The sequence below is a fragment of the Thermobia domestica genome, chromosome 1, assembly GCF_964235325.1.
Source record: "Thermobia domestica chromosome 1, izTheDome1.hap1.1, whole genome shotgun sequence".
NCBI classification, from domain to species: Eukaryota; Metazoa; Arthropoda; class Insecta; order Zygentoma; family Lepismatidae; genus Thermobia; species Thermobia domestica.
Window position 1 is genome coordinate 313,056,698 of NC_137454.1, and position 284,214 is coordinate 313,340,911.

General features: G+C 35.4%; 4 protein-coding genes across 16 annotated transcripts; 2 read left to right on the forward strand and 2 right to left on the reverse strand.

Annotated features, from left to right (window-relative positions):
• The first annotated feature begins 2,728 nt into the window (after positions 1–2,728).
• LOC145680675 (uncharacterized) lies at positions 2,729–3,834 on the forward strand. Its single transcript, XM_081751521.1, is given in 2 exon segments — positions 2,729–3,293; positions 3,296–3,834. Coding segments are annotated over 2 exon segments (957 nt in total). The 3' UTR covers positions 3,688–3,834.
• A 78-nt stretch (positions 3,835–3,912) lies between these two features.
• On the forward strand, positions 3,913–14,125 carry LOC145662334 (uncharacterized). Its single transcript, XM_081727829.1, has 5 exons — positions 3,913–4,425; positions 5,402–5,677; positions 8,581–8,825; positions 10,591–12,213; positions 13,938–14,125. The coding sequence occupies exons 1-4, from the start codon at positions 4,215–4,217 to the stop codon at positions 10,762–10,764; spliced, it is 906 nt and encodes a 301-aa protein (XP_081583955.1). The 5' UTR covers positions 3,913–4,214; the 3' UTR covers positions 10,765–12,213; positions 13,938–14,125.
• A 102-nt stretch (positions 14,126–14,227) lies between these two features.
• LOC145662289 (uncharacterized) lies at positions 14,228–193,557 on the reverse strand. Of its 13 annotated transcripts, none has more exons than XM_081727805.1 (4): positions 191,109–191,264; positions 170,356–170,881; positions 34,630–35,148; positions 21,112–21,939 (listed from the first exon to the last, which is right to left on the reverse strand). In XM_081727805.1, exons 2-3 carry the CDS (start codon positions 170,763–170,765, stop codon positions 35,094–35,096), a joined length of 465 nt encoding a protein of 154 aa, XP_081583931.1. In that variant the 5' UTR covers positions 170,766–170,881; positions 191,109–191,264; the 3' UTR covers positions 21,112–21,939; positions 34,630–35,093. The 13 variants fall into 13 exon arrangements, with proteins under 13 accessions (XP_081583838.1, XP_081583828.1, XP_081583931.1 ...); XM_081727766.1 differs by lacking the exons at positions 21,112–21,939; positions 34,630–35,148 and adding exons at positions 134,473–136,825; positions 193,428–193,504 and having other exon boundaries at positions 191,225–191,293; XM_081727740.1 differs by lacking the exons at positions 21,112–21,939; positions 34,630–35,148 and adding exons at positions 134,473–136,825; positions 193,074–193,108 and having other exon boundaries at positions 191,225–191,293.
• A 43,257-nt stretch (positions 193,558–236,814) lies between these two features.
• LOC145680678 (protein GVQW3-like) lies at positions 236,815–237,291 on the reverse strand. The gene has a single exon (XM_081751549.1). It carries the CDS (start codon positions 237,289–237,291, stop codon positions 236,815–236,817), a length of 477 nt encoding a protein of 158 aa, XP_081607675.1.
• Between the last annotated feature and the right edge of the window lie 46,923 nt (positions 237,292–284,214).

Genomic DNA, 284,214 nt, shown 5'->3' on the forward strand with positions numbered 1-284,214 from the left:
CCTAGAGGACCCCGCTTGGTATGTTAAGAGTTAAACCCGATCGTTTCTTTTAATCGATATGGGAATTATAACCAGGGGTAAAAGTGGGGGAACGCGGGAGAACGCCATCCCCGACCTCGGAAAAATATGTACGACGTCCCCCAGTTCCTAAGAAATTAAAATGGGCAAGGATACGCGGGGGGACGGCGTGACGTCATGCCGCTTGCTACCGTACCCCTACATTTTCAGATCCACTTTTACCCCTGATTATAACATACAGAATTAACATCAGACGTTACGCTACTTCGAATCGGTGAAATTGCTTTTATCTTTATTTCTTACTTATCTTTAAAATAATAGGCCTACAACTTTTTATATCCAATGAAAGGCTCTCCAATTATCTGAAGTATAATGCATTTAATATATTAAATAGAAATTTAGTACAAGGGCTCAGTTTTTCTTTTGGGTAACATAATGAACATTTGCATCCCAGTTCTCTGAAACTGACTAAACAGTCTGACTACGATTCTTCACACACACACACACACACACAAAAACGAAATATAATCAGAAGTGAGCAACACTTGCAATGAGCCAAATGACCATTATTCTTCCATAAGAAAATAGTCCCCAAGAAATTCCACCTAAGTAGCAATTATTGTATTTTTAAATCACACTAGGATCATTTTAGTTTGAATTAAAAGCACATCTCTATATGTGGATTGACATCTTACACAAAAATTTAAATTTAACAGGAAAACAGCTACACCCACTGACAAATACGCAGAGCGCGCGGTATATTTGATGATGGCCATGCAGGCAGGAAGGTTACCAGTGAAGGATTACATGCACGTGCAGAAGCAGAAATATTGCGGGAAACAGACGAAGCATTTTCTCCTGCACCAATCGCTGAATAGTCGTGCGCGGAGTGATACAAATTGAGTTACGCGGTTTGTTTTTGAAGAGTGCAAAGGTTTGTGAAAAAGCGAGTAGTTTAGATTATTTTATGACAACGATTTGTAATACAAGAAAAGATAAAAGTATTGCAGTAACTCAAATTGTAAAAGCTGAGCGAGGGTTGTATTCTGAAAAGAGGAGGAAAAGAGAAAAACAATATCTGTGAAGGGTAATATTGGATGGAACAGGTTACCTTATTTTTAATCTGCACGGTGTGATTTACGTAAAAGTGATAATTCGCAAATATAATCGAAAAATATGGATGACTATCCCAGTCATGTGTTTCTTTTATTTATATGTTTAGTCAGCTTAGACAGCTTTAGTGAGCTTTTGTCCTACACCCGCCAGTGAGTGATGAAAGGCGGTGTTGGATGTAAAAGTAATGGAAAGCTACAACGTATTGTGCTTACTGTTCATAAATCCTTGTTATTGCCAGGGTTGGCAGAAACCATGTTTTGTCGAAAGAAAAGAATTTGATTAAACCATATTGTTTTCACACTGTTACTTTTTGTTCAAATTTATTTCTTTATTTATTTAGGTTACATATAACTAAGTTTGTGTAGCCTTAACATCCTTATGCAACAGGAGGTTGATGAGCCCTTTCACAACATAAAAGGCTGTTCCGAAAGTAGACATCGATAAAAATGACGTAATAAAGATAAGTCATGCGCTTAAAATACAAGTTTTCGTAAAAAGCACCTTGTTCGGTTTGCTGCAATCAGTACATTAGCATAATTACAATCTGATTTTTTACTAGGGAAAAACAGAATTTGGGCTTCGCCCACTTCACTTTATTCTAATACGGATAGTATTCTGTGAATCGGGATTGCCCACTTTCAGTACAGAGCTGAGCGGTATATATATATTTTACATCGAAAAGCTCCCGCTTTAATCGTGCCTGTGTGATTTTTCATAAGCTGATATTTTGCATACTAATTTTCATCTTCGTTTTGAAGTTTTACGTCCTAGGGTTATGCCCTAGGCTAAAGGAGACTGATGATGATAATAATAAGTGAAATGGTGAAATGAAATGGAGAAGACTGTATCATCAGATAAGGAAGTTAATATTGAATCAAACAATGGAACGTCCCCGATCACTGGTTACGTGTCAGCAAATGTTCGAGGTAATACTTTAGATGTGGAGGAACCCCTATATTCTTCACAGAGGCTAACATATGATGAAAGCATATCGGGAAGTGGATTGTCTTCAGAAGAAGTTCAAGGACATAAAATATCAGATCAATGCTTAAATGTAGACGTTCGTGTTGAAGATAGTGTGTCAGAGGAGGACGTTGTTCGAATTGCTAGTAATGGACAATATAGTGGTGATAACGTGCTAATCGACGATTCTTCGGAAAGCGATTATGAGAACGTAAGTTTAATACTAAAACACATTTCTCTGGGGGACAAACTTGCACATTGGGCCATGCAGAAAAATATAACTCATTCTGCATTAGCAGATTTACTTGGAATTTTAAGGGAAGAATGTTGTCAGTCCCTTTCAAAAGATCCCAGAACACTATTGCAAACACCTCGAGATTCTACTGTGATTGTTGTCACCTGGGCACTACATACATTTGGGATTTAGCGAGGCCATTTCCTCCCTCTTACCTAACGATAAGTTTCATGGGGTTACTGGAATCCAAGTGCTTGTTGGGATTGATGGAGTACCGTTATCACAATCATCAACGAGTTGCTTATGGCCGATTTTGTGCTCTATACAACCATTTTCAGAAGTTAGTTTAGTAGGTCTTTATCATGGAATGGCTAAGCCGGCAGATAGCAAGAGTTCATGCAAAAATTTGTGAATGAAAGCATCGATATTGTTACTAATGGCATAATCGTGAATGGAAAACACGTCCGTGTAAAAATTAAAGCTATAGTGTGCGACGCGCCAGCAAAATCGTTTATATGTGTTAAAGATCATACAGGTTATAACAACTGCACCAAATGTAAAGTTGAAGGAGAATACATACACGGGAGGGTATGTTTCAACAATAGTGATGCAGCTAAGAGAACTGATTCTGAATTTGCACTTCAGACTGATGATGAATATCATCTAGCTCGAACAGTTTTGAATGATATACCTGGCTTAGGACTGGTAACTCAGATCCCGTTAGATTTTATGCATCTGATATGCTTGGGAGTCGTCAGAAAAATATTGTATTTGTGGTTACTTGGGCCTCTAAAAATACGTTTGCCTCATTCACAAGTGGACAAAATTTCCACTGAACTAGAGAATTACAGAACGTACACTCCAAAAGAGTTCACTAGACGTCCTAGATCTCTAAAGTATATCAAAATGTGGAAAGCTACAGAGTACCGCCAGTTTTTGTTGTATACTGGCCCAGTTGTTTTGCATCAGAAATCAGTAAAGAGATATATTTACATTTCCTTGTGTTACATGTTGCAACTACGTTGTTGGTAAGCGAACAGCTTTGTGTTCCTTACGTTAAATACGCTAAGCAGCTATTAGTGTACTTTGTAGACAAATTTGCTTCTCTTTATGGACAGGAGTACATGTCTCATAACGTTCATGGTTTGGTGCATATTACTGACGACGTTCTGCATTTGGGTTCTCTACAAATGTACAGTGCGTTTCACTTCGAAAATTATATGCAGGTATTAAAAAAATGGGTGAGAAAAGCAGATAAACCCCTGCAGCAAATACATAGACGATACAAGGAAATGGAAAGTATTGTAAGGGAAAGAAACCAGCAGATGTGCAAAGCATCCGCTTTTGAGAAATAGCATCATTGTGGACCGTTAATTATGGGATGCACAGAGCCACAATATGAGCGTTATTGTGTACAATCTAAGTTTGAGTTAAGGAATATGCAGCCAGATAACTGTTGTGGCTTGACTGGGGGTCAAATATTGCTAATAAGTAATTTTGCGTATTCTTCCGTACTTAGATGTATGGTGGTAATAGGGCGAGAATTCAACAGAAGAATTGAATTTTTTTATCACAATCATCTATGTTGGTTATACTGCGAGTGAAAGAACTTTCTGAAGTGAAAGTGTGGAAAGTGCAAGACATACGTAGAAAGTATTTTATTTTTCCGTATTCAGAGTCATTTATAATTTTCCCTTTGATTCATTCTACCAAATAGCATCGTAATTTATATGTTGAACATTAAGTCACAAAGTGACGTTCATATAAGTCATACAGTGTTGAATCAGACGTAACCTTTTTTTAATTGTTTGTGTTTACTATGTGGAACTGTGTATTAGTGTGATTTGTTTCAGAGGTATCGAGTTTTCGTAACGTCATCGATATGGATATACCTGCGGACGCAAAATACTGTATCGTTGAATTCGAAGATGGGGTTCAACTTGTTCCAACATGTTGGTTGCTTGATGGAGGAGAAAAATGTTATTGGCCGAAACTCACCAATAACCTGAGATACAACAAAGCTGTTCGAAATAGGGAAGAGCCAGATCGAGAGTGGCACGTGTATCCTGTAATCAAATTGTTATCTGCAGCATGTAAGTATTTTGTGTTTAGTTTATGAATATGTATTATTAAGTTTATATTTCTGGTATAAACTGGTTTACACTCTTTTCCAATAAATATGTAAATAATGCCTGCATCTCTATAGCTGTCGTTTACCGAAAGCTGTCAGGAAAATTATAACGTTATTCCTCTTGATTACATATTAATTGGTGTAAACAAAAAGGTCCTAAGTCAGAGAGTTTTCCGTTTGACTTAGAACCTTTTTGTTTATACCAATTCATATAGATGCACGGAAGAAGAGCTCATGACTGTTCTTAAATTTAACATATCAATCAACAAACCGATTCCCGCAGATCTCTTTTCATTGTGGAACATTCAATGTAACATTTAACCTTAATACCTCAAACACTCTCTCTTTAATTATAGTGAACAATATATAGTTTATTACTTGAATACATTGATATCACATCATGGCCAATAACAATAAGACACACAACAGGCATCACTCCAACTTCTGGATTTTATCTAAGAACATTCTGTTATGTGTTCTTTTATCATATAGTTTACCTTAATAACCTGAGGACGGTCCGGATATATAGCACTTCAGGTTTCAGAAAGTGCTATACTTCCTACGCTACATATACAATATTTTTTTTACGTAGGAAAAAAGGAATGGTGTTGCGCGGCATTTTTATAGCTTCAAATATGACAAGCTGTGACTTTAAGAGGACTGAGGTATTTATTGACATATAAGAAGAAAGAAGTATTTCTTTGCAATAAGTTGGTAATAGGAATGGATGGATACTGAAATTATTCTAGATATTTTACTGCAAAATAGATAGAATTGAAAGACAAAAGTGTACTGATGAAATAATTAATTAAAGAAGAATATACTTAACAAGTACTGTAATATATATATATATATATATATATATATATATATCGGTTCTGAAACTCCGTAATTTGCATGGTTGTAATTGTTTTGCTCCATATTTATTTCATTGATAGATACGTACGACAAGGGCATCGAAAAGTTGAGACGTGCAGAATATGAGACGGAAATAGACACCTGTGAAGACGACGTAGAGAGGAAGAAGAAGCGGTGGTTACGAGCAAGGAGAATGCCTTCTTCTTCGGATGATGATGATCCCATGCCACATTCAAGAGGCAAATTTCAAATATTGCTTAAAGATCTGCCACCGCTATCGCTAACGGCGTATGATGAGAAACGCCAGCAGAACGAAGACAATGGCTCTATAAGCAATCAATATACAGGAAATTCAGGTTCGTATTACTTTTCTTTTAATGCTCGTAACATAAAGTATTGTTCGTACTTTTGCTGTGAGCACTGCCAGTCAAACTTTACTGAAAACAATTCGAGCCCTTTTGTACCTCATGTAACTTCTGATCAAAAATGCTCCAAAACCTCATATTCACATTTGAAGATCTTAGGCTTTAAAAACTATCAGTTTCCATCTCTGTGGAACTTATATTTTTCCAAATACACGTACCTCAAAACGTGAAAAGTCCTCTCTGATTGACTCAGAAATCATCAAAGTTTTTGAGATCTTCTGATTGTACTAGAAAACTGAAATTTGACCAAATTGTAGAGTTGTTGAGACAACGAAAGGAAAACTACATACTTAAATAATTTCAACATTTATCCCGTCGAACAGACAAAGAGCATATAAAAAGTGAAATCGTCGCCAAGTTCTGATGGATAATAGTTAAAATACTTACTGCCTCACTTCCAAATTTTAAATTTGAAATCTCGCTGTTGTGTAATTATTATCAGGTTGCGATTATGTCTATTTTATCATGTTCAACGTACAACAACCAAATTTCAAGTTTAATTATGAAGGTTGTCAACCAGAACTTGCTAACTCTTCTTTGTGTTTTCACTTTATTTTACGTCCAACATTCCCACCACTCTTACTTAGCACTTTTAGGTAGAAAACTGGTAAAAATGTATGGGGAGTAACGTAGCCAAATGCTATATTTACAGTGTAAAGGTTAGAAAAAAATAAAGTAAGAATTTTGGATTTTTATAGTTTTTTATACAAACAATATTCATATTCATATTTATTTGCCTGTTCATAGCTTACAAATGAGGACAATCCTCAATTAAGCATTACAGTTGTCAGATATGATTTACATTCTCTATATGTTATCAGTAAGATAAGTTTCCACAGAGTAATAGCTTTTTCCTAACAATAATTCTAACAGAGTATTTCTGAATATCCGTTTTTCGTTAATGTCCTTATATTTGTTGGTAATTTGTTATATAATTTTATACAATTCATATACACAGTTTTGCTAAAATTTGCATAGTTCTGTTGGATAATATACATATTACAATTCTGCCTAGTATTGTATAAGTGAATCGTATTAGCTAAAGTAAATAAATCCTTGTGCTCAATTACATACATAATTGTGCGATATATATATATATATAAACTAGGTTGACTGTTGGATAAATAATAATAGTGCCGTCATACTTTTATTTTATAAGTTTGTTTATATAATAAAAGACGAACAGCCTTCTGGGGAAATTTTGAAACGTTTCGCTAATCAATACAATGCTGAAATGAAGTCAACTTCTGACTTTTTTTGCTCCAAAGCCTCTGTATGTGAGGGTTCATTACGGTAATTTTACAGAGTAAAAGTTTGTGACTTGGATTGGGAATCAAACCAAGGCCATTTGGGTTGCCATTCCAATGTGTTATCAACTTTTAAAATAAAATTATTTCAGATGTTCACAACTTTTTACAGAATATACTTTCTTTTGTAAAGACAAAACACATCACGAGACACTGGACATGTTTGAAATCACACCAGGGCCAAGTCAGGATTCGAACCGGGAACCTTCGGGTCGAGATAATACCGCTTCAGACCTGTCGCACATCCATGAGCATCATCACACAATGAGTAAAACATTATAGCCCTCTCCCGAGAACACAAATATATTTATGTTGCCACAAAATGTTCAGTCCTACGACATTACATCGCTGTTGGTAGCGAGTTGGTTTTACTTTCCGTTTAGTCCTCTTTTTGTATATTTCACAATTTTGCATTCGAACATTAACTGTTGTTCTATTTCTTGAAGTTATATCGATGAAACTACATACAGCAAAAGATTCAGACAACTGTTAAACTAAATACTTTCCAGATTAAAAATCATGATTATGAATGCATAGGGAAAAGATACCAACTTCTCCAGTCTCGTGACAGTTCCTCTGCATGAAAGCACATGTTACTATTTGTGTGTAAAGATACGATCGGCAGAGTACACCGATGCTACCTTCGCCAAGAGGATGAATTTTCTGACATGAAACGTATCGTTTCCTATCTTAGAGAATGAGTAAACATAAAGTAGGTGATGCGTGTAATAGCTAAATGCATACCTAAACGCAATTCCTTGTCATTGCATGATGGAACTAGGGTAATGATTGAAGTTTCCATGCTGTGCGAGAGGCGGTATTGTTTGTTATTCCCGCGTACATTTGTCGTTGCCCGTTCTTGCAACCTCTCACGATAATTGCGAAATATGCGCTCACCCCTGGTTCTAGGAGTCCCTGGTTCGATGCCAGGCTAAGTGAGTATGTGGTGAACCACATCGTGTCTGTGGGTTTTCTCTGAGTTTTCCCTTTCCTCCCACTTTCTCATTCCATCATTTCTTTCATCATTCACTTGCTATTTCATCCGTCTCCTTTGGCCTTCGCTTGCGTAATCATGGGACGTTAAACTGCAGATTTCGTTTCATTTCAATTCAATTGGGGAAGATACATTTGCATTTTCGGGCGAAGATTTCTCGGCAATATTGTGAATCATTAAATTTTGTTTTTTAACTACAGCTCATCGTCAATGTAATGAAAATCGATATGCATTCGTATTAATTATCAGAAGTCCATTGTTCAAATTAAGAAAATAAGTTTCACTGAACGCTTACATTTGTACACGTTATGACGTTTAATGCACAAGATTGTGGTGTCTTCCTCGATGGACTTTTATCTGCGGCCTGAAAAGTTTTAATCTATAGCTAACAGAATAAATTATATATATATATATATATATATATATATATATATATATATATATATATAAACATTTGTACAGTTTCCAGTGATGTAAGTAAGGTAATGTTACCATTATAATTATTCATTTTCTTTTCTCTTCATTCTCAACAGAATTCCAAAAGCAGGTGCTTGCACACTTAGCAAGTTTGAAATATTCAGTGCAACATGTACAGCAGGCTATACATCGATTAGAAGAAAAGTTAGACACTATTGGAGCGTTCAAGATCAATGATAACCCACCAGTAGAGGAATATAACGGAAGATCACCGCTAGAGAATTTCCCTCTTCAAACGCTGGACGACCTCTATGAGTGTGAGAGGAGGATTAGAAATGATCCAGCATTTAGGAGACGTTTGGTATGTTTAGCTCCGTATTTGTTGAATATATTTAGTTATGAGAAGAAAATGTATGTTTTCTTACAAACGACAAATATAGGGTTGCCACCTACCGCGAAAAGCCAGTGAATTTGAAGATTCTGGAAAAGTCAGGGATTCCTTTTTTAAAAAACGGGAAATTTGAGCTTAACTGAAAACAGAAGAATCAGTGCCAGACCACTTTGTTTCTGTATGTCTTATTGTAAAGGAACCCATACTGTTCCTATGGGTGAGACAGATAGTATCCCCATTTCTGTTGGCTGAGCACTAAAAGAAGTAAACTATTACGTGATTAAAAGAAGAGCGGTAGTTCGGTTCTCCTATGTTATGCATATAAATTATAGGTAACAGGACATGTGTGAGTCATGTACATTTGTCAAATCGAAGTATTTTAACTTACAATTGTGCAGTTTTTTACTACTCATTTTTTGTTATGCTGGTGATCAGTTTTATATGTATAAGGAACGTTTGTGGCGTAATTTGCTTGCAGTTTTAGGTCCCATGCTGTGAAATTTTAAATTTAAATTAGAGTAGTAACAATCAGTTTTTCAGTTCTTGTTGTTGATCATCATCTTGAAATGTACGTTTTCCTTTTAGTTTAGGTTTCTTGTAATATAAACGTGCATACAGAGGTAGACTACTGTATTTTTGTGGTGCACTAATGGTAATGTAAATTGTGCTAAGCTTCAGACTGAAAGTTGCCAAATAGAGATACAAATTTATACCTTCTGTAACATTTAAAATATTCTTATGCTTCTACAATTCCTTACTTAGCTCTTCTTATCCACTATAGTATAGCTGAAGCGTGTTATTTATTTTCAAAATTCGAAAGTACCCATTTGAGTAACTTAGTGTAAAATGTTGTGAGAAAACTTGGAGTAAGGGAGTTTTGAAATCCCAAAAGAGTAGCCAGCCTCAAATATGTTTCTAATTCAGTTTTATTAACGATATGTGTATGTTTAAGCTGTAGCAGGCCCGTTGCCACAGGAGACTACAAAGGGCTAAGACCCTTCTAGAACATTTTTACTAGAACATTTTTTAAAAACGTTGATCATGGTTACATATGTGCTCAGCCAATATGTTCTTTAAAAAAAATCTACATACGGAAAAAAATCAATAACAGAGGCATTTACCATACGTACAACAGAAAAATCAATCAACATTTTTCAAAAAACAAACCACAAGAGACACCAAATGAAACTAATAAATCTACAGAACCAGACAACCGGCTTGAATGTGTCAGATACACGTTGAGTGACTAAAAAATTTGCTTTATTTCTTTCTTTTTTATCTTGATTTAATTTCTTTTTTTCTTTCTTTCTTGTCCACACCGTCGGAGACAAACATTTAGCCGAAGCCCAGTCTTCGAAAATTTTTTGTTGTGCGATAAAGCTTAGTATGTATCGTGAATATAATGGTATATGTTCTCGCTAGGTGTAAAATATATTGAGTATTTTTTGGTGTTTCTTAATGTCCGAGAAATATTTTTAACTGAAACATTGAAAACAACCAACTTCGATAAGAACGAAGTATACTTTAATGTGTTAATATCGCTATTGTAATTTAAATACTTTTTTCAAAAATAATTACAAACAATACCTCTAAAAAAAATTTTCATGAAGTTCATAACATTTAAAGTGCCAAGACCTGATAATTCCTGAAATTATCAAGTTTGCAATCAATAGAATTTTATATTTGCACTCTGATAAATTTGGTGCGTAATTTAATGTTAAATTTTATATTTCAGATTACAGAGCTCCGTAAGATAGGGGGTACTAATATTGACAGTATTGTTACGAATATAATGAAGCGAATTCTAACCAACATGTTAGCAGCGGAAGTAAGTTGGACAGGCGGAAAGACGAAGACATCATTCTCAGCCCTTGCACTCTGTCATGTTCTTACAGGTAATATATTATGATTTATTATATATTTTCTTATGTTATTATTTAAGACGATTAACTAGAATTTGTATGTGTTTCCACTCGATTCGACCATCCACCACAAAAATTATCCAGAGGTTAGTATTGTAAGACAATTCTCCGAAGTAATTTGTTCACAGAGCTCAGTTTTTCCAAAGAATTTGTATGAGAAAATAAATGTCGATATGTTTCGAGAAATTAAATTGAGGATTGTGAATTTAGTATTTTATACCAGCTTTCATAAACTTATTCTCTTAGTTTCTTGATACTCACTACTTGTTTAATATCATAATTGACTTTTCTTAAAATTTAATGATCGTGAACTGTTGTTTCATTCTATTTTAAAATTTATTTTTGAGAAAGAAGAATGGAGGGTAGATTTTTTTATAATGTTGAGCAGTTTGCGTTATCCAGGAGATTATTTTTAATCATGGTATAGTACACAAATATTTCTCATGTTCTGAAAAACCTCTAAACTTAATTATAAGGTAGAATTACAAGCTACCACGTGTCTGAAATGCTTCGTGATTTTAAATAAAATTAGGATGTTGTTTTTGAAATACACTAAAGTCCTACAAGTTATGGAATAGCGGTATAGAACCACTTCATGTGTTGCGGAAAACAAATATAAATGCACATAGCACTCGACTTCTGTTACTTGAACTTCTATAAAAGGTCATTGACCGTGATGTTGCTTCTACGACGAAAACTATCAATGTGTGTGTTGCTCTCGATAACTGCCAATATGCCGGATAGCCATACTGATCATGATCCAAGTTGATACGAACTGATGGTAGAGTGCGTATGTGGCAGAGACTCTAGACGCCGTAGACTCAAGTTATCAACAAGGCAGTTACAAGCTTGTGGCCTGTAATTGTGTATTGCGTGTTTATATGGCATTCTTGGATCCTCGAGTCCGATTGACCTAGACAATATCAGCAAGCCAAAATTATTCGCGATTGGTTTGCAGAGCATTCTAAACAATGAATCGGCCAACTATACTGCTAGACATAAATTTAATAGAAACATGTACGATATCATCGTACGAACCATTTGTGCACACGTTTTACTTGCAACAATCACGCCATAATAGCCAACAACCAAGACTTTATGAAGGATTTCCACCGACTTGTCGAGTCCATGCCATTCCAAGTTGCTGCACTCGCCATGCTCGAGAAGGCATAACACGATAGACCTATTATCTTTGTATCCCATAACTTTTGGCACCTCATTTCACCTATTGAAATGCATGTCGAATATTTCATATTCCTTCTTGTTATAACACATATCTATTGCAGAAATTTGCCAGTTTTTCTCATACAGAAAGATTATATTTCCAGAGACAGTGAAGCAACACGCGCCCAGCAAATTTGCTACAGATGCTGAGATCAAAAGACCAGTTCAAAGCTGGCTTCGTCACGCAACGGAAAGAATGAAAAGAGAGAAACGTAAGTAACATATTGACATTTTTAGGTTTGTAAATTGCTTGATCTTGCTTAGTCGACGTGGTGAACGGAAGCTTAAAGCAATCAATTATAATACAGAAAATTATTCTGTATTATAATGTATTGTTGATGTCGCACCAAAGACACCATTGTGCGACCCTACTTAATAGTTCAGAAAAGTCGTTGTAAAATTAATAATACACTCTCTTTGCATGTGTAACGCACCCGCGATAGGCATGGAAACCCATTTACGAAGTGGTATGTGTCTACTAAATACGTTTTATGACTTTTAACGTGCGCCAGTGTAGATGGCTATTGTAATTATTATAGTTCTGTATTTTTCTCTTCATACAGGTCAGGCAGTCTTCGTTTTTAATGTTGTTTTGCCATGTCCCAAGAAATCCCACACGGTATACTTTCACATAAACTATAAACATGCCAAAAGACTGCTTGGGGGCGATCGTCCTTCGGGATTCTACAGGGTGTTTACTGGAGTTGACTTCTTGACTTACAAATTTTCAGAACACCACCCTAGATTAAAAAAAAGAAAGTCATACTATGATATTCAAGAAGCTGTAAAATGTGTTGATAAAGCTAGTTCTTCAATATTCTGATGGAAAGAATGGGTGGGAAATAGTGGGTTAAAACAGAAAAAAAGGAAACACTATTGATTTTCTTTCTCGAATTACCAAGTTTTTTCAATGTTTGACCAATTAATTTTATCATCACCTACACCCAGATAATGGGACTGCCATCTTGAAGGGTCTCAAAGGAAATCTTTACATTTCTCCAGTATTAGACAATAATTTCCAGTACATTCCAATATTTCCAGTAAGGAAAGCAAATACCAGTAGATTACCAGTATTTCAAGTACCAGTAGACACCCTGTTCTACACCTCAGTTAATTCACATTATCTTCATTTTGTGTGTGTGTGTGTCCAGCGGAAATCTAGTTCTTTTTTGTACGGTTCGGGTAATTTTTGGTCATCCCATTGCAAATACTTGTATCAATATTGTATTTTGTTTATTACTTTGTTGCTCCTTTCTAACTTCTATCTCAAGGTTTGTAACAAAGTAATGTTAGTAATTTGGCTTCGTATGTTCCATTTTTCACTTTTTACGTGACATCTGATACAAAAGAAAGTAAATGAATTCAATGGATTGAGGTTTTTTTTCTTTCATTGAAACAATTTTTTACTTACGTCAAGGGATAGTAATGTTCAACAATGAATAAAAGAGACAAACGTCATTATTCAAAGCTCGAACTGGAATGTGTGTCTGCCTCGATTGCCCTGGACAGCTATGTTGCTTGTCTTTGCCTTTTGGCTTGATTACTGATTTAAAGGCTAACTTTATATATTCATCGCTATGCGAACTAAATCCAAACTTGGTGTGCTTTCAATGCTTTTTAAAGTTCGTTGTTGGTTTATAATTAATACTTAGTATTATATTCACTTCTTTTCAGAAGCGCGACTGATTCGCAGCATCACATGTACTTACATATTTCTAGCGAAAAAATTTTCAATTCAAGCAAAACAGGTCTCATTGTCTTATGACTGGATCATAATAATAAAGCGAGTAATTCCAACAAGTGTCATCTCCCTACTACTTTCCATACATCCATACGTATTTAACTTAATTATTAGATTTTTCTGTGGCTAATTTTTTATGTATATTTGCACTCACTTCGTCTTTTAACAGAAATTTTCTTCCTTTACCTTTTGTAGGGAAAGGGGATGAACAAAGCGCGATGTTGACAGGCAAATGAACACACATAAAGTGCGATGTGACTGAAGCCGGGATGAACATGCAAATGCTCACATTATAAAACCCTAGATGTATATTTTGAAAGGGTTATTTTGAAAAAATCCCTACATGTATGATAGCTTTTGAATAAAAGATTGTACGTGTGTAACTCATTTGTTTTATTAAGCACATCTTTCTTTGCTACACAGATGCTAGAGAACTACGATCCAAACGTGACCTTCGGTTATTAATGATTAATTAGGTTCATGTTTCAGAAAAGGCAGTTCTTTTTTCTAGTTGAATCATGTTCCATTCTTATTTTCTTTCTATCCCTTGAGGAGAAATTTACAGCTGAACAACACTAAGTTAGTTATTATTACAAGTAATGTGGAAAAATACTATATGCAGATAACTTATATATTGTAAATAGCTACATCTTCGCTCTTATCATTTCGCATAGTCCCATATATGACTATGTTGAATTGTACAGATCACTTTATCACAAGGAAGACGTCTGAAGGATTTGATGATGATACAATGTGGCGTCAAGTTTCAATCCTGTAGCATCCACTGGCTACATTTTGCAGTTTATCCCGCCAAAAAGGAGATTGTCCAAAGGCACCAATTGATATATTTTCTCACGAAATTTAAATTTACCTAACCATAGCTAATATCATTGGAAACGTTACTGCGGTAATAGAGAGTGCAAGTCAACGAGTCAAACATTTGCGTTTGAAATGTTTACCTATAGCCTGTAAATATGTACCTGACGGGACTCACTGGGACTTTGAAGCGGAAGTTCATGTACAGGCCACCTTGTGGTATTGCACGATAGCTCTATCGGTAATTACAGAGTGAAGCTATTGGTTATTTAGGCTCTGGCTTTTCAAAGGCGCCTCTCAAGTAGCTACGTGTGAAATGACAGATATTCCGTTTGATTTGCACTGTACATTGTGTTTGCAAATCTGAAACCAGAGCCTGAAAACAGTCAATAGATTCACATCGTCATTTCTGGTGCAATGCTACACGGTTACCCATGAGCTTCCGTTTGAAGTCCCGTAGGATTTTCATCAGGATTTCACGGATGTCTCAGGAGTCCCACGGGATCGTCCCGGGATTATCCCATTTGCGTACGTGGTTTTGCCTGAGAATATCCTCTAGTTTCCTACGGGATTCTTCCTGCATGACTCCCGCTGGAGTCCCACGGGTCGTCCCGTTTCCCGGGACAAACGCGGACATCTGGATCTCCCGTGTCAGTCCCATGGATGTCGCAGGAGTCCTATGGGAGCGTCCCGGGATAGTCCCGTTTTCCCGGGCGGGAGGGCCATGGCACATCCTAGGGAAGATTTTGTGCTATTAGGGTTAATTGATACTGGAACTTCTGTTTCATTGTTGTCATATTCATTTTGCCTAGAATTAACGAAGGATATTTCTAATTCTACCTATAAAAGGTTGATAATTTGTTTCTTGATAGGTATACTGGTAAACAAAAAAAAAAAAAAAAAAAAAAAAAAATCAAAGGAAAAACAGAAATAATTATAACGTTGCAAACTTTGAATATTAATATCCCTATATTAGTAGTTTCTGAATTAAACAAAATTTTATTATTAGGTTTACACTTAATTGCACAATTAAAAGCAATTTTAAATTTCCTGAATGGAAAATTTTCAATTCATACGATAACAGATAATGTTATTCTGGACTTAATTCCAGAAACAGAGAACCTTAGAGGTTCAGTTCAGCTTATTGATGATGGTAATATTATAGATACGGATATTTCCGTAGAAGGTAATCTAGAAAACAGTAACTCTGGATTCACAGGAAATAATATAATAGATAATGATACAAGTATAAACCTAATACACAATCAAGAGTTCTCCTTTTATGAAACTGTTGACAAAATTACTAAATTTTCATGTATGAAATATCCTTATTTTATTCCCAAATTTAAAGGTTATCCCGGAAGATATATTAAATAAAGTAGATCTGGATTTAGATTAAACCATTATTTACACTAATATCCAACAGTAGTAATGTCCTTTAATTCATGTTCATATGGTTTGTTATGTCTTAGAATTTTATTTATGATGGTTCATATGTAATTTTAAACTTGTTTGTAGATTGATAAACGACGTTCAGTCAAATTTTTAAATCACAGTCCAGGATTTTTTTTTGTAAAAATTGTATTTCGAAATATTTGAAATACATTTTATACAACTCCCACTCTTTCGGGAGCCATCTATGTAACGATAAGTAGTGCCCGTTGGCTACAAGTGCCCGTATATAAGCGCCATTTCATTAATGTAGTTAGAAGATGAAGAAATATATTCTGTATAAATACAGAGTTTAATTATTGGAATTGAATGATCTGTAAAAGCAAGTGTAATATATAAATTATTAATCTAATTTACATGTTTTTAAAGATAGAATATTAAATAAATGAAATAATTAAATCTCAAATTGTGTTGTCGCGATTAGTGTTATAAAACAGTGGACTTGGAAGAATAATATATAACGAAATAAATGTTATAAGATGGCTAGATGAGAGTAACTTTGCTCTGAAGACTCAATGCCAAAATTTTATACAAAAAGCTGAATTTAAGACGTCCTTGAATAAATCAACATAATTTGGCACCTCCTAATTGATAGAATGGTTGCATAAGGTGTGGGTAGAACTCGAATCGAAGCCACCTCGTCCTGGTGACTTCTGGTTGAATTCAAGAAAAAAAAACGTTGAGAAATGGGCAAAGATCTGCAAAATTATTATGAAAATAAAATGTGTAAAATCACTCACACTAACAAAAAGTAACAAACATGATTTCACACAAAACAAAATACTTGGACGTTATAGAAATGAAAAAAAAAAGGAATCCGTAATTTCTTGCGTGAAGGTAAATGTTGATGTTTTTTGAGGTTTTTTGAAAATTTCTGGCCGTTTGCGCGAACTGAAGTTCCAGAGTGTGATTTTTCTTATTATTTCATTGATTAGCAGGCTTACGCAACGTTTGATCCCTATTAGAATTCGATAGTCGAAATGTTTTTCGCTTCACCCTAATGTACATAATGAACAAATGTTTACAATCACCTTGCTCGTTCATAATGAAAAGTTTTATTAGTATATATTTAAGTATCAATTTCATCTTAGTAGGTAACCTGAATATCCTGTAGCACACATTAGTAGATTCACAAAATGGTAACTTAATATTATCGATATTCTGCGAAACTACGGATGAGGAAATATAAACATCCATACGATTTTGCTCAGCTTAACGAAATCTATTGATTATTATATTTCAGATTGAGTTCTTTCGTTAAATTCGCAAGTTATACTAGCATATTTAGTGGGGCTACTGATTGTGCTATGATTTCAAAAATACGGGAATTTCCTTTGCTTTTGCATATGCCAAATAATTAGGAGACTTAAGATCGAATTCGTCCTTTTCCGGAAAATACACTCGCTTTATTATGATCCTTTACCCACTCGTTTAATCATGTAGTTTGTCAGCCTTTTCCATGGTCGATGCCGCTTGGATTCACTATCATCAGATTTTCGACACTGTATAAATTAACTCACCACGAACGCATATATTACATCGATCATATCTTCACCACATTCCTCACTGAATTGTTGATAAATGTCGCATCACACAACAGAAGAAAACGGATCACACGCTGTTCTTGTACTTTGAACTTGCTATTTGTTGTATCGAAAACTATGGCATCTCTAGTGGGACATTTAGAACAACATTGCTGTCTTCTACACCACAAAATCAGGAATATTTTACGCATATTTTAAAGTGAACTATATAATTCTCTCTTTACAGTACCTGGGAAAGCGCACATGAGACCCTGAATGATGAAATGCCTCAAATGTATCGGGTAATAGTTGAAAACGTGTGCTAAAAGGTAATTCGTGGAAGAATAGGAAAGGGACAATAAAATTTAAAGCACATAACAAGAGATCAAATAAATAACTCTAGATCTGCATTACAGAAGGACAGAGAAAAAGAAAACTGACCATGTATGGAATGGAGTCAGCCAAATGTAAAAAATTAGGAAAAGGTAAAAGAAAGTCATGAATATTGTTAAATAATTGAATCTGTTATGTAGAAAAAAAACATGCGTGAAAAATACAACGGAAAATAGGGGTGATCACGTTCACGCTCGCTGTCGCTAGCACTTTCCTACAAGAATTTATCTTTCCTAAAATTTTTAAACTACTACTTTTCATGCCAAGTTGTAAGATACGTGAATGTTGAGTGGTCAGTAAGAAGCACATGACAACTAATTTTTCAAAATACCTAACTGGCGACAATTTTACAATCTGTTACGATAAATTAAGCTCTGTTTCTGATATAAATCAGAGAACACCTATGTTCAAATTATTGACATAAGCACATAGTTTGATATTTCTTGGGTGTCCCTAGTTCACGAAACTTAGTAATCCACTAGATGTGTCATATCCGTGATTAGTCAGGCAAGATTTCGTTATTGGTAGCATTTGAAGTTACTATATTCCTAGAAATACCCGTTTCAGCTTTTTAACATTAATTTGTGGAGCTGATTTCGATTGGTTAATGCAATTATTTTACTGCGTATAGGTTCAATCTAGTTTCGCTGACTGGAGTTGCTATTGTTTGCTGTTTCTTTTTCAACAAAATAAAAGTATTTTATGTCTCTATTTAGTTTACTAGGAATTGAAACTATTAATAAAATAATAACTTGTGGTGTTAGGAGGACTCACTTTACAAAATCATTTTTTCCTGTGATAATTTTTGTAATATTACGAAAATATATCCTTCGTCAATCAACCTCAAAATATACATTAAAAATTACTTAAAAATTAATTGTACATGATTTGAAACTTGTAAATGTAACTAGGATGTTTAATATATTCCCAATAACTGAAAATTCTTATAAAATAGCTTCGATATCAATGACTGCTAATCTATTATATAAAAGAGAACGCACAAATCCTTTGTTAGCTCATGACGCTAATACGGCTGAACCAATTTCTTTCATTTTTGGGGGGTTATTAGGATTTGGACCCTAGATGGTTTTTATCATATCACTTTAATTTTTAATTACCAGTGTCTTGAGATAATTGACCATTCAAGTGTCCATAACGTACTAATCCTTTGTTAGTTCATCATAGGTATAAAAATAAACGTATTTATATGCAACCCGCATGACCGTGTCACTCGGCGGGTTAACATAAATGACAGGCGCTATAATGTTAACATTTACTGCAATTTGAAAGCGAAAAAGTAAAAATTATCTAAGTAACAAAGTTTATTGCGTTCCGGGGTGACCGCAGCGAAGCGGGGTGAACGCTGCTAGTTTACGATAAAGTTCCTTCGTTCGTGCAACTATGTAGTTAGTCCCTTTTCCAAGGTCGAAGATGCTTGGGTTATTTATCACACGACTTTCAACTGCTTTTCAATTATATATGTAATAATAAATCAATTATGATTCTACGAAAGCATTTCTTAACCTTGTGCTATTTTGTATGGCTAGATAGAAAGTATCGTACATGTATTTGGTGTAAAATGTAACTATATGTTCTTACTGTGTTATAAAGATTTTTCTGCATGCTTTCCGAAAAAAAATCGACACTAAGATAACAAGGTTATACAGAATGATAAAGACAGAAGGAAAGGAACTGAAATGGACAATACTATATGTAACAAATACATGATGAGAAGGTGATAGAAACTAAACTCTTAACCAATGCGTAAAAACAAAACACACCAAACAAAAACAATTCAATAACAAGTATACACGTACAATAACTATACATCAGCCTACAACATCGTGAAAAGAATACACAATATAAGAAAATTAAAAATATTAAACAATGCAAACATTACGTAAAATATTGGAAGGATTCAAGTAAATGTGAGTAACTAAAATTTCAATGTTTGTCCAATATTGTAATAAAACAACACAGAATTAACAGAGCTTTCGAGGAGTTAGCAAACGCCAAGACATGTTTGTCTGGCAGTAAATTTTGACACATTCAGAAATCATATTACAACAAGATTATTTTTTTTAAATAAAAATGACACGTTTCAAATATTGCCGAGGATAATAAGTAGTTTTCTTGGCACTTACATTGTTAACAAGAGCGTAACTAACAAAACTTTCATGGCCTACTTAATGTGGAAAAAGTGAGACAAAAAAAGGAAAGAGTGGTATGCACTTCCTTCCAGCTGATTACTTAAAAGTTTGACGAACTCTGATACTTTCAACATGGGCTCTCCATGATCTATATATAAGGACAGAGGATTACCTTTCCCAATTCTTGCATAAGTAGAGCGGATAACGTCTTAATATTCAACAGAAGTACATACCACTGCAGTCCAGCACTATTTCCGAAACAATTTTCTTCATGGACCCAGTTTCTACTAAATAAACAATGTGTGTTTTCATGGTATTTATCTCGTTTTTCTTATTACATTCTTCTCTTCAGAATTACGGATGTTGATTATTTGTTTCAATATCTTCCGCACCTCAGGTTTAAAACAATTGATGTGTGTTTCTAGCATATGATTTCTACATACCTGACAATAAAGATACTCTCTTTTGTATTAGTTACGACATACTTCTTCAAACCTCATTCTATTTTGAAAACTTTGCTACACTTTATAAAAATAATGATGCTTTTAATGTGTTTGATTTTGTGCCTTCAAAGGATATTTTGGTTTGATTATTTTGTTAAACTTGTTAGCGTTTTTGTCTATATGATTCGAAATATGCACTCCTAAATGGTGCTTACATTTGCATCATTTATTTGACCGAATATATCTCTAAAGACTTCCATCTGTATGAATTATCATGTGCCGTTTCAAAGTTACTAAATGTTTGAATTGTTTGCTGCATTCACCACAAGTATAAGATTTATCAGATATATGAGATACAATATGCATTTGCAACTGACGTTTTACCTTATATCTTTTGCCACAATCGTGACAAGAATAATGTTTTTCATCGCGATGTGTTACCATGTGTTTTAACAGATTAGACTTTGCTTTAAACTTTTTTCCACAACTAAGACAGGACTGATTTTTCTCGTTGACATGAACTAACATGTGGGCTTTTAAAACTGATTTATGCTTGAACTTTTTGTTACACTCTTGACAACAGAGATCAGTGTCACCTGTATGAGCTAACATGTGTGTTTTCATATATGACTTATGTTTGAAACCTTTTCCACACAACTGACAATAATGATATTTCTCAATTGCATGAACAAGCATGTGTTTTTTCACACTGTCTTTATATCTTAACCTTTTCCCACACTCAAGACAAGAGTAATTTTTTTCACCTGAATGAATTTGCATGTGGGTTTTCAAAGACATTCTTAATTTGAAACCCCTACCACAATCCTTACAAAAATGATATTTTTCATCTGTATGCACTAAAATATGACATTTCAATGTTGATTTTTGACTGAAACTTTTTCCACAATCATCGCAGGAATAATCTTTTCTCCCTGTATGAGTAAATATGTGCATTTTCAAATGATCTTTTCGTTTGAACTTTCTTCCACACTCATAACAGTCGTAAATCTTCTCCTCACTATGATTTAACATGTGGGATCTCAGAATTGCTTTGTAACTGAAACATCTTCCACACTCTTGACAAATGTAATCTTCATCATGTGTATGAGTTAACATATGCGCTTTGAGATGTGGCTTCCTTTTAAACGCTTTGCCACACTGCTGACAAGAGAGATGCTTGATATCTGTATGATTTAAAATGTGTTTTCTCAAATCCGGTTTTGTTTTGAACGCTTTGTTACATACGTCGCAAGAATAATGTCTTTCATTTGAGTGAGTTAACATATGCTGACTCACATAACGTTTAAGATTGAACATTTTACCACACTCTTTGCAACAAAATATTTTTTTAAATGAAGTATATATTTCCTTCGGCAAGGTAAGTTTATGTGCATCGTAGTCGACATTATATTTCGGGAACCTGTAGTAAAAATTGAAAATACGAAAACTAAAACAAATGAAAAATTTTTCCTTTGTAAATAGCTCACTTGCATTTAGACTCAAAAATACTCTCTGTGGCATACTCATATTACATTTTGGAACAAGTCTCTTAACAAACTAAAATTTTCCAGTAATCTAGATATACATATTTTACTGCACATGATACTATTAAAGGGTTAACATACGGTGGAAGCGAGCATGTTTCAGTTCAGTAAACACTTTATGACAAAAGAAAAATATTAAGAAAGAATAAAAGCAATAAACTGTAGTTTCCCTTTTACAAACAACTAGACAGCCTTCTAGCGATTCCACACTAAACTCAAAAATGACCCTCGATACCTATTAATTCAATGTACGCGTGGTTACCAAAAAGGGTATAAACTGAGAACAAAACCTGGAAATCATAACGATATCTGTTATTTGTGTTCATGCAACATACAACGGGTCAAAAAAAAAAAAAAAAAAAAAAAGCAATGTTTAAAAAAGTCTACCTTCAGCAATTTACCTGTTTTCTTTCCACAGTAATGACTATCCCGACCCGTCCAGAAACATTAGAGCATAAAAACTTAAGTTTTGAGATGAAGATCAAAATATAACTAGTTCGAAGATAGTGCACGAAACAATGAGCGTGAGCGATTAACGCAAGAAGCACTATGATTTATTTAGAGATTTAAATCTCATAAAGGATTTATAAAAAAGGAAAAAGAGGTTTTATTCCATACTTTCGTGACGAACAAAGATTAGTATATTGTTGCATTATCGCTGGAAATGTTGACGGAGAAGTTCAATATACCATATGCGTTTAAGGACTACAGACTGTTCATCGATCCTCGAAAAGAAGCAATAAAGCAGTGTTACTACATAATGGCAATAGATATACCTCAATCCGAGTTCCTCACTCTGTTTCTAAAAGAAAATTAGGAAAATGTATCTGTAATGTCCACAAAATTTAAGTTCAATGAACCTGAATTAACACTATAATGTTATTTAAAAGTTATTTCCATGATTCAAGGACAACGGGAAGGTTACACCAAATACCCATGCTTCCTCTGTGAATGAGACGGCAGCCTTAGAACTCATCACTGCACCCAGAAAATTTGGCCACCTTAGACATTCCTACAGATTGGAGGCAAATATATAATAGGGGAAAGCTTACTTGATCCTAGTAGAATCCCGCTCCCGCCATTTCATATTAACTTTGGCGTCATGAAACAGTTCGTAAAAGCTTATCGAAAAAGGGAGAACGTTTCCTGTAATTACTTTACTGAAAGTTTCAAACACTTTCAGAAGTTAAATTGACAGAGGGCGTATATGTTGATTCAGAGACCAGCAAAATAATGAAATTTAAGAAGTTCGATGATAAGATGACCATGCCTGTGCAAAAGGCTTGGAACGTGTCTGAAGAAGTCGTTCACAAATTTTATCTTATACACTAAATAACAGACAACACGTAACAAACACACATATATACCGGAGGTATATAAGATAATGAAAGAATTTGGACAGTTCTGACTAACAATAATACAGAGCGATCGAAGAGTCCGCAGCTGAAACTTAAAAAAAAAAAAAAAAATTGGCGGTATAGTTATAACGAGAAGTTAAATACTTCTCTGTAAATTGATTTGCTAGAGTCTTGGCTATACATGACACAAGACATGGCGCTGGGGAGTGGCGTTAGCAGTCGTGACGAAGAAATAAACTACATAGTGATGTTAGCAAAATAATCACTCCAATTGCAAGGATGAATTTGTCGGTGATGGAGCGTGCGTTTTTATTAGAGGTGTATTTCAAAACTGCATCATAGAGTGCTGCAAACGAGAAAATTGCGAATCTTTTCGGGCATTCTGTAAGTCAGTCAACTATTCATACATTAATCATTAGATTTCGTGAACATGGCAATGTGCATGATAAGCCCCGTAGTGGGCGCCCTATAGTTTTGACGAATGATGTGTTGGAAGACGTCGCCGCACGAATGCAACAATCACCACTTTGGCGGTTATCAGAATAAGTGGGGGTATCATATGTCTCTGCGAAAAAAAGCAATAAAACGGTTAAAATTATGATTATATCATGTGATAGTCGTTCAGAAGCTGCGACCAGGTGACAATGATGCTCGAATGAGGTATTGTCGGTGGTTTCAACGACTCACTCGCAACAATATTGCTGTTTGGGATAATGTATATTTTACAGAAGAGGCCTGGTTCCGATCAATAACTTGTTAGCTGATTACTGTGCTCCTGTGTTATTGTGTGTGTGCTATTTAGTACCTCTGTTAACGTGATTATTTTGCTAACAGCACTTCATATAGTTCATTTCCTCGCCAGGACTGCTATCGACACTCCCCAGCGCCGTCTCTTGTGTCGTGTATAGCCAAGGCCCTATCAAATCAGTTTACACAGAAATATTTACCTTCTCGTAATCACTAGCGCTAAATTTTTTTTGAAGTTTGGGTTCGGGGACTTTTCGATCGCTCTGTATATCTGGTGGACAAACACAAGTGGGAGGGATTTTTCTATGTTCTCTCGTTCTCTATTACTATTTTTGTTCAAATATTTCCTTTATTCTTATCATCGTCTCCCTTAGTCACTGAGAATAATCGTTCAATGTTGAAAAAATGATAACAATGATCTCACTCAGGCACTCTCCATTGGAGTAATGAATTGAGTGGACCACTTACGCACACGCATTTTTGTTTCAATTTCCCATGCAAAGCTTTAACATTCGAAAACACTGAGGTGGTTCGTATTTCACATATTACCAGGCTATCATTTAATGTATTCCGAAATACTGAAAAGGGACGCTAAACTCCAAGCAACCAACGAAAATAATAGTAGTCTTGATTAGTGTTGTAAAATTTCCGTAAATTTTGAACTTGTTGATAAAAAACCTTTTTTTTTGTTTCTTTCCAGAAAATTTGGAAAAATTGGGAAAATAAGAAAAATCTTTGTATTAGGTTAATTTTGCTAGTAATGGAGCCGTTATAACTTTCGAACGCACGAAAAATGTAAGTTGACCAATTTTAAATTGCGAATTTTTAAAATGAAGCATTTGAAAATAAAACTGTTGTAAAAATTTGTCTGTGTCTCTGTATGTACACTCATAACCAAAATTATTGTCTCATGTCTATAAATATGTTGTTGTAGGAATACAATTTGATAACGAATTCACCCGGTATTTCTAACAATGTTAGGATGTGTATAATCGGCAAAGACATGTATGTGCCAAATTTCATGCCAAAAGAGCAGTAAATAAGAACAAAAAACGAAAATAAAATTTTATTGCCCATTTAGCAACTTTTATTTTAATCGTTCTAATTTTCGTATTTATAATTCTTTTCCTATGAAATTTACCATAAATATACAATTCCCCATTATACAAATAGTATCAGTATTAAAGGTATACTGCAAAATCATTATCAAATTATATTCTTACAGGAAGACAGTTATAGATATGCGACAATCATTTTGGACATGAGTGTGTACATATGAAATCCGTTACTACACACAAAAGCTCTAGATGAAACCGTATTTTATGAATTTGCTTTTTTTGTTTCTACAGATAAGTAAAGAAATTGCCTTTATCGAGTACGCTACAAAATTAAATAACATCTAGTTGGGTGATTGAAAGACGGTTTCAATGTCGACGCACCACTATTTCTAGGACTGAAACAAAGATGTATGATTCTAAAAGGTCTAGAATGTTTTTCTTCGAAGCAGAATACAGATAAAGAGTTCTGTGTCATCGTTAATAAAATTGAAATAGTTTGGAATTAAACAGTATTTTGCTACACATACAGTGCATAAATAACTAACAATTTATTCCAGCAAAATAAAAACTGTAAATTATTATTGACAACGTACGACGTACTGCATAACGCCACAAATATTAACTTTTTCGATTTCCTGAAAAAGTGCAAATTACGATTAACCAAAAAGCCTGTTATAAAACTCAGAGCGATGTAATTTACTGATTCACATATGTATTTTGTTGGAAATCATTTTAATTCAACAGAAATTAGAATTGAAATTTTAATATTTTTACTATACATCTCATTAACCACACAATGAGCTATCGCCTTGCTGGTGTCCGAATTAGAGAGAGAGAGAGATGGATAGATAGATAGATATAATCATCAATTTCACCTTAGTAAGTGGCGTGGTTCTCATAGAAATTCATTACCGACGATTTTTTCTACACATGTTTTGTTTTTAAGAATTCTTTACGCGTTTTCGCATTCATGCATTATATTTTGCTTAGTTTAGTAAGATGTATTCACAGTATAAATCTCGTCTTTGCCAAGTTTTCCCGTTAAGTATTAAAAAATTTATACATTTAATATATTATCTTTCCATGGTCTCTGTTTTAATTTTCTACAGATTTTTATACTTCGTCACTTCGTAGAGCTGATATTAAATATGCGCTTTAGAGGGTACCTCGCCTTTAAATATACGCCTTTATCTCGTTTATGGAATGAGCAGTGTATGTCGGCTATTAGTCTTACTGTAATAAAAACAAATCCTGCCACTTAATAAACTAAGGATAGTAAATTTGTCTGTTTAGAAATTATATTATTTAATATTAAATTTATAAACATTCTGGCTCGCATTTCCTAAATCAATTCATTTTTAAATTATTGCTGAAATGTGTGTTACGAGAGGTAGAAAAACAATAGGAGTTTTTTTGGGGGGGGGATAATTTCGAAGAAAACTCATATTGTAGGATTCTTATTAAACAATTAAATTTAGGAAATATGAACTAAGTCACTTCATCCGTTTTTATTGAGAAAGCTGTCCGTAAAAACTAATCCCCAACAATAAACTAACGCTTATTGATTTTTTGTGGAAAATTATTTATGAAATATTAAGAAAACAAATTGCATCGTATATGTAGATACCCCGAAAAAATCCTAGCTACAAGATTAAAGTTATTTATGACGACGATTTCGTATGAAATCACGTAAACCACATTATAATGTTAGTATTGAAATATGTAGTTCTGAAGTATGATGAAAATCGACTCAGTCATTTTTGAAGACATCGTGGGGTTAAGTAAACGAATTCGTAAGAACAAGAATTCCTGTGGGATTCAAAACGAGAAATATTTACGGCATAAAGTAGTAGCATTACAAGAATAAAATACGTATTCATGAAATATAAACAAAATGGTCTGCAATGTTTTTGAATGGTGTAATAAAATACTCTTTGAAGTTTTCTTCGCGTGAAGTGTCTTACTAGATGTTGCAAATGTAATACTTATTTAAAAAGCATGAAAAGAAACCGTCTGAACCGTTTTCGAGAAAACAGTTCAAGAAATTTACTTATCAACATATTAAGGGAATTAAGTTGTTTACTTATCAACATACGTTAAATAGTGAAGAAACTATTGGTAAGTGAGAATTTAATAATCTTTACAGACAAGTTTGTATAATATTTAAAAATTTTCAAACGATTATAACCATACAGGTTTAGAAACCGTTCTTTTTGTATACGTACAATAAAATACCATAATATGGATTCATTCAATATATTTTGTTCCGTTGCAAATAAACCTTCAGGTTTCTTGGCCGTGAGATTAATTATATTTGAAGAAAATATACTTGAAGAAAATTGCAAATTGTAGCTGTTATATTAACATATATAATAACATATATTCTGCATACACTTTACACCATAAATTGAAAATAATTAATATTTTGATCTTCATCTGGATATCATACAAATTCGACAATTTTATACGATAAGAAACTAATTTTTCCTAACTAGTATACACAGATACTGACTTTTCAGAGATTGGTTTAATGTTCGAATTCCATTTTTCTCTTATAACTAAATTAGGAACTGCTAACCTGCACAATTAGGAACACTTTTGTCAACTTATAATGGTAACCCGCGAAGTGATGTTACTTAGAATTACTTTCAGAAGGCTGTTTGTATAAAGCTAATGTAACTTTCAAAACACCATCGCTGTTCTAATTTATTTATTTCGTGCAACGTGCAAATACTTTGTTGCTTTTTTATACTGTGCATGTAAGTCTCTATGGCAAAATAGCAAAAAGCATATCTCTGTACTAGGACTTGCGCAACTCAAATAGACATATGTAAAGAAACACACACATACCTGATATACACATCAGATGCGGCGACAAAGAAACCGTACATATAAAGACATTGGAAAAGGCTATGTCTAAGATTCCCATTAGTGCCTGTTCAAAACAGTATCATAAAGTTTGTATGTAGGCAAATCTGGGACGTAGTGTGAAATCGTCGCAATAAAAACGCACGTTTTCAAACAGAACAACGCTCTAGCAAATACGTACCATGCACCGTGGCGGGAGCTGAAATCATCTTCTTATAGTATGACCTACACTGGTTGAAGTGAGACGGTTTGCGGTGGTATGCCATACCGCCTCTGCTTTTTCAGTAATGAAGGCATACCATCTCTGGTTTTCAATGATGAAAACATACCGTCACTCGAAAGTAGATGCTATGTACCTTTAATAGATCCATTTTTATACACAGAAATTGACGAATAGCTTTGCACGTAAAAATATTTTATTCTTATGTAGAAATAATGTGTAAGTTGACAAACCGACATTTTTGTTATCTTTTTCCTACCTTTTGTTTTCAAAATGAGGTGTCTTCACAGAAGTTCACCTAGTTTATATTTTCATGTACCATATTGAATTGTCTCTTTCTTATGAATGTGATTCTATTTTTGTTTTAATGCATGTGAATGCCGTGTTTTGAGCATGGGCAGATTTAGGGATTGTCTGCTGCTGTGGGGGCGGACCATATTGAATTGTCTCTTTCTTATGAATGTGATTCTATTTTTGTTTTAATGCATGTGAATGCCGTGTTTTGAGCATGAGCAGATTTAGGGATTGTCTGCTGCTGTGGGGGCGGATCTTCCGGGGGTTTGGAATACCCACAGTCGAGGGTAGGACTTGAAATTTTCTCACTCGGTTTCTGAGCATTTTTGTGTAAAATTCTCTATAATAGAACATAACGGGATATTATTTTTTAACTTTTTTCCAGAAAGTTTTTGGCGATCAAAGTCTCTGCATATCCCCCTTCTCACCGTTACTACAAAGAAGCTCTCCATTGGTTTTCAATCACTATACAAATAAATACAATCTTTTAGGCAACATACCCTCATTGCATTTCAACATTTAGATACCCAGTATGTCGACTCAAAATCGTAATAAAACATACAGTCTCTGCTTTTTTCCACTTCGAACATTGATGACTCAGAAGAAAACTGTCAAAGCACTGTCTCAGCATTGTACAGGAACATGTTTCTAACATTCAATAGTTTGGTTAATCACTCACAATATTTTTCAGATTTCTCGAATATTTTTTCCTTTTTTCGAAGTTCAAGATACCGTGAAACGGCAGTGGTTTGTAAACGTTGCAGACATTTAATCATATGTTACGTGTGTTTTACGAACACTGATTATCAATGATTATCAACAGTGTTTTGAAGAACATAAAAGCTACAAAAAATGTATTAACTCTGATGATTATTTTCACGGAGATAAATTCATTTCAATGTATATATTTGATTCCTATACAAAAAATTATTTTTCCTTTATAGGTGCAATATATATATATATATATATATATACAAGGGCGGATCCACGGGGGCTAAGGGGCTATAGCTCCCCCTTACCGCTCAGGTTTACACTGGATAAAATGGGCTTCAATTCTGCTTTATACTGGATAAAACAAATTATGGTTTAGCCCCTCCTTTGATTATATCCTGGATCCGCCACTATATATATATATATATATATATATATATATATGTGTGTGTGTGTGTGTGTGTGTTTTATTTCTAAAAATAAAGGTGCTGGTACGCTGGACCTCAAGTTCATATTGGTTAAAACGTTACATACCTTCCAGGATATTATCATTATTATTATTAACAACAATAATAACAATGTCCAGTAGCATATCACTTCAGTCTTCTATCTAAAAATTCTTACGAACATATAATATAAAGATGCTTTGAAAATGTCTGATTCGTTGATATTACAATAAACGTAATGATAATCAATATTTCTTAATGATTTGTTCCTTGCTTTTTCACTGTTTGAAAACGGGCGAAAATAAGATGCTATTGTTTGTTTTCAAAAGGTATGAAGAGTTCCACAAATTCTTAATTTCAATAACAACACACCTACAGTATTGTGTTTACCTAATGTTCTTCAGAATATTAATCATGCTACAAAACTGTTCTACAAACTTCTACTAAATTAATGGAAAAACCTTGTGGAAAAAGTGTAGGGGATGTTTCCACTTAATTCTCTTCCTAATAATGAATAAAAACAATTAATGGCTATATTAAAATAGGAACTGAGTAAACGTATTACATTTTTGGTATTGAAGAAGTTTCTCGTCAACCACTTTTTAAGACAGAAGAGAAAATATTCTTTTCTAATTAAAAAGGTGTCGGTATTCCCTACCGTTGAGTACCGCCAGAAATAAAACACTATATATAGGATGCATGTGCCAGTCCTGAGCCTCCTAACTCAAATTTTAAGTTTGAATGTCAATTTAGATTTTAATTTTGAACAGAATGAGATATGTATTCATTATTTAGTCTAGTTTACAAGGAAAGTAGTGTTTTTAATGAAATGTTTAGGATTTAACAATATCTATAAATTTCCTGTAAATGACGAAAAATACCAGTACTCAGCCACTATATTCTAGAAGTCAGTCATTTACGAACCTAAAGTCAGCCAACAAAATCCGAAAGTACATGATAAGAACAAATAAAATATCATGAAGCTTTCTTATTTTGCTACATGACACTACAAATATAACAGATTACATTATAGTTATCTAACAAAAAAATACGTATTTCTCGCAAAAACAGGAACAAAATTGTACTGAGCGGTCTCTTCGTAAACATATAAGCTACCATCAAAGTAGCGAGATTTCAAATAGAACTAAAGTTGATACATCATAGCCAAATTTCGTGACCAGTTTATCACAATATCATTTGGGCGCTCTTTTAAAAAGTTCAAAAACGCAATAGAAAAAGCTCACAAAAATATAAAATAAATTGAAATGTCCTCGTAAAAATTCTACTCAGTTAGGAATATATCATATAGAACTAGAGTGGAAATATATCACAGCCACCAGTTTATTTCATTATTATTTGAACATCTTCATTATGATAGAAAACGCAAAAATAAAAAAAAAAAATCAGTTCTCAAAGAAAATTGTATTAATATTCTCTTCACAAACAATCCATGGTTAGGAATTTTTCGTATAAAACTGGAATGAAAACACATCACAGCCACCAGTTTAACACCATTATTATTTGAACACTCTTGCTAAGTTAGAAAACAAACTCAAGTAAGTTATTTCTCACAAAAAACGCAAACGAAATTGCATTGAATTGCTTCTTTGTAAGAAACATTTTGTGAAGAACATTTTAAATGGCACCATCGTGGACATGTAACGCAACCAACATTCTTGACCTCTTCCTCATCTGTGTCACTAAACAGGTCTTCCTCGCACGCTGCGCAGTGCCCTTTTACAGAAAGAATTGAGTCGTCTCCACCATTGTGACTCAAGTCTTCAATCTGTGGTCTTCCAGATGGAATTGCATTTGCATTAAGTGTGCTTTTCTTCTTTGCTCTTTCTTTTCTTTTTTGTTTGGCTTCAATTGCTTTGTTTCGTTTTAAGATCTTGGTAGTCATTATATTTCTTCATTTATCTGATGAAATGGCACTTGGTAATTTATCTTTGCTTCATTTCCTCTTTGTACTCTTTGCAGTTGGTCCTCGCCAAAATAAATTATTTTCAAAATTTGGTAAGACTCGTCTACTGTCTCCGGAAATTCCTTCTCTTACGACTGTGTTCTCAATATCACCATTGGCGCTTTAAACTTTAAGTAATGTACCATTTTGCAAAACATTGTATGTTCCTAGGTCTAAAATTACATCACGGACCAATATTTCAGTACGATATGCTTGACAAGGAGATCGCGCAGATGAGCAGGATTGATGATCAGCGTTGCTCTCCTTTGATGTGTTACTAACAGCTGATAAATTCCCCATGATTTCAATAGAACTATGAATCGGAGCTTCCTCCTTGATAACACTTAACACTCTTTCAACGTCTACACCTTTCTCTTCAATATTGTACACTGCAATATTTTACGAACGTCTTTTTTCTAGGCTATTTTGAATGCATTTATAGTAGTCTATAGCATTTGCATTCAAAGGAAACACGACACATTTTTTGAAACCATTTCTAATTGAATCAGGGAGAGAAGAACGGTTTATTACTGTTGACAAAAGTGAACAGAAGTTAGATTTTGTTACACAGTTTTTTATGTTTTGGAGTTGGCTTTGCCAGTCATGAACGTCTTCTTTCATTCTGTCTTTAGGGGTTTGAAGACGCTAAGATCTGCAGGCTGAAGAATGTGCGTTGTATTAGGTGGCAGGGCATATAGAATTATTCCGTTTTCGTTGCAAAACACACCAAGTTCCATAGTTAGGTGGGTGCGATGTCCATCAACAAATAAAATTACTGGTGTTTTAACGTTATTTGTTTCCAGCCATTTGTGTACACCATTACAATATACTCATTAGAAATGTCACTTTTCGTCCAGCCTGATTCTGATCTTCCTAAAAAACATTCCTTTGGCATACTTTCTATGACGTCATGCAGTGGTCTAACATACGGGAAAATAACCATCGGAGATACAGTTTACAGAGAAAGCAGAGAAAATTAGAAGAACAATGATTGTTTCTTTATCGTTCCCACATCGGACTTCATACACATTTTTCAAACCTTTCGGTGCGATATCTTTACCAGCTTTGGGGCAAAGGGTAAAAGTAGTTTCATCATTTAAGATTCGGGTGGAATCTTGAAGAATATCGGGTGTGTTAATGCTTTGGATATATTCCTCGAGTTCTCTAAACCACTTCCGAATAAATTTTTCGGTGACAGTTGCTCTTGTGAAGGTAACTCCTTCGGGAACTCTGCAAACTAATTCTGGGTTTCTTCGCAAGAACAATTTATACCATTTCTCTCCTGGATAGCTGTCTTTAAAAGATGTCTTTCTATTGTCACTTTTCAGAATACTGTCTACCGTATTCAATAAATCCGTTTTATTTCACCCAAATGCAACTTTGGGCATTTCAGTAATCCACTCAACTAGCTTCTTCTCTTTTGCTGGTGTTAACACTGGATCTGGTCTCATTTTCCTTTTCTTTTCACGTACTCGACATGATTTCTATCTTGCATTGTGCTGCGAGGATCATTGAATGTTCTGCTAGCTTCACGTATAGTCATTCCATTTTCTACTGACTCACAAGTAAGTCCAAATTGATGAATCGAGTTGCGGGATGAGACATAGTGCGCCTGATAGAGGATGTGAAAATATGTGTATGTGCAAAGTTATAGCGGATGAGCGAAATAAGGAACAGTGGGGGAGAGGTTCAAATTTCGTGGGAGAAGGGTTATACTATGTTACAGAAATACATCAAATAAACCGTTGAATCGTAAAAATACTGAAACATAGACAATGCAAACGGTGGTAGTTTCACATATTGGCAAAAAAAGAATGGGCAGAGTAAATCACGAACCTCCTCCGCCATTTTGAAATATGTGATATTTTTGAAATAGAAAGGTGGTCATATATGAATTAGGGCCACCATGTTCTCCAAAAGTCAATTATGAACTTTATTGGTCATTATCTGCATTTATTTGGAAGATTTAAGATCATCTTTATAGTTATTTCCGAAAATTTAGGAGACTGTTGAAAGTTTGGGTTTTCACGAAAACACATGTACGTTAAACATATTTACAAGCCAAGAAAATTAACAGTGAAATTTGATATCTAAGTTGTATATTATTACATTATTATTTATGACGTTACTTTCAATTTGCTTCATATAGTGCCGAAAAGAACCATTCCGGTCTGAAAGAACCGCTTCTGTTTTTCTTCTTTCGGTTCTTGCGCTTTCGGTAGAAAACAATATGGAGTTTATGTAGCTACGTTTTGTTAAATGACATACTTACTAATATAGACCATAACACAATAAAATCTGATGCATTGGAATGCTAATATCACGACTGTACGTAAACCACCATATTTTTCACCACTTGTTATATTTTTCACTCAATTTTCTTTGTCCACCTTCGTAAGCAAAAGCAACTTGGGATGAGTGTAGCACATGATATCTAGCTGCAGTCGAATACAGCAATGAAGTTGTAGCAGAAAATATGTTATTGGGTGAGATGGCTTTTTCGAGTGTCTATCGTGTCGCATTACGTTTGATCGGTTTGTTTGAAATATGAAGCCTTCGATTATTGTGACAATGTTGGTTCGCGATTTCGGAACTAGCAATGATGATCCATCATCGGAGGATACAATAATCGTGTCTCGTGCCAACATTGTCACAATAGTCGTAGGCTTCATATTTTTCTTTATTATTGGGTGTTACACCACTGTCGAGCTTAAACAATTGGTCCGATTACGAAAATTCCACTATTTTAGATTAACAACCCACACTTGGCAATCAAAATGCTCTTTTATCATTTTTTCATATCTTCAGTAGTTAAAGAGTTGGCCTATGGCAAGGAATTTTTGACTCGCTCGGTATATATATATTACATAACTATGAAGAGATCCATAAAAATAAACGTACCTGGTTTTCTGACAATTATCAAATAATTCTTGACAACCACTTGTTTCAATGCTTTCTTCACTGTTGTTATAAATGACATCACACTCACGGGTGTTAATTTCTTCCCTAGTACAAGTAGAGGTATTGAATTCTTTCGGTATTGAAAAACGATCGATTAAACATACTGCTTTTGCAGTCAGTTTCCAATCTGCTGTCACATCATATCCAATATCTTTTAAAACGTTATTAAATTTAGATCTCGAATATTTTTTAAAAGTGGAACATTTGTCATTAAGTCCTTCCTTTCCATTTTTTAATGGCTTATTATGCTCCATATATGGGATAGAACATGATGAAATAATATTCATCTCTTCTAATTCATTAGACGTAATCTTACATAGCTCAGGCGTGCTTTCTTCAATATATTCAATTTTGCTTTTCATTTCAATTTTTTCTGAAGCCATTTAAATAAATGAAGAATTTATTCACGTTGGAGATGTAAGATCTTCAGCTCTCAGTATTGGAATGAAACTAATATTTCTGAAAGCATTACAAAAAATATTATACATTAAAAACACATTTTACAACTAGGTAATTTTGATTTACTTTGAAAAGTTAAAATTTGTACTACGAATAAATTAATGAAAAATGGTTAATAATTGCTGCACAAACAAAACAATAAAGCTCAAATTGTTGATAGTTTGTAAAGTGGCAACTGACTGTGTACCAGTAGTTTCCTCAACACTGTTAATAAATTAATACATAATGAATGCAACCAATATATGAAGCGAAATACTTCACTGAATTTGAGTACATGACTGTAAATAATAAACAGTGGAAAATGGGGTAATAGTGACTCACTGTTGGTATCTTAAATCTCATGCGTCGGGCAGGGGTGGGTTCAGGACGGACTTCTCGGGGAAGGCTGTAATACTGCTACTTGGAGCTACTTTTAAGAACTCCAAACTTTGGGATGGGTTTTATTTATATATAAAATAAAGAAGTTTCCTCTTCTTCTAGAAATCCACATGGTGCGTAGTACACTGTCATAAATCCATGTGGATCGCCGCCCCTGGATCCGAACTGGCATCGGAATATTTCGATCCATGTCCATGTTAATTGGTGGAATTAATATTTGTATGTTTTCTCGGGTTATTCCGTGAAATCTGAACTAGTCCCTATTTCGCATCATGAAGCAAGCAGTCACACGGCAATAACAGTTGTTCACCGAGGTGACATTTTCTGTTTATCAATGTAAAAGTATTTGTATCGAATACTGTCAATTGATTGTGTTACGTAACACGCCGCGATGAAAGTATTACGATACCACAAAGGAGTGTTGAGCAAGAAAACCCGGATTTTGGTTGCCATCTAAAACGTTTCTGGAAAATAACGTATTGAAAACGAAGAAAATCGCAGTTCAAGTCCATGTAGCAGACTTACTATTCTCGAGTCTGGTCACAGACCTTTAAGGTCAAGTTGAAAATGTCATCATAACTTCGATATAAATACCGAATGGAGAATATTAACATCTTAATTATCTACATATTTAAAAATATTCAAAGATAAAACTTATCAATATGACTATGTCAAAATGTAAATAATGTTTTACATATAATTATTAAAATTACGTAATAAAGAAAACAATATTAAAAGTCAATAATAATTTATTTTCTTTTCCGTTTTCCAGGTATAAGGCTTTGGAGCTTCAACGAGGATCAACGCCACTTCATTATCCGGATGTCCTCGGGTAAATTTTATCTATATATACAACCGTATACATATAGAAAATGCTGTTTATAGGTATAGGTAGGTTGAACAAATGAGCGTCCGGAATCGACTCCCTCTACCGGTTTATTAAAATGCCATTGATACTTTTACAATATTATTTCCAAATACTAAATTTACAATCCCCTAATATAAAGTGTTGGGTAAATAAAGATGACCATCGACCCGATTCCCTCGGGAAGGAATCCTCAGCAGCGAGTTAGTTGAGGAGTTATAGGACACTCTACTCCACTACAAGTAGAGGGTGTAAGGTTTCAGTCAAGAGCTCCACTGCAAGCTCAGGCCGGGATGCGGTTAGGGTTCTCCTGTTGCTCCACTGCAAGCAGCAAAGAGGAAGGGATTGGAACCATTAGCTCCAAAGCAAGCTAAGGTCCTGGGGAAGAATAGGTACTTTCTAGACTGCATTGCAAGTCTATAGCGGGGAGACCAGAGAATCTGCCGGCTGCATCAAATAATATAGGGTTCCTGGCGGCGGTGGCGCTAATGCTCCAATATTGTCATGTGCTTCGTAGAAGTCAGTGGTTCGTCGTCTGCTGCCTATAGTAAATCCACATGATGCGAAGTACACTGTCATAAATCCATGTGGTGGTGTTTATAAACAAGAGTGTAGAGTATTGTTTGTATACAGCAGCACGGGGGATATTACACCTCTGGATTGTTTAAAAGATAAGCCGAAAGATTATTTTTACTTCATGCGGGGGAGCGACACTGACGGATGACACACAAATAACCATGCAACTCTATCCATCACGATTCTGAAACTCACTAATGGAATAATAAACACTTCTGACCAGAGAATATACACTTATTTATTAAAAACTAAAATACAGTGTAACGGTTCCGACAACTTAACGTTCTCTTCATCAGACACTAACTGAAAGAGATACCTTACAGCAGACACATTTATATTAAAAGTGAAACTACTCAAATTCATTATTTGCGTGGGAAGCCACATGAGTCGTACTTCCCCGGGCGTCATCTGTCGGCCACCTGCCTTGACTTAATTACCATACCATCTGTGTTTATCGTTTCTAAACATCTGCAGCACACTTGTTGTTTATACTTCACCAATTGCCTCAAAACTTTCTCTTAATCTTCCTTTGATACCTACTACATATAATTAAAAGTATCAAACTATACTAAATAGCACTGGTTATAAATACAGCAATATAAATATATATATAGACATAAAAATAAATAATATATAAAAATAATAAAATATGAAATATAACAATATATGAAACTATATATAAGTATAACTATATACAATATAAAATATATGTAAGATTAAGTATATGGATATAAATTACAGATAAATTGTTTAGTCTTGATTTTTTACTTCAATTTGTTCCAATAATTTATCCCATAGCTCATGTATTAACAGTCCATTTGTCCAGTTCATTAATTTGTCACTTTTCTCTTTCTTTATCCTTTGTGCTTCCTTACATTTCCTTATTATCATTCTATTCTCCCTTTCTAGCCCCTGGACATCTTCCCAATCTATACCATGCCCCGTTTCTTTAATACGTTTATATATGGCATTATTTTCTTTCTTCAGTTCCACATCATCCCTATGTTGTTTTATTCTCTCCTTAAGCTTATTCCGTTTCCCCTATGTATATCACAATCCTTACACTTCACTTGTAAGGGCCTGGTTCGTATCTTAAGTTAATCTTCAAAATAATTCAAACTTTTTAACACTTTCTTAACTGGTTTTTAATATTTGACCATGAGAAGTGTACATAATTAACTTTTCTGCACATCCAACAAAATATCTAGACCTTTATACACACACTTATTTACTCGTCAAGATGTCTACTACGTACATGTACATTTATTTATGTCGTTGCTATAGTAACAACAACTCTTATTTTAGTTACCGATTACACAAATAATATTTCGAAATCTCTATATGTCTTTCTATTTCTTTATACATTATACTGCTCACATAATTCGCCTCTGATCCCTTTCTGTAAATAGGCACAGATTGCTAATGTTACATACAACGTTATCGTTGTAGATGTCGCCTCGAACGGGACTTCCATAATAGTTTTATTATGAAGGAAAGAACCCTGGGTTAGATATAATGAAACATTTACCTTTTGAATAGCCCTTATATATATATATATATATATATATATATATATATATATATATATATATATATATATATATAATATTACCTTTAATACACATATTCTACTTTTCCATTTATATGTAATATATTATAACATCACACATTCTTATATTTGTCAATATATCTCAGTATTAATAACGACGAGTTACAATTATCATAAGTAAGGCTATTCAAGAATTAAACCTAACTGGTAGTTTCCTTCTAGGGTACAAAATTAACTATTCCTTCATATACAAACAACACTATTTACAAACAAAGATCTTCGTATTATTAAATATTGATAGGATCAGAAGTCAACAAAGTTGGAACATATAAACGCATTGATGGTCATCATTTAATACATTAATAAACTTTAAAAAATTAAGAGATTCGATATTCATTATTCTTACTCTTTCCATATAATAAGATGCATCTATTTGATATATCTGTCATTACTTTCATAAGTTTACATTAAAATTATGATTTTTTATTTTTAAATATTCATAATATTCAAATAAGTAATTATGAGATAACTTTGGAAAAGACATGAAACACAAATTATAATTTCTTCAATTAGTGCTATAAAAGGAAATTGCAACAAAACTATAAGGAACAAATCAATAACATTTTCAGTTAACTGACATAAATTAAATTCGTCAATATTCCGTAAATAATGCGTTTTACCCATAATCAAAATATTTCATAATTACATATGTTTTTAACATACATTTTAATAATAAATCGACTGAAGAACATATCAACCATAGACGTAAGTAAAGGTCAATTTAATACAAATCCATCGGACGCCTTTTTGTCAGTTCAAGTTATACGTTCGAAGGGTTCATTTAAGGAACATTGTATAGCACAATCTTGTGTACGTGCTTGTCTTTCATAGGATGATACCATATTTCGGCTCCTATTTACAGAAACCCTGTCATCTGCAAATTGATTTTGTGAAGATCTGCGGTAGCTATTACTCCTACGGAAATGCCTGTTGTTATTTCTAAAATTCCTAGCTCCAATTCTATAATTAGGTTGCGTTTGATTTCCGGTACCATTATAACTACTCATTCTATTATTGAAACTACGAACATTAGAATCATTTTCAGGTTGTATATCAACATTACGAACAGGAGCACATTGTGTTTGATTGCGTACATAATTACCCTGACCTCTATCCTGTATTTTATTATTATTCTGAATTACAGACTGACTCTCATAACTCTGAATGAGCATAATTAAATGGTTGAAGTTAATGCATTGAGCCGACATTAACAACTGTTGTAGTCTAAATGGCAATAAGATCCTAATTGAAGCTATAATTCGGGATTCCGGATGATTGGGATTTAATGATCTTAACTCATGATATGTCGATACTACAATTTCAGTAATACTCCGGTGTAACTTTGGATTGTAATGGTTCGTTCTCAAAACAGCATCTCTATTCGCTACCATAAAATCGTTTTCATAATTTGACAAAAGAGCATTCTTAAAATCTGAATACGAATGAAGACTATCTCTAATAGCCTTAAACCATGTTAAGCAAGGTGGCAACAAGATATGCGGTAATAGTTTTAAGAATTGAGACACATTTACACCCATGAGCTCATATTCATCCTGGAATTTTTCGAGAAATGCCCTAGCGGGTATATCTCCTGGCACGCCACTAAACTTTGTGAGCGACTTTACTTCGCTAAACCGCAACGGTTTATCTGTGGATGTCTTCATACCTCTACTGGAGATGTGTCTGCGCTTGGATGTTTGTCTTACTCGTTCTTCTCTGTCACTACTCTCTGCACCACTCGATGATCCATCAAATTCCAATGTTGTTCTTGGAGGATGATCAGGTACCCAACTTGTGGCTATAGGATGATTCGTGCCTTCGGTATCCTGGAATGAAGTACCAGGAATACATCTTTCCTTGATGAAATTAACTTCATCTCGCAGTACTTCAATATGGTTTTCATGGGCGTTAATTGTTGATTCTAAAACATCCATGGATTCTTGCATTTCGGTGCTCTTTTGTACAACTTTTTCTATTTTCTCTTCATACTTCTCAAGTTTTTCCACATGTAGGTTCATCTGATTTAACTGATGCCGCACATGCTCCCGTCTGTCTTCATTGCATTGGTTCAATTTCCCTATTTTTTCGTCAAAGTTGTTGGCTAACTGAGTTAATTTCTGATCCAATTTTTCATCCACATGTTGAATTTGCTGGTCCAACTTTTCTTGAATTTGGTCGGACTGGTTCTTCATTTGTTGCGCCAACTCATCACCTTTTCGTACTTGGTCCTTGATTTGCTCCGACTGATTTCTTATTTGTTGGGCCAAGTCTTTTAGATCAGCCAAATTGTCACTCGGAGTCAATTCAGGATATACACTCTGTTCACCAATCATATTATTACTTTCCGAACTCATGGCCATATTTCGCTTAATTACTTTTCCACTTCGCAATATAGTAATATTAAAGTCGCGTTGAAAGCTTGCCGTTTTTAGTAACTTTCGAAACGACACTTATATAATTCCCGTAGTGAGGCACCAATTTTTGTAAGGGCCTGGTTCGTATCTTAAGTTAATCTTCAAAATAATTCAAACTTTTTAACATTTTCTTAACTGGTTTTTAATATTTGACCATGAGAAGTGTACATAATTAACTTTTCTGCACATCCAACAAAATATCTAGACCTTTATACACACACTTATTTACTCGTCAAGATGTCTACGTACATGCACATTTATTTATGTCGTTGCTATAGTAACAACAACTCTTATTTTAGTTACCGATTACACAAATAATATTTCGAAATCTTTATGTCTCTTTTTCTTTATACATTATACTGCTCACATAATTCGCCTCTGATCCCTTTCTGTAAATAAGCACAGATTGCTAATGTTACATACAACGTTATCGCTGTACACTTATTATGTTATATACACCACATCTTCATCTTTCTTACATATTTACTTCGTTCCACTTTTCTTTCTTAATCAATTCCAAAATTCTTCGTCCTACTTTTCTGTACGTCTTTACACTACCTCTTCTTAGTAAGTTCTTCAGTACTTTTCTCTTCTCCCCAATGCTATCTATCCCGTGCCGTTTTTTCTCCTCCTCTTCCCTTCTCCTTCCTTTCCTTCTTTCCTCTTCTGTTCTGTTTTTCCTTAACTTCTCTTTGTTGCTCCAGTTCTGCTCTATTAGGTTGTGGAACTTTTCTATGTCCTCCTTCTTTTTCTCTTCTTCAGTATTAATTTCTTCTATTCTCCCCTCCATATTCTTTATGAAGTTCCCTTTGGTGCTGTAATCCGCATCACTCTTTTCGTGACAATAAACTGCTGCAGCACATTCTTTCCTATACCATCTTATTGTCAATCGTCCATCTTTTTTCTCTATGGTCATGCCAAGGAAGTTTAAGATATTGTTCTTCTCCAATTCCATTTCCAGTCTTATTTCTTTCTCCTTTCTCTTCATCTTCAATGTTCTTTACGGATATCCCAGTTATCTCTTTGTTCCTCTCCATACACCCAAACAGTCATTGACGTATCTGCGAAACAATATTAGGTTGTTTCCACCTTCTCCTATCACTTTCTGCTCCTAGCTATTCATCACTAGTTCTGACAACACTGGACATATTCTTCAACCAATACTCAGTCCTTCCTTAATTACCCCAGGTGTGGTGTATAAAGTGAAGTGTAAGGATTGTGGTATAATATACATAGTGGAAGTAGGGAAAAAGCTTAATGAGAGAATAAAACAACATAGGGATTGTGTCAGACTGAAGAAAGAAAATAATGCCCTACATAAACATGTTAAAGAAACGGGGCATGGTATAAATTAGGAAGGTGTACAAGGGCTAGAAAAGAAGAATAGAATAATACGGAAATGGAAGGAAACACAAAAGGATAAAGAAAAAGAAAATATCAAATTAATGAACTGGACAAGTGGACTGTTAATACATGAGCTATGGGATAAATTATTGGAACAAATTGAAGTAAAAGTTCAAGACTAAGTAGATTTATATATAATTTATATCCATATACTTAATCTTACATATATTTTAATATTGTATATAATTATACTTATATATAGATTTATATAGTTACATTTTATTACTTTATATATATATATATATATATATATATATATATATATATATATATATATATATATAGTTGTATCTATAACTACTTCTATTTGTTATAGTCTGTTACTTTTAATTATATGTAATACGCATCAAAGGAAGATTAAGGGAAAGTTTTTAGACAATTAATCAAGTATAAACAACAGGTGTGTTGCAGATGTTTGGAAACAATAAACACAGATCGGAGGATAATTAAGTCAAGGTAGGTGCCGGACAGATGACACCCGGGGAAGTACGACTTTTGTGGCTTCCCACACAAACAATGAATTTGAGTAATTTCACTTTTAGTAAAATGTGTCTGCTTTAAGATATCTCTTTCAGTTAGTGTCTGATGAAAACAACGTTACGTTGTCGAAACCGATACATTGTAATTTAGTTTTTAATAAATAAGTGTATATACTCTTGTCAGAAATGTTTATTATTACAAATAATCACTGAAAGCACGAAAAGCAGTAAACACACACAAAAACATTCACTGTCGAAGCACTGAAAAGGTAGTGGAAGAAAGCAGTAAATAGTTATTTCCTTAACAGAAGCAGGATTAGTGCACTATATCTTAGGAATGTCACAACACTTTCATTGAGGAAGGGTTGTTTTGGGCTTGGCGTTTACGACTAATCTTTGTAAACCAACTCACTAATGGAAAGGGATGTTGTAGTCACAGTTTGTTAGGAGTGATGTGATCATTAGTAATAATCAATGTTATCGGGAAAGATATAACGGAACGAGTTTGCTGTGAAGTTCGTGCAGTCGAGCGAAGACAGTGGCACAGGATGCATAAAACAGCGAGAATTATGAGGATCGTAAGAGTGGTATATGTGCACTGCAGTATATGTGATACATACAGAAAAAAAGATAGTTTGTATTATGATCGGCGTGACCCGTCAGATTCTGTATAAAGTTGGTTATTTATAAGGCATTTTTAGGAACGAGGAGCTTATTGGCAAGATATAAGAATATTCCAAGGCGACTTAGTATTATAATAATCAAAACAGAGGTCCATGGTAACACACTAGAGAAATGGAATTCAGGAATTCTATCCTGTAAAGAACTTTCTTCGTGTTGAAGTAAAGAATACATGGAAGTAATAGTGCGTTCGAGATTCTGAAGCTTGTAAGTAAAATTCAAATTTAGATTTTCCGGTAGATGCTGATAAATGAATTGGAAGTTCGCTGCAACTCTAGTAGGAAGATTTACAGTGTCTGTAACTAAGCTGGTCTTCACATCTAAAAAAAGTAAGTTGATGAATGACTAACAGCGTTAGCTGCTTACCTGTGGTTCCTTCGGAGTGCTATTTTGACAGGTTTTTGGGTAGTAAATTGAATCCCCATAAGTAGAGATAAAATTCCTCGGTTCGTCAAAGAGCTGGTTTCACGTGACAACTAGCAGCCATGTTTCGAAAAACCAAATTATACAGGCAGTCTGTCACTTGAGATCGTGCTTGCGCTTGTAATTTACAAATAGAAAGCACTATTAGAATGGCAGATAAATAAATCCAATTCTTAGATATCTTCATTGGTCCATATAGCATAATCGGGCAACTGAAGGCTGATATTAGCGGTGCTACTAAGAAAATCATTGCTAAAACGTCTATATAGAATATGGTAATCATTAGTATTTACAACCGGTGTTTGAATTATGGCGTCCAGGTTAGTTGTAGTAGAATCAAATGAGGAAAAAGACCTTTGAACATTGGTAAATAAGCCAAAATCCCGTTACATAAGTGTTACCCATAAATTGGGATTGTTTCATCATGCCTTTGACGTGGTCAGGTTTTATTAGAACATTGTTAACTTTAACTTGAAGGAGGCTTTGAATAATAGAACCAAAAGGTTGTTCAACCACTTGGAAATTGAGGAGACTTATTAGGAAGCGTTCATTTCTGGCAGTGGTACATACTAATTGCAAAATGTTGTGGTGAGACTCCGTTATGTTTTTCAACAGCAAATGAGAATTTTGTAACAAGATGTGCCAATTAAAAATTACTTTGTTTGATTCTGGTATTTGAGCATTTATGTAAAATTTTTGTGCTTGCATCTGAGTTATAGTTTATCTTAATTTATGAATTTCATACAAACTGTATTCGCTGAGGTCAATGTTTTCTAATCCCAATAAAAGATTAAAAATCACTGGTCTTGTTCTTTTGAGCAACCTGTTTGAAAGTTGCATGTTAGTATGTCCTTGTTTATGAATTGACGTTATTTTTTTTTCATGGAGGAGTGTCATTAATTGTTGGCATACTGTACAGGAATCATTCTTGAGATACACTGCTGAGAAATATAGATGAAGTCTATAAGCTAAAAATTCTGTTTTCATAATTAATTAGTGGTTTGAGTTTAGTTATAGATAGCCTGTATTGTAGAAATATTAATTTATTGCCGTCCACAAAGGTTATGAACATTAGAAAAGAAAAAAAACGTTCGGTTCAGCATTCTTCGCAGTAATATATATGCTTCCTATAAAGAAGAAAAATATAGCTGTGTTGCTAAATTAATCCATTTGAGCATTAAAGAAGTAAATATCATTCTACGTCAAAAAATGAGGGTCACAGATAATAATTTTTATGAGAAATAAATCATTCCTGCTGCTCTATAGAGGGGTTTTTAATAGAAAATGGGATAAAGTGTTCTAAGAAGATTATAAAAGCATACATATACTTAGACAAAGTGCAAGAGGAGAGATAGTGGCGGCAGTTAAGGATGGTGGTGAACAGTTATCAAGAGGTTCTCGAAAAAATGGTGAGGTATGAAAATGTAATATCAGAAAAAGGAAGGCGCTGTGTATTTCACAGTTCACTACATAAGTACTCTGCATGATTTTTTTTTCTTTTTTGTCCTTTTGCTTCTGTCTTTCACTCTTCATTCATGAATAAAAAATAAGTATCGTAAGGAGTTTCTGATAAAGTCTAAATGTCAAGTTTAGCCTTCGCTGATGTTCCCTGCTTATTTTTTCATTTGTTTCTTCTCTATATCTTCCAGTTAAATACTATGTTTGTATACATAATATTAAATTCCATTTTCACGTTGTAAATTGCATTCTGTTTCCTATATCTTCGCTCATACAGTGAAAAGATGTCAGGTATTTTTATACTAACATTCATTTACGCTTCCATAATAAGGTTTAATTTTTTCTATTGAAATCTCCTGTATGTGTTGACGATAGGAATCCGGAACCTGAATTTTGTAAAGATTAGTATTAAGCTTCTCAATTATCGTAACTGGACCGACAAATTTTGAGGAAAATCTGTCCGGGGCACTAACTTGGAGATCTGGATAAATAACGAGCACTTTCTGGCCTGATTCAACGTTAACTTGGTTGTGCATGGGATCGTAATTTTTTTTTTTTTTTGCTTTTCATAACTTGCTTTGCAGTTAGGGTAGTTATTGCAATTTCTCTAATTCGATTTAAATGATCTCGGTCAATGCATAAAGTAGGTGTCGAGGCAATTGTAATGTCAGCAATCGTTTTTGGCTCAAACCTGTGAAGTAAGAAAAAGCTTGAATATTTAATTCCTGTTTGGATGAAAGTGTTAATGCCGAAGATTATATATGGAATGAGCTCTGGTCACTGTTTTTAATTTTTCTGAAAAGAGGAACTTAAGAGAATCCTGTGGAATGTTACCACTATACCCAGAGTTTTATAATCGTATGCAGAGCAGAAATTATACCCAAACTTATAGGGCTTTGATAAATTCTGTAGTCTCTTGGCGCTATGCACTTGGTGCCTCTCAAGATATAAATATGTAAAAGCACCGTATTTAAGGATAATTTTCTGTGAAATTGTTCGATTGTTTCGGCTGTAATTTTATCGATAACCTTCGTAAAGCAGAAACGTGTTGACATTTCGATAGCGACCAATATGTTTAAACTGATCCTGTCCAACAGGTATCTTCTTTAATGAATCAAACTGCCAAGCAGTGGCAACAGATAAAGAAAAGTGATGTAATAGTTGACCAGATAGTTTGGGTGGTAGCTTCTTCAGTCTTTGGCCGAGATTGCATCCTCTTATTTTATGAGCTAAACATGTCTTCATGTTAACAACATCCACTCAATAACTTACAATATAGCACTTGGTACGTGTAGAACAGCATTCGCTACCTTCTTCATTGCATCACATCAATTTCGAATTGTAACAAAATGGGATATATGGACTCACTACAACAGGAATGAGTTCTATTTCCGTCCTTAACAGAAAAACTTGAAGCTTTACAAAGTATATAACTTCCGATTTCAATTTTGATCCTCTTGGATCAAAAATTGTAACAGATCAAGAAAATTATTTCCTGTGGATTCAGCGTGTGAGGAACAGGTTGGATCTTCGACCTATCTCTCTATTGCAAACGGAAACTACAGATTTACCACTTTCGTTTCTAATATGAAACCTAGTTTCAAGGATTTAGGATTTACATTTCTGGACTTTCCGCAGCTACGGGCATATTAGGCCATCACTTTGAGACACGATGTCCCTTGGCGAGCACACTATCCGGTGAAACGAAAAGAAGAAAGGGTTGGGGAAAGAAGAAAGCAGCCTAGAAACTATATGTTAGGAATTATCCTGGCATTTTCCTGATGTGAATAAGGAAAACCCAGGAAAATCTCGTTCAAGATGGCTGGGCTAACAAAGCCTTTTACAGCTTTCCGACCCAGTGCTCCACCGACAATCGAACTTACGAACGCTCCCGTACTTTCAAAATCTACCGTTCTTTCATAATACGTAACGGAATCCACTTGTTTATTTAAAATATTTAATTTTACACGTACAACGGATTTCCAAACAAAAATTTTTCCATTACACTTACTGTTTTTTTTATAATCACACTGTGTTGTTTATTTGGCCAAAGAGAGCCTATCCTTAAAATAAAGTGATTTCTCGTCGTACTCTGTTTTAAGTAAATCCTCATTAATTCATGTGTGATTTCTTTGTTATTTCACTTTGAGTTCATTTAAGCGTTTTTGCTTTCTGTATGTTCTTAGGTATTTATAATAACTATTATTTGTTCTGAAAACTCCGTTCTCCAGGCGCAGCAGTAATATAAATGGTGAGGAGAATGCGATAGGCTACTGTTACATGATATTTGGATAAGAGTCCTATAGGATCAGAACCAGCTCTGCAGTACTCAGGTCGATAATGATTGGACCAATCGATCCAGTATTAAGGTAACATAATATTGGTGAATTCAGTTGTGGAAACTCTTTCATACGCAATGTTTTACTGGATATAGAACAACCAGATTTAGAGCGCAATAGTCTGCAAATTCTTACCTAATACACATGAAGTTTGTACCAAACTTTCGCAGTGTTAAAGTATAAATTTCATATACATCACAGTTATCTTTAACACTAGAGGTCCGCTTGGAAGTCTTTCCTGACTCCAACATTATATATTATATTATATTTCTTACACTTTTACTTCTCTTTTACTGTTCAAAAAAAAAAAAAAAAAAAAGCAATGAACTTAGAAGTAAAAAATCAAAGTTTATAGACGAGTGCGTGTTAAAGTCTAAAAAGACCCCAAGTGGACTTCGCGAAACTTCAAAAAACGTAAACACTTTATATCTCCCTGGAGTTAAATATATATATATATATATATATATATATATATATATATATATATATATAAAGTGGATGTGTCAACTCTGTTGGCTGCAAAACAATTGACTTTTGCTCTCCGCCTATCATTTGATGTTGTTTGCTATGAATTGGTGTGTCGCTTTTTGTAAACGTGATACAGTTTATCTTCCATTTTGCAGACAATTGAAATATACCCGCTATAATGGAAAATCTTAAATTTGCAAAAGGATACAACACATAAGCAAAACATGATTTATTTTGTGATACTGGGAAGAACTGTTATGATGTCAATAGTGGCAGTAATGCGGATGAGGAATTTACAGACCATCTAGACGAATCAGATTACAATGGAACCTAAGTTAATGATACACAGTTGAATCAATTGGAGATAATGCGACATCACTTTCTAGTCGTGATGGAAATGTCCAATGGACCTCAACTATTCCTGTTCTCAAGAGACAACCCGCTCAAAACACTGTTCGAAGAAGAAGAAAATTTCTCCACATACTGAAATTAGTCAAATATGGAATACAAATTTTACAAAGGCAAAAGAAATCAGCTTGATGAGTAACCTGCAACAACTGGGATCAGCTTGATAATTTGGAGATTTGGTAGAGAAAAAAAATCTGGAACGGTCTATAAGGAAAGCAAGAAAATGAAGAGATGCAGACTATGACCTTACAACGTTGAGAACAAACGTATTTGGTGTGTAACAAATGTTCGAAAGTTGTGTGTACATAGTGCACAAGAAAAGTAGTCTGTATTCAAGGTACCAGGATGGAATTGAAAGGCATAAGAGTGAACAAGAATAGAACGGAACCAAAATTGGAAAACAATAATTGTGCTAGTATAAGTTGTTTAGAAGACAAGATAACAATGGTAAACTTTAAAACGAACACACTAGGGTATACATATAACCAAAATGTCTTTTTTTGTAGTAGAACATTTTATTCACACTTCACAATAAAATACTTACATAATCTGTTTCTGAATTAGTATCTATAGGAACTTATTATACTGTATTAAATATTGATAATTATAGCTTATGCACATTAATGTCTAATTATTATTTAAAAATGTGTATGTAACTCGAAATCTGTGAAATATTTAATCAAAACGTAATAGCTGTTAAGTTAATGTGGGGTCAAATTTGACCCCATGCGCACTTAACGTTTCAATACTCAATGCGAACTTCTAGTGTTAACTTGGCCTACACTAACTTTGTAAGCACTTTCACGATAATAATAGTAAAACTGCCTTAGAAAATGATAGTTAATCTCTAAATAATTGTATTTTCAAAAATGAATCAGAAAGAGTAAAATGTCAGTTTTCTTAAACTAAATGCTCCCTTTGGTCCACCTACAGGACGGCTGTGCCTACTCAAATTACAATCTTGGCAAGTCAGAACATAGGTGTACCGTGTAAACGGTATGGGTTGGTTTGGTTTGCATTTTACAAAATAAGGGGATGGTAATTATAATTAACAACTTCTTGTGTTCAAAATAGTAATTCTTAGTTTATAATTACAAATCAAATAATTCACAGAGTACACAGACACGTAGCAAGAATTAAAGAGAATAGTGGCACAAAGTTCCGATCTACCGATTTAAACTGAACCAGGGCAGGAGGAATGTCTGCAATTAGAACGTGAAAAAGGACGGAGAAAGATTAAGAACTTTCTGGAAGTTCAACTATCTAGCGTAAGGTTTGACTATTTAAAAACGAAAGAGAACCAGTGTGTGAATTGGATATTTTCCCCACACAGGAAAAATTCACTCATATACGCCCAGTCATCACATATTATATTTATGCAATCACAAAACACTTCTTCACTTGGTGTACACGTGTAACTACTACTTTATAATGTATAGTTGTACTGAGTTTGACGGGCAACAGACACTTATAACTAGTAACAGGTGTACACCACATAAAGAAGGGTTTTGTGTGTTGTAATATTTTCTCAATTAATATACCAGAAGTGGTAGTAGATTTCTGTCATTTCGTTTGTAGTAGCAAGATTAGACTGAAGACGGAATATAATTTTGGGAAGCTTGACTGATTTCAAAAAACAACTTCTTGCTATCTATGACTGCATACTCTATAAAGATCACTGTTGAACCAGAAGTGGACAATTTTGTCCCACAGGAAACTGGTTTTTGCTATTTACTACGAGTTTTCATTCTATAGCGAACAATGTTAAACCCGAAAGTGGCTAATACCTGAATCTTCTGGTTTCAATAGAGTTAAGACATAACATATTACTTATACATAAGACGCTAAATGGATTTTTAAATAGAAGGCTATTGCTATTTTATCATTTTGGTAAGTGTGGATCAATACTGAAACCGAAAGTTGTAAGGGTCTTTTACTGATTCCAGTTTTAGTACAGAGTAAAGAACATAGATGAAATGTATTCTTGGAATGTTTAATTGATAGCTGAAAACCGTTTCTCTCTATGCATATGTTACCTGTTTTTGGTCTAGTGGTCAAGGTAAAAGACAGTAATTACTCATTTTTATTTTCCCATTTCTGCCTAGATAACTAAACTCGATTCGTAACTTTTAACTCACTACTTAATGAATACATTTTGTGGTAATCTATCAAATAAAAAGATTATTAACACGTTTCGTCATGCGGGCGGACGGACACGGACTGTGTAAATTTATTAAGGAGTTTTCTTTCTTAAAAATTCTTCTTAGCAAGATTTGTTCCTAATTGTAATACTCTCTCTAAAACACAAAAATTATTCCCTGTTTCTCTCCTTCTGAAAACTCAAAGATATTCTAGAAGGAGAAAAGTTAACTTTGACAGGGATGAAAAGGTTTTCTTCGAGCATACATTTTTACTAGGGTGCAATCCCTAGCATTCTCCCGTCAATACGCATACTGGAAAGAATAAGTGCTTTAACCCAGTTTAGTAAAATTTAATAGCATCTATGAAAATGAAATAAAATCTTTGATTTTTATGTCCTACGGTTATGCCGGTTAGGCTAAAGGAGACGGTGACTATGAGAAACGAATGAAATGGTGGAATGCAGAAAGTGGGAGGAAACGGGAGAACCCCGAGAAAACCCACGCACACGGTGTTTGTCCACCACAAAGTTCACTTAGCGAGGGCTGGGATCGAACCCGGGACCACAAGCACTAGAGGTGAACGCTCTACAACTGAGCCATCGCGGCCCAATAGCATCTATGAACCTTTTAAAAAAGAAAAAGTTAAAGTTATTAAATTTCCTTGGTGCTTGCAAAATCCTCAGATACTAACGGTAGTCCGTTAACGACTTTCTAAAGTATGACCTCTTCTGAAGAAACAAAGAATGAAATAAATCCAAAGTTCAGAAACCGTAAACTAAGGAACGCACAAAAGTTTGTTTTAAAAAATAAAAACACCCAGTCGGAATCGAAAGAGTTGAATTTCACTTGAAAGAAGAAACTAAACATGCACGTCTATCGCTGCAGAACTACCTCTCAATTGTATTGATACGGATGGAATTCTTTTCTGTTTTTTTTTTTTTTTTCCACGATTCTCTTTGAGTTATAAAGCTTGGGTTCTTTCTCAAAGTAAACAATGTTTCCTGCATTCGCCAAGGTATTATTTTGTCCTGAAACTAACATTACATTAAGTAATGAAAAAGGATCTGAATATTTCGAACAGAAGACAAGAAAGTGTGTTGGGAAGATTACACTATTTCTTTCTTATGACTTCATCTCTTACAAATTTGAGCGTGTCGTTCCCAAACTGCCAATTTTAAGGGGCTAAGAAAAATTGAGACGTACATTTATATACTGGAGTAGTGTACTTAAGATCGAATGTTGTCTACTTCTACATTGATCATGCTGGATAGCTGTGCTGCGGCCATTTGGCCTACTTAATGGACCGGTTCCGCTTGAACTGCACCCGGTTAATGGTTCTTCTATCATGAACAGTTGGTCCTCATCCACTCAGTACAGAACAGATGTGTCCATTTGTTTCGCAAACGAAAATGTAACCCTAATTAGCTAAGGGAGTGGGATACGTCTACTGCGCAGCCAGACTGAAATCCTAAGTGCCAACCTGTTAACTACTCGTGGAGGCGTCCTTGGTAGCGAGTTAAGGCTTCCCATGATCTACAGGAATAATATCCGAGTGTTGAGGCAAGCTCAACTATCACCCATCACGTCGTTACCGAGATTCCTGGCATAGGCTAACACCTGCTACTGAATTACACGGCATGACCACACCCTGGCAGAATCGAACGTAATTTGGGAGCACCAGGAATGCCAGAGGGTTTATTCAATCCCTGCCTTGCTTAATTCTATACGCTCACTCGGTACCACCTTCGGCGTAGAGGTACAGCGTACATATTGAGATACTCCAGTATATCATATTGAGATACTTTGATAAGCACTACAACATAACAATAGAACGCGTTAAGTCGTCATTTGAGTTTGATACCAGCCCGTTATCCTGCAGAACTTTCCCCCTTTTTCTGAGATTAAAAACCGTTGTCCAAACACTTAGGAAACAAATGAAAATGAAATGAAATCTTTGAGTTTTACGTCCTACGGTTTGCCGGTTAGGCTAAAGGAGACGGTGATAATGAGAAATGAGTGAAAATGGTGGAATGAAGAAAGTGGGAGGAAACGGGAGAACCCCGAGAAAACCCACGAGCACGGTGTTTGTCCACCACAAAGTCCACACGGCGCGAGCTGGGATCGAACCAGGGATCCCAAGCACCGGAGGTGAACGCTCTACCACTGAGCCACCGCGCCCCCATAGGAAACAAATGAGAGCATGGTGAAAACGATGGTTATAGTGAAGAACATCCTGATGAGATAAGTTGCAAGAAACTAAGTATGTGTTTGAAGGACAGAAACAACTTATTAACTGAATAAAGATTCAAATTTTAACACATCCATCATGAATATCTGCAAAAGGTTTGAGTTATACAGTGACTTTATTGATAATCAACTTGACGAGTCGGAAATACAAGTACAGCTCTCGATGCTTTCCAAAGTAGCTCGTCAAAAATCAAGTAGCAGTGTTGTGTGATTAATTGACTCAGGAGTGTAGAAAGAAATCGCCGAACAATGAGAGCCAAAAGTATTTTTCGCTCGAAGTGATTTGTTGTTACGTTCAAATCACTCCGAAAGAAAGTGGTAAGCACTGACAGAAGTATAGTGGTCTAAATAATTTAAGTAACAAATTTAACCTTGTAAATTCTAATAAATTTAATACAAGCAAAATTTGTATATTCAATTTTTATTTAACCTATACTAAATTGTTCTTATTCCTCATTCCAGTAGAACACCTCAAAGCTACACTCAATACCGAATGAGTCTAATATATATATATATAGGATACATTTCTAATGAGGGGTCGAACTTCAAGGGATGCTGAAGAATGACAAAAGAAGTTATATATATTATTTAATATAAGAAGTTGTTATCCTAAAATGCGTCAGTTCTGAGCTGCAGCCCGCCGAGAATGTACCAAAATAGCACAAAAAATAGAACTACAGAATGAAATGTCGGAGAAAGGTCGGGTCAACACAAATAGTGCATTTCATCTGGAGATTCGATTCATGTACAAATAGATGAGCAAGAGTGGGGCGTAAGGGAGTTCATATAATAGTACTGATTGTGATCGGAAACATTGGGTAAAACATACCGTGAGGATGGAAAAGAACACAAAAAGCAATTCGAGAGATGAATCCCTATTGAGGAAATGCAGCAATCCCGAGCTATAGTCTGCCGAAACTCCGATTGACTAATACAGAGGAGCGAGAACTAGAGAACGAATTGTCGGAGAAAGGCCGGGTCGAAGGAAATAATGCATTATTGGACCTAGAGATTAGATTCAGGTACATATCTATCAGAAAAGTGGCTCTGTAAGGGTGTGTTCACAAGAAATGGACATACTCTTCGTGCTGGGGACAAATATTCGACATGGAAGCTGAGTTGTAATTCTCGTACATAGAACCGTCTGAAATATCGGGAGCGATCAACATCAATAAATGATTGACACAGGGGTATTTCTTTAGAAAAGACATGGATGTACTAGTATCGGAGTAGGTTGCATTATCTACCAATAGTACAAATGAAGATGAGTTATTATTTTCATCACTAATGGTGCCCTAGCCACAAGAGAGTCCTATACCCCACACCTAGAATATTGTTGACATGTGAACATTCTCATTTAACATCATCCTTGATGCATCGTGTTTTGGTGGTAAAGCACTCAGATCTGAAAGGAGTTCTGAAGTGGATCCCAACTCATGTAAGGATTCGTGTTTGACGAAATCGTTGTACTGGTGTCTTCGGGTTTCTCCTAGTTATGTATTCCACAAATTATTGTAAATGTTAGCAGACCTGACTTTCAATGGCCTCAAGTTGCGTTTTATTAATCTTTCGCGACGTTGTGGCAGGTACAATGCTCCACGCGCAATTTTGCATAAAACTTTTCTTGAAAGCCCTATTTAGTAAACCACAAAAAAACACGTTTCGTATTGTTAAAAGCGTCATGCGACACATGTCCTTGCTAGAATATCATACGTTACCTACTTTGTTTGCTGCACACCAACAGAGGAAACAAGAGTCTCTGTAGATGTACGCCCGTTCTATTACAATACTCGGAGGTCATGATATTATCATTTGGCAGATGAAGTGTTCCGTTCACTAGACTGAAGCTGTGTTTTCATTCCGTCGGTAGTCTCTCAGTGTGTGTACCTATGTGTTGTCTGTCCTCTTGTCACTGGCGGGATTAGCCCGGGAGTGAAATGGAATTCATCTTTGAGGAACTTAAATATGGTCTTTGTGTATGGGCTAGCTAATGGAAACTGTCGTTCAGCTCCAAGGTTCTATCACAACAGGTATTCACACAGGCGGCCATGTTCCCGAGGCTATTTCAGCGTTTACTGGAAACGGGACGCTTGCGCCCATTACGTCACCACCGCGGAAGGAGACGAACAACCGGGACTCCAGATCTTGAAGACGAGCCTCTGATAGTGACAGAACAACCTTTGATAAGCACTACTGCATTGGCACATGAAGTGGGGATTGATCACACTACTAGTTGGAGAATATTCCGTGAACAAAAGCTACACCTTTATCATCCACAGAAAGTTCAACACCTGCATCCTACAGACATCACACCCTGTGTGGTGTTTATGAATGCCTAGTACAGCTCTGCTTGCAAGACCGACGCGATATTCTTCACAGATGAAGCCTGCTTTACGAGAGTGTATTTAGTTGCCGGAACAGTCATTTGTGGGCCGGCGAAAATCCCCATGGTATCATTGTGCATGGACATCAACAGAGATTTGGGGGTAAATATCCGGGGAGCCATTGTCGGTGACAAGCATATAGGACCATATCTCTTACCGCCTTATTTAACCGCACAGGTATACGCAGTTTTCGTGCAAGAAACACTCCCTGAATTAGTAGATATACATTTTAATGTTCGGGGCCCCACCACACTTTGGAGTAGGTTATCGTTAGTGTCTTGACTATTCCGTACGCATAGATGTATTAGAATATGCGGTCCCATTTCTTGTCATCACGATCCTCTGAACTCAAGCCAATTGATTTCTTCTTGTGGGGTTATGTAAAATCTATCGTTTACGACATACCTGTGCAGAAGAAGAAACCCTCCTTGCACGAATCATCGCTGCCGGATATGTCATTAGGACGAAACTACGCATCTTCGAAACGATGAAACAAAACTTATTACGGCGATGCAGGCTGTATCGAAATCAGGAGACGCCATTTTGAGCATCTGCTGTGAATGTAAGTACATCATCTCTTCCTACCAATATAATTTTCAATCTTGTCTAGCTTTACTACGTCCTCCATTACAATACACGCATTGTTCGATTGTTGGAATCGACCTCCTACGTCAATTCGTTGTCCTTTATGCCGTATTTCTTGCTCCAAGGATCCTGCTTCCTATGATCGCTCTCAGACTTCGGTAAAATCCAGGCTTTGAAATCCCACATTCTACCACACCCCTGTCAACTGCCACAATTTGTATCGCTTTTGTGAGGCCAGCAAATCGCCTCCTGTTTTCTTATGGCTTTCTGAATCACTGTCAAATCTCCTTGTCTCCAACGCTCCGATACTAATACAGTACATTTCTGTGATTCTCCTCTTGTGCCTCCACTGTTTCTAATCGATTTCTACATAAATCTTATCTCCAGGTTCAATAATGTACTACTTCCTTTTACCCAATCTTTCTCTGACAATTCGTTCTCCAGTTCTAGCAGTTTGGTATTAGTCAATCGGTTTTGGCGGGTTACAGCTCGGAATTGCTGTATTTCCGAAATAGAAGTCCGCCTCTCGAATTGCTTTCTGTGTCTTTTTCTATCCCGGTAAGTTTTACCTAATATTTCCGATCCCAACCAGTGCTGTCATATAAGCTCCAATTGCGCTGCCACTGTTCCTCTTCAATTTGTAACTGAATCGAAAATGAAATCTTTCAGTTTTACGTCCCACGGTTATGCCGGTCAGGCTAAAGGAGACAGTGATAATGAGTAATGAATGAAATGGTGGAATGAAGGAAGTGGGAGAACCCCGAGGAAACCCACGCACACGGTGTTTGCCCACCATAAAGTTCACTTGGCGGGGGTTGGGATCGAACCTGGGACCCCAAGCGCCAGAGGTGAACACTCTACCACTGTTCCACCGTGGCCCCATGTACCTGAATCGAAACTACAGCTCAAATAATGCACTTTTTTTGACCCAACATACCTCTGATATTTTATTTTGTTCTATTTTGGTAGATTTTCGGCGGACTATAGCTCAAACTTTCATTGTCCACCATCCCTTGAATTTGACACACCATTAAAGATACACCATATATATATATATATATATATATATATATATATATATATATATATATATATATATATAGAGAGAGAGAGAGAGAGAGAGAGAGAGAGAGAGAGCGTGTCTCAAAGGTCACCTTACATAGGGTAACTGTTATTATCAGTTACAACAGGGAACTGTCTCCAAATATATGATCTTGAAGCTTTGCTGGCGTCTACTATTAATCCAATGTTCTCGTGATTGCTGCCAGAGTGAGTGTTGCTGTGCTGAGCTTTCGTTACCATATAGCGGCAACATCTTCATAGCTCTGAAGATGTTGCCGCTGTATGGTAACGAAAGCTCAGCACAGCAACACTCACTCTGGCAGCAATCCCGAGAACATTGGATTAATGTCTCCAAATATGATAGATTTCAATCTACAGTTAAGGATTTTTAAAATCATACTAGCCGTTTGGGCTGTACTCTACTCAGGTGTCGAATGCTAAATGAAAATGCAACGTCACCATTTACCTGGACCCACAACCTTAACTGAATAAAGTGACTGTCTTTTACGCTAAGAGATTGATGGCCTGCCCCAATTTCAAATATGCCCCCATTCAATTTATGTTCTGGATAAATATTTTTTTATTCCAGCACAATAATTCACATTATAAAAAATATCTGTACCCTAGATAGTAGAAAAATGCTAGATACTATTAACCAAATCGTTCTTATATGAAGTAGTGTATCATAAAATCTTACATAATGAAATAACTAGATCAAAGTACATGTATACAAAATTCTGTACATAATATTTTATCACATAGAAATAATAAAACGAAAGATTTTCTCAAAAGAAAAAGAAAATTGAACAGATCCTATGCACAGATTCACTTTAGGATGGCTTCAATGTACATACACGATAAGAACTACAGAGCAGGACTTGTATTAAATATTAATACAGACTAATACTAATATTAACTAAGTATTAATACACTTAATACAGACTAACTTGTATTAAGTGGGCACTAAAAAGCGCAACAGGATCCAGAACGCTAGCAACGGCGAGTCCGTAGGAAGCAGCAGCGTGAGCAATGAACTCTATACATATAAACGAGGATAGCGCAAAACTATATGGCATAAAAGCACTGGTGCACTTTTACTATACGGATCCATAGACTTATAAAATGTCTTACGTTCAGCAGAAGGGGTTCAGCAATTGTTATTAAAAAATTTCGGTAATTTATATTTACATTAGATTAGTTTAGCATAAGTTAGGTTAGTTTATGTTAATGTAAGGGTCCAACATAATTTTCCCAAAAAAATTAGAATTTCGCTTATTTCTATTAATATTAGGTTAGTTTAGTTTAGTTCAGGTTAGCTTAGATTACGTCGTTCGGTCAAATACTTGCATCGTCCATTTCTTTTCTTTTTTTTTTTTTTTTTTTTTTTTTACTTCTTTCTGTATCCGTTCTGCTAAACACTATAAAAGTTACAGACGTTTCTACTAATATTTTAATAGAGTAGTGTATAAGTAATGGAAATACGGTATGCACTTACCTCTGATATTTGGAAATATAGAAATGAAAATCGAACTTGAAATGAAAGTAATCTCCCATAGGAGAATTACATACGAATGTATATTTTATAAAATGTTTATGATAAATTACAGCAAACATTATATTATATACTTGAAGTAATGGAAGTAATTTGCGCTTTTAGATCCGCGACAGATTGATACGTTAACAAAAAGAAAAAAAATGTGACACTGTACGGTACCCAAGCTCTGACGTTGAGGCAGCCATAATGCAAGGTGTATAAACAAATTAAATGCGAATTAGGGTACACGGGAAGCAAGAATGAAGAAGCGGAACCACTGAAACCTTGTTTACATTTTTAGTGGGCACCTTGTTTTTGTGTGAACTGTGAAAATAGTATTAAAAAAATCGAGCCCTGCGGGGCATCTAACCCTTTCGTTCACCTATATTTTAGTAATGTAGCATTGGTAATTTTTGTGTCCATCTAGCACAGGTTAACTGATGTTTTGCAGAAGACCTGTTAAAGAGAATCTGCCAAAGAATGCCAAAGAACTTTTCAAATGTTATTGCTCAAGTTACAAAATGTGAAAGCAGAGACAAAGAATTAATTTTCCGGAATTTCTATATGGATCCGTGCGGTAAAACTGCAGGAATACTTACCTTACGAGTTATTTATTTGTACGTCGCTAAGGACGCTATAGGTTAATATCCCGATATACTTCTATTATTTGCACATTTTCGTTTTAAAGAATACATATTATTTACATGAATTTCACAGTTACGTGGATTCTAATTCCTCTCTATATATTTCAATGTTCTTTCTTTCTCTCTTTTAATGTTTTATTTCTCCAGGTAGATGCCCAATCAGCAATAGAAGCAAAAAAAAAATGGAGGTTTTGACTTATTTCATATCATTCAGTTTGAAACCGTGAACGAAATGAGAATGCAAGATTGTATCAATCATTTGAGATGAAACACTAAGTTTGTCGGAGATACTATATACCACATGTTGCTATGAATAAAAGGAAAATGACACTATTGCAGTTGCACACTTTGACCGCATTATAAGTCGTAGTTGTTCACTATGGGATAGTGCAACAGGTTGTAAAGAACGAGGTGGTAGTTTAGGTATTAAGATAGGTACTCTAGGGTTGCCAAATGGCCGGTTTTTCACCAGCCTGCCGGATATATTGCAATTATTTTGATTAAAGCCGGTGACCACTCCAACTTCTTACAAACCCCTTCACGACCGGTTTTTCAAATATGTATGTAGTTCGAAGTATAGATTTAAAAAGTAACTTTTATTCTGTAAATCCAAAACTGTCACGTTTCACCATCTACCAAAGATTAATATATTTTGTTCATCTGTTTAGACAATTTTAAAAGGATGATAGGGACTGCATCAGGGAAAATTTGAAATTGACTTGTAAGCACTGATGTAATGAGGCGTATACGGAGATATACGGCGTATACCCAACGGCGCAGATTTGTCTGTAAATTTTTCGAGGGGGCATTCAGATGCGAAAGGCATATATATATGAATATTTTAAGACAAATTGCATTCAATTTATGCCAAATATTGTATATTTATAAATACAAAAAGGGGAACACGTGAGGTTTGAGGTGAGAATCGGCGCCTTTGCGTATACCCACCTAAAAGTTTTATAGCCCAGTGTATACTCACCTTAAATTTACGATAGAATGAGCTTATATTGTAGTGCGTATACGCCAAGTAGTCTTGCATATACGCTGTGCTTTTGAAAACGATCCAAAGTATATTCACCAGAAATTCTAGCATTACATAGCTTGTTGTAAGGAACTTTATACATTTATTGAGAGTGAAAAATGACTTCTTAAAGGATTTTCCTGTCATTTAAGTATAAGTTTAAAGAATAAATTTCGTTTTCCAATTCCAAAATTGTCACGTAAAGATTACTATACTTTTGTTCATCTGTATCGATGATTTTAAAGAAGTTTCAGTTACTGATAAATGCAATAAAATGATCGATGGCATTTCAGTTTCTCACTTATAGCACAATATATCTATTAAGATTATTAGTGATTGTACAAAGGATTATGCAAAATATAGGTGCACTTTTGTTCAGGATAGTACCGGTACCGGGAGCGTCATCTCAGATTTTGCTTGGGGGGGCAAGACCCCTTGATATAAGAAAAATTTCGCATTTTTCTCTGATTTACTACTATTCTATTGATAAAATCCATATACATCTCAAACTCAGGGGGAGCTTCCTTCTGGCTAAGCGGTTAGCGTACGCGCCTTTGGCGTGGGAGACCCGGGTTCAAATCCCGGTGGGAGCTCATGTGGTTGGGATTCCACGTTAATCAGTAGGTCCACGTCTCATATAGTCTCGCTGCTGAAAGGGACGCTAAACTAAAATCAACTCAACTCAAACTCAGGGGGAACAAACGCCCCTCCCTCTTCCCTCTAAATAACGCCCCTGAATAGTACATTTCCTTCCCATGGATGGGTGTGAACCACGGGCGTCATTTAAAACTTCGCTTGAATTAGGGCAAGTGCACCACAGACATGACTTTCACGCTTTGTACTAGTATATTAGTAGCTAATCGATTAAAGTATACGTATTCCTCAAACTCTTCGCAGAGGGAGCAATTGCCCCCTCCTGCCTCCCCTGGTCCGAATAGAGATACTTCACGCTTAGACCTATCATAGGGAATTTTGGGGGTGCCGGTTTTTTTATTTACTAGAGTTGTCAACCCTAACTATTACTAGGGTAGCGAAATAAACAGAATGGATGAGTGTATTCAGTATCGGATGGTAAATATGCTTTAAAGAACACTGAAAGATCAAGTAATCGATAGAACATTCTACTCCCCAATAACACAAAGGAGAGGGCAGTGCCCTTGTTTATATCGCTTGATGGTGTCTGAGATGAATGAACACGTAGACGAGAATAATGTTTTCTTGTCCAATTATGAGACGTCTTCCAATTTCTCGTGGCGAAAAGAGATTCTATTTGCCAGTAATAAAAGCCTGGTACAGATCGTTGTTGTTGTTGTTGCTGCTGGTAGGTACGCCATTCGGTTTGCCAGTCTATAGAACCACCTTGGAGAAGGCGGAAGCTGGTAGCAGAAGATAAACAGACCTGGCATGTTGAGTTGCATTATAACTGTATGGATTCGACTCATTAATGTCTCTATTCGCAAGGCAGCCAAATCTAACTGTGTATTCTATCCTGGACAGACCCTATTCGCTTGGGTATGTGCTACTCTTGTAAGAGTCTGGATTCGATCCCAATAAAGCTTACTTGTTTTTCCACTTTCTAGGTTAATCTCAGTGATGATTCGGACAACCAGGCTGACCATATAACCGCTCAATAATAGACCTACTTAGAGCCGAACATTATTGTATTCTACAGACATTGGCATAATCGTGATGAAAATAACAAACAAATTGAATACTTTTATACCTTAAAATATAGTTTTAGACTAATGTAATATTTGTTTTAATATTGCTGTGAAAGGATACGTGAAATTTGAATATTGTAACTTGAATTAACGGCACTTCGAATTCACTACACTAATGCTTTACTTTAATCACAAATCGGATTACACATTCGCACTTGAATTTAACCAATAAGAATGTAATAAAACATTTTCACACTTGGCCGAGTAATTCGCATTACGATCGCGGTTTGTTGCTCTGCTGATATATTGCACCAGCAATTAAATTATATTACAGATGCTACATGGTTAGTAAGTTGTTTTCCATCTTCGTGTTTAAGTTTGACTAACTTCCTTCTTCTGATGGTCTATTTGTGAATCTACTCCCCGGATTCATTCGCATTGCAACTAACTGATGTAATAGCTAAAACTAGCAGTGAACCAGTTAATCGTAATGCACTGCGAGGATATTTTCTTTCTTTCTCTACCATACAACAATGGTGCCCACCCCCCCTCATGTCCATGACGCACCCCCCCTCAACTGTCTCTCCGTAGGTGTTCTTCCATGAAAAAAATCTTTTCGATTAATTTTTACACCCCCTCAAACGTATTTATTTATAGATTTTAACCCCCCCAAATATTTCAATGACGCAGTTTGCGTCATAGCCCCCCCCCTTGTGGGCACCCCTGCATACAAGGAGTTCAAAGCGACTTTTTTAAACCAGTAGCACACAGAGAGAATTCTTAGAAATTGTCCATACAAAGTTTATTTAAGAAGTTAAACATTTTGCAATAGTGTCATTATTGCCAATAGTGTCATTATGGTGTCCGCAGAGACGTTTGTTTTAGAAGATTGAAACACAAACAGAACCCCGGACACTTTCACAGTACACTATTTTTACTCACGAGGAAGGTCCATAAATCCTGAGAGTTGAATTTTGATTAAAATTTGTGACAAGATTCACTTTGAGTTGCTAAGTAACGTAGTAATAGTCATTCGATGCGCAAATGCTTCGTTGAGCTGCTACACCGACGCCATCTTGAAATCCAGTCGGCAATTTCCAAGAATAACCTTTTGGCACAAAAATGAAAAAGCTTTTGATAGATCTGACTTTAGTATTGTAAACCAAGGTAGAGCATCTATATGTGGGAGTACTTCCAGTGCATGATTGCCATCTTGTAAGGCGCCTTTTGAATCGCGGTCAAATATGATAAATGGCAAGGGGGTCATGTTGGGGTATCAAATAGCACTGGAATTTACTCCTGAATCCATTTTCGTAATTAAAGTTTACATATCTGTTTTTAAACAGATACATAGTTAGCACTCAAAAGTCGGATTCAATTCGGGCGACTATTCTTTAAGACAAAGAGAATCTCAGTATAAAATCTAAAAGAGAATTTAAAACTAGTCCGGTTACAGAACCTTCGTCCCAGCCTGCTTCAGAAAAGCCTAAAATCTCAAACTTTTACTTAAAGGAAAATTGGCACTCCCCAACACCTGATGGCTGTCCATACGATGATATTGCGGATACTTGCTCTAAAGCATATCATATATACCCGGATGTGAAAATCCCGTTATTTTCAGGAGGTAAATATGAGGCTGTGGAAAAATTTCTATCATCGTACGAACTCACGGCACGCATATAGGAATGGACATATCAAGAAATGGCAGATTACTTTCCGCTTTCTTTAACAGGCCCACCTAACGCTTGGTAATCTGGAGAAATAGTGAACTAGCCAATGCTTACCTATTGACAACTAAAAAATAAAATAGTATCGGCGTTTATATCTATCCATTATCGTGTTCATCTTGAGTATGATTTATGAAATAGAAGACAGACGAAAGGCGAGTATAGTTTGGCTTTCATTATCAGATTAATGAAAGATCTCAAATTTATTCGTGGACATTTAGTTAAGACTGATTTGATGCATAAGATTAGAGAAGGTTTGGGGCCAGATCTTTTATAGAACACATGGGGTCGAAGACTTGAACGATTTAGGTGAATGTATGGATCACTTTAGCAAATAGGAAACTGCCAAGTGCGCGATAAATATGAGGGACCACCCAAAATTATTGTGGATAAACGAAAGAATAGATTGACCAGCGTTGAAGCGCGACCGTGAACCATCGTACATTCCTGTATCTCTGTGTCCATCGGATTACTTTGGTACAGAGCCGGCAGAACGCTCCCTTCTACAATACAGGGATCGGATTTTTAACTATTTCGGGATTGGCCGCGGAGGGGAAAGTTTGTTCACCGTAAAAGTAAGGATAGGGTCCAATTGGGACTCCGCACTGGTAGACAGTGAGACCGTGATATCTCTTGCGAGGGCCGATTACGTGCCTAAGCAGTATTTAAATCACCAATTTACAAAGGGGTATACCAGGATAAAAGGTGTCGGAGCTAAGTGTAACGAGTTATTAAGAGTAATACGTGTTCCGTGCTACTTATGGATCATTTCACTAACACCATGCGACGACATCTAGATTTTACGACAGTTCCGCCCGAGTATTGTTCATACAAAGCAATACTTGGGGTGGACTACCTACATAGGTACGTATTAATAATTCTGCCGGACCATCTTGTCATTGCTGACGTATATGGAAATGCTGCTCAATAGCTTTACTTTGAGCTGCTTACGGAACAGACGTCCAAGAGAAGACAAAAGTAGTATGTTAATTCCACTAATTTCAAACGAATTTCGCGTAGTCAGGGTCAGTTTGAACTCACACAAGGAAGGAAGACGCCAAAACATTATGCGCGGCGACGTTGTTATGAGCTTTCTGACGCCCAGGTAGATCCGATCCCGAACAGTGCTACTCGTACAATGCCGAGTTATAATTATCGTAAATACTTTAATAAAGATAACAATGCTAACTCTCCACGCTCTGAGTGGACGCAATACGCTATAAGTTCCAGAGATGATGATACCACTAGTTTGGATAATTAAAATACAATTAGCAAAGCGACGCAAGCCTCGACACCGTCCAAGCGGTCTCAACGGCGCAAGCGACGCAGAAGAAGGAGAAAGCAATCCTTTTCTTCCCTCACACCGAACTCTGACAATACTCACTCCCCCTGCTCATCTCACCAAGTGGATACGCAAGGAGTGTTACACCCTATCCGTACGGAAAATCATGGTCAGTCATTAGAACTGACTCTAAATAGGATCACGGCATTTCCTGAGAGGAATGCACCAATATGAACGAACCCCAGAATTTGGAAGGACAAGTTCTCGAAATTCACTTCCCCTGTGACCTCCACTTTGCAGCCAGCTCCTAGCGACCCATCGGTATCACTAAACGGGCAGGAAACTACCGATGGCAAGGACAGGTTGTGAGTGCGAGTTCAACTGGGTTTATCAAAGCGGAGGTCACTGTAGGATCTGAAGAGGACGCTAAAATAATACCCCCACCAATTTCGACCTCACGTACCTAATCACCCTTATACAACTTTACTCACTAGCTCAGCTACCAACGCACTTGAGTTGAAGAAGTCTTCATGACCGTCCCTCCTAAAGAAAAAAATTATGTTTTTTCACGCAGCGCAGGCTAATGAACACGCTGAATCGACTGATTCGGCTAAGGCAACTAACTCTTTAGGACAATTACAAATTGCTAAGAAATCTTATACTTCTCTTGTGGAGGTCGGCAAAGGACATCTAACAGTAATAGCCAATCAGGCCGTAGACGGTCTACTAATCTTCGATATTGCATTCCCGTATGGCGCTCAATTAGGCTATGAAAAAGAATATATAATGACAATTGACATCCCTCGGCAGAATTTATATTATTGGGACTTTCAGCCTTCGACTGGTATACAAACGTGATACCAGTGCGAATTCCCGAAATTAACATTTACAAATCCTACTGGACAAATTAGCATACCGCTAGTAAGCATAGGTACGAGGGATATCGGTCAATATTTACCGGGAAGCCTTGTAGTCGGACGACTGATTCCGTGTCCTGGGGACCACGGATGATTATATAGAAGAACAGGAAGTTCCTACTCGTTCTGGATCCTCAACTTCAGACCCATTTCGCAAATCCACGGAACCAACAAGGAAGAAGCGCCCTACCTTACTATTGCCAGAAGTAAATAATGCGTTAATAAAAGACTCCTCATTAGAATCGGAACAGTTCCACTCGGTTGACATACCAACTACCGTTACTCCTCTTTCTGAATTTTTTAAATAGGTATTACGAATGGGATACTTCTGATGAATGCAATATCCTATCAGAATGTTCTGAATCTGAGATAGATTGTCCTGTACCTAATTTCGATGTAGACGATGAATTCACTGGTTGTGTAAAATGATGACCTATTAAAACCGATACGACGGCTAAGTTGTCATATAATAAAATATTTGACAAATACTTCGATCTACTGTTAGCTCAACAGTTTCCAGAGATGAGAGATGAACAGAAGCTAACAGGAAAACAATTACATCCTACACTTCTAAATACAATGAAGAAAGTGCCAAGCCGTACTCTAAGCCAGGGTGGATAGTGATACGTGACAGAGAATAAAATATTTCAGCACAGTGTATCAATTCTGTTAGTTGCATATAACGTTTTCCTTCTTATTATGTCATTTTATTTTTGTTCTATTATTATTTTTCTTTAAAAAAAAGAGGGAAGTTTGAGATAAGGACTTCCTATTGTACATAAGTAATAAATAACTATGCTACGTATATGGTTTCCGCTACGTGCTACAAATACAGTTTTTGTATATATACTCTGCTGTTATTTAAAATAGCTGGAGATTAAGTTGAAGTTCTAACGAACATGGTCGAGTAAATTCACGGGCTGTAGTCACTATTGGCTTACAAAGTAACACCATCTATATTCAGAACTTCAGTCAACATAGCTTTATACTTATCCGGGTAGATAAAAAAACATTTGCAACTACTCTCTCATATACGGACGCAAGTAGTTATACCGCCACTTGACTCCACTTTCTTATGAATTTTCCACTTTTCCGAGGCCACGCCTGATCCGAAGGGCTCGATTTTCCACTGTCGCACGATCTGCCGTGTCACGCGTATTGCCCAGCCATGGAAAATCGAACATCCCGAAATCTTGTTCTCTTTTGTGAGCGTGTATTCGTTCCCTTTCAACCCCTATTTTAACATAGCAGACTATGTAACATAGCAGAGCTAATAAAAATATGGCTTATTTTTCCACCACTATTTTGACATAGCACAGAGATTATGATCGTTCTCTTTCAACCTCTAGTTCAACATAGCAAAAGTACATAAAAGAGTATGGCTTATTTTTCCACCCCTATTTTAACAGCAAAAATGACATAAGACTATGAACGTTCTCTTGTATGACCAATTTTTTCAACCCCTATTTTAACATAGCAGAAATTACACAGAGGCTACGAACAAATACTTTAACAGCACTCCCATGTAAGATAGCAAATACAACTAACATAATAAGGGGGTGTACTCGTCTCCTTCTGAGTACTTTTTCTAACCCTTCCCCCTATGTAACAGCAGAGCTGATAAAAGAGTATGGCACCTATTTAACCTCTACAGAACATACAAGAGATTAGGGCCTTTTACGGGGGTAGCTAACCCTAGCGGAGATCATAAAAGAATACGACTATTTTTTAATCCATATATATCATAGCACCATTTACACATAATAAAAGATTACGAAAGGACGACTACAAGTATTTACCACTTGAGCGGGACTAAATATTTGCTTACTGTATGCAGTCTGTAGTAGGTATATTCTATTAAAAACCTGTGTTAAAAAGTTGATTGTTGTATATAATTATGTGTAAAAGAAATTAATATCGTTTTAAAGCTGGTTTGTTTCTATAAAAAATTCAATCTTATCAGTTGGTTACCTTTCTATGGAGAATGGTGAAATAAAACGTGTAAAAGCATGGATTAGCAAGAGTGATTTTTATGTCTTCACGTCAGTCTTGCGCTGTCGTGAACGGAACGTAGTTGTGTGTGTGTGACCTATTTTTGTCCGTTTTATCCACAAAAGGATAAAATACCATATTTAAACTTAGTGTAAGTAGCAGTGTAATATTCTTTAGAAGTTCTGTAACATTATAAGGGCAAATATAAAAAGGAAGAGCCTTTTAAGTGAATCAACGTGTTAAGTCAGGTATGTAGTACTTTCATGTCTTTACATGTTTTTGCCATAGTTATTCTAAGGAAAAATAATAGTTATAACGACATTTTGTCGGACAAAATACCACATTGAAAATTAGTGTAAGTTGCAGTGTAGTGTTGTTTAGAAGTTCTGTAACATTATAAAAGCAAATATAAAAAAACAAAAAACAAGTAGCCAAGTATAAAAAAGCAAGTAGCACCGTGCTACTGTAGTTAGATAATACATTTCAGTATATAATTTTAGTTGGTACCATATCCGGTAAAATTGTATGAGTAGAATATTTCTTTTTTAAATTAGCAGTTTTGTGAAAGTTAACCTTGGTGGAGCCCGGAGAGTACATAAGTGTTTGTTTTATTTTTATTTTTCAGATTTGAAGAAAAAAAGCATTAAGGTTTAAAATATTTATTTTAGATTTTTTGGCGTAACGTTACTTAGTGAAACCTGGAGATTATATTTTGTGTATGATTTTCTACAAGTAAAATAATTTTGTTGTTTTATTTTTATTTTTCTGATTCGAAGAAAAAAGCGTTGAGGGTTTAAAAAAGATTTCCTAGATGGTAAAATAATTATTATAGTTTTTAACAGTTATAACCTAGTCTAATATTAATAGTAAATGTAAAAATTAAAATTTTAAAAATGACTCAAAAATACATATTAGCGGGACGCGCAACCTATATAGACAATTCAATAAGGAAGGTAAATTGATAAAGTAAGAATTAATAATCCTCCAGAAGATGAAAACCCTTTAACGTGGATTATGAAAGGTATTGAAGAGTTATTAGTCCACCTTATGCAGGGTGTTAATAACGATGAATAAGTCGGTCTAACCTTTCGTAACCAGGGTGAACCTCATAGGTCATTCTGGTTATGTTTTCGACAGGCACGGAATATGTCTGTCGAAAATGTTTTGTTACCGATGGAAAAAGTTGTACAATCAAATCAATCTTTCTTAAATCAAGAATTCCTAGTGTGTTTCCATCATGCGCAAATGACGAGAGGTGAAGGTAGAGTAAAACAAGGGTAGTCTACTATTGATGATTATGTAAAATTTAATGAAGGTATAGTTATTATTAAAAGTAGATAGGGAATGGGGATTCTGTAGACAAATTTATTATTAGCCCATTTTAACTATATGTCACCCTATCATCTCTAATAACTTCTATCACATCTCAAATAATTTCTAGCGCACTCCCTATCCCAAATAACTTCTATCACATCTCAAATAACTTCTATCTTACTCATAATAACTTCTAATGCATTCTATCACTAAATCTAGTTACAAAAACAAAAAAATCACTAAATCTAGTTACAAAACAAAAAATCACTGAATCTGGTTACAAAAATCTGGTTATAACCGGTTTTGACTTCAAAAATCATTAAATCTAGTTACAAAAACAAAAAAATCACTAAATCTAGTTACAAAATTACAAATAAATCATTAAATCTAGTTACAAAATTACAAAAAAAATCACTAATTCTAGTTACAAAAATCACTAAATTTAGTAACAAAAATCACTAAATCTGGTTATAACCGGTCTTGACTTCAAAAAATCACTAAATCTGGTTACAAAAAATCACTAAATCTGGTTATAACCGGTCTTGACTTCAAAAAATCACTAAATCTGGTTAAAAAATCACTAAATCTAGTTACAAAAATTAAAAACAATCACTAAATCTAGATACAAAAATTACAAAAAATCATTAAATCTAGTTACAAAAGGATTTACATAAGAATCAAATAGAACTTTATAGCACTTAACTATAAACAATTTACATCTAAAACTTACATCTAAAATATTACAATGGAATCCTACACAAAGTATATTTACTGCATCTTAATCTCCAGTTTCTAAGCTTTCATTTGACCCTTGAATCATTTAAATCCGTCAAAAATTAACTTTAAAAAGTTGATGATAAAGAATGTATAATAAAATAGCATTTACTGGAATAGGTGATCTGTCACTGGTTCATTTGAACGATTCCAGTACCAGCACAGGACCGTCCAATCCGATTCTCTTTCCTTCTGTTCACGTCAACATATATATATACATTAGCAACTCTCTTCCTTCAACACAGCTTCTAGGTAGCAATGGTAAGAGGGCGCTATATACCAATGACGTAGTCTCCTCCAGGGAGATAACGCAATACATGACGTCAGTGAATCCGTGACGAAATATCTCTCGAGTCTCTTTCTCTCTTTCCTTCCCATCAGCAATCAATGATAAACTAAATGATATGCAACACCATAAATTGAATAAGTGATAAACTGTTTGAATATGGTCACCTAACCGGCAAATTTAGTTAAAACATCAATGTTCAAAAAAGAAAAGTCAGTGTTGCCAACTCAATATTTTTTTCGGAACGTTCCAGGATTTTAATTTTTCAAGATATCGCTTTAAAACATATAGGAATGAATTCACCCCATTACTAATAAATGTGATAATTGTTAAAAGTGAGTTGGCAACACTGCAGCCTTATCCCCAAATAACGTTAAAATTCAATAGCTCGGTCCCTAACTAACCGATTTCAAGAATTCAAACGGCAAATAAATACTAATAACATAGCCAATTTTATAAAATGCATAAATGGCTGCATAACTTACAAGATATTTCCCCCTTTTTCAATATCTCTACAAAATTTCATCAAATTGAAAAAATAAAAATACTACCATAATCTACATAAAATTCTAAGACTTTTTTAAAGAATAATATTTTCCCGAAAAATCAAAAATAAACCCGTAAAAATTCCCGAAACTTTGATTTTGTTATAACTTCAAATATTCATCGATTTTAAAAATTCAAACGGTAAGTGGTTTCTATTTTCTTATAATTTTTTCTAACGCGTTACTGGTTGCCTATGTCTAAGGATAAAATTAGAAAAACAGCTTTTATGTCGTAAAAATATAAATTTTACTTAAAACTAAACTATACATAATTACCCACTAACACCTATCAACTAAACCACACATAAAATGTAATTAAATTCTACCTAAAACTAAACTATACATAAAAGTTAATTAAATATGACTTAAAACTAAACTACACATAAATACATTTTAACTATATCTTATAATGCCCCAAGCTAATGTACTTACAGCACCTTATAGTATATATCTTTTATCATCATTTGAATCTAATGGTAACTTATTTACAGCTATGGTATACTCATCATGCTTACAACTTCGAATTAGATTTATATTTTTATATGTTTTCACATCATTGAATAGGGTTTGCTTATAATCATCAAATTGTAACTCTTTTGCTACTACACATTTCGTTATTCCTTTTGCTTTTTTCTCCTCTTCATTCTTAACTTTAAAGGCATACATCTTTGATCTTAACCCAATAAACTCCGTCATTATTTTACCTTTGTTTTCATCCTTCATTTTTCCTTATACTTTTTTGTTTACTAGTGGTATTCCATATTGATTATCCTTTCCATAATCACTTGTGTCAAATAGATCAACCATTTCCTTAAGTTTTTGTAGAAGTCATCTGTATTAATTTCATATATAAAACTATCAGTATCCGTGTAACAGAAGTCTATATCGATATCGTATTTAGGTTTCATAATGTTGTAATGGAAGTCATACATTAATAGTTTTGACAAATCTAGCACACTCATACCAACATATATTGGTTTGTTGAAGGTCAATTTTTCTTTTTTCATATGTATCGCACACAAATTTTTACTAAATATTGTTCTGTAATCAAAGTTCGGTTTCGCTATTAACTTTTTCACCCTCATTGGATCACATTCTAAGGTAATAGATGGCCTCTTTCTAATGTTTTCCATTGCTTTACCAAATACGCTATTGTTCATTAACTTGTAAAAATCTTTCTCGAAATCATTCTTAGCTTTTGTTCTCATATTTGTATTTAGATCAATATATTCCTTTAACCAGTTTGATTGCTTGAGCTCTAATACTCTATGAATTTTTTTAATATCATCCCAAGTGACATATACAATTTTAAGTTTCTGTAGTGAATAACATATCTTTCTTTATTGTAAAGCGTTGTTAATAATTTTGAATGTTTCGATCCTGGTGGTCACATATTTTCTGGAGCTAATGGTAGATCTCTATGTTTATCATGTAAGTATTCTGGATATTCTAAATCAACTTCTAATATGTAGCCAGTTTCTGAATCATCTGGAATATTCATTATGTTCATGTAAGGTTGAACCCATTTAAAGTCTTTGTAAGGCATGTATTGACTCATAGCCCATCCATATAAATTATTTGCATCTAGATAAGCTAAATACTTTGAAGGTTCATCTTTGTTATATGTTTTCATATGCTTATTATTTGCTTTTACATATCTCTTACTACATTGTGAAATTCCACCTCTTATACCTTTTTCTATCATTAATATTTTGTCATAGTCAGTTAACATTTCTAGTTTGATCTTAGTCATCTTTAACATTGAATCCCACGATAAACCAGGAGCAGTGAAATACCAAGCAGGATCTAAACCATATGCTTTTAAACACACATCTCTAAAACTTTCAAATACCTCAGCTAATATTAATACATCTGTCTTGTTATAAAGTTCTGTATATTCACCTAGATTTTTAATATTGAATAACTTCCAAACATTTTCCGCATGCGCATAATCATCACTGGTGTGGGTTTTAGTAAGTTTATTAAAAAACATTTCTTTTGAAGGTAGTTTTGTTTCCTCTAATCTTTCAATTGAGTCAATATAATCATATGGGTACACACCTTTTTTAATTACTAAATCTAACAAATCATTAGGGAAGTACTTTGACGTTTCTCTATATTGTTCTTTTGTAAGGTTATTTGCTAGTTCTGCTAAACTCCTTGACATAAACCTAAATGAATCTAGAAATCGTAAATTAATTCCATTCTTTTTATCAACCTTCACATATTTTGAGTATGTTATATATTTTTCCTCATTATTTGCAATTAGTTTTATTTCATTCTTATCATAAGCAAGTTCTTTAACAAACAGGTGAGTATCATAACCACTTAAGTTGTGAATAAATACTGGAATAAAATTAGGATTTCGATAGCTTAAGTTACAATAACTGTGAGCTGCACCTCTAAACTTTTCAGTTAAATGATCATGATCTCTTACTTTTGCTTTATTTTTATTTATATTCTTTAAACATTTTCCTAATTCATGTTTCCATTCTAACTTTTCAATCATGCTATCATTATCTTTAGCGAATTGTATTTTCTTATTTAACATATTTATTTGTTTTTCAATTGCTGGTGGCAAATCGTTCAAGTTTCTCTCACATATATGACAACTATTGGAATTATTATATATCTCGTTCTCATCTTTAGTTAGGTTATTCATTTCAACTTTTTTGTTATATATTTTCTTTATTTCTATTGCTCCTTGTTTTAACTTCTTCACAAACACCTTTGCAGCATCTAAATCAATATAACTAACAGGACTTTTATACATACCATTTGAGTATTTGATGTAATAACAGAAACTCATTGGTAAATGCTTTTGATACTTCACAGTTTTAGAACAATTATGGTCTACTTCCATTTTACATAACAAACATTCAAAATCGGCATATATCGAAAATGGTACTCTTAATGATCTATTATAATTTTGGAATTGTATTTGATTGTCATATGGTTTTGGAAGTTTTATTCTAACAGATTCATGCTCCTTACAATATAGCTCATGTAGTTGTAATTGCTTCTCATTTCTAAATTGTCTTACCAAACATCTATCACAAAAGTACAATTTCTCCTTATGTTTTGTCACTTGACTTCTTATTAATCTCGATAAATCCTTTATCCAACAAAAATGACTATTATTTTCATCTTTTACATATAATAAATTGACGTGTTTGTCCTGCTTATTTTTTTGTGATTTGAAGTGGGTATATATTATATTCATCATCATAACTATACACGTTAATGGATATGTTACTTCTCTTTTCAAACTTTACTATATCTTTTAATTGTACAGGAAATTCAATACCATTACAATATTTATCTTGTAACTCAATCACAATTTCTGTATACTGTGAAGGTCGTTGATATTGAGAACATCTATCAATAGGTTTTAAATAACTTGCAATTGAATATAAGAAATATTTATTATCTTGATTTTTAATATTGATTACTGCTTTCTTATCTTTAATTGGTTTAGGAAGGTCAATATAGGAAGAAGCTCGTAATGGTACATATTTATTTAGTCTGATTTCTAAATGTTTAATTTGATGTAATGTCCATCCTGATCCTCTACCTTGAAATTCCTCCATCTCTCTACATAGTTTTTGTTTAGCATGGGTTATATATTCATCTAAGTCAGTTGATTGTAATATTCTTTCATTCATAGTTTTAAATTTGCGTTCTTGTACTTCTTTATCTTTAATATAATCACAAATGAATACAAGGTTGACTTTTAATGGGTGGTGCTTTAATTCTTCCTTGATTTTGTTAATAACTACTTTCCCACTTATATTTAAAAACTTCACCGGATCTTTATATCCTCCTATGTTTTCAATTCTGATAGTTTGTAATCGTTTCTGTATTGCTGTTTCCTTTGTTTCTACTTTAATTGGTATTCGTTGTGGTTTCGATTCTTCAAAAACATCTTGTTTAAATGGAAATATGTTTCTAATTTGTGATTTGTTTTGTTCATCTTCATATTTTTTAATACGGTCAATAAGTTCAGCCTTTCTTAATTTAGAATAACCTTTTATTCCCTTACCTTTACAATGTTTTTTTAGTTCATCAACTTTCATTGTGTATATAACTTTCAATTCATCTGGTTCATTTTGATATTGTTCGATTTTTTTGATTAATTCACTCTTATTTAAAGAACTATAGTTACGGATTTTCTTGACTATACATATTAGTTTTAGTCTTGTAATCGACATCTCCCTCATCTCCTCACCAGTAAAATTAACATTATTTATACTCATCTTATATGAAAAAATACTGTATCGTTTTTTTATATTCACCAAATTTTTAAGATCATTTTCATAATATTTTTTCATGTTATATATATCAACATCAGCATACTCATTTTCCTAAGACAACTGCTAATATTTGTACACCCCTGTCATTCTCTACATATATTAGTGTGTTGTCTTAGTACACGACTTTTATGGGATCACCCCATCAAAGTCACTATTAATATGATAAAAGCTAAATCATTTTCATAATCTCATTCATCATCATAATCATCACTATTATATTCATATTCATCACTCACCTTCTTATCCTAATTATCTTTTATGGAATAACCATAAAATATAACATTTATAATATTACATTATTTATTATGTGAATTATTAAACGATATAATATAACATTTATAATATTACATTACTTTTATTTATTTAATTATTATGTGAATTATTAAACCATAAAATATTACATTACTCTTATATATCCAACTATTATGTGAATCATCAAACCCTAACCATTTAACAAACACTTTATTACCTTTCTTTCTCAATATTTTTTCAACCAAATACTCATCCTTATATTTAGTTTTCAATAATTATGGTTCATAAAATCTTCCTCTAACTTCTTCATTGTTTAAATCTTTAATTTTATATGTTGGTGGATTAGATGGTATAACCTCATTAATAACAAACACTTCTGCTGACCAATTTGGTGTATAACCTTTCTCAAACAAACCTTTAATTTTACTTATACGAACATAATCACCAATCTTATACTTTAACTTAACAGACTTATATTCTTTCTTATATACTTTTTTCAATATCACATGCTCATTTTTTCTTATTCACTTCTACAGGTTTCACACCAATTGTTCTATGTACTTTGTTATTATATTCATCAACCAAACCTTGCAATATTTTTAACCACTTATAATTACCTTGAACAGTAAATTTCTTCCACATATTTTGTTGAAGTGTTTTGTTAAGTCTTTCAACAACAGAAGCTTTTTTACCACTACATGTTGAGTAATGATTGATATTGTTTTTTCTCATCAAATCTTCAAATTCTTTATTGTAAAACTCTTTCCCTTGATCTATTTGTAAATTATTAGGTTTTCTTACTTTTAACACTGATTCAAATGCTTCTGTAACATTCTTCCCACACTTATCTTTAACAGGAACAGCAAATGCATATTTTGAAAACACATCTATAATCGTTAGCAAATACTTATACCCTTTATTGATTTTGGAAATACCTTTTAACACACCACTATCCATTTCTACAAGATCAGCTTGCCAAAGATCATCAATACCTCTAACAATAACACTTAACCTGGGATAGTTTTTCCTTGCTGGTTTATGAATTTCTTCTATAATGTCTTCTCTAATACCCTTACCTTATTCTAGTCAATCGGGATTTTTAATGAATTGAGATTTATTAGCACCACATACAACACATATACTTTTCTTAATATATCTTCCATTCTTTGTTCTATTCTAATGTTATCTATTTTTGTATGTGTTGATTTCTTACACTTAACACAATACATCATACTATTTATTATATGGAAAATTATTAACCTCAATCTATAATTCAAACTATAATTCAACTAACAACATCATTCTAAAGATCGGCCTAATTCAAACTATAATTCAACTAACAACATCATTCTAAAGATCGGCCTAATTCAAGCATATGTTTGTTTGATGCTGTTGTCGACATTTGATGATTAATACTATAATTAACGGGTGTCGATATTTGATGATTAATACTATAATTAATGCTGTTGTTGATTAATACTATAATTAATGCTGTTGTTGGTATTTGTTGATTAATACTATAATTGATCACGAACTTCAATCTATAATTCAATCTCTAATCAATCTATATAATAACTTCTACAATTCAAACACTGTTCATCTATATAATTTAATCAATATAACATTCTATAACAGTCTATAATTCAAACAATAATTCAATCTATATAACAATTTATAATTCATCTGTATAATTCAATCTAGAATATTGTTATATAGATTGAATTAGAATGTTATATAGATTGAATTAGAATGTTGTTATATAGATTGAATTAGAATGTTGTTATATAGATTGAATTAGAATGTTATATAGATTGAATTAGAATGTTGTTATATAGATTGAATTAAAATGTTGTTATATAGATTGAATTAAAATGATGTTATATAGATTGAATTAGAATGTTGTTATATAGATTGAATTAGAATGTTGTTATATGAAACCTCTCTTTCTATATACATTACAACAAACAATAATTCTCCTTCTTCCATAGCTGAATTTTTATTTGGTTTAATCGTTATTACATCATTCTTCTTAAAACCAAAAGGTATCAAAGTATCAGTCAAAGGATCAAACAAAGGCTCAATCAAAGTATCACCTAAATATATCTCTAGAAAGTATTTATCCAAACTTAATTCCATGTGCATTATTTTTCCCATTATAGAGAAATTTATAACCATTAGAAAGATTGAATATTTTAAAGAATGGTTCCTTAACATTTTTAGCTCTTAATCGACATATTAGGGGTATAGTTTCTTTCTGCATAATCAGTTTAGTAGTATCCATCCTAATCTTTTGAAAATCATATTTCTTTATATATGTGTCTTGTAATGTTTTTAATACATCTTCAAATTTGTTTCTATCACCTTCCAATTGACTATTAACATTACTATTTATTGAATCTAGCTGTTGTAAAGTTACTACATCTTGTTGGTCAATTGCATCACCTACATTAACAAGTCTTTTGTTTTTGAAATCAACCCATGTTATATTATTTGATGTAAAAACTTCACTTACATGATTGAGGTTTGTAGTCCTCGTGTTAGTATTACCAAAGATATCCATATTTATTATATAACAATTCAAATTATTTAACAGCAAGGAGAACAGTTATACGAGCTCCACCAAAATCAATCAAATCATCATTCTCATCTTCAATTGAAACTTTGAAATTATTAAATTTATTGTGATATATTGGGAAAAATATCTTTTCATTAGGTTCATATATAATTGGTTCTCAAACTCTGCATTTGTTCTAAATGTTGTAATTAACTCTGTTTCGTTGTGTGTTGTATCATTGTGTTTTAAAATCATACCTTCTGCTAAATCACAATGAATATTTATAGTATCAAACGGATGAAACCTTGCCACCTTATCTCCTACATGTTCTATGCTTCTGATTAAGTTTTTCTCACTAAAACCTAATACAGTGTTAATGCTATCTAAGGTTATATCACACAATCTGCGAAATATTTTAACTCTGTTTTTCTTTCTATCCTCAGTAAATTTAATATCTTTTACAACATCGGTGGAGTATGGAAGATTTGATTTAATATATTCTTCTAACTCTTTTAAATTATATTGACCAGGTTGAACTATAAGTTGTTTTGCAAGATCAGAATAGCCAGGAAAGTTACAAAACGTTAATTTATTATTTTTTTCTGTAATGTTTGGAGTTAAGTATGTTGTCTAAAATCTTGCAACAGCTACTTCTAAATCGTTTTCAAATGGGTAATGCAAAGACATGTTTAATACAGATGAATACTTTCATTTATATTAAATTAATAATTATCATTAAATTAAATACTTTCATTTATTATATAATAAATAATTAAAATGGATAATTGGGATATTAAAGTAAGGTTAACAGAAGAAACAGCGAAGAGAAAGAGGAATGGCGAGTTGTTACCTGATGATATAAGATGTTTAATAGTTGGGCCTAGTGGTTGTGGTAAAACGACGTTAATGATTGATAATTTTTTGTTGGCACCTAAATGGTTAAAATATGTAAATGTTTATATCTATTCTAAAAGTTTAAATCAACCTAAATACCAACACTTAATACAACTTTTTCGAGATATAGAACGTAATATTAAAGATACAGTAGCAATAATAAAAGGAAACAATGAAGAGATTATTGCATTAGATGAATGTGAGGACTATTCTGTGGTAGTATTTGATGATTTCATTTTAGAAGAACAAAACCACGTTAGAGAATATTTTACTCGAGGTCGTCATAAGGGTTTGAACTGTTTCTATCTTGGACAAACATATTCTAAAGTACCAAAACAATTAATTAGGGACAACTTAAACTTTCTTTGTATATTTAGACAGGACAATGTAAATTTAAAACATATATATGATGAATTTGTTGCATCTGATATGTCGTTTGAAAAATTACAATTATTATGTAGCAAGTGTTGGAGTGAAGAACATGGTTTCTTAACAATAGATATGACTAGGAAGGTGAATAATGGTAAATATAGAAATAAAATTAAAGAATTTCTAAAAGTGTGAACTAAACGTATATGAATGCAGGTGAACGTATATGTTATGTTATGTTATGTTTTTATTTTTTCTTTATATAATAAATGGATGTTAATAAAGCTAAGAAGTTTATTAAGTTAAAAGAAGAACTTATTAAAAGATTTAAGGAAATTAAACAAAGTAATCGAAGTAAGTATGAAAAATTTAAAGAATAAGATCAGCCTGTTATTGATGCAATTAAAGATTTAGGGCAAGATATATCAAAAGTAGCAGAAGAAAATAAAAATCTAATTCAAGAGTTAGTTCCAGTTGTGTATAAAAGTGCGAGAGTGGATTCAAGCTTATTAGAAACACCACATATGTATGATAGTCCTATAAATGAAAGTGATACGCCTATAACAGAAGAAATAAAACATATGAAAAACAAATTAAATATAAAGTAGAAGGAATAGAATCTTTAGCAACAACTCGTTTTGGTAAGATTGCCTCAAGATACTATACAACTAGAGATGATAAAAGTTTTGGAATACAACTATATGATGAAGATGGGAAAATTATACATATGATAGGAAATGCAGAAGTTAAAATTCATGGTGATGATTTAGTTATTAATAATCGACATTATACAGGAACAGAAGGTTTATGGAAATTATTGACAAAACATAATCCAAGAAATTATAATGATGATGGTCTAGAAAAATATAAACAAATAGTAATTGATTCTAGTGTTGCATTTCATAATAATGATCCGAATACAAGAAAACAAAAATCTAGTAAAGGTAAAAATATAAAGAGATTATCAAACCTATTTGGGATGAATATATAAAACCAACAACACATTCAAAAAGGACACCAAAATCTGGAGAAGGAATAAAGGTATATAACGAATTATCAAAAGAATACATATGGATGGATGATGTGGGAAAACTGATCGCTTGATTGTTATTGATGGGGAAGAAAAATCTGGAAATGATAACTTTTATAATGAGAAAGTAGGTATTATGGATATGATTAATTCTAAACTCATACAATTTATTCCTAATGATCCAAAAGGTACAGGTTATTTGATAAAGATATTGGATACGCTACCACCAAAATTTTGGAATAGTGAAAAGTATAGAAAAGGATTAGTAAATGATTTGATTAATAAACTTCCATTTGAGTTGCATATTCCAGGATTTCAATATTGTGGTCCGGGTACAAAACTTCAAGAAAGATTAGAAAGAGGTGATAAAGGTATTAATCCATTAGATGAGGTTTGTAAAGAACATGATATATACTGTGAAGATATGTGTATTTGGACCATATGGAAAAGTTTCTTATTTTGAACAATGGGACATTTTATTTTAAAAGAACATTTTAGTCAAAAGAATCATCATTCGTTTCAAGTTAAATTACCTATCGACTCTTTTTTTTCTAAGTTCATTTGCCTTTGCTGTCTGTCATTCATTTCTTACGTTGTAATTTTTCAATTAATAAAATAACAGATTGCTTCCCCGTCCGCATTCCTATCATCACTTTACCTTGGTTAATCTATGAGCATGCACTTTTTTCATCGAGACACAAATCAGAGTGAATAACCGAGGATATGAACCCGGAAGGAACGCCAGACAAAATGGATTGAGAGACTATTGGAAGGGACAGTCGACATGGAGCGAGAGACGAGTTAGAATGTAGACCGCGAGCTTAATTTTGAACTTTACGATTGATAGCCTTGCTCTGTCTTATAGAGCACCTTCGTTTCGGCTAGCGCCAGATAGCCATCTACGACGATGTATTGCTTTTGAACAGAAGTTTTAAGTTTAACTAATATCGCGGTCCTCGTAAAGTTGGTTTCTCAGTCCGGGTTTCGCCGACTCTTAACCTTGGTTACTTGGATGAACGGCCAGCCAAACAGAGGGATGGACGGACGTCGGCCCGTTGGAGGAATCGTCGAGAGTACAACGATCAGATCAGCAAGTAAGTGCGAGTAGATTAACCTCTCCTGAAAGTTACTCCCTTCTTACCCCTTTTTCACCCCCTTTTTACACCACAGTCTGTTTCTTTTATACTTGTCACATTTTATTTAAATGCAACCCAGGTCTGGTCCCGTACCTCGCATTTTGTCAAGTTCCATGAATACAAAATCCTAGGCGCAACTTGTCGGTTCTGGCATCCCCAATTACGTTGTTTATGAGTACATTATCTGAACTTTCAGACCGACAAGGGGCGACTGCACAATACTATAGGGATAATAAAGATACAGAATCAAGACATATTGGAGATAAGGAATTAGAAAATAAAGCTTGGGAAAGAGTTTTTGATAAAGATGCTAATTTAATAACTGAAAAACTACCTGCTCTTGGAACTGCTTTATTGATGAATAGAAAAGTAAGATTTGGTTTAGGTTTATAAGTAACAAAACTAAGATTAGGTTTATAAGTATTTTTTAGATTTAGGTTTATATGTACTTTTTATGGAAATTTTTCATAAAAAGCTATTAATTATATAATAAATATGCAGTTAAAAGGTTTTACATTTACAATTCCTAATCAGGAACTTAAACAATTAAATATAGATAACATTTTAACTAACAAACAACTCCAACAAAAGGAAGTAAAACTAAGTAAAGGACAATGTATGTCTCTATCTCTTTCTACACCACAACTTAAGAAAATAAACAAAGAAATGAAGGCAAATGATAATAAAGTTCATTATGGTGGTTTTATATTTACTATTCCAACGATTTTAGCTTTAATAGGTGCTCTAGGTTCTGTTGCTGGAGGTGCGGCTGCTATTGCTAAGACTGTAGATGATGCAAAAAAAAAATAAAATGGAATTATAGGAACAAAAGCGACATAACTTAGCAATGGAAGAAAAACAAGGTGGTAAGCTTTCAAAAAACGTAAACTCCAAAACAGTAAAGAAAAAGAAGAAATTAAACCTTTAAGTAATTTAGACCTAATACAACTTGTTAAAAAAATAAGATAAGAAACTTTAGAGGTGTATTTATGAGTGATGAATTGCCTAAACAACCAAGGAAGAATGAGTGTGGTATTGTTAATTTGGTACGTCTAAAAATATAGGAACGCATTGGATTTGTTATTGGAAAAAAGGAAATAGAAAGTATGTGTTTGATTGATTTGGAGGTAATCCGCCAAAAACACTCGTAAAATATCTTGGTCCTAATATAGAGTACAATAGCAGCCGTATACAACATTTTAACGAGGTAATTTGTGGACATTTATGCATTACAGTGTTAAAAATGTTTACAGATGGGTATAGGTTTTGAGAAATTATTAGTCAGGTGAATAGGAATAAGGATATTTGGAGAAGTTATATTTAAGTTTTTATGGGTTTATTTTATGGGCTTAATTCATAAAACGATTACAAATATTTTGATAATAAATATGGATAAGATAGAATCATATGAATTACAATCCCTTAAACCTAATCAAAAAACAATCGAGAATTTAAATAAGCCAAACAGGTCTATTGAATTTGATATTGACGTGGGTGATGGCTTCATACATCCTTATTATGCTGATATTTATGTAACTTTTGAAATTAGAGGTAGAGACGCTGATGAAGAATATACTGCTGGTCAAAATATTAGACTTATTAATAATTTCTTCCCACATTTGTTTTCTCAAATTCACGTTAGTAAGCATGGACAGATATTAGATATTATAGATTATCCTGGTTTAACTTCAACAGCTGTAAACACATGTACGATTTCAAAACCAGAGGCAAATCACTATGATGAATGTGGATGAGAAGGAATTACGTGGGCAAGAACAGATGAAGAAATAGTGTTTTTGCTAAGACTTTTGCCAGGATTTTGTTCAGATTTTAAAGATATTATGGGGAAAAGAGGATTGAAATATACATTTAAAAGAAGTGGTTCTGATGATAACGCATTTGCTATTTGGAAAACAAAAAAGCAGGATGGAACATATGAAGACAATCAATCGCATCCAGGTAAAGTTAAGATTACAAATATGGAGTTAAGAATGCCTATTGTTAATTATGAACCTAACTATGCCACCTTGTTAAGATCTAATATGTTAAAAGAAGGTAAGATTCCTATTTCATTCAACACGTATCAATGTTTGCAGAAGACTGTTAGTGGAAAGTATTTAGAATTCGATTTAACCACACAATTTAACTCAAGTGAATTTGATATGAATGATTTTGTGATTGCCTTTTTCCAAACTGATAGAAATGATAATCAAGAAAGAGATTCAAGCTATTTTGATCATTGTAAAGTTCAGAATATCCATTTTCGTAATTCTAGAAATGAATCTTTCCCATTAGAATCTTTAAACTTAGATTTTGCAAAACATAAATATTTGAAAGTTTATGAAATGTATACGGTATATAAGCGAGCTACAATTGGAAACACTGAGATGTTTTATTATCCTAAAGAGGTTTTAGAAAATAGACCAATGTTCGTAATTAACACAAGCAAGCATAAATCAGTAACTGTAAGTGATAGAACTAATTTGAAACTGACTGCTAATTTTGAAAGCGATGTACCAGATAAAACAATTTGCTATGTTGTTATGATTGGTAAGAAAAATTTAGAGTATGATGTTGAGAAAAAAAAATAAATGAGAAGATATAAATCAATTATATGTTTATTAGATTCGTTTAGATTGTAAGTGTTTTTATGACAATATCATAAAAACTTATTTAATAAAATGACTATTCCAGATAACATTCCACGTGAGAATTTAATTGTGTTAATTGAAGATACTATATTAAATCTTGAGAAGTTATTAATGAAAAACAAAAGGAAGTTTAAGGGAATAAAATGTGTTTATACTACTCTTATTACGTTATCAATTCTATTATCAGCTTCTACAGGGTTCATCAATGTATTTATTCCTGTTACAGTGTATTCAATTATTACAACTGCATTTGCTTCGGCTTCTGCTGTTATCACTGGTCTATCAACACGGTTTAATATAGCTTCAAAGAAAGAATATTATAAAAATATGGTGAATCGAATTGGGCTGTTTAAAGATGAGCTTAATGTAATTAAGCTCATGAATGGTGAATTAACAGATGAAAATGTAAGAGATATTGTTAACAGAATCAATGATATACTTAACGAAATTCGAGACTATTAGAAACTGATTTTTTAAAAAGTTCAATATAATAAATACGATGGCGAGTCATATTGAACTTTTAAAGAAACTTGGAAGTCTTGAACAAAAACAGGTTATTGGATTAAGAGAATTAGAATTAAATACAGAATATAAGATTGTGAAAATGGAAAAGATTAAAACTAAGTTTGGAAAGAGCATTTTAGTTGAGTGTGAGGAGTTTAAGGTCTTTCTTCCACCTAGATTTACAAAACACTTAACAGATAAAATGATTGATGAAATCGTTAAAGATGGAATAAAAATCAAATACACTGGTTTAAAAGATAATTATCCAACATTTGAGTTCTGTATGTAAATTTCAAATGATGATCGGTTTTGTGAATCCAAAAAATAATAAAAATGACCAAAAATATGTCGTCAGAAGTAAAAAATGGAGTGGATAGAATGGATCCTCAAAAGAAATTTATACTTACTAATAATTTCAATGTAATTGTGAAAAAATGTGCAAACCGAAGTTCAAGTCGTTTTTGATATTAACGGCTGTATATTCAGCTTGAATTATGATCAGTGGACAGAGTTTAAGAAGTCATTGTTTTCTATAGAGAACGAGGTTAGCAGAAGATTCCATTATGAGTATCCAAACTTGTAACTATCAATATACTAATTTATAACTATTATGTAATTATGTAGAATTTAGTTAACTTTTATGGTAAAATCATAAAAGTGTTTTTGTAATTTTATTTTACTAAATTTAGTGATTTTTTATAACTAAATTTAGTGACTTCTCGCTTATGTAACCAAATTTAGTTATGTTTGAAGTCAAAACCGGTTATAACCTGATTTAATAATTTTTGAGGTCAAAACCGGTTATAACCAGATTTAATGATTTTTGAAGTCAAAACCGGTTATAACCAGATTTAATGATTTTTGAAGTCAAAACCGATTATAACCAGATTTAGTGATTTTTATAACTAGATTTAGTGATAAAATGCATTAGAAGTTATTATGAGTAAGATAGAAGTTATTTGAGATGTGATAGAAGTTATTTGGGATAGGGAGTGCGCTAAAAATTATTTGAGATGTGATAGAAGTTATTAGAGATGATAGGATGACATATAGTTAAAATGGGCTAATAATAAATTTGTCTGCAGAATCCCAATTCCCTATCTACTATTTAAAATACCAATACTCATCGTCTAGCGGCTGCACTAGTAGTGGCCATAAGTTTAATAAATAATAATAAAAATAAAAATGAAAGCATGAAATTTTATCATGAGAGAAAAATGTTTATGAACCCAGAGATTAATAAGCTATGTGTAGAACCGGTTACCACTCAGGGTTGGTATGTTTAAAACAAAATGTTTAAAACAAGTGCTTAAAACATGTTTAAAACGAGGGTTGTTGTTTTATTCAGTTTGTTTTAAACGTTTTAAACAAAATGTTTTAAACGTGTTTTTTTCGATGATGGTTGAACATGTTTAAAACAACTAAAATATCAGATTGATTAAGTCAATTTAATTTTCTAACAAACAACCCATCCTCCGCAGGATTTGTGCATGCAGTAAATTACAAGCAGAGTTATATTCTTATTATAACAGCAATTACTGAATGAAATTCTGCACATCAATGTGCGTATAACTAAACCAGCAGAAATTTGAATGAAGTATTCCAACATTTCTTAATTTCCAAGAATAACGGAGGTTAAACACACTATACACTATTCTAAGATCCAAATTCACACATATAAAACTTGGATATTTTTTGATCACTATCATTTCCATAATAATGAAGAGTTCTCACATGATAAGCTAGAAGAAATGCTCTGACAAATACAACTCATAGAAAAGAGCAGTGACTAGCCTACAAGGAGCAAATGATATTTTAACTAAGCAATTTTCAAGATACACATCTATCTGCAACATGGGTAGCTAATAATGATTAATGTCTACGGCATAACAACACAATTAACTCTAGACGCCCGCAGGGATTTTAACAAAATGGTACTCTCACGTTCGGGGCTCTGGTAACGTCCCTAATTATCACAGAGTCATGAGTTATATACACCATTGGAAAGCTTATAGACAACAAATTCGAATGAGGTAACATTCGTGAAATTCCCGCCGTATTCGTACAAAAAGAACAGACATAAAAATCATTAAAAATATGAAAATATTGACTTTGCGGAGCCCTGGCTATCCTTGCAGCAACCCTACGCTGACAAAATGATGAATGTGTAGGCCACATACTTGTGACAATAATGTAAGAAATGGTAGCCATTGCTGCCATTGCGTAATGAATTCGTTTTATGTAGGAAATATTTTTAAAAAATATGCGCAGAAAACATTCATTGAATTAGACATTCTCTCCCCTCCCCCACTAGTACCACGTCCATATGCAAATCATTTTTGCTGCACACATCATGTATACGAACAAGAATTATGCTTCTAGACCACTTGAGTGAAATGTATCTTGTGTTATATGGGACCGTCCGGAAAATAAATGTAAATTAACCAAATTTGACCCCTCTTCCTCTATAAACAACAAGTACACATACAGGTTACTATCATGTAGGGGACTACCACATTGCTTCACATACCAATTTTTATGAATCTATCCCCCAAGAGGGGGAATGCCCCCCCCAAAAAACTGTTGAAAAAAACACGATATTTAACCTACTCCCAAATACACACCAGCAAAGCTGCATCTTTCAGGAATAAATTGGTATCAAAACCATTTTCCAGCATTAATTTGAGGATTAAGACTGAGCCATTGAGGTTTAAAGCCCTGACACAGCATTTGCGTCAATGGGCGTGTAAAGATTAAGAATGCAGACGACCAGTAGAACGTAGCACAAAGAAACTAAACTACATATTCCGTGAACGGAGATCGGGAAATTCCCGATTTCTTTTTCCGGAATTGATTATTTGGGCGGATCGAGATTAGGGAAGTTCCCGAAATTTGATCTAGCGGTTGAATATAGATGGCAAGCAATACCTAACAGTGTAAAAATGTAATATATATATGCGTATTTAGATTATTGTTTTAAACAAAATAAACATTTTAAACATAAAACAAAGTACTTTGTTTTAAACGTATAAAACGTTTTAAACAAGAAAAATATGTTTTAAACATAAAAAACGTTCTTTTTTTAAAAAAAAACATGTTTTTTTCAACCCTGTTACCACTGCTGGTACGATTCCGGATATTCACGATTTTTAAAGCGTCCTACCTAATTATAAAATAGCCGTCTATGGAGATTTATCGGGTAATGTTATATATGAGGGGGTAGGTGAAACCCCAATGAATTTATTAATAAATAACATTATAATGTATTTACGGATTTCACAGCGGCATTTTCGACCAAATATTACTGTGAAAAGTGCCAAAGTAAATATAAACACACATATGAACATATTTTAAAACGCAAATCGACCTGTGCACTATGCGGTTGTAAACCCCCGTATTTATAATGGCAAATAATGTGTAAAGAATGTAATAGATCATTTTATGGGGAGGAATATTTCAAGAATCATAAGGGTACAGTATGTAATACGAGAAAACAATGTAATATGTGTTTAAAAGTGTATACAGTAACAAAAAATCATAACCCACATATATGCGGTGAAACATTGTGCAAATTGCAATAAAATGATGCCTCACGATCATTTGTTACACACAACCTAAAGCGAAACCTAATGTAGCAACCATAATTAGAAAAAAGGCTATGCTTGTATTTTACGACATAGAGAGTCGGCAGGATGAAACGGTGGATGGATTAGAGAATATGTATGGGAATGTACCCAATTTATTATTTTCTCATCAGATATCTTATAATGGTATTTCCATGTATAACGATATAAAGTCGATTGCTCAATGTGGGTGTAAGAGCGTATTTTTAAAAGGGAAGATTGTGTTTTACAGTTTTCAGACTGTCTTGCCGAAAAAGGAGTTGCGATAAATGATATCACTTGCGTTGGACATAATGCTAAAGGATATGTTGCTCATTTTATTTTAAGAACAATGCTAAATAATAAATAGTGGTCTCCTGATATTATTATGAAAGGGTGTCAAGTAATTAATATTCAGTACAAACACTTAAGATTTATTGATTCAGTTAACGTTTTGCCTACGGCATTATCCAAATTGCCTCACGCATTTAATCTTCCCTCTACTAGGGAGTTTTCCGCACACTTTTTTAATACAGAAGATAATGAAAACTATTATGGTTCTCTGCCTTCTCCGACATTCGATGGCGTATGATGAGAGACGAACGAGACACGTTTATGGAGTGGTATAAAAACCTGAGAGAGAGTTATACTTTTAATTTCCAGTATGAATTAATTATTGCAGACAAGATGTGAATATATTGCGAACGGTATGCTTAAAATTTATGGGACAATTTGAACTTGAGACAAATGTTAATCCACTCCTGGAAACAATTAGTATAGCAAGTGCATGTAATTTAGTGCTGTTCTAATTATTTAAAAGAGTAAACTATAGGTATTATACGAAGAAAGGGTTATCGATGAAGTGATGTCCAGTCGATTGAAGCTATACAGTGGCTTGTGTGGGAAGAAAAGGAAAGGGGTATAAAAATAAACAACGCAGGTAATGGAAAAGAAAATGTAGTGCGGGGTAATTGTAAAGTAGATGGCTTTTGGCATGATACAGAGAACGGAAAAACATGTGTGGGAATATTCGGGGTGCTGTCATCACGGATGCTGTATGTGCTATCAGACAGGACGCGATATACCACTTTGTAATAACCCTTTCAGTAGAATGAATATAAAGTATGAAAATACAATGGCCATGATTTAAAAAATAGAAGAATTAGGTTTTATCGTGCACACCATATGGGGATGTCAGTGGAAAAGACGAATGAAAAAGAATGAAAATATTTTGAAATATGTTAAAAAGCACCCCATGTGCAGAAAAGAACCAATGAATCCGCGTGACGCTTTGTACGGTGGGCGAACAAATAGAGTAAAAAAAATTATATTATAAAATTAAGGAAGGGGAGAAAATTAAATATCTTGCCGTATGTTCATTGTATCCTTTCTGTAACAAGGTCAAAAAAAATCCCGTGGGACATCCAACAAATATTTATATAGGAGATGAATATCCGCCCATTGATTAGGTAGAGGGATAGTAAAATGTACTATTGTACCCCCCAAAGTTTGTATTTTTCTGTACTTCATTATGGCACTGGGGGTAAACTACTACTTCCATTTTGCAGAGCATGCGCGGATTCATTAAATCAAGATAAGTGTGTACATAGCTATAATGAGCGCGCAATTACAGGTACTTGGATAGTGGATGAAGTAAAAAACCAATTGAGAAAGGATACAACATAATTGAAATGCATGAGGTGTGGCAATATAATATTGAGCAGTATGACCCCTATAAGAAACAAGGTGGACTATTTAGAGTATACTAATAAATTTCTAGAAACAAAAACGGAAAGTAGCGGTTGGCCATCATCATGTACAAGTGAGGAAAAGAAACAGGAATTTAAAAATGATTATTTTGAAAAAGAAGGACTAAATTGTAACCCGATAAAATTTGTGTGAATAAAGGTCGAAAGAGTTTAGCAAAATTAGCGTTGAATAGTTTTGGGGGAAAAATTCGGGCAGAAAGAGAATTACAGTTATACAACAATTACAACTGATCCTGGTGAATATTTTACTAACTAGCCGATCCTAATATAGATTTTCACCAAAATATTCAAATAAATGACGACAGACTAATTTTGAATTGGCAATATCTTGATGATGTGGGTGTGCCACCCCTAGACAGCAATTTAAACTTGCTGCAAGTTGCCACAAACTTGCTGTTGCAGGTAAACTAGCTTGCCGCAAGCTATAATATGCAAGCCAATTAGCTTGCTGCAAGCTTGTGGCAAGCTAGTTAGTTATATCTGGGCAAGGCTTGCGGCAAGCTTGTCTTCACAAGTTAAACACAAGTCAAATTATTTCGAACGCAAGCCAAGTATAAGCGTATTCTCATCAATGGCAAGCTTTATTAAGCTTATTGCAAGCGAAACACACGCCAAACAAGTTCTATGGAAGGTTGCAGTAAGCGTATTTAAATAAAACAGTATGAAATCCGTATAATTTAACCGTCTGACTAAATCTATGCTACAATATATTGTCCTCTCACCTTTCCAATTATTGAACCAAATGCACAACCGTGAAAACACCCAAGTCTCCGATCCGCTTGTGCAAAACATCACAATAAGCATAATTATTACGGTTTATTTGTAACAAGCAACGCGCCGTTGCTTCTTACAAATACCTAATATGTTAGTATTTATATATTAGCCGCGAGTACTTAAAATTTCTACCTTTTTATAGAAAAACGCAGAATAGTGTTTATACTTTAAACACAGCGTTCAGATAAAGTTTATACTGTAAGTTAAACTTGAAGTTTATATTAAAATATCTGCAACAGTTCTGTATTCTTTCGCAAAATAAGTAGGCTCAAATCTGCTGCCATCTATGTTCACATTTATGCTTAATACATAAATACTACAATTCGTTATACCTCATGTTTACCGAAATATGAGGAAATAAAGAGCGACATTATAGGTACGTGGGACTAGAGTACTAGAGTACTAGACGGCACAATTAAAAAAAATTAAGTTTGTCCTTTATTCAAGCTGAATGCTAACAAGACGCTAAGAACGCGAACAATACCTTGTCGCCGAAGGTTAAGAGGTCAGCGTCACGTGGTTTTTGAGAACAACAAAATCGAACGCGCGCTCGCTTTTTACTTCAATCTAAAGAAAAGCGTCTCGCAAGTGAAGCGTGGGTTGCCCGCACTACAGCTTGCGCTAAGCAGAAATAAGCTTTTGTGTATAAGCCATAGCGAAATAAAATCAAATAAAAGCGACAGGCAAGCTTGCGGCAAGCAAACATGCTGTCTGGGTCGTAATAGCTGCCTATACTACTGCACACGCTCGTCTAGACTTTATAACTATTTAGACAAACTAAGAAAATATGTGCTATATTTTGATACGGATAGCATAATTTATGTAGAAACTCAAAATGGACCAAGTTAGCCATTGGCAATGTGCTACGCGAATTAACTAACGAATTAGAAACATATGGAAGTAAAGATTATAACTGAATTTTGTTCTGGAGGGCTCAAAAACTATGCATTTGAAGTATACGACCCCAAAACTGGGGAAATTTTAAATGAGTGTAAGTTCCGCGGTATTGCACTCAATTACGAAAATTTTTTTAAAAAATAATTTTGAACAAATAAAAAGTATGATTCTTCTTAATAACACCACACCTGTAAAGTGAATTGCGATAACAAAATTACTCAAACAAAAGAATCATATTGTTATTTCTAAACCAGGAAAGAAAATTTACCAATTGGTTTTTAGAAAAAGAAAAAATGTGATTACAATTATGACAACTTCCATTTGGTTTTAAAGAGCAAAAAATTGTAAAATTGGTATATAATATAGTTTTTTTTTAAGTTTAATAGCAGTAATATAGAGTGTAATATGGAATTTCGACATCCCTTCACATGTATTATGACAGGGCCTACTGGGTGCGGGAAATCATATTTTGTGAAAGAATTTTTAAAATACTATGGTGAAAAATGAAAAAATTTAGTATAGTTTTATGGTGAGTGGCAACCTCTGTATGAATCTCTCTCATCAAGTTGTAAATTTAAAGAAATACTGCCAAAAATAGATTTTTTTCAGCACAAGATGGCCCACACCTTGTAATTATTGACGATTTAATGCGGGAGTGTGATACAAGAATTGTTGATTTTTTACTAAAGGTAGCCACAACCGAAATTTAAGTGTTATTTTTATAACGCCAAATATCTTCTGCCAGTCTAGAGGTAAGCGAGACATATCATTAAATTGCCATTGTATAGTATGTTTTAAAAATCCTAGAGACCAGGCTCAAATTAATTATCTAGCACTTCAATTATATCTAGGTAACACAAAACTTGTTCAAGAATCTTATGAAGACGCAACTCACACTGCTCATAGTTATTTGCTTTTTGATTTGAAACAGGACACCCGACGAACATCGTGCTCGAACAAATATTTTCCCCTCAGATTCTTACAATTATGTTTATGTATCAATAAACAAATAATCTCAATTGCTTTTATAATTTAATAACCAATTTTACTATAATAGCTGTAAAAATGATTAATAAGGAAAATGCACATTTATTAAAACTCTTAGGAAAGGCAACTTATTAGTACGTAAGGCAACTTTACATAATGCAGATCCCGACTTAATTCGGTCGATCTGCGAATGTTCATATAACGTATTACAAGGAAATTTTCCATTAAATAAAAAGAGAAAAATATATTAAAATGATATAAAAAGGAACTTAGGTATTTAGTGAAAAATGTCCGTCATTAAGACAAAGGAAAAACGAATAATTGTACAAAAAGGTTGTTTTCTTACTGCATTGCTTGCACCTATTATAGGAGGTATACTATCTAGTTTAATTAAATAATTATTAATTAAACAGGCACAAGACCTTGTTTTAATGTCGCCAGAAAAATTACATCATTATCAAACACTGTCTAATTTACATGATGAGATGAAAAATATTTTAAATAATAAAAATATGAGTATTGAAGAAAAATGAATACGATATAAGAAGGTATTACAAAAATATTTAAACATTGTGCAAAACCCTACCGCAGCAACATCAACTAGTGTTGATACAAACAAGCAGGGGGTGCGATATCGAGACTCGAATTGCGCAATAAGAGTTACATATACTGAAAGAGCATCAGGTAGTTAGTAAGTTACCAAATTATTAGCTGCAGTCCGCCAGTAGGGAAAAAGTTATGGGACTGTAAAGGTCAGAGCCTAGCGTACGAAAACCACACAAAACTTAGCATTTGGCTTGTTCCTCTTTGTATTGACAAGAGATAATGAACTCTAACGTATTCCCATCACAGAACATAATGTTTGACATAAGAAAATCTGTATGAGAAGAATTGTCAGTGTTGCCATCCATAGAAATTACAGTGTTGCCAGAATAAGAATACCTCGAAAAGCTTACAAGCAAATAGTACGTGATCGGTACTTGCGTTGCATAATACGGGTTATAAAGTATATTCTGAAAGAGCACCAATCATGAAGTGACCACGTTATTAGCTGCAGTCCGCCAGTAGGGCAAAATTATGGGGCTGCAAAGTGAACATGAGAGTCTATGGCAAACAGAAGGAATAACCTGTTTGTGTGTGCAATAGCAAATGGTATTTGTTTGGGAAGGGGAGATAGCTATGTAAATGACAGTGTTAAACCACACAATTGATATGAAGAGCAGAAAGTATCGAATGATCCAAACAAACAGGGACGGCATTAAGGGTGGGCGAGGGTGGGCGACCGCCCACCCGATGGATGGCCTCGCCCACCCATCCGCCCACCCCAACAGAAGTAGAATAATGAAGATGACATCCTGTACTTCAAAAGCAATAGATATTACTTTGGATTGTAATGTAAGAGGTTCTAGGACTCTGTTTAGCTCTGCAATGAACAATGATTTTAAGACAGATACTTGTAGTAGGCCTAATATAATGATGCCAAAAGTCGTGATTAACCTTGAAATTACGCAGGCTTTAAATTTCAGGACCTCGTGAACTACGAAGTCATTTAAACCGATTTCGTAGGGTTGGAAGAAAATGTAAAAATAATCACTCGTAATTGCCGCAGACACATGAAACACACACACACACACACACACACACACACACACAATTACAAAAAAACTTTTGTTACTTAATATCTCTACTTGAATTTCAGTTGTTGACATATAGGCCTACGTGATTTTTGTTGTTTTATGCATTATTAGTATTGTTGCTACTGTAAAGTTCCTTTTAGGAAAGAAAACTAAAATGTCTGCCCCCGCCCCTCCTCAAATATACTGATAGGAGGAATATGTGTTTATTATTCCTTGAATTTCGTTATTTGACATCATAATCCATGCAAACCTTCCTTTCTAATTCCAGTTTTTACTCCAGGAGAAAATAAAAAGAAAGAAATAAAACTTACATTGTGTATCTAGTTTTAAAGGGGGATTTCCCCATCATCCCAGATAATTCGCAAATTGCTGTGGACCAATAAAGTTAGCACGGCTAAAATTGCTCATATTGTTTCCTCTTGCATGGTGTAAACATGATTGGTAGCTTGTTTTATTGGACATGAATATAGGCGACTTGCTTTTATTCGAGCTCATTTATTTACACATTTCCGTATTTTGTTTCTCCATTAGCAGTACAGGATGCTCGTGTTAATCCAAACCCACCGTAATCCGAAACCTGCGCTTGTCCGAATGACATTTAGCTGGCGGGGTTGATATTTTTAGACTGGTTGCTCAAACAGAAACAGTTGTGAATTATTGGACTAGATCAGATTAATTTTCTTGAATACAAGACTGTTTCAAATGGCTTTTGAATGCTTAACTATATATACGGTACTGTACATGTTTTAGATTAGAACTAAACCTTGACAAATATTCGTTTGTAACTGGATTCGTGGCTTTTGAGCACTTCCTTTTTACGCCAAACAATTTAATAACCCGAACAGCTCAAGCAAATATACGGATTAACGCGCTCTTCCTGCTGTAGTTATCGAAGATTATTACTGGTCCACATTTTGCCCGCACAGTTAGTATACCATGAAAATAAACAGATGCGAAATAATGTTACTCTTATTGACCTTCCAGTGTCCCCGGTGAGTCCTGGATTCGATTCCCAGTGGGAACACAAGTGATCTGGATCCTACTCTAGTTCCAGTTCTTAGGAAGTTATCATCATTACATGGAAGGCTACGACAAGCCATCATGGGTTCACTTTGCCCGGGGACCTTGGGGTCAAAGATCGACCTTCGGGCAGGACAATGCATCATCATAATGACCTTCCACTAATGGGTCATTACGTCCTTTATATATTGCTGAGGTGTCGTCAGTGATACTACAGAGAAAATGACGGCTTCTGATGTACTATCTTCTTATGGTAATCAATTATTATTATTAAGTATTCTGCCTTTCGGCAGGCACTGGGGCTAATGAGGATTTCTTATTTTTATTTTTATTTTCAATTTTTAAATTTGGGCCAGGAAATGTTTCTTCCACTTTTCTCGATCTTCAGCTTCCTCTTTTAACTCCCAATATTTTCTCCTATCTTTCAAATCATCGATCAGCTGTGTTCTCCTTCTTCCTATTTCTCGCTGTCCTTCTATCTTTCCTTCTATGGCGGTGTGGAGAAGACAATTTCTTCGCAAGATGTGTGCAATCCAATTGGCCTTTCTACGAAGGATGATGAATGAAGTGTCCTTTTCTCTCCTATCCGTTTTAAAACATCTTCGTTTGTTGCTCCTCTGTCCATTTTATCTTATCCATCTTCCTCCAGCACCACATTTCGAAGCTCTCTAGATATTTCTTCTCTAACTTCCGTAATGTCCAAGTCTCTGAACCATACAGTCCAATGCTTCATATGTAGCACTTGACCAACTTCTTCTTAAGTCCAATATTGAGCCTACTAGTTAAGAGTTATCTTTTCTTGTTGAATGCTTCTTTAGCTATGGCAATTCTTGACCTGATCTCTTTGGTGCAGTAAGCGTCTCTCGTCAAAATACTTCCCAGATACTTGAAATTATCGACCTCTTCAAGTTCTCTTTGTTCTACTCTGATCCGTAAGGGCGCGTTTCTACGGGATATTCTCATAGTATTCAATATATAGTATTATTTATGGCATTAAGTATCTTCTGAACCAATAAAGAAATATTTTTTACCCGTTTATCTTAGGTTGCAGCTTGTCTGGCTATGAACATAACGTTTAGGGCACTTATTCTAACACTTGCTGAGATAAGTAATGAAAATCGCAGTCGCTCATCTGAAGCAAGACATCTATTGGGTGAAGTGAATTTTCAGCTTGTGTTCCAACTCTACTTGTTCACACTTTTTCTTGGAAAGTTGAAAAGATTGTTAGATTATCTACAAAACAAGGAGAGCACACTGGCTGATGCTGTTTTAGTTACGAATGGTGTAGTGGATTATTTTACTGAAATTCGAAACACAGTTGAGGAGTTCGAAAAAATTTGGAATGAGTCTTGCTGAAAATAACGGTATGTCTCTAACGGGTCCAATGTCCAGACCACGATCACTGCCCAATCATTTACGTCAATATATTATGACTGAGCAAATGTCGGTTTAGGAAGAAGATATCAAATCCCAAGAAGACTACAGACTTAGGATATTTCTTCCTATACATGACAGAATACTTGCAGAAATGCATGAATAGGCGTTTTACGGAAAATACAGGTATTCTATAAGCAGTGGGATAAGCAGTGTACACTTCCTCTCATTTGAGGAAATTGAACCACTTGCACGTCATTATGGATGTGATGTCGATAGAGGTGTAGAGGTGGAACTGAAACTTCTCCCGAAAGTTTTGAAACGTTATGAGGAGGAAAAGCAATGCAAAATTACCTCCGTTTCTCAGTTTACTGAAGTAATGGATCGTTTCATAATTGCTTTCATGAAATTCGCAAATTAGCCGTAATTGTTGTCACCATTCCTGTATTTAGTTCACCATGTGAGCGTTCTTTCTCGTGTCTTAGACGGGTTAAAACATATCTAACAAATCGAATGGCAAATGGTCGCCTAAGCGATCTTTGTTATCTCTCAGTAGAAAGAAAACTTCTAATGAATATTGCTGTAGAGGATGTGGTAAACGCATTCATGATGGACATAAAAATCGACGCATGTACTAGCGCAACATGCTAGTATTGAAAAATGCTCTTCATTTAAGTGCAGGTATAAAAGTTTATTGTAAGCTTGTTCGTACCATGTGATCAGTCCTTCATAGTTTAAAATACATTGTTCTTTCTGTGGATCATGATGAAGTTTTGTTAATGCTATTTACTTCTTTATCCAATATATATATATATATATATATATATATATATATATATATATATATATATATATATATATATATATATATATATTGCTACTTGAGTTTCAATTTCAAACATATCTGTATAAGCTATGATCAAACAATCATGCTGTCGAACTTCCCTATTCTTTTAGTAACATAAGTGTCCTGTTGCATATAGAGATCACGTCAAAACATCTTGTTTTACTTTACCTACTTATTGTGTATTTTATGTTATTAACGAAAGGTAGAGTATTATCTGTTAGTCTGTGTTGTTTGAACTTTCTTTTATTTCTATGCATTCGTGTGTATTCTTGGATGGAGAGGAGCTAAAGCTGTCTTGAACTTCGACTACACAGGCACACCATTACTATTGTTTTAAAACGCTGGAAATTGAGATAGTGTGTGCCACACGGAATTCGGTAGGTCGGGCATATAGCTACGAACTCCACCAGCTCATCCTAAGTTCTGCATTTCTTCAGTCCCACCAGCCGAATGCCGGAATTGTACCTTCTATAAGGCCAAGACAACTGTTTTCCATATCCTTGTTCTTCCCCTATTTCGGTCTTAGCCTTAGCTAACTAATGAGTATAAAAATGAAACTTACCGGTAATTATTGTCAAAAACATGTCTACATTGCCCAGTTCTCATTTTCATTGTCCGCCCACCCAACAACTAGGCCCGCCTCTTTCCGCCCACCCCATCAAGCGTTTCTGGCGCCGTCCCTGCAAACAAAACCGATTAGTACAATATGCACATCGGACGATAGCCAGCGACGCGCAGTGATAACACATTTCTGTGGTAAGGGAGTCAAAACAGTACTGAATTGGTGTCTGGAATGCTTCCGGTGCGATGTCCATGCATCCCGCTTGGATGATATATCACGGCGTTGGATGATATATCACTGACAACACGAACCGAGTTTTACGATTCGCGATGCTCGGCATTTGTGTTGTCTGTCTGTCGGTATGCCTCACGATAAATGCCCAAGGAACAAACCGATTCGAACCCGAATGACATTTTCACAGGTTTATCGTGAGGTCTACTTTGCGAAGCACCTTCATACTAGTGTTCTCTTGGTAGCTTTTGCACTTCTGCTTAAATAATATTCTGGAATGTTAATACAATTATATTATAACTACTTTGATTCTTACAAACTAAATAACGTATTATGTAAAACGTAGTTCCGTGCGAACCACGAAAACATGATGTCACGAAACACCGTTGTGTTCACTCTTTCATTCGCTGCAAACCAAGCTTTTCGTGGTATTCTTATTCGGGCAACACTGTAATTCCTATGGATGGCAACACTGACAATTCTTCTCATACAGATTTTCTTATGTCAAACATTATGTTCTGTGATGGGAATACGTTAGAGTTCATTATCTCTTGTCAATACAAAGAGGAACAAGCCAAATGCTAAGTTTTGTGTGGTTTTCGTACGCTAGGCTCTGAACTATACAGTCCCATAACTTTTCCCTACTGGCGGACTGCAGCTAATAATTTGGTAACTTACTAACTACCTGATGCTCTTTCAGTATATGTAACTCTTATTGCGCAATTCGAGTCTCGATATCGCGCCCCTTGCTTGTAAGTGGTTAGAGGACGAGGAGGATGAAATACTATCTACCCTCCCCGAAAATTGTCTGCGTAAAGCAAGGCTTTTATTACGTAAATTAAAACAAACTTCCAACATTCAATGGGATAACAATGGTAGTGTTAACATTTATAATAAATTAATTCCAGGTGTTAATATAGTAGATTTAATAGCGGATTTTGTTAGGTGTTGTAAGAAAAATATTCCACCCACAGGTTAGGAACCCTTTGCTGTACTGTTAGCAAAATCCAATATACATTTAGAGTATATAGGTAACCGTCAACGTATAGAATATATTCATAAGCTGACAATGTCTGCTGCTGCTCCTGCTACTGCTCCAAAAGAAGATGAGGAGGTGCCACTACGTAAACGTAAAGTTGTCAATAGATGGCGTGATTATAAAATATGAAGAAGCTGGTTGATTTATTATAACCCCTCACACTCAGCCTCATTTTCAACTGCTACGGCATTATGGAAAGCTGTGAAGAAATCAATACCATTATACAGAGTGCTACGGTGGGTAAAAGAACAAGCGACTTATATACTGCATAAACCTGCACGTAAACAATTTTCACGTAATAACTATTTAGTGTTCAATATTGACGATCAGTGGCAAGCTGATTTAAACGCAAAAATATAACGATGGCTACAAGTATATGTTAACAGTGATTGATTTATTTAGTCGCTTTGCGTGGGCCGTGCCTGTACGTACAAAAACTGGTGCAAATATTTGCATCTACCCGTCGTACACCCTTACGTCTACAAACAGATAAAGGTACAGAGTTTGTTAATAAGCCCTTTCAGCTATATTTAAAACAGTAAAATATTAATACCTTCACAACACAAAACCCTGATATTAATTAAAGTGTGGTAGAATCTTTTAGTCGAACACTTAAGGAACGAGTGTGGAAATATTTTACAGCAAAGAAGACTTACCGTTACATAGATATGCTACCTAAACTTGTTCAGTCATATAATTGTAGACCACATAGAGCTCATCAATTACCACCTGCCAGTGTGAACCAAGATACGTTTCAACAAGTTTGGAATAAATTTATAAAATCATCGCCTCATACTAAGACTGCAAATTTTAAAGAGGCCGATACTGCGTGTATTACTAAAGCAAAATGTCATGTTGAAAAGGGTTACAAAGAAAATTGGACTGTGGAAATATTTAAAATAAAACAGGTAATATATAAGGAAAAGAACGTGGTTTATATTTTACAAGATTTAAATGGTGATGTAATTGATGGTACATTTTACGAAGACGAATTAGAAGGAGTGCCGTTGCCTAAACTTTATGAAATGGATGACATGTTAGAAGTCAAAGGTAAACGTGTACTTCTTCGCTGGCGGGGGTACCCTTTTTCCTTTAATTCATGGATTCCTGTGTCACATTTAAAGAACATTTAGCCGCCATACAATATTATAAATTAATCTTATATTTGCGTATATAGGAATACAACAGAAGGAAAAGAATTATTACGTACAGGAATTAATGCAGCTGGAGATGCATTAGATGATAATAGATCTACTGACGAGGCTTTAAATTCACGTTGGCAAGAAGCGAAACATAATTTAAAAAATAAAGCTCAAAATAAAATAAATCGGGTATTGGCAGGATCAGGCAAGAGAAGAAAAATAAGAAAAGTTCATTTTGCACAGACTGGTGGTAATAGTAAGAAAAAGAAGAGGGAGAGTGATATTTTTGATTAAATGATTGATAAATATGGAGCAGAGTACTAGCTTTTATCTCTCATTACCCAATAACAGTTCTATGGAATATTTTCCACAAAATATCCTGTCATATTATACTACCAAACTATATCATCCACTTGTGCTAGAGAAAGGTGTGTGGGAGACAGATGTTGTTGGAGTACATTTTACAAGTGCATTTCAGAATGTTTCCAAATATACTAATAATATTTATTACCGTATCATAAATAAAGAAAGCTGGAGCATAACTAAAATCTTACCAGGACATTATTATCATGTTGATGATATTCTATCTCAAATTAATTATAGAAGTGATATACAGTATTAAATTTACAATTAAAAGTTAAAGCATCAGTTAAACGAATTGAGGTTAGTAGAGTAAGCCAGAATACTAGGTTTTGATCATATACAGCAAGAAGATATTGCAGTTGTGCATCATGCTCGTTATCCACCTGATTTACAAAAATCGCTACCCGCACTCATGTATATTTATAGTGATATTGTAGAAAAGCAACTGGTAGGTGACCATAGCTCCATTGTTACGTATTATAAATACAATATATTAAAGAGTATGGTGCTAGTAACGTACATATTTTCGAAAATCCACATTATGTCACTGTGCAACGTAAACAATTTAATCAAATTATTATTGATTTAAGATATAGTACACGTAATCCACTTCCTTTCCAATATGGTAGTGTATGTGTAAAATTACATTTTCGCAGACGCAATACGGTACTATAAAACTAATTAATGAGAATATTAATAGTAAGAAAACAAAATGCAGTGTGAGTATACGAAGTCAGAATTAGATTTATTTGCAGGCTTACCCACTCAAACTAGTATTCTAGGTAATAAAATAGTTCCATATAAGACTGTAGCTTCAATATCTGATAATGCACCAATAGAGTTTATAGTCCCCGGTCATGGACACGACTATACGGATTTACCACATACAATGTTATATATTAAAGGTAAAATTACTAAAACAGATGGTTCTAATTTAACTTCTGCCGATAAGAAAATTGGACCTGAAAATGATTTTCTCAATGCAATGTTCAGCGAAGTGCAAATTTATTTGAATAATCAATTTATTTCCTACTCCTCACATACATATCCATATCGATCTATAATGAAAAACTACTAAATTATAATGCTAATGCTAAATCAACGCAACTTAAAACATCCATGTAGTTTGGAGATACTGCAGGTCATATCGACAGTGTGGTCGATAGTAACTTAGGATTTAAACAACGTTTTCTTCTCACTACTTTAAGTCAGTCATTTGAATTATTGGATTATATTCATGCTGATATTTTCAATCAGGAGAAATTTCTACTGAATGGTGTAAAACTACGTACTAAACTAATTTCAACTAAACCTGCATTTTGTCTAATGGGTGACGCAGGTGCTGAGGGAAAAGTTGTAATTACAAATGCAACATTGCTTGTGAAAAAAGTTGATGTATCACCCGCGGTTAAAAATGCACAAAATAGAGTATTACAAACTTCCTAAATTTAGAAAAAAATATCCTATAACAAAAGTGCAGGTAAAGACAGAATCTTTGCCACAAGGAATTATGGAGAGTACACTTCCCGATCTGTTTTTTGGCATAGTGCCTAAATGTACTATTATTGCATTTGTTACTAATATAGCTTTCAATGGTACTTATGAGACAAATACATTCAATTTTAAGCATTTTAGTATGTCATATTTTACACTGTATGTTGATGGAACGCCTGTACCATCCAAACCTCTACAACCTGACTTTGATAATAAGCTATATATACAAGCATAATCTACGTTATTTACAGGTTCTGGTATTTATTATTCTAATCAAGGTGATGATATTTCACTTGCCGAATATTCTAATGGTTTATTCTACTGGTGTTTGACTTAACTCCCGCTTCTAGCGCTAGTGCACCATTTCATGATGAGATGAAATGAAACCTTTAAGTTTTACGTCCCACGGTTATGCTGGTTAGACTAAAAAAGACGGTGATGATGCGAGATGAGACAAATGGTGGAATGAAGAAAGTGGGAGGAAACGGGAGAACCCTGAGGAAACCAACGAGCACGGTGTTTGTCCACCACAAAGTCCACACGGCGCAAGCTGGAATCGAACCATAGACTCCAACCACCGGAGGTGAACGCTCTACCACTGAGCCACCGCGCCCCCGTGCTGCAAAATAGTCCACAATGTCAAGGAAGTGTGCGATTAGAGGTTAATTTTAAAGAATCACTGCCATCTCCTGTAAGAGCAATTATTTACGGTGAATTCTCCTCAGAACTAGAAATTGATTTCCAAAGAAAAATATGTATTAATTAATTCACAATGTATATGCTGCAGATGAGCTACCGCAGTTTATTCATACATTTCCAGCAGCCATAATTATAAATACACATTCTAGCGATAAGTCTGGTGAACATTGAGTTGCAGTTATATATCTAACATGCGTGTGGAAGAGTACTTCGATAGCTGTGGTACAAAACACTATATAAAATATTATATAATGTTTCTAAAACGAACTTATCTATATTATACATGGAATAATAGACGTATCCGAGGTGATTTATCTCAATTTTGCGGACATTACTGTTTTCTATATCTAGCATGTCGTGCGTCTGGTTATTCACTACGCGACTACTTAAACAAATTCTCAATCACTATACTGATGCTAATGATATTACGCTGTATTCGTTTATGAGAATGTGATGGTCATTGGCGCGAGATTAAGTTCTCCGTAAACCATGTGTGTATTGGTCACTGGAGCGAGATTAAGTTCTCTCTTTAAACCATGTATGTGTGTGGGGGGGTTGTGTGCTATGTTATTTTTTTATCTTTGCTCTTCTATGTTAAAATTAGGCTACAAAATGAATAGCCTAATTTTTTAACTCCTCCATTGCCTGTCCCAAGCCCTGGATGAGAAAGGAGGAGGGTTGGGGATAGCTACTGCTGTAAAAGGCCCTAATCTCTGCTATGTTACGTAGAGGTTAAAAAATATGGTCAGTGCTTTTGGGACATGTAGTACTAGATGACCTATTACCAAATGTGGAAACAGCAACTCAAAATATTGCTTCGTTTACGATTTATTTGGGTTAACATTTTTTACCTTTGACCTCGATTGTCAGTATTTTTGGGACATGTAGTGGTTGATGACTAGTGCTCTCAACGGGTCGGGTCGGGTCGGGTTGAAGACTGACCCGACCCGACCCGTGACCCGAATTGACTGACCCGACCCGATGACCCGACCCGACCCGACTGACCCGAACCGTGATCCGATCTGATTGACCTGACCCGATAACCCGACCCGAGCTGACCCGGTTGACCCGACCCGAATAACCCGACCCGACAACCCGACCCGAGCTGACCCGATTGACCCGACCCGACAACCCGACCCGAGCTGACCCGACCCGACAACCCGACCCGAGTAGCCTGACCCGACAACCCGACCCGAACTGACCCGACTGACCCGACCCGAGTTGACCCGACCCGACCCGACCCGTAACCCGACCCGAACTGATCCGATCCGAGTCGGGTCGGGTCGGGTCAACCCGACCCGTTTGAGAGCACTAGGTCACGACACTGGGTGAAAGCCAAAATGCACTCACATTGGGAAACTAGTTTTAAAAGCATAATTTTAGAAAATAAAGCATAATTTAAAATATATAGCACAATTCTTGGAAAATTCTCTTTAACTGAAAGTTTAACATACTGTGTTAATATTTTTTAAAGCCAATATTTACAATGCAAAATCATTGAGAACATAACAATGCAACAATGAAAAGCTTATTTTCATTTCTGTAAACTTTTCGGTGTAATCCTTTGATGTGGAGAAAAGAAAGTAAAAGAAGAAATTTTTCCGCCAACAATGAATAGTATGCAAGAACTCCATACTATATTGTTACAGTGACAACGCCAGCTTTAAGTTGTTAGGGGGACAAAGGGGGGGGGCAGATACATTTTCGGGGGCGGCTATTTGCCATACCAAAAATAACATATTTATTACGTTTGACTTATTTTACATTACATTGTGTATTTCGTTGCTGTTTTATGTTAGATCTATATGATTATAAATTAAACTTATTTCAAATAAAATTTGTAACTAACAAATAAGTAACGTCTGCACATGAAATATTTTTCAATGAAACTTTTGAAGCCTAAACATAAATTGAATTACTTTCGCGTATGCTACAAGTAACACATTCGTCTATATGCTACGTATCACTCGCTCTCTCCCTCTCTCTCTCTCTCTCTCTCTCTCTCTCTATATATATATATATATATATATATATATATATATATATATATATATATATATGTATATGTAGAGAGAGAGAGAGAGAGACAGAGAGAAAATTTACGAGGAGCTGCTGAAAATGTCGTAGTCCAATCCAGAAGGAGTGTAGGTACTAGGTAGAAAAATGAAATCGTAGTTTAGAAAAACATATCTCTGTATGTACAAATATAAATTTTCATATTAATAATGAAATTCTTATTGTTTCTCAGGCCTCTGAAGTGATTATGTGTGCCCAAACAGATAATTTCACGAACATCCAGATCCTTACTGTTATAACATTTTTGTTCCACCAAGGAAAGTCACCGAAGTAAATTAATTAGGAAATCAGTGAAACACCACGGGACTCTCCTCCGTTACATATAGTGGTGAAGAAGTAAGTGGCTTAGTATAAACGTAGCAATTTCTCAACAAATTATGCTTTACATCCAGGATGATTAAAAGCAATGACTCTTCCTGGAATCATGGATGCAATTTGTGACATTATTCTTGAAAATTGCAGCATTTCAGCCAGTGGTGGATATAGCCCGGGGCCGTAGGGCCTAGGCCACCCCAGTTTTTGTGTGACAAAAATAATTTAAGCTATTTATATTTATTATAGTCTGTCTGCACCCCGCTTTCTCAGTTTTTATCTTCTCAGCAAAACTTGTGTCAGGGATTCTGGGCATTTCTTTGGAACTCGTCGGTAGCATAATTCAGAATGGCTTGGGTATGCGCAAGTTCTCGGCATAATGGGTTCCCAAAATATATGTCAGGAGAATAAAAGGGTAACGGCATTAAGAGAAGTATTCTTCCAATTTGACCGTAATGCTGATCAATTTCGCTGACGAATAGTAACCATAGATGAAATATGGTTGTACCACTATGATCCTGAATCGGAACAACAGTCAATGGAGTAGTAGCACTCATTTCTCCATCGCCCCAAGAAGTTCAAGACACAGAAGTAGGTTGAGAAACTGTTTGGAACATTCTTCTGGTATAAGTATGGAGTGGTAGACTACCTCCTCAATGGTCAGATATTTAATCCAGAATCTCTACATTACTTACAAAACTGAAAGAAAAATTCAAAGTTCAACGCTGCGGAAAATGAAAAGAAAGGAATTATGTTCCTTCAGGAGAATACACCTGTCCATCAAGCTCCTGCGAACATAACTGACATTGCATAATCTAGGATTTCAATGTCTAGATCATCATTCATATTCCGCAGATTTAGCTCCGTCTAACTATTACGTGTACTTATTTCCCAAACTTAAATAACACTTGAAAGACGCCATTTTAGATCAGATAGGGGTAGTGCTACGAACAGTGGTGCGAGGAAATCTAGATTTTTTTTTAACTTTTCTGCAAAAGCTGGAGCACTGTACAAGGTAGTATATTGACTCTCGGGAGAAGAGAAGAAGAAGTAAAACTTCACCAATCCACGTGCACTCCTTCTGGGTTGGGCTACGAATTTTTCAGCAGTTCCTAGTCAATATGGTAGACGTCACGTCAGTACTTTGAAACAAAATAAGTAAAGGAGCACTAGTATAAACCAATTACTAACTAAAGATCAGCACTCTGACAATACATTTTATTGGGAATCAATTTCATTCCATAATTTTATTATTATCATTTGCAGGAAGGGAAAACACAACTCTTTTTATCTCCTTCAAAAAATTAAGCCCTGGTAGTTGCAAACTAAGCTGTTATAAGCACATCCTCTGAATATTGGAAGCCGAGAATAATGTTTCAGAAAAAAGAAGTTTTAAATAAAACAAAATATGAAACTGAAAACTTCAAACCTGGACAAATACAAACAAGTTACGTAACTGGTTTTACCTTTCTTTTGTTTCCAATCGAAGTTGATCCAATGAGAAGAAAACAAGTCAACCAAATCTACTATTGTTCGCTAGGCACAATTATTAAAAATCATAAGAAAGAAGTATAACTAAAATTTACCTCAAAAGGGGCTAAATTAGAAAACAGAAATATGCGTGCATACCCAGACGCTCAAAGAAGAAAGCTTGAGGATTAATCTGCCACATAGTAAATTCATGGAAAGTAGACTACAATTTGTCAATGAGATTGGTTATGATACTGATATATAATACTACATGAAGAATGTTTAAAGATTGTACGAGTCTGGGGGGGGGCAGTCTAGGTGGCAGTCAGGGGGGCAGAAGTAGCTACTAGGGGGGGGGGCGCTCGCCCCCTTGCCCCCCTCTGGCGTCATCACTGTATTGTTATGTTTTCTTTTTGAACTTAAGCACTTTCTGTACTTTTTAGTGGCATCTTTTACTTTCCCTTTCTGTATATATGTACCTGTAAGGCGCACACAAATGATAGAAAAAATTTATTCGAGCAAAGCACATCTCTTTACAATGAATTAAGTAGAAAGTTCATTAAATATGAGAGAAACTAGTTGCAAAAAAATATCAATAAATAGATCAAGATATTTAGAATATTTGATGTATGATAAATATACATTATACACGATTAATGTAAAATAATCATTGAAATTAATAATAAAGCATAATTTTAAAAAAAGCATAATTAAACAAGAAATAAAGCATAATGTGGGTTGCTCTAACAATTAAGTTGTATGAAGACGAGAAGAAAACGAAAGCTGATTCCTTAACGAATTTCGTTGATCTTCTTTGTGTCTACAAAAACGCATTCCTAGAAACCTACAAGCTAGGTATCATCTCTGTGATTATATCAGTTTCTAGTGCTACATGTGAAAGGTCATTCTCTTCTTTGAAAAGATTAAAGACTTGTATACGCAAGTCAATGACTCATGATAGGTTGAAAAACTTAGTGTTACTTTATATTGAGAAGAAAATTGCTAAATCGTTAGATCTTTAACAAGTTGTGGATATGTTTGCTGCTGCCCACACGAATAGAAAGATCCTCTTCAAATAGAGGCATGAACCTATAAGTTGTTTTCTTTACCTGTAAAAGTGTATTTGCTTCCACTTAAGTCAACCAGCTACACATATTTTAAACGCCATGATTAAATAACTATTTACTTATATTAGAAATCAATTGCATTAATGAATCCTAGTTGTTTGTGGTACTAAATTCTTATATTTTCACTGTTTTCCAAAGAGTAAAATCATGAACAATAAAGATGGAAACATTCACCTTGAATACACACACACACACACACACACATATATATATATATATATATATATATATATATATATATATATATATATATATATATATATATATATATATATATATATATTGGAGATGTCCCCCTCAAAATCCTCTTGGGCCCTTCATTGCCCCCCCCTGAAAAAACTCTAGCTACGCTACTGGACACCATGCATCAGAGATGAATTCTCTACCACTGAGCCACCGCGGCCCTGCTTGGGCTTGGTCGTCCATATCCAATCTCTCTTTTGGCGTTGCTTAAACAACTTCTAGTTTTGTTCTAAATCCAGACTCCATATTGGCGTAGATATTAATATTACAGTCGATTGGTAAAATCAATCTTCCACATTTAAAAATTAAAGTACACACAAGTAGAAAAATAAGCACTTATCATAAAAACACTAGCTGCAAGTGTTCAAAATAGATTTATGGTTTCTATAAAATCAATTGAAAATTGCTATTTTTAATTAGGCAGCTAGTGAAAAACAGCAGCTTTCGACTCCAGCCGAGTTTAAGCTCAACCTAAACTCAGTTGACCAAAGTGAACTGACCCGACCCGACAACCCGACCCGATAACCCGACTGACCCGACCCGATAACCCGACCCGAGTGACCCGACCCGATAACCCGACCCGAGCTGACCCGATTGACCCGACCCGACAACCCAACCCGAATAACCCGACCCGACAACCCGACCCGAGTTGACCCGATTGACCCGACCCGACAACCCGACCCGACAACCCGATCCGAGCTGACCCGACTGACCCGACCCGACCCGATTAGCCTGACCCGACAACCCGACCCGAGCTGACCCGACTGACCCGACCCGATAACCCGACCCGAGTTGACCTGACCCGACCCGTTTGAGAGCACTATTGATGACCTTTTAACTAAATGTGGAAACAGTACCTCAATACGTTGCTCCGTTTACGAGTTATTTATGTTTAAGTATTTGACCTTTGACCACGATGGTCAGTACTTTCGGGACATGCAGTAATTGATGACTTGTTACTAAATGTGGAAACCAAACCTCATATGTTGCTTCGTTTACGAGTTATTCTGGTTTACGTATTTGATCTTTGACCACGATGGTCAGTACTTTTGGGATATGCAGTAATTGACGAATGCTATGTTACACAGGAGTTGATAAAAGGGAACGAGTACACCCCCTTATTACATAGGATAGCTGTTAAAATAGGTGTCCGTACTCTCTGTGTAATTTCTGCTATGTCTAATAGGGGCTGGAAAAAGGGAACAAGTACACCCCCTTATTATGTTGGTAGTCTTTGCTATGTTACATAGGTATGCGTTCGTAGTCTCTGTGTAATTTCTGCTATGTTAAAATAGCAGTTGAAAAAATGCTCATAAAAGGGAACGAGTACACCCCCTTATTATGTTAATAATCTTTGCTATCTTACATAGGAGTGCTGTTAAAATAGGGGTTCAAAGGGTACGAATACACCCTCATAAAAGAGGACAAGTTTTCGGGGTGTTCGATTTTCCCTGGCTGGGCGACACGCGTGACACGGCAGATCGTGCGACACTGGAAAATCGAGTCCTCCGGATCAGGCGGGACCTGGAGAAAGTGGAAAATTCACAAAGTGGAGTTGAGTGGGAGTATAACTACTGACGCAGTCAGTATATTACGGACACGTTATACTCCAATTTGAACGGGTGAGATTAAGAAGGGAAAGATTCCACATAACCAAACTTTTGGGAAACTGAAAAAAAACTTCATAGTAACCAAACAAATAGTCACGGGAAGAAACTTACTATTGGAAAGTTGCTCCTTATAACCTCAAGTAACATATACGCAAAAGTGTTTTACCACTACATTCTTACTATGGTTATTACATGAGTTTAAAAACGGTGGAATCTTTCCCTTTTAAATCTCAACAGACTTAGATGTCGAAAAAAGTAAAGAAAAACGTATTTATGAGCTTAAAACTGTTCCTTACTCATTGTTAAACCAACAAAAATAATGAAAATTAAACATTACTCACACGTGTTGTAAAAATAAAATACATGAGATATTGGTTAGTGCCTTTGTACACTATTTCTATTACTACTCACTGTCCTCACTCTCATGCTCATCAGTAGGCCACTCTAAAAGTTTATTGTAAAATACTCTGGCTTGTTCCGGCAAATAGTGAACCACTTTGGCAACATCCTCGAGTTTCTTCCTTTATATGGGAACGATTCCATTATATGCCTTTTCAACAGGAGGGTCTGCTTCACCACCTTTGTACAGTTTAAAAACTTCAGTTTGTAGCCCGTCTATAAAAGTGTGAGCTGTACATATCCCCTTTTTTGCTGTTGTGAATGTTAAGTGTTTGTAGGTACTGATTTTAAAAGACTGTTTGGTTGGAACACTAGCACAAGTCTTTTTGAAAAATGTTGGCCACCATCCTTTGAAGTTCAGAATGTGTTCCTTGAAACGGATTTCACCTTAAACAAAGGCTGCTTGCTTTTTGCAGTGCTAATCATATCGTTGTATTCATCAGGGGAATAAATCCTATCGTGGCGTTTCACGGCTCTCTTAATAACACCAAAGTTCCGGTCGCAGGGAAGAAAACTGTGTCCTCTAATGGGGCAAAATACATGTACTTCATTAAATCGCCTAATAATAGTAAGAAACAGGAACAATCTCACCAAAGTGTGATTGCGGTTTTACCCGGGACATAAGTCACTGAACACGTATAGAGTTTTTACTTGAGAGAGTTTTTACACGTGTGTAGTTTTTACTGTTGTTTATATAATCATACAATAAAGAACACACCTCGTTTGCTCCTTTCTTTGCAACTCCTTCATGATAGGTGTACATAGTAGCTTCTTCATTTCCTAAACTATGAACAGAAAACACGTGACGCCATAACTTCCTTAACAGGTATGCACGGCAAAGGAAGATTTTGCATAAAATCAAAGCAGTCACTTACGTCTTTTCTATTAGAGCATAGTTCAGTTACTTCTTGCATTTTCTTGTAAAATTTACTTGCTCTTCTTTTATGAACCATCAATTCAGCTACAGCGACCAGTTTACCGTTGTCATTTAATGTCGATGATGATATTTTTGTATTTAGGTCTTCACACGTTGAACACACGTCAACTTGCGGCCTACCGAATCGGTACCCATAATTTTCCTTGTAATAAGCTAAAAAGTATTCATATTTTATTATGTCTTTTAGTTCTGGGTGCTTTTCCAGAAGCATTTTATGCTTCTTTGTGGATGTCAGCCCAGAATCTAAATATGTAACATGATTTGAAGAATAGTGAGAGTTTTTTTTTGGGGGGGGGGTAAGACTCGATGTGTTCCTTTAGCACTATTAAAACATCATTGTGAAATTTCTTATGGTTATCGTGTTTTCCTCTCATGTCAGTAGGTTGCTCGCCTTTTGCTAAAATTTGTGTTAGCCGATAAACCACTTTATTGTAAACAGCATGCAAGGTCATAAAAGCTTTCCGGCAAACTTCTACACGGTTAGAATCTTTCATAGCAAAATATTTAAACGATGAAGGAAATTTCTCAGAATCAGGACATTTAGGCCGGTGCCGTTCAACGTCATGTCGTTCTATCAGACCTATCAGATAAGTGTCCTGTTCATTCTTTGGTCTACCCCTATAAACACATTGAATTATCTTTTCTTTTTGGTCATTATTAAAACTAACTGTACACATTTTCTTGCATTCACAGTCGGGTCCGGTCTTCTTTTTTTCAACTAACCTGAAACTTGTAGTCACAAACCCCTCCCCCTCCAAATCCTCTTCTCTTTTTAACGAGGCTTTCTTCACACTCCGAAGCTTCAGACATTGTTTGAAACACTTATTAAATGATGACACAGAAAAATCACAAATAAAATCTAAAAATAATCGCCATCTCATAATCAAGCAACTGAAAAGCACGTGTGTTGCATTCTCAAATCACTGAGCGCTCTGTTGGAGGGAAGAAGAACTAAGCGCTGCTGAGAACATGGAGCTAAATAAGAACATCCTGGAGTGTCTACCGAGTAGGGTAAATTGAGACTACCACATGTCCGCGCAACGGACCTTAACTCGGCAATATTAGCCGATCATATTTTCTATAAAAAGCAATTACAACACTCGTACTAATGGAGTTAGATATATTATGAACTAGAGGAACTGCATGTCTGAAGCCTCTAACAGTGACAACACGGACCTTTCCTAGGAAATAACCGAAAACTGTCCTCAATTTGAACAAATTCCGTTTCATAGCAAAACAATAGGAACTTCAGATACCTAGGCACTCCAGTATGTTCTTATTTCACTCCAAGGCTGAGAATAAGAAGGGAAAGATTCCTGGAATGTTTCCTTTCTTAACCTCAGTCAAATTTTTCACGTGCTCCTACGTCATAATGATAAAAGGAATATTTCCGTTTTTCATGCCAAAATATGCGTCTTAATTAAAGGAACAAAATGGCTATTTCAACTCATTTTGACAAAAAAATGGAATCTTTCCCTTCTTAATCTCACCGATTCCATTATATATTATGCGTATGTAAGATATTTCAATAATGCCAATAACTACCTACAGGTATTAGACCATTGATTCAGCGGGATGAATACAGGGACGTTTTATTTTGTTCTTCTTTCCCCTTCTTCGTTGATCTAACCCCAGTGGGGGGCGCCACCCGCTGAGGCTAGCATTACCAGCATTTATTAAGTCGAGCTCGCAACCAGGTACAGACATGCCTTCTTTATAGTGTACGAATTCTCTGTTGAGTAAATGTCGCCGGCCATGAATGTGCCTTCGTCTCATATTGTCTCTTCCTACACTATAAGGAACCATGCGTCGTACCTGAATGGTAGATAATAGAGCGGTACACCGCTCATGAGGTCACTTTGTCCCAATAATTTATTTCATTTATCCTCCACAACGGATGTATTTGGTAATGCATTAGATTCACTAGTAACACGACAGAGACATCCTTCGTGGTCCCTATACTCCTCTTAAACGACGCTATCCAGCGCCGTCAGTCATACCTGTAGTGAGTTTTAAATCAAACAACAATGGAAGGGAAAAGAACACGAAGTATTATTATGACCTACCTTATTCCAGGCGCTACTGCAGAGGAAGGCAACCCTCCTCCAGATGAAGCCGCACTCTCCGTCTGTTCAGGAGTGGCCGCGTCGCCCTTAACTACTCCTGGAAGTGCTGGAGCCACACACGTAATTCCCGCCGGACGGAGAGAAACCCATCATTTACACAAAACGACACAATAACGCGGCGAAAGTGTTCTGTTGTGTCAGGCGAGACCCGACTCAACCCGTGATGTTGCCGCGACAACCACACTCGCAAGCGTCGGCAGTAATCCGCAAATAATTCTAATTCTCTTATCGATGGGCTTGCACTTCGGACATTGTTCGCTCACTAATGACTTAGACTATGGCTACTTACGCGAAAAGAAACGTTAGTTAGGGTCCAGCCGGATATGAGATCTACTTTTAGCCCCCACATCCTGTTCCCTCAACAGGACATCCGTTACTGGGACTCTCGGTTCGAAAATTCTGTTCTGAAGCTGCAGACAGTAAATTCATGCAGAAATGGATTTTTTATTGTTAGAATGGTATATGTCTGGTAGTGATATACATTTCCCTTTGTTTTCATGGTATAACATTTCTCATGTACTCTCATTTTTCTTCCGAGCGCTCAAGAGCTCGGGCCTCAGTAGTTCCCTTCCTTGCCATTATCCAATATGGATACCATTCGATTTTTTCGGGTAACCTCTGGCGGAATACTGTGGTATTAAGAATGATATATGTTATATGATTGCCTAAGGAACAGATCGATTACTTTAAAAAATCGAACGATGCTTGAAACTCCACAAGGGGATGGATGGGTAACATCGCAAATGGCTGAATGATTCTCATAATAATTGATACAGACACAGATCATGCATGGTCATACACGAATTCTTGAACTAAGATAATAATAAGGTAACGATACTACACTCGACTAACAAGTGAGTAGCCCTTTGGAAAAGAATATATACTATGCAACTATCCTTATGGAATTGCGCACTGACTATAGAGCCTTCTTATAAAGAAAGAGCTACCACATGTGCTGAAAGTTGAAACAAATAAATAGGCGACGGAATAATCCTTTGGTTAATTTTTAAACCCCATGTTTTCTTTTCAGTCACTTCCAGCGCTGTCTCTCTCTATGCTACAATGGTATCCTTGCTACCTTTATAATCTTAATTGTATATATTTGCCGCTTAAACAGCATATGTGTAAATATTTGTAACTATATACCAGATTATAGTGTCTATTCCAATGGTTTATAGATATTATTTGAGTCTGGATGAGAAATACATTATAGCCACTATTATATAACAGCTTAGTTGGTAATTAGTAATAGTACCGAGGTATTTCATTTGCAGCCTGACTGCAACTGTATTGTAGATACTCACAAAACACCTCATTACTGCTATTTACGTTCCTGCTATCTAATATCGTTTAAATGGTTTTATTGTGTCTTAAGCTTACTAGGAAATTCTAAGAAGTTCAAACTATCCTACAAACGTCTGTCTCATATCTGAGGTAAGTGCCAGGAGGATAGTCACTGAGTTAAATATTATAATATATATTATACGTACCGTATGTCATAAATGTAACTATGAGTACGACTATGGGTAACTCTACTGGACATTCTCATATTCTTGACCTCTCTGTTATTAACAGAAACCGTTCTGTGGTATGCATAATACCTGTAGATGTCAAATGAAAATTTACTGTTATGCATGCTAATGTTCGCTCACTTCTACCGAAAATAGATGAAGTAAGATCTCTTATCGCTACGAATGAATGTGCTGTATTTATTGTAACTGAATTATGGTTATATAAATCTGTTAATACTAAACAAATTGATATACAAGGGTATTCTGTTTTACGACAAGACATGGGCAGGGGTGGAGGATAGCAGTATATTTTCTTAAAAACCTAGAACTTAAGACTTTTGCATCCAGCTCTGGTGACGGATTAGAGAGACCAAACATAGGATTTCTTAATTTTACTGTAAAAATAAACTCTTATTCAATAGGTTTTGCTGCATTATATAGATCACCCAATATATCGTATACTTCACTTCAATTATTGAAGATATTGTCATCAAGCTCTATCCACAGGTCGATTCTCTGTATTTAATTGGTGACCTGAGCTGTGACCAAACTTGCATAAACAAACCTGAAACGGTATATTTAAACTCAATATTAAATAGGTTAAATCTTATTCAAATAATTAGTGAGCCTACTAGGATAACTGAAACAAGTGAATCTTTGTTAAATGTTATTGTTACTGATAACAGAGAGAGACTGGCGTTGCATGGTGTTTGTCCCCGTATTGGAAATTCTGATCATTGTGTTATATACATGGTTCTCGATATTAGTAAAGCGCCTAGCCCGAAACCTGAAATTCTTAGCTATCGAGATTATGGTAGTTTTGATGAAAATCTTTTCTTTAGCGATGCTCAATACATACACTGGGAAAACATTGAGTTATTTGAAACAATAGACGGTAAGGTTTCCTTTGTACAGGACGCATTAACACATATATTCGATGTGCATGCTCCTATTAAAAGGGTCAAGCTTTCTAAAACTAAACTCCCATATCTCTCAATAATACCAAGCTATTAATGAAAATGCGTGATCGAGCACATCTCAAGTTCAAGCGTACCAAACCCAACAAGATTGGGAAGAGTTTAAAAAGCTTAGGAACTTTACAACGTCAGTGGTTCGAAAAGAAAAAACTGCTTACTTCTCTTATCGTATTAAAAATTGCACTGCAGTTAAAGACAAATGGAAAGTAATTCAAGTGCTTGGTCTTTGTAACAGGAACAATGATGTAGCACCTTCCAGTGAAATCAATGATCCAGATATTATTAATTATCATTTCGTCAGTCTTCCTGGTTTGCCTCCTATTAGTTTTGAGAGAGTTGACAATCAAACTAAGAAATTTCTGTCTGAAAAACATCCATAGTTGCAGACAACTTTTCTATTCAACGCAGTAAATGAATCCAATGTGAGAAAGGCGGTACACAGCATAAAATCTATCTCAGGTGGCCTTGATGCAATAAGCACTAAAATGATCAAATTAACGTTGCCATTCATAGTATCACCTCTAACAAAAATAATTAATTATTCACTAGTTAACGGCTGCTTTCCTACTGCCTGGAAAACAGCAAAAGTGATTCCGCTACCAAAGAAACCCCGCATAACTTCCTTAAACGAGCTACGTCCAATTAGTATCTTACCAATAATGTCAAAAGTTGTAGAGAAATTAGTAAATCAGCAATTATACGACTATGTAATTCATAATATTATCCCTATTATTCAATCCGGTTTTCGTGAGCATCATAGTACTGTCAGTGCGATGCTCGAGGTAACAGATGGGATATTAAACGCAGTTGATAACTCTCAAGTTGCAATCATAGTCCTCTTAGACCTAACCAAGGCCTTCGATCTAGTTAATCATAACCTGTTGTTGGCTAAACTAAGGTATTATAATTTTTCTGATACCGTCATAAACTGGATTGAAAGCTACTTACTAGGCAGGAAGCAACAAGTATATCTTAGGACAGCTCAAAATCCCTTATCTTCGTCACTCGTTATAAACAAAGGAGTACCTCAAGGATCAATCTTGGGTACCCTTTTATTTTCTACGTACATTGCCGACCTCATAGATTCTATTAAATACTCTACTGTGCATTGCTACGCGGATGACATACAACCTTGCATCATGTCATCGCCACAAAATATTGAACAAACTGTAGAACTTGTTAAGAGTTTTTTACCTCTATATCTGAATGGTGTACCGATAACGGTCTTATCATCAACCCCAGTAAGTGTACATTTACGATTATAGGAACCTCACAACAGTTGAGTAAAATCAAGGCAGCGGATCTAAAAATAAAAATTATGGACACACATTTCTTACTCTACCCATGTGAAAAGCTTAGGACTTATATTGGATAAGGAACTAAATTATAATAATCATATATCTACTCAGTGAAATAAAGTTATTACTTTATTATGTCGACTTTACAAAGCCAATGAAATTGTATCTCATACAGGTTCTTGTTTTACCGTTATTAGACCACTGTGACGCTGTATATGGACCATCTCTCTCCGTTTACAATTCTAAAACTGTACAGAAAATACGGAACTCGTGCATTAGGTTTGCCTTTAATTTAAAGAAATCGGAACATATCCTACCAGTGCTAAATAGAAACGATGTTTTAAGAACGCCAAGAAGAAGATACCTACGCTATAGTTGTCTGATATATAAAATCCTTAAAACTCAATCCCCACAAAATTTATATTGTAAATTTACAAGCGGTTACAAATTCACTCTCACGTTACGCGTAACGGTGAGAAATTCAATGTGCAAAGACTTAAACTTAAGATAGTGCAAGGATCATTTTCTAGCAGGTCCGAGAGTATGGAATGCGATACCAAAAGCTCTCACGGAAATGAAGTCATTTAATTCATTTGGAAATTCATTAAAATCACATTTGATGAAATCCAAGCGACTGGCCTCTGGCACTTACGACATGTACAGTTTTATGTAACAACTTAGCTAAATTCAACAATATCGAAACTTTTTATTGCATATATGACTTGTTTATTTTCTGATTTATTCTTTTACTTGTATTTTTTTTAGTTTTCCCCGTTCTTTTTGATGTGTAATGTTTAATATGGCATTCTTTTGACAAGGGTTAGGTGGTAGAGAAGACATGGCTGAACCTCGCCCACTTCAATAAGACATTTTCATTTTTTTTTTCATTTCATTTATTGTGCACTAATAAGAGGCAATTGACCATTATGGTGGAGAATATAATGAGCGAATGATATAAGGGTCTCATAGAAAAAGCAAATGACTCTGGAGTATTATTTTAAACCAGAAACTACACATAGAATTCAAAATGGGGAAAATCAATGTGATCACTACACTCTGCTATTGGAATTTATTCAAACAAAAATGTTAAAATAAATCTTGCGGAGAGGGCATAGCCTCCTGGGCCCCCTTGGTTTAGGGAATGACACAAGTGAACGTAAAAAGTTTGTAGGACATATTCCTAAATATTTTGCTATTTTTAGCAGCATGTATATTTAATAAAATCCTGAATAACTTGATCCCAGATTATCTCGTTTAATTAAAGCGAGTTGCGGATTTAGACGAAATCGATCAACTATCGACCAAATATTTACCATTCGCCAAATACTCGAAAAGAAGTGGGAATACAATACCCCGCTACATCAACTATTTATTGATTTTAGAAAGGCTTACGACTCGGTTAGGAGAGAAACATTATACAACGTTCTTACAGAACTTGGAATACCGAGAAAGCTAATTAGATTAATTAAGATATGTTTAAGTGAATCCCAAAGTAAAGTCCGGGTAGGAAAATTTTTGTCCACGGGCTTCCACGTCGAAAATGGCCTGAAACAAGGAGATGCGTTGTCGCCATTATTATTTAACTTTGTGCTGGAATACGCCATAAGGAAAATCAAAGATAGCAACCAGGGCCTAGAGTTGAACGGCATTCACCAGGTTATGGCATATGCTGATGATGTAAATTTAATAGGGGATGATAGGAGAACAGTAGAAATAAATGCAGAGATCTTATTAAACGCTTGCAGGGACATGGGTTTAGAAGTAAATGCAGAGAAAACTAAATACATGGAAGTGCGTCGGGATCGTAATACGGCAAATTGTGGAGGCGTTAAAATATTAAATAATGATTTTGATAAAGTGGATACTTTCAAATATTTAGGATCAATATTAACAGACGAAAATCACATTCACGAAGAAATTAAATGTCGACTAAAAGCAGGGAATTCGTGTTACTACTCGGTTCAAAATCTCTTGTCGTCGCGAATTCTGTCGAGGAATTTGAAGCTTAAAATATATAAAACGATAATCATGCCTGTTGTTCTGTATGGTTGCGAAACATGGTCGCTTACTCTGAGGGAAGAACATAGACTGAAAGTATTTGAGAACAGGATCCTGAGAAGAATATTCGGACCCAAGAGGAACGAGAATGGGGAATGGCGGAAACTTCATAACGAGGAACTACATAGTTTATACGGTTTACCCAACATTGTTAGGGTCGTCAAGTCTAGGAGGCTTAGGTGGGCAGGTCATGTAGCTAGAATGGAAGAAAGTAGAAACGCTTTCAAAGTCTTGACTGGTAGACCCATAGGAAAACGACCATTAGGAAGAGCTAGGCGCAGATGGGAGGATAATATTAAGATGGATCTCGCAGAGATCGGAATACAAAGTAGAAACTGGATGCAATTAGCTAAGGATAGGTGTTAGTGGAGAGCTTTTGTGAACGCGGCACTGAACCTCCGGGTTCCATAGGCCATAGAGTTAGTTAGTTAGTTAAAAGAAATTACCATCATTAAACACCCTTAAGAATCAGGAATCGTAGGTATATTTGGCTTAGAATAAGAAAGCCCCTAGTTGGTAAGTGTCTTCTGAAGGAAATAGCTCGTGGCTGCAGAGAAGAACCACCCACAACTTAAGAGTAAGAACAACCTACGCCGAGAGGCCGACGCCGTGAAGGAGAAGCGAAAGGAGCCTGGAACACTTGCGTAAGTATAATGTATCATTTCTTTTCTTTATTTGTTCCCTTTTTGTTAAGTAAGTTGTGAAAGTTCTCTATGATTCTTCATAAAGAACAAATAGCAGAATCCTTTGATTGGAAAGAGGAAAGTATTGGCAAGATGACAATTGAACAGTAGATCAACACCCTATTATTGTGTTTCTTCTTTATTAAAAAGCGTCTATCAAACACTTGATAAAATAATTAAAAATTGTTTTTAAACTAGTTGGAATTTTTATTATAAAATAAATTACTACGGAAAATACTAGTAGATGTTAGCATATGTTTTCTTAAGTTGGCAATTTGAGATGCAATTACGCGAATAAACAAAAGGATTACTGCCTTAATTGGTCATTCGAATCGTAAAAAAAAAGGATGAGGACAGAATAGTTTACTGTTGTCCTCTCATTCTCCCTACTAGGAATGACTAGACTAAACTTATAAGAATAACAAAAAGATTTAAATCCCAGAACATTAGCAACTTATGTTAGACAAAAGATAATGCTAATCAAAGAATGAAGGATCACCCCCGCTTCCTAAGGTCGGTCGCTGACTGAGCCTCGGCGAAGTAAAAGCATTAGCTGTAATTAGAACTCAACGCCTCTGGATCCCGTTAACAGACAGAAAAGCATACATTCGCTGTGACAAATGCCAAACCTGAAGCAGTTTATCGCAACTTACTGGAAGCAGTGTGACGCGTTTCTGTCTCCTCCCAAAGGATTGCAGTCGTATAATGCAACTTAAATTCAACTAGTCGGAGTTGACTCTGTTTCTCAAACTAAGGCCTGAGACCCACATAACCAAACTCCTCAATAAGAAATTGGTCTATCTACAACCGCACACCTATAGTAGTTCTTACTTCAATACTTATCTTAGTCACGAATCTCCCGACGTTCAAGGCAGCTCAGACTCATCCCCTGTTCTTCCATCGATCTAGAATGCATTTGTTTACTTGTATCGCAGAGTAACTAAGTGTCGGATCATGTCACATCACCATCGTCCAATTCTTTTACTCTTCGCCACGCTTCCGGAGCTAGCGCAAGAACTCTCCTCCATCGTGATCATTCCACTGAAGCGCATATTGGTTAAAGTCTCATAGTATCATATTCCGTGCGGACCAGCACGTCTTCCTCCTTGTTGCCTCTTAGCGTTGATTAGTTGAGCCGAAACCAAAACAGAGACCCGATCTGATCTTCTTGAAGCGCGGACAGCGAACCATTTAACACCGTCAGCGAATATCGAATAGTATGACAAGTACACTTGGGACATAGCGAGAATAGGTACTAATATTAGCAGTTAATATTCGCACACCGCATCCACGCTATTTGTCAACTGTAAACCAGAAATATTCAATAGCTCTCACAATGGCCAACTATATTGGTACAAAATTGGTAGATATATACAGTAGTATTGGGTAAACATCGGAAAGGTACATTAAACTACTTTGGTAAACTAAACTGTGCTAAGGGAGCCTAATGGTAACAACAGCAAGCATTGTTAGTTGTGTCTCAAGGTGTTTTATTACTGCATATATCTATCTCTGGACCGACACCCGTACCATCTCATACGAACATGTGATAATAATAGTACTAATACCAATTGTAATAATCTTAATAATACGAACAATATTAGTAGTAATAAATCGCATAATTGCAAGACATTTTCTATATTTTTCCAACGGAGAATGGTACACCCGGAATATGACTTTATTAATTCATTGACTAACCAAACTTCTGAAGAGGTGTACCGTCTAGAAGCAACAGCCACATAATCCGGCTACTATATCCACTTGAATCTCAAGTAACACTTCACTGATTAACAATTCGGCATTAGAAAAAAGAAAATAAATTAGTACACTATTTAATAATAATAATATTAATAATAATAATACTTTTGAAATATCCAAGTGTGGGACCGACTTCCAGATTTATATAACTAAATTATTTGCGATAACCAATTATTTGTAAAGTGTAGAGGTATAATGGCTCCACATACCTATAGATCCCCCCCATGGTATGTACTATTTCACGTTCATGTATATATAGCCAGAGACTATAGCTTATTCTTTCCATGTCCATTTGATGACTGCCATTTCTGATGTCTGATGCCTAGCCCAACTGGTTCCTTAGAGTTTCCGACTTCTATGGTACCAGAGCCGTCAACAATGACCACCCGTCAGTTGCCAACTGGAGTCTTCCCTCGTACATCAGCCTTAAACCAGTCTTACCTGCAGAAACCTTGCTCGCCAATTAAGCAGTATATCACTTGCTGTATGCCGTTCCGGTTGGACCATAGCCAGTGATACGCCAGCCTATGTACCTGAAGAAAAATGCTAATGACACCGACAGTGACCAGAAAAGTGTCACTACCGTACCAAGTATCCAGTCATAAGGACTCACTTTACATTCAGTCATAAACAGAAAAAGGACTCCTTCAATCCAGAAACGCAACATGTATCTGTGGCGATGAACACTATAGCTATAATCAGCTTCCTCTATAATCAAGTACCTTCAGAGAACATATAGCTATCATTTCCTCGACCACGTCGTAGTGTCCCTATTTTACTCCCGCTCCTAAAACTTCACGGCCAGTGGACATAGTCTCCGCCCATATATGTAGGAATTAAAAGACTTAACCCTGATGGAGATAACCATATTACCGCTGTTCAATAGAGACTTAAAACCAATGAAATCTAAGCCTGTCTTAAGAAAACTGAAAGCTTAGTAGCAGTGGCACAGCTCAAGCAGAAAAACATGTTATCCATCGCCCATGGACATACTACCTTCTTCCAGTCAGAACTCTCTGCCATGAACCCTGTCGTAATACACACCTGAAGGGTATATGTGTTATCAAGCAGTGCATATAGCCCTGCAAGTGAACTAATGCAATCCAAACCCAGTGTGAACCAAACAATCCTAAAGTGCGATTCGACGAACACTTCCTGTCAAATAGCATCCAAGTTCATTTTGTCTTCAACCCACTTTCCTCAAGAATATTGTAAACCTGCCGCCATGTTTGCACAATCTTCTTCCTACCTGTTCCAGACCACAACACACACTAGGAGAGAAACCTTACAACCAGTGATAGCGCACTCGAGTAAATGAACAGACAAATTACTTTGTTGTTGTGTGCCTCATTTAGCCACGGCGCTGAGCAAGATGTTGAACTGTAAAAATGTTTACTAGCAACGAAATTGTAACTGTAGATAATCTCAATTAACTACTATGTTTGCAAGTGAAAGTGATGGTACCCTAGAAGACACCGAATGTTACATCATAGTATAAGGTTTTGTGGCGCTTAGCCTTGATGCTGAACAGACGTTGAACCGTAAAGTCAGTTGTTGTTTGTGTTATCTGATTATTGTTATGAATACTTTTTGACGGATTCAAACTGCCTGTATAATTTGAGTTGGTTTGGTTCAAAATTAACATTCACTTGTTTCTTCATAATTCATCTCTTAGCGCAACGGATGTTTGTCGAAGGTTATTCACGTACGGAACTGAAAGAAAGGCAGTATTTAAGACAAAAGATTTAATTTGGATTGCAAAACTTTAATTTATAACCATCTTCGCTTCGCTCAAGCTTAGGAGGGTCCCCTCCATCATACTTAGTTGTGATAATCGCTCCTGACGCAAGAATACAAATTGTAGGGGAAAATGTTGACCAAAAATGTTGTGTTGAAAGGTTTTTCTAAGAAAATATTCAAAAATTAAGGAAGAGTAAGAATTTGGTACCCGTCTTTTGAATCGGCGTTTTGGAGGTCAATTTACGGCCGAATCTGTGGACCCTGTAGTATTTGTTCACTTTCAACAGCTTAGCATTTTTTTTTGGATTGGAAACTCATTTTGCCCTCAGAAGTCATCTAAAATGACCGCGCCTAACATTTCTAACTCAAAAATATTAATTCGGGAAAATTATATTGACCAAAGTAAAAAATAGTAATAAAAATTCAAAAATTTAGAATCAAAACAAATTCGATGAATTGGTTCCGAACTTTTGAATTAGTATTTTCAAGGTCAATTTACCGCCGAAAGACAAAATTTTCCTTTCTTAATGGTCCATCAGAAAAAAGATTTTTGGCGTGAAATTGTTCCCTTTCCCCTTAGAATTCGAAATTTGATTTTTGACAACTGTTTTTGCATTAAAACTGATGAAACGGAAACAGGGGCCCGGGACAAATATTATAAAATTCTTACATTACCTAGCCACACATTATTACTTTTATTACTAATTTAGGCTGTATTATTCTATTGAGTGCAGAAGGGACCATGACCTTGCAAATTCAGCTGCGAATATATGTAAGATACTATTGGTAAAGGAATTAACTGAATATCTCATACGTTGTAATGAAGTGTTTTAACCAAGGACGAAGCGTAATCCCACAAGTAGGGTAGGCCCGACAAACTAATAACACAAATAACATTTACTGTATCATAAAATGTTTAAAATTTCAGTTAGAATTCTATTTTCCTTATTGAAAAAGAAAAAAAACTACCAAATCTTTATACCGGTATGTTAAAGAACAACCTTAACCAGAGGCGGCCTTTGGGGGTGGCGACTGGGGCATCCGCCCCAGGCCCCGCGATAGGATATTCTCTTGTCACAGTCAGCTCAAATATGCGGGGCCTCTGCAACATTCTAATGTACCGTAGCTTAGAGTTAAGTGAATACTTTGGCCAATAATACGGTGTGGTGGATTTCTTCGGAAACTAGCTTTCATAAACCAGAACTTCTTACTCAATATTTTACTTTTAGAAGCCTTTAATTCCCGAAATCTACACCATTACTATGAAAGCGTTTAGCATGATATTTTTGGTTTTAAAGTAGCGTAATAATTACGCCCTTGAGTTTCGGATTAACAATGGGTTAGCAAACAAGGCGACGCTAATACCATGCACGTGACTCTAAATGGCCTTATCTCAACTTTTCTTTGTTGTCGAACTAGAGTGAGAAGTCATGTTGTTTGTTGCTTTTGGGTCAGAAGATTCATCCTGTTGCTACGGACACCTCTGAGTCATCGCTTCCAAGAGATAGCTCCTATTGCACGCCTTGTGTAGCACCCCAGTTTGGCTTCGGAATTCGGACCGCGCAGTCGTAATGAGATGTGGATACGTAATATTATGATTAGTGCGTGAGTGTCTTCCGATTATTCGTTTATTGGGCAAAGAATAAGTGACCATCATGAGTGGCAGAGACAGAGACAAATTCCGTAAATACAAAAGTGGGGCTGCGAAAGCCAAGAAACGGAAATATAAAGAAGATTTCATTCAGAAACAAAAGGGATCTTTGGACAAGCTTGTTGTAGCGGTAAAATCAGCGGATCAACACCAAAAACTTGAGAACACGGATGATGATTTGTCTGTGACTGTGAGCGACCGGTGTGATGCGACAGACCAGGTTGTGATACCAAGTTTTGCGTCAGATGAAGAAAACAAACTAGCCGGCAACAAAACTGTTTCTACGCCCTGTTGTCCCACAAGCAACAATGAAAACTTGGTGCAATTCTCTGGGAACAACGTTGTTGCAACAGACCCAGAAAGTGACCTCACCTGTGAAAGCGTGACCATTCCTCTGCATACTTCTGACACTCTTCAAACGACGAGCACACTGTTCGAGGACATACGATCCAGGTAATTGGAAACATATTAACAGTGAAGTGCGTGACATGTTAGTGGAGAAGGGTCCAATCAGGCTAAGTGACTGTGAATACCCAAAGGACGAAGGAAACAGACATTTTTCGAACAATTTCTTTACACGGAAGATGCCGAACGGAGAAACAGTGGATAGGCGATGGCTAAGTTATTCGAAGATCAGAGACAGAGTATTTTGCTTTCCTTGTAAGTTGTTTGGCACGACAGCAACTAGAGGCCAGTTAGCAAACGAAGGCTCCTGCGACTGGAAGCATCTTGGCGATAAACTTCAGCACCACGAAGTTTCTGTAAATCACGTTAAGTGCATGACAGCTTGGTTGGAATCAGCTCGGAGAATGTCCAATGGTAGCGCAATAGATAACATGATGCTAGAACGAATTAGAAAAGAAAAGCTGCATTGGCGCGCAGTGTTAACAAGAATTCTAGCGATTGTACAGTACCTTGCCGAAAACAACAGCGCATTTCGTGGGAGAACGGACAAACTTTATGCGCCTAACAATGGTCAGTTTTTAGGCTTAGTTGAGATGCTGACCAAATTCGATCCAACCATGCAAGAACATCTCCGCCGAATTAAGAACGACGAGGCTCACGACCATTATCTCGGGCATAGAATCGAAAGGAGCTTATCTATCTGATGGCGTCAGAAGTAAAGGGGAAAATTATTGATAAAGTGAAACTTGCTAAATATTTTGCCGTCATCCTTGACTGCACGCCTGATGTTAGCCACAAAGAGCAGATCTCCCTAATATTGCGTTTTCTGGACGTATCAGATCCGGAAGTGAAGGTGGTGGAGCACTTCATCGAATTTCTGGATGTGGACAACGCAACAGGAAAGGGGTTGTCTGAAGCTCTTCTTGCCGCACTGGCGAACCTCGGTCTGGACATCGCCGATTGTCGTGGCCAGGAGTACGACAATGGTGCGAACATGAAGGGAAAACACCAAGGAGTTCAAGCGCACATTCTTCGCAAGAACAATCGAGCATTTTACACTCCGTGTGGCTGCCATAATTTGAACCTTGTTTTAGGAGACATGGCTAAATGCAACTCCCAAGCAGTGACGTTTTTTGGTGTCATACAGAGAATATATAAATGCTTTGCTCCCTCGGCTGAAAGGTGGAAAATTTTGGAAGAAACTGTGCCTTTCATGACTACAAAGTCACTTTCAGAAACGCGGTGGTAGTGCCGCCTGGAAAGTGTGAAAGCGCTGCGTTATCAGACGAAAGAAGTGAGGGAGGCACTGTTGACTGTCGCAGATACCGCCAATGATCCGCTAGTAAAAAGTGAAGCCGAATGTCTTGCCAATTATGAGCTCGAAAACTTCGAGTTTATTATGAGCTTAATCATGTGGTATGCCATTTTATTTGCTGTGAATGCTGTCAGCAAAACTTTGCGATCAGCTGACATGCACCTCGATGTGGCAATACAGCAAATCAAAGGCCTTGTTACTTTCTTGAGAAAGTACCGGCAAACCGGATTCTCCGATGCTATGATCGCAGCAAAGGAAATTGCGTCCGAAATGAACGTAGCTCAGAAATTCAAGGAACGAAGAGTCAGATGCAAGAAAAAACAATTCGATTATGAGGGTAACGACGAAGAAACATCTTCGCCGGAGTCCTTCAGAACAGGGTATTTCTTACGGATAGTGGATCAAGCACTTACCTCAATGGAAAAAAGATTCGAACAACTGGAAGAGTATGCTTCAATCTTTGAATTTCTATACAACTTGAAGGGTTTGCGGTCATTGAACGACGATTATTTGTTAAAGTGCTGCATGGATTTGGACAACATGTTACGCGCAGAAGATTCACGCGATTTGGACGGAATTGACTTGTGCGCAGAATTGAAGATTTTTCGAGAAATGCTTCCTGATAACATCAATGCCGCCCAAGAGTGTCTTCAGTACGTTTGGCCCATTCGAGATTCATTTCCCAACATCGTTATTGCATACAGAATTATGTTGACAATTCCTGTGACAGTTTCCAGCGCGGAAAGAAGCTTTTCGAAGTTGAAACTTATCAAAAACCATCTACGATCAACAATGTCGCAAAGCAGACTGTGCGGTTTAGCTATTTTGTCCATCGAAAAGGAAGTTGCCTCAACAATGGACTACGAGGACCTTATCAACAATTTTGCACAGCGAAAAGCCAGAAAAGTGGACTTCCGTCTGTGACCGTCAAAGCAGCTGCTTCGTAAGTCAGTGATAGTTTTATTATGTGTTCTAGTTTGTTGATCTTGCATGCATGTAAAATGTTTCCGAATCATTAATGTCGTAAGTTATATCGACCCCCATGCCATGAGAACCCCTTACCCCCTCAAAAATTTCACCTATGTTTCCTGGCTTCGGGGGGGAGGGCTTCGCCTACCGAACCCCCGCCCGGGGCCCCGCATACTAGTAAGGCCGCCTCTGACTTAACTGTATTTATAACACTGTTTAGAGTTGAATTTATGTGCATGTATACATAGTAGTTTTGTTGTTGTTGTTGTGTAATTTAACAAGAAAGAATGAATATATAAGCAAAAGTAGCCGGAACGTAGTCTATTATTATTATTATTATTATTATTATTATTATTATTATTATTATTATTCAACAAGTATTTACACGGAGGAAACCACGCAATATGTATAAACGGAATATTACCATTTCGCTCCACTACAAATATTTTTGAAGTGCAGTTCAGTCTTTTTTCTGTCTGGGATTTATATGCGGGATGAGGTTAATTTCCTCCCCATCTGCTGTTTTCATTTCCTGCATATTTAAAAATGGAGAGAGAGAGCAAAAGAAAGTACATTCTTACAGTTAGCTGTCATTTTTGGGGGGGGGGATAACCGTTTGTTACTTGCATCTCCCACTTTAAATTAAGTACAATACAGCATTTAAATAATGCATCACGTGATAACGACTTTACTAGAAATGTTAATGCTTAGAAGGAACTTTATTTGAATCAACACAAGATCTTTAATACTCTATGGAATGGCATATTTAAGGGGGGCTTCCTCGCTTAAGCGCTCAGTGAAATTTTATCGCATTTTTTATTGTTTTACATATATTATAGAATTTTCACATTGCCAGGAATAAAATATATAATTAATTAATATATAATTAATATATAAGCATATAATTAAAAACATTAAATTGAAATATACATCTCAATCGTACATATTATCTTTTACACAATAAGAATTTAATACATTCTCTACTTATTAGTTTGACGCAACACATTTTCAGGTAATTAATATATTTAAAACAAGTATAGTTACAAAGTTTAACAACAGAAAGTAGCCATAAAGAAAAAAAAAAAAACGTTTTTCCATTACTGCCAGATAGTCTTTGTGGGCTATAGTTTAGGAATGGGGGCCAGCTTTCTCACCAACTTTTTCGCGATATTCAATTCCGATTGAGTCGTTTCATGGTTTCATACGATAAATTAGGTTGCCAATATTAGATTTAATTCAGACAGTATTACTGAGCGAGCATTAGCGAGTGAAGGCGAGTTAGAGCCTCGGAGGGGACGTTACTTCCTGTCTTGGTTACGAACAGTTCATTTTCTTTTCTCATATAAATCACTTCCACTTCCCTTGTAAATTATCCTACTTTTCACTAATTTCGGCCCCCTAACTGTAAACAACTAACCCTTTGTGATTTATGTTCTCTTTCATTCGTCAGTTAACAACTGGTCTAGAGCACCTGGTTACAACTTAAAAACCTACAAAGTAGTGAAGCTTGTTGATGTGGAGGGTTCATTTGGCGTTTTTGAGCGCCGGGAAGTATTGACGCCTAAAGCTTAGTGTCAATATTTTTCGCGTTTTTTCACATCATCAGCGTACTTTAATGACACCGCGTAAAGTATCGTCGCTCGGTGGCAGGAAACACCAGCCTGTTGTGTTACTTGCTGTAGAGAAACAAGTTTCAATTTGCCTGGTGGATCGACAGGATTACTTGGGATGTGCACGTGCTCTTGGTATTTCATGTAATTGTGATGCTGCTCTATGTGTGTTGCGATCTCATTTCTTTGTGACAAGATGTCTTACTGAATTTTGATGCCTGGTGAAACTAAGGCGGTGATTGCCCTGTTTGAAGCTGGTAAAAAAAAATCAAAGGTATCTTTAGGCAAAAGGGTCTGAAACTGAGAACAGTACAGCATTTGGTGAAACGTTTTAAGGAGGCAGAAGAAGTCAAAATGCCCCGTCCAAAAACAAAGTCTGGTAAGTCTAGGAAAGTGTCTGAAAGAACGCTAAAGATCATGAAAAGGTAGCTGCAGAAGCAACCTTCTTTAACAGCTAAGGAATTAAAAGAAAACAATCCTTCATTGCTTGGTAATGTGTCCCTATGGATTTGTGCAGGAGAAAATTCATGACAACTTAGGGCTACGAAGTTACAGAGCTCCCAGAAACGCCCGCCTTCTTATAGAGAATCATGGTAAGAAAAGATTGGCCAGGGTACAGTCGAATCTTAAACATTCTAGAGAACCTATGGTCTGTCATGAAGAGACGTTTACAGGGTATGGATATCTCTATATTGCCTTTGCTGGAAGCTGCCATCAGGGAGGTTTAGAACAATTAGCCACTTGTTACCCTCCAAACTCTCGTCCCAGAGCTACTGAAAGCGTGCAAGAAGACGAAAGGAAGTCCAACAAAATACTGAGTATCCCATAAGTATTCTTTTATTTTGTAATGTGTTCGGTGATTTTTTAATTGTGGTTCTAGGTTTCAATTGCGTCGCGTGAACTTTCCGCGCGATCTGCATTATGATATAATTATTATTACAACACTGCGCTATTCTGTCTAATAGAATTTAATGGCAGTCATAGCTAAAATGTTTAGTTCAGATAACCATAAGACTGGAGATGGAATTCTGGATTTATAAGCGGTTATGTGCTGGATTAAGTTGTGCAACGTAAAGAAAAATGTAGATACGTCACAGACAATTACACAAACACAAGTAACTGTTAAGTTAAATATCGATGCAAATGTAGATCTTAATTAACGTTGGTCTACCTCAGAAAATTAAAGGAGCGAGAGCAAACGTGCCAAATTTCTTGCTCATTTAATCGCCAAAATAAGATTATTGAGAACGAAGTGACGTAAATATGCATAAATATAAGCTACTGAAATTGTGATAGCATTGCTGTTATAAGAGTCATAATTTCTTTCCCTCTTTGCATAATTTCTTTCTGTCTTTGCACACCATTAATTTAAAATCCCTAGGGATTTTTTTTAACATAACGAAACGTCAGTTATTCTTCTACGTTGAATGATCGAAATTCTCTCTAGTAAAAGAGAGAACTGCAATGAAAATGAGATTGAAATAGTTTTATATGGTTAATTTGAAACCAGAACATCCTAATTTAGCTTAGCGTCCCATCTACATGGACAGAGGCTAAATAATTGGTGATAGTGAGACGGTGAATAATGGCATGAACGAAGAAAACCGGAACAGAACTCCAAGATTACCTGCGATCATGGTCTTTCTCTACATTGAAGTCCACACCTCAGACAGAGAAATAACAAACAAATCATTACATGTTTTCTAAACGTTCGTAATTTTAAAAATTCTTCTCACCATGATTGCAATTTCATTTTGAACACCAATTACAGTTACTTAAAGGACTCTACAGCAATTGTTAAAAGGTTATTTTGTTTTCCTTATAAAAATGTCACTCTAAGAGTCCACCTTTGAAAAACAAAAGAAAATAACTGTAGTAAGGAGTAATAGCTTTTATAAAGATTTTGATTTACTTTCTGCTAGGTTGTAATACGAACATTGCAAGTAAATCCAACTTCACTTTCTTACCTGAAATATAGTTCTTTCTCAACTTCCTATGGAAAAATAAAGATCGCATGGACCGCCCGTTATACCAGAAAAGAACAAAATGTATTCAAATACTCTTGCTTTTAGTCTGCTGACTTCAGTAAGTTTTTCTTTAATTGATCTCTACTTTCCCTCCAAGGAAAGTAACTCGAGAAAATGTCACTTGGGGATGTTCGAATTCGCAATGAAGCATTATGGAAACCGCGCGAAGCAGAATGCTATTAATCGTAGGCCTCTTCCGACTTACGGTATTTTTCTCACTTAAGTAATTTATTTAATTATGCTAGATTAAAGATATGCAGAATATATCAGGTTTGCAATTAAAATTACCGTACTTTTTCTGCACTGGAATTATTTTGTTTCTCCACAACGAAATTATGGTACGCAAAAATAACCTTGAATTTCTTACCTTGACTACGAAGACTTAAAAAAAAATATTAAGGATCTAGTCATTTTCTAGACAATCTCTAGTACGCTAATCTGCATTTTGAGACCAGAACAGTAGAATCCGACGTTTTTTTTTTGAAATGCTCTGAAATAGAGATGCAAAAAAGCCGGCTTTTTTGAATCGATGGTTTTTTGCACATAAAAAGCCGGCTTTTTTGGGGAAAAAACGAGAATTTTGGAAATTTTGGCTTTTTTCATTTTCATGATTTTTCTATCTAAATAGCTTTCTTATAGTATATTCTATAGTTAGATAAGAATTCCATGACCTAAATGCCATATTTCGCTCTAAAAATCACCAGCAAGATGGATGGAGCACATGTTTTACGAATTAAAGCTAACGTGAAGAATGTAGTATTTGAGGGCAATTTTAGAGGCTATTTAACTTTATTTTAGCTTTTGAGTTATCGACATTTTTTTCTTCTCGGGATCATTTCAGTTTGTCATCGTGTTTCACTTCTAAGAGCTTAGTACTCTAGCTTCTAGCGCAAAAGTTAAACTTACGTTTTTCTATATATCCGTCAAAGCGTACGTTTTTCAATATACCCGTCAAACCGTACTTCCACATTTCTGTTATACTGTAGCTGTGCAACGATTTAGCAATAATTTTCCGGATATAACCTTGAATACTAATTTATACAAATAATCAGTAGCGGATTTAGAAAAGTACTTTCGGGGGGATTTCTCTGATTGTTTCGTTTTCTAAAATATCCTAATTTTATTTGGGAGCAGCTTGAAGTTTATGAGTACAGGCATAACTAATATTTCGTTTCGTTTATATATTTAGCGATAATCTTCCGGATACAACCTCATTGAAGATCATTTTATACTGAGAATCAGTGGAGGATTTAGAAAAGTATTTTGGGAGTTTTTTTCTTACTAATGTTTAGTTTTTCTAAACATTCGTAATTTTTATTTGACGGCAGCTTAAAGTTTATGAGTAAAGGCATGACTAATAGATATTTCGTTTGTTTTAGACATTAAGTAATTTTGGGAAACAGGCTTCAGTCCGAAAGACCGCCCCATAACCTTCGCAAAGCCGTCACTGCTGGTAATTAGTAATAATGACGATATAAAAACAATAAGAAAGGAAGTCGACCAACTCACAGTACACGAACTATTTCTACCTCACAGATAGAATGAAGAAAAGCTTTGTCAGAATGATCGAATACTGAGTTGAATCCCGGACTTCCCGATAGAAGTGCAAAAGCTCCACTCAGTCATGAGTTGTATTTATCTTAAGTTAAATATATTCCGTAGACTTTTTTTTTTTTTTTTTTTTGGTGGTGGTGGGGTGAGGAGAGTTCCATAATGATATGAAAGGTGTGAGTCAAGAACATGATAACTAACAAATTTTCAATTGCTGAGTTATGCAGCACTAGATAGAAAGCAACGCATACAGCTTCGTTTAATCCTTCATGTATAGTTTTATGTGAAAAATTAGCTTTCCGACTTTCAAAATGGATTGTGCAGCAGAAAATTTCTTATTTCTTAAAATAGTAAAATTGTGGGTTACCATGATCTTGCCTCATACCCTTCATATGTTGAATCCCTCTTGTTAAAAATTCAGAAAACTTGAGGACTGAGTAAACCGTGATGGTGGTTATATAAAAGTGTAGAATTTCAAGAATATACAAAACCAAAAGCTCTAGATGTGCAGCCTTTAAGTGTATCATATAAATCTAAGTATTTTTCTTATGTTTTATTTTAATTTTATTTTGTTCCATAAAGAGAGTATGGAATATTTTGAAGTAAAAATACTACATAGAATTTTGCTAGTTATTTGTGTATTTTTTAAAAATAAGTATTTACTTTTATGGTTGGCTGGTTTACACCAGCTGTTTTTTCTTTTTTTAAATAAACAACTGGTTTAAACCAAAAAAATAAAAAGAACGAAAAATGCGAATCGTGTGAAGTTCTTGGTGACGTTTCCCCACATCAAACCATCTGCATTAGTTTTATTTCCTTTTCACCTTTTAATCAAGGTGTCCCATGTTCAATTCTCGGTCGAACCACAACCCTTCCTTCATGCGTAAACAAAGTAGCGGTTCGGATGCCACTTTAAGCGAAAGTCTTCTTCTTGATAACCTCGGTATTACGTAAGGATGTTAAGCCTGAACATACGAAACAAAACCAAATTGTATATTTCTGCATGCCTGAATGCCTATTGTTTTATAAAGAAGCCAAGGTTACTTAAATATATTGATAGAAATCGGCAAAATTTATCGATTGCCTACATAGCTTCCAGCATTAGCTTAGATTGGACTTTCAATGATATGTACGTACTAAATTTGTAATTTAATACCTCAGTTTTAGCGTACTGATTATGATATGTTGACCTTTAAATTTTACATGCAAAGCAATAACAGGATTTTTCCGTTATTGTTCTACATTTAGAGTAATGACGAGATTTTCCCGATGGCTAGGGCGGGAGTTTCCCAATTTAAGAAATTTACTGACCGGACTAATTTAAGCTTATGTGACCTCTTCCAGCACAACCCCATTGTTGCATAATAACACCAAGGTGAAACAAACTCATTTCTGTCAATATGTAATATAAATACATAAAGCAAAATATCTAAACCCAAAAAAGCCTGGTTTAAACAAAAAAAAAAAAGCCTGGTTTAAACCAAAAAAACCTAGTTTAAACTCCCCCCCCCAAAACGGGGTTTCGCCATTTTCAAGAACAATCACGGTTCTTGCCAACCTAGCTTACTTTTGTATGTAGGAGGTTAAAAAAATCTTATTATATACATTGGTTAATCCTTTGGAATTCATAATGTAAATATGTTGAGAAGTAAAATTGTTTGAAATATCTTTTCGAAATTCATGGTTTATTTTCGAGGTTTTATATTATTATCGACATCAACCACTACTTAAATGACTTTTTGTGTTATAGAGAAGCGAGACAAAATCTCGTTTATCAATTTAAAGCAGAATTGTGAAAAAAGCCCAAAATTTCCCAAGCATTTCCCGAGCCCTTGCATCTCTACTCTGAAATGATATAGCTTTTACTGGTTTTAACTCTTTTGTTTGAAAATCTTTAAGTATTTCTCAAGCTGAACATTTTTGCAGGCATTAAGTTTTTAAAATATTTGGTTTCTGCTCAATACCACTTGTACTTATTGTAAGTTTCGGAAGGATTTAAAATATTTTTATCATTTTTTAAAAATATTTCTACCTTTTTTAAGTTCGGAAACTGTTGCGATGATTGAAGTTTTAAATATTCTCCATCAAACGTTTCAGTTTGAAAATTTATTAGAAACTTGAGTTTGATTTTCTACACATTGTTATCTGACGTACAAATCTGATATTGAGTTTTGTGCAACACTATGATAATTATAATAAATTAGTCTGCATGAAATAAGAAGTGATTTTGTCTCATTCTTTACCAAATGACAAAAATTAGCATTTTTTCATATCTAGGATTAGACATGGATATTTTTGTTTGAATTAAGTTTCATATTTTAGCCAAATTCTTTACAGAAATGATTTTCTTCATATGCATACACTTTATTTAAAAATGCTTTTGGTTTCAACCGTTCCACAGACTCGATGAAATGCTAATGTTGCACATGCACTAGTCGTTTTGAAATTTAACCTCGTATCAATGCAACAAGGTAATAAGTTTAACATTTTCATCTCTATATAAAACAGGTTCAAATTTTTTAAAAATGAAATCTTTGAGTTTTACCACTGAGCCACCGCGGCCCCCAGGTTCAAATTAAAATATTATCTATGTTAGTACCTTGTTTCTAACAGTTTTTGTTGTCACCTCCAAAAAACAAGATGAGTCTTTGCAAATATGAAGCATATTTCAACCACTCACTTCCATGATTGTCCGTGATTTAAGGTTCAGCTGTTTTCTGTTTTTTCCCGACAATGTAATATTACACAGCTGCATGTGTCAATGTTCCCAAGCGTACATGAATTTCCTTGAAATTCTGAACCGTACTCTTAACAATAGTATCCATTCTGATTATATGCTTTATTGTAAGCACTCACATACAATTCCTGCTAGAAGCCTATCGAACACCTTTGATTATGGATATTCTCATGTGTATGGGTTAATAAATGATTACGCAAACGCGATTTGAGTCTGAATCTTTTTCCACACTCCTCACAATATTGATATTTTTTACAGATATGATTTGAGAGATGTTTTTGCAAGTATGCTTTTAACTTGAATTCCTTGCCACATTTGTGACAAAACTGGTCTTTCTCATATTTATGAGTTAGCACGTGCACTTTCAAATCTGACTTACGTTTGAAATTTTTGCTACACTCGCTACAACTGTGAAGTCTTTCATTTGTATGAACTAGCATGTGCATTTTCAAATTTATTACGTGTTTAAATCGCTTGTTACACTTGTCGCAAATATAACGTCTCTCATTTCTATGAGTTAAAGTGTGTTTTTTCAAATAATGTTTCGACTTATATCGTTTACCACAATCATTGCACTGGTAATGTTTCTCATGCATGTGAACTACCTTGTGCTTTATCAAATCTGTTGTCGTCTTGAAACCTTTTCCACATTCATCACAATAGTGATATTTTTCGACAGAATGGACCAACATATGATTTTTTATATAAATTTTAGATTTGAAACTTTTTCCACACTCCTGACAACAGTAATTCTCACTACTAGTATGGGTTAGCATGTGCTTCATAATATATGACTTTTGTTTGAACCCCTTCCCACAGAATTCACAATTATGATACGTATTAGTGTGAAGTACCATATGTTTTACCACACTTGCTTTATGCTTAAAACTTTTTCCACACTTCTGACAACAATGGACTTTTGTATTTGTATGAGTTAACATGTGCATTTTTAAAGCAGAACTTTGTTTGAACCCTTTGCCACACTCCTGACAAAAGTGACAGTTCTCACCTGTATGAATCAGCATGTGTGTTTTAATGCTACTTTTGAGATTAAACTTCCGACCACACTCTTCACAAGAGTAATCTTTCTCACCTGTGTGAATAAGAATGTGATTTTTCAGGTGTTCTTTTCGTTTGAACTGCTTACCACATTCCTCACAATAATAACATCTTTCACCTGTATGAACTGGCATGTGAATTTCTAAATCTGATTTGTACCTGAACCTTCTTCCGCATTCTTCACAACAAAATAATTTATTACATAACGGAGTATTTTGTTCCTGCGGCGAGGAATTCATATCTTCTCCGTTAAGTTTATATTTCAGGAAACTGGAAGATAAATTGAATAGGAAAATATGAAAACAAAAAGAAACCATTTAGCATTTGTAAATAGCGCACCACGATCAAAAATCGAGATCACATTTTTTAGTACGGACGGTACTACATATTGAGTCCAACTCCTAGCAGAAGCCATTTCCTAATAACGTGCATATAATCAAAAATCTCGGCAACTCTTCTCAATTGTCAAATAGGGGAACGTTCTAGTTGGATAAATTCTCCATTACAAAAGTAAAAAAGAAAAACAACAATTAATAGTACTCTGCTGCAAACACCTTAGACAGGCTTGCGGAAGATAAACAATTGAATTTATATCCCCCAGAATTCCAAGGATTCGGCTATTTTTAGCCCAGAGCAGTACCCATACACCATGATAGGTTACTGGAACAAGGATTGATTTCGGTTGTCAATACACGCAAAACAGAATATACAATGAACCTACGAACATCGGCAAATGTTTAAAATGTTGCTAGAGTATTGGAGCTTACCTTTTCTCATTTATACAGATCGTTCGCTTATACAAAACTGCTACTTATATTTTCGTCATAGACAGGGATAGATCAATAATTGTTTTGCATTGCTCGTGCTCTCTATTCAGTGCTGAATAGCAGTCACTTTTACCCTCGATCATACGCGTCATCTCTTGCTATAGTGTGTTTGTTGTTTTGCAAACTTTTCTTAATAGCATGCAAGTATACGTGCCTTTAAGTACGTTCTGCGAGAGATTCAAGTAAGAAGCCAGTAGCTACAGTAACATGTTTTTATCGGTTTTGCTCGTTCGGTGCCGTAATCTGTCGGGATTTATAGAAACGAGCCTGCTGATACAGAATTCGAGAACGTCGCTTTTATAGATATCGCATATAATAGTTATTAACCTTTGTGCGATCTGTGTAGTTCCTTGTTAAAAGAATAAGGCTGGTTTCACTGGCGAAGGGATTTGAATTTGGAGACCCACTAAAATTAGAATCGCTCTCTCAAGCCAATTTGGATTATTGGTAGATGTCGTTGCATTCTAATAGCCGTGATGGTAATATCAGCAAGGAATTGAGACTCAACTTACATATTGGCATTTATCCTTCACCACCAATATACCAACAGCACTATGTCGTGCCAGTGAGTATTCCACACTTTCTTTTAAATAGAATGTACAGATTAGTCAAATCTTCGAGTATGTTTAGAACTATAAATATTTAAGTTTTTCGGGATATTCCTACTTACAGAGCCCATATTCTCAGATTATATTAGTGACTTTAAGGTAGATATGTTCCCTAAGGCTTTCGTTCTCGGAATATATATCTCTTTTGTTATAATTTTTATCACTGCTACTATCACTATTAGTATTTTTTTATATTTTATACAATAAGTACTTAAGTAAAGGGTTTTATGTGATCACAATGAAAAGACAAGTAACAATCTGCAGTAAAGCGTAACTTTTGTTACATATAATGTCGATAAACATATACGGATTTCTTCCAGCAAAATAAACACCGTAAATTATTATTGGCAACGTACAACGCATATTTTTAGCATCAGAGAGGTTCACGTTTTCGATTTTCTTTAAACTAGACATGCTGACTTACCAAAAGTCTGTTTTCTCATTGACTCCGATGTGATCTATCGACTGATACATCTTGTTTGCGTAATACTTGAATTAAACAGAAAAAAATTCAGTCTTAATTATATTTTTAGGATCGATCTCATTAAGCATCTTATGCACTGTCATCTTACTGCGTCATAAACACGGCCCTAATCTGCGTATATAACACTTTCACCTCAACAACTGGCATGGTTCTTGTACAGAGTTATGGTTTTAATTGTTCGGTTTCCAAACTGTTTTCTTCGTTTTGTAGAAAATACGTTATTGGCTGTTACATTCGCTCTTAACATTTCGTTTAGTTCAAAAAGATATATTAATATGTATATGCCTCATGCTTTTGCTTTTTTTCTGTTAAACGCTAATAATTTCAAAATACTTAATATATTACGTATTTAGTATATTAGGATTTATTTAGGTTTTAAAATATATTTAACTCTGTTATTGCGCAGATTCGATCTGTTATATATTCGATTTAAGCTTTACTAAACTTTATTTTTAACTTTTGTATGGAGTAAGCAGCAAGTGTTGGTTAGTAGTCTCACTGTGGTAAGAATTAATCCTTGCTGCAAAGTGGTAATCAAGCGGCGATAGTCCAATTCTGTTCAGAGACTGCAACATATTTAATAAGTTTTAGCTATTGTTGCTCCCATTTCTTAAGTCATTTGTAATTATGACTGAAGTACTTCTGAAATACAGAAAATAGACTTTTTCGGATAGCTTCGAAGCGAACTCATATTTTAATGTTTTTATTGAAAAATCTATTTACGAAATATGAACAAAGTCAATTCATGAATTGTTATTGGAAAAATTGTCTGCAAAAGCACATCCAGAACAAAAATCTGCTCATTATTGATCTTTCCAAATTAACTATTCAGGAGATATGAACGTAACAACAAACTTTGTATCAGAAGAAATCTTACCAAAAAGTTCCTGCCAAATGAGCAAAGTTGTTTCAGGATCTTTCATATGAATTTGAGCTTTTTAGTTAGAACCCCTTTAGCAGCAGGGTTATGTGAGAGGTCTCTACAGTTTAACGTGGGATTCATACCACACGAGTTCCTGCAGGGAATCTCCCAGTCCAAAGACAAATACTAACCTCTTAGCATAGTGTAAGCTCTATAGTTTCATATGAAGTCGTTTATATTATAGTATTATATTACTGAAACACATTTTTGAAGTATGATAAAAATTGCCTCAGAAATATTTGAGAAAAACGTCCTTGAAAAATAATGCACTCCTAAGAATAAATTACTCTCTACGGATTTTTAAATAAGAAAGCACGTAAAGCACAGCCGTAGTAAAACTATATTAATAACATATATATTTAAGAAATATAAACAAAATTTCTTCGATGTTCTTGAAACATCTCCCAAAAGCAGTACGTACAAGAAAATTTCCGACGTTCGTCACAAATGACTTATTCTGTATTATACGGTTTCCAATGAAGAATTATTTATTTAATATCAAAATAAATGTCTGAATAGTTTTGGAGAAAAGAGTTCTGAGAGAATTTAATGACAAAAGTAGAAATACTTCTGGATTGATCCCACAAAAAATATAATACCGGCTTGCCAATAGAATACTGGGTTATAAAATAAGAACAAAATCGTCAAGGCTGTTTTTTTTTTTTTTAAAATCAAAAATTTTGAATTTTGCCCTCCAATACACAAATCTTATTTTGGAGATAGGGGGAACATTTTCAAAACATAATGGAAAAAGTTATAAAATATTATATCTAAAATTTAATCTCGATACGATGAACGGACCAGACTAAACGTATTTGCACTGCGACACATGAAAGAAGGGACGGACAAACATCAAAATATTCATTCATTTGACATATGTGAACCACTATGTCTGTACATCGTTGAAATTTTGAATCAGACTTTCTCATGATTAACATGTTTCATTTTTCTAATGAAGTGAACGGAGGGGACTTTAGAAAAATGAAGGTGTTTCTACAGCTATTCTATTAATAAAAAGTAGAAGTACTACAGCTTGTAACTAAATTAAGTTCCTGTTGGGAATGAGGCTTCAAGGCTTCAGACACGTTATGTTACGGAATAATGGCGCATGCCTACATATTAAATATCTGTTGCTAGGTTCGATTCTGTGCAAACAAACCATTTGGATTGCAATCTATTATGATTGATAGGTAATCTAGGAACCTCTTATGTGCTTTCATGAATTGGAATCTCTGTGCTCTCATAGACTGGAATTTTTATCTCTAATTATGTGAATATGATTATGTGAAAATTAGGTGATCTCAATTACGAAAGGAAACTCTCACTTGTGGAATTGGAAGTCTAATCAAATAAATATCTCTCCAGAAATTTCTGTATTTATGGCTGGTCTTGTAAGGTTACATAAGCCTAATTAAGTTCTTCGAACATACACTCATAAATATAGTGATTACTCGTTGTAAATGTATCATTAACTAGAGACACGGTTACAGGATATACGAACACACTTTGTATAAAGTTTTGACATTGGTGCAGTCGAATATCAAATTTACAGCTAAAGTCGTGATGTTAATGATACCGAGTTTTCCACGTCATGACATGGAAGACAGATTACAATCTTATCTGGAAAGATTTGAACACATGTGTTTTCCGGCAAAACATCTCAGAAGAAAGGAAACTTTCCACTTTCTTGATGGTCATGGGAACCGGTAATCATGAGCACCTATGTAATATTTGTCGGCCTGCATCTCTACTGAGTAAATCGTATGAGGATATCCAAAACGAAATTAAAGTCCACTGGCTACTTCGATTAATATTATTCCTGGGCATTATCAATTCCATTGTATTAAGCAAAAACAACAAAAATCTGCAATCACGCCGCCTACAATAGAGGAAGCGAATATCAGGAAACGAAGACTCAGAAGGCAAAAGTGCACGAATACTTCAGCTATTTGGTGGCAGGATTTCAGCTATTTGGTGTATAGTCAGCACATTTCCTTTTATATTATTTCTGAAATTAAATATATCTAAAATTGCACTAAATACGCCCCGAAAAATAAAACAGACGTTTTGATTAGACAAACAGAAGTCTAATAAAAACAGAAATTATAGTTTAAAAAAGTTAATACCGAAACGCTTCGTTACATAAACAAAATAAGTAATATCAAATGAACACCAACTATGAGACCAAAACATTTACACTAACAAATAACAAAGACAATGCCAAACTTTACAATAAATAATTCATATTAAAACATCCTGAGACGAAACGCAACGCATATGAAATTAGTAAAAAAAATTCTTTATATGTGGAAATACATGTCTCTTAAGAAGGTACGGGACTTTTCGTCTTGCAATATAAAGTTCCAATTCTTGAATTTTTCTCTTTGATTTTGAGTTTAGCACCTTTGTCAGCAGTGAAGCTGTTTGATACGTGATGCAGCGAACAAATTAAGGTGAGATCCGAACCGATTAGCTCTCGTACGAAATAACGCCTCGGTATCCATTGCTAAAGTCACATGCGCGAACCACTTAGCCATGAGAGAGCTCCAGTTTGGATTAAATTAAAGATTAAAGCAGTGACATATACAAGAGTGACTAGTGGGCAATCTTCCCCATTTTTATGATAAATTATCGATGATAACAATACACTACTACTGAATGCTCGAATATAGAGCAAACTCTGTTTTCCCTTTACAGGTATTCGAAAGATATTAAGTAACATAAAGGTTTCAACATCAAACATTAATGACAAACTTTGTTGTGCTTAAAGCAACCGACAATCTGTAATGTTATATGACAGAGCAGAAGCGATACACTCATCCTCGTTCAAGCCACACTAGTACAGAAAGAAACATCATTTTTGGACAGAATACTCCTTTCGTAATGGATCAAAATAAATTATCTATTGAAACACGCCAATAAACAAATAAATAAAGTGAAAGGCGTGAATTTTCAACCAAGGAATTCTATATCGAATTCCTCTAGATAGGCAGATTTAAGGAAAAAAAAACAGTTTACATTACAGTAACAATTAAGAGTTTCAGCACTTTGGAATATTCTTCTGTTAATTGGAAAACAACACTTCTGTTATACTTAAGTTTCGTTTTCTTTTTACAAAAATTCCAAAAGTGAAAATTCGTTGGAGTTGGAATGTTATATTTGGGATATAAATCAAATAAATTAAACTTCTTAATTAAAAATAAGGAAAATTGTGTTGTAAAGTTTTCCAAAAATACAGGCGGGAAGGAGGTCATTCTATAGTAGCCATATTGCCTTTTCTTTACTCAGTTTACGAAATTTGGTACATATAATCGTCATTCGAATTAAGATTTTTTAAAAGTAACTCTTTAGAATTTCATTTCTAAGGACGCAAAGGAGGCTACATTGAACTTTATTCACAAGATGCCCAATATGAGGATTTACGTAAGTTGTGCTATTCGTTACATATGCACTTTTAAAATAAAAAGCTTTTCATACTTATTTCGAAAGAGAAAATTTCCATAATATTCATATTTTCGATTATTTATTCAGAAATTGTTTCTATGTGGGAAGACGGGAAGAGAAAATGACCAATATTCAAGCATCCAATGCTATATTTATTACGTCTTCTTTTCCGGTACAAAAACGGACACTTTGCTACCAATGTTGCCAACAACCTCTGAAGAAAGTACGCTAGAAGGCTATCATAAATAAGATTTTTAACGCAAAAAACGCTAGATTTTAAACTGCTAACTTATAATTAACATGTAGATTTTAAACTTTTTTTTTGGGGGGGGGGTAGGATTGTACGTGAGTTAGAGTAAAATTTGAAATGTTGAATTTTATTCGCTCAAGATTAGCAAGCAACATACATGTGTGTGTGTGTGTGTGTGTGTGTGTGTGTGTGTGTGTGTGTGTGTGTGTGTGTGTGTGTGTGTGTGTGTGTGTGTGTGTGTGGGTGGGTGGGTGTGTGGCTTGAAGAATCGAACATTTTCCTAAATTTCTATTAAAAGAACTTTAAATCTTGCAATAAAGTGAGAAGACTAAAATAATTAAAAAGTAGAAAACTGGGCGGTTAAGGGAGTGACATTAAAATTATTTTGAGTCGATAAGTATTGTTAAGTAATTGTAAATCTAAATAAAAATGGGGGAGAGAAGCAGAATGAAACCCAAGTGTTTGTTGCATAATAAAACACTTTCTGTCTAGAGAATGCGGCCTGGGACCTAAATATCAGGTACTACCCAGCATTTGGTTGCTGTGAATGAGGAAAACCCCATTAAGGAGGGCTGGCCTAAAAAAGCTTTTTACACTTTTTCGACTGAGTGCCCCCACCGGGAATCGAACTCTGCACCACTCCGAAGGAGTTCTCGTTGAGGATGGTTTCCCTTCTTCTTTTGCTTCTGTTTCATATTTAGCCTTTCAGTTATACTTACACTTTCACTATCCGGTCTTGATCTTGGCCATCCCACTCGCACAGCACAATAGCAAATTCCATTGAGGCCTTACACGAGAAAGGTCTAAGAGTCCTCGCTGCCCCTTTTTTTAAATTGCTAATTACAACAAAGTTCATCGAAATCAATTAATCTCAACGATGTTATTGGTACTAAAGGAAAGAAAAGCTTATACACATTGATTATTGGAATCTTAAAATAAACTCGCCGCCTGTCGCCTATGCTAGCGACCTAATATCTACGAATAGACGAAAAGTTAGTTTGAAGCCTTATGTACTTTTTTCTAAAGAAATCCGAATTTATAATTGTTTCTATTGTCGCATCGACAAAAGTGAGTGCCAAATCCTTTTAGGCTCGTTGGTCTTTGCGAGGTCCCTAAAGATGCAAGGCCCTGGGCATAGTGATGGGTAAATTCCCGGGAAGATATTTTTTGGGAATATTCCCGGAAAGATTCACAAAAATGGGAATTGATGTACAACCACAAATAAAATTGCATTCTATTACTATATTATGATTTCAAACTTAAATTTGTTTTTATATCACAGTATATTATTTCTGTTGTCCCCAAGGGAGTCTTTAGAATGTATATTCTGAACGATGTTATGTTATTTTATTAATATATTATTATATTTAGAGAGTACGCAAAATGGATATTTATTTACAGTATGGTCTATGAAAGTAAATATGTTTCAAAAGTAGTAAGTCCACATACTTTTAAACCGCTAAACAGTTTAAATTTACATGTTAGTGGATTTTCTAAATTTCTACTACTAATATTATAAACATATTAAATCTTTAAATGCTATAAACAAATTAGGTTGGGTAACTGCCAGAACACACATGTCCCAACATTTTGTAAACATTTGCGCACAAATATGTATGTTCACAATATTTGCAAAATACTTTCCTGTCTTTATAATTTTGCATGTAACATTGCCACACACGACTTTTCTTTCTGCCCATTTCTCGAAATTCCATGCGTTAATTCACATGTAAAAGAAGTTCGAGTACTTCTTCAGAAATTCGAAACAGAGAGAGACAGACAGACTGACGTCTATTAATAACGGTGGTTCAGGGTTTATTAATAGTACTTCATTTCTATTTTTACATAATTCTACATTACTTTACAAAATGGTTTCTTTCCAACACATGTAAATTAGTACTTTACTACTTTTGGCGATTCTTTACGTTTGGCGGATCAGATTTTGCACCTACTTTTGTGCGATATTCTATTCCGATGCGGTTGTTTTATGGTTTCATATATTAAATTACGTTACCAACATTAAATTTAGGCAGCATTGCCGAGCGAGCGTCAGCGAGTGAAGGCGGGCTAGAGCCCGCCCCGCAGGGCACGTTGTTTTCTATCTTCGTTACCAGCAACAATTCACTTTCTTTCCTCACAAATTACTTCGACTTACATTTACGGTTTGTATAAATCCCCTACTACCCTAAAAAATGTGTTCGATACTTTCTTGACAACTTTAACACCTTATCAACTCATTTCTTCCGTAAATCATCCTACTTTTTGCTAGTTTTGGCCCCCCAATACTAAACAATTACTGTACTTTTTGTGCAAATGGGAATGGAACATAAAAAATCATTATTAATTATATAAAGTACTGTCAAAGAATCTTAAATTTTTTAACCTTCAAATTCTTTAAAACCTAGAAGTCAGTCATAATGTATTAAAATAAAGTAATTAGTCATATAGTTCTTATAATTTGGAAGATAAAGTAAACAAACGGAAATAAATTCCTTCCCGGGAATTTATAGGCCAGGGAAAAAGCCCGGGAATAATCCCATTTTTTAAACTCCTTGCCACCGGGAATATTCCCACTGCCCATCACTACCTGGGCAGTCGCCCACCACTTGAGACGCCTCTGCACCCGCACACATTTCTTCCTCGTCCAGAAAATCCCCCCCCCCCTTCCGCATCATCAATAATAGCGAATTTGTTCCTGGTGTATTTGTTTATTATTGTAAGAGAAGTTCAAACCAGAACTTTAAAATTTGGGATAAAGTGAGTAATGTGAATTAAGAAAGATACACGTGATATACCAATGTCAAAAATCTTGATATCAATTTGAATCGACTTTTTATATGATCTTCATTTTACAAATGATAAACTTATACAAATATTTCGAGCATCTGAAATTTAATCTTAAATAGTGGTGAGTGAGCTACAAGGGGCGTGCACTATTCAGTTAGTCAAAGAACTCATATATGTAGCTTGAAAACTACTACTGTTTATACCAATATAGAATTAGACCAATTTGTAAAAAGTTAGGTAACCATAGTTGGAAATAGTGTGTGTATATTTTTATAGAAGGAAACCCGGAGTGACATCCTCGGTAATAATAATAATAATCTTTCTCACCTCAACCATAGGTTGGTGTAACACATGGAAATTTTAAAACTTTTCTCCCCCTTGGGAAAACTGTATATAATTTAATAAGATCTCTTCGTAACTGCATCTAGATATTCTATTCTTGGTTGGGCCGCAGTGGCTCAGTGACAGAGCGTTCACCTCTGGTGTATAAGACCCTTGGTTCGATTTCAGCTCGCGCCTAGTGAATTTTGAGGTGAACAAACACCATGTGCGTGGGTTTTCTCGGGATTCCCCCGTTTCCTCCCACTTTTACATTCCACCATTTCCTTCATTTCTGATCACCACAATTTTCTTTAGCCTAGCCGGCATAACCATGGGTCGTAAAACATGAATATTTTTCTATCCTTGGTCCTCCTCTTTCTGTTTTTTCTTCTCCCTTTCCCTGAAAGCGTAAAAAGCTTTTTCAGGCTAGGCACCCTGAATGAGGTTTTCCTCATTGACAACAGCCAAATGCCGGGGTGGTACCAAATATACAGGTCCCAGGCCGCATCCTTTCTTACCCAATTCTTTCTTTCTTCCCTTTCCGTGTGATCGCCGAGAGACGTCATCCCTCATACATGACGCGCTAACATGGCCATAGATGTCGATACTCAGAAATCTAACTCTAAAATCCCCGTACAACTCCTTCGGAAGAGGATTGAGAGAGAAGGGGGTACAGTGCTGTGACACTTGAAATGCGTTTTGATTTACACACTTCAACAAACTTTCCTTATTAGATTACGCAATTTCTCGTTTCTTACTTCGATTATTCAAAGTATTGAAATGTTCTCGAAGAGTGCGAATGCCCCTCCCTTTAACCCGTCCGTGGTATCAATCTGTCCTTTACGTTTTGCTTTTTCGCTGCTAGCAGAAAAATTTTCACCCAGACAAGTTTTCTTCTTGTGATTGTAGAGGTGGAAGAAACAAACAAACTGTGAAAGAAATAAAAGTGGTTTTAGGTTCTCACAGTCCAGGCTATTCTAATCACTGAGAAGTGAGAATCACATGATTTTTCTGATAAGATCGTCCTTTTAAAAGCCGCTAACAAGCAAACAGATGAGTGACTTACTCCCTTCTCTCCTTTACAGCATACTTTATATTCTCTGCTACTAAAATTACTGAAAAATATATTGCAATTAATCTAACGCATGTAACGTAAATTGGAGACCGTGGTTGGATTTACATGGGTCTTATGTATTTCTATTAAAAATTTAGTCATTAACTGCAATACTTTGTTAGAAATTACCATATCAAAATTTGCGTGTTATCAAATGGAGAGTTAGAAACCTAAGCGAAGAGGTATAAGATCCCCTTATGCTGCAAAAGACGTGATAATCCGGAACGACAATAACTCTCGGAAATATTGATAAAGAGGTAAGGATATAATACTGTTTTGTCTCTGATTTACTTAGAATTGCAATCATTCATATATGCGATATAAGTACTAAACATTCATGTAAGAAAGAATATGTGAATTTTATTAAGTAAAAGGATGGTTCGAATTGGTGACAAAGAAAACTTTTCCATGGGGTACCGATAAAATGTAAAAGTTTAACAGTGTTTCCAACTTCCTGTAGAATTCCATTTTCATGTTGTTTGTAAGGGAATAGTCCTTTTGATAAGATTTGATATGAAACAATCTTCGTTCTCGATTGAATGCAAATTCTTAAACTGTGTAATATTGTATCCAATGTGTAATAGGAGTCTAATGTTGGGCCTACATGTTTCTTTTATTTCAGAAATGGCATCCCAGCACTGCAAGTATTCTCCAGATAATTTTTGCTACGTCTGCGGTTAATTCATCAAGAAAAGAAGAAAACAATACGTTTAACAAACATGCCCCAAGATGTGTCAGTCTTACAAAGCGTATTTTGGAATGGTTATTGGGAACTTTGATAAAACAGTGAGGAAGCAAACTGACCACAGTACCAACTGCCTTCTACATAGTGGACCCATCGAAACGACGAAGTGGTAAAAAAATGCACCGAAAGTTATATATTCGACATTCCTTCGTCGATGGTCCCAGCTTCAAACAGCCTCCAGTATCCTGTCCCCCCCACCCACGAGAAACTGAACAGCTCTGAAGAACATGACTCATCAAACATTGGTGATAAAAATGTGCACTACACACGTGATTTTCCGCCAGCAGAAAAGTATTACCCAAATCAGGAAGATCTTATGGATTTGATCAGAAATCTCGGTCTCACTAAAGCCAATTGCAAGCTTTTAATTTCAAGACTGAAACAGTGAAATTTAGAAGAGGGGTCCGTAAATGTATTGCTTCTGAGGTCATGTCACAAGTCGTTTACGCGTTTTCTCGCGATTAAAGATGGGCCATGCTTCTGTAACAATGTCACTGAGTTGCTCAAGTCAATTGGTATGCCCTGAATAGTATAGGCAAATTAGGGTTGGAGACGGAAAAAAAATATTAGAAAACAAATTTTCATTTTAACACATTTTATGGACTTCCCTGATACTCCACAGAAAAGTCTAAAAAATTTGACGTTGGCAACCGCCTGAAATGACGTCATTAATATGGTGGCCACGCAACTAAGACTACTTATGCTTATGCGATAATATCTCATCACAGAACTGAGATACAAACTTCGTTCTGCTGCGAAATTAAAAGATAAGGCATTGTATAAGCGATTTCAGCTAATATCGTTCTTATGTGTTGCCGACATTTTTAAATATGGTGGTTATCATCTTAAAACTTACTTTTCTCCGTTTCATTTTACTTGTTTTAAAGTAGATTACTATGAAACTATCAGATATACGGAAAAACACCTCGAAGTAAACGTTACAGAGTGATTTCTGTATATTAACAATTAAGCGAACTACTCCATTTTCTGTAGCGCAAGGTGTTGAATTTTTAGCACTTAGATTACGCTAAACATGTGAGAAAATTTTTACAACTAAAGGCGGAAAAACGTTTGAAAAACAAACTTTTAACACTTCTTTAAACCACTGAGACTTCTGAGAGAATCGTAAAAAATAGCACATGAACAACTGCCTGAAATGGTGTCTTCAATATGGCGAGCATGCGAATACATTAATTTATGCTTGTACGAAATATCTCACCACATAACTGAGATATGAACGTCGTTCTGGTGCCAAGTTAAATGATTCAAATGATTTCAGTTAATATCGTTTTTTTTATGTTACTGCCATTTTAAGGTATGCCGGGTATTATCTTAAAAATTAATTTATTCCGTTTCATTTTATTTGTTTCAAATCAGATTATGAAACTACCAGATACATACATAAGAAATAGTTTTAGTATTTTAAAGTAATATTAATATCGCTAATTTACTTTACTTTGTAATGGAAAAAGTCTGCATTTCACATTATATTATCAAACAAAATTATTATTTAAAATAGTAAATATTAAATATTTTTCTGTTATAAAATAACACATATTTAAAATTTTGTTTAACAACATAACATATATATTTAATCAAAATGTAAAAACCCTTTACTGCATTACAAATTACACAACCTAACTCTCTACAATTTCCTTTTAACTGTTTCATTCATTAATGTTTCAAAGTCGTTTAGAAGATTACTTCTAAGTTTCTTCAAGATCGCCTTCTTATGAATTTAATACTAGTTTGTGTACGATTCTTCCGCACATTCTCCACACATGGATGTGCAGTGGAGTCTTCCTTTTCGGCACTTACAGTTTCTGGAACATCAGGATCGAGTGGTCTACTATATCCACATTTATGTGCACGCGTGGAAGGCGAGCCCACGGTCGTTCGGTCTATTTGATGGACAGGCTCCGCCAAACAAGACATTGTGCCCGAAGCTCCTCGTTCTGACTCTTAGTCCTCGTGCACGTAGTGCACTGTCAAGATCTATCCCCCGACCTTGGCACCGTGGTGTGTAACACCTATTCTCTTAGGGAGTGGGGTATATCCACTGCGCGACAAAAGTTCTGCCTACTGCTAAAAGAGAAATTCTAGCGATCCAATCCTTTCTGATCTGCTGGCATGGTACCCGTGCATTTCAGAGCAAGCTCATCTCCCACAAGTACTCACCGTTACCCAGATTCCTGTGATTTGCCCCATGAGATACCGAATCCCATGGTATGACCACAGCCCGGCAGAGTCCAACCCAATCCGGGAGTCCCAGGCATTGCCCAAGGGGGCTAGTTCAATCAAGGACCCTGACTACCTCTATCTTTTAACTGGCAATCGCCTTCGCTTGTAGAGGTACTACACACACGTCGAGATACTCCCATATTTCATCCCGGATCCAGTTGTACGTGTTAAGTCACCATTTGAGTTTGGTGCTAGCCCACATCCTACAAAGTTCCTTCCCTTTCACTGGGATCAGAAACCGTTACCCAGATATCTGGGATAGGCATTTTTCCCCAGTCGAAGTTCAGTCCCCCTGCAGGCAGGAATCTGACACTCCCCTCCCGGCAATACGGGGTTTCCTCTAATTACGGCAGAGGCACACTGTACATTACCAGAACCAATGACTGATGTAGACCGTGTGTTCAACACAGACATTGTCATTTGGAAGCCGTCTTCCCTGGTAGGGTAGCCCAAGCAATACATGGCTACCTATCCTTTACATGTCTAGGTACCATGTACATGTCGTAGAAAAACTACATTCTGAACCCAATGGTACGTATAGGCCACGATTGGGAGGGACCACCACATCCTCCCTCGGTAGGGTCGTTCAAGCAATACGGAACTTCCTCTAATTACAGTAAAGCTACACCGTACATTACCAGCCTTAATGGCTGACGTAAACTGTCTACCTTTAAAGACAATGGTCATTTGGGAGTGGCGGCTACCCTGGTAGGGTCGTAGACCCTGCACCCAGTAAGGTCAACCAAACCTGAGATGAACGGCCCCAGTTCCTCAGCGCCCCTAAGGTACAAGTGTCTGTTAGGATACTAGGTATCCCATCCCAGACTCCAGAGCACGTACGAAACGCTCTTTGAGGGCCATACCTACATCATCCTTCCGGTAGAGCATTTGACCGTCCCCCTAGGCAAACCAACTGCTCACTCTTTCTTACGTGCTGGAATACCACGTAGCCTTATCTCCTGGACCCAAGGTCACGGCTTACTTGCCCATTTAGGAGGACGGCCGAAAACTTCACCTCTGCCATTACGGGCGGCTGCAGAAGCTACTTACCTCACTGAGAACACAATGAGGTTACACGTACTCTCCCGGATCCAATGGCACGAGTTAGTTGGGCATTTCGGAGGATAGACTAAGTCTCACTTCCTCCGGTAGGTTATTGTCGAGCTTGTTGGAACAGTCTATGAGGAAGAGCTGCTCGGGGTGCTGAACACTCGACATAGTTACTTGATTCCAAGCACCACTCAAACCTATCTCCCCCTCAAAGCATCCAGCCCACAAGGCATGCGGTAACAGGCGTATAATGAGAGGGTCATTCCCCCTTTCTCAGCACGGGTTGGGTGGCGCCGTGTAGTGTAGTCGCTAACGCTCTCGCCTTCGGTGCAAGCGTCCCTGGTTCGATTCCCGGTGGGAGCACTCGGTCGAAAAAGTGTAGCACGCTTTTTCAGGCCAGCCACTCTGAACGAGGATTTCCTAGGTTTTCATGATTTATAGCAGGCAAATGCCAGGGTTGTACCAAAATTATAGGTCCCCGGCCGCTTCCTTCCTTCCACAATCCTTTCTTCTTTCCCTTTACCCGTATTTTGTGCTCGCCGAGGGACGTCATCCCTCAAATCGTGAAGGGATAAATGGCCTTAGATGCCCAAAGCCCAGAAATCTAAATCCTAAATCCTAGCACGTGTTCGGACCGGCCACGGTGGGGTTTGGGCGGCGCGTGTACAAAGTGAACCGACAATATATCGTCTTTCAACATTTGTAAATATACGAGTACAATCATGTTTATTTACTCATGGGCTTAAAATATCCCTAGAGCACACTCAACCCTATTATATAAAAATGCCTGTTTAAATTTACGTAGATTTTTATCGCCATCGCTTGGCCGCCATATTGATTATGTCATGTTATGCCACTGCCCATTTCTATTTTTGGCAAATTTCTATGGAGTTACAGACGCACAAAAGAATTATTGAAATGCAAATTAGCTTTCCAAAAGTTTTTCGTCTTTAAAAGTATTTGCATATGTTTAGCATAATCTAAGTGCTGAAGATAATACCCGACATATCTAAAAATGGCGTACTAAAATGCTATTTTTGACGATTCTCTCAGAAGTCTCAGCGGTTTAAAGAAAATGTGTTAAAAGTTTGTTTTTCGAACGTTCTTCCGCCTTTAATTGTAAAAATTTTTTCAGATGTTTTAGCGTAATCTAAGTGCTAAAAATTCAACACCTTGCGCTACAGAAAATGGAGTAGTTCGCTTAATTGTTAAGATACAGAAATAATATTGGTATCTTTAGAAAGGTGATACTCCATTCTATAACGTTTACTTCGAGGTATTTTTCCGTATATCTGATAGTTTCATAGTAATCTTCTTTAAAACAAATAAAATGAAACGGGGAAAATTAATATTTAATATAATAACCGCCATATTTAAAAATGGTGGCAACACGTAAGAACAATATTAGCTTAAATCATTTATACAGTACCTCATCTTTAATTTGGCAGCAGAACGAAGTTTGTATCTCAGTTTTGTGATGAGATATTACCGCATAAGTAGTCATAGTTGCGTGGCCGCCATATTGATATCATTTTAGGCGGTTGCCCACGTGGGATTTTTTAGGACTTTTCTGTTGAGTATCAGGGGAGTTCATAGAATGTGTTGAAATGAAAATTTGCTTTCTAATATTTTTTCCCCTTTCGAGCCATTTTTGGCTTAATTTGCCAATGCTAGAAACCCTCTAAGAGTTTGAAAGCAGTGTTTTACCACAATGGAAACAAGTATCCGTCTCTTCCCTTCGCTCACTTTGTACATTTGAAGGAGGAATACAATAGTGTGAAGATCCTATTGCAGGTTCCTTGTTACGAAAAATATCAATGGAAAGTTATAGGAGACTAAAGTTATCACAATCCTAATGGGTCTTCAAGGTACTTTTACAAAGTTCCAATGCTACCTTTGCCTCTGGGATAGTAGAGATACTGCTGAGCATTACTGCAAGAAGGACTGGCCACTGCGGACAAGTTTTTCGTCGGAGAGCAAAACGTGAAATTTGAGCCACTAGTAAAGCCTCGAAAGGTACTAATGCCCCCACTGTATATCAAGTTAGGGTTAATTAAACAGTTTGTTAAAATTCTTCATAAGGAGTCCGCAATATTCACATATCTAAAAGGCATGTTTTCCAATTGTGAAATGTAAATATAATATCCGGAGTTTTCACAGGCCAACAGGTAAAAAAGATTGTTCAGTGTGAAGAATTTCCTCAGATACTCACTGTAATTGAAAGGGAAGCTGGAAGAGTTGTATAGCAGTGATTCAAAAATTCTTTGGCCATTAAGCAGAAAATTATACGGAGCTGACAGATAATCTAGTGGAAAGCTATGGTAAAATGGGATGCAATTTTGTGGGATGGGATATCCCTCAAAATTCAATTTCTGCATTCACATCTGTAAATATTTAAAAAAAACATAGAAGTGTATTCCGAAGACCATGGGCAGCACTTCCACAATAACGTTTTAAATTTCGAAAACGGTGTTAACCCGGTGGCGCTGGCGCCAAGTCTTACAGACTCGTGCCAGCTGTTTCTGTAGCCTGCAGCTAGTAGCTGGCCGTACCGTAGTAGTAAAGATACATTAAAATGTAGCATTTGAATTGAAATTCGCAAGTTCTTCAATATGCGTAATACAAAATAAAATTATCAACAAAAAAATTAAACAACAATTATTAGGAAAGATTTAAAACTCAACAAATATGTCTGTGAGACTAGGCGCCAGTGCACATGTCACGTTAACAGGCGGCAGTGCCGCCGGATTAAGGACAGTACAATGAAAACATGATTGGGATTATAACATGTCCTTTGTTCGTGAGAGCGATGCATTATATAAACTGCAATGTGGAAAACGCACACTCTTTCAAAGTGATTGTATTCAATCTAAAAAAAAGTTTTGCGTTAAAACATATTTTGGAACGCAATAAAATATAGTTTTCGTGCAAGCCATCGTCAGCAAGACGTTCTTACTGAAAATGAAGTTTAAATAGTTCAATCTCTTTGAAAAGCACATATATAATACATTTGTAAAGAAAATTTGTTTCATTCTGCTCCTTAAAATTGTCTTATTTTCTATTTATATAATTAGTTTTGTTATTTTGAATGAAGATTGCAAAATACATTTCAATGAAAGTTGGCGGAAGAATTACTTATTTCTTAGGTAGAGTTCCTTTGGGTACTATGTACAGGCTCACTACAGAATGCCTCGAGATTTCATATTTGGGGGGATTTTCCAGAATTCCCGAAATTTCCCTTTTAGGATAAACCACGTATGTGTATGCGTGATATTATTTGAAAGCCTGTTTTATTCTAAAGAGAAAGGCGTATGAACCATGATAATCGGATGAATAGTGCTGACGTAATAGCTACATAAGTAAAATTCGTGTGAAACGTAGGAATTTAAACGGGCTAAGAAGACAATAATCCAATGTATTTACTACAAAACTAAAGTTTGAAACATATATAAACCAATTTACATCATATTCGTACACTCTAAATTGGAAGATAATAATACCGTCCCAAGGACAAAACAAAAGTTAAATTTTGTTACATACTGTAATCCTAAATGCGTGTTATTTGATCAATCATTTTTTTTACAAGGAAGTTTGACTTATAATCATTTCACAGAAAGAAACATTCGTCCTCTGATAATGTCAGAAATGTTCGTATCTGAAAAAAATGTAGATACCTTCCTTTGGCACTGAGCCGTCGATATTTAAAGCTGTCAGCATTTCGTAGATTTGTACGGCTAAATGTCCCTACAGATAGGCAAGATTTCGCCAAATAGAGGCAAAATTGGCATCACTGTTTGTTACTATATATAAAACAACTATTTATGTACTTACACAGTGATTTTCCCTACGCAAAATGCAAAAGAACTAGGACATTGTTCTGTATTGTTTTCTGCTTAACAATACACTTAGTGTCAAAAGAAGACGAATTTATGATTGGGTTTAATATATATCATCTAATGTATTATACTGCATTGCAATGATGTAATTTCCTTATCTCCTTATGTGCTTTGCAATACAGAATATGAATTTTCTTTTAAAAGCTAACAGAAGTGTTGGTAAGCATAATTCGAACCCATGTTAAAATGAATAATTGCAAAAAATTAGCTACATTAAGCATTTTATAAAGATATGAGTCTAATGTTTTATAATGCAATCCCGACGATGAAACAACCACAGCACACCTGAATTGTGTTGTACGAGTACATAATACCCTCTGCGCACTATTTTCATGTATTTTTTTAAATCTGTTTTCATATATGCGAATTGTATAACTAGATAGTCGCAAAGCCAAAATAGGTTATTTTTCGTTTAAGTATGTGCATGTTACTGTGGTAGAATGGAGGGAAAATACATTTCTCCGTAAGTTCAGATCCAAGAAACATAAGGATATATGTTAATTCTTCCAGATTTATATTCTGGAAGATAATCTACGCTTTTGTGAAAAGAAGACTACAAAGATACTTCTTAAATGTGTCAACAACACAAAGTACGGGTGTTCCTGACACACTTTTATTGATCCTTTACTTTTCGTTCTATATAAATCACTCCTTATCTACCGTCAAATGGGGTGAATAGAAACATGGGGGTGAATAGAAACAAAACTTACAGATTAGTTTTGGATTTATCTGGACGATAAATTAATCAATAAAACTGAAATTTCTTAACATAGTCTTATATGGTTAAAGTGTTCACAGCAGAGATAAAATGTTTTAGTGAGTTGGAAACACTGCGATAGACGGCAGCAGCGTTAATATGTTACTGAAATCCTACATGGTATTTTGGCGCTCCTCAAACTTTCTTGATAAGTACGACATTTTCATATTTGTTGCATTTGAACATATGCCTATTTTGTAGTTTGTTGTTTCATTTACTGACGTTCATAGTAAAAGTTTTCCTTTTGTAAATTATTTTTAATCAAAATTTAACTTCACTGGGTTATTGTTATGATTTTTAATTAGTGGGGTAAATAGAAACACTTCTTGAGGAGTGGAAAATTCTTGAGAAGCAGAGAAAAGGACAGGAATAAATCAACAATCTCTAAGAACAAATTTCCAAGTCTTCTGAAAAATAAAAAAAATGTGTGACAAACTGAAGGAGGAAAATATCAGGGCTGGATTTCAAAAGTGTGGAATTTTTCCCCTTTGTCGAGACCAAATACTGAGGACGCTGCCAAAAAGAGACAATGAACGAGAAGGAACAGAACAGCAAAAGACATCTCAGACTGTAAACCGTCCCCTTATGGATCTTCTCAAGAGCATGAGAGAAGATGAAAAAATTAAACAAGGAAAGAAGAGAGTACGAATAGATGTTTCTGGTAAGAGTTTTGGTTTGTTTTCTGAAAATGATACATTTTCATCAAATCACAACGAAACTCAACCTATCCTTGTATTGTCGGAAGAGGAGAAAGACAACATTCCAGACGATCACGAACTAGATGATGGTTTTCTAAACCTGGTGATTTTGCTGTGGTAAAGGTTTATGAGAAACTAAAGCTCGATGATACTATTCACTACCCAAGTGCGAAAATGTGAACATGATGGATAAGTGGGAGTGTTTTATAAGAGAGCACATAAACAATGAAATTTTTAGAAACTTCTGAAGAATCGTTCTTACTACATGAGGATATTGTTACGAAACTGTTGGGTTTTATTAGGAGTTCGTCAGCACGCTTTAAGTATATGATAAGTTTCGGGCTCCTTCGTGGCTAAGCGGTTAGCGTACGCGCCTTTGGCGTGGGAGACCCGGGTTCGATTCGCGGCGGGAACTCATGTGGTTCTGATTCAACGTTAATCAGTAGGTCCACGTCTCATGTAGCCTCGCTGCTGAACGGGACGTTAACCTCAAAATCAACTCAACTCATGATAAGTTTCCCTGGTGATTTCAGGGGTTTAAATCTTATTCAAATATCATCAAAACTGTATGGTCGTTTGTACCTATATTGTGCATTGTATTGTTTTGTAAGTTTGTAACTTATGTAATACTGGTCTTATTGAACCTATATCTTGCAGGTATCAAATAAATAGTTCGTTTGAACAAATATGCTGTTTCTTTTTACCTTTCCAACAGTATAAAAGAAACAACAATGAAAATAAAGTCATTGTTTCTATTCACCCCTATCCATGTGGTCAATAGAAACATTAAGAAAAATCAAGGTGAAGAAAAGTGGAGTTGATAAATTAATATGACGTTTACTGAAGTTCATTAGCATATTAAGACCAAAAATGTGTTTCTATTCACCCCATTTGACGGTACCTTCGCCCATTAAACTGTGTTTTATTAAGGTTTCCAAGTCACAAATTTACGTTCCTGTCAAGAAATTAATGAATATTTTGTTTTGTAGAATTAGATTGTTACGTGTGTTGATCGATTAAGATTCCAAATACGTAAAATAGTCATCAATTAAAAAAGAAGTTATAAGAATTTTATGCTTTTAGTTTTAAAAGAAAAATAAATAAATACGTTTAGAATATAGTTTCTTTTACACAATGTAAGTATTTCGTTTACTAAAAAGTCACTTGTGAGCATCTGAGTTAAAGGAAATACTAGTTCAAATTAAATTTAAAAAAATTCTTCATTGAAAATATGTCTCGGAGACTATAACGTGGGTAACCTTCTAAAAGAGTGTATTGGGCAACCTCCTTCCTATCTTTTTACATGCATGAGTTAGTATCATAAATTTCTACTTGAAAATGCAGATAATCAAACAAAAGAAATTTAGGATACATTCGATTAACATCCTAGGATACATATTGGCAGCCATACTGCAATATTTAAAGTAATACTTTCTGTTCCCAGGAATTAGATTGGTTAACTACTTACCAACATACCTTAAGCAATAGAGAAAATACCACTAAGTGAGAACTTTTATCTTTGAGAAAATGAAATCTTTGAGTTTTACGTCCCACGGTTATGCCGGTTAGGCTAATGGAGACGGTGATGATGAGTAATGAATGAAATGGTGGAATGAAGAGGGAGGAAACGGGAGAACCCCGAGAAAACCCACGCACACGGTGTTTGTCCACCACAAAGTTCACTTGACGGGGGCGTGAGAACTTTTATTGACAACAGTTTGTAAAATATTCAGAGATTTCTACATGGCAATTGCTTAACATGTTTGTATAGAAATACGGTAGTCTTTTTCTAATACATACAATAAAAGCACATTATTATATTCGTTCATTGGACATACTTTGTGTTTCTAGAAATAAATCTTTAGGTTTCTTGGAAATTACATTTTTTTCATTAGTTACGGAGAAACTGAAGTCGCTGAGAAATATTGCAAATTGTAGAAATACAAATATTCTGCACTACATATTGTATCATAAATTGAAAATAAGTAAGATGCCGCTCCTCTGGAAATCGTACAAATTTGAAAATTATACATGAGCGGAAGAGCAAATACTCCTCATTTATAAAATATTTCGCAGTGTGATTTATTATTCGGTCTTCCTTTCCATATTTATCTTACGACTAAATATATCTATATATAATTTGATTTTTTATGTCCATTCATACGAAGAACAAGCGTAACAATGCCATTCACATGTTGATCTGGCTTTTAAAACCAAGAGGCTCTTGTTATGAGGGCAGAGTGGTGCAAAAGTAGGTATACAGCCCTGAGTTGTACGTCATTTTACTCTATTTAAATAATGAATTTATTTGCTTCGATCTGTTCCGAGGTTAACGTATAAATGAAAATATATTAGTAAAATATATAGTTATTGTTGTCATTGTTGATTTAGATGCCAAAGGTTTCATTTAACGCCACGAAATTTGAGTTTTAGTGCAGGGAGACATGTGAATTGGTGCACGAAAGTAATATCAGTGGATCATTGAATATTTAAGAATCAATTTCACGAAATCCACGTTTAAATCGGTTCAGGAGACCCGATTTTATTAATCAAAAGTTCAGTTAAAATGTCGTCACACATTCGTTAGTTTTTCAAATATGTTTTGAAATTAAAACAACAACGCCTATATTTAATTTATAAAATGGTTTATTTAATTAAAATGGATATAATTGAAACAAACTTACGTAAAAAACTAAACTAATGGAATCATCAAGTGACGGATGTGCTTCGCAAGCTGGAAAGATGCCAGCTTTTACAAACATTGATTCAGTGCCAAGTGCTAGCAATGGTAACTGTTTCCCTGATGCTTCTAGTAGTGCTAATGCATTGCCCTGTCCTCATTGTGGAAAGCATTATATAATTGCCAGAGGCTTAGCTACACATATTGGTAAGAAGCATCCGGTTTCGTGTGATGGTGATGTTTGCTCTGATATCACCTTTAATGCCTGTCTTCAGAGTAAAACTGCAAAGGTTACCGACATTAACTGCAGTAACAACACAAAAGTTTTGACGATTTCTAACCTGGGCAAGATATTACTGCACTGAGGTTCTCGACACATATTTTAAGACGTGTTTCAAGAGGTGCACCCGTAGAGGTGTTAAATCATATAACAATTTCAAATGATACAAAAGACTGGATCAACCTATGCCTGTTTCCATTTGTTGCTTTAAGTGCTCCCAAACAATCAGATAAAGTTAAGAATCTAACTTCTTGGGTGAAGCAGCGAGTTTGCCTCTGGTGCAACATGGCCATGACGCCTTAACCTGGCCTTCCACAAAGATGAACACATCTCGATTAAACTATAAATTTTCTAATTTGAAGGTTGTAGAGAATAAACTTGCCGATGGTGACATCCGTGGAGCAGTACGTCTTTTAATTTCTGATGATAAGGTTGCGGCTCCGGATACCTCTGTATTGGAGACCCTGTTGGAGAAACATCCTGCTCACCCTGGTAATTTCATGCGCCGGATCGCCCTGATGATCAACACACTTTTCAAGGAGTTTCGATTATGGAGGTTCAAAACGCAATTAACTCCTTTCTGTCATGCAGCGCGGGAGACCTAGACGGGTTTTGACCTTCAATTCTTAAAGACCTTCTTCCTTGTCAAATATTGGAATCGAAGGAAAAACTTCTAAAACCCTTTCGTGACCAATTAATTTAATCATTTCTGGAAAAATACCAATGGAAGTTCGCCCGCTGGTTTTCGGTGCCAAACTTACAGCGCTGAGAAAAAAGGATAGTGGTATTCGGCTCATAGCGGTTGGGAATGTTTGGCATTGAATATCGGCAAAAGTCATATGCTTTAGAATGCGTGAGTCAGTTAAAAACTTTTTATGCCCCCATCAGCTTGGTGTTTGTGTTTCTAATGGGGCCGAGGTAGCTGTTCACGCAACCCGAGTTTATTTTCCTTCTACTCACAGTGCTACTAAGGCGGTTGTAAAGTAAGATTTTCGTAACGCATTTAATGAGCTTCGCCGGGATACTATGCTTGCCGCAGTGATGAATAATTTTCCTTCAATTTATCCGTATTTTATCAATGCTATGCTCAACAAACTGACCTGTTTTTCGACGGAAACAATATTTGTTCTTAGAGAGGTGTACAACAAGGTGATTCTCTCAACCCGGCACTTTCCGCTATAACTATTCACTCTTTAATTCAATCACTGAATACCGAATTAAACGTTTGGTACTTAGACGATGGAACAATTGGTGGTGAACCCAAGGTGGTTCTTTCATCCTTAATAGAAATAAATAAGAAGGGATCACTTCTTGGCTTGCATCTTAACTTTTCTAAATGCGAGGTGGGTTGTCTTGGAACAGATGAAACTATATTCGACGAAATTTTTAGATTTAATGAGGCTGCACCAGGCATACGTCCTCTAACAATTCTGAATGCTTGTCTTCTAGCTTCTGCTCTCACATCGGATGCACTCACGAACGTGCTAATGAATAAAATATCTAATTTAGTATTGTTCTTGCCTCGACTTTCCTCAATTTCAGCCCATTCAGCCTTTTTCCTTTCACGGGCATCTTTATCAATCCCTCGCTTAACCTATGTTTTACGATGCTTTCCATCTTGGCATGAGAGTTCTTTGCTGGAAAAATATGATGCTGTCCTGAAAACCGGCCTTGAATCAATTCTGAACTGCTCAATAAATGACGACTCTTGGAAGCAAGCACGTTTACCTGTTGGCTTGGGCGGTCTTGGTATTCGACGAGCTGTGGATATGGCGATTCCTACATTTTTATCATCACACTAGGATCGGTGCGTTTAATCGAAGCTCTCCTTCCACAGGGTTATTGTTTGGACCAGATGGTTCAGTTCAGAAAGGCTCTGGTAAGTGGGCAAGCTTAGCAGATACAAACCTCCTAGAATTTAGCAAATGTATTATCAGTCATCTTGGTATACACCAGTTGCATCTCAATTACATAATCATCTCTTACAATCTGTTGTGCTTCCGGAAGATAAAGATAGGCTCCTTGCTGCCTCATCTCCCGAAGCGGGTGGATGGTTGATGGCGATACCTTATGCGCTTTTAGGCCTTTATTTGTCTAATGAAAGCTTTTCTACTTGCAGTTGCCTTATGTTAGATTTAGCTGTTTGTGAGCCTCATCGCTGTTCAGTTTGTGGAGATGAGGTTAGCCAACGTGGCCTGAATGGCCTTTCATGCATGAAAAGAGCTGGTAGATTCGCCCGCCACTCCTCCGTTAATGATGTATTGCTACGAGCCCTTAACACAGCTGGAATTACTTCAATAAGGGTATCTTCTGGTTGCTGTCGTTCGGATGGAAAGCGACCGGATGGTATGACACTGGTTCCTAGGATGAGAGGAAAATGTTCATTGCCGGACTTCACATGCGCTGATACATACGCTCATTCAAGTCTCCCTCTGTCAGTAATGAACGTTGGAGCTGTTGCTAATCGTAGAGAAGCTGAAAAGCAAAGAAAATACAACCACCTTCTCGAAAGTTTTGTTTTCACTCCAATCGCTACTGAAACCAGTGATGCTTGAGGTGCAAGAAGTCTTGAATTCATTAGAGGTAGCAAGACGCATTACTTGTGTTTCCGGCGAAGTTCGCTCCACATCTTATTTAATACAGCGCAAATCTATTTCTATTCAACGTGGTAACGTATCGTCGGTCCTTGGCACTTTACCACCGGGAAAGTAACTGGATGAGGTGTTTGTACTCTAATAAGAATAGTTTTATATACACAGTAGGACTTCAATTATCCGAATCAATTGGAACCGGGTCTTATTCGGATAATTTGATTTTATTCGAAAAAAATGATTATTTTAATTGATTACTGTATGTATGTTAAAATTCGGAAAATTGGAGCTTTCTCACAAAAAATCGGACACGTAATTGGGTTTCCCATAGAACGCTGCTGCAAAATCCAGTTGAAAACGGCATCTTCTAAACCTTGGTTTGTTGCTGCCTTCATTGATTTTCTTGGAGGACTTCCACCTTCGTTTCCAAGCATTGACACGAAGTTTAAAACAATGGAGTATATTATGGGCAACCGAGGCTACCGGTGGTAGTCCTGCAACATTAATAAAGAAAGTTAATATAAAACTTATAAGTTAATTTAAAATAATACGTTTGCAGTCCATTATCTTCTTTTCGGAAACTAGTTTCTCTATATTTTTGCAAACCTGAATACATATAAGGCAGCCATTAACGCTTAAGACGCAACCCTCCGCTTTCGTGAACACTGATGTTTTGACAACATCTGGGAAACTGCGTCGTCTTCCAGCAAAGAGAAACAAGTAACTGCTAGCGCGCTCACGTACGCTCCTCCGTACGAGTATACCAGCGACGCACGGGATAGCAACCAAGCAAGTTTCCTCTCTTTGGAGCGGTTTCTGTACGTTAATCTACGAACAATGAGATAGCAGCCATTTTGGATCTATCAGAGAATTTCGGGATATCATTTCGTAGAGCTTTCCGTCAACCCAATGCAATATTTGTGTTTTACTCTGCGATCCTTCTTATTGTAGTTTAATTACTTATTCCGTTATGTACATTGAGTTGAATCCGTTGATTTTGCGCCAACCATTGCGAAACGAGGCCCGCAGACAATGTTGTACATTGGAGAATGTGTTAACTTCTATTACTCTGGTGAGCATTGGGAGTAATATTTATCGGGAAAATGAAATGCGACGAAGAAAATTATCAATTTTTATTTTTGTTACAAAGTAAATTGATTATAGAACGTTTTTTGTAAGGCTAAAATCAATACACTAATGGATTTAAGAACAAATAGCAAAATCACTGTAGGCCTACATATTTCGTGAAGCAAATTCATGAACGAAAAATATTGTATGGAATAACCGGACTCATTCAATAACCGTTTGCGTTCACACAACGCTCAATTTGCGATTAAAGACATAACAATTATAATGACTGTCTGCATTTTTGCGTTACGTTGCTATACTCAGAATTTTTACGAAGACTGATACGGAATGACAACCACAGTCAGTAGCGATTCTTGAATGAAATGACATTGGTAAAATTAACATTTCACGAATACAATCCACAAAAAGTTAACTGCGCAAATGTATGATGGAATTTCATTTACGGCGGCAAACATAAATGGTCTCAAAACAAAAGTTCAAACAAAACACACCAACCACTTTTTGCTCATCATTATGCATATTTTGATTATTATTATTACTCTTACTATTCACAATAATAATAATAATAATATACAAGGTCAGTGGTAGCTCGTGCACTGGTTTAAAAGTGTAGGTTTGCTCCGTTTAATATCTGAAATCGTTGATTGTTCAACATCATATATCTCAGCCAACTGTTTACCCGTAAGGCCTTTACCTGATTCGTCTATGATTTTAGTTTATCCGTGAACGATAACACAACACGTTTTTTGTTTTAGAAGTCATGGTGAACAACGAAACGCACTCACAAACGAAAAACGCACCGACAGGAAAGAATACCGTTCCAGTAGCAAGTCAACAACACACTGACTGACTAATCAAAACGAACAGTGAACGGTGGGCCGGGCCGGCCACGTGGCGACGGATGACAGCCAATAACAGAACTGCACTATGAGACCGTGACTCATCATCCTAATAATGTTAGCACTGCGCCTACACTAGCTTCCTGAAAGGAAGAACAATAGCGCGCGTAGACACAGTCATTATTTTGCGAACCGCAGTACGTTTCCGTCTTCATTTTTTTCTGAAATTCTGAAAGCAATTCGGATAATCAGCGATTCGAATGGTGAAAGTTCGGATAATTGGAGTTCTACTGTATATTAGTCTCAGAACAAGTTTTTTCTTTTGACGTTAATATATATATATATATATATATATATATATATATATATATATATATATATATATATATATATATATATATATTAAAATATTTAAATTATTGCCTTGAATAAATTAGAAACAAATAATAAAGAAACTAAGTCAATACCTGTATGGGTATCAATAAGTAAATGATATAAAATGTCATGTTCGATCAGTACGGGACTGTATACCAACTTTCGAGCTAGCTTGTGTTTGTTTCGTGTAACGTGCAGATGGTCTACTGATTCTGTACACTGAGCAAGAAAGTTGTTGTGACAAAATTCTAGAGAAATGTATATCCCTCAAAGAATGCTTGCGGCCGACTAAAATATAACCTCAGTAAACGTATATATATAACGGTTCCCACTCGTCCTGGAAATGTCCTTGAAATTTACAGAAATATTGAATGTCAGATTTTTCCATCCCTAGCTAAAGATTTGTAGGAAGTTGGAATGAAAGTGACACGTATAATCATCCAGAAATCTGTTCTTGGGACATTTTCTTCTGCTGCTAAACTATCACAACTCACCCCATCAAAGAGCATCAAGAGGAATGCATTAAATGTGGACTTAAGATTAGCAACTGCACAGTCTTCATAGTGCATGCAAACAGAGGAACGTTACTGAAAGGGAAAAACTCCAGGTTAGAGTTGAATGCGAGACATTCCTGTGCAAATTGCTGTTGTATGTCATACAGAAGAGTCCACTGAAATAAAGACTTCTGAGAGAGCTTATATGCTTAGATCCAGACAGTGTCTCATCCATAAAGTTCCATAGTGTCCTTCAGTCACTATTGGAGAAGAAATGGGCCACATCCAAAGATTGTTGTCAGTTGTTTGTTTGGTATGGAAAATTTACTGAGCAGTTTAAAGAAACACTTGTTGGGTATAAGTTGGACTCTGACGGGCTGGATTGCTTTTACACAATACTGTTGGATAGTTCGGAAGAATTTAATGATTTGTTGTTAGTCATAAAGAAGTTTTTGATTTTGTTTCATGAACAGGCTGTTGTCGAACAAGGCTACAGCATAAGTAAAGTTGTGCTTGTTGAAATTATGAAGGAGAAATCGTTGGTCGGTTTGAGATTGGTGTATGATAACTTTCCCATAAAGATCCTACTCCAATCAACATTACGAAAGAAGGGTTGTGTCAAGTGCAGACCAAGAGGAGAGATAAGTGAAAATTTTGTACAGCAGCTACAGAGAAAGAAAAGGAAATTGATGGAAGCAAGTGAAGCTTTGGAGACTGAAGAAAACCAGCCTGCACATGAAGCAGAGCAGAAGTCTACCTTTACTTTATTGGCAAAATCAAGTGCTATCCGTAAAGCAGCTTCGCTAAAGAAGAAAGAGATTATGTGTATAGAAAAGAAATCACACAACTCCATACTCAGTTGAAAAACTTATAATTCCCTTTTTCCTCTAATTGTATATATCACACTGACACGCAATGAAAATGCCATGTACGAAAAATATATTTTATTTGTTCGTAAATCTGCTCGGTGCACAATTAAAATGTAACGTACAAAGAATGAAAATACATGTGCTGGACGTGTGTGGATCGGAGTAAAGTAAGCCTGTACGATTTTTAAAAACATGTTACAATTTTTGGTATACAAGTTGCACAACATACTTAAATAACCTATTTTTATTATTTTAAAAGATTTAATTACATATATTCACAACTGTTGTGTTCGGGCGGACACTACTTACTTCACTGCATACCTTCTCTAAGGCCTCTATTCTTGCAGTTTAAAAAAAAATATATAAATCGTGCTTCACATTATCTAAAAATTCATATTTTTCATATGATTCTATTAATATTATTAATGTTTCTCTTGTCCAGGCAGCATTGTTTTGAAATTACAGCGGGAAATAAAGTTGAATGTCGTCAGGTGCTACTCTTTTCTGATTGGTAGTTGTATGGAAGTTCAGAAGAAAATAGAAACTGCTTCTATTTCTTTTAAGTCAGGATCCAAATAAAGACAGCAGAAAATTTCAACCTGACCTAAGGGCAAGGTACCTCTCACACGATCGTTAAGGTCGTGAGTTTTAGATCGTGAATCGCAGTCTTACTTCAGTCACGTCTGAGACAGGCTTTATGCTGGGATCCTCAGATGACCCCCCTCCCCGTTGGTGTTTCATGTAACCCAAAAATAACTTGGTGTTCCTAGGGTTAATGCTGTACTTGCACTCATATTCACTGCATAAGCTACTGTACTTTTCATATCATTGTTGTGAGTTTAGAACCTATAGTTGCAATCCTCTTATACCTTCCTGTGTCGAAGTCCTGGAAAATTAATGATTTGTCCTCGAAACGTCCTGATTTTTTTTTTTTTTTTTTTTTAGAAAGAAAGTGGGAACCCTTATATATACACCCTGTCCATTGCTTTTGTGTAAATCATGGCTTGGCTACTTGAGAGCCCTGTTTGAGCTCAAATCCATAGATCTTATCTTCTTCCTCAGTGTACGTAAACAAACATAGACACTAGATGTTTCAGGTCAACACGTTGTAAGATCTTGTGATGCCTGAGACATGTCTACAAGAGAACCGCCACAGTGCAGTTCTGTCTAGGAGAGGATTTCATTTTTCGACCTCATCTGCCAATTCTTCCACTTTTTATGCACTCTGCTTCCCGAATCTTAGCCAATTGCCTATCTGCTGTGCTATTATGCATTTTCATATTAAGAGCAATAATAACTTTGGTTTTGCCACACTCAATTTTCGAATTTGATTGCCTCTTGTTGGTCTTATGTCACAGTATTTTGCCACCCTATCTTAGATATATATAAATGGCATGACTTTGTTCCAAAATGCACTCAGTACTGACATTTATATAAGAAAAACAGAACTTTTAATATATAAATTTAAAATTCGGAACAAACAACAATTTTCACTACATGGTTCACAACTTCAACATACTATCTGCGTAATACTGAACACTTACAAAACGAGAATGGCAAGACAATTGATACTGCATGATTTAGGAATAAATAAATAGTCGAGTGCGGCCTCATTGTAAGCTAAAAAGGATCGGCCATGAAACGAACTTTCGGAAAGGCGGATTTGTAGTTTATTTACGTCATAAAGTATCACACATTGTAGCAGATATAGATAACTTCTGTAATTTAACCCTTTAACTACATTTTTTTAAAATGTGGACATTCTTTTATAAGTACGACTCCTTTAATGTAGGATATTCCTGACATCTGAACACAGTTTTGGAAACTAAACACAATCTCCTGGTCACATCTGAGCCGATGGGAGAACAACATGCTTTTTTTTAGAATTGTCTAAAAACAAGTTCCCAACGATGTTTGACTTAATCGCTTGGGTGCATAATTCCCGTCGGTAGTCAAAGGGCTAACTTGCATTCTGCATAAAATTTATGTATAAATTTTCTTGTATGTATACGTTTACTTCTGTAGAAACATCTTATTAAATCTTATAAACGCCTAACATCACATGGAATTGCTATTAATTATATATATATATATATATATATATATATATATATATATATATATATATATACAGGTATATACGTCAATAAAGAAAACGGATTTATCAAATAATACCATTATAACATCACTAGGAAAGAATATATCTAAGATACTTATTATTGTTTGTACAAAACATTTTCATGCAGCAATGACGTTGTAAGAATCACGGGTATCTAAATAACGCTTTAACAACTACATAAAATGCATCTTAGTGAGAGCTAAAATATGTTGTAATTTTGTTCCAGAAACAAAATATATGAGCACTGTTCCAGCACCATACGACTGTACCATACTAAGCATTTAATGGCAATACTAAATCAGCAAAAATACTGTCCAGGTTTACAGAATGATGTTATTTTTTCTTTTCCTAAGCTTAAGATAGCCATGAAATAGTAAGGGTTTGCAAATTTCCTGACAGTTAACTCAATTTTAAGATTATTTTGGATATACTTATTATCAATGACCATGACCAATGTTTCGAAGAACAGTACAAATGTCGAACATGGTGTATTGCCTCCTCTCGTAATAATTTTGACGGAAACTTATAGTCTTTGAAAAGAAAACTCAAAGTTTGTTCTCTTTACGGACAAATTTTAATTATAACGAAATTATGTACCTTGCAAATACCGACAGGAATCATTGATTGATATATTCTGCAACAACATTAGTTTAATAATGTTGCCAACACAAAGTTCTATTTTTCAAATGCAACTACGTCAGGTTACGACGCAATACAATTTCCAATTATACAAAAACATATATTTGACATTTACATTGCAATCTAAGAACACTACACTTTGAAAGATAGCAAAATTTTAAAGGATTCTAAATAAGTAATAACATAAAAGAACCTGACTAGTCAATGCTTATTCAAAACACCTTAGGTTCTACTATTACAATCATATTACGTATTTCAAATTAATATGAATACAGTTCCGAAGAACAGAAAACTTGACTTTTTCGAAATGCTTTTCTCGAAAACCTATTACGTACCACATTCAATTACACAGATCCATTTCAATCCATATAAATTACCAAATGATATTTACGGTAATTTGATATTTCAAACTATTCCGCGGATATGATAAATAGTGGTATAATTTGCAACATAGCCTGAGAACTCGGAATTGCACTTACCATAACGTATTGTGTACTATAGAAAGACACGAATTGTTTTTGAAGACAAGAATTGTTTTTAAAGGTATCTACAAATGTGCCACATTAAGTCACTATAGCAACCTTTATCAAACCTTTTTACATCTTCGGAAATGTTCGAGATGAAAATTTGTTTTACAAAGCATTATGATCTTCATTCAAATCTATCTAAGAAATTATATGTAATATTTATGTAAAAACGTTTTCAATATAAATTCCTTGAAAACATAACACTTTCGATTGCTTGTAACTGAATTTACTTCTTTGAAATACGTCTTATGGTGATCGTGGTAAGCAACACTAAGGTAAGTTGGATATGCTTTCCCCTTTCGGTCTCAATTGAGTTGTTAATGTTGTAGAAGCCCCCAACAGTTGATAGTTCTCGGTATTTGTGATACCCTAGTGTCCACACTTCATAATATTAAATAATAAATGTGTATTGTATGCTTTCCTTTGATATGTACTTGAAATATCTATAACCTGACAGTGTCATTTAAAAAACAAAATTTTTGCTACTTCGGCAACACTTGTTTACCTGACAGTACCGCAGATTAGGCCCAACAGTCTATTACTATCGATATTAGCTTACTACAATATTTCGGCGCTTTTTAATTAATTACTTTAAAAGTTACAAGAACATATCAACATAAATGGACAATCATGTAAATTAACAAAGCCTTGAAGACTAAATTTCTGTAAGAGCGGGCACAGTTAACATTACAAAAGGATTATTTTTGATGTAATTATCTGTATTGTCTCTAGTAAGAACCGACACAACCAATATTTTCAAACGAAAATACATTTGATGGAAGTCAGTAAAAGTAAAACAATATCAATGATGTGAAAATTCGGAGCTAATCGATGTCTTACCGTGAGTCAGTAAAACGATTTTATTGCTATATACAACACACCTGCAGTTGTTCTGCCAGTTTAAAATATAATAATAATAAAACTAATAATAATAAAACTAATAATAATAATAATAAGTTGAACTTACACTGCCATTAAGTGATGACAGAGAAATTTTCATTGAATTAAGTGTCGGCTCATTTATTACATTTTCTACAGGTGAGTTAACGAAGTTTAAAATTAACAAAGAAATGGTAGTTAGCAAGTACATAAATCAGAGAAAAACTTTGGAAAAAGTTATGGAAAAATGAAGAGATCCGTAAATAAAAATCTACCTGGCTTTCTGATAGTCGTTATATAGTTCTCGAAAATCATTATCTTCAACGTTCTCTTTTGTGTTTTTTCCAATAATACCATGCCTATGGATGCTTGATTCTTCCGTAGTTCGTGTAGAGGCATTAAATTCATCAGATATTGACAAACGCTTGATCAAACATACTGCTTTTGAAGTAAGTTTCCAATCTGCTTTTGCATCATGATCACTATCTTCTAAAATATTACTTTTACGTCCCAAAGATTCATTTAAAATTATATGTCTGTCATGAAATCCTTCACTTCCATTTGCTACTAATTTGTTTTGTTCCAAATATACCATAGAAATTGCTGAAATATTGATCTTCTCTTTTAATTTACTATCAAATAATTTAATTTTGCACTCTTCAGCAAGTTCAACTTCGTTTTCCATTTCAAATTTAACTGAAGAAATATTGCACCAATCTAAAGCAGTTTAAGTGACACAAGAATGTGTTTACATTGAAGACTCAAGACTTCAAGATATCAGATTGAGTGAAACGAACGTGTCTGAAAACAGTAAGAAAAATATCATTCATTATACAAACACTCTAAAAGACGCACAATAGAAAACTGCAAAATTACTTTCAAAATTTACGTTTATTCTATCTATAATCTCAAGGAAAAGTACTTTTTAATGCTACATCTGGGTTACTATGTAAAGAATTAAGAAAGGTTCAAATCATTATTACTTTGTAAAACAGACATTGGTTATGTATCAGTTGTTTCCCGAGTATTAATAATAAACGAATACATAAATAAAAACAACCATAAGTGAAACAACTCTCCACTGAATTCTCCACATGGTTCTAAATAATAAAGCGAAGAAAACAGCAATAGCAATGGTTCAGTGGTAATTTCTTAATTCTGATTGGTGGATTTAGGTTTGATCTATGTTCATTTTAATTTTTAGTTTGTATTAATCTTCATGTTTTATCGTCTCTTTTTTTCATTACATTTAAACCAGCCCTTCTATAAGATAACGGTTCAGGACGATGTCGGCCAGTTACCGAGGTGAAAATCTACTTAACAATGGCGAAAGTATTTATGAACAACGCTGTGTAACGGTGATGTGTTACACCTCGGTGTGAAAGCAATACATTACGAAGAAATGCGAGGTGACCCTAGCCTGGTTATGTTGTTATCCGCAACAAAGTACTAAACATATTGTGCAAAAAAAAAAAAAAATTTCAAGTCCTTGAGACAGAAGTCAATACCCTCAAGGCAAGTCACAGACCACTAACATCATAAATAAATATCTTTTTAAGACTTCACTATCAGTCTCAAATCGAGAATACGAAAAAATAAAATTACTTACAAACGCAAAAAAAAATAAATAAATAAATAAACGTGAATCTGTATCTAAAAATTAACAATTTGTGTCAACAGGTAAGTAAAGGGAATTGACAGGGAAACTAATATTAGACTTACATCACTGCACAAGAAATTTGAAAAACAAGAAAATATCTCTTTTACAAAAAAGTCAAAAAGACATATAACCTTTAACGACTTCCTCCGGAGTTGGAATCAAAACCTTATCGTGATTAGAAGAAAACCGTTATATAAAGTCATTTTAAATTCGAAATGTACAATTACTGAGAGAGAATCACATTCATCACACCTTCAAATCCTCTTTTAACTTTATGAAGTAACTTTTACTGACTTATTGTACTTAATCTTAGCAAACAGTAGTAAAATAGGTGCCGTAGTTGTTTCAATGCAATAAATTTGCACTATCAAAACGTTTTATTTTTATTTTATTTATTTTTAGTTTATGGTGCAACAATTATCTACTATGAAACGATGATGGTGAAAATAATAATAATATTGGAACGATGAAGGTAGAAGGGAGAAACCCAACAAAACCCATGGCAAATTTTGGAGTTGCCCCACGTTGGAAGTATTCACGAGACGCCACTGGTCTCGCTACTATTTTTATTGCAATCTACACATACGATTTGGTAATGCGATTTTTTGTTTGAAGGCTCTACGTGCAGCATTAGCTGCGATATAGGCCCGGTACGTTCTTATTGAATGACCCGGTATATATATATCGTAGATTTGTTTATTTCTGAAAATTACGTATTAACAGTAAGCATTTGTTGCATTCACCAATAGTCTCCAAGGCAGCGTATGAAGGTGAGCGAGTCCTGATTCTGACTTCTAAATACCAGACTTGGCGCTGAGAATTTGATAACAACTTATCGTTTGTGAACAGATTGCTAGAGACTAGAGTTTGGAATTTTTTTCTTCGTACTTAGCTATCTGTGGTTCGTGAATCACACAACAGATCGCCAACGTTTGTCGGTGACTCAATCTATGCTTGAGAAGTAGCAATAAAATTATCAAACAATAATTTTCCATCTATTATTAAATAGACTGGCGTGGCAATCTTACCTTTATTTTGAGGATGGCAAACTTCAATTTATTAGGTGTTCCATTTCGAACTGTCGTTATCATGTTTTGCGGTGAACAGTGATTTTATTTCAATCAGTGCAGTTTGCTTTGAATTGGTTTACAGTTATTCATCTTAAGTTATTGACATGGAAGCGGAACAAGACATACGCAACATTTACGACAGAAAAACAAACGAAGCCACTAAAGAAGAAACAGTTCGTCAACATAAAGTAGTCGAGTTCTCTCTCCAATGTGAAAGTAAATATTTTTTTTCTGTCCTAAATAAATTGTAAACTTTGTTGGTGTAAATTAGGTAATTTAGAAAAGGTTACTTGTTAAATAGAATCTATGAAGCCTTATAGTTTATATATGTGAGAGAGCACAAGAATATTTTTTTTAGAAAAAAAAAAGGAAGTAACTCGAACACAAGTTGGATTTCCTACTCCCATAACGAAAGATGTCTGTTCTGTGTAATTTACGATCTGTTTACAGAAAAAAAAACAAAGCAGGCCACTAAAATTCTAAGCGTGTTTTTGACAAATTATTTTTATAATTTAAGGAACGAAGCATTAGAATCAATGAAACAACATGAAAATCACAATTACCATTAATATGGAGGGGTAAATAAGGCGTCAATGCAAATTTACATGAAGAGAAATAATCAGCACCAACTAAAGAATTGACAAATAGGAAGAGAGAGAAATGGAATACAGAAAAAAATGCCTGTACTTATCGTGGGAAATACTGGTTTACGTGGTCAGCAGAATCTATCTTTGCGAGAAAGTAAAGACTGGTGTCGAACTGATTTGTTAACTCCAAAACAGAACGACAGGAACTTCCAAAGTCTCCTTCGATGCACTGTCAATTCTGGAGAAACAGTTCTCGAGGAACATTAAAACGGAAGTTCTAAAAACGCCGTGTACACTAGCGCTAATGTACATAATCCCTTGCTAGATAAGTTCAGACATTTATTTATAGCTTAAAACTCAGGACAAAGTAAAGCAAAGCAAATATTTCAGTATTTTCACTGACGAAACAACAGACGTTCCTCAAACACAGCAGCTCTCCCTGACCGTGCGCCTTCGTGACTTTGAATGAATACGTTCTTAAAGACAATCTGGTTTCTGATCGAAAAGTTTGTTCTATATGTCACCGAGAATGGTCTGTCAAAGTGATGGAAAAAAGCGTCAATAGTATCGGGTTCAACATGTACAATTTAGGACTAAACTACGAAGGCGCTGAAGCCATGAGTGGAGAGTTTAGTAGAGTTTACGCTTTAATAAAGAAACGATATCCTACGTCCTTGAACACTCACTGTATTTTTCAATTTCATAATGTCTACCTTCTTAATGCTTCCAATGTTCAAAATATTCGTAATGTAATAGGAGTTATATCTGCAGTTCTACACATGAAAGTGCAAAAAGAACAAGAATTAAAAAAAAAAAAAAAAAAAGTCCGATTACCTTACAAACTTTTTGTGAAACTAAAAGTGTGACAGGCATGAAGCTGGGCTACTGTTTAAAGAAGCGTTAAAGCTTATTGCTGCACTTCAAGAAAGAGTAAGTAAGGAGTCATTATTAAAGACTTATTTACTTTAGCATATCGTCTATGGTACACCAATGAATAACACATGTATTTTCTAGTTCATAGTTCTGTTTATTATACAGACCTCCCTCCTTGCAAGATAGTGCTTGAAAGTTTGTTCGTTTTGTGTAGTGTGTGTGTGAGAGAGAAACTTCAAAATTCATGTACTGAAATAAGGAGCAGAAAAACAAAAGCTTCAAAACACAAGGGAAATAGTGCACTGCGACGGTACCAATTACTCTTACTCAGCATATTTATTAAAAAGCAGACATTTATGTAATTTCTTCCTGCGTACAAAACTAGGTAACCAAAAAGTTCCTGCAGTTCTAGGGAAGTGACTACAAAAACCAACAGAGTGAACGGCAGGTAGCTTTAGATTTCGAACTAATCTTCATCAGCATCCAATTTCTTCTTGAAGCTGCACAATACTCTGGTCGTGCATCGAAAGAAGTTCGTAAATACCTTCCACGTGTATTATTCATTAGCGAAGGATTTCCCACGGAGGTGTTTGGCAAGGAAATGAAAGAAGTGATAAACTGTTGGCGCAAGGCCCGGTGAATATGGTGCATGGCACAGTGTCACCAGCCAAGTGGCTAAACTGTCTCCCGGGTCCTCTTTGCCATATGTGGATTGATATTTTAGTGCTGAAAAAGACACCCCTGCGATTCACCAATGCTGGTTTTTTCTGATAGTGGAGGTCAGCAGTGATCGTCTGATCAGGTGCAAGGGAATCGTAATGCACCACTTGCTGATAATTCCACTACAGAGAGACAATAACTTACCGTGGATGAGGAGGCGGTCTTGAGGTATAAGGAACAGGGTCATGTGGCGACAACCAATGTCTAACACGGTTGGAAGTGTCAAGGTCCCACTTTCCGTCACCAGTGAGCAAGCGATCAAAGATGTGTATATCCAGATGCCGAGTGTGCAAGGACAAACAGACTGTCATTCGCTGTTCACTATTATCTTCTAATAATATATGGGGTGCCGACTTGCTTAACTTGTATAACTTCCGTGTAATATGCAGGTGCACCCTGACTGTTTCAGCGGAAACGTGGAACATTTCTGCAAGTTCACCACACGTTAGACCACTATGTTTCTTGATGGCTGCTTTCAAGATCTAGTCATGCAGCACATGTTGTTCACTGCGAGGTTCATCCGAAATCCCCCAAAGGGAATTTCTGGAGCTAATTGGTACCGGTGGGTTAATTCATGGCATTCTCCCCAAACGCCTCGCAAATTCGGCGCCTTGCTGCAGCTGCTAACAAGTAATTTTAGGTTCATTCATCAAACACACCCGAAGAAATCGCTTCGATACCTCTATTGGTATTCGACACTGGACGAGCTATGACCATTGTCATGTGTGTACTCAACATCCCTGTATTACTGAAGATCGATAGACCTAGTGCTGATCGCTTGCCAGGAACCTGCACCATTTCATTTCCTCTGTGAGCACATCATTAATGGAACTTCAAAATCGGGAGGAACGTTATTGGTTACCTTGTACTACCATTTTGTCATTAGTTTTTCCTTGTACAAAATGAGTTTACTTCAATCAGTAAGTGGATATATTATCGCTGTGTCCAGTGATTCTAATCTCAATCTTGGGGGCCGCGGTGGCTCAGTGGTAGAGCGTTCATCTCTGGTGCTTGGGGTCCCGGGTTCGATCCCAGCCCCCGCCAAGTGAACTTTGTGGTGGACAAACACCGTGTGCGTGGGTTTTCTCGGGGTTCTCCCGTTTCCTCCCACTTTCTTCACTCCACCATTTCATTCATTTCTCATAATCACCGTCTCCTTTAGCCCAACCGGCATAACCGTGGGACGTAAAACTCAAAGATTTCATCTCATTTTTTCTAATCTCAATCTTCTACCATCTGGACTGTATAAAAGTCTAACAGAAGTTTAAAAGAGAATCATTTACCCTTACCAAATATCGTAATAACAAGCACATCATTATAATAACATTAGCTTACGTTCATAATTACTACGTCACTATCTTCAGAATGATATATTATCAAGTGATAATATACTCATGTGCGGCCATAAATTCGTTAAAGCTTCCAGAAATTTTCCAAAATGTTAACATGAATGGCAATTTGAGAATAATAATTCGGAATACTCTATCATTGGGCATGCCAGGATGGGAGAAAAAGCTCTTTGCAATTGGTTGCGTAGAAGATAAGTCTTGCTCAGGAAGACCACTAACGCGAGTAGAAACAAAAGTTCGCCAGAAAGTTTATTCGTAAGCGGTCACTGGAATTGTTTATTCCATATTGGACATTACGAAAACACATGAAGAAGGATTTGCACTTAAAGGCAATTAAACGTTCGTTTCTAAACGAATTTTGTGATAGTGACATGCAAAAAGTCAGCGGGCTGGTGGGCGAATGCTGAACGTCTTTACAGCTTTTCCTTCAAGGGAGAAAATGTTTTTTCGGGCAGTGTGTAATATATCGCAGTGCATGCAACCAGGAACTTTTATTGAGTAAACAAAACCCACATTTTTATGAAGAATTTGAACACAATCCACCACGTGTCATGAACTGGGTCACAATGTCTGGAACCCACTTGGTAGGTATTCCTTTAATGGTGTATTCCATATCTGCAAGATCGGGAAGTGTTCGGACGTGTATGGTTACAGCAGGACAAAGTACCGCCCCATTATGCTATTGCCGTTAGAGAATATTCCAATGAAGTATTTCCTGATAAATGGATTGGACATGGTTCTGTTCATTTGCCTACACTTCGATCTTGCGTCATTGCATTATGTGGGTTCATAAAATAAAAGGTGGCTATAACACGTTACGAGACAGCTGACGAACTTAAGAATGCTGTTCGACTTGCATTTACTGCCATCATACGAGCAATATTGTGGAGAATTTCACAACGCACATTGAGGAAAATCACAGTCTGTTATAAAAACGATGGTGAACGGACAGACAGTCCGGAATACATAGTCACACTACATCGAAGTTGTACTCTACCTTGATTCCACATTAATACAATGCGAGAATCTCTTAATATGTGGACAGCGATAGGCAGTAACAGAACTTTGTTATTACTCTGTATAATTCGAATGGTTCAGATACTGCGGCAGGCGGGATTTAAAATATCACAAAAGAAAAAGTATGATTCCGAACGCACCATTTATATTCAATGTAATTAAGAATGCATTGCGTCATGGGACATCTGTATTACAGTTGGTTCTGATTACGTTATTAAATGGCAATAAAGTATATATATATTATTATATCTATGTTATCAATGTATTCCGTTAAACTAATGGAATGCATGGCACTCAGATATATAAGATAAATGTTTGTTTTAGCGAATCACTTTATTTACTCGTACGTCTTTCAAATGGTCCAATTTTCTCAAACATGTACCTTCCAGTTCTCCCTCACTTTTTCTTATTAATAATTTGAATTTAAATTTGAAGCATACTATAGCTCACTTAGTAAAATTATCTTTATTCTGAATCGTAGGAAAGTAAGTACAGTAGAGCGTCGATTATCCGAAGTAATTGGTGGACATGGGTGTTCGGAAAACTGGTTTGTTCGGATAATCGAACTGTACATGTTTATTTGCCAAAAAGAAGTACTGTACAGTAAATTTATTCATAAAAACAGGCATCTCTTTAAGTATTACAAAGTAACGTACAAAGGCAACTTTAGTAGGAATATATAGTATGTGGTACAGTTTATTAAACAAAAATATGTACATATTACATACGCATTTTGAATGAAAAATACACACAGTACACAAAATTAACGTTTAAAAAAATCCTTTAAGCGAGCGAGTACACAGTTCGGTTAAGCGGTCGTTCGGTTGACCGACGTTCGGATAATCGACGCTCTACTGTATTACTTAACTAAATTGTTTTTATGAAACTGCATAATGGCAAAATCCTACTTAGCGAAATAACTATACCAGAAATAAGGGAATAAGTTTCGATACAGGGTATCTTCCCATATACGAATAATTGGTCCAGCACTATTCCATTTTGGAGGGGCACGAGCTTCCCAAAATTAGGGGATGAAATGTAAATTCTGATTTCGAAAGAGGAACATACAAGAAATCGGAATATATGTAGATGTTAACTGTAAATTGCGTACCGGTAACACGCTAGAATATACAATACGAAATTGCACCTGTAAGCACACAAGAAATTAGATGCAAAAAAGTCGGCTTTTTTGAATCGATGGTTTTATGCACATAAAAAGCCGTTTTTTTTGGGGGGGGAAAAAGCGAGAATTTTGGAAATTTTGGCTCTTTTCATTTTTATGATTTTTCTATTTGAATCGCTTTCTTATAGTATACTCTAAAGTTAAATAAGATTTCATGACCTAAATACTATATTTCGCTCTGGAATTCACCATCATGATGGATGGAGCACATGTTTTATAAATTAAACATACAGTACGTATTATTTGAGGGCAATTGTAGAGGATACTTAACTTTATTTTAACTTCTGAGTTATAAACATATTTTCTTCTCTACGTTATTTCTTTTCAGCCATCCGTGTTTCATTTCTTAAAAGATTAGTAGGCCTACTCTAGCTTCTAGCATATAAGTTAAACTTATGTTTTTCAATATATCCGTCAGAGTGTACGTTTGTCAATATATCTGTCAGAGCGTACTTCAACATTTTTGTTATACTGTAGCTGTGCAATGATTTAGCAATTATCTTCCGGATACAACCTTGAATACAGTTTTATAGAAATAATCAGTAGCGGATTCAGAAAAGTATTTTGGGAGGTGTTTCTCTGCTTATGTTTGTTTTTTCTAAAATTTCCTAATTCTTATTTGGGAGAAGCGTGAAGTTTATGAGTATAGGCATAACTAATATTTCGTTTTGTTAGTATTCAGCAATAATCTTCCGGATACAACCTTGAAGACCATTTTATACGATAATCAGTGGCGGATTTAGAAAAGTGTTTTGGGAGGGTTTTTTCCATATTAATGTTTACTTTTTCTAAAAATACCTAATTTTTATTTGAGGAAAGCTTCAGGTTTATGAGGAAAGGCATAACAAATATTTTGATTGTTTTCGAAATTTCGTAATTTCGGGGTACAGGCTTCAATTTGTAAGACATTCCTACCCTAACCGTTCGCAAATACGTTACTGCTGGTAACTAGTAATAACAACGATTTAAAAACGATAAACGAAGTCGGCTAGGATTCACAGCACACGCACTATCACTACATTCACAGATGGAATTAAGAGAAACTTCTCAAAATGCTTGAATTTCGGGTTGAATCTCGAACTTCCCGACAGAAGTGCAAAAACTAACAACTCACTCATGGTTGTTGTGCAGTTGTGCTTAACAAATATATTCTCTCTCTCTCTCTCTCTCTCTCTCTCTATGGCTTATGGAATCCGAAGTTTCAGTGCCGCGTTCACAAAAGCTCTCCACTGACTTCTATCCTTAGTCAACTGGATCCACTTTTTACTTTGTATTCCTATTTCTGCGAGATCCATCTTAATATTGTCCTCCCATCTGCCCCTAGGTTTTCCTAATGGACGTTTTCCGATTGGATTTCCAGTTAAAACTTTGAAAGCGGTCCTACCCTTTTCCATTCTGATTGCATGATCTGCCACCTAAGCCTTCTAGACTTGATGACCGTAACGATGTTTAGTAAACCGTATAAATTATGCAGTTCTTCGTTATGAAGTTTCCCCCATTCCCGTTCCTCTTGTGTCCGATCCCCCATCGCAAACGACCATGTTTCACAACCGTACAGAACAACAGGCATGATTATCGTTTTATATATTTTAAGTTTTAAATTCCTCGACAGGATTCGCGACGACAAAATATTTTGAACTAAATAATTACACGAATTTCCTGATTTCAGTCGACATTTAATTTCTTTGTGGATATGATTTTGGTCTGGTAATATTCATCCTAGATATTTGAAAGTATCCACTTTGTCGAAAGTACTATCTGATATTTTAACTCATCCACAATTTGCCGTTTTACGATCCCAGTGAACTTCCATGTATTTAATTTTCTCTGCATTTACTTCTATACCAAAGTCGCTGCAAGCGTTAAGTAAGGCCTATGTATTTCTTTCTATTGTTCTCCTATCACCCCCTAATAAATTTTCATCATCAGCATACGCCATAACCTGGTGAATACCATTCAGCTCTATGGCCTGGTTGCTATCTTTAATTTTCCTAACAGCGTACTCCGGAAATTTGCTGAATAATAATGGCGATAACGCATCTCCTTGTTTCAGACCATTCTCGACGTTCAAGCTCGTGGACAAGAATTTTTTTACTCGGACTTTACTCTGGGATTCATTTAAACACATTTTAATTAATTTAACTAGCTTTTTCGGTATTCCGAATTCTGTAAGAATTGTACAATACTTCCCTCCAACCGAGTCGTAAACCATTTTAACATCAATAAAAAGCTGATGTACTGGGTAATATATTCCCATTTCTTTTCGAGTATTTATCGAGTAGTAAATATCTGGTCGATAGTTGATCGATTTCCCTAAATCCACACTGATAATCCCCAATAATTTTATCAGCGTATGGAATCAAGCTTGTTAATATAATGTTAAGAGAAATGCCTCGCTAATTATTACAATAAGTTTTCTCGTCTTTCTTGCGAATTGAAATAGTGATTGATTTTTTCCACTCTTCTTAAATGTATTCCATAGTTTTTTTGTTTTTTTTTTTTCAAAAAAGTTGAAATTAATTCCTGTCGTTAAAATTTCAGAAACCTTCAGGACTGGGTAAACCGTGATGTTGGTTATAAGTAGTGATGTGAGTTGGAAAATTTTCCGCTTTATTTTTCCGGAAAATTTTCCCCTTTGAAAAAATATCAGTAATCATATCATATTCTCAGCAATCACAAAATTGGTTGAATTCATGTATAGAAATGTTAAAAAGTGAAAGATCGTTTAAAGAATCTGAAAATTTTCATGGCTCAGACAATTTTCAGTACTATGTAGGAACAAGTGAAACAATTTTTCATGAATCGAAATTTTTCTCTTATATGGAAAAATTGAAGAACTTTTTATGAGTCGGAAAATTTTCATCATTTTGAGCAAAAAGTAAAACAAGTTTGTGTGAATCGGAAAGTTTTATTGGCCTGTAGAAACAAGTGAAAGGAATTTTCATAGAACGGAAAATTTTCATCACGATGTAGAAACAACTGGAAAAACTTTTCCTAAGCCACACAATTTTGGATATTATGTATAGTGATTTAATAGGGGATGATAGAATAGAAAGAAATGCAGGCATCTTATTAAACGCTTGCAGGGACAAAGGTTTAGAAGTAAATGCAGAGAAAACTAAATACATGGAAGTGCGTCGGGACCGGAATACAGCAAATTATGGGTGCGTTAAAATATTAAATAATAATTTTGATAAAGTGGATAGTTTCAAATATCTAAGGTTAACATTAACAGAGGAAAATCATATTCACGGAGAAATTAAATGTCGACTAAAAGCAGGGAATTCGTGTTACTATTCGGTTCAAAATCTCTTGTTGTCGCGAATTCTGTCGAGGAATTTGAAGCTTAAAACATACAAAACGATAATCATGACTGTTCTGTATGGTTGCGAAGCATGGTCACTTACTCTGAGGGAAGAACATAGACTGAAAGTATTTGAGAACAAGATCCTGAGACGAATATTCGGACCCAAGAGGGACGGGAATGGGGAATGGCGGAAACTTCATAACGAGGAACTACATAATTTATAAAGTTAACCCAACATTGTTAGGGTCGTTAAGTCTAGGAGGCTTTGGTGGGCGGGTCATGTAGCTAGAATGGGAGAAAGTAGAAACGCTTTCAAAGTTTTGACTGGAAGACCAATAGGAAAACGACCATTAGGAAGACCTAGGCGCAGATGGGAGGACCATATTAAGATGGATCACGCAGAGATTGGAATACAAAGTAGAAACTGGATGCAGTTAGCTAAGGATAGGTGTCAGTGGAGAGCTTTTGTGAACGCGGCATTGAACCTCCGGGTTTCGAGTTAGTTAGTTAGTATAGTGATGTTAGGTGGAAAATTTTCCACTATATTTAACTGCACATAGAGCTACAAAATTGAGTTTCTGTCGAGGAAAGTTAGTCAGCAACAAATTGTAATTTTCCAATTAGCTTTCGGGAACCGGAAAATTTTCTAATATTTCAAGTTGGGAAGTAAAATGTTACAGTGTTTTTCCCTCTCTCTTCCTCTGCGAGCTAATTCGTTGCTAAGCGGTTAGCATGCGGAAGACCTGGCTTCGATTCCCAGCGGGAGCTCATGTAGTTCGGATTCCACGTTAATCAGTTGGTCCCGTCTTATATAGTCTCGGTGCTGAAAGGGACGTTAAACTCAAACTCCTCTCTCTCTCTCTCTCTCCTTCTGTGTGTCTGTGTGTGTGCATGTGCATGCAAAGTGCAGAGAACAAACATCGAGTTCGTATATTACAAATATTCCATTCTATTATTTAAAATTTCAATTTATTAAAAGTCATGAATATTTTCCGATTCATAAAAACATACTCCACTTCTTCCTACATCGTTGTTTAACCGTAAAATTTATTCCTAATAAATATTGTCTTAAAAAATTTCATGAAGTGAAAATCTAACGATTCTTCATTTCAAAAACGTTTCAAAAACTTCAATGCGTTTTTCCCTCAGAATCCATCTTTGATCTTACAATATTAGATTTCGTCTGTCTAATACGCATAAGACGGTTTTCTCATAGCTTTACTACTTTTATAGATTTACATACTGCAACATTTATAAGTAAGTAGATATAATATAAAGTGCCTACTGTAAATTTTTGACTAACCAAAATTCGAGTTTAAGTAACTCATCAAAGCAAATACTGACGATTTTCTGGAGATAAACATTTATTCATATATTCATTCAGAAGAAAAAGTGAAATATAACTAATAAGGAAGCTGATTTGTGTAGTTGTTCTTCCAATAAAATAATAAAAGAAACATAAAAAGCTGCACTATTAGCGCTGCGTTCTAAAAGCAACAAGTAATTTCATTTTAATGTACAAAATAATATATATATATATATATATATATATATATATATATATATATATATATATATATATATATATATATACTTGTTCTATCGAATTGTCATTATTTCTAATACATTTTTATACATAATAATGGTACTTTTACAATATAAATATCTGCTTTAAGATGTTGATTATACAAGATTCCAATATTGAAATTATGATTTACGTGTGTAAAACAAAACAAAATCATTTTTTATTTTCTGTTTCAAAAATGATCTTCATAAGGATTTTTATGTAGTTTTTTTTTTTACATAGGCAGGCCTATATCTGAAGAAATAGTGAAATTTTCTGTTTCTGAAATTAATAAAGTCACGAAGGTTTTTTTTTTTTCAATTTCTTGTTACATTTTAAATATTGGAATCGGATATTCGTTCTCTACGAACTCCATGTATGTTCCCTGAATTTTACACACACACACACACACAGAGGAAGAGAGAGAGAGAGAGAAACACTATGTTTTTACTTACCAATTTGAAATATTAGGAAATTTTCTGGTTTCCGGAAACTAATTGGAAAATGATAATTTGTTGCTATCCAACTTTCCTCTAAAGAAATTGAATTTTATAGCTGAATGTGCAGTTAAATATACTAGAAAATTTTCCACCTATCATCACTATACATAATATCCAAAATTGTCGGGATTATGAAAAGTTTTTTTCACTTGTTTCTACAGAGCAATAAAACTTTTCAATTCACAAAAAGTTGTTTTACTTTTTGCTTCAAAATGATGAAAATTTTCCGAATCATAAAAAGTTCTTCAATTTTTCCATACAAGACAGAAAATATTTCGATTCATGAAAAATTGTTTCACTTGTTCCTACATAGTATTGAAAATTGTCTGAGCCATGAAAATTTTCAGATTCTTTAAACGATCTTTCACTTTTTAACATTTCTATACATGAATTCAATCAATTTTACGAATACTGAGAAATTGTTACTTGATCACTGATATTTGTTAAGAACGGAAAATTTTCCGGAAAAGTATAGAAGAAAATTTTCCACCTTACATCTCGGATAAACAACGATGTAGGAATAAGTGGAGTATGTTATTATGAATCGGAAAATTTTCATCAGTGGTTACAAGCCTAGGAAACCACACGATCAGATGAACGGTCTATTACACATATGATCCATGAACAGAAAATTCGGTACTTGCCCGATTCTAAACAAGCTTAAGGAACAGTCAGTGCATTATAGAATTCGGAATTTTACTGATTTTGCAGATCCAAAGCACCTGATAGGTGGTAACAGATTATTACGTATGGGATCAATGAATGAAAAATTTGTTCGAAATATCCATACAATGTATATGAAAGTTAAACCTTAAAAGTTTCAAGAATGTGCAAAACCACCCGAAACCAAGCTCTTGATGTGCAGCCTTTAAGATTATCATATAAATGTATTTCTCTCATGTTTTATTTTATTTTATTTCGAAAAGAGGGTGTGTGATATTTTGAAGTAAAAATATTACATACAATTATGCTAGTTATTTGTGTATCATTTTTTAAATACTTTTTAATACTTTAATACTTTTTCAGTACTTACTTTTGTGTATGAGTGTAAAAAATTATTACACTTATTGGTTAATCCTTAGGAATTAATAATGTAAATATGTTAATTAAAAAAAAAAAAAATCTTTTCGAAATTCATGGTTTATTTTAGGTTTTATATTATTACCTACATCAACCACTAATTAAATGAGTTTTTGTGCTGTAGAGAAGCGAAACACAGTCTGCTCTATCAATTGAAAGCAAAATTTTGAAAAAAGACCAAAATTTCCCAAGCAAAAAGCGAAGCAGGAAAAACAGAGTTTTTTTTTAAACAAGCCGGTTTTTCTCCGAGCCCTTGCATCTCGACAAGAAAGTATTGTTAAAACAGAACCCATAAACAGCAGTGATGTAATTCGTGATTCATGATAATCAAAATATTCGATAAGCGTCTGATTTATTCCAGTAAGTGGTCTGAAGTAACGTATTACCAATTATGGTAATATTCGGAAACAGGAACTCTGCAATATGATATTTAAATATCAGAAACATTATTAACCAACTATTTGACTTACCGACTTCGATTAAGACAAAACATTAGGTTCTCTAAGAACTTCTCACATGATGTAAAATAAGAAACAAATACGAAACATAGTGTGTCCTTTTTACACTTAACATTCTATAAATAGCCATGAGGAAGTGAAATGACATGTGAAGCCAGTATACATAGGGATCATGCAAAACAATGGATTGTTGCAAAGCTATGGCACACGCAAAGCACGTGCTTTCGTGCCAAACGAAGAGTTTTTCGTATATCATCGTTTGTGTGTATAATCACCGTCGCACACACGCCTGCACTGTTCCGACGCAAGCAGTGCAGGCCCTCCTATTAGAACTCGGTTGCTCTAGCATTAGTGGCTTTTAGTGAAAAATAACACAAGTTTGTATTTTACACACTAGTTATCCCATGTCAGCACTTCAAAAGTTAGTCTCCACCCATTAGTGTAACACTATATTAAGAAGTGCTCGCATTATTCCAGCAGACGGTGCTACCAAATTTTAACACATTTCTTACATTTTCTGATCAGGTTAGAGCTTTGAATTCTTTTTAGCAGAGCATGTACTAAATGAGGAGCTGCATTAGTACTTGCAGATTGATTTAAGGAGGGCCCAACATAAAGACATTCTGGAAGTACTGGACTACTGTGCGTAAAACACTGAACAACTTGTGCTAGCTGGACACTAAAAAGAAAACAGGGCCTATGTTTAGCAGAAGGGGTCCAGCTGTTTTCTCTAAAAATGATACAATTTTGGTAATTTCTGTTCACATTCGGTTAGTTTAGGGTAGGGTTGGTTAGTTTAGGGATCAAGCATAATTTGCCAAACAAATGACAGAATTTCGCTTATTTCTACTAATATTACGTAAGTTTATGTTAGTTCAGGTTACTTTACGTTAGTTTATGTTAGGTTAGGCTAGGTTTGGTTACGGTATGTTACGTCTAAATACTTGCATCATTCATTTCTCCTGTAAATTTTGTGTTTTTTACGATCTTCTGGACCCCTTGTACTAAACATACTCCGAAAACAGTTGCAACCTAACCGAGTCAGGCCACGGTCGCAGCAGGAGAGCCCGAGCGGTAGCGCGGAGTTGCACCCGTAGGGAGCTGGCGCGTCAGCCACTAAGTGTATAGGCACAAACTGTAATGTAGGACTGGCAACATTGCCTATCATAAGATGTAGAGTAGTCTGTGTGTGTAGTGAGCGGGTAGTCAGCAACTGGTAGTTAAGCTTTGTAATAAATATATTTTAACACATTTAACGTGTTAAATATTATTCAGAGAAACCTAAAGTATATTAAGAAAGACTAAAGGTTACGACACATGGCGCAGTCGTGAAAATACGCCAGTATACAGATGGGCATTAAGTTCCTATTAATAATATAGCTGTTCTGTGGCGAGTAAGTGATTTTCAGAACATTGCGAAAATGGAATCTGCACGCATACCAGAAAAATTAAAATTGGAGGGAAATATCCAAGCTTCGTGGCGACGTTTTAAACAAAGTTTCACTATATACATGAAGGCTGCAGGACATAGTGCTAAGGCAGATGACGTAAAGGTTGCTATATTACTCAACGTAATAGGTGAGGAAGCAGTTGAACTTTTTAATACGTTTAATTTGACTGACGAACAACGTAATAATTACGATCAAGTACTCAAAGCATTTGAGGAATATGTTATTCCGCACAAAAATGTGGTGGTGGAAAGTTATGTGTTTAATTCCCGCATACAAGAAGAAGGTGAAACATTTGATTCCTTTGTGACTGACCTAAAGAAACTAGTGAAGACATGTGACTTTGGTGAGCAGACAAATAGCGTAATACGAGATCGTATTGTATTAGGAGTTCGAGATAAAGAAGTACAAGGGCGCATGCTTCGGGCTGGAGAACTGACATTGGATAAAGCCATAGAAATAGGGAAAGCAGCGGAATTATGTAAACAACAAACTGAACTAATACATCATAAAAACGATGCCTCGATTGGAGCCGTAAAGAAAACTGCAGCGGCGACAAAAAGTGCGAGGGAAGTAGAAAAGCAAAAGCAGGTGGGTACAGAAAAATATAAAAATAAGGCACGTAGAAATGACAGTACTTCACAGTTAGTGTATTTATGTAAAAAGTGTAACACGTCACACAGTAAAGCAAGTTGTCCGGCGTTTGGTAAGCAGTGTAGGAAGTGCAAAGGCTACAACCATTTTGCAGTGGGGTGCAAAATGAAGGCGATAAAGCGAGTGCAACATAACCAAATTCAGTCGGAAGATGAAGACTGTGATTTGTTAGTGATATCGTCTGCCCAGGTTTGTTCAGTTACACAAGTGGGGGAAGTGCGTGAATGGACTGAAATGGTAAAAATTCAAGATCAAAACGTTAAGCTCAAGCTTGATACGGGAGCGGAAGCTAATATTCTTCCGTTACAGGTTTACAAGCAAATTGACTCACAAGCACAATATAGGCCTACAAATGTGGTGTTGGAAGTTTATGGTGGTACAAAAATAAAACCGTTGGGTATTGTAAATCTGTGTTGTACTCACAAAAATGTAAAAGCGAACATAGATTTTCTTTTAATTAAGGATAACAATAATGCATGCAAACCGTTATTAGGTCTAGATGGTTGTGTGAAATTAGGGTTAATAGAACGTGTGTCAATAAACCCCGTAAATGTTGTAAACAAAGATGAATTTTTAAGGCACAACAATGATGTATTTCAAGGTGTTGGTAAATATCCTGATAAATTGCATATTACGGTTGACGAAAAGGTACAACCTATAACTAGACCTCCCAGAAGGGTACCGTTGACAATCCAGCCAAAATTAAAAGATGCGTTAAGTAGGTTGGAAAAAGAAAGGATCATTTGTAAAGAGGAAAATCCTAGTAGCTGGGTTAGTAATTTAGTTATTGTTGAGAAACAAGATGGCTCACTAAGACTGTGTTTAGATCCGAAGGATCTAAATAAGGCATTGAAAAGAAATTATTCTTTGCTTCCAACAGTAGAGGAAGTTAGTGCAAGGTTAAGTAATAAAAATGTATTTAGTGTTCTGGATTGGAAAAATGGGTTCTATCATGTAGAATTAGATGAGAGCTCAAGCAAATTATGTACGTTCAGTACTCCTTTTGGATGTTGGAGATTTTTAAGATTACCATTTGGCTTGTCAGTTGCCCCGGAAATATTTCAGAAGCTCAACATGAATTATTTTGGTGACATTCCAGGTGTTGTCATATATTCTGATGATTTGTTAATTGCAGCAAACTCAGAGGAGGAACATGATAAAATAATGAAGCAAGTACTAGATAGAGCTAGGCAGCTTAATGTCAAATTTAATCCCAAAAAACTTCAGTATAAAGTGAGTGAGGTGAGATACTTAGGATATATTTTTAATAAGCAAGGTATGAGACCTAACAACGATTTCGTTAAAGCTATCACAGAATTGAGTATTCCATCCAATAAGAAAGAGCTACAAAGGGTGTTAGGCATGATTACGTATTTAAGTAGGTTTATTCCTCAATATTCAACTATCACAGCTCCATTAAGGGAACTGTTAAAAAAGAATGTAGAGTGGCAGTGGCTACCTATCCATACCAAAGTATTTAATGAACTAAAAATGATTGTATCAACTGCTCCGGTTTTGCGTACCTTTGACCCAAAGAAAGAAATAGTGATACAATGTGATTCATCAAGCCAAGGGCTAGGCTGTTGCCTAATGCAAGATGGCCACCCGATAGCGTTTAGTTCACGTAGCCTTACTCAAGTAGAGAAATCATATGCTCAAATTGAAAAAGAATTGTTGAGTATAGTGCACGCGGTTAAAAAGTTTCATTACTACGTGTATGGCAAACCAATTACTATTGAAACAGATCATAAACCATTATTGGCTATTGTAAAGAAAAATGTATCAGATATATCATCAAGTAGGTTACAAAGAATGTGTCTTAGATTGTTAAGGTATGATATTTCATTGAAATATGTACCGGGTAAACTAATGTACATTGCTGATTTATTGTCTCGTGATTTTTTGCATGAAACGGAGGAGTCAGATAATTTTATTACAGAGGTAATACATAGTTTAGCTGCTAATGTACAAGCTACTGAGTCAAAGAAAAAACTAATAATTGAAGCAACAAAAAAGGACCCTGTTCTGTGTAAAATTATGAAAATGTATTACGAAGGTTGGCCTGAAGATAGAAAACAGCTCGATGAGTCAGTCAGGTTTTACCACAAATTACGGCATGAAATTGTAGTAGAGGATGGTATTGTATTCTTAAATCATAAGATAATTGTTCCTACAACGTTGAGAAAAGAGATTCTCAATCAGTTACATCAGGGACATTTTGGTGTACAAAAGACAAAAGCTAGGGCCAGGCAAGTAGTATATTGGCCTGGATTATCAACTGATATTGAAACCATGGTTCTGAAATGCCGAATTTGTGAAAAATACAGAGTATCAAATTGTAAAGAACCACTGAAATCGCATGAAATCCCAAGTTTACCTTTTGAGAAGGTAGGTCTAGATATTTTAGAATATGGTGGTAAATCATTTCTTGTGTTAATGGATTACTATTCTAAATGGTTGGAACTGCTACCGTTAAATTCAAAATCCTCAGGTGAAGTGATAGAAAAACTCAAAACAATTTTTATGACGCATGGAATTCCAGCTATTATTGTTTGTGATAATGTTCCGTTTGGGTCAAAAGAATGTAAACAATTTGCTAAAGAGTGGGGTTTTCAGATTGTTAACAGTAGTCCTAGATATCCAAAATCAAATGGGCTTGCGGAAAAAGCGGTAGGCACAGCAAAAAGAATTCTTAAAAAGTGTAACGAGGAAGGAAAAGAGTATTATTTAGCTTTACTTGAGTATAGGAATTCTCCTATATTAGGCAGTGAGCTTTCACCGGCCCAAATTCTAATGAGCCGCACACTTAAAACAAGGTTGCCTATACACAAGGTATTATTAAAACCGAAAGTACAAGAGAATGTAGGTGTATTGTTACGAGAAAAACAAAACAAAGACAAAAAGTATTATGATAGACAATCAAAACAATTGGTAGAGTTAAAGCCTGGGGAAAATTGTCTGATACAAACAGGTCAAACTTGGACTCCAGGTCAAATCGTAAGCGTACATGCAAATCCCAGATCTTTCATTGTTAAAGATATTAATAACAGAGTTCTCAGAAGAAACAGAATTCATCTAAGAAAATCATACAATAAACCTGAATTTATAACGGTACAGGATGATGATAATTGTAAAACAGAAAATGTTACACACGATGATTCACAAAGTAATGTTAATAGTGAAGTAGTGACTGATAAAAGGATTACAGGTAATAATGTTCCAGGTAGTGACACAGTAACAATGCAAGATAATGTAAATGAAACTGACACAGGAGTTCGTAGATCTAAAAGACTAACAAGGAAACCAGTTTGGTTGAATGATTTTGTTTAAGTTTCAAAAGGGGAAGATGTAATGTAGGACTGGCAACATTGCCTATCATAAGATGTAGAGTAGTCTGTGTGTGTAGTGAGCGGGTAGTCAGCAACTGGTAGTTAAGCTTTGTAATAAATATATTTTAACACATTTAACGTGTTAAATATTATTCAGAGAAACCTAAAGTATATTAAGAAAGACTAAAGGTTACGACACACAAACAAGGATAGTGGAAAGCACACTTACACATACAATACTTTCTCTATCACTCAAAATTCATTTCAATATGGTGTGCACTACCAACAATTACTTATCTTCATACTCTCATTCCTTCACGAAAACTGTTTCACATCGTCCTTTACCTATGAATTTTGTTCTTGGTAGAACCGTCTGTTCGAGTGAACCGGAAAAGCTTTCTAAGAGTGGATTTCCTGTCAAAGTAAGAAAATATTTCAGGTCCCCATAAAATATCGTAGCACAATATAGTATTAAAAAAGAAAAAGAAAAAATGAAAAGTAAAATGAAGACATTTTTAAAAATATACTACTTGCAACACGAAATATCGCAACGCGCACTGGCGTATTCTTAATGTAATTTTCAAATTTTGGTTATTACAATCTAAAAAGCAAAACCAGCATACCATTCTATGTACAGACAGGGATTTATTTGTAGCCAGGGAAGCCTGGGAATTTCCCCTCTTCTAAATTTTGACTTCCCTGTCTCTAGGCTTAATTCAATCTTCCCAGCTTGGGAAGATATTTTCCCCCTTTCTTAAGCTATAAATAAGTGCAATGATTAAACTTTACTTTTTAGTAGCGATTCTTCATTTTTTTCAGTATGTTTATTGTCGCGAGCTATGTTGGTCTTGTTTATAAAATTGCTTCCCGAAGAATTGTTCATAGAATTGCTTTCAGTTTCTTCTGCAGAGTGTAAGAGAGGCTTTTCCAACTTAAACTTACAGCATACAGACGCTAGAAATCATTTATCTGTCAAAACCCTCGAATCTCTTCTTTACATAAACATTAATGGGCCAGACATGACTTCTTTCAATGCACAAAAGTATGCCTTCAGCTGGATAAAAAATGGACATCATATTGCTACCGACAAACCAACTGAAAAAGACGGTATCCAATGTAAACCAACCTCCTATTGCTTCACTATTCTAAAGTGAGGTACGCTGTGAAAATATTAATTTCTAAAGACAGTGTTAGATAACACGCCGTAAGTCATGCTTCAGCTTTCAGTCAATCCTTTCTTGTGATTTTGTTGTAAAAACTGTAAATATTGTAGGCTACAATGGCTGTTTCAATCTGGAGAGTAAAAGTGAAAGAAAAGGTAAAGCATTTTTTCCCCCTAGGTAGCATCATATTGGCAATTGTTTAATACATGCTCATGATTCTTCGGAGACCAGATTATAGTCTTTGTTCAATTCTGGATTCGTTTTAATACCAGTATGTTTTGTTGAACAGAAGTTTACTTTCAGCAGAACAGTGCTAGCGCCACACGCCCCTGAATCTAATTTTATTAAGTAGAAGGAGCAAGTGCAAAAACTCATTTATGATATGAGGAATGACATTTAATACCGTCTTTCCCCTTCTATTTAATAAAGTCAGGTTCAAGTGTATGTGCACCTATTACTGTTCTGCCCAAAGTAAACTCTTACCTTTTATCGTACTTATTGTTCGGACGAGGAATTTGGTTTTCAAAGACCAAACTAGAACAGACTAAAGAATTATTTGTCATAACAAAACTTTTACGTAGGAGTGTGACACTTGTTACGACAAATTGTGCAGATTGCAATGTAACTATAGGACTTTTACTGGATGCTGCACACTTGTCTTCGGCAGTAGGACGAAAAGCAGCAAGGTAATACATGTAAACTAAAATCTACCTAACCAAATCTTATCTAACGTACCTACCCGTATTTATCATAAATTTGTTTTTCAAAAGGTGAAAAAATGAAGAACTTGGGGACCACCTATCAAACTAGTACCATTATTTTAAAGTAGGTAGGCTTAAAAATAACGTTGTCCTAACCCGACTTTAAAGTTGTTCTGTTATACGGAACACAATCTTACATTCCCCCCTTCTACAAAATCCACAAATAAATCACTGTGTACAGATAATTAACTTTACATATATGAACGTGATAATTTAAAAAGACGCAGATTGGCAACACGTGAGAAACTATTACCCAATACATATACGTACACAAGTCAATACTAAAATCCCAAAGCCGCGTTTTTTTTTTTTTTTTTTTTTTTCAAGCCTTCTTGTCTTTGTCGTAGACCATTACCGGTCAAATAGGTAGGTGCACCAGCTCTCCAGTATTGTGTGCTACGATAGGAAAATGTCAAATGTGTGCCTCACACGGGTGATTTTTGATTCAGAAACAAAATTGAATAAAATACAGGACACAATTGGGAAGAAAGGACAAAATCGGGAAAGAAGTTCAGACAGTGAAAGAGGGCTGAAAGACAAGTTGAACACATCAAAAAGTTTGAGGAAAGTGCGAAGTGTAAAATAAAAAGAGAACAAAGAGTAGAAAATAAGGGATGTACGTACGTGTAAATAGAAAAGAAAGTGTAAGTGTAGCGTAGGTGAATAGAAGATCCCACTCAACTCTCTTTTTCACAGGGGCCCACCACACACGAGACACTCACCGTAACAGCCACGGTCCGTCTCCTTCTCATTCCTTCTTGTCTTGTCGTAGGCCATAACCGGTCAAATAGGTAGATGCACCAGCTCACTTGTCGTGTCTGCTACGATTCTTATAAGTTAGAAATTAATATTTTCCTTAATTAAAAAGGACTATTGATATTCTTGATGGAAAGAAGCATATTTTTTTTGTCAAAATGTATTTTCATCATGTTTTTGTGCCATAATGATCTAGTGAACTTAATAAAGCCAAACTTCGTCCTCCGGTTATTTTATGTAGGTTTTAATAGATATTGTCAGTTTCTGGCGTGGTAATTTACCTTCTTCAGTTTCAATTTAAAAAATTGTAGAGCACGGTGCGAATTAAGGCCAGAGACGGAGGAGAAAACCCCCTTCTGCAAAGCTTTTATCCCTGGCTGGAAGGCAAAAAAAATCCCAGGGGAATACTACTTTCCTGTCCTATCGTCAGTAGTGATGGGTAAATTCCCGGGAAGATATTTTTCGGAAAAATTCCCGGAAAGATTCCCAGAAATGGGAATATTCCGGGAATTTATGTACAAACACAAAGAAAATTTCATTCTATTACAATATTATGATTGCAAAATAAAATTCGTTTTTACTTCAATATACTTACTACTGTTCTCTCCAGAGGATTCTTTAAAGTGTATATTCTGAACGGTTTTATGCTTATTAATTATTATTTTATTCTATTTAGACACCACGTATAAACATATGTTTAATTACTGGATGTTTAAATAAGTAAATATGTACTATGAAAAATTTTGGTATAGAAAGTCCACATACCTTTATACCGCTAAACAGTTTAAATTAATATGTAAGTGGGTTTTCTAAACTTCACAATTCTACTAATATTATAATCATAGAAATTTTCAAACGTTATAAACAAATTAGGTTGGTAACTGCCAGAAAACATGAAACTTTCGTAAGGTTGCCAGTGTATGGGATGTCATATATACAAAATGTTGATTTCAGGCAGCTATACACTGTGCTTTGTTACTCTGTTCTTTCTGTGTACTATTAAATCTCAAATTTAAGAATATATGCTATTTCTAACAATATACACGGTGTTACAAATATTCGCCAACAAAGCTTGGTACATGAATACACCGTAAAATGAATCAAACAAACCCTAATTAGCACAGGTCCGGAAACAACGATACTACTGAAACATCCTAAGAAGCAACCCTAATTTTGATATGTAAACATTTTAAAATTATTAAAACAAACGAAAAACGTGTTACGCAAATCGTAAATATTATTGTTTTTCTATTTCACGATATGAGTTCATCTGAAGAAGATGAAATAACCATAGCTAGAGGTCTGCGCGGATACAAAATATCGCATCCGTACCGCATCCGCAGCATCTCTATCCGCATCCGCAACACCTCTATTTGCATCCGCATCCGCCTCCGCAGATAATAAGGTAGCAAATATATATACAACTTACATATTCTATAGTACACGTAGTTTTCTTAATCAAACGAAACAATATATTATATCAGTTTCCTCGCGATCAAATACCAACTACGATAAACAAAATGCAATATAAACCGTGCAGATACAAATTAGAAATTAATGAACGATTTATGTACTTACCCAAGATCTTCAAATGCAGATATCGGAAATAAAAATAATGCCACGTAGGTAATATCCCCTCAATCGACTAATTTTAGAGCACAACACTAAGTTTTTAAACTTCATCATTACTCATAAAAAAGAGAGCATTTGTTCTAAACACAAAGACGAAATAGAAATAATCGTTATTAAGAAATAAAAATTAATCACAGGACCGCAAACACATTCGCATATCCGCGTCAAAAAGGCCCGGGTCAAAAGGGCCCGGGTCAAATGGGCCCCGGTCAAAGGGCCCTGCGACAAAAGGGCCCGGGTCAAAAGGGCACCGCAACAAAAGGACCTGAGTCTAAAGGGCCTCTCCCTCAAAACGGCCCCGCGAGAAAAGGGCCCGAGTCAAAAGGGTCCCGCGAAAAAGGGCTTGAGTGGAAAGAGCCCGGGAAGAAATAGTCCCACGGCCAGAAAGCCTGAAATCAAAACAGAAGTGGAAATCAAAGATGCACGAGTGGATAGTGCCACCTTAGTAAGTAGAAGTGATTGTCTAATAGAAGGAAGAATATCAGTGGTTATTAGAGACAAAAAGGAAACTTGAATGGTGATCTTAATTTTGTTTGGTTGCTGTTTGTTCTGCAACAATCCCTATCGCTTAAGTCGTTTCAGGATGAAAGTTTGCTTTCAACCGTGTCTCTCTGAGTTTGTAGACGTGGAAGACCCGGGTTCGATTCCCGGCGGGATCTCATGTGGTTCGAATTCCACGTTAATCAGTAGGTCCACATCTCATACAGCCTCGCTGCTGAAAGGGATGCTAAAGTGAAAATCATATCATATCATATCTCTAAGTTTGTATTCTCGAGACCTAGCCTAATCAGACTATCTATTAATGACTGTTCCCTTAGTTCTAAAGTTCAATTTCTGCCCCTGAATCAAAGTAGAAAAATACGTATTATATGAATAATATTATCTTGAAAAAGTTTCTTTAATTTTGGTGTAAGAACATACATGTGGATCTCCATACAGGGTTAGTCAAAAGTATTGGGACAGAACAATAATAACGACACGCGTGGACGGGGGAAAATCAAATGTTGCAATTGGTGTTATTGCAAAAACTGCATTGGCTTGGAGTGTGGTCACCGTGGAAGCCATTTTGAATTACACTATATTGCGGATCGTACATTTTTTAATGGAAATGGCTATGATCTTACACTTCAGTTTAGGCTTTATATTTCCACAAATGTGAAGGTGAACTCATTTTTGACACATTACCATTTGTTTATGAGACAGGGTGTTTGACATATGTATCTAATAGAAAAAAAATATCATGACAGGGCAGTAACAAAGAGACAAATGGACAAAGGAAAAGTAAATATTACAGGTTGGTATTGGTGTTAAAACTGCGTTAAATGATCATGGCACCCAACTTGAATTCCGCATATTATATACCATAAAATATTTTCAAATAGACAAAGGTACTTGTATCACATAAATTTAGGCTAGAATCTTGCTACAAACGATAATCTAAATTAGGGATGCGCACGAGGCAAGATTTGATGCTGTCTCGTCTCAAAAATGTACTGTAAATGTGATGTCTCGACTCGAAAAATGTGCATTTTTCTATTGGAAGAGCTGTCTCGACTCGGATATTCTCAGGAAAATTCTGTCTCGACTCGTCTCGTGCGCATCCCTTACCGAGTCGACTTTTGACCGATCTCTATTCATTTACGCGATAGTGTGCTAAGTTTGACATTTGTTTCTAGTAGAAGAAAGTATTTCGACAGGTAACTAATAAATAGTACTTCATTGTGTTCTTAACGTTTCTGTTCGTTTGCTTACGTTTGTAAAATATTGAGAAGTTACCACGTATGTATAACATATTTTAATAGTAAGTATATTTGTGATTAATTGTTACTTTACGACTATAAAGCAATAGAATGCTTTTAATGTGCAGTTTCGAATATTTGGTAGAGCTCAACAACGTCGTTCATATAGTAGTGGGTGATAACGATGTTTCTTCTGGTCAGTGTATTGTACCATGCAGAGTTAATACGGGAAGGATATAATGGTAGAATTGCTAGAAAGAAACCATGTATTACTCAAATTAAGAAATATAAGATACTTAAATTTTCTACAGCTTTTGAAAATAAACCCAAAAACTGGTGCGAATGTTTTTATCGGCGAATTTAAGTTAAACCTGCATGAATATGATGGTAGAATAATAGTGTTTCGACAAGTAAATACAGAAATAAATGTCAAGAACTTCCAGCCTGCTTTAAAATACAGAAGAAATATACCTTAACGTTCTTAGAAGGACTTCTAATTTTATCAAGATATTGATCCCAAACAAAGTATATGTTGTAAAGAAAAGATTGCTTTAAAACTGCCCAAAAGTTCGCTAAACCCCACCACACAGTACCGGCTCTAATCCCATTGAGAATCTTTGGAGCGAATTGCAACGTAAGGTCAATATATACGAGTTACGGTGAAAGAAGATTTGAGAAAAGCATTACATACAGATTGGAACAATATTTCCCCACACTACACCAGGAAAATTGTAACAACGATGCAGAAATGCTTAAAGAAAGTTATAAATCATTGTGTGTTTGCTATTAAATACTAACTGTATTAACTTGGAGGAATAAAATAATTTTAGAGGACATTTTATAGTAGTTTTTAATAATATCTGAATATTTATGTGATCAACAGTGTCCACATCCCCATTCAATGTAGTTTTTGCAACAATACACACTTGCAACATTTGCTTTTCCTCCGCCACATTATTATTTTATTGTCCTGATACTTTTGTCTACTACACACTAATGTCAAACATAGCACACTTTCCTGGTAAAAGAATGAGGATTGGTAAAGAATGAATCATATTCTCGTTTGTAGGAAAATTCAATCCTAAATTGATGTGCTAAACATACTCCTTTCCATTTAAAAATATTATGTGATATCCAATATGGCGAATCTAGGATGGCTGTCATTATGTCCACGCCCTCACTCAGTGTAGTTTTCGCATCAACCTGCAACCTTTTACTTTTCTACGTCTACGTGTCTCTTTGCCTGTCCAGATACTTTGGTCTACTAGATACAAATGTCAAACGTAGCACCCTATCTCGCAAACGAATAAAGATAGATTTTAAAAAAATGAGTTCTTCTTCTCATCCGTGGGAACATTCTAGCCTAAATTGATGTGTCAAACCCACCTCTTTCCATTCAAAAGATATTGTGTGATATCAAATATCGCAGAATCCACCATCTGCAATATTTACTTTACCTCCGTCCACGCGTATCGTTATTACTGGTCTGTCGTAACATTTTTACTAACCCTATATTTTTTCCACATGTATGTTGTTTCAACACAAATAAACAGGTATGTCCACGTAATATTTTTCATCTAATAAGTATTTTTATACTTCTGAAGTTTTGCAGGCTATATCTCAGATTTCTTGACATGGGGCCTTTTTGTTAGGGGGCCCTTTTGACTCAGGCCCTTATGACTGGAGCCCTTTTGACTAAGGCCTTTCTGTCCTCGCCCTTTTGTTCGGGCCCTTCTGACGTGACACAGGTTATAGAATAGGAAGATATCATATACAGAGGTACAACAGTTATTTAATGCTACATTTTCCGACCATAACCCAATTTCGAAGTCAACTGCCTAAGAGACCATTAAATGTTTTGCAGAAAGGTACCGCATGCGATCAGGAAGGCCGAAACAATGTAGCAATTTGGCAGTTTCTTTTAATTTACAATCTTTTGTGGAAATTCCGCATTCATTGATAACCAGAGTTGCTAACAAGCTAGGTGTTTCCCAGAGTTCAGCGCAATGAATTTTTGTACACTATGCTCTTTATGTAAAGTCATTTTGAAGTATGATTAGTACCATACTAAAGAGTTCGATTAACATGTTAATTGCAGTAGTCAAACCTTTAGTATGATGCTAATCATACGTCAAAACGACTCTGCATAAGGCGGTATAAATTGAAACCCTAGGAGAATGCGTTTAGTGCATGAAATAACGGAAGACGACTTTGATCACCGCATTGAGTTTTGCGAAGTAATGATATGAAATATCGATAACAGCAATATTGTCGTAAATGACATGGTATTCTCTGGTAACTTTCAGACTGTCAGTTTAACGTCCCACATTATGCCCTTTAGGATGACGATGATTAAAGCAAGTGAATGATGATGAAAGAACGGGTGAAATCAAAAGGAAACGAGGGTACCGCGGGAAAACTCACCTATACAATATTGTCCACCACAATCTTACTTGGCCGGGAATCGAACCAGTAGTCCTACACACCAGAGCTAAGCCTTCTACCACTGAACCGCCGTGCCCCTCCCTCCGGTATTCTTTGATGAAGTGATATTTACCTTATATGGTCTGGTGAACCGAAAAAAATATCATTATTGGAGCGATGAAAACCCACATTGATGGGATGTTATTTCGAAGAACAGAAGTGCAGAAGCTACTGACAGAAATAAACTACATTCTTAATTAGAAATATTACGAATGATATAAGAGATATGTAAATTAAAAGTACGAATGCAAAATATTTTTTGAATACGAACTGTGGTTTAATTAGGAATACAGCTGGTAAATAATAATATTGGACTACAAAGGTATTCAGAAGTCTTGCTAGAGGAAATATAAATATATTGAGATTATTATTATTATTATTATTATTATTATTATTATTATCGAATTGAAAATTCAATGGTGAATCTAAAATCAGGTAAAAGATCAGAAAAAGTACGTGTAGCCAACAAGCGGTAAGAAATGTGTGAAGTATTAAGGGCTTGCATTGAGGGTGCCAGGTAAACATGATTGGGAGCCACTGATATACGATATTGCATTGAGGACGACCCCTTCTGTACACGTCGTTCTTTGTCTAGGCCTTACTGACATGGAATCAAATAAAAAATAATGAAACAAGAAGTATATTATAAACAAAAAATCCTTACTAAAACTATTATATATATTTTCTCCACTAAATCTAATCAAATTATATATATAGATATATATAATATTAACAACTTGACTTCGGTGAACATTACATTATTCTTATTATATATTAACGGTGCTAACCTAACACGAAGCATTATAATAAGGATTTAAAAACAGCTGAAAGACAAATGACAAACATTACAAACAAATAGCATTTGTTTGTATTTTCTGTTGCATCTGATCAGATTTTATACGTATATAATTATTTTACATTACAGTATATTTTTTGAACAACTTGACTTTGATTAACATTACACTATGATCATTATATTTTAGAAGTACCAATCTTGCATAACGCCTTACAGTAAGATAAAAGGAGTGAAAAAAGACATTACTAACAAAAAGTATTTTTGAGATAAACATATTACATTTATTATATTTGAAAAGTACTTACTTAACATGAATCCTTAGAAAAAAATTTTCATATCTTGTCGATTAAATTGGGTCTAAAAGAGCCAGTGTCACTTTTTGGCAAAAAAAATGAGATGTTCGTCAAATTTTAACGCCTATAAATGGATATTTTCTTTTGCAAGAAAAGCAAATATTAATATGAATAGTATATATACTCCAAACTACTTCGTGTTGACATTAGCCCTTTTAGTCCCAAGTCGCAGATATATAAAGTATGTGAACTTACATTGAAAAATTCTGGCTACTTTAATCTGTTTTGAAATTCTTCCAACTTATATTGGACATAAGTTTATTATCATTTTTGCTTAACTTTCCAAATGACAAATACGATTGACATTTGTCTCAAACTGCTTGCGTGGATTGCAAATTAAAATTGTGAACCAAGCCACGAAGATAGTTCTCTAAAGGTCTTTGAGTATACTCCTGTACAATAGTACGTACTCGACTTGCAGTTACTCTGTATTTTTTTTTCTGCCGGTGGTCAATACTTGTCTAGCAACTTCTATTAATTTGATCAACAGAGTGCTCCTTTAACCGTGTATATTCGACGATAACCGTTTACGATAAGATAAAATTCGTTGCGCCATATAGGCCTAATTTTATGATAAAATTACGCGCATCTCTTTACTTTATTTCATAGTTCTACCATATTCATTTTTTAATATTCGGCGACAGTTGCCATCGAAATTCATACAGTTATACGCAAAATAATAATAATAATAATTAATAATTAATAATAATAATAATAATAATAATAACAGAATTACAATATCAATTACATAAACAATACCTTCGAATAAAGAAAAAAAGAACTCTCACGCTGGGATTCGAACCCGAGTCACTGAAATGGCAGTTCTCTGCTTTCACACTTGATACAAAGATAAGAAAATAAACTAGTAGCTATGTTACATAAACATAGCACACACTATTTCTACACGTGTTGATGCAATTCAAAGAATGCAAAAATAATGTCTGCCAGCTTTTCTTCTTTAGAAATTAGAAGTCACGGTGAGGAAGAATTGCAGTAATATAAATCGGGACCAGTTAAAAACAATGAGGTAGCCTCATCTTGAAGAACGCTTCGCGATATTTTCCTCATTGACGAAGGTCTATATCACTTGTTTTTGTGTTAAAGAAGGAAACCTCGAGTAAGTCATTGTGACACTCATAAGGAACACCTCCTTATACGAGTATTAGTAGGGTATTATGTGTATAGTCTTACATGCAATGCTTTTAACTAGCTAATAGTTTAGGCGGAAGATGAAGTGACGAGGTGGGTAAGTTTTTAGCGCATTGAACTTATATTCGGCGGACCCGCGTTCAAATCCCGGTCATTTTCTAACTTTTTCAAATGTTTCAATTTCAATACATGCTCAGTGTGACAACCAAGATTTTCTCTCCTCCAGAAAGAAAAAAATGTTGGAATGAGGAGAATTGAAGAAGGTCTCTCAATGAAGGCAATCATTTACTAACTTATTTCCAGCAGTTGTTCTAGATTTGATATTTTCGTCTACTTTCAAGCATTTTTTGATTTATGTGTGATCAGTGTTTTTATTTCTTTGAATATACAGTATATAGTGAAATAATACATTACATGCACAACAATATTGAGATTAACATATGATGTTCATTGGACAAAACGCTCTAAACCAGAGAGGTTCATCTCAGAATGGAGAAATGTTTCGTGCGTCATCTACTCACAATTTTACTTGCATAAAGACTGGATTCAGTGCTACCAACTGTTGTCAGTGCCGAGAAAAGTTACGTGTAAATTGGGTTGCATCTGTCCAGGCGTTCTATCAACTGCAAATTACCTGGACCCCAAGTTATGGAATTAGAGCACTTAGGGTGGAGAGACTTTTGTTGTTGGATGTACATAGATTTTCCTAACACGAGTAACACTATCTGCTATTGATCTAAAATATTGCAAATAATTTTTCTTCTTTCTCTTTCTTTCCTTCTTTCTTTTTATTTCTTACTCCCGAATTTTGCGCCACCTTATTTCGGCAGCCAGGGTTGTTGCCCCGCTCACCCGCACCATGACACGGCACTGATCAATACCTACCTGCAAAACTTTTCTCTGTTCACATGAATCGTAACTGGGCTGTTGTAATAACTTTGACTAACACTGTATAGAGATCCATATGTACGTTCTTTCAACACAAAGCAGGTGTGTCCACTGAATACTTTTAATCTAATAAGCATTTTTATATTTCTCATGCCTTTCACGCTATATCTCAGGCTTTTTTGATGTGAGGCCCTTTGATCGCGGGGTCCTTTTGACTCGGGGCCCCTTTTGGCTCAGGGCGTTTTTGACCCGCGCCCTTTTGCCGGGGACCCTTTTGACCGGGCATCTTTGGACGCAGGGCACTTTTGACGTGGGGCCCTTTTGACTCGGGCCCTTATGACCGGGGCCCTTTTGTCTCGGGCCCTTTTGTCGCGGGGCCCTTTTGACTCGGGCCCTTTTGACTCGGGCCCTTATGACCGGGGCCCTTTTGACGCGGGGCCGTTTTGACTCGGGCCTTTTTGTCCTCGCCCTTTTGTCCGGGCCCTTCTGACGTGACACCGACACTAGCACCAGTAATGCACTAAATTTAAAAAATAAGTGACGAAACTAACAACGCAATACAATGCATGCTTTCACGACCAAGCGCCTTCGTGGCTAAGCGGTTAGCGTACGCGCCTTTGCGTGGGAATGCTGGATTCAATTCCCGGAGGGAGCTCATGTGGTTCGGATTCCACGTTAATCAGTAGATCCACGTCTCATATAGCCTCGCTGCTGAACGGGACGTTAAACTCAAATCAACACAAGCTTTCACGACCACGCTTTTTACTGAAACTAGAAATGAAAATAACTTCGAATGGAAATAGGAAGTCTATACCGTTAATTTCGGGAAGAGGCAATAGACAAAGTTTAGAAATTACTGCTTTTCTTTGCAGCCCCCACTGCATTGGTTGTTCTTTCTTTCTTTACCAGAGTCCCAGAACATACATACATATACACACACAAACAAAAGAAGAAAGAGCGAGAGAGAAGCAATTGCTGTTATAAAACTCCAATCCCTCGGAATGTTCATTGATGTCCGTGGTACCTCCCCGAAGAGAGAAATCTGTGGGGTCGCAAATGTGCATTCAGTATCTGCTGTACTTTAAAGGAAACAGTGAAGATTTTTTTTAAGAGAGAGGAAGAGAGAAAGATGAGCGTATGATGTGATTTGTTTACTATTTCGGTGACCTATGCGCTTCTCCAGTTTGTCACAAAAGGCAAAGATAATTCTGCTGACAAGTTTTCAGTTTATGGAAGGGGATGCGGTGTTTTAAATTAGGGTTTTGGTTCCTGACCTCTCAGGCTAGAAAAAACTTTATATGAACATTTCTTCCTCTTCAAGGCGAATGGTCTGAAAATTTTCAGCTTTATTAGAGGGGCTTTGGCGGCAATTATTTTTCTTTTTTTTTCTTTTTTTTTTTTTTTTTTTTTTTTTTTTTTTTTTTTTTTTTTTACAGCAAATAGCGGTACTTGAGGAGTAGCGATGGGGCCTGTCGTTTCTTTCTGTTTAGGTCAGAGATGTCATTCACCTACAAAACGGCTGCTAAAAATATTGAAAACAGCAATAAAAGGACAATTCTCTCCTGTCATTTTTTGTCCTTTTGCTGTAACTGAGTCACAAACTTCAAACACTTGTATTTTGACTTTAGTATTTTCCAACTAGTTTTTAAAACTTTTAATTCAAAACGAACGTTTCTAGTGCTCTTTCCACCATTATCAGAAAATTCACAGCATTTTTTTAGGTAGACAAAATGTAGGAAATATTATCCGCAACTTTATCCGCTATCCGCAAAGAAAAGAGATATATATCCGCAAATACCCATTTTGATGCGGATATCCGCATCCGCGGAGACCTCTAGCCATAGCAGCGGTATCCGCTCTGTTGCTGACACAAAATCCGCCCTCCCCTCAGAAAAAACGAGAGAAAGAGAGAGTAAAGAAGAGCTGGTGGACCAGGGAGTGAATTCTCCGCCGCAATAATGCACAGGAAATGGTGAATCAGGCCCGTATCCAGGAAGGGTCTAGGGGGGCCGCCCCCCTAAAACTTTTACAGTAGGCTTGCAAAAGAACTATAATATGGTGATGAACTATCATATGATTGGATTGGGCCCCCCCTAACTTCAGCCGGACCCCCCCCCTACGTTTTTGGGCTGGCTACGGGCCTGTGGTGAATAATGAACTACTTACAATCCTCGTTCCTACAAAAAAAAAAAAAAAAAACCTACAGAATGGATTATTCAGTTCCATACCATATTGAAATTAGTAACTTCGAAAATTCAACAGCAAGATACGAACATGAGGGAGTCTGTATCAGCTGAAAAATGGTCTTTAGATCCATGGATCCACCATATTGTAAAACTGAAAATCAAATGGCTTGTCCAAATATGTAAATGAGGGCAGTTATCAGGCGCGGAAAGCTAAAATAAAGAAGAAAGAGCAATTTTCTAGTATAGGTACTAAGTGCATCCTCTCAGCTCAGTACCCACAAAAAATTCCCACTTAGTCCATAAAGTAAACTTATACCCACCGGGAACCCATCTCATGCACTACACCTGGATTTTTTGTATTGTGTACTCTATTGTAGAACTGTTCCCTAAAATTTCACAAATAACACTGATGACAATCAACTCTCATTGTTTCTGTTTTTGGCGCATCACATCTGAATTTTATGTTTAGAAGTATAGGATTACTAGTCTAAAATTATTACAAGTGTTTTACGACGGATAAAATAAATGAGTTGATATGAAAGATGCCTATATAGAAACTATTTTCCACCGGCGATGAACTTCTGCACAGTTTACAGAAGTTGTATTTTGTTTACAAGTGGAACGCTACTAGTATGAAACCATGACAAATGCTATTGAAACTCGTATCATTGTCAAAACCCACTCGTTTTCACTACCCTCGCTTATGCGGATACCCCACGTTCGCTGACGCGCCTGTTCCCTTCAGACGCACCATCTCGCTAACTATAGGGCCCTACAGCTTCGCTCTGCGATGACTCGGTTAGATTGCATTCGTGCTTTTTAGTGGCGACCTAGCGCAGGTTGTTTTGTGCTTTTTGGGCTGTAGTTTTTATGCATGCATCCGGACGCTGTATTTATACGCAAATCGTAAAAGAATTATAATTTGTCAACAATTGCTTATGATCTCCCCTTGAATTTTAACTATTGCATGTGGATATTTTCATGTCGCCCAGCGTAAATCATTTAGAAAACAATAAGAAGGTAATTAATGAAAGAATTCTAATTTTTGAACAATTGTTTCGAGTGGTGCGCCAAAAGTAAACCTGCACGCTTTTTTTAAACATGTTACATGTTTTTGGTATACAAATTGCACAATAATCACCTATTTTTATTATTTTAAAAGATGTAATTACATTTGTTTACAGCTGTAGTGTTCTGGCGGATACCTTCACTGCATACCTCCTCTAAGGTCTTTATTCTTGCATCTTTTAAATATTATAAATCATGCTACAAAAAATTATATTTTTCGTATGACTATTGATACTATTTGTGCTTCTCTTGTCCAGGCAGCATTGTTTTGAAATTACAGCGAGAAATAAAGTTGAATGTCGTCAGGCGCTACTCTTTTCTGATTGGTAGTTGTATGCAACTCCAGATGAAAATAGAAACTGCTTCTATTTCTTCCAAGTCAGGATCCAAATAAGGACAGCAGAAAATTTCAACCTGAACTAGGGGCAAGTTACTTCTCACACGATCGTTAAGTAAGGTCGTGAATTTAATTAGATTGTCGGAATTATTACTTCAGTCCCGTCTGAGACAGGCTTTACTGACGGTGGTTCGGGCTGTACTGATAGTATTTCACCTTTATCTCTGCAGAATTACTAGATTATTTACAAACTGGTTCATAAATTAGTACTTTGCTACTCTCTTGTGTAAATGGAAATGAAAATTTAAAAAATAATGTAATTAGTTATATAAAATACAATAAACGAATTTCAATTTTTTAAACCTCAAAATTATTTAAAACCTAGATTTAAATGATAATAAATGAAAATAAAGTAATTAGTCATTTGGTTCTTATAATTTGGAAAACAAAATAAAGAAATGAAAATAAATTCCTTCCCTTGAATTTATATCCCAGGGAAAAAACCGGGAATATTCCAATTTTTTATTTTCCTTCCCATCGGGAATATTCCCACTGCCCATCACTAATCCTCAGTTATATTTCTTATATCATTCAAATTAGTCAACAGTGTGGTAAACGTAAATCCGTTTGAAAATTGTACAAAACTCATTGTGAAAAGTAATTTGATTATGTTAGATTATGCTTACTGTGTATTGGGAGCTGCTTTTTTTTTTTTTTTTTTTTTTTGAAAAATTTTAGTGAGATCTGCTGATATAATGTTAGTTTAAAAATCGTATAGCCTAATACTGGTGTACTTTCCCTCAAACCTAAGTCAAGTGTGTTAAATTAAATCGTTGTTGTCAGCAGGGTTAAGAAGTGATGGGCACATTTCCGGGAAGATATTTTTCGGGAATATTCTCGAGGAAGATTCCCAAAAATGGGTATATTCCGTGAATTTATGTACAATCACACAAAAAATTGCATTCGATTACTTTATTATGATTTCAAAGTTAAATTCATTTCTTTTTTACCACAGTATATTATTAATGTTCTCCCCAGAGGAGTCCTTAAATGTATATTCTGAACGGTATTATATTTATTATACTTAGAGAGTACGCATAAAGGCATATTTACTTACAATATGTTATATAGTCTATTAGATTCAGCAAAATTTCACATCACTAAAAGGGAGAAGCTACAACATACCGTAGTGAATATTAAATTGTTCCGTACATTGTCAACAGTGGAAAAGACATGTTACCCACTCTGGAAGAGAAGTTTTTTTTTTTTTTAAATGGCGGCGTAAATTTTTAAAACCGTCGTAAATATCTTAAATAACATCCATTTTATTATATTTTTGTTTCTATTCCGTGCTTTCTTTGGATCGAGGAATCTATTAGTGCATTATGAAACATGATTCAAATATGTTTTATGACCATTACATAACAATTCGAAAGTGGAAAGTAAAAATTGGTGTTATAGGCTTATTAACTGATTCCGAGAATTAAATTCCATGATGTTAACATTTTTTCTCCCCAGATTCAAGATGGAAGCGGGAGGGAGGTGCATTATCTGTTTAGCATCTGCTGCTGACCTCACTAAACCAAAGGATGTGAAGGCCGCTTGAGAGAGACTGAAATATGCTGCAAAAGCCCGAGGAAATCATCATATAAGAGAGCTCAGTGATGACTGTACCAGTGTTGTAGATATTAGGTACCACCGAAAGTGTTACCAGGACTTTACATACAAACAAAAGCTTCAGAAAATGCAAGAAAAAATATTCAATCACAAGATGTAGCACCACGTCGCAAGACAAGTAGGACATGTCTACCATCAAATATTCTGCCAAACGTATGTGTATTCTGTAAGAGAATAAAGTATGTTAAAGGTTCAAAAGCCCGTTAACCACTCTCTGACAGTTGTGAGCTGAGAGCAGATAACACAGTTCGCTCAGCAGCAAATGAACATCTGAGGTTAAAGACCGAACAAGCAGAATTAGCTACGAAAATATTAGGTATTGCTACTAAAGACTATGTATTAAGTGAAGCTAATTATCATTTCACATATTACAGAAATTTTGTTAGAATAACACACAAACTAAATGACTCAGAGCCAAGCAATGACAACATGGAAATGAACTGTGGAAATGATACATTTGTTGAAGTTTTAAAGTTAGGAGATGGCAATCAAGAATCCTCGAGTTATTCCTTTTCAACAATTTGTCAAACTTATGGAGAAGAAGTTGAAAATTAGGAGGAAAATAAAGTTTCTCAAGAAGAAATAACCTTATGAGGCAAATTTCATTACACAACAAGAACTTGGAATTTGTTAGAACTGAACACTGTAGCGATTTCCAAAAAATGTTCTTTGATAGACTTAAGGTATATTACCTATGAGACCTTTTTTTTTTCTAAATTGAGATGATATTTGAATTCCGAAATATGGCTATATGGGATTATATTTTGTAACTGTCGAGAATAAATATTAATGTTTCAGTAAAGTACTGAATGCTACTACAACATAGAACATTAGTGTACCCAGTTTCGTTAAGCATTAACAAGTTAGTTATAGAAAATGATAAACTGGAACAGGAATTGCAGAATCATGTAATATGCAAGCAGAAGATAGTGCAGTGCATCTTGCAGCTCTAATTATAAGCAAAGATATTTCAAATGTTAGTGAGAGGTTACCATATGGCCACCAACAGAAGACAATTTGCATCCTGAATGCATTTCTCAGTGTGTACCACCAAGATTAGATACATTTGTTACAGTTATACTCAGTGGCGCATCTGATTCCGCACAATGCAGTGCAAGGGTTTTGCGTTTAAAGGATTCTTTGGTCCAGGAGCTCGTGTATAATGTTTTTTCGAGGTGAAATTAAATACCCTAAAAGTGTTTTACTACCATCCGTAGTGAAAAATGTGTAACAATACAGAAGTTGTACGGCTCCTGAATAGTCATGGTATCAGCTATGATATCATTGAGGAACTAGAAACAGAATATGCACTAAATGTTATATCTAAACAAAAGCATGGACATGTGGTACTTCCTGATAAATTTCTAGTGTCAATGAATCCAGAGAGAGATGTTACCCTGCTAATTGCAGATAACGTTGACAATTTAGAACAAACATTAACAGATGGTGGCACACCACATCATGTAAATTCAATAATCGCTACGCGACAAACTGGCGAATCACTGTTGAAGGCAAAAATAAGAGTCTTGTCTTCAGAACCTGGGACTTCATCAACTACCGCCACAGAAACTACACAGCCATCTAATATTGCAATAGAATCCCCTCAAAAACGGCCGAAGAAATCATTACCTGAAGATTTGAAGACGAGGAAAATGCCAAAATATTACCGTGAGCAGCGGCTTCCAACTGGTGAATTGACACACGTTCAAAATTTAGGAAATTGTACCAGTTACGAAGCAGTTCAGCTCTGCAGAAGGTACAGTACATATTATGGATTACCAGTCGTAGCCTGAAGACTAATCCAGGTCTCCTGGTACCAGGTTGGACGGGGCTCTTCATCGCAGTAAGGGATCGGGTAGTTGTCAATTAGAACAGAAATTGGTTATCTAGATATTGTTGATTCGCCAGCCATTCACATAACAACAGTCTATAAGGTTTTGTATAGAGGATGTGCAATAAAAGACCACATGAAGTTGTCTTCTGTGATTTGTGTTTTCGATTAAGCATTTTATGCTGAAGCATGTGAGATGTATTGGAAGCACAAGGACCAGATCAGGAATATAATGCTGATGATGGGAGGAATCCACCTACTGATGATGCTGTTAGGCACAATTGGTCGTAGGTTTGGAGCTGTTGGTTTAAAAGATATAATTGTCAGCATTGGAATTGTAGTGGAAAGGTCAGTTGACAATGCACTAAGTGGGAAAACCTACAATCGAATTATTCGAATGCATAAAGGAGTTCACGAGGCATCAGATTCCTTGCGGATACAGGAATTCCAAGACTCAGAACTCATCTCACAACATCCCTTATTATAGGAGCAATGCAGAGGTCCCCGCAAGGGGGCTATGACGCAAACTGCGTCATTGAAATATTTGAGGGGGGAGTAAAAATCTATATAAATATGTTTGATGGGTGTGTAAAAATTAATCGAAAAGCAGATTTATTTTCATGGAAGAACACCTACGGATAACACAATGCATAAAAGTTTTCTTCCGTCCTTTATACCACGATACCGACCATTTTGGTTAATGGTTGAAACGGTTTTCGGTTGCATTTATGAAAGTCTTAATGAATAATTTCTCATACCTTGTTAATTAAGTAACTAGTCATTCAACTTTAGTTTGAAGTGCAATTGTGTTCTGTCCAGAGTTTGGAATATAGAAAGTGGTATTTAGATTGCAGATCCTTGACCAGTCATTACTCTTGTCCATGTTTAACCAGAGGCAAAGTCATCAATCCTCTTTGACTAAAGCATTGTTTTGATTTATATTTTATATGCGTTAAAATTCGTTGCATCAGACCAGATTGATATTTGAATTACTCGGTTATAGTAGTTTTTTATGTAATGGCATTTTAAATGTTTTATAATGACAGCAACTTCCCTATCAGTAGCCTTAGATAAGATATTCGATATCTTGGGCCGCTATCTTGAAACTATTTCAGGATTTTTTTTAACTTTTGGCATAGTTTAGGTGTGCCCAATTTTAGCCAGTGTTCTTTGATTTTGCTTGCTGAGAGCTGCTTGTGGTTCGCAGGAAGAATTCTGTATTTCAACTTAAAATTATGGGTAGTAGAACAGGCGATTTGGCAAGAGAAAGTGTTTGTAAATAACATTTCAATTTGAATTGTCATAATTATATGATCAGGCTGGGGAGTAAGTCAGATAGTTGGGGGGGGTGCGTCATGGACATAAGAGGAGGTGGGCACATGAACAATGTATGACACTTCTTGAAGAATTTCAAACGAACATCTGCTAGACTACACATGAATCTCTGCAGCATAACAGAATCACAGTAGATTGGACGAAAACCCTACTAGAGTTAATTAGGAACTTAGAAACAGGCGACTGCGATTTAGCCACGTTTCGGATGAATTACCTCGATCTTGTGGAGTTGAAGTTTCACCCTAGATTTGCAAGTACAATTGGAGATTGGGATTTATATTTGTATTCTGTCCAGGAAGTCATTCTTTGGGTATTTGCCTATGACTGGCTGAATTATGCTAATTACTTACTTCCTTACTGCAATGATATGCTTCAGCCATCGCAGTCTCACACTGAAGTATATGATGCCTTTAAGAGAGAGGAATTCAGCATTCAAATGAGTGAATCAAAGACCTTTGGAGGTAATGAAGCTGACAAGTGTATTGAAAACACTATTAACAGACTGTAAGAATTCAGGAACTGTTATCGGATTCAGTACAAATTTTTCAACAACTCAGAAATGGGTTTCAAATTCGTCACGTCGTGCAGCCTACAGAAAATCATTGCTTCAGCATGTAAAACAGCAGCATGTAGGAGAGAAGCACAAGCACAAACAGCTTTCCAGACGGAAATGGGTAGAACATAAATGACAACCATCACAATACAATGAATTTGATGGCAAACCAGCTCTAAAATAAATACTGCAGTTCGTATCGTGCAACCCTAACAGGAAATGCGAGAAGGAGAGATGTTCTGTGTCGACGCTGTTACTTCTTACACTGATTTTGACGAATATTGTGGTCGCAAAGCGTGTATGGTTTACTTACAACCAAGTTTTCTGCACTTACCAAATACTATGATGTTCTAAATGTATCATTATATTAAGTTATAAAAAGAGAACTGAGTATTTCAAATAGCATACTGTGAGCTGTGTTCGGAAGTCTCGTTATTTTTTCTTTTGACATCCCTTACCATTACGTCAACTGCGCTGTTGCCAAACCTACAATTTTAAGGGACTTAGAAGAATTCGAGCATCTAATTATATTTTGGAGAAATGTACCATTTCTATGAAGTTATATCTATATATTGCGGTTTACTTTGATTTCCCTTTTAGGAAGTCATGTTGCTCGTTTGATATTAAATCAGGTTTAAGTAAAAAGGTTGCTAGTCGGACACTTATTGTGGTTTCTAAAATTTTTGAGAAAGTTGAGAGAAGTGAAATAGGCCTATAATTTTCAAGTGCTGATTTTTCGCCTTTTTTATATATTGGTTTTACTTTCCCAATTTTTAATAGGCCTATACTAGGAAATTCTCCACTTAAGAACGACATATCTATCAGGAAACACAGGGGGTCAGCAACATATTTAATAGTTTTCTTTAGTATACTTGGCGGTATGCTATCTACGCCAGCTGACCATTTAATTTTCACTCTCTTTACCACTTTTATTATTTCTGCATTAGTAGCTCGATATAGATGCATTGTGTTGTTGCAATTTTTTAGAATATTTTCGAAGTTGGCAATGCTGGCTGATTATTATACGTTTGTGATAAGTTATAATAATTATTAAATAGGTCAGCTATTATACGAGGATCTTTTCATATTCAATAGATACGTAATAGATTAAATCGAAGACCTACGTGAACACTTTAAACACTGTTTATAATTGAACTACCATGACTAGTGTCGTGTTTAACATCGATTAGAGTAGAGAAAAATGCAATATACGTGAAGAATATAGCCATGTACAAGTCCGATGAAACATATTATAGGAGCACAGGTGTTCAATATAGCAGCTCTTCTACTTAAGTTGCGGAAATGCTGCTGTACATTATAACTAGCCAAATCACAGAAATATATGAGTTAGGATCGAATAGCATGTAGTTGCACTATATATTTATGAAGTTATCGTGGCTACTTTCAAATTCGGTCAAGATTACATTAGCATTAGCAGGTTGTATGATTACGGAAACTGAAATAAATTAGTAAAATAAATTTTGTTTACTTAGGTACAGATTACATTGTTGCATAAACCGGTGCTTCTTTCAGCAGCGAATCAAAACCAGATGACAATGTAAATACAAACTTAACGCAAAGATACAAGCAAAGTGGTAGTACATAGTGTAGAGGAGCTGGAGGTGTAGGTGTAAGTGTTAACGCTTAAATTGTTAGTATTTGTCTCATGGGCAAGTTTAACGGGGCGCGGACAAAATCCGAGGAACACTACCACGTGCGTAGCTGTAGTATGTACTTGTGAACACCCTAATTAAATTGTATGTCTGTTTCTTTCTTCAATTGTCATGGATTCTAAAGTTTTATCTGTACTTTTTCAGTATATTGAAATGACATTTCATTTACTTTTAAAGAACTGAAAATCCAATAAAACATGTAAGATTGTCACAGTAAGAGTGCAGATGAGCTTTAATTACTTTTCACTTCCATATGAAAGTATGTAAAAGTATTAATGTACGTACAAATACATTGCAAAAGTATGTATTTTCATATGAATTTTATTATATATAATACATTTAAGACAATCAGCATATTGTTGTAAGACCATTTATTAGAGTATTTTAATTTCTTCCTTATGAGATGGCATACGGAAGTCTGGATTTGTTTGTTGGTAGTGTTTTATGAATATTTGTTAAAAAAAATATTCTGATATACTGATCAAATTTTTGTCAGAAATGATCAAAATGTGAAATATGTACGGTAGTTGTATAATGCTGAGTTTTTTGTAGTTCTCGTGTTTCGCACATACCGTACATTCTAAATAAGTAAAATATAGATGTACATATCAAGATTAAAATGTGAATATAGAAATGGTAGAACACTCAGTTGTTTCCACCCGTTGCCATCCACCATTTATTATGTTTAAATGCTATTGAAGTGTGTTTTTAATAACGTAATAATATGTGTGAATTAAATAGTGTAAAAGTGTTATCTCGAAAATCTAAATGTGAAAATGTGTCTAGACAAACTAATGAAAATGTATATGTTATTCGTTATCTTGGCAAGTGTAAGTGATTTAAATACTTTGAGGATAGAGAATTTAAACTTGTTTTTATCTAAATTATATCTTTTTAATTTTATGTCTACTTTAATTCTCTATGAATAGAATAGAATTAAGTGAACTCTTTTTAAGACTGAGCTGCTTTGCTGTTATTTGTTTATCTCTGATTTAGCAAGTCAGTGTTTTCATTTTCTGGTTGATTTGTGTGAATATATTCTTTTTTAGTCAAAATATTTCTGACCACACTAAATTTAATCCATCGAGCAATTCCTAGCAGTAGCCAGAATATTTTATGAGTAATTAAACCTCATATGCACTCTTAGGTCCGTTACATAGTCAAGCGGAGCTCCGCGCACCACCGTCCTCCCTCCGCGCTACGCGTGTGTGCTTACACAGTCATCCGTAGCTACGCGCTACGCGTCACGTGATTATATACATGATTCTTCTCAGTCAGTGTTGCGAGTCAACATGAAAAGATCGAAACGACAATAGTGGCATGTTAATAAATTTCTGTAAGAAAAGAAAACGAAAAACACAGAAAAATAAATGTGTCAAGATTTCTCTCTTAGTTTCTCAAAGAAGTCTGAAGGGAGCTTTTGTGTCTGTATATATAGATTTGCGAGAAGACGAGAAGAAGTACTTCAATAATTTCCGTACGTCAATTCAGTCGTTCGATGACCTAATTGAAAAAATTCCAGCGAAATTATAAAAATGTAGTTTAAACAGGATCCGCATGCACGCTCTTAAAATAATCTCTTTCCTTTAAAAAATGTCATAATACTGTTTTTAACAAATGAAAATAACGAATGTTTGTACATTTGGTTAGAACTTCACATCCAATCACTTTTCATCCAATCAACTATTTAATAATAGAAATAAATTATTTGCCTCAATTTATCTTTTTTCATTGTCCATACCTTCATTTTTACAAAAAGATCTTTTACATATCTCGTTCCATGCCTGTTTACGAATGTCATGTTTTTTGTATTCATCACAAGAGGGATCCCATTAACATGGTGTTAATTTAACCTCCGTGATAATTGAAACTAAAACTGAAATTTGTTGAAAGACGAAAAATTATAATAGTCACGTACTGTTAACAATGGTACATTAGAGGCACCATATGTACAGTTCCAATTAAGCAAAGACATTATAGCTAAATTAAAAATATCACTAAAAATATTAAAATAGTATTATAGAACAGTATAAAATATTATTTAGCAACTCACTATCAAAAGAAATTTGGATCAATTTTCATTTTGCTTTTGCTACCATGCACGTTTCTTTTTAAATTTTAAAGAGAAGTGGCTGCTCCACGCGTGGAGTTCCGATTGACTACGTAAGCATCTATTTGCTCAATGTCCCTATCCGCATCGCGGAGCGCGGATAGGGCCACGCGGAGGCTGCTCCGCGCGCGGAGCTCCGCGTGACTGTGTAACGGGCCTTACTGTGACAATCTTACATGTTTTATTGGATTTTCAGTTCTTTAAAAGTAAATGAAATGTTATTTAAATAAATTGAAGAATTACCGATAAAACTTTAGAATGCATGAAGAACCAAACATACAATTTAATTAGGGTATTCACAGGTACATACCACAGCTACTCACATGATACTGTTGCTTGGATTTTGTCCGCCTTGCCAGAATTTAGCTTGGATTTTGTCCTACACTCTTTAACACTAACCAATTACTGGATAAAAGTATTGGCAAAGTATGCAGGTATAAATTTAAACCTCGAGCGCAGGAACCCCTGAATGCTATGGCAATTCACTTAATTTTGAAATAAATTTATTATGTATTGTGTATTTCTGTATAGTGATGTACAATGAGGGTTAAAAAATCAATGACAACTGCATCCTTTTTAACAACGTTTAGTCAGCAACAGAACGTGTGCCCTTCATTGATACGGGTTTCATTGTCCTTTATCAAATATATATAATACGAATATTATGCTAATAGTTTATTCTTTAATTAATTTTTGTGTCAATTTATGAGGGAAAATTTATCTAAAAGTAAAGGCGTCTTAAAACGAAGGAATAAATGAAATAAGAAAAATCCAGGAAATCAACCCATGAGTCTTGTGAATTGGGCAGAACTTTTATTGCTATAAATACATGAATCAAATAACTTACTCTAACACAATACACTCTAAAATGCTGTTATGATAGAGTTTATAAACGTTGAACAAAATGAACTCATTTTCTATCATATGTACAAGAACAAGATTTATTCATGATTTCTCAAGGTATCGCATAACAAGAACATTAAAATTTAAACACATTTGCCCTTATGCAGAGTCGTTTTGAAGTTATATTAGTGCCATACTAAAGAGTTCGACTAACATATGTTTCTTGCAGTAGTCAAGCCTTTAGTATGACGCTAATATAACGTCAAAACGACTCTGCATAAGGCGGATTGGGTCTTATGCAGAGTCATTTTGACACATGATTAGCTCTATACTAAAGACTTTGACTAACATAAGTTTCCTGCAGTAATCAAACCTTTAGTAAGACCCTAATCATTCATCAAAACGACTCTGCATAAGGCGGATTATTTTCAGAACTATATATCAAACTATTGGTTAAACATTCTTTAATTGAAATAACGTATGTACATTAAAGTAAAGCATGTACCATTTTGAAGCAGCCATAGAATATACAGCAGCGGACACTTCATGGTCATCGCCTCTTTAGATAAATGCAAAGGCACGAGTACTAGCGATTATACCAATGGGGAGGACCATATTTAACCAGGCCCGCAACTAGATATAAAAGTTTGGGGGCCATAACTTTACTAGGGGGGCCAAAGTCGTAACAATTCTAAACCTCTTTATATCAATAATTACTCTTGCATGATATCCGTGATTCTTATTTTACCCCTTTACTCTAGCTGCTTACTATCGTCTTTATATATGTAATATTTTTTTACCAGGAGGAAAATTATATATTCCCTAGACTGTAAATTTACTGGTACCGTCGAAGTGCATTAGATGAAGAGTAGAATAGAGTAGAATAATTCATGTTAGATTAGATTACGCTGTTAAATTGAATTTTCACGTCAGTGTGTAAAAATTGGCCACTTCGATGAAAACTTTACTTTTGTGTTAATTAAATTCATAGAAATATTTGTAACCTACGATCTACGATTTTTGCGGAGACCGCTCCGAATGGAGTCTATTATGGAAAAGTTTCTGGTACAAAGTCGAAGCAGGTAGACGTGCTCGTGTTGAGCTCCCGAAGTCATTCAACCGTAGCACAATGGGAATATCTATTCAAATCTGGAGGCCTCGTATAGGAGTCTTTAACATAGGCAGTCGCGATAAGTGTTGCAATCTAATGCGCAAAAGACAGCCGTGGGAAAGTGCAGTGAAAGTGTTCTTCGTTGGAGCTATTATTGCTGTATTGCTGGTGATTGGAGGTGTGGAGATGAATCCAGGTCCCTACACCCTGGATGATGTGATTAAAAAACTAGAGAACATGGAAAAGAAAATGACTGACCTTCATGATGACAATAAGGAATTTGAAAACAAGTTAAGTAACTTGTTTTCCGAACTACAGGAGTTGAGGGAAGAAAATAAAAGACTGAAGGACGAAATACTACCTAACCGCCGGACAATTGATAAACTTGAGAACTACTCTCGAAGAAATAACCTTCTCTTCACTAATTTAAAATGGAAGACAAATGAAACATGGACAGATTGTGAAAGTGTGGTGCGGAAATTTGTGCGAGAACAGCTTCAAATAGAGCTTTCGGATAGTGATATCGAACGTGCACATCGCTTAGGGAAAGGAAGTAACAGACCAATTGTTGTTAAGTTTAATTCTTACAAAGTGAAAGATAACGTTTTGAGGAACGCGTTCAAAGCTAAATGTACAAAGACGATAATATATCAAGATTTTTCTGCAAATATACGACAAATAAGGATAGAGTTAACAGAACATATGAAAATTGCTAGATCCAAGGGTAAACGTGTGCGTTCTTACGATTTGACAAACTTTGCATCAATAACGAATACTTCACATTGGAGGACCTAAATAAGACTCCTTTGAAGTGCGTAGAAGATGTTTCCCCTACAATTGCAGTAGCGTCAGGAACAAAACAAACTGTGAGCGAGTTGGACACAGTGTCAGTGATTCAGGTCACCGGAACGACCAGCAACAAGGTCATTACAAGAAAAATGACGAAAGGGACAGGTGTCACGCCCCGAGGGAACAAGTGGAAGTGACAAGAGACTGATTTCAAGGCAGGTAAGAAAGAGGAAAAAGCAAAAAACAGATTCTTCTTCAAATAACAACGTGTATTCCGAAGGGTTTCTAAGTGTGTATTATCAGAATGTGAGGGAGGCTAGAAGTAAAACTGAATCCTTCTATTGTAGTGTGCTGTCAACGAACTACGATTTCTTGGCAATAACAGAGACGTGGTTGCATGAGGGTATCTTTGACTCAGAACTCTTTGATGCCAGATATTCGCTAATCCGTAGTGACAGAAAAACCGGCAAGAGTAGGGGGGAAGGGTAATCCTTGCAATACTAAGAAATAAATATAAAGTGAGCTTGATATATAATGATGACCTAAACAATGGCGTAGACTGTCTTTTGGTGAAAGTAAGTGGGGAGAGGGTAACAATATATATATGTGTTGTGTATTTTTCACGAAATTCTGTCATTTATAAATATGATGAAATATTTCAGTACATTGAATCGAAGTGTCAATTAGGCTGCACCCTTCTTGTACTTGGTGACTTTAATTTACCAGACATTAAAGGTACGGGTTTCGATTTCATGAGCGCCCCGGGACAGTAAAAATTTGTAAATAACTTCATGTCATTATACGACTTGAAATCATTCAATGATGTTCAGAATAGTTTAGGTAGAACACTAGATTTGGTATTAACAAATTTAGATAATGTAGTGGTTGAGAGAGAAGAACCGCCGTACTTAAACAGGATAAACACCACCCTGCGCTATTAATTAAAATCAAACAGAACAATAAGGTAAAGATAAAAAGTCAAAGTAAAGTAATGGGTTATAATTTCAGTAAGGCAAACTACAATCAACTATATTACGAATTGGGAAAGGTAGAGTCAGGGGCGTCATTTAGGGGGGGCAGGAGAGGGCAATTGCCCCCCCCCCAAGAATTTGAGGAACACACATACTTTAATCAATTTTATACTAATATACTAGTACAAAACATGGAAGTCTTATGTCGGTGGTGCTCTTGCCCCCCCCCCCAAGCGAAGTCTGAAATGACGCCCCTGGGTAGAGTGGGAGGTACTGGGTGACTATACTGACGTTCATTGCGCTGTTGAAAAGTTTTATTCTACCTTATATAATATTTTTGACAAATGCATTTCGAAAAAGAAACAGAGCACGGGAAACTATCTTAGCTGGTTCACGCTAGACATTATAAATAAAAATAAAATGAAAGCTCGTCACCGCAAAGCGATAAGACTCGGAAAGTCAAATATAGATTTACATAAACGCGAATTTAATAAATTTCGAAAAATGATTAAGAAAGATATACAAGTCGCATATACAAACTTCGTTAAAGGAGCGGAATATTTAATACAAGAGGACCCATCTACGTTTGGGAACTTTATTAAGAGTAAAACAAAGCATTTAAATGGTAATGTATTATGTTATGAGGGTAAAAAGTTAGCATGTGATAAAGATATAGTAAACGCATTTGCAACCTACTTTAAATCAGTGTATACAAACGGAGCACCACTGCTAATTGAAACAGATGATTCGACATTAGTTGAAATGTAGGTATGAAAAAAATGATATGTTGCAAATAGCGGTAATAGAAGTGGACGAGATTCGAATGGCAATCAGAAAACTAAAATCAAAGTGTTCGATAGGTATCGATGATGTACCATCATATGTAATAAAAGGTTGTGAAGAGAGTTTTCTTATTACCTTTACACATGCTATTTAACCTAATACTCCAAACCAGCACGTTTCCAGCAAAATGGAAACTTACAAAAGTTTGCCCTATTCCTAAAAATAATGACAGTAAAGAAATTTAAAATTATAGGCTGGTTTGTATTCTAAACTCATTTGCAAAGATATTTGAAAGCATAATTTATAATCGCATTGAAAATCACATTAAACCAATAATATCGGATTATCAACCTGGATTCATTCCTGGCAGATCCACCGTAACAAATCTCGCTCTCTTCACTGACCATCTAGTTGATACATTGGAGAGTAATAATCAAATAGTGTAGTTTATACAGATATTGCGAAAGCATTTGATAAGGTAAACCACACGTTGTTAGTGAATAAACTTAAATTTCTCAACTTTTCTGATCAGTTAATTGCTCTTATGAAGTCATATTTGATGGACAGAAAACAATATGTGGTTTATAAATCCTGTAGATCATTTGAATACATTCAATTTTCTGGAGTCCCACAAGGATCTAATTTAGAGTCGTTACTTTTTATAATATTCATTAATGACCTTGCTAATTGTATTAAAACATCACATTAACTACTCTATGCCGACGATCTAAAATTATATAGGAGAATTACAACAGCACAGGACTGTGTCAGTTTGCAGGAGGATCTAGACAGAGTAAATGAATGGTGCAAGAGCAACTTGTTAAACACAATTCAGATAAATGCAAAACCGTGTCCTTCACTAAGAAACGGAATGTTATTAAATTTCAATATAAGACAGATGGTAAACAATTAAAGGGGAAACAAACTGTCAAAGATTTGGGTGTAATATATGATAACAAACTATCGTTTGAGCATCATATAAATCAAATTGTAAATTACGCAAACAGAAATCTTGGATTCATTTTGAGAATTAAAAGGGAATTTAATAAGTCGAATGTTTTACTGAAATTATATTTTTCATTTCTTAGATCAAAATTAGAATATGCGTCTATTATATGGAACCCCCACACGAAGACTCTATTAGAATAGAAAGAGTTCAAAATAAATTTCTGCGGTTTCTGGTATACAAGAGAACAAGCATCTTCCCCACATATGAAAATATTACTTCTCTTAATGAAAATTTTAACACAATTTCTCTCAATCACAGAAGAGTGTTAAATGAGATTATATTCTTGTACAAAATATTAAATAACAAATTAAATAGTAAGGATTTGGTCTCTTCCTTTCATCTCAGGGTCCCAGTGGAAACATACGTGTGGGCAATGGAAACTTCTTTTATTGTAAGAAATCTCGAACAAATGCAACAAAACAGTCACCAACGTGGAGAATGGGTGCAGTCTACAACAAACTGAGTAAATGTAAAAAAGTTCTGGATATACACAGTAAGAGTCAGAATAGATTTCGCAAATATATTATAGATATTCTATGTAACTCTGATATGAACACTGTAATTGGGTAGAATAACCTGTTGTGTTCTTCTTCTTAAATAAATAAATAAATAAATTATATATGATGTCATTCACGAGTAACCAAGAAATTGATGTAAAATTTTCGCTGAAAAAATTAGTATTTTTATAATCTATTACTCGTTTCTAGCTTTGTTCTACATATCTCCGAGACATATTCCGATCCATACGTATATTTATTAGGTCGCGCCTCCATTGCATCCGAATGCGATTGCGAATGCGAATGCGAATTTCCCAGCACGTGTAAATAAATTGGAGTGCCTCGACAAGTTCCGACCTGCGAATTGCGAAAACCGACGAAAAGATGCGAATGCGAACGATCCCAACATGCTGGGATTGTTCGTCCGAATTCGTGCGAATGGAGAGTTGTCTGCAGAGAAATTGAGCGCTACGTGAGAGAAGAAAGTTCGTTTTGCGTTCGTTGCGAACTGCGGAGATAAAAATGAAAATAAAAATAGAAATAAATGTTGATGTTTTAATAAACTGTGTTTTTGATAAAGTTCCATTGTGGATCCAAGCTCATCCAGATTACCACAAACGACACGTCGTGAACAAATTATGGGCAGATGTAAGTAAAGAACTTGGAGTGGAAGATATGTATAATTTCCTTTGTTTTCTCTAAAATATGAAGATTTAATTAATACACGAACTGCAACTTTTTATTCAATTTATATTTCCTCTTTGTTCCTCAAATAATGATTTTACGAATACATGTAATTATTGACTAATATGTTTGAAATAGCAAAAACGGGTATTTTACTCATGGAGAAAATTTTCTTAGAAAGTTGGTTGATTTGTAATCTCTAATTTTATTTAGTTAATTTATTTTAAAGTGAAAATAGCGGTTAGCGCAGAAGCATAATAATAACAGGAGCGACATTCACTCTATTTTGCACACAAAGGAAATTAATAGATATTATTATTATTATTATTATTATTATTATTATTATTATTATTATTATTATTATTATTATTATTATTATTATTATTATTATTATTATTATTATTGCTCTGAAAACTTTAAGATATGAATTTTCAAGCAAAAATATTTCACATTGAAGGTTTGAAAGATATATTGCAACTTGATTCGCATTCACAAAACTTCGGATGTAGTAGAGGCACATGAATTCGCAGTTCGCATTCGCATTCGCGTTCGCAGTCGCATTCGGATGCAATGGAGGCGCGGCCTTAGTCTCCGAAAACTTTGCGTACAACAACGCAACGCAAAAAAGGCAAAGAGTGGATTATAATTGCTATGCTCATTGCCGGAAACAAACACACAGCGCAAAAGTCAATGCAAACGGCTAACAAAGTGGATGCGAATTATAATGAATTTATTATAACGGATCTCGCAGAAATATCTAAATTTTATTTTTTGTATTAAAGAGCACATAATGATGCATTATAGTTTGGGAGCCCAAAAACTTTGCGGGGGGGGGGGGGAACGGCCTCAAGCATCTCTAGTTTTGGGCCAGTATCAATCCAATACGAATAACGGACTTAAACATGTAATTCACCGATAAAAGTAAACAAGCAAAAAAGACTGCATGATGATCTTTCTCTTTTCCTCCTTTTTCATCAGCGATGTTATAAAGAACTGGGCCAACTATCAATCTTGGCTCCGAATAATTGGAGCTGAATATGATGCAGTTGGCGGGTGCATCCGATCGGTATAAGAAAGAAATACCATACTATTTTTCGATCGATATGATAAAATATTATTTTTCCATACCATTTTACCGTGAATTATTAATTATATGTAAACTTTGTTATTTTTAAATGACTGAAGCGAGATAATCTTAAGATGAAGTTCTAAAACCTGGTCATGGGGGGGAGAAAATCATTTGGGGGGCCTGGCACCGATGCCCCCCGTGGCTACACCCGTGATCACCTCGGTCTTGAAAGGGACGCTAAACTCCAATTTACCTAATCAACAAACGAAGTGCACAATGTACAGAATAAATTGGAAAGTCACATATCACTAACAGAACAAATTTGCCTAACACATAGAATACCCAAAACCATAGAGTGAGGATATATGAATGCCTAGAAGCAAGCATTACTCACGATTTTCGATGGAAATTAACCGTCAATTGATTACAATGATCGTATACAAACAACGTTAAGTTCGCACGTAAAACTACACAAATATTTCATGATACAAATATTAAACTCATATTGCAGGTAGTATTTATTTCAGAAATCTTCCCGATTTCTTCTTATTTTTATTTCATAATAAACATTATAACAAGCAAAACAAACACCACAATTCGATACATCCTGCGACATTTTGCGGAACTTCCACTATACCCATCCGTGAAGTAGTTCAGCCAAAATGAGAACATATAGTCCAGGACTATAAGGAACTTTGTGCTCTTATGTTAGTCCGTTTGTACTTGTTATCCATAATATTGGATTTGCAAACTGTTTTTTATATCTCATAATATTCAAGAATACAGTGTTACTCGATTTTGAGAACCACTCTCTGACTCAAATATTTCCTCATTCTCATTTTTTGAGTTATTTTCTCCTCAAAATTGTGACAAATTTACTCATTTTTTAAAATTGTAAAATATATTCATTTTTGAATAAATCATTTTTAACAATGTAGTATATTTAACGTCGTATGGTCGTTTGCTAAAACAATAGGGAAGGATAATTGAAATAGAAATTATGATTTAACAGATTCCTGCAAATGAAATGAAAAGAAATGTCGCCAATAACAAACACAAAGGAAAAAAAAATTCGAAAATCAATGTGTGTGGAAGGAGCGTTCGAGTTCTTCGGGATTTATATGTTTTCTTTTTAACAGTTTTAAAAATCGAATCCCAAGATGGAGATATTGCATGCTAGGTTTCAAAATAGCTTACTGCTTTTGAGTGGCACAGAAGGGTTGAAGTCTGCACTGAATTGAAGGATCGCCAAATGATTTTCACCTATTTGGACCCCTAAAATCACTCTTCGAAGTCAGTATTTTCACAGTGGTGACGAAGTGAATAAGGCTGTCCTAAGATGATTCACACGTGTTGACATATCTTTGTATGCTGAAGCCTTCCAGGCATTAGTAAAACACTCTTTTAAATGTATAACATACCAGATGTATATGCAGAAACATAAATGTATTTTCATCCCTTAAATTTGTTTCTCTATTTATTTATTTATTTTACAAAAAGTCAAGGATTGACATGAACGCCCCTGGTATATTTTTTTTTTTTATCAGCATATCATTATAAATAAGTGAAGTTTGTATATAATACTTATTACAGACATACCCACAAGTGAGAAATCTTGACACTCTTGTTCATTTAAGGTGGATCACCACCCGGAAGTCAGCACATATTCCGTTAACTATTACGCGATAAAACTTTACATATTATAATTATTGTACTATAAGATAGAGTTACGTTTCAGCTACAACACAAGACACCGATTCATTTGGTTGTCTTCTGATATCGAAAAAGTTGACAAATAAAAGAAAATATTTGGTTCGTTTTACAATGAGCACACAAGATAGCACTTGCTGTTAGATCCTACTAGAAGTGCTCATTTTTATTAAATGTTTATTTGTATATGTAAAGTATGTTAAAATAACAATCTTATTACGAAATAGATAAATTGTTTGACCGTTTTTCGAGTTATGGTTTACATTTTGTTTAAATATTAATTTACATTTAAGGAAATAGATTTTGAGAAGAAACTTGCCGCGAACACCATAATGCATTGTTGCCAAATTTGTACGTTCACTGTACTACTCACAATAAGAAAATTCCTGGATTCTAGCGTTGCAGTTAAGAAGAGGAATCACGGTAAGGGTCGAAAACTAATTTCTCCAGTAAATATCCAAGCAGACTTCCATGATTAATTCCTTTATTATCTGACATCAGTAAACACTCGAGACAATCTGGCAACGCCGCGCTATTCAAGCAGTGTTTAGCACAGCACCGAGAGCACCTGGTGATCCACCTTAAATTTCAGGAGTCGAGAGAAATAATTGGAATACTTTTAGCAAGTAACAGCCATAAATGTTTATTTTTTGTGCTCTCGGTGAGCCGCAGTGGCTAAGTGGTAGAGCGTTCGTGCATGGGGTTCTTGGTTCAATCCCAGATCGAGCCAAGTGAACTTTGCGGTGGACAAACAACGTATGCGTGGATTTTCTCGTGGTTCTCCCGTTTCCTCTCATTTTCTTCATTTCAAAATTTCATTCATTTCTCATCATCACCGTCTGCTTTAGCCTAGCCAGCATAAGCGTGGGACATAAAACTTACATATTTCATTTCATTTTTATCTGTGCTTTCAGTTTTGTATATGTCCTCAGCGATTTCTTGAGATACTGCTTTTTATAATATTAGAATCATTTCATTCTTTTACTGATTGAAATATCTAAGCTTGGAATATTCTCAAGCGATTCTTTTCTTTTTATAACCCAAGAACGGAATACACAAGAGTAAATCACCGTAATTTATACAGATTATTCTCACATATAACAATTGAAAGCTTCAGATCTTCATTTTGTGGATTTGTATGTTCTGTCCATATATAAAGACGAAATACGAACTTTTTCTAAAAATAAAAAGTTTGTTTAGAAATTACATATATGCTACAAAAGTTCAGAATATCTGACAAAATGATTCTCTAGAATGATTATTTTCCGAATGTATTCCTCTTTTCATCAGTAGGATTATAGATATATTTTCCTCGGTTATTAATGCGTCAGAAGATATTAATGTTCCTTATAGAAGACGCCGAATACGTCACAGCTATGGAGATGATGTTTGTTGGAGATGTCCCAAATATTGTTGGCATCTGTTTCAGAAGAAATGCATATTAAAAGGAAGTTATACATATAAATGTGGGAAAGGAGAAGATAAGATGTCATATTTCTTCTACATTATTATTATTATTATTATTATTATTATTATTATTATTATTATTATTATTATTATTATTATTATTATTATTATAACCAGGATTTATAATATAAGACACTAGCATATATTACCCGCTTTGCTGGGTTGAAATAAATAATTTAAATGCACACCGATATTGTTTTTGGATCATTTTAATGTATGTCATCCCTCCTCATCCCCCAAGTGTCAGGGCTGAAAATGGACTTAAACAGCATCAGAAGTGTCACTGTTCATTTCGGCGACCGCAAGAAATATAGATTCAACAATAGTATCTGTCATTTTTGACCATTTATATATATATTTGCCCCACTCCATGTTTCGGGCCATGGCATCAGAAGTGTCACTGTTCATCTCAGCGACCTCAAAAAAATGTGGATTCAGCACTAATATAGGTTATTTTTGATAACTTTTAAATATATATTCCTCCCCTCCCCCAAGTTGTGGGTTTGAATTCGGATTTAAACGGGATCGAAAGTACCATTGTTCATCTAAGGGATCCAGAAAACTATAAATTTGACACTGATAGTGGCCATTTTCGATCATTTTCATATATATATTTTTTCCCCTCCCCCAAGTGGCGGGACTGATTTTAGATTTAAACCGGATCGGAAATGTCACTGTTCATCTGAATGATGCTGAAAACTATGGACTAAACACTAATATTGGCCATTTTTGATCATTATTATATATAGCTTCCCCTCCCCCTCCTCCTTGCTACGACACACGGCATCAGAATTGTCACTGTTAATCTCAGCTACTCTAAAACTATGGATTGGACACTAATATTAGTCATTTTCTATAATTTTTAAATGTTTATCCCCCTCCCCTACGTTGTACACTCCCCCTCCCTAACTATCAGGGCTGAACTTGGATTCAAAACAGCATCAGAAGTGTCACTGTTTCTCTTATCAACCCCGAAAACTATGGATTAAACACTAATATCGTTCATTTTTGATCATTTTGAAATTTCTCTTCCTCCTCCCCCTCCCCTACGTTACACTGTAACCTAAATATCCTAAAGCAATCCATGCTCCTAAACTCATTTATGTTGAAAATTTGATTGAAATCGGTCGGGTGGTTCAAGAGTGATGAAGTAACAAAGGCAGTCGTTTTTATTTTATTTTTTTTACATATATCTCCCCCTCCCCCTCTGCAACGTTGACTCGCCAAAGTGAAACGATTAAAAAAAGCTCACAAGGCCACACCGTCATATATGTTGGAAATTTGATCGAGATGGGTTGCGTAGTTCAAAAGTTACTAGGTTTTATTAGTTTTTATTTATAGGTCCCCTCCCCCTCCCCTAGGATCTACCGTTAAGGTGAAATTGCAAATATGTTTTCAGATCCGAACCTCATGTATCTTGAAAATTTCATTGTGATCCGTCAGATAGTTCAAGAGTTATTAAGTTACAAAAATAGTCACTTTCAGTCTTATATAAGTTGATTTTTATATCTCTTCTCCCTCTCCCTCCCCTAGGTTGCACCGTAAAAGTGAAATGACGGAAACATCCCAGGTCCGAACCCTATCTATGTTGAAAGTTTGATCAAGATCGGTCTGGTGGTTCAAGAGTTATTAAGTTTAATTTATTTTTATAGATATCTCCCCTCCCCTACCTTTCCCCTAAGTTCTATCGTTAAAGTGATATGATAAAAACCACCTCAGGTCCGAACCTTATCTAAGTTGATTTCTTTAAAGATCAGTCGGGTGGTTTAAGAGTGATGAAGTCACAAAGACAGTCACTTTTATTTTTACTCTTTTTTACATACATCTTCCCCCTCCCCCTCCCCTTCGTTGCACTGTAAAAGTGAAATGAAGAAAACATCCCACGCCCGAACTTTATCTATGTTGAAAGTTTGATCGACATCGGTCGGGTGGTTCAAGATTTATTAATTCACAAACCGTCGCTTTTATTTTTATATTTATTGATTTTATTATATTCCCCCTCCACCTTCTCCCCTACGTTGCTCCGTCAAAGTGAAATGATAAAAATCATCCCAGTTCCAAACCTCATCTACATTGAAAATTTGATCAAGATCGGTCTGGTGGTTCAAGAGTAATTAAGTTTTATTTATTTTTTTCTATATCCCCTCCTCCTCCGCCCCTAAGTTGTACCGTCAAAGTAAATAGCTAAAAACACCCCCAGGCTAGAACCGCATACACGTTGAAAATTTGATCGAGATCGGTCAGTCGGTTCAAAAGATTAAGAGTCACAAACATAGTCACTTTCAATTTTATAATATAGATGAAACAATAAAATAAGGATGCAAACATGCATGATAAATTGAAGAATATAAGCAAAAGCAAATGCACAAAATAAAAACAAAACTTTATTCGACGGCATTTTAGTATATAATGATGGTCATACTGAGATTTTCTTGTGTGGAGCCCCTGCGTTTGTCACTGTAAAACGATCTACAGAGTCTGTCAGAAAAATGCATACACTGTTTAAGAAAACAAACCTATATATGACATTTCTTAATTAAGTTTAATTATTGTTCAAACATGTGTTACAAACCTTGAAGTAGGCATATGTTTACATTAGATGCTCAAAATGTTGGCCGTTGGTGGCAAAACACCTAAGGGAACGACGCTGCAGCTACAGTGGTCAATGTATTAATGGAGACGGATACACATGCCTCTGTAATCTTCTGGCGAAGGTTCTCGAGCTTGCGCGACTTACTTCGATACACTTAATCTTTCACAGTTCCTCACAAGAAGTTCATGGGGTAAAATCTGGTGAACGGGGAGGGAACTCAATGGGCCCTCTTCGTCCATCCCTGCAGATTGTCATCTAGGAATGCTCGTTCTTCTAGGTGTTAGTGGGGTGGGTCTCCGTTGTGTTGGTAGAAGACCTCATCGTCTCCATGAAGCGCACACACACGTGGTAAAATTAATGTACGTAAGATTTGCAGGCATATCTCTCCAGTGACAGTACCATCAAAGAAGACCCCTAACAAACCCCGAGCTGTAAGTCCACACCAGACAGTAACCCCTGGTAGATTCACTGCCTTATCAACATTGACGTGTGGATTTTTCGGTGCCCAGTTGTTAGGCAGGTTGGTGGTTCAGAACCAGTGGCGTAGCAGCTGCCCCCGCAACCCCCGCAGTGCGGGGGGCCCCGAAGTCTTGCGATGAATAAAGATTTAAAGAAGTAGAACTTCAGCCTTACTTCTGTCGGCTTTACAACTAGGGCCCCTTCTCTATACTTTGCGGGGGGGGGGGGCGCAAAAGTGTGCTACGCCACTGTTCAGAACCAAACTTCCCTCTCCATTGACGAGGGGTGCACTTCAATGGTATTCCCAAACCTGATAAAACACTACAAAACGTACGTACTTAACACTGCTCGAACGTCAAGTGTGGTCAGCCATTTTCTTATCTCACTAACCGTGCTGAGAATACCGACATCTATTGAGCAAAACTTCGTACTACAACATAATTTTAACTGGAAACAATTGACAATGACGACATCTGTTGGGCGAAAAACCATACCACAACATACTTAAATTTTAGAACAACTGTCAATGACAGTATCCTGATAGAGGATGACAACGAGTGTATATATTTTTCTGGGGGACTCTTATATAAAGAAAATGTTCTTTCCACGTCATATGACGTCACAGGGGCATGTGAAAAGCAACACAATTTTTCTTTGGTGATTACAATGAAAAATTGAATATATATATATTACCATTAAGCTAAAATGCAACAAATGGCTCAGAATTAACAAATTTCGGAAAGAGAAAGGGACTTAACATACATCCATGCCTGAAAGGATCCATACACTTTTTTCTTCCGTTTTGGAAATTCATTATTGCATACTATAGATGGAATTAAACAGCTGTGAATCATCTCTGGTCAACTGACGTATTTATTCAAACTGAGATATTAAAATCTCTTACATACATTGTACATTTCCGAAAATAAGTCATTTAAAAAGTAACATAGGGCAAGGATTTTTCAAACAGAACTGTAGAAACAGTAATAAAAGAAGTGCCAAAAAATATATTTGAAGAAAACTAGTTTTAAAATGAAATATTTGAGTTTTACGTCCCACAGTTATTCCGGCTAGGCTATATGATACAGTGATGATGAGAAATGAATGAAATAGTGGAATGAAGAAAGTGGGAGCGAACGGGAGAACCCTGAGAAAACCCATGCATACGGTATTTATCCATCACAAAGTTCACTTGGCAAGAACTTGGAATGAACGCAGGACCCCATGTACCAGACATGAACGCTCCACCACTGAGCCACCACGGCCCCAAAACCAGGTTTAAATATGCAAATATACATTTATTTACATGTTTCTAAGAAGCTATATACAGTGTGTCCGTAAAGTTGCGCAACCCAAAGTTTGATTGTGTATATCTTTTGAACCAAGAACAATAAAAACCTGAGTCTTGAAATAAATGTAAGCGTGTTCTATATAAACATTTTCGAGGGCATAACCGAAGTTGGAATTTGTAACGTTTTCGTGTAGTAACGAAGGAAAGTATCGAAGGTGTAAAATAAAAATAAATTGAACAAAATGAAGAAAATCAATATTGAGTTGCAGAAAAAAGATTTCTTGTGGGTGAATCTTTGTGTATGTGTGCTGCTGTATGCATCAACGTTAATCCGTTGGTGCGAAAATGTGACAAAGTTGATGCAGTGTTGCCATGTAAAAAGGCTATTTAATGCAAATCCTTAAAATGGGTACATTTTGAGAAAAAAGCGGCGCCTGCAAACACTGTTGCCTTAAAGTTACTGCAACAGGTGTGTTTTAGGTTAATTAATGATAAGCAATGAGAATTGGCATATAATTGATAATCTGAGGCTTTATGCAAAAATTTGCGATTTTATGCAGAAACAACTACTCACCTGGAATGGTCATAGAAAGAGAAGGACACTTTACAGCAAATGTTAGGAGAATTTTTAGTGACCACATCATCTCCAAAAATTTGTGGCTCTCATTCCCCGAATTTAACATCACCTGACTTTTTCTTATTGGGTTACCTGAAAAATGTTATGTACAAGAATAACACCAGGGCCAATGAGGAACTGAAGACGAACACTGAAACAGAAATTCAATCAATCACCAGGAACACTCTTAGAAAGATGTCAAGAAACATAGTGCAGCATGTTAATTTGAGTCTACAAGAACACGGCAGCCACTTTAAGCATATGCTGTAAAGTTCTCTTTTCTTTCCACGAGGGGGCCACAGTGGCTCAGAGGTAAAGCGTTCACCTCTGGTGCATGGAGTTCCTGGTTCGACCCCAGCTTGCGCAAGTGAACTTTGTGATGGACAAACACCTTGTGCGTGTTTTTCCTCGGAGTTGTCCCGCTTTCTCCCACTTTCTTTATTCCATCATTTCATTCATTTCTCACTATCACCGTCTCCTTTAGCCTAGCCGGCATAACCATGGAACGTAAAACTCAAAGATTTCATTTTTCTTTCCACGAGACTCTAGGGTTGCCAGCTGTAGGTGAGTAATTTTTTATCACAAATTTTTGCATAAAGCCTCAGATTATCAATTATATGCCAATTCTCATTGCTTATCATTAATTAACCTAAAACACACCTGTTGCAGTAACTTTAAGACAACGGTGTTTGCAGGGGCCGCTTTTTTTCTCAAAATGTACCCATTTAAGGATTTGCATTAAATAGCCTTTTTACATGGCAACACTGCATCAACTTTGTCACATTTTCGCACCAACGGATAAACGTTGATGCATACAGCAGCACATATACACAAAGATTCACCCACAAGAAATCATTTTTCTACAACTCAATATTGATTTTCTTCATTTTGTTCAATTTATTTTTATTTTACACCTTCGATACTTTCTTTCGTTACTACACAAAAACGTTACAAATTTCAACTTCGGTCATGATCTCGAAAATATCTACATAGAACACGCTTACATTTGTTTCAAGTCTTAAGTGTTTATCGTTCTTGGTTCAAAAGATTTACGCAATCAAACTTTGGATTGCGCAACTTAACGGATACACCGTAGTATTGTCAGAGTACAATAAAACTTCCTTTCATATTGCAATGTACCACGTGCTTGTGTTTATAAACAATCACACGTGCTTCTGTTTGTAAACAACAACTACATATATTTACGATGGAGTACTACATCTTATGTTGGATTACTACAGAAGCAGACGACTGACTACCAGCACCACCTACAGTCACATGACTACATGAGAGCAGCAGCCCCACCCCCGCCTGGAGGACCTATATAATGAAGAGAATTCAACGGACAGTCACCAATCTGCGATTGGTCTCCCCTCCTCTAGCTTGCCTGGAGCTCTAGGAGAAACCCAATCTCAAAGTCTCTAGTCTGGTGCATTCTCTTCCACCTGACTTAGGTTGCTTGGAGCTCTGTCGGGATCGCAACTTCAGTTGCATAGTCTGCTTCGGGGTTCAGTGACTCTTAACCCCTCACTGCTTGCTTCGGAGCATTGAGATCTCTATATATTTACCCGAAACTCTGTAGAAATCGTATCCTAAGGTTGTAAGGTCTGAGGCTACCTTTTCTCTAGCTTGCAATAGAGAAAGTTATATTGTAGTATTTCTGTAAATACTGTTATATTTTATTAGAAGATATTTTATAATAAACCGATAGTGGGAGTCGATTTCGGACTCTGATTTTCTCAATCTATCTGTACCTACTCCTTCAAAGGGAAGAACTTTTGCAATATTAACTTCTACCTGAGGGGACCAGCACCAATATACTCCGAGACTAAGGAAGACAGTGATCATGATAATCAATGAAATCCTGGAATGAAGAACATGGGAGGAAACGGGATAAGATCGCGAAAGCGTCCATTGAAAAAAAAAACTATATGGCGTACGTAAAAACGCAGGTTACATAGTCCTGTAGTTTTTGGACTTAATGTACACCCCTATGTAACATCCCGCAACAAATGTATAACTGAAACCGTATTTTTATACGTACGTTACATGTAAGTGTCCTGAATTAAACGTATTTTCGATACGAAGAAAGAACTGTATATAGGCGGTCAGAATTTCATATACAGATGGACGTATATAACATACAGCTCACGTATATAATATACGAATTATTGTTAGATGTCAGACATCCTGAAGCAGCATGGTGTAACATTTAAACGGGAAAAGGGCAGAGCATATGTAGTATATGGATAATGTATGGTCCGTACACATTTCCGTAGTAAACATAAGGATTCTGTATATTTATACAATATATCGCTGTACAAATAAATATATAAACAAATCATATCTATCCTGCCAATTTCTACGAAAATTACTTTTATCCCTATTCGAGAAATTAATGTCAAAAAATCCTACAAAATCTTTTTTTTCACGGGTTTTCATCACTGCTTAAACGTAAGTCCAAAATAGACAAAAAGTAAGCCTTGGCAGCAGTAAATGTGGAGTGTGTTGCAGGCTAATGCACTACCTTCGGCAGCATTTTAAATCGGGTTTTAATAAACATATTTTTTTAATTCACCACAGGGCTTACAAATGTTGCAGATATTGTTAATTTATTATTTAATTTTTACTTTTACGTTACACATTTTACAGAAATTATCTTTGGAACTTAGGATTGGCAAAATAAGACCTGGATTTCTGTGCCACAGAATCCGAAAATATAAAAAGAAAAAGAACATAGCTAATTAAACTTTAAATATTTTTCCGTATATTATTGTTACATGAATGGCGGTGACTGTGGGCGTGGTATCGTTTAGTGTGGTGCTCTGAAAAGGAAGGGGGGATTAAGTTGAAATTTCATACTATACATTTTACATACATCTTTCCATTTATTAACACTAACTCATGCACACATCCAAAAATATCTTACATTATTACATCTCACTACTTTCTCACTTTTTCCCGATTTTCTACACCGACCATCTGAGTAATTCAATTTCCTGATTTTGATGTTTATACATTCCCAAATATGACATTTTTTTAATTTTTTCGACTTTGACATTATCTATTACCTATCTTGACATAATTACATTATCTTTCTACTTGTTATCAATTATTTTATTTTATTATTCAATCCTAGACGGTCGGCCAATAAATGCAAATGGCGGTATCCGCCGTTGGCAAAATTTTTACTATTTGTCAAATAAATAAATAAATTTCTTACATTCATAATTCAATTTTAATACACTTTTAGCACACTTGAACACTATGTTTGGTGCATCCAATTAACACCGATAATGGTGGTGATATTAATATTATTACATAAAATATAAACTACGGAAATCGAGTTATTGCATGCGAATGGTTGATTGAGAGTACTCGCGTAAGAGAAGGTAGTGATTTTGGCAATGATACGGGTTTCAATACCACTGGCCATCGTTGAGTTGATTTTGAGTTTAACGTCCCTTTCAGTAGGGAGACTATATGGGACAGGACCTACTGATTAACGTGGAATCCGAACCACATGAGCTCCCTCCGGGAATCGAGCCCGGCAGGGGCGGATCCAGGATATGATCAAGGGAGGGGCTAAACCATATTTTGCCGTTTTATCCAGTGTAAAGCAGGATTGAAGCCCATTTTATCCAGTGTATACCTGAGCGTCAAGGGGGGGCTATAGCCCCTATAGCCCCCCTTAGATCCGCCACTAGAACCCGGATCTCCCATGCCAAAGGCGCGCACACTAACCACTTAGCCACGAAGGACCCTCACTTGACATAATTTCATTCTAGTAACACTCCACTTGTAAACATACAGTACAGCTTCTGTGTACTGTACAGAAATACACTGACGTAGTGGTTACCTAGTAGGTTAAGTTGGTTAGGTTACACGCTCGTTATGTTTTGTATAACTCTACAACACCCAAACACGGTAGAACCTTGACATATACGCGCCATTTCCAAACTGCTTTTCCCGCAACTAAGTCGTAACAAGTGTACCTCTCCGCCAATAGTCCCTTCCACCTCCACATACAGTACCGCTTACAATATAAAAACCAACCCGTAACAGCAACCACTTTCTTAACTTCAGCTATTTCCCTCACCTGACTTTCACTCACTTTTCCTGACAAATCAAAATAAATTCTCCAATTCACCCGGTAAATTTTCTAAAATTGGTCCGGCAATACAATACTTAACCCAATTTACTGGATGAATTGAAAAATTTATTTTGGTTTGTGAAAAAGAGTGGGTGAAAGTCGGGTAATGGGAATAGTTGAAGTTAAGAAAGTGGTTGTTGTTGGAGGTTTTTGATGATGTAAGCGGCACAGTATGTAGAGGCAGAAAAGACTATTTGGCGGAGAAGTACACTTGTTATGATTTAGTGGTGGGAAAGGCAGTGTGGAGATGGTGTGTATAGCCTATATCCACACGATTTTGTACTCGTAAATGGAAAAGTTTGCACGCTTCTGTTTTGAAGGTCAAACCTAACCTAACCTAATATAATCTAATTTAGTACATTTTTATTTTCTTTTTTGATTTTCATGTGGTCCTGTGGTACAGCACTAATGCCAATAGTAGGCCTAAATATAAAGGTAAAATAATAGAATTATAAAAGAGCACAAAATAAATGCGCCAGATTCTATAATTAATACACATGAAAGAATGCGTTGAACCCGATTCGAACAAGCGAAACCTATACCAGGGCGACACATGCAACTACAAGACGCAGTCGACAATATCTCAACACCTAACCTAAACTATTCTACCAAATAAAACTTATCCTACGTACCTAACCAACACAATACCAAGCTAAGGAGTAAAGTCGAATATACTTACCTGAAGACAGCAAACCGTCGCCATACTTACGAGACAGCAACCAGACGTGGAGTTGTGTAGCGTTGACTTCTCACAGAAATCACAATATTTGTAAAAGAAGGAAGGTTGTATTATTCCGTATGTAAGACTGTTTCGAATATTATAAATTGAGTGATCTTATGGCTAAGCGTTGCAATTGTTTACTTAACTGTTTATTTAACCTTGTGTTCTCGTTTAGTATTCTAAATTTGATTTCAAAATGTTGTATTATTAGATAATTTTTGTAGATATTCTGTATGTTTGAAAACTGTCACCGTTTATTATTGTGTCGCTTCTAGAAAGTAAAAACTGGGGGAAAGAGCAACAAGAACCCAGACTACGTTAGATATATCATGAGTTGACTATAAATTCAAAAATACGAGGCGCATTTCAAAAGAAAGGGCCGATATTTAATTGGAAACAGGTATGTAAGTTTAGCAACATTGTTTTATTGGGTAAAAACAAGTACATGTCCACTTTATTTTTCAACATAGTCACCATTATTTTCCAAGCACTTTCTGTACCGTGGCACAAGCTTTTTTTATACCCTCTGCATAGAAGTTCGTCGCCTGGGAGTTCAGCCACTTCAACACTGCCGTTTTCAATTCATCAGGTTCTTCAAATCGTTGAGATGAAAGCCACTTTTTTTAGACTCGACATTGATGTAAGAAATCCATGTTTCGTCACCTGTAACAATGTGGGTTAAAAAAATCCATCACCCTCTCTGTCGTGGCGATCCAGAAATGCACGTGCTGCAGTTAGTCGGTTCTGTTTGTGGACGTCTGTTAACATTTTGGAGACCCATCTGGCACACAATTTCTGATATCCTAATGTTTCTGTAACAATTCGAAGCAATGTTGTTGGTGAAACCTCTGGAAATTCGATGTGTAGAGCGGTAATGGTGAAGTGACGATTTTCTTTAACTTTTTCATTCACTCGCTGCACCAAGTCGTCAGTCTGAATGCTTGGTCTTCCACTCTTATCTTCGTCGTAGATGTTTGTACGGCCTTCTTTGAATGCACGACACCATTGCCGTACCTTTCCTTCACTCATTACACTGTCGCCGTACACTACACACAATTCTCTATGAATTTCAGCAGCACTTTGTCCTTTGGCATAAAGAAATCTAATCACAGAGCGGACCTCGCACCTGGCGGGATTGTGTATGCGCGCAGCCATTTTAACACGCTCCAGCCGGACGCCGTCAAGGTTGGACGACGACAAGCCTGGACACTTAATTTTGGTCGCTCCCGACAAGGTTGGACAACGACAAGCTTGGACGACGACAAGCTTGGTCAACGACAAGCTTGGACACTTCTCAATTTATCCTCTTGCAACAGTCTCGAACGAATTTCTGAGGTGTCCAAGCTTGTCGTGGTCGATCCCGACAAGCCTGGACACATCTCATTTTGGGTCGTTGACGACAAGTTTGGACGACGACAAGCCTGGACACATTCCTGGGGTGTCCAAGCTTGTCGTGGTCGATCCCGACAAACCTGGACACATCTAATTTTGGGTCGCTGACGACAAGGTTGGCCAACGACAAGCCTGGACATATTCCTGAGGTGTCCAGGCTTGTCGGGATTGATTTTGGATCGCTGACGACAAGGTTGGCCAACGACAAGCCTGGACACATTCCAATGGGCCGATTTGGTGCATTCAAAGCACGTAGAAATAAGTTTGTTTAACGCTGAAAGAGCAGCATTGCGTGAATTTCCACCAGAAAAGTTTCGTTCCGTTTCCAGACTCGGGAGATGATAAATACCCCGGAAAGTAGCACCGCAGGCTCCATAACGTTGCTTTCTTCTTTTTTTACCAAAAATATTTCAATTCAAATATAAATTTTATGAAAATGAATATATTTGTGCGTGTGTATGAAAAGGTACAAGTTCGCGGGTATTGAGCTATTTGTGTTTTCTTAATGTTTGTTAAAAGCAATAACCATATAGAATGTGGGTTGAATACAATTTCAGCATTAAAAATTACTTTCATAAAGTTAAAAAAAATATACACTTTTTATATACAGGGTTTTTATGTACATTTAATTTGACAAATCAAAATAACTTTGGAACGAAGAACAATTTTCAAATTCGGTTTACGCAACATAGTGTAGGGGGCACCGTGAGGCGCTATAGAGTAGAATCTGTTTATCTAGTCTTCTTCTTCTTCTTCCCGAGTATTATCGATATGCAAAATACTGATTCCTCATTTCATCCACGGTAGTTCGCAGTGGAACAACATAAACAGTCTCGTTAATGTATCCTACCCCACACAAAGTGAGAACAGGTGATAATCCACTATTAGAGATCCTTTGCTAGAAATTCTAGAAAATTTCTATGCAGATTTTTCGAATATCACTTCTGATAAAAACATCACCCTTATTGGAAATATTATACTGATATTTCCAATAAGTATATTACAATGTATACACGATGTCCGGTGAGGAAATGCAAAGATTTTGGGATGTGATGGGGAGGGGGGATCGGGAAGGTCATGCTAAGTAAAAATGCTTATGTAAACATAGCGTCTATTCCCCTTCGTTTCGGTGATAGGGGTGGGGGTAACGTTTTTCGTGATGCACTTGCCGACATTATAGCTCACCCTGTAGTTGGTCTTACGTTACATGCAGTTTATCCAAGTATTTTCCTATTTTTTAAAGGTTACTAGCCTTAACGCCCGACTTCGTACGGGGAGATCTGGTTTCTTAAAAATATTTTGGAATACTATTACCTATTTCTACTACATTATACTACTACTACTACTACTTCTACCTACTACTACTACTACTACTACTACTACCTACTACTACAATTACCTACTACTACTACTACAACTACAACTACCTACTACTACCACTACTACTACTACAACTACCTACTACTACTACTACTGCTACCACTATTACCTACTACTACTAATACTAATACTACCACTACTACTACTGAAACTACCTACTGCTACTAACACTACAACTACCTAGTACTACTACAGCTACATACTACTACTATTATTACTACACCTACTATTACTACTACTACTACTACTACACTTACTATTACTACTACTACTACTACCTACTACTACTACTACTTACTACTCCAACAACAACAACAACAGTAACTACTACTATTACGGCGTTTGGAGTGTTAACATTGATCTAAGTGACCTCAAAACCTATGTACAAGACCTATGTACAGGATGTATTGGTCATTTTCGACAAATTTTACAATTTAGCCCCTCCACCTTCGCTAGGGGTATTCCACTCCAACATTATTATCCACCAGACTATAAGGTATATATGTGCCAAGTTTCGTTCAAATCGGTTTAGTCGTTCTTAAGATATTTCATTAACAACATTTATGCCATTATTTATATTTCAACCCCTCCACCTCCGCCCCTGGACGCGCGAGGGGTGTTCTACTCCAATATTATTTTCTGCCAGACTATAAGCTATGCGTGTACCAAGTTTCGTTCAAATCGGTGTAGTCGTTCTTAAGATATTTTATTAAAGCCATTTATGCCATTATTTATATATATTTCACCCCCTCCATCTCCGCCCCTGGACGCGCTAGGGATGTCCTACTCCAACATTATTATTCGCCAGACTATAAGCTATACGTGTGCCAAGTTTCGTTCAAATCGGTGTAGTCGTTCTTAAGATATTTCATTAAAACCATTTATTTATACTATTATTTATATTTCACTCCCTCCACTTCCGCCCCTGGACGCGCTAGGGGTGTTCTACTCCAACATTATTATTCGCCGGACTATAAGCTATATGTGGGCCAAGTTTCGGTCGAACCGTTCTTAAGATAATTCATTAAAACCATTTATGCAATTATATCGCCATTTAAAAAGCATTGTGTAGTGTTCCACCTCCTCCCCCTCTGCAACGGGGTGAGTATGGGGTAGCTAACCCCGACAGTGTTGGTTGCCTAGTAGCAAGAAATATTTGTGCCAAGTTTGGTCAAAATCGGTTCAACCGTCTAGGAGGAGATGTGGAACATACATACATACATACATACATACATACGTACATATATACAATCATTTTTATATATACGGATAACCGTTACTTGGTTAATAAGCCGTTTTTCTACAAAACTGGAAATACAATACTATTCTCAAACATACGAAAGCTCTACATTTCCACGTAGGAACAGAAGTTACAATAAAAATTGTGACAATAATAACAGTAACAATTAAAATAAGAGAAGAAATTATAATAATCATTATTACTAAACAAGCAAAATTGTTTGTTTCCAGTGGAAGTCATTATTTAACAAATAAACCGATTAGTAAGAAGTGTTTATGGCTTCTAAAGAAGATAACAACTTGACACCTGTGTATAGTTTTCCCCAAATCAGAAACAGTTTCTCTACTGACAGAGTTTCTACTCAAGAGCAGTGAAAAATTGTGTTGCAAAAGAGAATTAAAAAAAAAAAAAAAAACTCCGTTACTTCCCTATTGTATGCAGTGTTGAGACAAATTGCAGATCTCCTAAAACCCTGTTTCATTAGCTTTAAAACAAGTTATAATATGTAATGTAAGACCAACTACAGGGTGTGCTATAATGTTTGAAACAAGAATGGGCAAGTGCAAGATGCAAAAAGTTATCTCCACCTCTATCTCCGAAACCCTATATGTTCACGTAAACATTTTTGCTTAGAATGACCTTCCCTATCACCTCCCAAAGTCTTGGATCCAATATGGTGGCCGAAAGCATTTGTCATAAAAATACAGAGTCTAGACGCTGAGGCTAGAGACACCAAATGTGGTATAAATAATGACCATCACGAGGAGGTTAGAAGCAGAAAATAAATTTGGGAAAAGTCTCCATCCTGAATCCAATATGATTCCTAAAATATAAGCACAGTATATGCACATCCCGAACTACTGAACCTAAAAATACGAAATTTGGTATAAAATCCTTTCATCAAACGTGCATTAAAAGAATAATAAACATGTTCAAGAAGTCGCCATTTTGAATCCAATATGGCGGACGAGAATATATTTCACAGTCGCTGGGGATAGAAACACCAAATGTAACACAAATATTGATTATCAATATGTGATCACGCAATGAAGTACGAAAAAATCGTCATCTTACAATCCAATATGGCCTCCTAAAATAAAAATCAAAGCTATATGTACAGTCAAAGTTCTGAAGTTATATGTACCAAATTTGGTAGAAATATTTTTGAGAATGAGCAAGTCAAGGAAACAACGCCAAATTTTGAAAAAATTGCCATCGTGGATCCTATTTGGAGCCTAAATAAAATAAGGAGTGTATATGCACAAACCAAATGGCTGAAGCTATGCAAACACAGAGTTTGGTATAAATGTGCATTATGATAAATTGGTAAATCCATTAGGTAAATTGGATAATACCAAGAATGCAATGGAGGGAATACGAGGATATTCGGCGTATACTCTCCTTCAATTTTGAGACACCATTGTATGGCTACCTAAAATTTATGAAGTCTATATACCGCACCTATAGAGTGTGTAATAAATGTCAGAGCGTATCCCACCTAAAATTTTAGGATGACATCACTGGAAACTTTGAAAATGTTGTCATCTTGAATTCAATACGGCAACCGTACATACAATTTCAAAGTAGCCACCATTTCCGTACAATGTAAGCGTAGTTTGTTTTCGTCCACTTTTTCGAGGGCTTTTCAGACATCTTCGCTGTTTTTCTGTATTTTCATTTTGTTGGTTAAATTCAGATGGCAATTAGTAGTTGTTTCGATTAAAGTCATATACAGGGAAAAGTTCCTATTTCGTGATTGCGCCCATATTGAATCGAAAATGAAAACCATTTCAAAGTTTCATATTATCCCATTTACGTAGTCATCATAATGCACATTTATACCAAATTCAGTGTTTCTGCCTTCATTCATTTATTGGGTTGTGCATATACTTTCGTTATTTATTCAGGGCGCCATACTGATCCACGATGGGAACTTTTCTACATTTGGTATTCTTCCTTTTACCTGCCCATTCTCATGAATATTTCTACCAAATTTAGTACCTTCGATTTTTATTATAGGAGGCCATTTTGGATTCAAGACAACGACTTTTTCACACTTTATTTATCATTTCGTGATCACATCTTGATAATCAATATGTGTATTTCATTTGGTATTTCTATCCCCAGCGATTGTGAAATACATTCTCATCCACCATATTGGATTCAAGATGGCGACTTCATGAACTTTTTAAAGAAAGTATTTTCGTAATACACGTTTGGTGAAAGGTTTTTATATCAAATTTCGTATTTTTAATTTTCATTCTCATTCCCATTCATCATAATCAACATTTGTCTTTGATGTTTCTAGCTTTAGCCATTTGACCTAGAAATATAGATGAAGGTTCTGAGGTCCAGGGACTTTACCGTCCTTTAAAAATAGGACAAATTGCAAAAAAGGGTATTTTTTGCGGGGATATGAAGATTCGGTGTAGGGAAGTTCGGTGCAGGCCCTGGACGCTTCCAGACCCTGGACCTGTTGTATCAGCAATCCATCATTCCTAGCAATTCTTGTGCAGTTTAGAACATTTTAAAATGATATAATGCATTGAGGAAAAATAGTTTTTAAATATATATATATATATATATATATATATATATATATATATATATATATATATATATATATATATAATTTCATCATCATCATTTTCAACCTATGTCTATCCACTGCTGGATGAAGGTCTCTCCAACTCTTCTCCATAACCATCTATCTTCTGCTGTTCTTTTCCATGCTATTTTACAGTGCTTTTTTATTTCGACACTCCATCTTGTATTACGACGCTTTCCTGGGCGTTTCCTGTCTCTAGGTATCCAGTCGAGAACTGCCTTTGTCCATCTGCCATATGTTCTTCTTACGATATGTCCCGCCCACTGCCACTTCAGTCCCTTTATTTTCGCAATAATATCCGTCACTCCTGTCATCTTCCTGATCCACATATTTCTTTTCCTATCTCTTAGGGTTATTCCGAGCAGACATCTCTCCATGCTCCTTTGTGTAGTCTGCAGACTGTGAATGTCTGATTTTGTTGGTGTCCATGTCTCAGCCCCGTATGTCAAAACAGGAAGAATACATTCATTGAAAACTTTTCGTTTCAGACACATCGGCAGTTTACTTTTTAATATGAGTATATATATATATATATATATATATATATATATATATATATATATATATATATATATATATATATATATATATATATATATATATATATATCACTGGCGTGACAGACCTTGCGGCCCTGAGCCTGCCCCAATATCATGTGCAATTATTTCCACCTGAGTGATGGCCGTGGGGTCAGCACTGCGCAAATTTGAACCAAATTATTTTAGTACTAGTTGGCCAATGAAAATAAAGTTTTGGTCTAAAATGACAGTCTTTATTGAGGCAATAAAACTGTTGCAAATATTAAATGAAAATACTCTTCCTTAGTTATATATTTTTAATTTTTTAAATGTTGTTTTTCTCTATTCAACAGGTGGGGTGAATAGGAACAAGCATTAATTTTTTGGTGTTACTTTCCTATTGCATTGCAACTGACATGAATTATCATCATTCCCTTACAGTAAGGCTTTGGCTGCGAGAGTTTCCTTTTTACCTGCCCAAAATGGAAATCGAGCACATCTGGAACGTCGGGATAGCCACTCACGAAATCGATATCTGAGATTTTTCGGAATGACGTTGAAGAAAACTTACGAGCAAATTATTTTTGAACTTTGGAAATGTTTTCCCTTATTTGTTAAGATATCTTTTGAACATCAGTGTTATGTCATACTCTTGTAGGGAATAACCCTACTCTGCACACTCCACAATTTTATCAATAATCATTTCTTCTGTACTTTTTTTTTTTACAGTATTCGATCTTGAGACTTCACGTTATATTGGTTTACATGTCTCTGTAAAACTGTTTTGGGTATGTCATATTTTTTACTTACACATCTTTTACGTTAGTTTGTTAACCATAATGCCCTTTTAGCTTTTTCAGTTAGGTCATTTGGGTATTGATATTTTTTGGCACGGGGTTATGGTTTATTTAAAGACATTACGTACCTATTCACGTGCCACTCTCAAAAATGCTGTTGTTAATATATAAAAATGTCTTTAAATCAAATTATGAAATTTCAAAACTAGTTTTGCACATGAAACATCGAAGTGCAGTCAAAAACAAATTCTTTGAAGTCCCACAAGTCAAATTGCTTGGAGCGCCACCTTTGGAATGAACAAAGTTAAACTAAGTTAATTAGTATTAAGATTCTTTGAACAGTAGACCTCGCGATAAATTTCTGAAAGTTTTACTTAGGTTCGTCAGTTCTCATTTTTGGATAATTCATTTTCATTTTCTGGCTACATCCTTATCTGATTTCACCACCCCCTCCACCTTCCTCCGAAACAAAAGTAATTCTCCAAGCATATTTGTTCATTTCCTGTCAAAGTATCGTTTCGATTCATCAGTTTCCATTTTTGATCACCCCTGTTTCATTTTCTGGCTACACCCTTAGCTATTTTACCCCCACCCCCTCCGTAATAATATGCCGTAATCCGCGAAGTACGTTTGCTCGTTTTCTGTGAAACCCACAGAGCACATAATGTATAATATACGTATATTAAACGTCTAATACACGTTAGAATGTTTATTATACGTTTAATATACGTATATTATACATTGTGTGTTGCGTGGAAAGTTTTGTTTCGATTCGTCAGTTTTCATTTTTAGATCACCCCCTTTTCATTTTCTGGCTACACCGTATCCGATTTCATGCATCTTCGGAAACAAAGGTCGTAATCCCCGATATATGTTTGTTCATTTGCTGTGACAGTTTCGTTTTGATTCGTCAGTTTTCAATTTTAGATCACCCCCGTTTTTGTATTCTTGCGATTATATTCCTTATCCGATTTTACCCCGCTCCCTCCGAAACAATAGGCCGTAATCCCCAAATATCTTTGCTCATTTGCTGTGAAAGGTTTGTTTTGATTCGTCAGTTTTAAATTTTTTTTAGATCTTTCTTTTCCGTTTTCTGGCTACACCCTTATCCGACCCCCCCACACCTGCGAAGTAACAGGTAAGGCCGAAATATGTTTGGTCATTTCCTGTGGAAATTTCGTTTTGATTCGTCCGTTTTCATTTTTAAATAACCCTCTTTTCTACTTTCTGGCTACACCCTTATCCGATTTTTACCCCCTCCCCTTCCTCCGAATCAATAGCTCATAATTGTTTATTTATTAAGCTCTTATAACAGAGAGTAGTTCATCAAATTCGTTTTTAATTGTGGTTTTCTTCGTTTTCTATATTTTCGCACTATTAACAGGGAATTTCACCCCCTTCCCCTGGTCCGATTTTGTTTCCCAACGAACTCGACCTGTCATTTGAACCAATAAACACTCTGTGAAACGAACAATAGACCTCGTGATAAACCTGCGAAAATTTCATTCGTATTTGTCAATTTTCACTTTTAGATAACCCCCTTTTGTAATTTTCTAGCTACACCCTTGTCCGATTTACCCCCCCCCCTCCTTTCCGAAGAAATACCTCCAGATCCCCGAAGTATATTTGCTGATTTATAAAGCTCTTGCAACAGAAAATAGACCATTAGATTCGTTTTTTTTATTTTCTGTGTTTTTCTACATTTTTGCACTTTTAATGGGGTTCCACTCCCTCCCCTTGGTTCGATTTTGTTCTCCAACGAATGATCTGTAACTTGAACAAATAAACAATCTGTGAAAGTTTCATTTGAATCGGTTCACGCGTTCGACTTTTATCGTGCGACATACATACAGACAGACAGACAACACAAATGCCAAACTTTCGACTAGAAGACTTCGCAAGCTCGGTCAAAAATTGTCAACAGTAATGTAGCTAAAAATAGTTGCAGAGAAAAAATGTTAAAGCAAGTCGCCAATCCTATTATTGCATGCATAGCAAGATTAGAGTATGAAGAGTACCTCAAACAATTAATATAGGGTTTCTCTTGCATTTATAAAACCTAAGAGTGAACAAATAAAAAAAATGAAAGTTTTGTTCGTATTCACCCCACTTGAAGGTATAAAGCATTACCATAAGATCTGCAGGGCAGGGATTTTTCTATATTCCTCAAAACTCCCCCTAACATCCCTTCAAAATTATTGAGAAACCCATCCTTCTCACTTATAGCTAGGAAGTTTCGGCGCAGGAACCTTCAATGCAAGAAATTATTATAATAGTTGTATTTCTACAAAAAACTATGAGACATGCATGGTATAAATTATTTAAGTCCTGCAGTAGGCCTACTTTTTTTTTTTTTAAAAAAAAAAGGCATGTTTTGATATGTAATGACATATATTATCTCTTGCAGGTCCTATTTTACCCTATCATTAGTCTAGACATTATTATGAAGGTAGGATTCAAATGAATACATTTGCTTCTAAATCCATGAAGTATCTGGGTTGTATAAAATATTTTATGGATACAAAAAATTAAAAAAAAAAATATATGGATGATGTAATGGAAAATAATATTATGGAAGCAACACATATAGACAGGGTTGGAAATGGAAATTTACAAGTTATGGAACGCTGTAGTCCGCTCCGGTCCGAGTCGAGCCCTGACTATAGGACAACCTACTTTCGTGCATGGCAAAGTATTTACATTTTAACCAATAAATATCAACATTTTTGATCTTCTTATTGGATCACACAAACTGTTGTAGGTGATGAATCTAAATTTAGTATGAATATACACAGTGGCGGCGATTGGACGTTAAAAGTGGGGGGGGGGGCAAGATATGATCTGAATATGTGTATATCAATGTTAGTGTTTCTGGTTGTTTCTAACACTTTGAAGAAAGGTTGTATAACTAATAGGATACTATCTTTTTCAGTTAAAATGCCGTATATCGTGTTTCATATTTAATTAAATAAATTCACAAGAGCAACGCACACTGGTACTAACCCTTGATTCCTTACTCATGAACATCTTAAAATTCTGTCTGGAAAATTGTGTGATCAGATTATTTAACAACATATTTGTAAAACAAATAAATAGAAAGGATATTATTAATCAAACTAATGAATAATAAGGCTTGTTTTGTAGAAGTTATATTGAAACTGGGGATTAATAAACAACTTATATTTTTAATTCCACACTTGCCATTAAATGTATGTTATTACTCTTAGAAAATGAAAGACAGTAAATACAAGGATATGCTACGACACAATTGTAATATTAATTCCTTTAAATTGCAATTAAAACGCAATTCCTGTAGCTGTCTTATATGGTACCATTTTTTTCTATGAACCAGTAATATATGCAAAAACTTTATATTTCCAAATGAAACTATATACCGTACATTAACCATTTTAAATTATGGCTTTTTAAAGGTAAATTATTGATTTCAGTCAATCAGCTACAGCATCATCCCTATTTATCGTAGGATCATGTTTTGTACCTCATTCTCTTCAGAATAGAACAATCTTTCAAACTGTTTCATTTACGTTTTCCTATCATGTTCCAAAGGCGGGAAATTTTGAGGGAAATCTGGATTTTTCCCGATTTTTTCAAACTTTGATCCCCTCTGGACCCCCTTGAAAAATACGAAGGGGTGTACTAAATGTGTATAAAAAATTTCAAGCTTCTATCTTGAAAACTAAGTGCGGGAAAATGTTTACCAATGAGCTAAGAACATTCCCACAATGCCCCAGATGACCGGATGTAATATAAAATTTTCCTGAGACATCCTTATTGATCCTATGATCATTGTTCGTACATCATTCCCTTCAGAATAGAACCCAATCGTCATTATCCCTCGTCATTTTTGGGTTTTAACCCGTTTTTTTTTCAGTATCGATGTTGCATGTATTTCAATAATTTTATAGTAAATGTCTGTGCTGGTTCTTACAACAGTTTACATGATATAATGAAACATTAATGTGCTATAAATAAAACTAACACTACACTATATGTTACGAGTAGCGTTGCCCTTGTACATTGGTAACTCCACCTACCCTTTGTACATTTGATAAAAACCCACCTCTGGGTTTAAACCCGGGTAAAACCAAAAAGGTGAAAACCCGAATTTATTCCCATCACTAGTCACAACCAGTGGTGAAAAAAAAAAACATTTTATTTTTTTGGCTTCAAATACAAAATTTTAAACCGGGTTTAAACTCAGAGGTGGGATTTTATTAAATGTGCACTCGTCAAATAAATAAATAAATAAATAAATAAATAAATAAATGGATATATAGTTGTGTTCATCATATCCTTCAATATTGGACAGCTAACCATCACTTGTGGTCATTTGGTGGGTGAATACGAAAGGTCTCGAAGAATCTTGGTATTAATCCAGTAAGCAACCAGATGTTCGTTTTCTAAATTAAATGATCTAACAAATACAACTGTTTATTCACTTGTACGGGTGTACAAGGGCAGTTAGTGTTATCAATGTACAAGGGCAACTGTACATTCTGTACGTTCTCTCTGATTATACTGCAGTGTTATTTTTATACCACCGTGATATCCATAAAAATCGTGAGAAGTACCACAGACATGATTATTCAATTATAATATCATATCAATACTGAAAAATAAAAACCCGGTTTAAAATTTAAAAAAAAAGAGGATTAAAACCCAAAAATGCCTAGGGTTCAAACCTATTCAAGCCATCAGGCTTTGGGGCCCCTACGTTTCGACGACACCGTTTCGGCGCCAGCTCAGTTCGGCGAAAATTTTATGTACAAGGGCACACATCCCATTTAATAAACATAAGCGCCAAGCTGAAACGGTGGCGCCGAACTAAGCGGGTCTGTCATGCTTTAACGCAGCACCTAGTCACAATTAACCACACATGCATTTAATACAAAAGAGAACGCTAAGACAGCGGCTATTCGCCGTGAAAAGCAATCACAGAAACTTTAAACGTGTTCACCCCTAGTTTGTGATTGTATTACGTGGTGAACTTTTTGGAGTTCCAATTCAAAATAGTATCAATTTCCAACTAACGTATTCATTGATTTTTCGCGTCTGAAATGTAGAGTGGCGACGGTTTTCTACATGCTTTCAATTTATGCTTTAAATCATGTTCACTTTCACACGTGATCACCTAAGAAAATGCAATGTTACGCATTTGATTTGCAAGATATTTTGATCAAAAGTTGTTAGTACATTCTCTTATCCTTCGGCAATAAGGATATAAAACTAAACTATGATCACTCTGGCGGTTTCTTATACAATTTTTGTCCATGCGCATCTCAGAACGTTTAGTTCCTAGACCCGGGTTTAGTAGGCCTATTGGGAAATCCGGGCCTGCAGGAACAGATAATGAAATCTAATTGGAAACTTTCGAAATGTGGGCATAGAAAGAAAGGTAAATTATCAGACAAAATATGTAATGAAGGAGAGCAGAAGAAATTAAGTGCTGTAACAGCAATATTAAAAAGATGGAATTAAAGATAAGTAGAATGGGTGAGACTACGCACTAACTGAAGAATGGGATAGGCCAGGGGGAGCGAGAAAGAAGCTTAGTATTAATGCAGACTCTTCAGATCAAATCTGTAACACTTGTACGAAAAGCAAGTATCAACATTTAGCTGCCCGTCTTTCTCATTTTCCTTGGATTAGAGTCATAAAACTATCCACTCTTTCATACACTGATGTCAAGCAAGAGAGTTCCACACAGAATTTTCTCTACCATTCAAGACTACATCTGTATAGCTCAAACGATTGATTCAATTCTAACATTGCAGTTTGGAAACCCACACTTCCAAAAATTGTTCTCCATCGAGATGGCGTCCGTAGAAAAACACACTGTGCGATATTGGAATATTCTTGGTTTATATTTCAACGTTGTCCATGTTCTCATAGTCCGAAAATAACATCAAGATTAGCACAAATACTTGTTGTCCCAGCCTAATGCTGCTATGACACTGTTAGTTTCCTTTATTGTAGTTACTGGTTTAAATAAAATACAGTGATGCACCTATGAAAATATCCTAAATATGGCCTATACCCTCCTCAAACAAATCCTGGGTACGGCCCTCTTTAAGACGAACCCCATTCTCAGCTTTTGAACATCCTACTAAGAGGCACGCAAACAAAAATGCTTTACATGGTCATAGATCATGATTTTTTAGATATTCCTTGTTCTATCAGATAGTCTTCCAGAAACCAGATATACTTAATTTGCTTACGATTGCTCACCAGATAATCCCACCAGATAATCCTCACCAGATCTCCCCAAATAACTCACTTCCATAATTGTTCATCAAATAAGTCCAATTTTTTTGCGAAGTGTAGGCTTACTCACGCTAATAATTGATTCACCTTCCATAACGAAATAAGCGTTTTCACGAAAAGAATTTCATAACACTAGGCATTTAACCTGATCAAAGAAAGCATTTAAGCTGATCGGTGTTTAAGAACGCGCCCCTAGAGTCAGCGGTGCATGGAAACGTGACTTTCACGGCAGAGTCGCACGGTCCGTACTTACCATGATTTTTTGGCGGAAATATTGCAACGATTGCTAAATACTGCTTGTAATTATTTAAGTAAAACGTAAATTTTGTAAATAATAATAATCTCTTTTAATAAAAGATAAATAAATTTAAAATAATTCGAAAATTCTCTAGTAGAGGGCAGTAGCTGACTGGCGAGAATCAGCCAATAGCGATATAGATGCGAGCCATGCAACTCTATATTGAAGGGCAGGGTGCGAAATCCCGGAGGGATGGGAGGGATTTCCCCACCACCAAAAATTTTACACTTGCGTTTCCCTCTCCCCAAAATCTGTAAGGAGGGACACCTTAATAGGAAAATATAAGTAGGTCTATAATGAAAATTTTCAGACAAACAATAATTTTAAATGCATGCTGTTTTAGAAAACGTAGTTTATTTGTAAAAGGATCAGGTGTTTAACTTTTTCGGTTGTTCGGTTGTTGACGAGATGAAGACCTTTATTCTCTAGCGTACCAGTTGCAAGCAAAATTGGTAAAATTTCTCAAACAAACAGATTGTTTTTCAATTTCAGTGGACGAATCTACAAACAGGTTTGCGGATAAGCACTTGCTGTTATATGAACATATGTGGACGAAGAAAATAAACCTTGTTGTCGTTTTTATAAATTAGTGCCTGTAGAAAATGCCGATGCAAAATCCCTTGAAGAGAAAATTATTCAAGCATTTTCCGAAGATGGCATAGATATTTTTAATCTTAAAGAAAAACTTGTTGGATTTAGTTCGGACGGGGATGCAGTGTATACTGGGAGAAACGAAGGTGTTGCTGCTCAAATTAGAAGAAATGTCAACCCGTGCCTAATTAGCGTACACTGCATGGCACATCGAATTGATCTTGTTTCTGAAAGAGTTTTTGGTGTTGTGAATGCTGTTCACATCTTCAAATGTTTGTTAGGCGAACTTTACAAGGTGTTCAGTAAGTCATCTACATCTGCAACACTTAAAAGTATCACGACAGTCACAGATGTCGCAGGACTGCTGAAAATCAAAAGATTGTTTCAGACACGTTGGATTTCAAATGAGAAGGATGCATTATTGGCAGTCTTTACATAATTTTCTTGTATAATGCAATTCCTACTTTTGGAGTATGAAAATACTGACCATTTCAACAGAGACAGTTTTAAACTGAGTGGTATTTACAAATAATAATAATAATAATAATAATAATAATAATAATAATAATAATAATAATAATAATAATAATAATAATAATAATAATAATAATAATACTAAACTGTCGGGGGAAAAGAACATTCTATTGCTCGCTTTTCTTCTGAATATTGCGTCCATTCTGTCTAATATTAGTAAAATGATGCAAAAGGAAGCAGTTTCGTACACTGAAATAGAGAAAAAATTGGCTCTACAATCCAAGCTCTGAGAGAAATGCGTATGAAAGATGATGTCAACCAAAGTCTTTGTAAAGATAAGTATTTAATGCACTACAGATAAGCATCTGATACAGGGAGTGATGATAGTGAGTTTGATCAAATAAGGGGGCAGGTAATCCAGGGTTTAATAGACGAAGTGGAAAGAAGGTTTCCTTTTAAAGATATGCTAAAGTGCTTTTCAATGTTTGAAAGTAAAGATCGTAATAGCCTGAATGGTTTATACGGTAACGTAGGCGTACATAAAGCAGCTTAATTGTTTGGATTGAATCTTGATACTGCAGTGTCAGAATGATTTGGTTTGATTTAGTTTAACGTCCCACGGATATGCCTGCTAGGCTAAAGGAGACGTGGACCTACTGATTATAATGGAATCCGAATCACTTTGGTCGTTCAACTGTATCCCACCGTGGAACCAGGGACCACGCTAACCGAAGTCAAGCGTGCTAGCCAATAGACCAAGCGGGGGTTCTACAGTGTCAGAATGGAGAGAGTACAAGTCAATTTCTAAGTCGGTAAATAATTTTCAAGTTCTTAAAGCCTTAACGCGGAAAGTTCGTTCTGTGCCATTATCAACTGCTGCCTGTGAACGTGGATTCAGTGTTGTTCATATTAAAAGTTCCGAAAGAAACCGTATGTTGGCGGGTACCTTGAAACCTTTATTGATAATTAAACTCAGTGGGTTTCCTTTAAAATTATGGGATGCTATTACTGCTGCTCATACGTGAGTTTCTTCTGGCCAACACATTTTCAACTCCCGTAACCACGGAAAGAAAGTGAAGTTTAATGTTAAAAATTTTCTCTAATGTAAGATACGTTATTGCAAACCATATTTTAGGTCTATATATACAGTAACACAATCATTCAATACTCGTATTATTGTGGCTCTCTTCGGTGGTCTAGTGGCTAGCACGCACGCACCATCTTCGGTGCACGGGGTCCTGGGTTCGATTCCCGGTGGGAGTGCCTTAAACGATTACGATGGTTCGGATTCCACCTTGAACTGTAAGTCCACATCTCGTAGCCTCGCTGCAGAAAAGGGTCATCAAACTTAAATCAGCAAATCAATCGTATTATAGTGTTTGTGCTTTTATTTTCTAAAGTTTAACGTCCTACGAATATTCAGTAAGGCTAAGGAAGACGGTCAGGACGAGATGAATTATAAGGGTGGATTAAGACAGAAGGAAGCGGGAAGACCCCGAGAAAACCCCAACACAATTGTTTGTATACCACAAGCAGAATTTGGTGCGAGCTAGGATCCAACCATTGATCCCACGCACCTGAGGTGAGCGTTCTACCACTGAGGCAACACGCCTTTTTGTTGTCAATCAAGTATTTGTATTGAAATCATATCTGTTATTTATAATAATCTATTGTTGCTAATAATACAATATAGATACATAGTATTATTTAGACTTACAAAGGTGACCGTATATCTGAACGACCAAACTGAAACACTACGTACGTAGCGAAGAAACGAGAATTTCATAAAAAATAATAAAAACTATACTCTGACTCTACAGCTCATGAGGATCTATGGTTGGCCAGGTGGAGCGCTTCAAGTTAGTAGTTCTAATGCTTGGTTAGGAAATCGGTTCTCAGGGACTATTATTTCTGACTTATAGATCTCTACCGCTATTTTCGTGAATGCAGTCTTCAATATGATGGTAAACACAAGGGTACTGTGCTCCCACGAGAGTCTAACCCTGGACCATATGCACCGAAGTGTATATTAAATGCAGTAGATAAGTTACCAATTTTGGGTAAATGAATAAAAAACATTAAAGTATTTTTAAATAACAATGACGACTAGTTTGATCATTTATTATTATTATTATTATTATTATTATTATTATTATTATTATTATTAGTAGTAGTAGTAGTAGTAGTAGTAGTAGTAGTAGTAGTAGTAGTAGTAGTAGTAGTAACAACAACAACAATAATAATAATAATAATAATAATAATAATAATAATAATAATAATAATAATAATAATAATAATAATAATAATAATGTTATTTCTGTGCCATGAACAGCCTAACGGCAAAAATACAGCACTTTATCAGACAATATAAACACATATTACATACAATGTAAGCTATATACTGAAACAATAAAACATAATGATAAAATAAAGTAAAATAATATCGGATTAATAATTCCTTGTGAAATTAACACCATTTTTTTTAGTATCAAAATAGTCGTCATAAATAGTAACAATAATATTTGTCAAGCTCAAAAATTCATGCTTTTATACTGATAAAAATAAATTAAACAAAATTAAAAGAATTGGTCAGTCTTCTTAAAATTACAGATTTCGGATTCAACGGAATTAATTTTGATATATTTCTTGTATTATACATTGGTACCCTTATACCTATATTATGCAAGCAATATTCACTATGATAGCTATTGTCTAGTAATTTCTTAATAAAATCTCTTTCAATAACTTTTCTCCTGTCGCTCAATGTCTGCAATCCCCAAAATTGACACCAATATTCATAACTACGTGAGTAGTAATCTCTATTCATTTAATAGCAGAGTAATAATAATAATAATAATAATAATAATAATAATAATAATAATAATAATAATAATAATAATAATAATAATAATAATAATAATAATAATAATAATCCATTAATATTTCAATTTTTTGGAGGCTCCACGAATCATTAGTGTGGATCGTTGAACTTCTTCCCCCCCCCCCCCCCCATTTTCAAATGATTTCGCACCCTGTTGAAGGGCATGTACGTATGAACTGTAAACGCCTTAACTGGTAGAGTTTGTTGGAACAGATATTTCAAATTGGGTCGTTGACGACAAGCCTGGACACATTCCTGGGGTGTCCAGGTTTGTCGCGGTCGATCCCGACAAGCCTGGATACATTTCATTTTGGGTCGTTGACGACAAGGTTGGACGACGACAAGCCTGGACACATTCCTGGGGTGTCCAAGCTTGTCGTGGTCGATCCCGACAAGCCTGGACACATCTCATTTTGGATCGCTGACGACAAGGTTGGCCAACGACAAGCCTGGACACATTCCTGAAGGTGTCCAGGCTTGTCGGGATCGACCCAGAGATGCTTTGGCATATCTCATTTTGGGTCGCTGACGACAAGGTTGGACAACGACAAGCCTGGACACAAAAAGTGTCCAGGCTTGTCGTCGTCCAACCTTGTCGTCGTCCAACCTTGGCGCGGTCCCCGCTCCAGCACACACGAAAACAAACAGATGACTTGCGAAACTATGGTTGTTTGATAGCCAATAGACCAAGTGATGTTACTGCGCAAGCATGATCCGATCACTATTGCCAGTCGGTTATAATAAAATATCGGCCCTTTCTTTTGAAATGCGCCTCGTATATAAATAATACTTTTAGTTAGTTTTGTACTTAAAAAAACTCAGAGACCTAGGGCCCCTGACCCCTGGCTAGATCCGCCACTGGGTGCAATTTCTATATGTACGGTGACCACATTCGTTGATAGAAGCTGTCTCTTTCGCCGAACTTGGGCGGCGTTATCCAAGCACTACATTTTGCCTAGGGCATAACTCTTGGATCACGAATCAGACGTCGAGGCATTAGAAGCAAAGTAATAAGCATACATGGAATTTGACTTAATCTTCTTTAAAGTACTGTGCTTGGCTAGCAATGCACTTATACCAAAGTATGATCCATGACTGGAAGCATTTCTGGAAGGTTTCTTTTGGAAGAGCGTTCAGCTCCTCTGTCATGGTCCTCTCAATGTCAAGATAGTGTCAAAACGTTTTCTTTTAAACAATGTTTTAATTTTGGGGAAGAGCTAGAAGTCGCATGGTGCTAAATTTGGTGAGTAAGATGGATGTGGACAGACAGGAATACTTTTCCCGGTCAAAAACTCGCGGATCAAAAGCAAGGTTTGATACGGCGCATTTTGCGGTGAAGAAGGAAGTCATTTGCCCCTTTAATCGGCGATTAAAATGCTTTTCACGGACTCATACAAGATGCTTAGAACTTTGAAAAGCTCTCGATTAGTCATTCGTCTGTTTGAACAAATAATTTGTGCCACTTCTTTGCACATTTTCATTCTTTTTAGACGTCGAAGGACATCTCGATATTTACTTGTTTTCAGTCGACTCGTTATTACTTTCGAGTCGCTCATACCACTTGTAAACAGTGTTCAGTGCCACCGCTTCATTGCCATAAACTGGTTTTGACATTTTGTGACCTTCTTTGGCACTTTTTGCAGCATAGAGCAAAACTTAATATTGGCGCGCGACAGATATTCTTAACACGTCCTCACTCTTCTGTCTCTGGAAGCCAACTAACATGTCAGAACTCGTTCAAACTCGCTGACTGTACCAAAGGTTTAGGCTACCGGGCTTACTAGTTGAAATGGATACAAAACAGTGTTGCCAACTGTAGCGGAATTCCGCTTTGCGTAGCGAGTTTTCGTTGCCTTGACGACATAGCGGCGACGGACAAAAAATAAGGAAAATGTAGCGACTTTTGTAAACCTACCTTAAAACTTCCAATTTTCACCCATGGCTTGAAAGAATTGAATAAATTAGGTTAGAAAACATTTCTTTCTTTCTAAAATCCTTAATATACTTTTGTAGAGGGAAAGTACACAGACTTTAATAAACGGAATTGTTCCGTTTTCGAGAACGCTGTATGTAGGAGGAGATGACCAATTCCAACTTCTATGCAAAATTGATATAACTTCATGAGTATTTTACAGAGTTAATATACAATTTGTATTCAGGCTGAATTTAGACTCTAATTGGAAAAACTTAGAAATCACTTCCAATAAAACTCCTGGATACCTGTCTGTATTAATACCGGTCTGAAATTACCATATTTGTCATCCTATATTATTTACATTTAGCTCCATAAAATAGTTTTCGAAAAGTGCATATGAATTTGAGAAAAAAAGTACTAATACATGTTTTCAAGAAATGTGTTTCTTAAGATTATTTCCTGACAAGTGTGTTGATAACAGGTTCGTAGCCAATTTTAAGAATTGTCTTTAGGTGGGCTGCATTTATGAGATAACTCTAATAAACCGCGTAAGTCCAGCTGCAGAGATATTGAGAAACTCAATAAAAACTGAATATTTGTTGGAAATCTGAACTTGGAAATCAGATTTTTTTTTCATACTTACACTTCGCTGAATAACAAGTGTCACTGAGTATGATGAAAGATCTGATTTCCAAGTTCACATTTCCATCAAATATTCAGTTTTTATTGAGTTTCTCAATGTATCTTCAGCTGGACTTGTGCGGTTATGGAACTCACGGCCTCAATTAGTTTTTATATTGACTCTGTATAGCACTGAGGTGTTCACTGGTACAGTCTCTCTTGATTTTAACTAATTACTATTAAATTCTTCATGATTTTTAAATTCTAAAATTTAACGACACGCCTTAAGTAACTGCGTGACTCACCAGTGTGTCGCTACACATGGACTGAGAATCACTGAGTTAGGAACAGTGTCGTGCTGTGGAAAATCAGCGCCCGGGGTGAGAGTATACGACGGCGTCCCCGTATATAAGTGATTTCGACAGACTTGCCGCGAAGCACCACCATAGTTGGCGCGAAGATTTTCTGACTTTCACCTAGTAATGCGACCGTGTTGCTGCCAACAAGGAAGAAATATGCCAACGTGTTTCCTCTCGACGTTTCTCCCATTGTGCGCTTGTTTCAATGGAGGCACAATCAACCCCTGTTTCCATGTCAAATTTTGCAGATGAATCCCGTTGGAGATATTCACGATACGCCACTGGTGTCGCTACTATTTTTATTGCATTCTACACATACGATTTGGTAGTTTAGTTGTTTGTTTGACGGTTCTATGTGCATTATTAGCTGAGACAAAGGCCTGCTACGAGTAGTCAGATACAAGTCTGCAACAACGCCTCTAGCGGCTAAATAGGAAAGGATATGACAAAGTTTGTCCTCTAAAAGTTGCATGACATTTAATGTCCTTTCGAACGACCCCAAGAGTTATACCACTTTCCATTGCAAATTTTGAAGTTGCCCCCATTGGAGGTATTCACGAGACGCCACTGGTCTCGCTACTATTTTTATTGCATTCTACAAATACGATTTGGTAATGCAAATTTTTGTTTGAAGTCTCTACGTGCAGTATTAGCTGCGATATACGCCTGATACGTTCTTATTGAATCACCCGGTATATAAGGATCGAAAATGACCTATATTGGTGTCGAACCCGTAGTTTTCGAGGTCGCTGAGATGAACACTGACACTATCGATGCCGTTTAAATTGAAATTCATCCCCGTAAATTGGAGGAGCGGGAGATATATAAAAAATGGTGGGAAATGATCGATATTAGTGCCGAATCCATAGTTTTCTGGGCAGATGAGATGAACAGTGACATTTCTAATGCCGTTTAAATCCAAATTCAGGCCCGCAACTTGGGGAGAAAATGATATATAAAAAATGATTGAGAATGGCCTATATTTCTATCGAATCCATAGTTTTCGGAGTCTCTGAAACGAAATAAACGCGATGCCGTTTAAATCCAAATTCAGCCCCCATCAGAAGTCCTAAAGGGTAGAGTAACACGTAAAAGTAATTGAAAATGACCGATGGATTGAGAATGGCCTATATTTGTATCGAATCCATAGTTTTCGGAGTCTCTGAAACGAAATAAACGCGATGCCGTTTAAATCCAAATTCAGCCCCCATCAGAAATCCTAAAGGGTAGAGTAACACGTAAAAGTAATTGAAAATGACCGATACTAGTGTCGAATTCATAGTTTTTGGGGTCATTAAGTTCATTGGTACCAGTTTTGGTGCCATTTATGTCCATATGAAACGTGTTCTTCCCATGCGAAGAACGGGTATTCTGTTAGTCTTTAATAATAGCGTACGGAAGTTTCTCGCTGCTTAAGTTTACGCGAGGAATTTTTACCACAAATCAGAAAACTAAAAAAAAGAAGAAGAAGAAGGTAAATTAAAGCCTGTTGCTCTCCTGGTAGCGAAATATGTTGTATTATTGTATATATGCTGCAGACACGTTACAGCAAATGAAGATTAGCATCAGGCGAAGAAATAGTTTTTAAAATTATATTTTTCTGTTTTTGCTAATACTTCCAAACAGAAGGCTTTTTCTTATGGGTTCAAAATTTCCGGAAATTTTACACAGCACAAGGAAAATACGTATCTTCATAAAATATATAATTGATTTTAACACACGGGTATTAACTACAATGATTCTGGCCCTGTTATTTTAACACTTCCCTACCACAAAGCGAGAGCTTCATAAGATTGCTTAAGATAATTTAAATGTGTCTATATTAATTAATCTAACTATGATTATATTTTACTATCTTTTGTAGCCATAACTCCATTTTATCACGGTGGTAACTTTAAAGGAGTGGTGTACATATATTTGTTGCTACAAATTTTCCCTATTCTAGTGCAAGAACATAAGAACTCAATGATCTGAACTGTAAACTAGTAAATGTAAAATAGTATTCATTTTAAAATCATAATGTGGTAAAGTATTCGAAAATTTCAATTTTTCCCAAATTTTCCGATTTATCCAAGCTCGGGAAAAAATGGTAAAAGATTTTTTACAAAAAATTCCCGGTGTTTTCCTTGGCCTTCACAACACTAATCCAAACATCTAATTTATAAATCGTAAAAATGATGAAGTAAAGTTATCTCGATTATATACACATTTCAAAAATGTTTCTAGCTTGAAATATTGAGTTAAATTCAACAAACTCTTAAAAACAATTATTTCCTTCTGTTAGCATGAAAGGCATTTTGAAGTTTCAATTATGTTAACATAAAATAAAATAAAAAATTCTCTTCAAGTAAAACAATGTATAATATATTTAATAACATTATTCTTTTTGTCTGCAGAAAGGACGACACTATATTACAGCTCTATAAAATGAATTTTCGATTTATCGTTCACCAAACATTAAAATGGATCATTCACCTGATGGCTCTTGCTTCACTGTTTTTCAACCTAAAGTTAAAAGATGAATCACGAAATTCATTGAAGTCTCACAGATATTCGGAAAACAGAAGATTGTAGTTTCACCAACCATAGTTTCAGATGCTTCGCTGTTAGAAGGGGGGAGGAATATCGCCAGTCGCCAGTTTCTTTTCTTTATACAATATATAAACATTTCTCATCTTCATTTGAGATGTTGACTCCAAAAAATAGGGTATATTAGAGAATTCGATTATAAGTATATGTATTCTTGCTGTTCTTGTTAATTGTAGCGATTTATGCTTACTTCTTCGGAGCTCAAGTCCGCAAATACTATTTTGAATTCAGAACCAAAATTACTGTAGAGATACGTCAGTTGAAAATGGATTAATTTACGCTCTACTGTTGGAGCTTTTCATCTAAAAGCAAAATTACCAGTCCAGGAGATAAGGTGCATAATATTCTGTCAATTTGAGCTCTATTCTTGCTAGCTAAAATCCAAACATGATGTAAAATTTATGCTCAAACTAATGGAGCAAGAGATCCAAAGTTAATATAGTTTAAAATTTTCTTGTGTAGTAATGTATGCGGAACTTCTTCTGCGATTACTTTCCAAATTTATTGCTTTCAACGTGTGTTATTTATTATTTTTTTTAAACTTCTTGTTTTAAATGTAGGCCTACTTCTAAATAAATAAGTATACTAGAAATTTAGGCTCAACTTTGGAACCGAAGACTGATTGAAAATCAAAACAATTATTGAACAACTATTGAAAATCAGAACAAGTATATCTGGTATGAACTTTCAAAATTTATGCGCAATTTCTTCTGCGCTTAATTTCCAAACTTTAAGATGATATTTATTTTTGTTTTTAGTATATGATATTTATTTTTTTAACTTTATATTTTTAAAGCATTTCGAAAAAAAATCTACTGGAAATTTAGGCTCAATTATGGGAGCCGAAGACCTAAACAGTTATGAAAGAAAGCAGGCCGAGTACGACCGAAGTTCCAATCAATGCTACTGCGGGAGTAAATACTGAAAATAAAAATGAAGAGGTTCTCTCTAAACCCTCTCGAAGGTATCTGAAGATCAAATGCTTGTAGGTTTCCTTGTATGGTTGGAGAGACTCACGAAGATATTTTATATACGATTTTTCAAAACTTTTTACTTTTTTGTCAATAGTTTTAAATTTGATATTTTCTGGAATAGTGTTGTCCTCTTCAACAGCAGCGATTTCTTCCTTCAGTTTTCTAACTTCATGTTTCAGCTTCTTCTCGGCGAGAATTCTTAAGATATGGAGTCCTCTTAACTTAGCTGCACTGTAATCTTGCTGATATCTTTTTACAAACTTATCAAACCATTTCTTCATTTTATTTTCAACTCGAACACTTGCTGCCGTCACTGTATTCTCGAAATTATTAAATAATTTAATTAATGCAGGATCTATATCATCGCTTTCATCTTTGGAATTGTCCTCCGAAATTAAACCACAAACTGTTTCTAACGAAATTGAAGAGGCCCGAACACTTGCAACTAAGTCTTGCGCCGAACGCTCATTTTCTGGTTTTGTTAAGAGGACTCGCCAAAACTCTTCCTCATTGAAACTAGAAGAACCAAGTTTGTTCACCAGTGTATCGTTCTCAATAGATTTGCCCTTATTATCATTGCGATCCAAATTAGTTGGCTCTGTTCTTGTAGCATCCTCGATAGAATCAGCACAAAAATCAACTCTACCAAGCGTCTTGTTTACATCTACGTTATTTCCTTGTGTCCTCCTTTCAACATTTGATGTCATGTGAGAGGTTCCAAGGTTATTATCAAGTAACATTTCATTTGGTGCAAACAAGAAATTATTATATAATTTATCTGGTGTAGAAGTTGTATCATCACACATATTTTCGGAAGACTCCTCTGGAACTTCACCACCAATTGCTTCTAATGAAAATGGAGAGGCTCGAACATTTGCAATCAAGTCTTCCACCGAATGTTCATTTTCTTCTTCTAGAAAGGGAAATTGCCCAGACTCCTGCACTCCTCCAGCATCTTTAGAATTAAAGCACGAATCAATTCTCCCAATGGTCTTGTTTTCATCTACTTTATTTCTTTCGGTATCTTCTATTTCTTTGTATTTCTTTGTGTTATTATTCATATTGTTTATAAAATGACGATTCATTGGACTTGAAGTGGAGATTATTTGCCTCTGAATTACAGTTTGAACAGTTGGGAACTGTAGACATTTTGTAGAAGATATACTTGAATGATTAATTCTCTTTTCGGAAGTAATTAATTTTGAAAACAATGTGGGTGCTCTCTCTGCATCAGAGTCGGTGATTTTCATCATATTATTTATAAAATGACGATTCATTGGACTTGAAGGGGAGATTATTTGCGTCTGAATTACATCTTGAACAGTTCGGACCTGTAGACATTTTGTAGAAGATATACTTGAATAGGTAATTCTATTTTCAGAAGCAATTAATTTTGTATACAATGTGGGTGCTCTCTCTGCATCAGAGTCGGTGATTTTCATCATATTATTTATAAAATGACGATTCATTGGAGTTGAGGTGGAGATTATTTGCGTCTGAATTACATTTTGAACAGTTCGGACCTGTAGACATTTTGTAGAAGATATACTTGAATATTTAATTCTATTTTCGTAAGTAATTAATTTTGTATACAATGTGGGTGCTCTCTCTGCATCAGAGTCGGTGATTTTCATCATATTATTTATAAAATGACGATTCATTGGACTTGAAGTGGAGATTATTTGCGTCTGAATTACATTTTGAACAGTTGGGAACTGTAGACATTTTGTAGAAGATATACTTGAATAGTTAATTCTATTTTCAGAAGTAATTAATTTTGTATACAATGTAATATGCCATTACAGTCTAATGATATTATGTTCTTAATAGGAGGGTGCCCGAAATTTTTTGCACCGACTGTACTTGATGTTTAACAAAAAATTTCTGGCTGTTCATATTATTCGTAATTTTATTTGTTATTCTATTTCAAATTAACATGGAAAACTGTAAAAATTCATTAGGAATTATAGTTTTGGGAATCAATATCTTTATTTATATATTAAATTAGTTATAAGTCTTGTATATGGATATGTAAATGGATTATTACAATTCTTACGGTGTCAGTGCTATCTGAAAATATAGATCCACTATTGGACGGAACTCTTCAGATTAAATAACCAATCTAAAATTCGACAGAATTTTCAGGACCACCCTTCACCTCTCTTTTAGATACCTAGGTCCTTCTAAAATCTAGTTTGATCCAGATTTTACCAAATTTTATTCGTTTCAAAGCCCCACCGCCAAAATGCTTAGTTTTGATTGGATGATAAACCCACGCGATGATATTAGAGCGCGATTATTCCATTCCATGCCGGGAAGTCTCGCTGAAGACGCCAGATTCTGATCTTCTCGATCAAAAGTCGAAAAGGAGTGAGAAAAGCTACAAATAAAGGTAATATTGGAACTTTATTAACGTCTAAAAATCACTGGAAGTCTTGGGAGCCATAAACTATTAAATTTCAGAGTAAAAACTGGACTAAAAAGCAAAAATAGGAAGCATAATTTAGTAACGCCATGTTGAGCAGATATAGTCAATAGTGGACAGGTTTGTGAAGTGCATCAGTTCGCGAGTTATTCTTAGGGATCCACAAATAGTTTCGGAAAGTGGTGTTTTCCCCTTAAAATACTTTATCCTTAAAATTATTCCTTTTCTAGTTACGTAAGACCTGCCCCACTACCGTTTGTGTTCGTGTATATAGTGGATGTGATTTCTTTTGTATTTATTCATTCGTAACATGGCGGTATTTAATTTCTTTGTAGTTAAGATAGGTAGAATAATGCACGTGTAAATTTACAGTAAGGGCTCCTATCTGACTCCCAAATTGGGAGTACGGCTTCCAGCGGGATGAGTTGAACATTTAGTTTGTTTCCGGGTTCCTGCCCCTTCAGGGCAGGGGTCCTATTGTTAGCTAATACTTCGATATGTCCCCTCAGGGCATTGATTAAACAGGTTGAGTAAAGAATGTGATTTAGTAAATATAAGGGCCAGTTGGCCCTGTTCATTTCTTTCCTTTCGTTACCTTTCATAGAGCCGATTTAACATGGTAAAATATGAATGTTTTCTGTATATATTTATTAGTATAACATGTATTAATGTAGTGTGTAGTATGAATGTGGCATGTATGTGTTCGTAATGTAGAAACATGTTCTAGTAGTAGTAATTGTGGTAGTTAAGTGATGAAAGAGTGTGTGAGATAATTAAATATGGACAGTGTAGTATTTATTATGCGATAAATTCTTTATTATTCCGTCATTAAGTGAACTCATACACAATATTTAATAGTGAACTTAATATAGTATAATAATTCCGTGTACAAGGTCACATTCAGTTGTTCAAGGGTTGATTATATCGTCGCTAGCCCTAGTGTCAAAAGTCAGTACTAACCGCCATTCTTCTGTCGAGGTGCTTAGTGATTTAGATTTCATGAAATTGACCTTTCTTTCCGAAATAAAACCTAGAAGGTATAATTCACAGCCCATATGAATGTACAGTTAGGTCAAGTGACCCAAAATTAATATATTCTGAAAATTTCAACATTCTGCCTAGTCTAGAAATCGAAATATTTAAATAAATAAACAATACGTAAATTTTTAACAGAAGTCGGGCGATATGATGCTAGTTCTTCGCTTTGGAATTATATTAGATGTTCATTTTTCTTCGTGGCTGCAGAAGTTCATTGTTGCTGCAGAATTTTATAAACATTAAACATTATCGCAGATAATTCTATTTTCAGTGAATATACGTAGGATTTTTTTTCTTCGTTCTTAATAAAGCTACCAGGTATTACGTAGTATTGTGTGTGTGGTGAAAGAGTCTTGGGTTCGAGTGAGGTTGTCGTGCGGTGATCGGAATGGGAAATGTTAGCAGTGATTATAGATTTTAAAGTGTTATGATGAAATGTGTATATAGGCTGGGCGTAGATAGAGGAAACAGGGTGTTTGTAGAATATAGCGTCGTGGCAAATGAAAAGAATGATGATATGAATATTAATGTGAATATGAATATAAAATATATGAATATTGTAGTAAATGAATATAGAATATAGGACACCCATATAGTTAAATATATAGTAGCCCAGTGAATACTTCGCCGTGTGTTGATATATAGATATTGAATAGATACGTGTAACTACAAACATCTCAGGTTCTGACCCCTGCACCATGATATCACGCGGACAGGAGGGCGATATATAGTCGGACTATGGTAATACTTAGTAGTTTTATGTGTTATAGTAGTGATCAACCATAGGAATACCGTCTGATAGAATGGGTAGCATCATATAATCGCTGACTAGACATATTGAATAATCAATTATGAAAAGACAGTAGTAGTTATACAACAGGCATGTAGTGAATCATATCTTCTGGTCGGTTTTAAAAATAGAATGTACCACTCCGTGAGATTTTTTTTTCTTCACGTTACCTACTCAGGCTAGCTTACAATGTTCATGGAGGCGACGGTTCGGACAGGGGTACAGAAGCAAAACAATTAATTATTGAAATTTATTATACCGTACCCGGGCATCGACCTCTCCCCCCTTGAATATTTTCGTTTTCTTTTCTTAGTTTCCAAACTAGATAGTGATGGAAATTAATCGATGCCTCAGAATTTAGCGCATTCTGCGAAGGGGAGCTATCGGTGAAGTTTGGCAATAGAAATCACCGATCCAAAATTCAGTTTACTTAATTTTTTTTTATTATTTTGGCAAATCATTAGTTAGGGATATCTTAGCTATTACTTTTACTCTAGTTTCATTACTGTCCTTGAACCTTCTTAGTTCTTCTGAGGGGTCGAATATTTTTTTTCCTTACTTAGAGATTTCAAAATTGGGGACGCAGTTACCTGGTCCCTTCCCCCTCTCCTTTTATCCTGCTGGTTTGGGCCGGATACGGGGCTCGGATTTCAATCTTACAACCAAACTCTTGTGGGATTGGGATCTGATGGACACAGAACTTGCATCCTTGGCAGCAGGGCGCCCCCTTGAGTCTACGTATTTGAGTAGACCACCCCTTTTGGCATGTTAAGAATATTTTGGCTATGAGTTGTTATATATTTAAATTCGATCACTCTTCTGTGTAGTGAGTAGTACTTTAATCTTTCTCCTTTCGTTGGCGCCGCTTTCTCTCCCTTGTCTCTTCCTTCTTACTTCGAGATTTTTTTTTAAAATTTTCAACCTCCCCCCCCCCGATTTTGAACTTGTTGCTTACGATTTATTTAACGTACAACTCTGATCTGAAATTACCAGCTGAGACGTTGCAAGACACGATTCATGGATAAAGTAGATAGTGATTGGGTCCTCCATCACATTTTGACCTATCGCCGAAATGAACAAAGACTTCATATTTGACGACACTTCAATTACGTTCTTTCACCGCCGTCCCTTTAAGTTTTTTTTAATCCATTGGTCACTTTCCTTTCTGTTTTGGTTTTCGATTACCTCGTAGTTGATCTGGGCCCAGAAATTGTATTTTAGGTTATCTAGTTATATCTTTAGAAATGCTCTGTGTTACGTGCCTGCCTTCCAAAGTTTTTTTTCCTTCATGATTTAAACACGAATTGATTATATAAAAGTGAAAAATTTATAGATGCGCGGTATCAGGTAGAAAAGCGATTTTCTTTTTCATATGTAATGTCGGAAGTCATTTGTTTTTGGACAATGTTTGCAACCTTGTAAAAATTTTATTGTTGGGGGTGATTAATTTAAATGTGTGCGCATTTATAATAAATATATATATAGAGAGAGAGAGAGAGAGAGAAATGAATACGTCGAGATGTATATGTACTTAGTATACGAATATGATTTTATAGTAAAAGTATGATATTAAAAGTATTATATGAATATATGTAAGAGCGCTCGTGTCTGTCCTCCTAAACGTGTGTTGGTTGCTATAGTTTACCAGTAAGTTCTCCGACGAATGTAAGAATGTAGATTTTGTGAAGAATACCGCCGTGCACTTAAGTAATTTTCCTTTTCTTTTGAATAAATGTAAATGGTACCTTATGTAATTATGTAATGGCATGTATTGGAAAGTAACGGCAGGTCTAAACGTAACTCACATCATAACGCATATTATCCCTGAACTACCAACCTAAAACCATTGTGGAAAGTGCACCTTGAATCCTTCTCACCTTCATATGTATCCTGTGACTTGACCAGTTTTTTTATCCTCAATTTGAACCTTTATACTCCGTACACCTGCGGGAGATCGTTTTTAAAAATCCGAATTATATACACATATATACGAAAGTGATCCTGAAGAAAGGTCTCATGACGTGTCCCTGTGTTAAATAAATAACTTAAAACTATTCAAATAATAAGTTTGGAAATGGATCGTCTAAGAGGAGAAACATCCTCTAGTGAAAGTTATTTTCTCAAAATCCCTAGATGGGTAAAGCGTCGTAATGTGCGATTGCAGACATAAACTGTTACGAGTTACAAACCAAATATAGACGATAAATGGTTTTTGTAAACCGATAGTTAGATATATATATATATAGATATAGATATATAAATGACCACAAACTAAGTCAAATGGAGCGAAATGTTTTGGACACTATGAGTAGTGCGTGATCTGTGATTTGAACGCTCAAAACCATTAATATTTTATTACCCGATGTGAGGTAGAGACTCATATAAGTTCTGATACACCAAAAAGTTCTTTTTTTCTCTTTTCTTTCCTCTTTGTCAATTTTTTTTTCAAGTGAAATAAGTGTCTTTTTGCGTATGTCGCAAATCATAATTTGTTTTAGCATGCCTAAGATATGATACATGTAAATAATTTTTTTTCTCTTTCTATTTGTCAAGATGATTGGATATATAAAAAAATTACTAAAATATAACACTATGTACTCTATTAATATATAACCAAGAACTTGTGCTTTTAAGATTTTCGTTGTAATTAATTTTTTCTTTTTTCCACTATGAATGTAATAAACTATTTGTATCTTTGTAGTTAGTTGGTTTCCTTTAAACATATATACACTGTCCTGAGTGAGTGAGCGTGTGAATGCCTGATAGATTTAATTTAAGTAATTTGTGTGATATCATTTGTCATATTAATATCTGTAATATATGTGTCATGTTTTGACATATGTGTTAAGGTAAATAACCTAGGTCATGAAGGACCGTCACTAACGGTTTAAATCGGCTCGAGGAGTGAAGCAAAAATAGCAGGATGAGCCTAAATACGACATCTTCCTTTCAGAAAGTTGAGACTTCGATTGATACGACACATAAATTTATATTGAGTTTATAAGTTTGATTTTTTTTCTTGGCTAATTCATATGTGTGGTCGATCCTAGAGGACAAAGTTCAGATGCTGGATGGTTATCAATCACCGGTTGAAATAATATTACAAAGAATTAAATTTCACTTTTCTCATTTCCAGGTCTAGGTCTGGGCAACCCCATGATCGTGGTGCCTGGAGCTAGGTCTGGGTGGTATGAGGGAACATGTGTCTATTCCGAAGCATTCCGAAATTGATTAGTCGTTAATAACATGTAAAATGATTCATCTTTCGAGGACTTTCTCGACTTCTTACTATATTTCCGGAATTATCCAGTAATCTGTTTCTCATTAAAATACCCTATTTCTTTTCTTTCTTCTTTTCCTACCTCCTTCTTTTACCCTTCTACTTTCTTCTCTTTCTTTCCTATTTCTGAATGAAAGAAAACGGAGTCATGACAGAGTAGTCGCTATTTGCACGGTCAATAAGTTGTTTCAATGAGTTTTCTTCGGGAGTCCGATATGGAGTAATTAACGATAACAAGAAAGTTTATTGAAATTTACTGTATTGGAAAATAATCATGACTTCAATTAGTAGATGATGTTTCGTAAATCGTCCTCGTTAAAGAGAATAAATTTTAGCGACTTCTCTCCAGTACATTGCACGTTATTATTTTTTCTTCGTTTTGTTTTTTTTTGACGTTTTCTTTCAATATTGGCGACCGTGACAGGATAGTTACCATGGAAACAATTGTTTTCCCTGGTAACGAATCTGAAATTATTTATTAAACACTGTTTAGGATCGAGCACATATTGACTTGGCCTCAAAAGGTGCATAATTAAAAAGTTACAGTGAGATTAAATAGTTATAGTCATTGGCTGTTCTGCTATCTTTGTCTCTCTCTGTAGAAAGGGGGAAATGAAGGAATTTGCTAAAGTGACTTCTAAAATTTGAAAATGCTGGAAGTTGACCCAAGGAGGGAATTAGATAGGAGTCCCTTAATTTATGAATAGTACCTGATTAATAAGTATTGTTAGTTTATAAGGATATAATTGCATGTGTTTATATTGTGTCTTTTTATATGGAAACTATGGCAACCAATAGGGAAGTAGTATCACACGAGAACGCGGAAGTCTCATGTACACAATGTACTTTAGAAAGTAGTGAGAAAAGAGCTCGCGTCTCTCGTAGGCTAGTGAGGTGTCACGAATGTGGGCTGAAATGGATCCATTTCAGTTGTATTAATTTAGAGGATACTGCTGAAAATGCAGAAAAGGTCCGGGCTGGTGAAATAGTTAAATACTGCAAAGAATGTGAGGGGAAGCTCCACCAGTCGCGTGAACCCATGAGTTTATCCTCTGAAAAAGAAAATGAACATCCCGATTCGGACGGTGAGCGAGGGTATAGTACCCCGAAGAACCGAGGCCAAATATCTCCAGTGGAGATATCTGACCTCGATGATGATGAAAAAGATGGGGATCCAATTGGTGATAAACCCAAAGAAAAGCAAAGGAAGACTGTGTCATCTAATAATGACGCTCTCTTCCTTTCATTACAACAGATGTTACAGAAAATAGATCGGGATAATCAACAGATGAGGTATGAAATGAATGAGAATAGCCGGGAGATGAGACGCGAAATAAATGAAAATAGTCTGAAGATGAGACGTGAAATAAATGAGAAATTTGATACCTCGAAACGAGAATCCGAATCTCGATTCGAGGTACTAACCCAGAAAATCGACAACATATGTTCGGACTTTGCTTCCTCAATAACCACATTGAGGGAGCAAACGTCTACTGAAATTGATTTGGTCAGATGCGAGGCTCAACAGTCCCTAAAGCAATTTCAGCAGGAGACTGAGGGTAAATTAGAGCATGTAAATTCTGAAATTGAACAAATGGATACCAAATTGCATAAAATCAACAATAAATTAGAAACACAGCAGGCCGAAATTGATAGTTTAAAGTCAACCTTGTCAGACTTATCATTGGAAACCAAACTGGAAGTAACTGACCAGAAAATTTCGAAAATTCAAAACGAGATAGCAAATATTCAAAAAGAAATGACAAAATCTAGTCGCGAAAAATCAGAGGTAACCTATCCTTTCCCCGGTAGCGATTCCTTAGAAATATTACCCGCTATAACAACTACCCGTGGCGCAGGAAAAGAAAATTTAACGTCAGTTGATGCACGGGATATTGCGACGCACTACCCCATGCATCAGTCAGAACCAAAGTCGTGGTTCAATTCCAATAGTGTGCCGAATCAGTCGAGTGTTGTGACGACTACGGTCACTAGCGTGAGTGCTCCCTCCTTACATGGAGGTATACAATCACATAGCGTGTTGCCGGGAAGAGGAGATGGGTGCCATTCTGAGTCGTTGTTCACGGGAGCGATTGGTCCGGGGATGGAGCAAAACATATTCAATATGACCAACAGAATCCCTTTCACTTACATGGGTAATTATAACACCGCTACGACGTCGTCAGTGGTAAATCCGGTGACTACTCCGATTGTGCAGGATAATATGTTAATTCCCACTAACAATTCCCCTACTTATGTTAGTATGAGCTCTAAAGTGTCCCTCCAGGATATTGAACATTTTTTCACTTTCGATGGGAACATTGCTAACTGGTTACCTCGTGTTTTCCTGCTACCTAAAAGGTGAACTCACAATTTCCAAAATCTTAAGCTTTTCAACTGTACTGAGGACAAAAAACGGGAACTTCTATCTCAATACCCAAAGTGAATGTTACACTGTCTCATTTGAGTGCATGAGAGTATGAGTGAGTAGTTAGTTTATTAGTATTAATACATGTTAATTCTATTCAACAAAATTTTGTTATTCAAACAAAATTTTTTAACGACGCCGGGGAACTGTAATATGCCATTACAGTCTAATGATATTATGTTCTTAATAGGAGGGTGCCCGAAATTTTTTGCACCGAATGTACTTCATGTTTAACAAAAAATTTCTGGCTGTTCATATTATTCGTAATTTTATTTGTTATTCTATTTCAAATTAACATGGAAAACTGTAAAAATTCATTAGGAATTATAGTTTTGGGAATCAATATCTTTATTTATATATTAAATTAGTTATAAGTCTTGTATATGGATATGTAAATGGATTATTACAATTCTTACGGTGTCAGTGCTATCTGAAAATATAGATCCACTATTGGACGGAACTCTTCAGATTAAATAACCAATCTAAAATTCGACAGAATTTTCAGGACCACCCTTCACCTCTCTTTTAGATACCTAGGTCCTTCTAAAATCTAGTTTGATCCAGATTTTACCAAATTTTATTCGTTTCAAAGCCCCACCGCCAAAATGCTTAGTTTTGATTGGATGATAAACCCACGCGATGATATTAGAGCGCGATTATTCCATTCCATGCCGGGAAGTCTCGCTGAAGACGCCAGATTCTGATCTTCTCGATCAAAAGTCGAAAAGGAGTGAGAAAAGCTACAAATAAAGGTAATATTGGAACTTTATTAACGTCTAAAAATCACTGGAAGTCTTGGGAGCCATAAACTATTAAATTTCAGAGTAAAAACTGGACTAAAAAGCAAAAATAGGAAGCATAATTTAGTAACGCCATGTTGAGCAGATATAGTCAATAGTGGACAGGTTTGTGAAGTGCATCAGTTCGCGAGTTATTCTTAGGGATCCACAAATAGTTTCGGAAAGTGGTGTTTTCCCCTTAAAATACTTTATCCTTAAAATTATTCCTTTTCTAGTTACGTAAGACCTGCCCCACTACCGTTTGTGTTCGTGTATATAGTGGATGTGATTTCTTTTGTATTTATTCATTCGTAACATGGCGGTATTTAATTTCTTTGTAGTTAAGATAGGTAGAATAATGCACGTGTAAATTTACAGTAAGGGCTCCTATCTGACTCCCAAATTGGGAGTACGGCTTCCAGCGGGATGAGTTGAACATTTAGTTTGTTTCCGGGTTCCTGCCCCTTCAGGGCAGGAGTCCTATTGTTAGCTAATACTTCGATATGTCCCCTCAGGGCATTGATTAAACAGGTTGAGTAAAGAATGTGATTTAGTAAATATAAGGGCCAGTTGGCCCTGTTCATTTCTTTCCTTTCGTTACCTTTCATAGAGCCGATTTAACATGGTAAAATATGAATGTTTTCTGTATATATTTATTAGTATAACATGTATTAATGTAGTGTGTAGTATGAATGTGGCATGTATGTGTTCGTAATGTAGAAACATGTTCTAGTAGTAGTAATTGTGGTAGTTAAGTGATGAAAGAGTGTGTGAGATAATTAAATATGGACAGTGTAGTATTTACTATGCGATAAATTCTTTATTATTCCGTCATTAAGTAACTCATACACAATATTTAATAGTGAACTTAATATAGTATAATAATTCCGTGTACAAGGTCACATTCAGTTGTTCAAGGGTTGATTATATCGTCGCTAGCCCTAGTGTCAAAAGTCAGTACTAACCGCCATTCTTCTGTCGAGGTGCTTAGTGATTTAGATTTCATGAAATTGACCTTTCTTTCCGAAATAAAACCTAGAAGGTATAATTCACAGCCCATATGAATGTACAGTTAGGTCAAGTGACCCAAAATTAATATATTCTGAAAATTTCAACATTCTGCCTAGTCTAGAAATCGAAATATTTAAATAAATAAACAATACGTAAATTTTTAACAGAAGTCGGGCGATATGATGCTAGTTCTTCGCTTTGGAATTATATTAGATGTTCATTTTTCTTCGTGGCTGCAGAAGTTCATTGTTGCTGCAGAATTTTATAAACATTAAACATTATCGCAGATAATTCTATTTTCAGTGAATATACGTAGGATTTTTTTTCTTCGTTCTTAATAAAGCTACCAGGTATTACGTAGTATTGTGTGTGTGGTGAAAGAGTCTTGGGTTCGAGTGAGGTTGTCGTGCGGTGATCGGAATGGGAAATGTTAGCAGTGATTATAGATTTTAAAGTGTTATGATGAAATGTGTATATAGGCTGGGCGTAGATAGAGGAAACAGGGTGTTTGTAGAATATAGCGTCGTGGCAAATGAAAAGAATGATGATATGAATATTAATGTGAATATGAATATAAAATATATGAATATTGTAGTAAATGAATATAGAATATAGGACACCCATATAGTTAAATATATAGTAGCCCAGTGAATACTTCGCCGTGTGTTGATATATAGATATTGAATAGATACGTGTAACTACAAACATCTCAGGTTCTGACCCCTGCACCATGATATCACGCGGACAGGAGGGCGATATATAGTCGGACTATGGTAATACTTAGTTGTTTTATGTGTTATAGTAGTGATCAACCATAGGAATACCGTCTGATAGAATGGGTAGCATCATATAATCGCTGACTAGACATATTGAATAATCAATTATGAAAAGACAGTAGTAGTTATACAACAGGCATGTAGTGAATCATATCTTCTGGTCGGTTTTAAAAATAGAATGTACCACTCCGTGAGATTTTTTTTCTTCACGTTACCTACTCAGGCTAGCTTACAATGTTCATGGAGGCGACGGTTCGGACAGGGGTACAGAAGCAAAACAATTAATTATTGAAATTTATTATACCGTACCCGGGCATCGACCTCTCCCCCCTTGAATATTTTCGTTTTCTTTTCTTAGTTTCCAAACTAGATAGTGATGGAAATTAATCGATGCCTCAGAATTTAGCGCATTCTGCGAAGGGGAGCTATCGGTGAAGTTTGGCAATAGAAATCACCGATCCAAAATTCAGTTTACTTAATTTTTTTTATTATTTTGGCAAATCATTAGTTAGGGATATCTTAGCTATTACTTTTACTCTAGTTTCATTACTGTCCTTGAACCTTCTTAGTTCTTCTGAGGGGTCGAATATTTTTTTCCTTACTTAGAGATTTCAAAATTGGGGACGCAGTTACCTGGTCCCTTCCCCCTCTCCTTTTATCCTGCTGGTTTGGGCCGGATACGGGGCTCGGATTTCAATCTTACAACCAAACTCTTGTGGGATTGGGATCTGATGGACACAGAACTTGCATCCTTGGCAGCAGGGCGCCCCCTTGAGTCTACGTATTTGAGTAGACCACCCCTTTTGGCATGTTAAGAATATTTTGGCTATGAGTTGTTATATATTTAAATTCGATCACTCTTCTGTGTAGTGAGTAGTACTTTAATCTTTCTCCTTTCGTTGGCGCCGCTTTCTCTCCCTTGTCTCTTCCTTCTTACTTCGAGATTTTTTTTTAATTTTCAACCTTCCCCCCCCGATTTTGAACTTGTTGCTTACGATTTATTTAACGTACAACTCTGATCTGAAATTACCAGCTGAGACGTTGCAAGACACGATTCATGGATAAAGTAGATAGTGATTGGGTCCTCCATCACATTTTGACCTATCGCCGAAATGAACAAAGACTTCATATTTGACGACACTTCAATTACGTTCTTTCACCGTCGTCCCTTTAAGTTTTTTTTTAATCCATTGGTTGGGATGCGCTCGAGTCGAGACATGTCTCGAATCTCGACTCGACTCTACTCGAATTCGAGTCGAGATTCGAGTCGAGACACACTTTGTGAAATTCGAGACGAGTCGAGACAAACGTATTTCTCGACTCGAAAATTCGAGTCGAGACACGAGTCGAGTCGAGACGGCTCTTAAAAATCTCGACTCGACTCGAATGTCTCGAAAATCTTTCTATAATTTTTAATATTATTTTGAAGAAAGTATTCACTCAGAAACAGCCTTGAAACCAATTCCAGCTTTTATTCCTTCAGAAAGGTACAGAACGCATAAAAATAATAGTTAATCTTTAAAGGTCAAGATTTAATTTTCAGCTGAATTCAGTTAATTAGAACTAATAGTTAATGTCGTTGTATTTGGTTGTACTGCAAATATAATGATAATAATAATAATAATAATTGATTATCTAGTTTGTATAAAACTATTATCCGTAGTCTAAATCTAGTTTGTATAAAACTATTACGATAAAGTGAACTTCATAAACTCTCTGAATGAGCAGTTGGTAGTCTATAGTAATTTAGCATAGTTATAATTATTGTGTTTTCGTTCCCAGGAACGCAATAGAGTTACGTAACTTATGGATTATTTGCTTGCCCAAATATTCTGAGGCTTTAATATGTTGTAGCATATCACGAGCTACGGAAAATATGTAATGTAACATTTTTTGTAAATCACATATTATGATACGAGACTATTTTACATAGTATATCTTATCTAATATAAATAAAATAAAGAGTTTGTTTGTGTGTTTGTCTGTCTGTCTGTGTGCTACCTGGGGACCAGACGAGTGGACCGAGAGTTCCCAAAATTTGGTCACGGGTACCTTAGTCCAGGCCCCAGATCAAGACGAAGCGTTTTTTTAAATTTCGAACCAGGGGGGTCTCGGGGGGGACGTTTGCTGGGACCGACCTGGGGGTGTCAGCGGGTGAGGAATACCGAGACATGTATAAATAGCCCATATTGATTGACACTAGTGTCAAATCCATAGTTTTCGCGGTCACTGAAATGAATGGTGATACTTCCACAGGTGTTGACTTCCAAATACAGCCCACATGCGAAGAATGGGTATATTAAGCTAGTATTACAATAAATGGACTGCTTGGATGCCATTTATTGGTCACGGATTTTACTTGTGTGTGTTTGCATTTTCATTTTTAGTTTTGTATTTTTGTTTCTTAACTTGTACTTTTAAATTCTACTTTTTGTATTTGAAAACCCAACATTTTGTTTTAAAAATTTTACTTGTGTGTGTTAATTTTTAGACTGCATGATTGCTTTTAACTTGTACTTTTACAATTTCTTTTTGTGTTTTAGTTTGCAACATTGTGTTTTCAAAATTTTACTTATGCATTTTTTAAAATTTTTAGTTTACATGTTTGTTTGTTAACTGGTATTTTTAAATTTACTTTTGTATTTCACTTGCAACAATGTTTTTAAACTTTTTACTTTCTGCATTTTCATTTTCAGGTTTACAATTTGTTTCTTAACTTGTTTTTTTTTTCATTTTTGTATTTTAGTTTGCAACAATGTTTTTTCATATCGTTTTTGTTTAATTTGTACTTTTACATTTTTGTATTTCAGTTGGAACACTGTTTTTAAACTTTTTACTTTTTGCATTTTTATTTTCAGTTTTACAATTTGTTTCTTAACTTGTACTTTTTCATTTTTGTATTTTAGTTTGCAACAATGTTTTTTAAATTTTTACTTTCTGCATTTTCATTTTTAGTTTTGTATTTTTGTTTCTTAACTTGTATTTTTACATTTTACTTTTGTATTTTAGTTTGCAAGTATGTTTTAATTTTTTCTTTCACCATTTTGCATTTTCAGTGTTAGAATTTGTTTCTTAACTTATGCTCTTACATTTTACTTTTGTATTTCAGTTGCAACACTGTTTTAATTTTTTCACCATTTTCATTTTCAGTTTCACATCGTTTTTGTTTAATTTGTACTTTTACATTTTTCTTTTGTATTTTAGTTTGCATCAATGTATTTTAAATTTTTACTTTCTGCAATTACATTTTCAGTTTTACAATTTGTTTTTTTAATTTGCACGTTTTATGTTTTACTTTCTGTATTTTAGTTTGCAACAATGTTTTTTAAAATTTTTACTTTCTGCAATTTCATTTTTCGTTTTACATTATTATTTCTTAACTTGTACTTTTACATATTTACTTTCTGTGTTTCAGTTGCAACACTGTTTTAATTTTTCTTTTGTATTTTCATTTTTAGTTTTGCACTTTTTAAGTTGTGCTTTTACATTTTACTTTTGTATTTTAGTTTGCAACATTGTGTTTTAATTTTTTTTTCTTTCTGCATTTTCATTTTGAGTTTTACGTTATTGTTTCTTGTATTTTTTATATTTTACTTTTTTGTATTTCTTAGTTTTATAAACTTACATTCGTAATATTAAGTTTCATATAATGAAATAAGATAACAGATCAGAACTATTTTTAACAAACAACTCTTTAGTAGGATCATACATGTTAATATTTTCGAAATTATTTGTAGGATCACAGCGTAGCTGTTCTGATGAGATTCCAACAGAAATTGAACGAACAAAAGTTAACGAGTTTCTATTAGAAATGTTGCGGAAAAGATATGAAGCGTTCCGTCAAAATACCATTTATAAGATCACATTCAAAGATTGTTTAGAGTTTCAATATGAAGCGTGCCGATTAAAATTGTGAAAGTGTTGCAAGATATTTATAAGTTATGTAATGATCATGAAATCATTTTTTGTTTGTTATAATGTAATATAATTAACACTGTCCGTAATATTACTAATACTAATTTAGAAAAAATCACGTACATTTTAAAGTATCTGTGTACGAAACTATAAAATAAATGAGCCTGGGTACGAGATTACAAACTAAATGCACCTGGGTGCGAAATTACAAACTGAATGCGTCTGGGGACGAGAGTACGTTTTGCATCTATATAAGGCGTGCGAAATCGGCGCTGTTTCACTGTAGAAGAAGTACTGCTGCAGTGAAGACGTTTCTGATTGAACACTACGAGTTGCAATTGTAAACACACAACAGCTAGATAAAAATTACGGGACATTGACATTTACAGTTATCGGAAAATTTGTCAAACTTTTAACTGCATCATCTCTATACTGAAAAAGTTACAAGAGTTTGTCATTTTCGAGAAAAAAGACGTAGTGGAATATATCAAATAGTCTGCATGTATATAACAGCGGCATCACAAATTAGTATAAAAGAAGAAGTTGTATGCTCAAGACGTTCCCTGGTTTTACGTAACTTAAAACAATTAACTTGAAGAATATTTATACACTAGATTATAAATTACAATTACTGGAAAGTAGTTAAGGATTTACGAATAATCTTAGAAGATTATCTACGGTAAACTGCAAAAGTTACGGGAGCTTTATTATTATAGTTATCGGAAAGTATTAGTGCAATTGCCGATAAACTTTCAGCTGAATCATCGTTATACTGTAAAAGTTGCGGGACATTATCATTTTCAAGAGGAGTTGGTGACATTGTAATTTCAAAAACTTTTAAGTGCACCTTTGATAAATAATAAGTAATTATAGTGTTCTAACAAATAGTAATTGAAAACTAAAACGTGAGTATTTTACTTAAACAGTGATACAATGGATGGCCGTAATGTGATTTGTACCATGCTGGCAGCACAAGAAGCGCGTGGATATGAAAATCCAAACGATGTTTTATTTACATGGGAAGTGTTAACGCAATGCCATGCTACGGGTGCAAGGGTAAGCATTGAAGCTTATTCCAAGCTATTGCAAGCATTGTTCATGCATTTTGGCTGTAATCCTCATGTTGTTTTGGAGAAATGTAAGTCTGCAAAAGATATTATTGATTTATATCATGTAGGCTTCTTTCGCCAAGATAATACGAGGAATTTAGCTCGTGAAAAGTTTATGGAAATTGTGTCTTCAGGGAAAACATTCGGTTTAATTGCAGATGAGTCCAATGAGTTCCTCGGTATTCTTCCTGAGCGTAGCAATAATTCTGCACCAGAACCTGTAATGTATGGTGCTGGAACGGACGAATATTTTCGTATTGTTAATAGTACAACCAAACATTATACTTATTTTGTACTAACAGGAAAGGAAGTTACCATCGAACGTATGCGCACTAATGGGATTTATGATCCAAAAAAATACATTCATTCATTATTTGAATTTGTAAAGGAGCACACGTTAAACGAGGTCGACGAACACATGTACGTTGGCATGACAATAGAAAGTTCTGCTTCCACGATCAAAAAGCCAATATACATATCATGGCGTCAAAAGTCAGAATTAAGTCACGAGGTTTTGTTTCAGAGTATTGAAAATGTTTTAAATAGTAATGAAAATTATTTATTTGGGGACAAAGTAACTTTCAAAATTCATATTGTTGATTCACGTAAAGGTAGGGGTCGATCTATGGGTTCAGCAAAATATAGCAGTCTTGTAACACACCTGGAACAGTGTACTATCCCAATGGAAAAGGATGTGTATTGTCTTCCCAAGAGCATTGTCCTTGGGATGGCTAGGGCTGATCATCGTCATATCCAAGTTTACAAGTTAAAAAATCATCCTAAACGATTGTTAAATCAGGCAAAGGATTTGTGTGTCAATGCTAAAGTTGACATTGAAATCCGTGATGGATGTACTATTGATGATGCGAAAAAGTTCCAAAATAAGCTAATGCCTCATTACCAAATTGTTATTTACGAAAAGAACCGATCGACTCGAGACTACACTGTAATTTATCCTGGAATACATGCATCAAAGAAAATTTTCATTTTGTATACTGAAGGACACTATGAATTAATTACAAACATTAGAACTCTATTGAACAAAAATGGTTATTGTCAGTATTGTTTGGAAGGATATTATCATACAGAAGACCATAAGTGTAACTTCAAATGTAGGATGTGCGAGAAGTATCACGATGTTTCTAATGCTAATAATATTAAACGCGAATGTAGTGATTGTCGCAGACTGTTTTCTTCAGAAGAATGTTTTGCCAATCATAAAACGGTGATTGCTCGCGGAAAGACTTTATGCGAAACGAAGAAAATTTGTGTCCAATGTGGCGATATGTTTGACATGCGAGGTCGTAAGTCTGAACACGAATGCGGTGAACGTTATTGTAAAATGTGTTATACGTATGTGAACGATGATCACATTTGTTTTGTTCAGGCTGCTACTTTGCAACATGTAGAGGCCTTTTTATACATCATCTTTGATGTAGAAACAATGTTACTTCCTAAAAATGAAGAGGGAGAACAAGAACATTACGTGAATTTCGTAAATTGTATTCATGCCTGTTACAAGTGTAAGGATGGAAAGCTGGATGATCTTTGCTTTGTATGCGGAGATAAAAATGGTATCCGTTCTTTTGATTTCCAAGACATTGATGGATTTATTAATCATGTATTAATAACTCGACCAATGTTTAAAAAAGTCATTGTACTTTCCCATAATGGGAGTAATTATGATATGCAGTTCTGTGCTAAAACTTTGATAACGAGCCATCATCATACACCTGAAGTAATAATGTCAGGGCAAAAAATTGTTGAAATGCGTTTAGGACAAAAGATTTACTTCCGTGACACGTATTTGTATATGGGAGTTAAATTATCAAAACTCCCGAAAACGTTAGTCCTATCTGGAAATTTGAAAAAGGGAGATTTCCCATATTTATTTAACACTTTGGAAAATCAAAATTATGTAGGTCCGGTTCCCGCTATTGAATATTTTGAACCTGACTCGCAAACCACGGAAGAAAGACAGCAACTAATCGCCTGGCACCAAAAACGTGCTGCTAGTGGCGAGGAGAATGATCTCCAAAATGAGATGGTGGAAACAACTATTCTCAAACATGTCTTTCAATGTACAAAAAAATTATCAAAATCTGAGACCATGAAATTTAAAATGCTTATACTTTGGTTTATTTGAGATAGAATGGCCTATGTCTCTTCCCAAGATCCCAAAGAAACAATTCCACTTACGAGGAGCAGTCAAAAATTTCTTGGAATTTTGTTCTAACTATTCATTACCACAATGTAAGTACGCATTCAGTTAATCGCCTTCAAAATAGTCTTGTTGAGAACACACATCTTGTTCCAGTGTTCCTGTCATTGTTGGAAACATTGAAAGTCCTGTTTTGGTATGTTCCGAAGTTCAGCCGTCTCCTTGGTTTGAATGTATCCTACGGTGGCAAAACGGTTATCTTTGAGGCTCTTTTTGATCTTGAGTGAAAGCCAGAAATTTGCTGGTGCTAAAAGTGGTAAGTAGGGAGGCTGGTAGAGGAGGGGATTCACTTAAAGGAAGGCCATAAGGCCTTGGTGGTGCAAAGTATAGCGCACCAGATCTCTACACAAAAATCACTTAATTCCTGTACATTCCAAGAAGAGAGTTGATGAGGTCGGATCTCACGTTCAATGATAAGCCAAATATTTTCGATTGGCTTCAGATTGGATGAGTTTGAGGACCGTTGCATCAATTAAAATTTACCACTGTTCTCTTTGAACCGTTGCAGCACAACGTTGGCCTTCTCGTAAGCAGCGTTGTTCTGCTCAAAGATTCCATTCCCAGCTGGAAATGTGACCGCCATGAAAGATTTACATGATCAGCAATGATCTACGATATGAAGAAGGCAGTATCGTGATTCATCGGACCACGCAACATTCTGTCATTGCTCTGCGGTCCAATGACTGTGGACACGTGTCCATTCTAATCTTTATCAATGATACCTTGAGGCTAATATTTGGTACTTCTGTGGGATGTCCGCTGCAGTTGCCCATATCTAACAGTGTATGGTGAACTGAGCGCTCAGAGACATTTGAACACTGTCCATTGTTGAAGTCTTCTGTTAATTATGTCACAATTGTCGCCGTATCATATCGCAGCCACGTCGAGAGTTTACAATGTCTGTCGTCTTTAGTGAGGTATGACCACCAGTCGTGTTCTGATTTGGTGCTAACACCCGCCAACACCACACAAGACGAGCTGTTTCCTAAATGTTCATTCCCAGCCGTCTGGCCATCAAATCTGGCTGCTATCAAACTCAGATATATCGTTGGCTGGCCTTCTGTATTCTATGCACAAGCATCACAGTGACTGATCGAGTGAGATCCCTGTCCCCGTCTGGCGGGCACTTCTGCTGTGAAACGTGCGTGTTATGTTAGCCCAACGATTTCATTTAAAACAAAACTATCTGGTTGTCATAATGTTTTAGTTGATAAGTATATAGAAATCGTATATCATAGGGATATATTGTTAAACGTTTCCTTTTTTGTGATTGGGGATATCATCGATCTCTTTCTATAACGCACGGAAATCTTTTGTCACTCACCTTTCATTTATTTGGCTATAACTATAACCAATGGCTTAAATCCCCCCCCCAGAGGTTTAAGAGGATACTGCATTTATATACATTTGTGTATTTCTTATATAAGGTGGTTACAATTAAAATAGTATCCGTTGGTAGATATGCTAAGGATACCATGCAGAAGCGAAGAGAGTTATGCTGATAAAAATTAGTTCCACTTTCTGCCACTAGTGTAAAATGTGGCGCTGTACAGGGCGTAACACACGCGCTCTCATATTTCATATACACAATCGCGTGAGAAGCAGTATGGCTATTGATAGGAGAGATTATGCACTGTTAGTAAAATTGGTCTATCAGAATGGGAGCAATTACAGTGCAACATTGAGGGAATAAGAAAAAGACTGCTGTCAAAATATGGCTTTGAAAAGATTTTACTGAAATTCGAGACAACAAGTGTCTTGTATGTGGCCCCAGGAAGAGAAAGACAGTCCATTTCAACGGAAGTTGTTGACCAGGTTCCTGTGGCTGTTGTGGACCAGGCAGCACGTACTCCATACTTCGATACCAGTGCTGGGGTGGTTTCACGGAAACTGACCATTCCATGGTCAACAGTAAGGAAAGTTCTTACGGTTATTTTGTACTGGTATCCTTACAGTATTTACTCAGTAGAGGAACGGAAACCCCAAGATCCGCCGCAACGCTTTGATTTTGCCCTTCGGTTTTCGGCACGAATTTAAATGGATGACATGTGGCCGTGGGGTAGATGAATGAGGGGTAGTTTACGCTAGGAGGGGCAAACTGTCGGGTAAGGTGCTCGGATAATCCACATGTTGTGAGAGAACAGCCAGTACACTCTGTGTACATGATTATGTGGTGTGGGTTCACAGGAACGTTCACTATTAGTCTGTTTTTCTTTGAGGAAATGACACCTCAAGGAGTTGTTACTTATGTTAGACCGTGACACTGGCACGTTATAGGTAACTTTTAGTGCCACATGTGATTCCTGCGTTACAGGCACAAAACTGTTTGGAGATGACTGCTTCCTTGAAAGATGGGGCAATATCGCACATAGCCACGTAGAAAATCTGCTTCCTGAAACCTCTACTGCTGATCGCATCATCTCCAGATGTGTGGCCAGAATGAATCCCCGATTCCAATCCGTGTGATGTTTTGCTGTAGGGATATCTGAAAGCTCGGGTTTACCAGGAAAATGTCCAGTCGCTGCCAGATCTCAAGGACAGTATAAGTCGACACGTTGCAACAATTCCGGTGTTAGTGCTGCGAGCAACCGTTGCGCACGTCATTTTGTGAATGCAACATGTTGTCGTTGTGTCTGGTGGTCATCTGGAGCATGTTGTGTAAATCGGTCACTGTAGCCGAAAACGTGCATGAAGTTATTCCCAATGCACCTTTTGTTACCATTAAATGGAAATAAAAACCTTTTGTTACCCTCACATTGTTCCTGAAGTTATTCCCTTTGTACCTTTTGTTATAATCATCTGTCCTTCACCTTGATGGCATTACATTTATCTCACATGTATCTCAGATCTATTTATCTCACCTCTTTGACCTAAATAACCGTCTTATCGATACATTCAGGACTATTTCCACGTGCGTAATTTCTGAACAGCGCTACATTTTCCCCTGGTGGCAAATAGTGAAACTAATCTTTTTCCAGAATAACTCTCTTCCGCATGGTCTCATTAGCATATTTACCAAATTTCAATGAAATACGTTGATTACAGCCGCACTGGACCGCCATGAATAGTTGCACTTTACTTGTAACCATTCTATGTAAATCTAGAAAGTTAACTTTGTTCAATATCTGCGGAATGTTTTTTTTGTTTGGTTTGGTTGGTTTTGTTGTTTCTTTTAGCTCAATGATGTACATGGGAAATTGTTTCTCTATTTTCTTTGAAATGACGTGAAATTTTAATTATGTCACTTTCTAATTTATTCTTCCAATCTTCTTAAAGACTCTCTACTTCGACAAATTAAAATTTTATTACTTGAGAATTGTAATACGTATTTTTTAATCAAATTTAGTGTTAAGTAATGACAATTTCTCATAGAATTAAAAATTC

What these genes read in the sequence shown, in the direction of transcription:
- LOC145680678 (XM_081751549.1), bottom strand. Translation starts at nt 237,291, where the DNA reads ATGGCTGCGCGCATACACAATCCCGCCAGGTGCGAGGTCCGCTCTGTG.
- LOC145662334 (XM_081727829.1), top strand. Translation starts at nt 4,215, where the DNA reads ATGGATATACCTGCGGACGCAAAATACTGTATCGTTGAATTCGAAGAT. An exon ending in CAAATTGTTATCTGCAGCAT is followed by an intron (nt 4,426 to 5,401) that starts GTAAGTATTTTG and finishes TTTCATTGATAG; the next exon opens with ATACGTACGACAAGGGCATC. An exon ending in CAGCATTTAGGAGACGTTTG is followed by an intron (nt 8,826 to 10,590) that starts GTATGTTTAGCT and finishes TTTATATTTCAG; the next exon opens with ATTACAGAGCTCCGTAAGAT.
- LOC145662289 (XM_081727712.1), bottom strand. Translation starts at nt 35,072, where the DNA reads ATGGCTTCAGAAAAAATTGAAATGAAAAGCAAAATTGAATATATTGAA. An exon ending in GATAATTGTCAGAAAACCAG is followed by an intron (nt 21,940 to 34,629) that starts GTACGTTTATTT and finishes TTTTTACTACAG; the next exon opens with GTTCCCGAAATATAATGTCG.